The following is a 221,656-nucleotide window of genomic DNA, read 5'->3' on the forward strand; positions in this document are numbered from 1 at the left end:
GAGAACTCTTATGGGCAGGAAGAGAGGAAAATACAAAATTTAAAAGGAACCCTCGATGCCTGCAACGCAAGCCCCTTATTTCGGCATTCAAAGCTAAACCAGGTGTGGCTGTGCCTTTTTTTTTTTTTTTTTTTTTTAGGACAGAATCTCACCTTGTCGCCCTCAGTAGAGTGCTGTGGCGTCACAGCTCACAGCAACCTCCAACTCTTGGGCCAGGGCGATTCTCTTGCCTCAGCCTCCCGAGCAGCTGGGACTACAGGCGCCCGCCACAACGCCCAGCTATTTTTGTTGCAGTTGCCACTGCTGTTTTAGCTGGCCAGGGCCGGGTTTGAACCCGTCACCCTCAGTATATGGGGCCGGCGCTACCACTGAGCCACAGGCACTGCGCTGTAAGTCCCTTTTTGAACTCCGGTCACTTTTTCCCCTCCTTGACACGGTGTTACGAAGAGCTAGCGACCCCTGTGGAGGGTCAGAACTGCAGTCTCTAACAAAGGGTCCTAGGAGGTCTGTCTACCTTGATTTCTTTTACTTTATTTTCTTTTATTCCACATTTAGGATGACAAAGATTGCTTTTGTAAAAAGTACTTCCTTTGTAGAAGGAGGCCCTGGAGAGGTTTTGTTTTGCAGGTGCCTCCCTCCTTCCCCTCCCCACTTCTTCTCTTGAGGGCAAGTCTCAGCCTAGGCTCTGCCACCAGCCGCTGGTGCCCCCCCCCCCACTTCCTGCCTCTTTTGGTCCTTGATGCTCCTCCTCCTGGGCCTCCTCCTCCTGCCCATCAATTGGGAGTGGGGTGGATTTCAGTACATGTGTCAAAGGCTCAACAGTTTTGCAAATGCTTTTTGAGATCTTCCTTCTCCTGTCTCCCTTTCACAGAAGGGACAAACTGAGGCCTGGAAGTCATTCCCTCTAAGTCCCCCAGCCACCAAGGTCAAGAACCTGGACCTCTGGCCTCTCAGCCTAAGATTTGACACCTCCAGGGGTCCCAGTCAGAGTTCCAACAGTTCATCCAGGCTTCAGCTCCAGCTGGGCATACATAGGGGTCAAAACACAAATGGTTGGGGCCAAATAGGTGGCTGAGAAAAGCCTCTGCGGTAAGACAGCTGGAGTGGCGAAGACTGGGGCAGATTGAAGAACAGTGCCCCATTAGGAGGGGTCAAGTCCTGTTCCAGGCTTTCCAGACTGAAAACCTGGCCCACCATCACCAGATGACTCAACGTTTTGCATGAAGGCAGAAATCTGGATTATGCAAAATCTCCCTATTTTGAAAGGTCAGCTGTTAACTTGGATTCCCCTAGCCAAACCTCCAAATGCTATTATGAACTAAAGAAAACATCACCATATAGTCTGAGCAAGAGCAAGACTCCATCTCTAAAATATAGCCAGGCATTTTGCAAGCACCTGTAGTCCCAGCTACTTGGGAGGCTGAGGCAGGAGGATCACTTGAGCCCAAGAGTTTGAGGTTGCTGTGAGCTATGATGCCACAGCAATCTACCAAGGGTGACAAAGTGAGACTCTGTCTTTTTTTAAAAAAGGTAAGGAAGAAAGAAAAAAAGAAAATAATCACCAAGGACCTAGTTTGTCTGGATTGTGGGGGACAACCCAATTGAAACCTCTTACTATAAATACCATGGGGAACTGCCAAGATCTCCCAGAAATCACTTGAGGGGCCAGAATGATCTTCAGCATGGCCATATGGAGTACTCCCCAAGAAGGGTAGGAACCCATAGGAACTTATGGCTACTGTGGGGTCCCTAAAGGGGCCTATCAATGGGGATTCCTGGGAGGGCCTCGGATGTGATTGGAGGATATCCCAGAGGGGCCCCAGATATGACACAGTTCACTGAACACCCCCCATCTGATCAGAGTGATTTCAGACACGATAAAAGGATCCCAGAGAGACCCTAGATGTGATTGGAGAATTCCAGACACACAAAAGTGACAAGAGAATAGTTCCAGAAAATTAGGGGATCTCAAAGATAACAAAGGGATTTGAGGGAACAGATGTGACAAGAGTGGTAGATAGGTACAGAGATCTGAGACCCCCAGACATAACTAGGAGATCTCAGATATGACGAGGGATTCAGACATGAGAAGGGGACCCCAGAGGTACCCCTGAACAGGGCTTAGGGTTGCTGGCAGAGCCCCCCTCCTGGTGTGCTGATCCGTGTGCGCACCAAGATGAGACATGAGGGCTTGCCATGGATCTTAGGGTGGTCCCAGGCCTGGTTGGGGGACCCAGAGGAGCTCTCGGGATTCTGGAAGCACAACCCTCTCCAGTGCCCCCATGGTATAGTGGTTAGTGGGTCCTGTGACCCAAAACATGAGGATCTGGGGATCCAGTATGTGGTAAGGAAATCCCAGAGGGGCCCTGGGCCGGGCTCAGGAATTATGGCAACACTCCCCGCCTCAAGTGTGGGTTCCATAGGTCCTTTGACCTAGGATGTAGCGATGCCAACGTGATGGGGACTCCAGATGGATCCTGGCTGGGCCATGAAGTCCCCAAGAGGCTCCACAGGCGGCGTGGGGTTCCCAGAGCTGTCTAGGCAGGATGCGGAGCCCCGGAGAGCCTCAGGTGGGCTCAGGCCCGGCGAGCGCCGGGCAGCAGCGCGCTGTCAAACTGGTAGGTGAGCTTGCGCTTAACCTTGCGGATCTCGCCGGTCTTGGCGTAGTTGCGAAGGGCGCGCGCCAGCTTCTGGTAGGTCATGCGCTTGCGGTTGCCCTTCTGCTGGCCCCAGCGGCGCGCCAGGAGCTCCTTGTGCTTGGAGGAGAATTGGAAGACGCCGGCGCCCGGCTCCACCCACCACACGCACTCGCGCATGTCCCCGCGTGTCAGCAGCCCCAGCAGGAACTGGTACAGGCGCAGCTTCTTGCGGGCCCCTGCAGCGGGGTTGGGGACACGTCAGGAGAGGCCCCGCCCCCAAACCTACCCAACTTTCTCCCAGCCTCAGTCTCCCCATCCAGAGAAGTGGGACGAGGGAGGTGCCTATTAGGTACACCTGCCTCTGTGCCCACCAGGTCCCCTCCCGAAGCTGGCCCCAGAACTCCATCCCCATTGTGCTTCAATTTTGGAGATTTGCGTCTGTCTTGTCTTCTGCTCTGCTCCGCAGCCAGCACATAGCAATACATGTTTGTTGAGCCCGTGGGTGAAAGCATCTGAAATGGGCTGACAGTGCCTCTCAAGGGCTTACAGGAGGGCTGACAGATGGGAGTCGATTTGAATAGTTCTGGACATTTCTCCAGCTCCTTGTCTTCCACCCACTCAGCCCAAATGGGCTGGGGTCCTGGGAAAGGCCAGGGCACCTGACTCCTGGGCTCGTAAAGCAGTAAGGACCCCACGGAACTAGGGCATTGGATGCAAATACCTTCTGTCATTGCCCAGAAGTGTGACCTTGGGGTGGTGATGTGGTGAATTCTTATTTTATGTTGCCTCAGTATCCATTTTAAATATCAGTGGGACTTTCTCATACTAGAGGCAGGCCTGTGTTACCCTTGACAGTTACCAGTCCCACTTATGCTCCCTGCCCCCACCCCCCACTGAAGACCATTGAGTGGTCCTCAGTGCGGTCGATCCAGATACCTGCCTTATACAATTGCCTCCTAGTGACTACCTCCCTATGGGACAGCTAGGTGCAGTCTACTTGGCAGCACTGCTGGTCCCAGACACACGTGGACTATGCAGACAGGTCAGTCTCAGTGACCTCTCAGGCACGATGTGACCTGGATCACAAGCCTGGAAGCCAGCTCACTTAAAACCTGTCCACTAAAACTCCCCACAGAAAACCTGCTAGGATAGAACCCTGGACCCCAATAAAGGCCCAAACCCACGAGTTCCTCTCTCTGCCTCCCTGCCTAAGCTCCCTGGCCTGAATGTGTGTGTAGCCTCTGCATCTGCAGAGTAACAAAACCTTTATTTCCATGTCCTGTCTCTCCTAATCATTACAGGGGCACCCTCCATCTTAAAGATCCTAAGGTAAGGGCCAGGCAAGGTGGCTCATGCCTGTAATTCTAGCACTCTGGAAGGCCAAGGTGGGTGGATTGCCTGAGCTCACAGGTTGAAGACCAGCCTGAGCCAGAGGGAGACCCCATCTCTAAAAATAGCTGGGTGTTATGGCAGGGGCCTGTAGTCCCAGCTACTTGGGAGGCTGAGGCAAGAGACTCGCTTAAGCCCTAGAGTTTGAGGTTGCTATAAGCTGTGATGCCCCACACTCTACAGAGGGCGACAAACTGAAACTCTGTCTCGAAAAAAAAAAAAAGAAAAGAAAAAAGATCCTAAGGTAAGCTTGGGCGCCGAAGTGGGTGGATTGCTTGAGTTCATGAGTTCAAGACCAGCCTGAGCAAGAGCGAAACCCCATCTCTACTAAAAAAATTGAATACCTAGCCAGGTGTGGTGGTGGGTGCCTGTAGTCCCAGCTACTCAGGCAAGAGGATAACATGAGCCCAAGAGTTTGAGGTTGCTGGGAGCTATAATGCCATGGCCCTCTACCCAAGGCAACAGAGTAAGACTGTCTCAAAAACAAAACAAACAAACAAAAAACCCTAAATTAAAACAGGTGACTTAACTTCTCTGAGTCAGAGTCTCTTCAATCATAAAGGAGGCTAACATGTTTGTGTTTTGCTTTTACAAACCTCTAGGGAGCATTTTAGGCCAGGTGCTTTGCTAATTGTTCTACAGTCACCAGCTCCTTTAATCTTCATCCAGGAAGACCTACCCCTATGAGATGGGAGGAAGAGGATGCCCAGTTTATAGATGGGATATCAAGGCCCAGATACAGAAAATAACTCAAGACCTCAACTTCTCAGGGACTGAGCATAATGGGTGTTGGGCACATGGGCAGGGCAGAGGTAGACTAGCTGGGGGTTGATTTTGTGGTTCTTTTTGTTGTCATTGCGTGGGTAATGATGGTAAAGATGTTGACATAGGGTGCTTGCTCTGTGCCAAGTGCTACTATCCCATCTACACGTTATCCTGTTTTATCCTCCTAATAACCTCATGAGGGTAGACACTATCACTGCCATCTCTGTTATACAAACAGGAAGCACAGAGAGGGAGAGGCACTTGCCCAAGGTCACACACAGCAGCTGGTGTGGACCTTGGGAACTACCATCAGCACAGAGTATACAGTAGGTGCCTGGGAGCCACAATTCCTTTAGCCCCCTCCCCCATCTCCAGCTATCTTCCCCACCCCATCCACTCCCACATACCTGCCTCGGATCCCCTCCCTTCGGCACCAGTCATGAGGGCCTCATCTGATTCGCTGTCCGAAACCTCCAGGGCGGGGCTGTCCAGCAGTAAATCCTCCTCCTCTGATAGCACAGGACTGGGGTACGGGGTGTACACTGGGGGGCCCAAAGTCTGCAGAAGGTCAGGGTCACCTGTACATCTAGTGCCCCCTTCTCTCCCTCCACTTCCTCCATTCAAGCCCCTATTGTGGCCCTCCCTGCTCTGGTCTCCAACTTTGTTGACAGCGTGGGCTGTGGCCTTGGTTCGGATTGCCGTGTCATGGCCAGGGGACACCTGAACCACCTCTGTCAAAGCATGCCCAGTACAGCCAACTCCCCAATCTGTGCTGTCCCTTGGTTTGTCTCTGCCTCTCCTTGCCAACTTGCTCCATAGAGTAGTGGAGCAAGAATTCCACTTACTCTGAAAGTTGCTAAAGGGCTTACTCTGTGCCTGTTCTTTTTTTTTTGAGACAAGAGTCTCACTTTTTTGTCGCCCAAAGTAGAGTGCTGTAGCATCACAGCTCACAGCAACCTTCAACTCTTGGGCTTAAGGGATTCTCTTGCCTCAACCTCCCGAGTACCTGGAACTATAGGCGCCTGCAACAATGCCTGGCTTTTTTTTTTGTTGTAGTTGTCACTACCATTTTAGCTGGCCAGAGCGAGGTTCAAACCCAAACCCACAGGCATATGGGGCCTGTGCTCTACCAACTGAGCCATAAGAGTCACCCAGCACCTGGGGTTTTTAATGCTTGACACCTGGTAAACCTCAATCAAATGACGGCTTGATTGAACTAGCGCCCTGCCACTCACCTGGCTAGTGAAATCCTCTGTGGGGTAGGGTGGGAGGCCAGGCCCTGGGTCGAGGCTCCCTGCAGGGCTGTAGGTAGAGGGTCCATAGCAGAACTGGACAGCCTGGGGATGGCTGAAGGTGGCCATTGCTGGGTCAAAGGCTTCATAGGGTGCGGCTGGGACAGATGGGGACCCAGCCCAGTCCCACAGGGGATCTGGGGGAAGGGCACTGAGTCAGAAGCTGGGAGGTCTGGCAGAGGCCTCCAGCCACCCAAACCCCCCAGCACAGAGAGGCCATTGTGGGCTGTGCAAATATCTGACCCCAGGATTTGCATGGGGGAGCAGACGGGTGGGAAGGGGGAAAGGGAGGAGATCTGGAGGCCTGGGCTACCCTTTTCATGCTGTGCTAGGTCACACCTTCCTCTGGGCCTCAGCTCCCCCATCTGTAAAATGCGCCCAAGGCCTGAGGCAGGGTCACTCACCAGAAGCCCCCTCTGAGTCAGGGTAGCCTGAGTGCTTGCAGCTGTCCAGGTCATAGAAGACACCATCTGGGTACTGATGGGTTGGCGAGGGAAGAGGGGGGTCATCCCAGGCTTCGGGGAGCCCTAACTCCTCCCCAGGCCCTTGGGAAAATTCCAACACTGACAGGGAGAGAAGAAAGTATGCTAGAGAGAACACAGGGGCAGAAAGAGACAGTGAAACGGAGACTAGGCACCAGAGACAAGGGCAAAGAGAAGTACAGAGATACAGAGAGTAGAGACAAACAGCCCAAGAGGAGCCCTGGTCTACACATCCCAGGGCCCAGAGGTGTGGAAGATCTCCCGGCCTTGCCTGCCAGGGGTGGAGGAGGCAAAAGGGCAGAGGAGGTGCCAAGTGTTTTTACAAAAGCAGTGTCTCGACCCTTCTTATATCCAACTTCCATACTTCTTCGATTTGTCCTGAGAATCATGTGTTGCTTTAGCAACTGGAGACTGTACACCATCCCTGTGACCCAGCAATCTCACTCCCAAGAGAAATGAAAATGTCTGTTCACAAAATAGCCTTGTTTGAGAATAATCGGAGCAGCCAGGTACAGTGGCTCACACCTGTAATCTCAGTACTCTATTTGGAGAGTACTCTCTATCTGGAGGCCAAGGCAGGCAGGTCGCCTGAACTCAGGAGTTTGAGACCTGCCTGAGCAAGAGTGAGACGCCGTCTCTAAAAATAGCCAGGTGTTGTGGTAGGTGCTTGTAGTCCCAGCTACTGGGGAGGCTGAGGCAAGAGGATCACTTGAGCCCAAGAGTTTGAGGTTGCTATGGCATCATGGCACTCTACCAGGGGCGACAGTGAGATTTAAAAAAAAAAAAAGAATAATCTGAGCAACTTTGCTAATAGCCAGCTGGAAACAGCCCATGTGTCCATCAACAGGTAAAGGGATACAAACAGTGGTGCTAGTCACAGCCAGGACAAAGAACTAAACCCTGACATGATTCATGCAGCACGAAGGAAGCCAGAGCCCTAGAGGGACACACTGCAGGATTCCATGTCCACAAAGTTCAAAAACAGACAAAACTAATCAAAGGTGGAAACTATTGGGGGAGGGGGTTAGTATTAGCTGGGAAGCATGAGGGAATATTCTGGAATGATGGAAATGTTCTCTGTCTTGATGGGGTTTGTGGAGATGCAGGTGTATGCATAACGAGAATTGAGTCTTGTCATTGTACTGACTCATAAGTTACACCTCAATTAACAAACAAAACAAAACGAGAATGGGGGGTGGGGGAGGGGGTTCTTTCAACCACATCAGTGAGGTTTTATTTCTCAGACTGGGTTGTGAGTTCGAGGATGTTTGGTATAGTATTCTTGTGTCTGAGATTATTACAGAATACAGTTTTTAGAAACACAAAACAGAAAAGGAGGAAAGGAAAGAAGAAACATGTAAACACATTTGCTGAAGGTGGGGGACAGGGACCAGACACACCAAGTCCCAGGGAAGTGGATTCAGAGTCAGAGAGAGGGAGAGACAGAAATCCTGCTGGGATGGGAGATACCAAGGGGGATTTCAGAAAGGCAAAGTGACAGGAGGGAATGGAAGGGAAAACTGAGGCAGGGAGCCAGTGACTTCTCTGATAGAGGACACCAGTGGGGCACCACTCCCTGGTCCCCAAGGATCCCAACTCACCAGACAGTTGAAGTGTGGCCCATCGAGCCTGGAGGGGGAGAGACATAGGGGCATGTCAGGGCTGCCTTCAGCCACCTGAATCTCCAAGTGGTTAGGGGCTAACAGGGGAGGCGGTGGCAGCTGTGTCTGCTCTGCAGTCAGGCTTGGTGTCCCTGCCTGAGACCTGCCTCACCACATTCACCCCACTCCCCCATCAGGAGAGGAAGTTGGGTGTAGGGGCCAGGCAAATGTCCCCCCCTCCCCAGATTTGCATAGACACGGGGGGGGGCAGGGAAAGTGAGGGAGAAAGTCCCCAGAGAGGAGTGGGGGAGGGAGTCTGAGCCAAGCCAGCCTTGGTGGCAAATCAGTTAAATGGATGCCTCTTAGACCAGAGAAGGATGGAGAGATATATGGGCAGAGATGAAACAACGCAGAAGGGCTCCAGGCAACAAAGAGAAGTGGGGAGGAAGGAAGGTGTGCGAAGGGGCATCCATCCCGGGCAAAGAGCATTTCTTGAGCCCTAGGGAAAGACAGATTGGGTGGGGCGTGAGGGAGGAGAGAGAAACAGACAACAGAGAGCTGGAAAGAGACAGAGAAAGACCCAGATAGAGAGCAAGTGGCAGAATGGAGTGCGCGGAAGAAACAGATGCAGCCAGATGTGGAGTGAGGAGCAGACACAGTGAGAACGATGCAGGGAAACCCAGGGAGAGGCAGAGACAGACCAAGTGAGAGCCATCGAAGACATCAGCCAAGGAAATGAGATATTCGGGAACAAGGAAAGACAGGCAGGGTGGGAAGAAGCCTGAGGTGGAGAAAGAAGAGAACCAGGGGGACAAGGGACAGTATGGACTCTTCCCTCCCAGGGTAGGGCAGAGACTACCTGTTCTGGGAAGAACAGAAACCAATGCCCGTGGGTGAGGGGCCAGAAAGATGATAGCAGTCCAGAGTGCAAGCTTGGGGGGACACCACTTACTGTGCAGCCTCCAGGGTGAGCATGGTGGTGCTGGGCCAGAGCCTGCCACCCGCTGTGGCCACCACCCCTATTTATACCTTGGCCCAGCCCCCTTGGGGCTCAGCCCTCCTCAAAAATCCCCTTAGGGAGGGGGCTGGATTGCACAACCCTGTGGTCACATGGCAGGGAGGGCGGGCCAGGGGCTGCTTGGATTTGGGGATCCCCACAGAGGGTAGGGATAGGAGAGGACCTGGATTGGGGGACCCCAAAAAAGTAAAGGAAGGGAAGTCAGTGAAAGGGGAGTAGGAATTGGGGGAGTGGACCCAGGAGCAGGCTGGGCCATGGGTAAGGAGTGGCAGCAGGATGCTACAGGGACAGGTAGAGAAATCACAAGGGGCTCTCTCAAGTGGACAGGGGCTGGTGGAAAAGCAGACCAGACCTGAGGCTGATCACCAGGACCCTGACATGGAAACATCTGTGGGTGTGTGACATGGGATGGGGGGGTCCCCTTGGTCATGCAGGGGAGTGGAGCCTCTGTCCTGGGGCTGCCCCAGGACCCAGAGGAAACAAATCAGCACCCAGAGGGCGGAGCGGCCCACCAGGGAGGGTAGGCTGGGGTCAGACAGCTGGGTGCCCAGCACAGGGGCAGTGGAGAGCATGTGTGGAAAGACAGTCACTCACAGATGCGTGGGAGGGGTCAGAAGGGAAACTGAGGCAGGCCTGGCAACAGAAACCTCAGCACTGAGGGCAGAGGCCCAGCAGGAGCTTCAGGGCTCCAGGCCTGGCTTATGAAATACAACTTGCCCCCACAGAGACCACAGAACACCAGGTGGCAAAGACCTGAACTTTATTAAATAATCTTCATGGGTGCTTCTGAGGTCACCAAGCCTCAGGACCAGGGGGCCCAAAGCGTCGCAAAAGCTGCTCCTGGTCCTCCAAGTCCTTTCGTACCTTCTTGCGCATGTAGAAGATGGGACAATCCCGGCTATGGGTGGATGGGTGGTGGTGTTAGGCTGGTGCCCAGCCCAGGGATGGGGTGGGGACAGCGAGCACCCATCCCTGGGGTAGGGGCTGTTCCCAGGACTTTGGCCCCTGCCTCCTGCCCACCCCCTTAGCAGCAGGCTGTTTGCTCAGTGGGCATGGAAGGGGGGCTGATAGCAGCGGGTGCCCAGTGAGAAGCGGGCCATGCTGTATATCACCTGTCACCTGCCGTGGGAACCCGCCCTGCCCACCTGTTCCCTGGGGAAAGCCCAGCCCCTCCCTCCTGGAGGGGGCCAGGATGGCTGGGTGTGTCCGGAGGACAGCCATTCCCTGCAGACACTGGTGCCCAGCCCTGCAGACCTGAGCACGCACACCTTCCTGAGGGCTGGACTGGGTCTACTTTGCAGGGGAGGATACAGGCTCAGGAGGCCTCATAGCACCGGGGGGAGGGGGTGCGGGTAAGTGGGGAGAGGGAGGCACTCAGGAAGAGACCTTGGGGTGGGAGGTCTGATCCACACACCCCATAGGCCTCAGCACTGGGCGGGACAGGACAGGCAGTGGGACCACTGGGCACACACCTGGTACAGATGACATCCTCATGCAGGCTGCCCTGGCAGCGCTGACACTGAGTCCAGAGGCGGGAAAAGCGCTCCTCCAGGGCGTTCAAGTGGGACACCTGGGGATGGCAGGGGCTAAGCATCCACCACAGCCCCCGTCTCCCTGACCCTGGCCTGGCGCCCCAGCCCCTCACCTCCTTCTGATACAGCTCAGACTCCCGAGGCCGACAGAACTTGCACACAGCTCCTAGAGGAAGGGGGCTGGGTCAGCACCAGGTGCTGGGGCCCAGCTAGGGCCTGGACACCTATCCCTGCCCTTTCCCTGCCCGAGGCCCATCCCAGCTTCCGAAAGTCCCTGAAGGCCAGAGAACAAGGGAGCCCGTGTGTGGGGAAAACTCCCCTGGGGAACTCCCGGGGCACGGGCTGAGGACCCTTTGTGGGGGGTGGCAGCAGAGGGGAGGTCCCAGCCCAGGGGCCCAGGCCTCTTGGTGCAGGGCCAGCTTGCAGGGCTGTGGTGGGTTGGGGGCCCCAGGGTAGATGGCCCTCACCCTGATGGCTGAGCACGGTGCGGCAGCCGATGCAGCAGTCACGGCGCTTGGCGAAGGCCAGGAGGCCGCCCACCTTGCCCGTTAGCACTGTCTTGCAGCGCGTGTGGTCACCCCCTGCAGGAGGGGAGGGCAGGTGTGGGCTGGTGCCCTGCAGCCCCTGGGGGAGCCCCCCTGGCCCGGCCCTTACGCAGCAGCACAGCCTCGGCACGGCCCTCGCCCAGGATGGGCTCAAAGATGCGCAGTAGTGGCTTGGCGAGCTGCTGTTCCAGGTAGTACTGTGTGTCGATGGGCAGGCTGTGCTCTAGCACGAACAAGGGGTCCTGTGGCCACATGACTACATGTCACCCACCAGACAGCCAAGACCAGGGCCCCAGGAACTGCTGGAGGCATAGGGACAACAGTAGGGGCAGTGCCAGGGGTAGGAGTGCTGCCCCGAAGGTTGTGACATGTGCTTGTGGCTGGGTGGAGTCAGAGTGGGCCACAAGTTCTGTGACCCATACTGGGGAATCCTCAGGTCACCAGGGAAGAAGGGTCAGAGTTCACAGGGGGAAGCAAGGATGAAGAAGGACTCCAGTTAGAGGTCACAGGAGTTGGGACATGAGTCACAGAAAAAGTCTGGGTAGGATGGGATGATGATGAACCCTAGGAAGTTGAGACTAGATAGCTGTGGGCAGCATAGGGACTGGGGCCTCCTTTTTAAAGCAGAGAGAAGGGAGGTGTCAGAGTAACTCCAGAGGGGCTGAGAGACTTGACTCCCAGGGAAGGGCTGGGGGGCCCAGGGAGACACACGCCCCTCCCCACCAGCCTGCCCATCTTGGAAAGCAGAAGTGAGAGTCCAGGGGGCGGGGAGGGTGGGTAGCCCAGGTGGGTCTGACCTCAGACTTCATGTAGGCAGCCACGCCCTTAGCGGCACCGATTATCACGTAGGGGACGCGGTCACCCAGGTTGGGCGCACTCCCAGGGTCCCGCTTCCTCATCCTGTGTGGAGACCAGGCGGTAGATGGGTGAGGGCAGGTGGGGGGTAGGCGTGGAGAGCATAGGAAGTGGTGGGCCCAGCTGGCAGGAAGAAGGGGGCTATTTCTGGATAGTACCACCCTGCCCCCCAGCAGACCTCTCGGCCAGCTCCACGTGGGCCTGCTTGCCGGCATAGTCAGCCGCAGCGCGGGTCAGCTCCTTGGTGATGACCAGCTGGGAGATATCGATTCGGTTGCACAGCAGGTCTGAAATGACTTCCTGCGCATGGGCCACAGCACCCTCTGGGTCTCTGTGGGGAAGGCAGGCCAGACAGGCTGGTGGTGGCAGAGGCTACAGCGTGGTGGAGGCAAGGGCTGAACCCACATCTGTTCAAGGTAGCTCATCCTGCTGCCTCACCACGGAGGAAGTACTGGCTTGATACCTATGTCCCTAGAGGAGGAGGGGCTGGGGCCAGACCCCTAGAATTGACCAAGGAGGGGCTGGGCTGGGCTACAGGGCTGGGGTAAGGGTCTCACTCACCGGTCAATGAGCAAGCGGCGCAGTGAGGCAGTGACGAGATTGGCCACAAGGGGGCAGTTGTCCCTGCGCACGGCCTCCAGACCCTTGCAGTCCATACGGTCGTGGGCTTCCGCCCGGGAAGAAAAAAGGAGGCCTGCATAGCGCTTCTTGCTGATGAGCAGGTAGGGGAAGTAGACCTGGGAGTGACCCATGACTGAGACCCAGGACCGTACTGTCTAGTCCCCAATCCTGAAACTCCCCTCAGAAAGTGAAGGCAGACAAGGGAAAGGCCCAGAGATGTAGGATTCAGACACCGGAGGGGAAAAGCCCTGAACTTGGCGAGATGGACCTTAAGACCCTGGTGTGTTGCTGTTAGGTGGCTACTGGGTGCCCTTACATTCCAGGGAGTCCTGATCTGAAACAGAGACTGCGATAAACCCAGAGGTATCTCCTAAAACATGAGGGCAGTTGTTACGATGGAGCTTCCCCCTCTTCTTAGAGACAAGACTAAGCATGGGGGAAGCCCTGAGGCAGATACTTAGCCAAGCTGGAAGACTGAGATTTGGGGCACCCACAGATACATTTTTCAACAGTGGAGAAAAAATACAGCTTGAGGATCAGGCACAGTGACTCACTCCCAGCTACCCAGGAGCTTGAGTCAGGAGGATCTCTTGAGCTCAGGAGTTCAAGATCTTCCCAACAGCGAAGACCCTGTCTCTACTAAAAATAGAAAAACTAGCCAGGCATTGTGGTTGGCGCCTGTAGTCCTAGCTACTCCAGGGCTGAGGTAGGAGGATCGCTTGAGCCCAAGAGTTTGAGTTTACTATGAGCTATGACACCATGGCACTCTAGCCTGGGGCATCAGAGCAAGACTGTCTCAAAAAAAAAAAAAAAAAAAAAAAGTATGGCACAAGGCTCCCTGGGGCCAAGCTTGACACACCCTGGGAGCCAAGAAGACTGATGCATAGATCCAAGATACACCCTCTCAGCATCCCCAACTGCTGTCAGGTACTAGGAAACCACAAAGCCACGAACATCGTGACAAACTGTCAAAAAACAGATGCTGTTCTGTGTAACAAAGTCCAAGGCTATGAAGGCTTCCAAAACCAAGGGCCCAATCTTAGCAGAATCCAAACAGCAACATACCTTGACATAGGGGTTTGTGAACCAAAAGAATGGGATATTCAGGGTACCCCAAAATGAAGAGACCTTGACATACCACAGGATCCTCAAACTTGTACATAAATAGCTCTGCAGGCTCTCTGGGAATCAGAGCGCCCCAAACAGGCAGTACCCACACTGAGCCCTGGAGGGTGGAAGGTGGGGGTTGCAAGTACCTTCTCAAACTCCAGCCGGATGGGTGATGGGAAGTGACCCGACACCCAGTCTGCTGCCTCTCGCCCCAGGGCCATTGCCTCAGCCACAGAGGATACACCAAATCGGCACATGACAGAGTCAGTGTCGCCATATACCACCTGGGGAGGGGTTGTGTGTGAAGGAAGGTCCTTCCTGCCACTGCATGGGTGGGGGGCTGATGCTGAGGGGATCAAGGATGCAGCAGGAGAGCAGGACAAGGTGTGACCAGGAGGCCTGGGAACAGATGGGCCTGGGTACCCTGCAGTCCCCACAAATGCCCCAGGTCCATCTTAGGGCAGCAGTTGGAGCAGCCCCTGACCTTGGCACTGGTGCTGTAGCCATTCTCCACTGTATACTTAGACTCGACCAATTGCTTCGTTTTCTCAATCATCTGACGCCCGAACCCAGTGACACTCTGTGGGGTAGAGAATTATGCAAAGTGAAGGCCCAGGGTTATTTGCACTGGATGTGGGTTAGAGAGTTCCTGCCTCTGCCACTGCTTGGCACTATGGGCTGGGATGACCTAGGCCTCAGTTTTCAAATCTGTTCTTCAATAGTTCATTGGAAAAAAGAGGGTGTCCTGGCCCAGAGCTTTGGGCACAGATGAGGAATTGACGACATCAAACGAATATAGCCTGAAAAGCCACTGGCTCAGTGTTTCTCTGACACTGTGATACTCTGGCTAGCTCTGTGAGGTATAGGACCACTGACATTCCTGGGCCCCTCTTTGAAACACAGAGGTGCTACTCCCATCCTTGTGATATAAGAAATGATCCTACCTACACAATGACAAAACCTTCAGTGTAGGGGAGCACCACACCCACTGAGAAACCATTCTTTTCTAATAGTCTTATTTTGTAATTAAGGAAACTGAGGCTGGGCGCAGTGGCTTACGCCTATAATCCTAGCACTCTGGGAGGCCAAGGCGAGTGGACTGCCTGAGCTCACGGGTTCTCAAGACCAGCCTGAGCCAGAGCGAGACCTTATCTCTAAAAATAGCCGGGGCTTGGCGCGGGTCACTCAGTGGCTAGGGCACTGGCCGCATACACCAGGGCTGGCAGGTTCAAACCTGGCCCAGGCCTGCTATACCACAATGACAACTACAACAAAAAAATAGCTGGGCGTTGTGGTGGGTACCTGTAGTCCCAGCTACTTGGGAGGCTGAGGCAAGAGAATAGCTAAAGCCCAAGAGCTGGAGGTTGCCGTGAGCTGTGACGCCACGACACTCTACCAAGGGCGACATAGTGAGACTCTGTCTCCAAAAAAAAAGGAAGAAAAGAAAAGACACTGAGGCTGGGGGGTGGAACCACCAAAAAGAGAGATGGGTACATTTCTTCTGTTTTTGTTTGTGTGGATCCAGTCAGAAAATCTTAAGTCTTTTATCTTGAGCATTTAGTCTATTTACATTAACTGTAATTACTAATGTATTTAGGCTTAAGTCTACTATCTGCCTTTTGCTTGTTCTACCTGTTCTATGTTCCTTTTCTTTCCCTTTTTAACCTCTTTCTCCTGGCCTGGCTTTTGCTTAGGAGCTGGAACCTGATGTCCAAATATTCGTCCCTTTCCACCAAGGAGGCTGACGAGGCAGCCAAGGACTACGAAAGGACAGATAGAGGATAAAACAAAGGACAAAAAGGTGGGATGCAGAAAGGGATTCACCTTGGCCAAAGAAAGGACCAGAGCCCCTGGAATGTCCTGCCTGATAAAGAGGGTCTCTGTTTAGTTTATGCTAACAACATGGTTTATGGTGGGGATCTTGGGCCTTGTTATCAGATGGATCTACGGAAGGAGGGGGCTGGAAACTGAGTAACTAAGGTCAGTAACATGGGTGCTCCATGCCTATGTGACACCCAATAAAAACTATGACACCAAAGACCAAAGCTAGGGTGAGGAAAAAAAAAAATCTGGGGTGAGATTTCCTAGATGGCAATATTGTGATGTCACGCATCAATGCTGGGAGAAATAAGTGCTATCTGTGTGACTCTACTGGAAGACAACCAGAAGATACGTGCCTGGTCTTTCCTAAACTGTGCCCTGGACACCTTTCCCTTTGCTGATTTTAATCTGAATCCTTTTGCTATATTACATTATTACTGTGAATACTTCTAGTCCTCCTGAATCTGAGAGCAGTCTTGGAAGCTCCAGAACTACAGGTGGAGGTGTTGTGCATAGTCCTCTTCTACCAGAATACCCACCCACTGGCAATTCTTCCACACCTTCCATCCAGAGCCATATGAAAAGTAACATGGTGCCCAGGTAGGGAGGGGGCTCCCCATGGGTGGAGGTAACCAAGCAGAGAAGCACTTGTTCTACTAGGACTGGAATGTGCCAAGATTCAAACCCCAGGAGAGAAGACTGGGCAGGTAGACTCTTAAAGCCCTCTTAGGCTAGGAGCTAAGGCACTGATTCTAGCCTGGCAGAATCTCACAAACTCAGATCCTCTGTGGTCTCCCTGTAAATCTGTTTTTCTAAGCAGCAGAGCTACCATGGGTTAGTAGCAGGCCTGATGCTGCTATGGATGGTGAGGAAGACAAAGAGCTCCTCTGTCTACAATCCTCTCAGGCACTGACCAAATACCCACTGTGATGGTGATCAAGTGTCAGAGCCTGGATATGCTGTTGGGTGTCCTAAGCCCTATCCCAGTCTCCTTGAGTAGAGACATGGCCCCTTTCCTGTTTCCCCATCAGTCAGAGAAGAATGTACCTTCCTCCCGTCACTCTCACAGAAATAAGGAAGGAGGTGGGCTGGGGCACAGCCTGCTGGGTAGAAGGTCCATAGGGTACCAGGTGACCATGTGATGGGTGGACTCTGGGTGAACATCACCGCCTCAGAGTGGTAGGCCCTGCCCAGCCCCTGCTTTATCTGTCTACAGAGCACTTAGTGCCACTTGCCTCCTAGACATATTTATTGCTGTTCTTGTCAGTGTCTACATTAGGCTGTGAGCACATTTAGGAGAGAACTCTCATCTATCTTGTCACTGTCTGTATCCCCAGGGCAAGAGCAAGGCCTGACCCACAGCATGTGCTCAGTGTTCACTGATCAAACAAATGAACCAATAGCTCAAGCCATGCTGGCATCTGCTCTCCAAAAAGCCAGTGAGTTAGGGTGCCTAGGCCCTGACTTCTGGATACAGTTTGTACACACAGAGCCCTTGTCCCTTGCACAGGGCCCACTTGCCCCCTGCTTGCCTGCCAGAGGCCTGAGCACTCACCTGGGAGATCTCCAGGCATGGTAACTTGCCCACCTGGGCGCCGGTGAAGCCATATACAGAGTTGGCGCTCACCTTAAGCGCCAGCTGCCGCCCATCCAGAACCTGCCGCCGCAAGGGGTCTGTCTCCTTGGCCAGCTCTGCCTTGGCCCTGGGAGGGAACAGGGTAAAAGCCACTCAGGTGGCACCCCAGGTCTCAGGGCACTGATCAGAGTGTCTTCCCAGAAAGGGATACCATGTACACCCAGGCAAGCTGTGCACTGCACAGAGGCTTCCAGCCAAACGGCCAGATGGGAGCTGGCTGGAAGGGGCATCTATTCTAGTTCCCACATAGCTATAGGCAAATGCAGCCGGCAGCTGGGGGTGATGGAGATGGGAGGCTGGGGACTGCTGAGAAGCCTTATCAAGTCCAAGCTCTGAGCAGGGAGGGGTCTTGGAAGCTCACCTCTTCCGGGCGCTGAGCAGGTTCTCTAGGATCTGGGGCAGCAGCCCTTTCCTCACTGATGTCTTCACAAACTCATCCCCAGTGGGTGTCTTGATGAACTGATCCTCGGTCAGGCTGGGGTAGAAGATGGTAGTGGTGAGTTCCCAGCCACCTTTCCTCCTCCAGGCCCACCTCTGCCCTGTCATCTTGGCCTTAGACATTAGCACACTCAGGCTCCTCACGTTCCCCACCCCCTCGCCCCCAGCGTGGGAACCCCTGAAGGTAGGGCCCAGGGTAGCCTCAGGGGACATGTAATGTGGGCACCATACCCCAATTTCTGGGCAGCACCAGGTCGTAGAAGTGTAGTGTAGCACAGGTTGTGGGCCATCATGATGGATGGGTACAGTGAGGAGAAGTCCAGGGTGGCAATGGGGACATCATAGTACCTGGGAGGGGAGAAACCTGGAGGAGTCAGGGCTGGGAGCCCCCACACCACCCCGCCTTGCCCCTACCCTGCCTTGGTGCCTTACCCTTTCAGGGGCTCTATGACAGTGGCTCCTGTGTAGTCCTCGCCACCCTCTGACTTCACCACAGGCATCACCAGCCCCTCGCGCATGGCCTGGGAGTGGAGAAGGTGGGAAATGGAGGTGTGGGCACAAACCTGGCAGGGCTCCTTGGTAAGGAGGTGTGGACAGTGCTCAACCTACTGACCTGCCGCAACAGCTGGGACACAACTTTGACCTGCTGGCCTCGGCTGAGCAGGTAGCTCAGGGGCACACCCGTGACCCGGGCCATCTCCACGGCATTCACCAGCACCATGAGCCGCTCAAGCAGCCGCAGCGGCAAGTAGGCATCCTTGAGGCAATACACGGCCAGGCGGCGGCGAGTCTGGTCATTCCCGTTCTGTGGACAGGCACCCATGGGGTCAGGGGCTGGGGTTCTAGGGTCACTATGAAGTGGCCTGGGGGGTGACTCAGGAGGCTGATTGAGGCAAGGCTGGCTTTGGAATGGTCAGGGAGTGGTAAGGGTCTGGGCGGGGATGACAGTGGGGGGCTGGGGAGTCAACAGGATCAGAGAGAGGAGGAACAGTCTGAAGGGCCAGTATGACTAGGGGTCAGGGCAGGCAGGCAAAGGTCACAGTGACAGAAGTCATGGGAATGGCCAGGTGCAGTGGCTCACACCTGTAATCCCAGCACTTGGGAGGCCGAGGCAGGTGGAATGCCTAGGCTCATGGGTTTGAGACCAGCCTGAGCCACAGTGAGACCCCATTGTGGGGTGCTATGGCGGGTGGCCTGCAGTCCCAGGTACTTGGGAGGCTGAGGCAAGGGGAATCACTTGAACCCAAGAGTTTGAGGTTGCTGTGAGCTATGATGCACAGCGCTCTACCAAGGGTGACCAAGTGAGACTCTGTCTCCAAAAAAAAAAAACAAAGTCATAGGAATGGGCAGAAATCTAGTCAGAGGTCAGAAAAAGGTGGGTGGGAGGTAAGGTCCTAGGTCACAGAAGTAGATGAAAGAGGTCAGAAGTTGAGGCACAAAGTTGAGATGAGATGTCAGGGAAGGTAAAAGTTAGGTCAGGACAGGGTAGAGGAGGTCAAAGTGAGAGGTCATGATGACAATAGGTGGTGGTGGCAGGGTCAGGGTGGGCACCTGCAGGTCGGTGATGATGCTGTGTTGCACGTCCTCCTTCTGCTCTCCCAGGAAGTGGAAGCTGACGGCGTTGAGCGTGTATGAGCGGAGCTTGTACTCCCGCAGCAGCACCTGTAGGGACATGCGGGCTGTGCACAGGCCTGGACGGTGGCCTCCCTCCCAAAGTTGGGTACCCACTTGGGCTCACCCAGCTGCACCTGCAGCATGTCCATCTGCACGCGGCCCACCATGCTGACCACCTTGCTTTCCCGCCGGCCCATCTGCTTGGACTGGAAAGATGAGTCCCGGATGTTGGAGCGGAGGCCAGCCACACGGCCCAAGAATGGGAATGTCTGCACCTGTGGGGTGGGACAGCCAGGTGGGCGGGGAGAGGCTGTGGTGTGAGCCAGGCTGGCTCCTGATTCCAGGCCCCTGGGGTCACAGGTAGGAGAGGGGCCCAGTGGCCCAGATGTCAATGCCAGGCTGAAGATTAGGGGAGATTTTTCCCTGGAGCTGCTGGGAATTGTGAGTTTGTTTTGTTTTTTCACTGCCACATGGGCCAAATGTATACAATATACATACAGTAATACATATGCTCCCCATAACAGGCTGAATTGTGTCCCTCACAAGGATGTTAAGTCTGAAACCCCAGTTCCTCAGAATGTGACTCCATTTAGAAATAAGCCTTCACAGGGCACTGAGTTAAGATGAGATTACTGGGGTGGGCACCAACCTAACACAATGGTGTCCTTATAAAAAGGGGCAATCAGTATGCACAGATGTGCACAAGGGGAAGACAACATGAAGAGACCCAGAAGATAGCCACCTGCCAGCCACGGAGAGAGGCCTAGGACAGAGCCCTCCCCACAGGCTTAGCATCACACCTTCATCTTGGACTTTCTATACTCAAGAATCATGACACAATCAACTTCTATTGTTTATGGTCTGTGACTGTAACAGTAGATTGAGCAGACTTGGGCAGTGGTACTGTAGCCTTGAACTCTCATCTCCTGAGTAGCTGGGACTACAAGTGTGCACCACCACACTCAGCTAATATTTTTGACATTTTGTAGAGATCGGGTCTCACTATATTGGCTGGGCTGGTTTAGTACCCTGGCCTAAGGTGATCCTCCTGCCCCGGCCTCCCCAAATGTTGGGATTACAGGCTGAGCCATGGCACCTGGGCTTATTTAGCCACGTTCTAAAGCAAGACCTGGATGCAACCACCCATTCAATGGCTTGCTGAAACCTTGCTAACTTCAACCTGCAGCTCTGAATACAGAGGCCTTCTCTCACCTAACTGTGACTCCCCCTTTGCCACTGACAAGAGCCTTGGTAACTCCATGGACTCTGAGGGTGGACAGGGCTGTGTCCAGAATGTCTTTGGAACTGCTGGAGGTGAGGGGCTACAGGTACCCAGAGTGGATAACCAGAGGGGACAGAATCACAAGAAAAGGGAACAGGGAGGGCACCCAGGGCCACAAAGGCCCCAGCTGGTAGCCTCCCCACCGGCCTTGCCCTCACCTTGAGGGTCTGGGCCCGAGAGATGAGGTATGGAAGGTCAAAGTTCTGGATATTGTAGCCAGTGATCACGTCTGGGTCCATGATGCGGATGAAGTTGGACCAGGCCTGGGGGGAACACAGGGTAACCCTGCTCATCCCTCTGCCTCAAATTCCCCTGCTGGAATGATCTGGAACTCCTTCCCTTCCACGTCTGCCCACCTCCTATATATCTGAAAATACTGCAGGACCCAGAAGGGAGACATTCAGCCCTCAGTGCATGGGATCCAATCAAACCCAGGGACATAGGCACCTCAACTTCTAGGTTGCACACCTGGGATAGGTTGGGATATGGAGGTTGGGATGGGGCACTGAGGAAAATAGGGGGAGCTGTGGAGTGAGAGCCACCTGGAGCAGGTCTTCTTCCTTCTCATAGCTCTGCACCTTGGCACCTAGGATGGGGGCGCAGGGCCGCAGGGTGAGTGCCAAGCGCAGGAAGGGCTCCTGCTCGCCCCAGCGCAGTCCCAGAGAACAGATTTGGATCACAGGGTCCCGTTCAGGCTCAGGAAAGATGCCTACAGAGGGAAAGAAGGAGGTTAAGAGGGGATGCACGGGACCTGACTCCTGCCTCTCCCTCGCAACATAGGAAAGCAGCTGCACTCCCTACCTTTTCTGGCCTGTCCACACCAGTCTGTCCCCACCGCCTGCTGCATCTATACAACACACCTGTGTTCCACTCTGCCCTCACCCCCAGGGCCTCTCACCCCTGCCCTAGGGCCTTTACACACTTGCTAGTCCCTCTGCCAGGCCTGGTCTCCCCACACTCCTCCAGGCACATCAGTGACCCTGGGAGGGGAGGAGCTCCAGGCCTCACAGACAGACCTTTGCGGCCAGCACACTCGATATCGAAGCTGAGTACACGCAGGGGTGCAATGCGCTGCCATGGCCCTTCTGGGGGGTGACTGACCACGTCCGACCATAGCACATCTGCCTCTAGCTGGCACAGAGTTGTAGCCTGTGGGGACAGGTATGTCAGTGGCAGCAGGGCCCTGGCTCCCTGCCCTGACCTGGGAAGCTGCGCACCTTTAGCCTCAGGGTATATTTTGCAGCCGGGAGTTCCAGCCAGTTGCAGCCAACAATGTCTGTGTCCACCATGAACCTGGAAGGGCCTGAGGGTCAGTGGGCAGAAGCTGCCTGAGGGTGGAGGTAGAGGTCAGGGAAGCAAGGAAGGGGCTGTACCGGATCTCAAAGTCAACGTTGGTCTCATAGGGTGCGAAGCTTGGGGTGCCCAGGCCTGGCACACGGATGCCCTGTTCCAGGAGGCGGCGGGCAGGGGCCACGAGGCGAGGCAGTGCCAGGGTGATGCGCAGAAATGGGGAGGGGCCATGTCCGTGGTACCCAAACATGCCTGTGGACAGAAAAGGCTGAGACCAGCTCAGCAGGGCCCGCCCACTGGTCCCCAGCTGTCACTCACTTTCCCGAGAACACAGCTCCACAGCCAGCACTGCTGGCCCAGCAAGCTCCTTTCCCCCGCGCTGGTCCCGGCCAATGGCCACGTTCAGCTCTCGCTGCAGGTCACTCAGGTGCTCAGGCCCAAAACCTGGTGTGAGATGTGTCTGTCAGGGGTGCAGGGGCCTCTGGTGGGCAGAGGCAGGGTCTCTGGGCAGGGGCCACTCACCAGGGGGCGCCGGGGTATAGAAGTAAGGCGCAAAGCCATGGATGTGGCAGCATACAGAGATGCCCTCATCGGTGACCCCGAAGGCACGGAGCACAGGCACAGAGCCAGTGGATGGCGGTGGCCTTCCAGGCAGGGGACATGCTGGGCCTGCAGTGCGGGAGTCATAGGATAAGGCAGGGGTCACCCCCATCGGGTTCCTTGAAGGTTTGTCTCCCTAGATCTGTAGCTACAGACAGCTCCCACCTGCTGTTCTATCCATTATGTGTATTTCAGTGTCCTCCCTAGCTTTGGTCCTCACCTTTGTCCTAGGACCCATCTCCCACAACACAGCTACACACAGCTACAAACTGCTTCTGTTTATTACAATATAAAAAAAAATCCTGGCTTGATGCCTGTAGCTCAGCGGCTCGGGCGCCAGCCACATACACCAGAGCTGGCAGGTTCAAATCCAGCCTAGGCCTGCCAAACAATGACAACTACAATCAAAAAATAGCCAGGGGTTGTGGTGGGCGCCAGTAGTCCCAGCTACTTGGGAGTCTGAGGCAAGAGAATTGCTTAAGCCCAAGAGTTAGAGGTTGCTGTGAACTGTGATGCCACAGCACTCTACTGAGGGTGACATAGTGAGACTGTCTCAAAAAAAAAAAAATTCTTGTGGCTGGGTGTGGTGGCTCAGACCTGTAATCCCAGCACTCTAGGAGGCTGAGGCAGATAGATTGCTTTAGCTCTGGAGTTCGAGACCAGCCTGAGCAAAGAGAGACTCCATCTCTACAAACAGAAAACGCCCATCTCTTCAGCTAGGCCTTGTGGCAGGTGCCTGTAGTCCCAGCTACTCATGAGGTGGAGGGAGGATGATCACTTGGGCTCTACCTCAAACTCTTGGGCTCAAGCGATTCTCTGGCCTCAGCCTCCCAAGTATATGGGACTACAGGTGCCCACCACAACTCCTGTATATTTTTAGAGACCAGTTCTCACTCTTGCTCAGGCTGGTCTTTAACTCATGAGCTCAGGAAATCCACTTGCCTTGGCCTCTCAGAGTGCTAGGATTACAGGTGTGAGCCTGTAAATTGTAAAAAACAATTCAAATCGACTTAGTAATGTCCAATGTTACAAACTTTAAAGCATGTAGCTGTTCAGGCAACTACCACCCAAACTGGGAAACAACAGTTTCGCTGCTCTAGTGACTCCCTGGAGCTTGTCCCTTTGTAGTCATCACCCTGCGACCCCTGGCACCCATCCATCTTGTTCTCTGACCCTACAGTCTTTCCAAGACTGTCCGTAGAAACATCTAGCACACAGCCTTTCTAGTCTGGCTTCTTGCACTCTGCATGACGGCCTTGAGATTCACCTGTACTGTTGCACAAGTCAACACTTTGTTCCTCTTTATTGTGGAGCAGTGTCACATGCTGCAGGACACCAGGGTTGTTCCCAGATTTTGCTGGTTATGAACAGAGCTCCCACTAACATCCGTGTACAGGGTGTGTTTGAACCTAAGTTGTTTCACTGGAGCTGGAATTGCCAGTCCTAAGGTGAGTAGGTTTAAAACTATAAGAAACCAGCCAGGTATTGGTGACTCATGCCTGTAATCCCAGCACTTGGGAGGCTTAGGCAGATTGCCTGTGCTCACAGATTGGAGACCAGCCGGAGCAAAAGTGAGACCCCCATCTCTAAAAACATAGCCGGGTGTTGTGGCAGGCACCTGTAGTCCCAGCCTACTTGGGAGGCTGTGGAAAGAGAATCACTGGAGCCCAACAGTTTGAGGTTGCTGTGAACTAGGCTGACGCCATAGCACTCTACCCAGGGCACACAGTGAGATTGTCTCAAAAAAAAGAAAACAGAACAAAACTCTCTAAGAAACCACCAGGTGGGTTGCTTGTGGTGGTTCACACCTGTACTCCAAACTCTTTGGGAGGCTGATTTGGATTGCTTGAGGCAAGGAGTTCCAGACTAGTCTAGACAACACAGCAAGACCCCATCTCTTAAAAAAACTGAAAAATTGGCTTGGCGCCTGTGGCTCAAGCAGCTAAGGCACCAGCCACATACACCTGAGCTGGCGGGTTCGAATCCAGCCTAGGCCCACCAAACAACGATGGCCGGGTATTGCAGCAGGCACCTATAGTCCCAGCTACTTGGGAGGTGGAGGCGGGAGAATCGCTTGAGCTCAGGAGTTGGAGGTTGCTGTGAGCTGTGACGCCACAACACTCTACCCAGGGTGACAGCTTGAGGCTCTGTCTCAAAAAAAAAAAAAAAAACTGAAAAATCAGCCTGACATGGTGGTGTGTACCTCCATCCCTAGCCACTTGAGAAGCTGAGGCAGAAGGATCACTTTAGCCCAGGAGTTCAGAACTGCAGTGAGCTATGATCAAACCACTGAACTCTAGCCTGGGTGACATACTAAGACTTTATCTTAAAAACAAACAAGCTGGGCAAGATGGCTCAGCCTGAGCCAGAGCAAGACCTCATCTCTAATTAGCCAGGCATTGTGGCGGGTGCCTATAGTCCCAGCTACTTGGGAGGCTGAGACAAGAGACTCGTGTAAGCCCAAGAGTTTGAGGGTGCTGTGAGCTGTGACGTCATAGCACTCTACAAACAAACAAACAAAAAATCCAAAACAAAACAGAGAAATAAATAAAGCCAACAACAAAAATAAACCACCAAGCTGTCTTGAAGAGTGGCCACACCATTTCGCTTTTGTACCAGCAATGTTCAAGTGTTCCAGCTGCTTTGTCCCCACCAGCACTTGTCCATCTGTCTTACTTCAGCCACTCTAAAGAAGTGTGTTCTCTCCCTGTGGCTTTTATTTGCATTTCCCTAATGTCTAATGAGCATCATTTCAGGGGCTTATTTGCCATCAGATGTGTCCTCTTAGCTGAACCATCTGTTCAAGTCTTTTGTCCATTTTTTTTTGGAGACAGAGCCTCAAGCTGTCACCCTGGGTAGAGTGCTGTAGCATCACAGCTCACAGCAACCTCCAACTCCTGGGCTCGAGCGATTCTCCTGCCTCCGCCTCCCAAGTAGCTGGAATTACAGGCGCCCGCCACAACGCCCAGCTATTTTTTGGTTGCAGCCATCATTGTTGTTTGGTAGGCCAGGGCTGGATTTGAACCCACCAACTCATTCATGTGTATGTGGCTGGCGCTTTAGCCACTTGAGCCACAGGTGCCGAGCCCTTTTGTCCACTTTTGACCTGGGTTGTTTGTTTCTCACTGGCAAGACCTGAGTGGTCTTTACATATTCACTACACCAGTACTCGGTCAGCTGTGTGGCCTGTCTGCCTGTCCTACGCAGGGAGCTAGACTGCCCCTTTACCAAACATGCCAGCTCACTCAAGGTGGGATCTCGAGGTTCTCCTTGAGATCCTTGCCTGGGCTAACGAGACCTCAGTGACTCCATGCCTTCATTTTCACCCCTTGCCTCTTACTCCCACCACACTGGTCTCCCTTTTGTTCCTCAAATTTACATTTCACCCTACTTTATTTTCTCCACAACCCTTCTCACCACCTGACATAACATTGCTTTTTTTTTTTTTTTGGCTGGGGTGGGTTTGAACCCACCACCTCCAGTATATGGGGCTGGCGCCCTACTCCTTTGAGCCACTGGCGCCGCCCGACATTCCTTTTTTTATTGTCTTTCTAGCATATGAGCCTTTAAGGGCAGGGACCTTATCTGCCTACAATCAGGGCCTGGCTCAATGTGGATGCTCACAAGGTGCTAACTGAATGAATGAATGAGGGAGTGAATGAATGGATGGATGGATGGAAAAACATGACTCTTCCCCTCTGCAAGGAGCCAGCTCTTCTCACCTTCAGCTGGTAAGTGCTCACCATCTCTAGGAAACCTTCCTGGACCCCTGCCCTTCCTCTTACAGACCTGATCCCTGGGCTGGGACTGCCTGTGTTCATCTCCTCCCACAGACTGACCACCAGAGGGGCAGAGACTATGGGGTGGTCCAGGCCTTGCCTCCACCCAGAGCCCAGGGCCCCTTCTCCCACCCTGCCTCTACCCCCAAACTCACCCACATAATGGTCGATCTCCAACTGTTGGAAGATGAGGGGCTCTGCTTGGGGGTCAGGGGGTGGCAGGGTGGGCCGAAGCCAGCGGGAGTCTATGGCTGACAGGGAGAACTGCCCTGGTGAGAGGGAAGGAAGTAGGCTATGGAGTCATGGTCCTTCCTTAGAAATAGCCCTCTAGGACCAGGATGGCATCCAATTATGAAAGGAATCAGGTGGAGGTGGTGGTGTGTCAGGCAGGAAACTTGGGAGAGAATGAGAGTCAAGGGTCAGGGTCAGAAGAGAAGCTACAGGCAGCAAGGCTGCATACCGACAGGAGGGTCACAAGTCAAACTTGCAACTGAGTCTTGGCCAGAGGCAAGACCAGTGTGTGAATGGGGGAGAAGCATCAGGGAATTCTCATTCTAAGTCTCACCATCTGTGGCTCCCTCCAGGGCCGAATGTAGCTCCTCTTCCTCCTGTTCCTGTAGCCTGTGCTCTGCCTCCATCTCCTCTAGCAGAGCCAGGTCCTCCTCAAACTGGGATGGCTGAGGTGTCTCATCCTCATCCCAGAGGTCCTTACGGGACCGCTTTGAGGGTAGCCCTGGCCCTGGGTCTGGCCGCCGCTTGCCATCCATCCTGCAGGGCAAGTCAGGCTTGATGGGAATTCTAACCAGAGATACCACTTTCCCTGTCTCCTCAACAACCTTCCGTGCATTCACCATGACTGTGAGCCTTTTAATGACACTCAGGAATATCTAAAGACACAGCTCTGTACCATGCAGGCTAATGGGTTGGGTGACACATCCTGATGCTCAATTAATTGATAATATAATTACATCCCATTCTACTTCCCACCTCAGTTTAACCCTTTTCTCACATGCTCAAGCCCTACATCCTTTTCCCTATTCACTTGCCCTTTACAGGCCCCTCATCTCCTACCTTTCATGCCCTCTACCCTTTCTACCCGCACATCTCTTTCTTCACCATAAACCCGTGTCCTTGACATGCTGACCTACCCACCATCCCCTATGCCCCAGCCTTCATTCAGTAAACAGCTGGGAAGCACCAGCTTCAAGGCTAGTCACTGCATCAGGTGCCAGGGAAGACCCTGAAAGATGAATCTGATCAGCATCCTTCCTAGCTTAAAACACCTAAGAAGCTCTCTTTCTTTCCCAATCCAGGACCTGCTGTAGCAAACAAAACAAACACAAACCAAAGACACTGTTATTTGTTTTCGTAATTGCAACCTATAAGAAAATCATTTTGGACATATATACTGTGATAAGTATATATCCTCTAGTAGATTAGATAAGATTATATTAATGCTAAGTTGGTAACTTAATTGTGGTTTGTTAAGAGAATATATATATTTTTTATGACATAAAAGTTTATTTTATATTGTAGAAGGAGAGTGGGAGGGAAAGAATGAGAGAGGAAAGAAAGAAAAAGAGTGAGATCCCAGGAGTTAGAGGTTGCTGTGAGCCGTGTGACGCCACGGCACTCTACCCGAGGGTGGTACAGTGAGACTCTGTCTCTACAAAAAAAAAAAAAAAAAAAAAATCTGCCAGCAGAACATGAAGGATCAAAAATGTAATAAGAAAAAGAGTGAGAAATGGCATGGCATCTCAGCTAAGAGAATATTCTGAGATACCCACTCAGGTATTTAGGGGTAAATGATATATACCAACTATTCTGAATTTTTTTTTTTTTTGTAGAGACAGAGTTTCACTTTATTGCCCTCGGTAGAGTGCCATGGCCACAGCTCACAGCAACCTCCAACTCCTGGGCTTAGGCAATTCTCTTGCCTCAGCCTCCCGAGTAGCTGGGACTACAGGCGCCCGCCACAACGCCCAGCTATTTTTTTGTTGCAGTTTTGGCCCGGGCTGGGTTTGAACCCGCCACCCTCGGTATATGGGGCCGGCGCCCTGCTCACTGAGCCACAGGCGCCGCCCTATTCTGAATTTTTTAAAAAGTGTGTGTATCAGGCAGTGCCTGGGCTCAGTAAGTAGGGTGCCAGCCCCCAAATACCAAGGGCGGTGGGTTTGAACCCAGCCCTAGCCAAACTAAGACTAAAAAATAGCCGGGCGTTGTGGCAGGTGCCTATAGTCCCAGCTACTCAGGAGGCTGAGGCAAGAGAATCACCTAAGCCCAAGAGCTAGAGGTTGCTGTGAGCTATGATGCCACAGCACTCTACAGAGGGCAACAAAATGAGACTCTGTCTCTAAAAAAAAAAAAAAAAAAAGTGTGTGTATTTCAGAGTGGGTGTGGGCAAAGACAGAAAGCATGCACCTATACAGCTCATAAAGGAGACAGGGAGAGATGCTGAGACAGGGCTGAGCAAAGTGTGCACAGGTGTTCTGTATGCTATTCTTATTTCAACCTTCCTATACATTTGAAATTATTATAAAAGAAAAAAATTTTTAGAAAGTGCATGTCAGGTGGCACCCATAGCTTAGTGGGTAGGGTGCTGGCCACGTAGACCAAGGCTGACAGATTCGAACCCGGCCCAGGCCTGCTAGAACAACAATGACAACTACAACAATAAAAAGAACAACAACAAATAGCCAGGAGTTGTGGAGGGCACCTGTAGTCCCAGTTACTCGGGAGGTGGAGGCAAGAGAATCACTTAAGCCCAAGAGTCTGAGGTTGCTGTGAGCTATGACACAAGGGCACTGTATCCAGGGCGACAGCTTGAGACTTGTCTCAAAAAAAAAAAAATAATAATAATAATAAAATAATAATAAGTATGGTGCCCCATGATCATATTAATGTACACAGCTATGATTTAATAAAAATTAAAAAAGGAAAAAAAAATAATAATAAAATTAAACATGCATATCCCCCAGGGTCCAGGCTGAGACAGAAGGGATTACTAGAACCCAGGGTGATTCCAGATCCACCTGGGAGAGGGGAAAGGGACAGGTCAGCTAACCCAGGTTCCAGTAAGCACCTCTGGATCCCATAACTATCATTCCATATCTTTGCCCGTTTAGCCACAGAACTGCCCCTCAAATCTCAGAGCTGCCATAGACTGCCCAGCTGAAGACTACATTTCCCAGTGTGCACTGCCAGGGGTGAGACAGGAGAGCCCTTATGAGGCTCCTGGGATATGGCTGGCTGCTTGCTCTCTATCCTCTTCCCCTTCTCGATGGCTAGAACGTGGATGTAATGGTGAGCCAGCCTTGACACAGAGGACAACACCGGGCTTTTGACAAACTTCCAGCGCAAAGCTGCCTACTCATCTAGCACACAGTAATGTTTGAACAGTAACGTGGAAAAATCAGCTTGGATCTTTCTTGGGCCACAGTGTTTACTGGACCTTAATAAACACCACACTGAAAAATTCTGAACTCATGGTAATTTATTTTCCCAAATGTTCAGACATGCTATACAACGAATACTACTCAGTATTAAAAAGTCAGCTACTGATATACGCAGTGCCTGGATGCATATCAACAACATGTACAAAAGAAGGCAAACACAAAAAAAGTATATGTTGGGGGGATGAGGACTGACTACTTAATGGGTTTTCTTTTTGGGACTAGATAGAGGTGATGGGTGCACAATACTGTGAATGCACCAAATGCCACCGAATTGTTTGCTTTAAAATGGTCTGGGATTTTTTCTTTTTCTTTCATGACAGTGACAGTTTTAAAAATTTCTACTAAAAATAGAAAAACTTGGCTCGGCACCTGTAGCACAGTGGTTATGGCGCCAGCCACAAACACTGAAGGTAGCGGGTTCAAACCTGGCCCGGGCCAGCTAAAAAACAACTGTAACAACAACAACAACAAAAATAGCCGGGCATTGTGGCAGGTGCCTGTAGTCCCAGCTACTTGAGAGGCTGAGGCAAGATAATCACTTAAGCCCAAGAGTTTGAGGTTACTGTGAGCTGTGATGCCACGACACTCTACCAAGGGTGACATAGTGAAACTGTCTCAAAAAAAAAAAAATTAATTAAATTAAAAAAAAAAAAGAAAAGAAAAACTAGCAGGTGTTGTGGCAGGCACCTGTAGTCCCAGCTACTTAGGAGGCTGAGGCAAGAGAATGTCTTTTTTTTTTGCAGTTTTTTTGGCCAGGGCTAGGCTCGAACTCGCCACCCTTAGCATATGGGGCTAGCGCCCTACTCCTTGAGCCACAGGCACCACCCTAAGAGAATATCTTGAGCCTAAGAGTTTGAGGATTTAATTTCATCTCAGTAAAAAAATAAAAACAAGGGGTGGCTCCTGTGGCTCAAAGGAGTAGGGCACTGGCCCCAGATGCTGGAGGTGGTGGGTTCAAACCCAGCCCTGGCCAAAACTGCAAAAATAAGTAAATAAGTTAATTAATTTAATTAAATTAAATAAAAACAAGTGTGCATACTGTATGATGCCATTTGCACAAACTTGAACAACTGACAAAACTGATTTGTGGTGCTAGAAATTAGATTAGTGCCTGCTTCTAGAATGGGAGAGACTGACAGGGAAGGGGTAGAGACTGCACACCCGAGACAATGCACATCACATTAAATGTAAATTGTACTTCAGTTAAAAACATCAGTTTGGAGGCAGTTATTCTACATCTAAGGATTTATGCTTCAATTATGCTATCACATATGAAAACTGCATTTACAAGGTTTTTTCCAAGAGCCTTGTCTGAAATCGTAAAAGACTGGAAATCACCTAAATGTCCTTGCCTAGGGAACCGTTCAAATAAATTAAGTCCATTCAATGGAATACTATGCAGCTGTATAAAGGAATGAGGAAGCTCTTTGTGTACTGATATGGATGGCTCTCAAAAGAGGCATTGTTCAGTAGAAAAAGCAAGGTGCAGAAGGGTGTGCTAAGAATTTATCATTTGCATTGGAGAAAAAAAAATAAGGTCTACGAAAATGTTGATACTGATTCTAGTCATCCGGAAACAAACAAATCCAAAGTGAAGGGTGACAACTTCTGGTCTGGAAATTTTTTTCTTTTGGTAGAGACAGAGTCTCACTTTATTGCCATCGGTAGAGTGCCGTGGTGTCACACAGCACACAGCAACCTCCAACTCTTTCCTCAGCCTCCCGAGTTAGTTGGGACTACAGGCGCCCACCACAATGGGCTATTTCTGTTGTTGTTGTTGTTATTGTAGTTTGGCTGGGGCCAGTGCCCTACCCACTGAGCCACAGGCGCCGCCCTGGTCTGGAATTCTTAAAACTGTTAGATGTTGTGAAAGAAAAACTCTGAGGTCAGGCGAAGTGTCTCATGCCTATAATCCTAGCATTGTGGAAGGGCAAGGTGGTGGACTGCTTGAGCTCAGGAGTTTGAAACTAGCCTGAGCAAGAGTGAGACCCTGTCTCTACTAAAAATAGAAAAACTAGCCAGGTGTTGTAGCACGTGCCTCTAGTCCCAGCTATTCAGTAGATAGGCTGAGGCAAGAGGATCTTTCTTTGTTTTTGTTTTTTCTTTTTGAGACAGAGTCTCACTATGTCACTGTGGGTAGAGTGCCGTGGCGTCATAGATCATAGCAACCTCAAGCGATTCTCTTGCCTTAAGTCTCCCAAGTAGATGGGACTACAGGTGTCCGCCACAAGGCCAGGCTATTTTTTTGTTGTAGTTGTCATTGTTGTTTAGCAGGCCCGGACTGCCAGCCCCAGTGTATGTGGCCAGCGCCCTATCCACTGAGCTATGGGCACCGAGCTGCAAGAGGATCTCTTGAGCACAAGAGTTTTAGGTTGCTGCGAGCTATGACACCATAGCACTCTACTGAGGTCGACAAAGTGAGACTGTCTCAAAAAAAAAGTCACAGTGTGGCACCTGTGGCTCAAAGGAGTAGAGAGCCGGCTCCATATGCCAGAGCTGGCAGGTTCAAACCCAGTCCTGGCCTAAACCTGCAAAAAAAAAAAAAAAAAAAAAAAACAAGAGAAAAAAGAAAAAGTCACTATAAATATGTATAATCCTAGACTGAAACTTAAATTAAAAAACTGAAAACTATAAAAATCACTGTTTCACCCTGTCAATTTAACAAGGAATGTCTGTGCCAATAAAAGGTTTCTCCTAAAAAAAAAAAAAAATTGAAAACTAGGGAGAAAAGAGGGTGATTGACGGGATCTCACCTAATGTGCACAATGTGAGGGTATTCAGCTAGGTGAAAGGCTCAACTACAACTTGAACTTTACCTCAGAATTGAAAACAGTATAACCTGGCCAGCTGGTGGGGTGCTCAGGCCTGTAATCCTAGTACTCTGGGAGGCCAAGGCAGGAGGATCCTTTGAGCTCAGGAGTTTTAGACCAGTCCAAGCAAAACCAAGACCCCATCTCTACTAAAAAGAGAAACCCCAGCCAGGCATTGTGGTGGGTGCCTGTAGTCCCAGCTACTTGGGATGCTGAGCTGAGGCAAGAGAATCACTTAAGCCCAGCAGCTTGAGGTTATTGTGAGTTATGACACCACAGCACCCTAGCCTGGGTGACAGAAGAGAGATTCCGTCTCAAAAAAAAAAAACAAAAAAAAGGGCTCAACGCCTGTGGCTCAAGCGGCTAAGGCGCCAGCCATATACACCTGAGCTGGCAGGTTCAAATCCAGTCTGGGCCCACCAAACAACAATGATGGCAACGGCTGCAACCAAAAAATAGCTGGGCGTGTGGCAGGCGCCTGTAGTCCCAGCTACTTGGGAGGTGGAGGCAGGAGAATTGCCTAAGCCCAGGAGTTGGAGGTTGCTGAGAGATGTGATGCCACAGCACTCTACCCAGTGTGACAGCTTGAGGCTGTCTCAAAAAAAAAAAAAAAGAAGTAACCTAAACATTTGTACCCTCTTATTAATTTGAAAAACAAACAAAAAAACTGTAATTGGCTCTAAAGGATATTACAGGGACTACTGGGTAGATCTAAATAAGAACTGTCTATGTAATAATAGTAGTGTCTCATTCAATCGCCTGATTATGGTAAGTATGTATGTATATAGAACTCCTATTCCTAAGAGATACTTGCTGGAGCTTTTGGAGATGGAGTATTATGATGACCACAACTTTCAAAGAGTTCAGCCAAAAAAAAGAAAGAAGGCTGCACGTGTGTGTTTATTTTATTTATTTATTTTTTTCTGCAGTTTTTGGCAGAGGCTGGGTTTGAACCCGCCACCTCTGGCATATGGAGCCAGCGCCCTACTCGTTGAGCCATAGGCACTACAAATGAGGTGTCATGTTGATGACCCGTGCCTCTAGGCAAAGGTATATGGTTGTTCGCTGTACTTGCAACTTCTCTGCAGGTTTGAAATGTTCCAAATAATACGTTAGGGTAGAAATACATAAAATAAAAACAGTAACATTTTGGCGGTGCCTGAGGCTCAGTGAGCAGGGCGCCAGCCCCATGTACTGAGGGTGGCGGATTTGAACCCGGCCCTGGCCAAACTGCAACAAAAAATAGCCGGGTGTTGTGGTGAGCGCCTGTAGTCCCAGCTACTCGGGAGGCTGAGGCAAGAGAATCGCTTAAGCCCAGGAGTTGGAGGTTGCTGTGAGCTGTGTGATGCCACAGCACTCTATGGAGGGCAATAAAGTGAGACTCTGTCTCAAAAAAAAAAAAAAAAAGTAACATTTTTACCACGTGGGTGGGAGAATATGTACAAATATTTCTCTTTTTAACGCATCATTCTAGGAGAGGTAAGAAACTGGTGACAGAAGTTACCTGAGAGACAGGGTAGGGAGAAGACTTCATCTGGCAATAGTTTTGTGAAGATATAATTCACATACTACACAATTCACCCATTTAAGGTACATATGTATAGTTTAATGATTTTTAGTATATTCAGAGTTACCCAACTATCATCATGGGTGATTTCAGAACTCTTTTCCTGTCCTGAAAAGGAACCCTGCATCCTTTAGCAGTCACCCCCTATTCAGCCCATCTGGCCCTGATCTCTGATGACCACTAATCTTTCTGTCTCCATGGATGTGCCTATTCTGGGCATTTCCTATAAATGGGGTATCAGAATAGGTAAGATTTTGTGTCTGGCTTCTTTCTTTCTTTTCTTTTTTTTGTAGAGACAGAGTCTCACTTTATCACCCTCGGTAGAGTGCTGTGGCATCACAGCTCACAGCACCTCCAACTCCTGGGCTTTGGTGATTCTCTTGCCTCAGCCTCCTGAGTAGCTGGGACTACAGCCGCCCGCCACAACACTCGGCTATTTTTTTGTTGCAGTTTGGCGGGGGCCAGGTTTGAACCCACCACCCTTGGTATATGGGGCCAGCGCCCTACCCACTGAGCCACAGGCACCGCCCGAATGTCTGGTTTCTTTCACTTAATGTGTTCAAGGTTCACTGTGCTATAACATGTGTCAATGCTTCGTGCTTTTTTATGCCTCAGTATTTTTCCACTGTCTGGTTGTGGCCTTCCATATCTTTTTTTTTTTTGAGACAGAGTCTCACTACGTTGCCCTTGGTAGAATGCTGTCGTGTCACAGCTCACAGCAACCTCAAACTCTTGGGCTTAGGCGATTCTCTTGCTTCAGCCTCCTGAGTAGCTGGGACTACAGGCACCCTGCCACAGTTGCAGTTGTCATTGTTGATTTTAGCTGGCCAGGGCCGGGTTCAAACTCGCCAGCCTCAGTGTATGTGGCAGGCGCCCTACCCACTGAGCTACAAGCACTACCCTTCCATATCTTTCTGAAGAACTTTAACGCATTTCAGAAAGAGGGAAAGTGCAAGAAGAAGGGGGAGAGACAAGGACAACAGGACCCTTAAGTAGGGAGGACTGAGGTTGAGGCACTGAAATCACCCTGCTTCCTCCCATGCTCCTCTCTAAACCCTGCCCATTCATTCCCCCATCTAAGTTCTGCCTTCAGAATGCCACCCCCAAACCTACTTCTCCCTCACTTTTCCCCATCTGGCCTATTGCTCAAACCACAAACTCAGGAGTCATCCTGGGCTCCTCTTCCCCTCACACCCGGCCTCAGTCTGTCAGACAGTCCTGCTGGCTCCATAGCCAGAGCCTGATGGATTCTGTCCACCTGCATACCACAGCACAGCTACTCACTACCAGCTCTCGCCCCCTAAGTAGTCTCCCTCCTTCCACTCGTACTCCTGCTGCAATCCAATCTCCACTCAGCAGCCAGTGAATTTTTCAAAATACAGGGCAGATGACATTACTCCCAGGCTCAGACCCTCCCAGAGCTCTCCACTGAACCTAGAATAAAGGCCAAATCTCATACCAAGGTTTACAAAGCCCTATGCGATCTGATCCCCCCACAATGACTCTAACTGCATCCGCACTTCCCTCTTGTTCCCTCGGCTCCAGCTACAAATATACCAAGGTCCTTCCCAACTCATCGTCCCATCTTTCCTTACAGGGCTCTGTCACTTCCCCAGAGAGACCGATTCCTGATCACTCTAGCTAAAGAACAGGCTGCCTCTTGGTCATGACCACGTTACTCTCTTGTTTCATTTCAGACAACTTACCACAGACTGAAAGCTTTGCTTTAGTATTACTGTACTTATCACTTCTCTACCTTCTGTCTTCACAAGGCAGGGACCTTCTCTTTGCCTTGTTCTTGCTGTAGTTCTGCTTCTACTGCCGTGCCTGTCACAGACTATTCAATAAATATCCAGCGAACAAATGACCCTAAGCCTGCACGTGCACTCTTCGGCCCCGCAAAGCCTCCTAGGCCCCGGCCCGCCCACCTCCTGCCCCCACCTTCCTCCGCTCCCCGGTCTTCCCCCCCAACCAGGCCTGGCGCCCAGCGTAAGCGCCTCCAGCACACCAACTCCCCCACCCCCCGTCATTTTCCCGCGCCCCCAGAATACTAGCCCCAGAGATTTCTGGCCCCTGCACCTCTTCTGCACGTCCCTGGGCCAAGGGGACTCCGCCTGCCACCACGTCCCACGCGACCCCTTGTAACCTCTTTCAGGCCTTCGTGCTCGTCTCAAGTCTCCTTCCCTGCCAGGCTGAATGCCAATGCCCCTTCTTCCTCTACTCGCCCGCTTCAAACAGCGTTTCCCGCCACAGCCTACGTCGCCGTGACCCCTGACTCTGGAGCGCGCAGGCCCATTGCCGCCACACTCCGAGGAGGGCCACGCCCCCTCCGCTCATTTGGGAAATGACCTCTCCCCCAGGGACAAATTATCGTTAACTCCACCTCCTCATGACGTAGCACAATACCACGCCCCCCGCGACTGCATTCCCAGCCTGGTTTTCTTAGCGCAGCGGCACAGTCCTCTGCCCCGCACCCAGAGCTGAACACTGTCAGGCCACGCGCCTTCCCTTCTCCATGATCGGTACCGGGAGAACTGCCTGGGCGCTAGCCACCACTTGGCCGGCTTCCCTGCAGAGGCTGGCCGACACTTGATCGTACCGTGGCCCGTTCTCCTGTTTCTGGTCTCAGTTTCTCCATCTGCAAACTAGACTCCGAGCTCAGAGGGCACACCTAGGACACAGTCAGTACACTACTTTTAATAGTATAGAATGATCGTTCTCAACTGTTCCTCATTTCCACCGTCCCACACGCCACTCCAAATAAGTGTACCTTTCAGTGCCCAGCCATCCGTGCAACAAATACTCCACTAGCCCTTGACCAGAGCTGTGCATCCAATTCATTTATGTACCCCATCAAGGGGCTGGCCTGGGGTTAGGAGGAACTGGAAGGGCTTCATGGTTTGCCTTACCCTGAATTCAGCAGGACCTCTCGTATTTCAGCCTTTGCCCACCAGCTTCCACAACTTGGAAGGCCCAGCCCCTTGGTTTTTAATGTTCTAGATCCCAATGGAGACCTCCTTTGTGACATCTTCCCTCACTTCCTCTAGCTCCCACAGTGCAGATGCTGTCATTAAAACCCCTGTTCCTTTCTGTTCTGTCCTCGTCCACCCCCCCAGTGTCTGGAAGGAAGGTCTTTATCTTGTTCACTGATGCTTCCATTGCTTGTGTCTGACATAGTTAACACCCCACGTCCAGTTGCCAGATGATGTCCAAGTTTCCAGTACAGCCTGACCCCAAGCCTCAGAAGATACCTGTTGACTAGACAAAAGTCCACCTAAATCCCATTTATCCTCAGGTGACCCTGAGGCTGTCAGGTTCCTGTCCTGGACCCCCCACAGCAGCCATCACACATCACCCTGTCCCACCTACTTAATCAGTCTCAGGGGGCCAGGGTCAATGAAGACCACATCCTCTTCATTTCTGGCACTCTGGCTCAGGGCTAGCTTATATTCATATTTTATTTTCCTGTTTCTGTCTTCAGTTTTAGTTTTTATTAAATAAAAGGAGCAGAGGAAGAGGACGACAAATGGTCTCTTGGGCTGTGAGGGAGAGCCATAGGCCCTTTCCTCCCTCTGTTCAAGGTGCATTGCGTGGCAGGCTGGAGTTGTAAGCTGGGTAAGGAGGGCTACTGGGTAGGGGCAGAGGTCAGGACCTATGACCCTTCCACACCTTCTGGAAGACTCTGTGCAGGGAGGGGAGCCTCCTGGACCCTGACTGGTGCTTATCCCAGAGCTGAGAGCTGGCAGGGCCAGTAGCAAGGTGGGACTGCAGGCCTAGCCTGGGACTCCCTCCCACCCCAGGAGGAAGGGGGATGACAGCATCATTTGTTAGACTGTGGTCAGACAAGGCTGTGGGGCTAAGTGGCCGTCCCTCATTCATGAACGTCCCAGATCTCAGACAACAGAGGTGGCAGCTTCTTGTCCTGGAGCCGCAGGGCAAAGACCTGCTCCGAGTGGACAGAACTCAATGTGCGCAGGCTCACAAGCTTCATCAGCATGCGTGGGAAGCGTAGCTGGTCCTGCAGATGGACGGGAAGGAGATGGGTGCTGGCCGAGCCCCTATCCTACAACTCTGGGCAGCCTATATGAACTCAAAGGAGGGCCTCCCTCCCCAGGGGAACCACAAGAGCTAGCACAGGAGCTACTGGGGCAGAATGTGGGGCCTGCCCCAGTGCCTGGATTAGGCCTGGCTCCTCCATGAGGACAGAGGCCTGTGGATAGACTCTGCCAAGGACAGTAGCAAGGCAGGACCCCAGCCTAAGACTGCTCCATGTGGGCCCTGTCCCCTACCCCAGCCTTAGGACTGAGTTTGCTCTGCCCAGAGGAGCTGGGAGCCTGCAGCAGGAGCAGCCAGGCTTTGGGCAGCTCTAGCCTGGTACCTGTGGCCTCTTAATACGTGTGTAGGAGAGCAGCGCCTCCACATAGGGCTGCTGCAGGGCCTCCACGCGGCTCGGCTCCTGCACATTGGGCCGGTCTGCTGAGAAGATGTTGATGGCGATGAGGAGGGCGTACTCGGCATCATCCAGGCCCAGCCGCCGCATGGCTCTGGAGAACTCGAAGATGGGATTGATGAACTCCACCTGCAGGCCTGCAGGGCAGAGGTGGCCATGACTCCCTTGACTGAAACCTGCCTACACACTGGTGCCACCCACAGTCAATGGGGTGAGGAAAACAGCAGTAATTACAGCATTCTTATCATTTCTGCTCACCTCTGGGTCCTACTGCCTGTGAGAGTGCCCGGGCAAACCTTGCCTAAGTGATGGAATGAATAATAAGGGCGAACATCTATTCAGCATTTTCTACTATCCTATCACCACCCTCAATTCCTGACTGGATGGGTAGCTGCAGCTCCTCCCTAGTTTCCCAGGATCAATCCTTGTCCCCTTCATGAAGGCAGAGAAAAGTTGATAAACCCTAGATCATATCCTATCAGTCCTGTGGTGGCTTCCACTGTTTTCAAGGTAAAGCTAGATCTCATTCCCAAAACTGCCTCTTTCATTCATCAAACTTTATAGAGTACCTCCTATGTATCAGAGCCCTTCACAGGAAATAGTCTCTGCCCTTACAGAACTTATACTTGAGAGTCAAGGTGCCAGATAACAAACACATCAGTAAAACAACCAGCCTATCAGACTGTGGTGGGTTGTATGGAGAAAGGTAACACAGGGAAGGGTATTCTAGACTGCTGACAATCACATTACACATTTTACACAAGGTGGGCAGGGAAGGCCCCACTGTAGGGTGACATCTGAACAACGACCAACCCAAACGAAGTGAGAGACTGAGTTACGAGGCTCTGTGAGCGTTCCAAATAAGGTGACCAACCATCCGTTCTGCCTGGGACAGGATTTCTGGGCCAAGAAATTTTCAGTGTTAAAACTGGGAAGGTTCCAGGCAAACTGTGACCAGTCAATCACCCTAGTTTCAGGCAGAAGGACCAGCAAGTAAAAAAGCCCCTGGACTGAAGCATGCTTGGTGGGTTCAACTAAGAGCCAGGAGGCCAATCCTAGCACTTTGGGAGACTGAAGTGGGTAGATGGCCTGAGCAAGAGTGAGACCCTGTCTCTAAAAAATAGCAGGGCGTTGTGGTGGATGCCTGTAGTCCCAGCTACTTGGGAGGCTGAGGCAAGACAATTACTTGAGCCCAAGAGCTTGAGGGTGCTGGGAGCTATACACCATGGTACTCTACTCAGAGTAACAAAGTGAAACTCTGTCTCAAAAAATAAAGCCGGGCCCAGTGGCTCATGCCTGTAATCCTAGCACTTGGGATGCCAAGGCCAGTGGATTGCCTGAGCTCAGGAATCCAAGACCAGCCTGAGTAACAGCGAGACCCTGTCTCAAAAATAGCTGAGCACTGCAGCAGGTACCTGTAGTCCCAGCTTTTTGGAAAACTGAGACAAGAGAATCACTTAAGTCCAAGAGTATGAGGTTGCTGTGAGGCCACGGCACTCTACTGAAGGCCGTGAGTGAGACTCTGTCTCAAATAAATAAATAAATAATAAAATAAAATAAAGAACCAGGAGGCCAAGTGGCTGGGGGAAGGCTGAATCAGGGAGAGGGGACAGGAGCTAAGAGCAGACAGGGAACAAGAGCAGATCCTGAAGGGGTATGTGGGCTCCAGAGAGGACCCTGGCTCTTGTCCCAGTGAGACGTAGAGGGTTCTGAGCACAAGAGGAATGTTAGCTGACTTGGGTGCTGGCAGAATCTTTCTGACTACCGTGTGAGCAGATACACCAGGCAGAAGCAGAGGCGGGAAGGCCAGCAAGGAGCCTCTCTGCAACATCCCAGGGAGAGACGACTGAAGCCTGGGCCAGGGCAGTTGCAGAAGATGGGTGGGAAGTGGTAGAATTCCTGACCTCCTCTACAGACCCATCTCCCTGTGCTCTGGCTGACTAGGCCTCATTTTAGTTCCTTAAAACCATCTGGCTTTCCCCTACCTCAGGGCCTTTGCATATGCCAATCCTACTGCCGGAAGTACTCTTTCGTCCAGTCCTCCCCTTCTAACCTCTACTAAAAGGATTACTGAGGCCATCTTGAGTGATAGGAGGGCCAGGGTTGGAGGAAAAGAAGAAGATGGGGTTAGGAGTAATGTCAGGACATACAGATGGGTGCCCCAGGGAGATGGTGGGAGACGGCAGGACTTATTGAGAAAGCCCAGAGGATAAGAAAAATGCTACTCCCTACGCCCTTTTCACTGATAATGCGTCTTACCCCCTAGGTTTCACCTCAACTGCACTTCTTCCAGAAACCCAGGTAAGTGTCCATGGAGGGCAGGAGCCAATACTTCACTATACAGCGGGGCAGGCTGTACACCTGACAATGGACTGATAACCAGCCTCCTTCTTTCCCTCTGGTAAGGCCACGTTGGGTGGTGGTGGGGAAGGGGTTCCTTTTTCCTAATTCCCACCAAGATGCCCTTTTCCTAATACCCACCAAGATGGCTAATGTGATAGCAGAGATTCCTCTATCTTAACCTACACCGCATCACTCTGTACACAGTTGGTGCTAAGTGCACTCTTAATCTGGCTCTGAGGTTGGCTCACCCTCACCCCCACTAAGGAGATAAACAGAGGCTCAGACAGGGAAGAGATGCCCTGAGGTCTCCCAGCCAGCCAGGGCAGCAACCCTTCCCCTGACCCCCCAAGGCTGCCCTTGGCCCTACCTGCACGGTGGAAGTCATCCTTGCTGTAGGTAAAGTCCTTCAGGAAAGTGATACACTCTGTCTCATGGTTGTAGCGTCTAGCTGTCTCCAGCAGCATGATCTGAAGAGGACAGGCAGAAGGACTTGAGGGGGACTCCTATGACCATTTAGCTGCTAGTCCCTCCCCACCTGGCCCAAATGAGTCTGATCTCACCCAGATCATCTCTACCTATGCTTTATTCTCTCAGCCACATAAATGTGCAATGCAGTCAGCATGTCGGGACACTCCAAGCTTATCCCTCTTCCTGGCTTCAGTACATGTTGTGCACCGCCCCCACCCCCCAACTTAGGACAATCTTCCCAAGTGGTTAAGAGGTAAGGACAGGGAGTTTTGTTGTTTGCCATAGGCTAGCACTTGGAATGGAGCCTAGCATACAGTAGGTGTTCAATATGTTGTTAACCTTGATTCGAATGTTAACTCTTCTTAAAAGGGTTTTTAGAGCTTTTCCTCTGGAAGTCCCTCCAATCCAATCTTCAATTACTTTTAGCCTCAGCCCCTTTTCCCTTTCTCTCCTTGGCTCATAGGAGGCTCTGACTAAGTTGGACATTAGTGTTTGGATATTGTCCAGTGAGGACTGGTCCTGCTCACTGCTCTATTCCCAGAATCTGTCCTGGAGCTATCTTTGGGGTCCTTTGTGGGATGAAGGGAAGGGCCTTGCTGTGGAGAGGCAACCCAGCCATTACCTCAATGGTGGATGCCTTCAAGAGTGCAATCTGGTCCTCACGGCCCAGCTGCAGGAAGCCAGGCACCTGTTTAGCGAAGTCCACAATCTCCTGGACTGAGATGATGGCCAGTTCCGTGAAGTGGGCAAAGCGCTGCTGGCGGGCATCTCGGGACTGGGGGTCTGCACCCAGGGGCCAGGGCTGGGACACAGGAGACCAGAGTCACTTCCAGGGCTCTGCCTGTTACTCTTAAGTCCGTAGGAGCACCTTGAAGCAAAGCCTGTACCCTGGGGGACATTCTCCCAAAGACGACCCTGCCCTCTTGAGCCTATTCCCTCCCATACCCATGGCCTGGCCAGCTCTCTTCCACTGGGACCATCATCCCTCAAGGCCATGGAAAGGGCAGTACCGTGACTTTAGGCTGGTCAGAGAAGGAACGTTTGTTACACTGCAGCTGGGCTGCCACCAACTGCTGGATCATTAGCTCCTGAGCCGCTGTTAATTGGACACTTTCTCCTTCCCCAGATCCCTGGCCACCCGCGTCAGATCCTCCAAGGCATGTCCCAGGTCCAGAGGCTGAGCTGCTGCTGCCCCCGGGCCCCACAGGCGACTGTAAGGACTGCTGCTGCTGCTGCTGCTTCAAAATCTTCTTCTTTCGGATCTGTTCTTCAGACAGGACGCCTGTTGTGGGGATACAGGCCTCAGTAGAGACTCAAGGTTGGATGGGGCAAGGTTGGCACCACCTGTTCCCACGGCACTCACACTGCTCCCTCATCCCTGCCTCCTTGCACTTGCGCAGCCGGCACTGCTGGCACTTGCGCCGCATGAAAGCGTCCATCTGGCAGGTTCCACCACCTCGGCAGGCATAGCGCCCAGCCGCACCACGGACCACACTGCGCCGGAAGAAGCCTTTGCAACCTTCGCAGCTGAGCACATTGTAGTGGAACCCAGAGGCCTTGTCCCCACAAACGCGGCAAAGCTCATCACCCAGCATCTTCGGAGCTGGGCCCCTCTTTCGCTTGCGCTCTGGCTCCTCATCTGGCTCTAGGATGACTGGGGTAGGTACACAGAAGCTGTGAGAGAGAGCCACAACAAGAAACAGCAACCAGAGGGACAGGCCTGTGAGAGATCCCAAGGCAGAGGATGAAGGAAATGCTCATACCCAGAGAGACAGTAATTCAGAGAGAAATATGTGTATGTTAGTTGATTCCAAAAAAAGAACCAATGTTCAGAAGTCTCAAGAAGAAACGAAGGAAAAAAATCAACCAGAAACAGGGGCCTCCCATGTTCCCATCCCGGTTTCTTTCTCCCTTCCTAAATTCCTCCCCAAGTCCCATATTGTCAACTCCCAGACTCCTGTCCCTGGGCCCCGTCTCACCCACGATGCAGGCTGAGTCAGCCTCATCAGTGCCTGGGACATCAGGGTCCGAGCCCCCAGGCCACAACTCAGGACCCTCCTCCTTTATAGTGGGTGAAGAAGAGGGGACGCCAGGCTGAGAGGGGCCATTTTCTGGGAGAGGGAGGCAAACAAGGAGTACAGTGAGCTTCTCTTGCTGTGTGTGATAAGGGTTGGGTAGGGAAGAGGATCACTCACCAGGCAAGGGAGTGTCCAGGGAACTCATGGTGGGGGAGGCCATGGTGGGGGTCACAGAAAAGCCTGCAGAATACAGGGAATTGTGACCTCTATGGGGCTAGTAAGGGTTTGATCAGGCCAGTTACAGATCCTGATGGGGGTGCCCTGCTTTCTTCTATCTTTTCCAGGTTCTTCACTATTGCTTAGAGACCCCAACTCCAGCCCTGTCCTGCAAACCCTTCTTACCCTTCTAACAGGGGCCACCCACTTCTGATCTAGGCCAGCCTTCGCTACGTCTAAGTCCCATCACTCCTCTAGGACCCGCCCCCTCCAAGTCTCACCTACCAGCTCTCACCAGGCACAGCCACTCCTCTAATCATGCTATACCCTCACATCCTCCCTGCGATCAGCGTCACCCAACCTACTCTAAAATTCCACTTCACCTATTTCTCATTCTAACCCCATGTTCCCTCTCTCTCCCCCCTTGGTTCTGTCCTATCCCTTCCAGGTCCTGAACCCCACACCGTCCCAGTCATAGGCTCCACAACCAACACCTAGCCTCGCCCCCACTACACCCCTCTCTCCAAGCCTTGCCCAGATAATCTCTCAACAGATCCCGCCCATCTCCTCCCATCGTGCTCCGCCCCCACACCTCGCTCCAGGTCCCGCCCCTCTCCGAGCACCAGTAGAGGGCGGGGCTCATGACTGCGCGCAGGGGTCTCGTGGGCAGCCTCTCGCGGGGGTCTCCTAGTCCCGTTGCCCTGGAAACAGCCAGGGAAGGCGCGAGCTACGAAGGAGAAGGAATGGGAGAAGAAGAGGGGGCTGAGTGGAGGAGCGCGGAGAACGCCGAGAAGTCCCGGGTTCGGGGCTCCTTCCGCGTCTCCCCGCTCTCTGGTGCACCTGGCTCCAACCCCTCACTCTGTTCCTCTTCCTACTTCTTTGTAGCCCCAGACACGCCGCCGCTACTTCAGTCCCCTCAAAAGTAACTTCGCCACTTCTTCCGGCAACCCCGCCTATGCGTCACATCCGGAATGGGGCGGGCCGTGTAAGTTGACGGACTTCCGGCCGGTTTAGCGCCGGTGGAATGGGCTGCCCCTGCACTAAAGTGATAAACTCACCGGAAGTTTATTTTACTGGGCAGATTCCCTGGACAGAAAAGTTCCGGACCCATTTAATTCAATGTTGGACTGAAGGGGAAGCGTGGCCAGTCTCGAACCTTCTAGACCCGCATTTTGTGTCATTAGTCCATTAATGACTTCTCCGGGCTCGGGGCAAAGATTTATAAATAAATAAATCTCTCCTGCTATAACTGCTTTGTGTACATTACAGATTTTAAAGCATGTTTGCCCTTTTTTGGTTGTCAGACACTTTATGATTTTGGAGGAATATTGCCTATTGGGTTTAAATAAGTTAAATTACACACCTGCATCCGGAAAATATATTATTAAAAACATAACGTGGCTTGGCGCCCGTGGTTACAGAGCCAGCGACATAGACCGAGGTGGCGGATTCGAACCTGACCCAGGCCAGCTAAACAACAGTGACAACTGCAACAGGGCGTTGTGGTGGGCGCCTGTAGTCCCAGTTAATTGGGAGGCTGAAGCAAGAGAATCGCTTAAGCCCAGGAGTTTGAGGTTGCTGTGAGCTGTTATGCAACATAACTCTTACAGAGTGTGATATAGTGAGACTGTCTCCACAAAAAAAGACTGTTGATACAGAGCGGGTGGCGCCCTGCAGCATCAGGCTGCCCAGGTGGACCTGCCTCACTTTCTGCATCGCCGCCCCCATGGATGTTGGTGCAGTGGGATGTAGGGAGGGGAGGGCTGGAGAACCAAGTGTGGCAGAGAGGGGCGAGTGTGGCGGAAGCAAGCGAAATTGAAGGAAACTACAGCACAGCCTACAGCTGCCCCTGCCATCCCCAGAACCACTCTTGGACCTAGAGAGTCCTCCGCTATCTGCACTACTTCCCTGTGAGCATTTCACAGGCCTAAGGGTGATACAGCGTTCCCCCATTTCCAGGATGAACAGGGACCCACATTTCCTAGGCCTGGACAATTTCATGTAAGTTTCCTAAGCCTGGGCAATTTCTTGAAGGGAAAGGCTCTTTCACCTTGCCTGAGTGGAAGGTACTATATCTATTCATTAAATAGCTTATTTGCCTTTCCAGAGTGGAAGGGACTGTATCCATTCATTTGTTACCAAGTCTTGGCTAAATATAACTACCAAGGACCCATGCCCTATATATACCCCTAGACAAAGGACCCAGGCGGAGTAGAGATTTTCCAACTTGGGTCTTTACCTCTGCCAGGAGCTTGGGTGCTTTTTCTGTATTTTTTTCTGTATAGTAAATCCTGTCTTACCACTGATCTGTGGTTCGTGGGTTCATTCTTTAAATCCCGGAGACCAAAGACCTACTAAAGAAGTTAATTACAGTAACAGAAGAACTAAAACTAAAAAGCCTAGTCCTCCCCCATCAAAAAGGTAAAAATAATAACTTTTCAAGAAAAATCATAATACTTGAACACGGAAAAGGTGAAAATTCAAAGCCTTCTCCCTGGAGACAATCAGGTCTTTTTTTTTTTGAGAGAGAGAGACGAAATTTCACTTTGTGGCCCTTGGAAGAGTGCTGTGGCATTGCAGCTCACAGCAACCTCAAATTCTTGGGCTCGAGCGATTCTCTTGCCTCAGCCTCCCAAGTAGATGGGACTACAGGCACCTGACACAATGCCCGGCTATTTTAGAGATGAGGTCTCACTCAGGCTCATGCTGGTCTCAAACCTGTGAGCTTAGGCAATCCACCTGCCTTGGCCTCCCATAGTGCTAGGATTACAGGCATGAGCCACCGTGCCCGACAACAATCAGGTCTTTATTGAGCATGTAGACATGCTTTTTTTCTTTAATGGGAATATTTGTTTTTTTCTTTCTTTCCTTCTTTCTTTCTTTTTTTTTTTTTTTTTTATTGAGACAGAGTCTCACTATGTTGCCCTCAGTAGAGTGCTGTGACACTCACACTTCACAGCAACCTCAAACTCTTGGGCTTAAATGATTCTCTTGCCTCAGCCTACCAAGTAGCTGGGACTACAGGTACCCTCCACAATGCCCAGCTATTTCCTTTTTGTTGTTGTTGTTGTCATCATTGTTGTTAAGCAGGCCCAGGCCAAGTTCAAACCTGCCAGCCCTGGTGTATGTGGCTGGCACCCTAACCACTGAACAATGGGCACCGAGCCTAATGGGAATATTTGGTCTGTGTGCTCTTGTAGTCCGCTCTGCTCCTGCCTTTGGGGCTATGGAATTTTCCACCCAAGGATGTTAGAAGTAAAAGGAGTGGTTAAGAGCGTTAGGGGCTGGCAGAACTCGGTATCTCTGACACTTCCTCCTTGTGTGCTTCTGAGCCAAATTACTTAATTTCCTTGCTCCTCGGTTTCCCTGTCTGTAAAATTGTGAAGGAGAAGAGTACTGACTTCACTGCATTGTCCTTCTGATGAAATGAGGTTAAAAAAAAAAAAAAAATGGGGTGGCGCCTGCGGCTCAGTGAGTAGGGTGCTGGTCCCATATACCGAGGGTGGTGGGTTCAAACCCAGCCCCGGCTGAACTGCAACCAAAAAATAGCCGGGCGTTGTGGCGGGCGCCTGTAGTCCCAGCTGCTCAGGAGGCTGAGGCAGGAGAATTGTGGAAGCCCAAGAGCTAGAGGTTGCTGTGAGTTCTGTGACATGATGGCACTCTACCTAAGGCAGTGAAGTGAGACTCTGTCTCTACAAAAAAAAAAAAAAAAAAACATGAAAAGGGCTAAGCTCAAATTAGGAGACTAATATGTTGATGCTGTATTTATTTTTTCTTGTGGGTGTTAAAAGTTGTTTCTAACTTTCCACTCTTAGATAAGTGCAAAATCCTGAAATAGGCTACCAGTCAACCTACCTGTAAAATAGGGGAAATTATTCTTTTTTTTTTTTTTTTGTAGTTTTTTTTTGGCCGGGGCTGGGTTTGAACCCACCACCTCCGGCATATGGGGCCGGTGCCCTACTTCTTTGAGTCACAGATGCCGCCTGGGGAAATTATTGTTATTTTTTATGAAGGATGTGAGGATTCAGGTACTGCAGTGCCTAACAAATATAAGCATTCAGTCAGTGACAGTTCTGTTACCTGAAACTAGTTGTGGACAAATGTTCTCCTTTGTAACTGATACATCTTCCCTAGTAGTGTTGTTACAGCTTTACTGAAATATGATTCACACACCATACAATTTTCACCCCCTTAAAGTATAATTCATTTTAAGTTATTCACAGAATTATGCAATCATCATCATCTATTTTATTTTATTTTATGTGTTTTGAGACAGAATCTCACTCTTTTTTTTTTTTGAGACAGAGTCTCACTTTGTCACCCCTGGTAGAGTGTCATGGTGTCAAAGCTCACAGCAACCTCAGACTCTTGGGCTCAAGCAATTCTCTTGTCTCAGCTTCCCAAGTAGCTGGGACTATAGGCTTCCACGCAACACCAAGCTATTTTAGAGACAGTGTCTCACTCTAGCTCAGGCTGATCTTGAACTTGTGAGCTCAGGCGATCCGCCCACCTCGGCCTCCCAGAGTACTGGGATTAGAATCTCACACTTATAGACTGAACAGAAGCCATACTCAGTAAAATAATTTTAGGAGGTTTATTCTGAGCCAAATTTGAGGACCATGACCTGTAACCACACCCAAGAAGCCTTGAGCAAGTGGACTCTTGGAGGTGGGGTACAATGTGGTTTTATACATTATAAAACAAGAGAGGTGAGTTTTAGGGACCTAAATCCTTTCCCCCATTCCCTCCCAGAACAAAAGGCCTACCAGGCCCCGCCCCAAGAGTTCCCCCAGAAGGACCCTAGCTTGCACATTTAGTGAGAATCAGGCAATGGAGGACATGGCACAGCTGGGTCTAGTCGGTTTAGGTCCTAAGTGACCTGTTCCTCATTTTAATTGTTATGTAAATTTAGCTCCCACTCTAAAGATGCCCATCTTGAATACTTTAGGAAATTAACTTTTGAATTAGAAATGTTATAATAGATTGTCACTGAGGTATCATGTTTATTATTTAAAATAAGGGTTGTTGCTCTTCCGGGGACGCTGTCTAGAGGCACTCAAAATGGTGCAGCGGTTGACATACCGTTGTAGGCTTTCCTACAATACAGCCTCTAACAAAACCAGGCTGTCCCGCACCCCTGGTAACAGAATTGTTTACCTTTATACCAAGAAGGTTGGGAAAGCACCAAAATCTGCATGTGGCGTGTGCCCAGGCAGACTTCGAGGGGTTCGTGCTGTGAGACCTAAAGTTCTTATGAGGTTGTCTAAAACAAAAAAACATGTCAGCAGGGCCTATGGTGGTTCCATGTGTGCTAAATGTGTTCGTGACAGGATCAAGCGTGCTTTCCTTATTGAGGAGCAGAAAATCGTTGTGAAAGTGTTGAAGGCACAAGCACAGAGTCAGAAAGCTAAATAAGAAAATGAAGGGTTTTTTTTGAGTAATAAAAATTGAGACTGATAAAAAAAAAATAAAATAAAATAAGGGTTGTTGCAGTCTTTGCTGTGAACCATTATTATATATAAAACTGTGATTTGGGGTGGCTCCTGTGGCTCAAGGAGTAGGGCGCTGGTCCCATATGCCGGAGGTGGCAGGTTCAAACCTAGCCCTGGCCAAAAAAAAAAAAAAAACATTAAAAACTGTGATTTTGGAAATAGAACAGAACAGTCTTTTTTTGTAGAGACAGAGTCTCACTTTACCGCCCTCGGTAGAGTGCCATGGCGTCACACAGCTCACAGCAACCTCCAGCTCCTGGGCTTACATGATTCTCTTGCCTCAGCCTCCTGAGTAGCTGGGACTACAGGTGCCCGCCACAACACCCAGCTATTATTTTGTTGCAGTTTGGCCAGGGCTGGGTTTGAACCCACCACCCTCGGTATATGGGGCCAGCGCCCTACTTACTGAGCCACAGGCGCCGCCCAGAACAGAACAGTCTTAGAGAAGCTACACTCACTGTTCTCCAGAATTGTCCACCTTCTGACAAAGTTTGGTGGACCTATCACCATCTCTGCATACTGACTGTCACAGGCACCTGGACCCTTTTCATCCAGTAACACTATGCCCAGTATAAAAACAAGCCCCCAACCACTCTCGGTGCAGCCGCCAGCTATGCCCAAGGGGGTCTCTATCCCCTTTCATTAAACTTGTCCTGAATCTCTCTGTCTCATCTTTGGGTACATCACTGACCCCATTTCAATGAGGTCATATGTCAGTATGTGGAAAATATACATTGGTTTGGTTCAAAAGGTCGGACATCTGGAAGTGGGGGCGATTACAGCTGATAAGTGAATTTAAAGATTCTTTAGCTGACCATTGGCTGAAAGAGTTAGGCTTTGTCTAAAAGATCAGGAGTCAGTGAAAAGGAATGCTTAAGGTCTGGCACGGTGGTGGCCCACACCTATAATGCCAGCACTCTGGGAGGCCGAGGTGGGTGGACTGCCTGAGCTGACAGGTTCCAAACCACCTGGGCAAGAGTGAGATCTCACCTCTGAAAATAGCCAGGCATTGTGGCGGGTGCCTATAGTCCCAGTTACAGGCTATACTGAGGGCTATCAAGAGTGACAAAGTGAGACTCTGTCTCAAAAAAAAAAAAAAAAGAGATTTTGTTTAGTTTACACTCTGTTGCCCCAGGCTAGAGTGGTATGGCATCATAGCTCACAGCAACCTCAAAACTCCTGGGCTCATGTGATCCTCTTGCCTTAGTCTTCTGAGTAGTTGGGACTACAGTTCCCACCACCATGCCTGGCTAAGTTTTCTCTACTTTTAGTAGAGACGGGGTCTCATTCTTGCTCAGGCCGATCTGAAACTCCTAAGCCATCTACCTACTTTAACCTCCCAGAGTGCTAGGATTACAGGCTTGAGCCACTGCACCTGGCCATCATCATCAATTTTAGAATGTCTCTTTCATCCCCCAAGAAACCCCATACCCATTAGCAGTTCCCTCCAACTCTCCCATCACTCTCCTCCAGCCCTAGGCAACCATTAATCTACAGGTGCCTGCCACAACACCCCGCTATTTTTTAGAGACACGGTCACATTGTATTTTTTTGAAGGATTATAAAAGTTATATTTATGCACAATGCTACATTTATTGCATTCCCTTAGAAAAATGGAGAACTGTTTATGTACCCAATTTGCACATATAAAACTTTATACAAATTATGTGTAGCACATAAAGGCCTCTGGTACAGCTAAAATCCTGACACTACAACTTGGGTATTCCTGCTTCAAGGTTTCCAGTTTATCAAGTCTGTCCATACAAAACAAAAATTGGAATTATAATCAGTTTTGCTGCTGACACTTAGAAGGTATTTTAAAATATAATAAAATAAAATTTTCATTTATTCTAAAACTCAAAAATGCTATATGGTGGGAGGGAATACATTTGTTACCAATTTCATTTAACAATACAACAAATTCACACCTTATTTTGGCTGGGTCTTTCAAAATTAAAAAAAAAAAAAATTACGGGCAGCGCCTGTGGCTCAGTGAGCAGGGCACCGGCCCCATATACCGAGGGTGGCGGGTTCAAACCCGGCCCCAGCCAAACTGCAACGAAAAAAAAATAGCTGGGCGTTGTGGCGGGCGCCTGTAGTCCCAGCTACTCAGGAGGCTGAGACAAGAGAATCCCCTAAGCCCAGGAGTTGGAAGTTGTTGTGAGCTGTGTGACGCCACGGCACTCTACCGAGGGCGATAAAGTGAAACTCTGTCTCTACAAAAAAAAAAAAAAATTACCTTAGTTCGTACATTATCTAAGTTTTGTTTTTGTTTTTTTTAAATTTTTTTTTGCAGTTTTGGCTGGGGACAGGCTTGAACCTGCTACCCCCAGCATATGGGGCTGGCGCCCTACTCCTTGAGCCACCGGCGTCACCCGGTCACGTTTATTAATCCATTCACCAGTTGAGGACATTTGAGATGTTTCTATTAGCTGTAATGCTGCTATGAACATACATGTATAAGTTTTTTTTTTTTTTTTTTTGAGTCTCACTATGTCGCCCTGGGTAGAGTGCCGTGGCATCGCTCACAGCAACCTCAAACTCTTGGGCTTAAGCGAGCCTCTTGCCTCAGCCTCCCAAGTAGCTGGGACAACAGGCTCCTGCCACAACGCCCGGCTATTTTTGTCGTTGTTGTTGCAGTTGTCATTGTTGTTCAGCTGACCTGGGCCAGGTTCAAACCTGCCAAACTCCGTGTATGTGGCTGGTGCCGCAAACACTGTACTACACGCCAAGCCATGTATAAGTTTTCTAGAGACATTTGTTTTCATTTTTATCAGTATATACCTTGGAATGGTATTGCTGTGTGATATGGTAACTATGTTTAACCTTTTTTTTTTTTTTTTTGCAGTTTTTGGCCGGGGCTGGGTTTGAACCTACCACCTCCTGCATATGGGGCTGGCGCCCTAATCCGTTGAGCCACAGGCGCGCCTATGTTTAACCTTTTAAACTATGTTTAACTGCTGGCCTGCATACACCATGTTACATTCCCACCAGCAGTATATGAGGGCTTTAATTTCTCTATATCCTTACTAACACTTGTTATTCTTTCTTTTTTTATTTTTAACAAAAGGAAAATGTTACAAATTTAATGTGTATATACACGGAGAATCCTCAGAAGAAGATTCCCTAACATTTGTTATTATCTGTTTGTTTTTTTCTTTTTTTTGAGACAGAGTCTCACTGCGTCGCCCTGGGTAGAGTGTGGCATCACAGTTCACAGCAACCTCAAACTCTTGGGCTTAGGCGATTCTCTTGCCTCAGCCTCCCAAGTAGCTGGGACTACAAAAGTGCCCGCCACAATGCCCGGCTATTTTTTTGCTGCAGTTGTCATTGTTTAGCTGGCCAGGGCTGGGTTTGAACCCACCAGCCTGGGTGTACATAGCTGGTGCCGTAACCACTGTGCTACAGGCGCCGAGCCTATCTGTCTTTTTTTATTACAACCATTCTAGTAGATGTTAAATGATATCTCATGGGGGTGGTTGTTTGTTTTGTGTTTTGTTTTATTTTGCTTTGTTTTGTTTGAGACAAAGTCTCACTCTGTTGCCCTAGGTAGAGTGCCATGGCATCATGGCTCACAGCAACCTCAAACTGTTGGGCTCAAGTGATTCTCTTGCCTCAGCCTCCTGAGTAGCTCAGAGTACAGGCGCTTCCACAACACCCAGCTAGTTTTTTTTTATTTTAGTAGAGATGGGGTCTTGATTTTGCTCAGGCTGGTCTCAAACTCCTGAGTTCAGGCAATATACCTGCCTCAGCCTCCCAGAGTGTTAGGATTACAAGTGTGAGCCACAGCGCATTTTTCCAGATAGCTAAGCTTATTTCCTTTTATCACAAATAATTAACAATGTGTAATTCTGCCTTTATTATTCTGAATGAAATCTAGAGATAATATAACTCACCTATAGCCACAACAACAAAATATTATTTTGCTTCAACAACTGTAGACCATAGGGAATAAATGGAAAGTAATGTGTAATAAAGTGATAAATCTTGTAACATAAGTGTAGGAAAAACACAATATGGTAGTCTAACTTTACTGGAAATGTATTACTGTAAGTTTGACAGTTACCATGCAGTCTGATAGGAGTGCGATATCATGGGCCCAAACACCTTAGGCAGGCAGTGCGGTAGATAATGCAATTTTCCCAAAATTGTGGCCAAGTTTTAATAACGTTGTCCATAAGACAGAATATAATTACTTATTTTATATATTCTTTTATGTATGTATACATGTCCATATGTGCTGCACCTCAGGAAAATTCAGGGTACATCAAAATCCTGCCAGAAATCACAATTTTATTTTATTTTGTTTGAAGACCGAGTCTACCTGTGCCACCCAGGCTTGAGTCAACATAGGTCACAGCCACCTCAAATTCCCAGGCTCCAGGGACCTCCTGCCCTATTGCTGGGACTATAGGTGCGCTCATCACAGCAGTCTAATTTTTCTATATTTAAAATTTATTTGTTTATTTATTTATTTATTGAGACAGAGTCTCACTTTGTTGCCCTGGTAGAGTGCTGGGGTATCATAGCTCACAGCCACCTCAAACCCTTGGCCTCAAGGGATCCTCTTGCGTCAACCTCATCAGTAGCTGGGACTACAGGTACCCACAACAATGCCTGGTTATTTTATAGGCGAGGTCTCCCTCTTGCTCAGGCTGATTTTGAACTCCTGAGCTCAAGGAATCCACTTGCCTCGGCCTCCCAGAGTGCTAGGATTATAGGCATGAGCTACTGTGCCTAGTCTTAATTTTCCTTCCTTCCTTCCTTCTCTTTCTTCTTCCCTCCCTCCCTCTCTCTCTCCCTTCATTCCTTTGAGACAGAGTCTCACTTTGTTGCCCTTGGTAGAGTGCAGTGGCGTCATAGCTCACAGCAACCTCAAACTCTTGGGCTCAAGTGATTCTCTTGCCTCAGCCTTCCAAGTAGCTGGGACTATAAGTGCCCACCACAAGGCCTGGCTATTTTTTAGAGATATGGTCTCGATCTTGCTCAGGCTGGTCTCCAATCTGTGAGCTCAGGCAATCTATCTGCCTCAGCCTCAGAATGCTAGGATTACAGGTGTGAGCCACCGCGCCAGCCTAATTTTTCTATTTTTTTGAGACAGAGCCTCAAGCTGTCGCCCCAGGTAGAGTGCTGTGACATCACAGCTCATAGCAACCTCCAACTTCTGGGCTCAAGTGATTCTCCTGCCTCTGCCTCCCAAGTAGCTGGGAGTACAGGCGCCCAGCACAACAACCGGCTATTTTTTAGTTGCAGCCATCATTGTTGTTTGGTGGGCCCGGGCTGGATTCGAACCCATCAGCTCAGGTGTATGTGGCTGGTGCCTTGGCAGCTTGAGCCACAGTTGCTGAGCCAATTTTTCTATTTTTATTTAATTATTTATTTATTTTTGAGACAGAGCCTCAAGCTGTCGCCCTGGGTAGAGTGCGGTGGCATCACATCTCACAGCAACCTCCAACTCCTGGGCTCAAGCAATTCTCTTTCCTCCGCCTCCCAAGTAGCTGGGACGACAGGCGCCCACCACAATGAACCCACCAGCTCAGGTGTATGTGGCTGGTGCCTTAGCAGCTTGAGCCACAGGCGCCTAGCCTTTTTTTTTTTTTGCAGTTTTTGGCCGGGGTTGGCTTTGAACCAGCCCCCTTTGAGCCATAGGCGCCGCCCCAATTTTTCTATTTTTCTTTTTTTTTTTTGTAGAGACAGAGTCTCACTTTACTGCCCTCGGCAGAGTGCCGTGGCGTCACACAGCTCACAGCAACCTCCAGCTCTTGGGCTTACGTGATTCTCTTGCCTCAGCCTCCCCAGTAGCTGGGACTACAGGCGCCCGCCACACAATTTTTCTATTTTTAATAGACATAAGGGCTTGCTCTTCCTCAGACTGTCTAGAATTCCTGATCTCAAGCAACTGTCTTGCCTTACCTCCCAGAGTGGTAGGATCATAGGCCAGCCACTGTACCCAGCCTAACTGCAGTTTTAAATAAAAAGAGAGTAGGCTGCCAACGCAGTAAATGTCCCCATCTACTCCCAGTTATTGTGGAAATATAATGCCCCTCCGCTGAATAAAACTTCTGGAAGGGGAAGGCTGTTAGGAAAGGATAAATATGGAAGTTTGGAGCAAAGAAATACATTCCAGGCAGAAGGAACACCCAGTGTACAAAAGCCCTGAAGTAGGAACAATTGTGACACATTAAAAAAGCAGCAAGGAAGTTAGGGTGGCTGGAACCTAGTGAAGAGGCAGAAAAGGTTTGAGATAAACCATAGAAAGAGGCTGGGCACAGTGGTTCACACCCGTAATCCTAGCACTCTGGGAGGCTGAGGCCAGTGGATTACTTGAGCTCACCAGATCTACACGAGCCTGAGCAAAAAGCAAAACCCCTTCTCTACCAAAAATAGATCAACTGAGGCAAGAGGATCTTTGAACTCAAAGGTTGGAGGTTGCTGTGAGCTATGATGCCATTGCACTGTACTCAGGGCAATGCTTGAGACTCTGTCTCAAAAAAAAAAAAAATCCTTAGAAAGAGAGCTGGGCGCGGTGGGTCACACCTGTATTCCTAGCACTTTGTGAGGCCAAGGTGGGTAGATTGCCTGAGCTCACAGGTTCTAGATTAGCCTGAGCCAGAACAAGACTGCGTCTCTAAAAATAGCTGAGCGTTGTGGTGGGCACCTCTAGTCCCAGCTACTTGAGAGGCTGAGGCAAGAGAATCAGTTGAGCCCAAGAGTTGGAGGTTGCTTTGAGCTATGACGCCCTGGTACTCTACCAAGGGTGACAAAGTGAGACTCTGTCTGGAGGTTTGGGGGTAGACCATAGCAAGAACGTGGGTTTGATTATGAGGCTTTGTGGGGCAGAGGTGTCCCTTGCCCTTGGACACACAACTGGACTACATTTCCTTGGCGCCCTTGTAGTTAGGTGCAACACGTGACAGTTCCAACCAATGGATCAGGAGTAAAACGAATAAGGGCCTTGAGAGAAAGCACGGCGTCTGGGCTGGTTCTTTAGTGTTTGGACCTTTGAGACTGGGCTTCATATCTCCCCCAAGTCCACCTGGGCTACCTCCCCTTTCCCGGCCGGCACCTCAGTCCCCAACCTCCTCCCAACCCCCCTCCCCATAAAATGTGGTGGGCGATAATCCCTCTTTTAGGAGGCGAGAAGATGAAATGAAATGGTGGTGGTAATCCTTTACCTAATCGCATCCCAACGTCTGGAAAAGATTGTGTGAGGGGCGGCGCCTGTGGCTCAAAGGAGTGGGGAGGTGGCGGGTTCAAACCCAGCCCCTGCCAAAAACCGCAAAAAAAAAAAAAAAGATTGTGTGAGGCGATTCTGGAGGCTTGAGCCTTCCCTCTGGACCATCCGGGGCACAAACAGCTAAGTGACACGATTGGAGGTGACAGCCGTTTGTATTTGCCGGGCTGTTAGGGTTAGGGCTTTGTTCCAGAGGACATCTTCCATGAGCTCGGGCAGGGACAGTCACGGAGGAAGCATTTGTTCTGCTCCTTTTGCCATCGGGTGCTGAGAGAGAGCAGCTCGGCATTCCAGGCAGCGGGAACCGTTTGAGCAAAGGCAGAGAAGCTGGAAACTCCTGGTGCGTCCCGGAGTTTAGCTCTAGGAAATAGGGATGGCGTCTGCTGAGGCGAGAGGGGCGGATCTTGGCTAGGAAAATAGGTTCACAGCACCACCATGCGGCCAGTTGGGAATTTGCAGTCGAGGCCTCAGAAACCACTTAACACTTGAGTAAAGAATTTGAGACTAGCTGATGTAAAGGGCAGACGTGAAGGGTGAGCTGAGAGGGACCAAACTGAGCGCTCTGACTGCTAAAACAAAGACAGTGGGGTTGGGTGGCGCCTATGGCTCAAGGAGTAGGGCGCCGGCCTCATATACCGGGGGTGGCGGGTTTAAACTTGGCCCTGGCCAAAAAAAAAAAAAAAAAAAAGTGTGGGGTGGTGAGAGCTATTATAGAAATACAGTCTTCCTGCTGTTTCAGAAAAATTCCCCAGAACAAGGAATAATCAAAGATCTTTGCCATTAATTTATCGAGTGATTCCTGTGTGCAGGGCACTGTCCTAAATGCTGGGGACACAGTGGAGAATGAAACGGATGAAGATTTTTTGCTGCCATGGGATTTAGATTGCAACGAGGAAACAGAGAATGACAGTAGTAAGTAAATTAACAACATTGTAGGCTGAATAATGGCCCCCAAAAGATATTCATGTCTTTTTTTTTGTAGAGACAGAGTCTCACTTTATGGCCCTCGGTAGAGTGCCGTGGCCTCACACAGCTCACAGCAACCTACAACTCCTGGGCTTAAGCAATTCTCTTGCCTCAGCCTCCCGAGTAGCTGGGACTACAGGCGCCCGCCACAACGCCTGGCTATTTTTTGGTTGCAGTTTGGTCGGGGCCGGGTTTGAACCCGCCACCCTCTGTATATGCGGCCGGCACCTTACCGACTGAGCCACAGGCACTGCCCCGATATTCATGTCTTAATCTCTGGGACTGTGTTACCTTGTATGAAGAAAGGGACTTAGCAAATGTGATTAAGTGAAGTAGTTTGAGATACAGAGATAGATTATCCTGGATTATGTGGATGGACGCTAAATGTAATCACAAGTGTCCTCATAAGAGAGAAGGAAAGGGAGATTTGATACAGAAGAAATCCATGGGCTCAGTGCCTGTGGCTCAATGGATAGGGCGCCGGGACTGCTAAACAACAATGACAACTACAACAACAACAAAATAGCCGGGCATTGTGGCGGGCACCTGTAGTCCCAATTACTTGGGAGGCTGAAGCAAGAGAATCACTTAAGCCCAAGCGTTTGAGGTTGCTGTGAGCTGTGATGCTACAGCACTCTACTGAGGGTAACAGTGAGACTCTGTAAGAAGAAGAAGAAAGAAGGAAGAAGAAGAAGAACCCACACCACTGGCTTTGAAGAGGGAAGAAGGAGCTATGAGCCATGGAAAGCAGTTCTAGAGGACAGGTGCGGTGGCTTACGCCTGTAATCCTAGCACTCTGAGAGGGTGGGTGGATTGCCCTCAGAAGTTGGAGACCAGCCTGAAGAAGAGAGAGACCCCGTCTCTAAAACTACCCAGTCATTGTGGTAGATGCCTGTAGTCCCAGCTACTGGGGAGACTGAGGCAAAAGGATCACTTGAGCCTGAGTTTGAGGTTGCTGTGAGCTGTAAGGCACTCATTCTACAGGGCAACAAAGTGAGACTCTGTCTCAAGAAAGGAAAGAAAAAAAGAAAGAAGAGGAAGGGAGGAAGAAAGGAAGGAAGGAAGGAAATAAAGAAGTTCTAGAAGCTGGGGAAGGCAAGGAAGTGGACTCTTCTCTAGACTGTCCAGAGGGAACAGACCCTGCTGACACCGTGGTTTTGTAGCTTGGACCCCTTGTGGTTTTAGTACCCCAGCATTTTTAGTGACCAACATAATGAAAGTTCTGACTAGGCCCTTATTTACCTCTCACTTCCTGCCCAATACCCTTTGTTCTGACAGTGATCATTAACTGCCTGGTACTGTTTTTGTTCTTTTTTTTTTTTTTTTAGAAACGGAGTCTCACTTGTTGCCCTTGGTAGAGTGCTGTAGTGTCACAGCTCACAGCAACCTCCAGCCCTTGGGCTTAGGCGATTTTCTTGCCTCAGCCTCCCGAGTAGCTGGGACTACAGGAGCCTGCCACAATGCCCAGCTATTTTTTTTGTTGCAGTTTAGCGGGGTTTGAACCCGCCACCCATCAGCCTCCTAAGTAGCTGAGCCACAGGTGCCACCCTCAGTACTGTTTTGTTCTCAAGCAGTAAGAGACAACTCTAAGGTCACAAGAAAATTGTATGGGTTCGTTTTGCAGGAATGAATGTCTTTGAGGAAGTTTAGCTGCTGATACTGAGAAGTCTGCTTGCTCAAGATGTTTTGCGAGGGGGCCCAGCGCGTTGGCTCACGCCTGTAATCCTAACATTCTGAGAGGCCAAAGTCGGGTGGATTGCCTGAGCTCACAGGTTCAAGACCAGCCTGAGATAGAGTGAGACCCTGTCTCTAAAAATAGCAGGGCATTGTGGTGGGCACCTGTAGTCCCAGCTACTTAGGAAGCTGAGGCAAGAGGATCACTTGAGCCCAAGAGTTTGAGGTTGCTGTGAGCTATGATATCACAGCACTCTACTGAGGACGACAAAGTGAGACGCTGTCTCAAAACAAAACAAAAGAAAGATGTTATTTAAGACAGAAGAAACACAGACTGTACCCTTAGTCCCCTGGGACCCCCTCTCTTACCCATTAGCCACATAAAACCTCCCTGCTTCGGCAAAGCAGATCTGAGAGATTTTCCCTCTTGTCTTCTTGCTTTGGCCAAACTGAATAAACCTTTCTGTATCTCCAGGCACTGGTGTCACAGCATTTTAGCTTTAGCTGCACACTCGGTACATGAGCCTGAATTTAGGGTTCTACAGCAATGTGGGTGATCATGAAGGGATGTTTTGCCCATAGCTGGCCCATCATGGCTAGGATCCGAGCACCTGGGGAGTCCTGCAGCTGCTTGGGCGTGTTGCGGGGTGACACCTCTCATTGCTTCCCTTCTGGCTGGCAATGACTGCCTTTGGTGCAGCCTTCACTTACAGTGGAGAAACGTACCAGCCTTCAGTCTACTTTTGGCATTGCATTTTCTTGGTAAGTCACCATGACTTGTGCAATCCTGATTCTCTACCTCTCTGCGTTTTGTTTGTTGTTGGTTGAATTGGGGGACCCTCATTTAGGAGAGCTTTGGAACTGTTGGACTTTTTTTTGTAGAGACAGAGTTTCACTTTATGGCCCTAGGTAGAGTGCCATGGCATCACATAGCTCACAGCAACCTCCAATTCTTGGGCTTGAGCGATTCTCTTGCCTCAGCCTCCCAAGTAGCTGGGACTACAGGTGCTCGCCACAACACCCGGCTATTTTTTTTTTTTTTTTTTTGTAGAGACAGTCTCACTTTATGGCCCTCGGTAGAGCACCGTGGCCTCACACAACTCACAGCAACCTCCAACTCCTGGGCTTAAGTGATTCTCTTGCCTCAGCCTCCCGAGTAGCTGGGACTACAGGCACCTGCCACAACGCCCGGCTATTTTTTGGTTGCAGTTTGGCCGGGGCCGGGTTTGAACCCGCCACCCTCGGAATATGGGGCCGGCGCCTTACCGACTGAGCCACAGGCGCCGCCCCCGGCTATTTTTTTTTGTTTTTGTTTTTGCAGTTCGGCTGGGGCCGGGTTTGAACCCGCCACCCTCGGTATATGGGGCCGGCACCCTACCGACTGAGCCACAGGTGCCGCCCTGGAACTGTTGGACTTTTACCTTTTTCCTTTGTCCCAAAGGAATTTGATTTTGTTCTTCTTTTTTTTTTTTTGGTTTTTCATTTGTTTGTTTTTGAAATAGTCTCACTCTGTCACCCTGGGTAGAGTGTCTTGGCATCCATCATAGCTCATAGCAACCTCAAACTACTGGGTTCAAGCCTTCCTGCCTGAGCCTTCCGAGTAGCTGGGCCTACAGGTGCCCACCACCATGCCCAGCTAGTTTTTCTATTTTTAGTAGAGATGGGGTCTTGATCTTGCTCAAGCTGGTTTTGAACTTTGGAAAACTCAGGCAGTCTACCCACCTCAGTCTCCCAGAGTGCTAGGATTACAGGCAGGAGCCACCCTGCCTGGCCAGGTTTTGTTATTTGTGTGAATGTTTATGTTAATTTTGTGTGTGACTGAGCCAGCTATGGGAAACCCAAATTCCATCCCTGAATGCAGACCTGTGGGGCACGTTTTCCAGAACTGGATTGCTTTCAGTTAGGAACCAATGAAACACAAAGAGATGATTTCTTTTGTAATAAGATCTCTCCACAATACTCCCCAGATTCAGTGGGGGAAAAAATGGCCGGCACATGGATCTTTAAACTATGCTACTATTATGCAATTAGAAATGTTTTGTAGCATAGAAAGAAAATATGATGAAATTCTTTTCTTATTTTTTTTATTTTTTGAGACAGTCTCATTATGTCACCCTTGGTAGAGTGCTGTAGTGTTACAGCTCACAGCAACCTTCAACTCTTGGGTGTAAGAGATTTCTCTTGCGTCAGCCTCCCAAGCAGCTGGGACTACAGGCACCTGCCACAATGCCCGGCTATTTTTTTTTTTTGCTGTAGTTGTCATTGTTGCTTACCTGGCCTGGGCTGGGTTTGAATTCGCCAGCCTTAGTGTATGTGGCTGGCACTGTAACCACTTGTAACCACTGTGCTACGGGCGCTGAGCCTTTTTTTTTTTGAGACAGAGTCTCACTATGTTGCCCTGGTTAGAGTGCTGTGGCGTCACAGCTCACAGCAATCTCAAATTCTTTGGGCTTAAGCGATTCTCTTGCCTCAGCCTCCTGAGTAGCTGGGACTACAGGCCCCTGCCACAATGCCCAGCTATTTTTTGGTTGTAATTGTCATTCTTGTTTGGCAGGCCCAGGCTGGATTCCTTATATGTGGCTGGTGCCCTAGCTGCTGAGCTACAGGCGCCGAACCAATATGATGAAATTCTGTACATATGGGTTTTTATATGATTGCACCACAATGAGTATGGAGAAGATGCAATTTGATGGTGCAAAAAGGGCTGAGAAATTTGACCCAAAGGTATTGGATAAGGAGGATGAGGTTCTGATTAGAGCTCTGAATCCTTCCACCTTGCCACCATCAGCACCAGCACCACCCCCACTCACTCAGCCCCGTCTGCTTCCTCCCCCTGTAAATCCCCTGCTGGACCCACCTCCATACAGGGGGTCAGGGTGCAAAAGAGGGACACACATCCACCCCAATGGAGAAAAGTTAAGACAAGACATTGGGAGGCTGAGGCAGGTGGATTTCTTGAGATCAGGAGTTTGAGACCAGCCTCAGCCCATCTCTAAAAACGGCCAGTTGTCATAGAAGGTGCCTATAGTCCCAGCTACTGGGCAGGCTGAGACAAGAGCACTGCTTGAGCCCAGGAGTTTGAGATTGCTGTGAGCTATGACGCAATGGCACTCTACCGAGGGCAACACATTGAGACTGTCTCAAAAAAATACAAAAGAAGGAAGAGAAGACATGGTTTTCTTACTGGGACTTTCCAAGTAATTTTCATTTCACCAGTTTCCTGGTGGAGAACTAAACACCAATGGACAAGCTGTGGGCATGAGGTGGGCACCTTCCGCATTTCTCACCTAAGAACTTTTTAGTTTTGTTTGTCTGTTTGTTTGTTTATTTTTGAGACAAGAGTCTCAAGCTGTCGCTCTGGGTAGAGTGCTGTAGCATCATAGCTCACAGCAACTTCAAACTCTTGAGTTTAAGCAATTCTCTTGCCTCAGCCTTCCAAGTAGCTGAGACTACAGGCATCCGCCACAACGCCTGGCAGTTTTTCTGGGGATCCCATGCCTGGCCTAAAAAAACCTCATTAAAACTGTTTCCCAGATAGGAAGTGGTGGCTCAGGCCTGTAATCCTAGCCCTCTGGGAGGCCAAGGTGGCTAGATTGCTTGAGCTCAGGAGTTCGAGATCAGTCTGAGCAAGAGTGAGAGTCCGACTCTGAAAAATAGCCGGGCATTATGGTGGGTGTCTGTAGTCACAGCAACTTGGGAGGCTGAGGCAAGAGAATTGCTTGAGCCCAAGAGTTTGAGGTTACTGTGAACTAAGACGCCATGGCATTCTACTGAGGGCGACAAAGTAAGACTCTGTCTCAAAAAAAAAAAAGTTTCCCAGGGTCTCCAGTGGAATTTTTTTTTTTTGACAGTCTTGCTCTGTGGCTCACGCCCGAGTGCAGTGGCATCATCATAGTTCACTACAACCTCAAACTCCTGGGCTCAAGCGATCCCCATGCCTCAGCCTCCTGAGTAGCCGGGACTACAGTTGCCCCACCACACCAGGCTAGTTTTTCTGTTTTTAGTAAAGAGGAGGTCTCGCTCTTGCTCAAGCTGGTCTGAAACTCCTGAGCTCAAGGGATCTTCTCACCCTTTCTCCCTTCCCCCAGACCCTGCTCAGACATCCCCTGGTACCTCCCACTTGCCCAAAGAAACACTTGTGGTTAATGAATCTCAGAAAAGGGATGTGAAAGTTAGAAGTAAAAGTGGCAGAAGATAAAAAATGGGGGCAGGGAGGTCCCAGCTAAGGAGACCCCACTGCTACTGCCACTACAATTGGGAGCGAGGAGGAGCAGGCTCACAAGATCCTATCCCTGACGACCCTACAAAAATACTCTGCACAAATTTTCAAAAACATCCTTGTCTCCTGTCACCTGCTGAGACACTTCATGTTCTGGTCACCTCTGAAACCTGGGGGCAGGTCGTAAAGAGGGTGGAGTCTCAGGGAAAGAAAATGAAGCTCCAGGACGCCTGGGTCCACATCCGGGTGCCCAGAGATGTCGCCGCCACTGCTGCTGCTGTCCCTGCTGCTGCTGACGCTGCTGGATGTGGAGCCCAATGGAGCCACACTGATTCGGTATGGTGATGCCATCTGCCACCCCCAACATGGGACGCATCATCCACCTCTTGCCCTTTAAATCTGAGGCTCCCAAACCAGGAACCCATGATCTTTGACTCCTTTTACTTGGGTTCCCAAATCTCTAAATTGGGCTGTCACTCGTGTGGGCTCCACTCTAGCATGTCTGAAGCCCAGAGCCCTTTCAAGTCCAAGATCCTCCAGTGCCCACACCCTTACTTGTGGACCTTTTCTCCTCTTCTCAGGACATGTTTTTGGGAGGCCCCTAAAGATCCCTCGCTGAGTTCTGTGACCTGGTATTGGGATCTCTAGACAAGTGACACCCCTCCCATTTTGGAGACCCAGATCTGTGACATTTAAACTAAGACTCTCTAGATTCACATCATCTAAACTATTTAGGCCTCAAGAAGTGAAGTTTCAAGCCAGGCATGGTGGCTCACTTCTGTAATCCTAGCACCCTGGGAGGCTAAGGTAGGTGGATTGCTTGAGCTCAAGAGTTTGAGACCAGCCTGAGCAAGAGTGAGACCCCATCTCTACTAAAAACAGAAAAACTAGCCAGGTGCTTTGGTGGGCACCTGTAGTACCAGATACTTAGGAGGCTGAGGCAGGAGGAACGCTTGAGCCTAAGAGTTTGAGGTTGCTGTGAGCTAAGATGCCATAGCACTCTCTCCACCCAGGGTCACAAAATAAGACACCCCACTTTTCCTCCCCCAGCCTCTCCCTTCCTTTCCTCCCCCACTCTCTCCCTCTCCTCTCTTTCCCTCATCTACTGGAACTCTTGATGTGGGGAGGGATGTAGTCTTCCAGGAAGTGTTTTCCCCACTTCACATTCTTATGCCTCTCAAAGACTGAGTCATGGAGGAGGAGGCAAAGGTGTGAGTGAGGGGGAGCATTCTCAAGAGTGACTAAAGGCGGGTACAAAAATATTATTGGACATGATGTTTTTAGCCTGTTTTTAAAATTTACTATATCATGGATATTTTCCAAGTCAATGCAAATAGCAGTGAGTCTCAGACCGTTGTCTCAAGGCCAACAGTATCATCATGACCCGAGACCTTGCTAGAAATGCAAATTCCCAGGCCCCATCCCAGACCTATGTAATAAAAAACTGGGAGACCTGGATTTTAACTGGCCCTCAAGGAGTGTTTTGTAATATAGAAAGAAAACGTGATGAAATTCTGTACGTATGTTTTTTTTTTTTTGAGACAAAGTCTCACTTTGTCACCCTCTGTAGAGTGCTGTGACGACACAGCTCTCAGCAACCTCCAGCAATTCTCTTGCCTCAGCCTCCCAAGTAGCTGGGACTACAGGCGCCCACCACCAATGCCCAGCTATTTGTTTGTAGCAGTTTGGCTGGGGCGGGTTCAAACCCGCCACCCTTGGTATATGGGGCTGGTGCCCTACTCACTGAGCCACAGGCGCTGCCCTATATGGTTTCTTGTATGATTGCACGGGAATGAGTCTTCATGGAGAAGATGCCATTTGATAGTGCAAAAAGGGCTGAGAAACTTGAGCCAAAGGATGAGGAGGACTAGACCTTCCACCATACCACCACCAGCACCAGCGCCACCCCCAGTCACTCAGCCAACAACTGCCCTGTAGGGCCTTGGCGATGTTTTCTTTGTCAGTAGGTCCCTATTTGGGTTTCTAGGCAGGGCAGCTTCCTAAGTTTCAGGATCCTTTCTCTGCAGGGTCTCTCTTCGCCGAATCCACCCAGGACGCAGGACCCTAAACCTACTGAGGAGATGGAGAGAATCAGCAGAGCTCTCCAGTTTAGAGGACTCATCTCCTGGGAGCAAGCCTGGCCTTGTGCCTCTCTCTGATTTCTTGGATGTGAGTCACAGCCCAGCACAGCCCCCCGACACTTGTGCCCTCAAGCCAAACTCTCAGTTTACCCTGTATTTTTTTTTGCCATCAGGTCCAGTATTTTGGGGAAATTGGGCTGGGAACACCTCCACAGAACTTCTCAGTTGTCTTTGACACTGGCTCCTCCAATCTCTGGGTCCCATCAAGGAGATGCCACTTCTTCAGTGTACCCTGCTGTGAGCTTTGGGGGGGGGCAGGGGAAGAATAAAGCTCAGTAGGGGTGAAGGGAGAACCCTCAGCTTCCTCTGGGTTTTGGAGAAATCATTCTTTTCTGATGACCTTATGTTAGGTCAATGGGGCAGAAGGCCTTGGGGAGACTCCCCTCCTGCAGTGACATCTCTCTTTCCCTTTGACCCAGGGTTCCACCATCGCTTCAATCCAAATGCCTCTAGCTCCTTTCGGCCCAATGGGACCAAGTTTGCCATTCAGTATGGAAGTGGACGGCTGAACGGAATCCTGAGCGAGGACAAGCTGACTGTGGGTGACCTTTTACTCCAGGAAGGCTTGAGTTTGGGAGAACCCCGATGCCTAAGAGTATCTGGCTTAGGGAGGGGCTTGAGGAGGTGTGGCTTCCTGAGCACATAGATGAAGCTTTTCAAGTGGGGAGGTGGCTCTCCTGAGTGAAGGGGTGGAACTTCTCAAGAGGGAAGCCGGGCTTCTTTGGCGGAAGGGCAGAGCTTCTCAAATAGGGAAGCTAAGTTTCCTAGGCAGTTGGGGCTTGCTTCCAGATAAGCTGGGATTCATGCATTGGTTTGCAGGATCTCCAGGACATGTCTTTCCAGAAGTAACTGGCCCCATCTCAATCTACTCCTAGATTGGGGGACTCAAGAGTGCATCATTGGTTTTTGGGGAAGCTCTGTGGGAGCCCAGCCTGACCTTTACTTTTGCCCACTTTGACGGGATATTGGGCCTTGGTTTTCCCATTCTGGCCGTGGAAGGAGTTCGCCCTCCGCTGGATGTATTGGTGGAGCAGGGGCTACTGGATAAGCCTGTCTTCTCCTTTTACCTCAACAGGTATTAGCGGAGGGACTACCTATCCTTGAGTCTCACTCTTGATTCAGGAAGTCACTGACCCAATGCAGGAAGTCTCACCCTTTTCAGATAGTTATCAACCTATATACTCTCCAGCAGCCATCTACCCAACACAGGACATTCCATCCTCCCTTCAGGAAGTCATTTACCCCACACAAGAGACACCTGAACCCTATTCAGAAGTTCCACTGTTTACACAGGAATTTGACACATAGTAAAGAAACTCTTCAGCAGTTCAAAATGCTCCAGTTTCAAAATCAAGACAGGATATTCCATGCCCCACCCAACCACTCAATTTAGGAACCCTCTCCTCACCATAAAGAAAGCTCAAATTCCATTTGAGACCACTTACCACAAGTCAGGAATTTCCTGTTTTTTTTTTTTTAGAGACAGAGTCTCACTTTATGGCCCTGGGTAGAGTGCCGTGGCCTCACACAGCTCACAGCAACCTCCAACTCCTGGGCTTAAGCGATTCTCTTGCCTCAGCCTCCCAAGTAGCTGGGACTACAGGTGCCTGCCACAACGCCCGGCTACTTTTTGGTTGCAGTTTGGCGGGGGCCGGGTTTGAACCCGTCACCCTCAGTATATGGGGCCGGTGCCTTACCAACTGAGCCACAGGCGCCACCCGGAATTTCCTGTTTTAATGCAGGAAGTCCCACCCACCTTTTAGGAAATTCAGTCTTAAGCCTAGAAAATCCCACTCACCATCCAGAAAGTCTTTCCTCCCAGAGGCCTATTACCACAGTCAAAAAATCCTATGCCCAGTCAGTTAATCTCACATTGAACCCACTCAAGGAGTCTCACCTATTTCTTAGTAGATTCCACCCTCCTACACAGTCTAGGAAGTTCCCAACCCCTCTTCCCATCACTCTCAGTCAACTCAGGAAGTCTAACATCTCTGTAGATACCAGGACACACAATTCAGGTCTGACCACTTCTGAGGAACCCACTCCATCCCTGTACAAGTCACACCTTCAAGAGCCAATTCAGAAACTCCACTGCTGCACTTGATAACTATGATATTCAGCTCAGGAAATTTCCCACCTAAAGTTCTTACTTCCATAGCCAAATCCAGAAGTCCCAACCCTACATTTTAGGAAGTCTGCACCCCCACCCACAAAGCCCTAACTTTCCCTTCACTTCTGGCCTTGCTTCCCAGCTCACCACCCCACCTAGAGCCCCAGAAATGACTCAGTGGACAGGAAGTCTCATCCCTGGCCACTCCTATGGCTAGCAGCAGAGAGGCCACTGACACTGATGGCACTTTGCCTCTGCAGGGACCCTGATGTGGCTGATGGAGGAGAGCTGGTTCTGGGGGGCTCAGACCCAGCACACTACATCCCACCCCTCACCTTTGTGCCAGTCACAATCCCTGCATACTGGCAGATCCACATGGAGCGGTGAGGGACTTGGCTTTCTGGGCCTGGGGCCTGCATGCCTGGAACCCTGCCTCTAATGACAGCCCCTTTCTCCCTCACAGTGTGAAAGTGGGCACAGGGCTGACTCTCTGTGCCCAGGGCTGTGCTGCCATTTTGGATACAGGCACATCTTTAATCACAGGACCCACTGAGGAGATCCGGGCCCTGAATGCAGCCATTGGGGGAATTCCTCTGCTGCCTGGGGAGGTAAGGTTCCAGTTCCAGTGCATGTGGACTGGGGAGGCTGATAGCAATTTGATGGTGAACACTGAGAGGGTATCCCAGGGCAGACGGGACTGGAACTCCTGATAGGCTGGAGGGTAATGAAAAAGTGGAAGCAAGGACACTTCCTAAGCCTCTATTCTGAGTGACTCAGTGGATGGTGGTGGGAGATGATACTATAGGTTTATGTGGGATTGGATGAGAGAAGCCTACGCAACAGAGCTTGTCTGCACAAGGTGCGGAATATGTAGGTGCTCAGTATAGACATCACACTATGGAACTGGGAGCCAGGAAAGGGATTTGACCAGAACAGAACTCTCCCATCTTCATTTGTTCCTTTTTTTTCCTTAGCATCTTATTGAGTGCTCGGAAATCCCAAGGCTCCCCCCAGTCTCCTTCCTCCTTGGAGGAAGCTGGTTCAACCTCACGGGCAAGGACTACGTCATCCAGGTAGGTGGCCGTCAAAATGACGTCAAAGTGACATAATATACCTGGATTTGACCGGATTTGCGAGGGTAGGGCTGGGAGTGAGTTATCACCAGGGCCGGATAGGGCTACACAAACATTTCTTGTCCGGGGGTAATGGGCGGGGCGGGGCGAAGCACTGGCTCCCAGGTAAATGGTTATTCCGTTAGGCGTGATACCAGTAGCCCTGTCTTCTCGCCCGCAGATTACGTGGGGTGGCTTCCATCTCTGCTTATCCGGCTTCCAGCCCTTGGACATGCCTTCACCTGCAGGCCCCCTCTGGATTCTCGGTGACGTCTTTTTGGGAGCGTATGTGGCAGTCTTCGACTGCGGGGACACAAACTCCGGTGCCAGGGTGGGCTTTGCGCGTGCTCGTCCTCGCGGGTCGGCCGGGCGAGGGGGCGGGCGGGTGCAAGCGCGGGTGTCAGGTTGACGCCCGGGTTGAGCGCAGGCGCACAGGACGGTATTGGACCCAGTAAAAATCCGCTATTTCCATAGAACGAACCTGCCTGGGTTATTTCTTTTCAGTGTGTGATTTTTAGAGGAAAAATTAAAGGCTGGGCCTCCGAAGTTAGGAAGAGAGGGAAGGGAAATGCATCATCCCTTTTTTCTAAGACTCAGTGGTGAGAGGTTCTTGTACTACGAATCCCATGAAGCCCCTTGCCTACACTGCCCCTTGTAAAAGGCTCCCGGTACCGCGGAGCATTACGGACCATGTAGTCCATGCAGTGTTAATGTTCTGGCGGGGGCAGGCGCAGCCACAACATGCGTGGGAGGCGACAGGTCGCGGCAGCGGCGACAGGTGGCGGGGTGGGGGGTGGTGGTGGATGAAATCGGTAAAGCCTTACCCAACCTTTGTTCTAAGCGGAGGGGATACCATTCCCGCGGACCTCATCGGCTGTTCCTTCTCTTTCCTCTTGGGGTTCCGGGACCCCTGGGTCCGCCATAAAGGAGGAGCTTGAAGCCCCGGGCTTGGGGGAGCAGTCCTGCCCCTCCTCCGGCGGTGATGTCACTACCCCCTCCGCAGCCTCTTGCTGCCCAGAGCTGCCAGGGATGGGTCACCCCTCCCCCATCTCCAGCTCGGGATACCCCTATCCCCGCCTCGCCTCGACTTGGGGTGAGTACGGGGGAGGGGGCAAAAGCTCAGGGTACGGAGACGGTACGATAGCCAAAATCTCAGTTTTGGAGGCGAGGGACTCGGGAGACGGAGACTCAAAGATTAGAACAGAGAAATTCCCCTCGATTCTGAGCTTTGGGGGCCAAGGTACTTGGAGGGTCTCGGGGGACCAAAGAGGGAGTAAACAGGGAGTCCCCACGTTTTTAGCTTTAGTGCCCGGAGTTCCCTTTTTCTGAATTTGGAGCTGATAGGAATGGGGGAGGAGGAACAAGGAAGGGGTCCTAGAAGTCAGGGACCTTCCCCAATACTAGGCCTTGGGGAATGGGGAGGTGCTGGAAGGGGGCGCTGAGGATGACGGAGGTGGGAGTTGAAGCTTTCAGCAATTCTGTGCCTGAGGGCCTGGGAAAGGAGGAGTTGGGGAGGGGGGGAGAGAAAAGGATCTGAAAACATAGACAGATAATTGGCCTCTGTCCTGCTGTCCATCACCAACGATTGAGTTTGGTTCCCCTGTCTACGGTGTTCTGTAATTCGAGCCCCCATTGTGCCTCCAGAAGTCCCTCTAATGGGTGGGTGGGGAATCTAGGCTCTGGTGAGGCGGGGTGAGGGCCAGGAGGGAGGCATGGCATCAAAATTTCCCAGGCCTGATGGAGCCTGGACTATCCTGTTACTCCTTGCTCACTGCCTCTTCCTGCCTCCCATCTTCTCTAATCCTGAGTCTCATCCTATATTCTCCCCTGTTCCAGCTCCTTCCCCCCCCCACCAACCCTCACCTTTTCCCACATCTGATCTCTGCAAAAAAAAAACGCTGATTTGGTAACTTGATCTCGTGCCTGGCTGCTGTTAAAAGCAGAAGAGAGAGAGAGAGAGAAAAGAAAAAAGAAGAAAAAAAAAAAACAAAAAGAAAAAAGAGAGAAACAAAACAAAAAAAGCAGAAGAGAAAAGTTGGGTAGGGGGACAGTTAAAGGGAGGATGGCTAACTCATGTCCTTACCCTAAGGCCTATCCTCTACTCCTAGCACCTAGGGCTACCTGCCTCTGCTCCAGCCTCCACTTTTTCAGGAGACTTACTCAACCCCAGCCCGGTGCCTCACCTCAAGCAAGATTCATGGCTTCTGGCTGGGGGCACATCAGGGATGTGCAGGAGGGCAGGGATGGGCAGGACTTGCCTAAGTCTTTTCTCTGCCTTTGTGGGTCCTACAGAGGCTTAATGGCTGGCCAAGGATCCTGGATACTGGACTGGAGGTAGTGGGTGAGCCCAATGAGAGAAATGAGCTTTCTGGTCTGTGGGACAGGCCCCACTTCTGTAACTCTTTGCAGTGACGCAGTACTGGCCAAGATAGGGATTTGAAGTGGTGATGGGAGAGCTTCTGAGAAAGGAAAACAGATCCAGAGAAAGGTGACAGAGAAAAAGAGCAGTGGACAGAGACCTAGAGAGAGAGACAGACACAAAAGGGGGTGAGGCCTGAGAGAAATAGATACCCAGAGAGGAGAGAGAGGACAGATAGCTAGAAAGAGGAAGTACAGAGACTGAGGGGGTAAAGAGATGGAGGAGGGGGGAAATATAGGTGGGAAAGGGAGAAGAGGAAGGGAGGTCATCAGAGAACAAAGGGAGTAGACAGAGATCCTGATGAAAGGGCAGAGATCCAGAGAGGGGGAAGGACAGCCTGGGAAGGGGAGGGAGACAGAGACACAAAGAGGGGGCAAAGACTCAGGGAGAGGGGAACAGAATCCCAGAGAGAGAGGCACACCCTGATAAAAAGGAACTGAAAAACCAAGAGAGAGGCTCGGAGCAGCGGGTAGGACAGAGATCTAGAGAGAGGAAGGGCAAAGACTCAGAAAGAGGGGGACAGATATTCAGAGACCCAGAGGGAGGGCAGAGACTCAGAGGTGGGACGGAGACGGTGGGACAAATACTCAGAGAAGGGTGGCGCCTATGGCTCTAGGAGTAGGGCGCCGGTCCCATATGCCGGAGGTGGTAGGTTCAAACCTAGCCCCGGCCAAAAACCAAAAAAAACCAAATACTCAGAGAAAGGGGAGAAGAAGGGACACCAAGAGACACAGAAACGGGAGCAGGTGTGGGGTGGGAGGCGATACAAACCAGCTGCTGCCTCTGCTGAAGGAGGCGGCGGGCCAGGGACGCTGCAGCCAGATGATGCCCGCAGCCCCCTGACCCGCCCCCTTCACTCCCACAGGCACCGCCTGCTCCCACCGCAGCCCCAGCCGCAGCTCCTGGCCCCGCCCCAACCCCTGCACCTGCGCTCTGCCTCCGGCGTCTAGGACAGCCCAGGAGGTGTGGCCAGCCCGCTCCCCGGCTGTCAGCCTAGTTCTGGCCCCGCCCCTAACTCGTTGTCCCTCTAGCAGCCCCAGCCTCTCAGCTACCTAACCCGCCCCATTTTCCAGTAGTCCCGCCTGTTGCCATTGTATAGTCTGTACTATAGACGGTGGTTCCAGGCACTTTAGCCTTTCCCCTCTTCCCACCTTTCTGCCTCCCTTTGTGCTCCCTCCTCACCAGTCCTTACTGGTCCCTTGGTCCTCCAATCTGCAGCCCGCCGTTGTCTAGGCTTCGTCCTCTTTCCTCCACCAGATGGAAGTTCTCGCCCAGTAAGGCCTCTCTGACCTTCAGTCAGGCCTCTCTCTCAGGTTCTCTTATCCCTAAGACTCTCCATTCCAGGTCCCTTCTCTTTGTCCAGCCCGGTAGCTTTGTACTCTTTGCAAGTCTCACTTTTCCCCTAGCGTCCCCCTCTCCCGTTCCTCCACCTTTTCTTAGCGCTGCCCCGCCTCCACTTACTCTAGTTGCTTTCGAGCCCTTAAAGCCTCCCTTCTCCCTTAGTCTCGCCTTCCTACAGCCTATTCAAGACGTTTTCTACGATCTGTAGACCCCACCTACCTTCCCCAATCCCGCCTCATCCATCCAGACAGTCATTCTCCCAGCCTGGCCCGGTCTAACTAGGCCAAACTTGCAGCCTCCGCCCTGCCCCTTCTTTACCTCACCCCTCGTTAGTCCTAACCAGACTCTCTGAGGTTTCCAGGTCTCGCTCATCTCCACCCCGTTCTCACCGGGTCTCAGTCTCATTTCCTCTCGCCAGGTCTCTTTTCAGTGCAGCCCAGTCCCATTCTCATGGAAAGTGCTTCATCTCCACTTCCCGCCCTAGTTCAGTCCCGCCCCCTCACTCGCCTCAGTCCAATCTGAACTGTTTCTACCTTTTTCGATCCGCCCCTTCTTGAGGTCCGTTCCGCCCCTTCCAAGCAATTTTCCTTCTCACCAGGTCCTGCCAACCGGAGGTTTAGGTGCAGGGGGTTGTTCTCTTTCCTCGCTCCCTTTCCAGTCTAATCTGGACATCCTTTCACATTGTAGTCCCGCCCCTCTAGGCTGGTCGGGCTCCTTTAAATAGCTTGGACTTCCCCTCGCTCTGTCACGCTAGTCCCTTTTTTCAGTTCGGTCAAGTCTCTTTCTCATATCTAGTCCCGCCTTCCCCATTTTCCCGGTGCTGCGGAACCCAATATTAGTTGCCCTTGCCGCACTTTGCCGCCCGCCCCGCCTCTGGGTCTCCTCTAGCGGCTGGGCCGCGTTAGAGTCCCAGCCCCTCTCACGTTCCCCAGGCCAATCAGTTGGGTTTGTCCCGCCAGGACTACGCCCCTCACTCAAGCTCCTCCCTCACCCAATCACGTCAGTCTCCCCCCCGAGTCCCGCCCCTCTAGGACCCGCCCCTTTATCCCCGCCCCCCGGCCAATGCTGAGCTCAGTCTGTGTTTCGTCCTTCCGCGGGCGCCCGGGGGCCAGCAAGCAGCAGCCGGCGCCACCGCTGCAGCCGCCCGAGTCCCCGCCGCCGCTGCCCCCGCCACTGCCATCAGCGCCGCTGCAGCAGCAGCAGCCTGCGCAGCCCGGCTCCGCCGCGTCCCCGGCGGGCCCTCCGTTACCCCACGGGCCCGGGGGCCAGCGCGCCGAGCCATGCCCCGGGCTGCCGGCGGCGGCCATGGGGCGGCACGGCGGCGGCGGTGGCGACAGCGGCAAGATCGTGATCAACGTGGGCGGCGTGCGCCATGAGACGTACCGCTCGACGCTGCGTACCCTGCCGGGGACGCGGCTGGCAGGCCTGACGGAGCCGGAGGCGGCCGCGCGCTTCGACTACGACCCCGGCGCCGACGAGTTCTTCTTCGACCGGCATCCGGGAGTCTTCGCCTACGTGCTCAACTACTACCGCACCGGGAAACTGCACTGCCCAGCCGACGTGTGCGGGCCTCTCTTCGAGGAGGAACTCGGCTTCTGGGGCATCGACGAGACCGACGTGGAGGCCTGCTGCTGGATGACCTACCGGCAGCACCGCGACGCTGAGGAGGCGCTGGACTCCTTCGAGGCACCGGATCCCGCGGGCGCCGCTAACGCCGCCAATGCCGCGGGAGCCCACGAGGGAGGCCTGGACGACGAGGCGGGTGCGGGCGGCGGCGGCCTGGACGGTGCGGGCGGCGAGCTCAAGCGCCTCTGCTTCCAGGACGCGGGCGGCGGCGCCGGGGGGCCGCCCGGGGGAGCGGGCGGCGCGGGCGGCACCTGGTGGCGCCGCTGGCAGCCCCGCGTGTGGGCGCTCTTCGAGGACCCCTACTCGTCGCGGGCCGCCAGGGTGAGCGCATTCTCGGAGTCCCCATTCATCCCCTATCCCTCCTCCAGGCGCCCCCAGGTTCTCAGAAACCCCCAGGCAACTCTCAGAATCTCTTGGCCCATCCCAACCTCTCCTGGTCTCTCTAGCCTCCCAGTCTCTTAGAAGCCTCTTCCTCTTATCCTGAGTCTTTGGTATTCCTCTGAACACACCCCCCCTGTCCAGGCCATCCCTAGGATCCTACAAAGACGTATCTCCAATCTTCAGACTCTCCCAGATCCCTCCAAATGCCAACCCGCTTCTCTAGGCCACCTTAGACTCTTAGAAATTACACCCCACCCCAACCCACTGTGAATCTCCTAGACTTCTCTGCACACCCCCACCCTTGCTCTCCCCAGACCCCTCAGAGACCTTCAGAAGACCTCCCCAATCCTGACTCCTCAGCCTCTCCAAACCTCTTCTCGCTACACTTGGCCCCCCCTCCAGTCCTCATTTTCTTGGATTCTCTTCAGTCCCTCAGAGGACATCCCTTCCCAACCCTCAGTGACTTGTACTTAGGTCCTGTGAACACTGTCCTCCCACCCATCCCCTCTGAAACCTTCTTTTCAACTCTCATCTTTCCCAACACCTCTTTGCCCCCTCTCCCAAAAGACCTCTTGCTCCAACTTTGAATCTCCTGGTTGTTTTTTTTACCACACCCTCCCCCTGCCTCTTCCGTTCTCAAAGTCTCAGAACACTCTCCTATTCCACCCTCAGAACCTGCTGGACCCCTCTGAACCTCCAAACCATTTGCTGTAGCCAGGACACTTCCCTTTCCCCTTCACTGCAACACTGAGTCTTGGGGGCACCTCCCCCCACAACCTCCCAGCCCCTTCTGTGTTCATGTCCCTTCTTGCATCTTCCACATCACCTTCCATCCTAAGGACTTTCCCCATAAAGCTCCACACTTCCCCCCAGTCTTTCACACCCCTCAGTGTCTCCAGGACATTTGGAGCCCCCATGGTATGCCTTTCCTCTGCAGAATCGCCTTGTGCCCCCCCAGAATTGCTCTTCCTCATCCACAGACACTTGCAGCTTTTTCCTCCATCATTTAAACTGCACAGCCCCCTCACAGTCTCCCAGCTCCCCCTCTCCAAAGCTCCCCATCCCCTTTGCTTTTCTGTTAAGTGATTTTCCTTCCTGCTCCAGAACTTTTTCTAGCCTCAAACCGTCGGTCCCTCCCCTTTTCAAGTCATCAGCCCCAAGACTTTCATTTCAAAATAACTTTCACTTCTTTCTACCCTACCTTGGGATCTTTTCATCTGCCCTACCGCTCTCACTACCCTGCCATCTCCCTTTCTTAAGCCCTCCTGGTCCAAAGCCCAGGACTGGGCCCCTCAGCCTCTCCTCCTCCTCCATCAAAGTGACCTAAAGAACCCACATTCCATCCTTGTCTTTCCTCCAGCTTTGTATCCCTCAAAATTCCAGATATCCCCCCAAACTCTCTTCTTTTTTCCCAGAAAACTTTTCTCTAGCATCTGCAACTTACCAGGCTAAATGGCTACCCTCCTCCCTTTTTCTTCCCTGAACCTTTTCCTCCTACTTCCTCCCTGTCCCACAGATACAAAAAGGAGGAAGTGGGAGAAAAGACGGGGGCAGTTTAAAATGGGGAAAATTGGAAGAAGGGCGGAAGAGGAGCGAGCCCAGGGCCCCTTCCTAGGCTCGTGGGGACCCAAACACCCAGAGGAGTAGGTCTCGGCCCCTTCCCCCCACCGTGCCGCGTCCTGAGCTGGGAAGGACACTGAGCCGCAGTGCCGCATTTGCGCCAGGGAGAGGGCGCAAGGGGGAGGAGGAGCCCCCCCCCAGCCACCGCATAAAGTTTGGTCCCCGAAAGCGCTGAGTTGGCGAGATTTGGGGTTGAATCGGAGGAGGTGGGGAATAGGAGGTGCAGAAGGGACTTGGCCCAGATGCCCCCTCTGAACCGCCTCAGGCCTCTGAGCAGTTCCTTCCCTCGTTTGCCTGGGATGCCCTTCCGTCCTGTGACCCCACAGAAGTGTGCTGAGGTGAGGGGGAGGATGAAGGTAGAGTCTTGCTGTGATGGTCAGGCTAGGGGTCCTGGACAGCTATGGGAATCATTCATTTACTCCACAAATGTTTTTGAGTGTCCACAGTGTGCCAAATACTTTCCAGCCTCCAAGTGAGATTGCTTGAGAGAGTTTCGAGTTGAGGCCAACCCAAAGCGAAAGGTCCGATCCTACCTCCCCCATCCTGTGATGGTTCCTTTTCTTCTTACAGAGACTCTTTGCCCTCCTATTCCCTTCTGCTTTTGAGCCACCCTGGGGCAAGGAGTTAAACCAGCCTGATGCAGACCACCTCCGCAGCTGTTCACTGCGGCGGGTGCCCACTTTCTCTTTGTCCTGGAAGGGAAGGAGTTAATCAAATTCCTGGCCCGCGGCCTCCCTCCAGGAAGCAGCAGCACTGCGGCTGCGCGCTGCCTATTTGGCTCCCGCCGGGAAGGAGTTAAGACTGGTCCCAGCTGGTGCGGCTGCGCACTGCGGCGGGGAGCTGTCCGTGGTGCTGTCCGTGGTGCTGCCCGCCGTGCGCCCCGCCCCCTGGCCCAGCCGGCCCGCCCCCACTGCAGTGCTGCAGCCTGCGCTGGGCGCCGGTCTCCGAGGGGGCGGGGAAGCGCTAGGCATGCGCTCTGCAGAGGCCTCTGGCCTCAAACCACTGCAGAGAAATGAAGAATGGGGGTGCAGGTAGGGCCAGTGCTGACCCCTTAGGCCCACCCTAAGATCCAAGGCACTCTCTGTGATCCGACGCGGCACCCCTCCACCCCACTCCACACTTCAGTTTAAAGTTAAGGCTTCCCAAGTTCAGACCCTACCCTTCCACCCCTGTGGAGGAAGACAGGTGCAAAGGGGCAGTGCTGGCCTTTAGCCCACTCCAAGGCCTAGGCTCCTCTCTGAAGCCCAACACTGCTTTCCTCCTGTGCTGCCCATCTTACTAAAGCCCCCACTTTACTCTTAACAGCTGTCTTTTTTTCCCTCTCCAGGGTTCTCCTTTCCCCACCCTCTCTCTACATATCTGATCAAGCCCACTATCACCTCCAGGGGCCAGACCCGTTGTTCTCCTCAAGATCTTGATTCACTCCTCTTCAAGGCTCTAACCCACACTACTGTGTGGCAGGACACTGGTCCTCCCTGTCCCTTAAAATGGCCCAGGAACACGCCCCCCCCAATTCTCTGAACCTCTGAAAAGTGATGCACCTCACCTCTCTTTGGACCTGGCACACGTCTCTCCCTCTCCAGAGCCTTAAACCCTGACCCTCTCTCCTTCTCTAGTCTCTTCCCTTTTTGCAGCCTTAACCCTTCAACTCCTTCTCTCTTATTCTCCCCCCAACCTCCTCTGTGGTTCCATCCCTGCCCTGTCCTCTCTGGGGTAGGCTCAACCTTGCCCTCCACTGACTGATGCTCTCATACCCTAATAACAGCTCAGACCTGCTTACTGTGTTCTAGGCACTGGGCCAAGCACTGTTTTTGGAGCCAAGCCCTTTGTATGCTCATCTAGTTAATCTTCACAACAATCCCATAAAAATTTGAGGTTCAAAAAGCTCAATCTCCTTGTCCAAGTTTGGCAGGTTAAAAATCAGATGCAAACCAAGACTCTGACTCTTAACCAGCTCTTGATTCTGCCTCCCTGCCCTCTTCCCTTTTCCCTTCCCTCAACTCCAACCTAAGCTGAGCCTAAAGCCTCTGTGACACTGAGAGTGTATGACCCAAAGCCCCTTGCCCTCCGCCCCACAGCAGAACCCTTGGACACTGTCAGGAACCCTAATGTAGGACATGTGGAACAGGCAGGTGGGGGGAGATTGTTTAGGAGACAACAAGGGGCCAGAAATGCTGTTGCCAAGGAAGAAGCTACCCATCTGCTGTGTATGCTGGGGCCAGCTCCTCTCCTGCTGTTTCTGTTCATTTCTCTCCCCTTTTGTTAGCTTTAGAGAGGAAAATGGAATCCTAGAAGGGATGGAGCTACAGGGTTGGGAAGTCTGGATTCTACCTGGAGTTTGAGTCAAAGAGGCCAGGGAGGGGGGGGACACCAGAATGTTTTTCTGGAGATTCTGGTTGAACCGATGCCTAGGTCACCTCGCTCCCTCTCTCTCTTGCCCCACCCCACAGTATGTGGCCTTCGCCTCCCTCTTCTTCATCCTCATCTCCATCACCACCTTCTGCCTGGAGACCCATGAGGGCTTCATCCACATCAGCAACAAGACAGTGACGCAGGCCTCTCCAATCCCTGGGGCTCCGCCAGAGAATATCACCAATGTGGAGGTGGAGACAGAGCCTTTCCTGACCTACGTGGAGGGTGTGTGCGTGGTCTGGTTCACCTTTGAGTTCCTCATGCGCATCACCTTCTGCCCAGACAAGGTGGAGTTTCTCAAGAGCAGCCTCAACATCATCGACTGTGTTGCCATTCTGCCCTTCTATCTGGAGGTGGGCCTGTCGGGCCTCAGCTCCAAGGCCGCCAAAGATGTGCTGGGTTTCCTGCGCGTTGTGCGTTTTGTCCGCATCCTGCGTATCTTCAAGCTGACCCGCCACTTCGTGGGGCTGCGTGTGCTGGGCCACACGCTCCGTGCCAGCACCAACGAGTTCCTGCTGCTCATCATCTTCCTGGCCCTGGGGGTGCTTATCTTTGCCACCATGATCTACTATGCTGAGCGCATTGGCGCTGACCCTGATGACATCCTGGGCTCCAACCACACCTACTTCAAGAACATCCCCATTGGCTTCTGGTGGGCCGTGGTCACCATGACAACCCTGGGCTATGGAGACATGTACCCCAAGACATGGTCAGGCATGCTGGTCGGGGCATTGTGTGCTCTGGCAGGGGTGCTCACCATCGCCATGCCTGTGCCTGTTATTGTCAACAACTTTGGCATGTACTATTCACTGGCCATGGCCAAGCAGAAGCTGCCCAAGAAGAAGAACAAACATATCCCCCGGCCCCCGCAGCCTGGCTCACCCAACTACTGCAAGCCCGATCCACCACCCCCACCGCCACCCCACCCTCACCATGGCAGTGGAGGCATCAGTCCGCCACCGCCTATCACTCCACCCTCCATGGGGGTGACTGTGGCCGGGGCCTACCCCCCGGGGCCCCACACACACCCTGGGCTGCTCAGGGGGGGAGCAGGGGGGCTGGGAATCATGGGGCTGCCTCCCCTGCCAGCCCCTGGTGAGCCTTGCCCCTTGGCTCAGGAGGAGGTGATTGAGATCAACCGGGCAGGTGAGGCTGGGTGTGAGGGGTAGGGTGGGAGGCGCAGACCTGTGTGGGAGGACAGGGTGGAAGCTCTGAGGTTCTGAGACTTGGTGGTCAGCAGCAGAGAATGGAGAGAGAAAATAGGAGCAACTTGAGCTCAGGCCAGGGAGGAAGCACAAATAGTCACAGTGAGATATAGATTCTGTGTGAAAGAGAGTTTCTAGGAGATGCTGCAATCTAGGTGTTCAAAGAAGCCAGTGAGGCAGAGGGCAGATGAGAGTTCAGATTTTAATGACAGCGAGACCAAGAAGGGAAGATGGACTTCAAAACTAAGATTCAGAGGCCAGGATGACTGGGGGCAACTTGGAAATGAGAGCCCCGTGGGCTTTGCTCAAGGCAGCCTGAGGGGCTGGGAGAGAAGCACTGGAATGTTGCTAAGAGGAAGAGATGTGAGGAGTAGAAAGTTGATTGCGTGTGTGCGCGCGCGCGCGTCCCTCTCCCTCGGGAGTTTGTGCCTCAGAGGCAGAGATTTGGGTGTCCAGGAGGAGGGAGAGGCTGGTGGGCCCCCCTCCCTGCCTTAAGTAGGTCAAGAAAGGGAGCTGGGCCACCCGGCTCCCTTCTTGCTCCCTCAGCTGCTGACCCAGTTTCACACCAATTAAAAATAGCTCAAGTCAGAGCCTAGGGGACCCCTACCTCCCCCCCCATCTATCACCTTCCCAGCCCTTCCCCACAGTGCCCTTCCTAGCACCCAGCACTTGTCCCTAAACAGCCACTTCCTAGCTTTCTACATCCTCCCCAACCTGCCTCCTATTGGCCCCAACCAATCCACAACAGTTCACTTTGGCCAACCACTCCCACCCAGCTAGCCAGGGTGTCTTTTCTCCAGACACCCAACACCCACCAGGCCCTGCCACTGACTGTCCCCTAGCACTTCACACCTTCCCTCAACCAGCCACTGCAGCAACCCACCCTACCCACCTTTCCCCACACAACACCCTCTCCCTATGATCACCCCCTCTGCACACCCCAGTCATGCCCTTCTATACCCTATGATCACCCCTCTGCACACCCCAGCCATGCCCTCTCTATACCCATTTTCTTTTTTTTTTTTGTAGAGACAGAGTCTCACTTTATCGCCCTCGGTAGAGTGCTGTGGCCTCACACAGCTCACAGCAACCTCCAACTCCTGGGCTGAAGTGATTCTCTTGCCTCAGCCTCCCGAGTAGCTGGGACTACAGGCGCCCACCACAACGCCCAGCTATTTTTTGGTTGCAATTCAGCCGGGTTTGAACCCGCCACCCTCGGTATATGGGGCCGGCGCCTTACCGACGGAGCCACAGGCGCCGCCCTCTATACCCCATTTTCAACTGCGATTCCCAACACCTTAGGCTTGAATCTCCACTTCAGTGTCCAACATCTCTTCCAGCACCTGCTCAGATCTTCACAACCCACTATGAGTTCCCCACACCTCACTCTCTCCTTTGTGTCTGTCTTGACGCCTTTGGGATGCAGATCCCCGCCCCAATGGGGATCCAGCAGCAGCTGCACTTGCCCATGAGGACTGCCCAGCCATTGACCAGCCCGCCATGTCCCCAGAGGACAAAAGCCCCATCACACCTGGAAGCCGGGGCCGCTACAGCCGGGACCGGGCCTGCTTCCTCCTCACCGACTATGCCCCTTCCCCTGATGGCTCCATCCGAAAAGGTGAGGCCCGTCCACTGGCCCCTGGGGCTCTCCCTCTCTCCCCAGCCCAGGGGAGGGAGGAAAGGGTGATGGGGCGGAGGTGTTGGACTTCCCTTCTCTCCTCCCTTGCCCCAAATTGCCTTCCTCCCAGATATATCCCACCTGTCCCAGGTTTCCTTACCACTGACCCTTCACCTGTCTTTATTCCATCTCCATTTCCCCCTCCCCCCACCCTTTGGCCTCTTCCCCAACCCTCAGCCACTGGTGCTCCCCCACTGCCCCCCATAAACTGGCGTAAGCCAGGCCCCCCAAGCTTCTTGCCCGACCTCAACGCCAACGCTGCAGCCTGGATATCCCCCTAGTGGATGAACCCCTTCCCCCCAGGGTAAGTAGCCCCCACCCTCTGATCCCCGACTCCCCCATGCCTCCTGACCAACTCCTCTGAGAACATGCAGCCCCCACTGACCAAGACTCCTGCTCCCTCACTGAACAGCTCATCCACTTAACCCCAGCACCTGACACTGACACCCCCTCCCCCCCGCCCCGGGCATGCTCTGCCCCCACTAACCCCCAGCACCATTCCCAGCCCTGCCTCCTACACCTGACCCTGACCTCCCACCCTGCTGTCACAACTGAGCTCCATTCTCCCCCATCAACATCTCCCTCTCTGCACCCTCCTTTGGATTTTTTATTCAATCAGGGTCCACAACTAGGATGCTCTTCTGGGTGCAGAATGGGGTGAGAAAGGCTTATCTGCCTGTCCACTCTCCTGCACACAGCCAGCACTCAGCACCCACATGTCCTGGTGCTGGGCACTGGGAGCTCAGCCATGAGTAAAATCCAGGAGCTTCCAGTCTGGATGGGGAGGTAGATAGAGACCTAGAAAGTCACTGTGTGAGATGATATATGATAAAAAGCATAGTCAGAGGAAGCACAGAACTCCTTGTGGTGGAGAGGAAGCCTCTTGGAGAGAGCAAGCAGACATGTGATTCCATTAGATAGTAACTAGAAGGAACCACACAGGAAATCCTTGGAGCCCATGTCCTAGAGGGAGAGGGATTAAGAGGTGGAGATGTAGCAGGGAAACTGTGTCCAGGCTGGGGGTGAGATCTTGTCTAGGGGCAGCTCTGGGGCTGTATTGGGATAGACTGGAAGGAGGCTGGCCAGAGTGAATGCCCAAAGGGAAGCCAGGGCTGTAGGGATGAGGAGAAAGGGATGGGGGGTTGTCAGGGATTTGGTGGGGACAGACTGGGGACTGATGTCAGGAAGAACTGTTTAGTAGATGAATCCTCCAGCAAACACGTGAAGCACTTAACCACATGCTAAGTATTTTATTTAGCACATGTTTTAGTCCTTTTAACAACTCTAGCCAGCCCCTAAGCTTTCATTCATGTCATTCAGCAACTAAGTTCTGAATGGCACTGGAGATTTGGGAGTGAACAAAGCAAGAATCTGCCATCACAGTTTACAATCTCCCATCCAAGTACTAGCCGGGACCAACCTTAGCTTCTGAGATCAGCAGTTCAGGGCTGTGTGGCCACAGACAGTAGCGTATAGTCTAAAGTAGAAGTTGTCAAACTAACTATACAGAGCACCAGGCACAAATCTTGCTGCCATCTGCTTTTGCAAATAAAGCTTTATTTATTTATTTCGAGACAGAATCTCAATTTGTCGCCCTCAGTAGAGTGCTGTGACATCACGGCTCACAGCAACTTCCAAATTTCCAACTCTTGGGCTTAAGCAATTCTCTTGTCTCAGCCTCTCAAGTAGCTGGGACTACAGGCACCCACTACACACCTGGCTATTTTTTGTTGTAGTTGTCATTGTTGTTTAGCTGGCTCTGGCCAGCTTTGAACCTGCCAGCTTCAGTGTATGTGGCTGGCGCCATAACCACTGTGCTACAGGTGCTGAGCCTAAATAAAGCTTTATTGAAACACAGCCAATGTTAGGCTATATCAGCAGAGTGAATGTATAGCCTCCTTTGCCAAAAAGACTTACTACCTGGCTCTTACAGAAAGTTTGCTAATCTCTGTTTGGAGGAAGCACAAAATAAATAATTGAGAAAAAGAGGAAAGAACAAGATAATTACTCTGGTCACTTCAGTTAAGGAGGTCTGAAGGATCTTTGAGGGGTGACATGAAACCTGAAGGATGAAAAGGGCTAGCCTGGCAGAAGGAACAGTAAGTGCCATAGACCCTGAGGTGTTGGAGTGGAATGAGCTTGGTTTGTTAAAGGAACAGCAAGGAGGGCAGTATGGCTGGAGTCAAGTGGCCGGAGGAGAGGGGTGCAGAAGGAGTCTGAGGAGAAAGATCATGATGGTTTTTTGTGGCCATGATGAGGAGGCTAGATTTTATTTATTTTTAATTTTTAATTTTTTGAGATACAGTCTCAGTCACCCTGAGTGCTGTGCTGTGGTATCACAGCTCACAGCAATCTCAAACCCCTGGGTTGAAGTGATGTTTCTTCAATCTCCTGAGTAGCTGAGACTACAGGCACCTGCCACAATGCCTAGCTAATTTTCTATTTTTAGTAGAGACTGGGGTCTCACTCTTGCTCAGGCTGGTCTCAAGCGATCTTCCTGCCTTGGCCTCCCAGAGTGCTGGGATTACAGGGGTGAGCCACTGGCCCTCCTGGGTCTAGGGCCTAGGGCCTAGATTTTATTTTATTTTTTTTGAGACAGAGTCTCATTATGTCGCCCTCGGTAGAGTGCCATGGCATCACATCTCACAGCAACCTCAAACTCTTGGGCTTAAGCAATTCTCTTGCCTCAGCCTCCTGAGTAGCTGAGACTACAGGTGCCTGCCACAAAGCCCGGCTACTTTTTGGTTGCAGTTGTCATTGTTGTTTAGCAGGCCTGGGTCGGGCTGGAACCCACCACCTTCCATGTATGTGACCGGTGCCCCACTTGCTGAGCTATGGGCACTGAGCCCCTAGATTTTATCTTAGATGTGATAGGGGGCCACTTGAAGGTATTTGATCCATCACTTATTCATTCAGCAAACCTGTTAACCCTTCCTTAGAAATAAAGAGACACATGCTAAAGAATCTCTGCCCACAGGCTAAGTAGATGTCATAGGGAAACTTGGGGAGCTCCAGGATGACCTTAGCTAAACCCTCATATTTCACAGAAGTTCAGGGAGGGCCGTGACTAATCACCCCAGGCCACATAGCAGATGGGGACAAGAACCAGGCTTTGAGGCTCCTAGTTCAGAGGGGACCATTTGGGTCCTCTTGTTCAATCCCTTCACTTCTCCTTTTTGCAGCCCCTCCTTTATCATCCATTTTCATCTCATACCCACCCCCTCCCTGCTCCCATCTAACCCTTCCTCTGGCTTGCACCCAGTTCTTCACCACCCGTTGTTCCTCACCCCCAGGTCTGGAGGGCCCCCATGGAATTATGTGGAGGGGGTGGGGGAAGATCTGGGAATTTGGGTGAGGGAGGATTGGGGATGGGGGTGGCAGGGTGGGAGAGGTCCCTGCTTCTCATGCCTAAGATGCCAAAATCCATTCATTGAACTCAAATCATGGCTGGAGCTGATGGGGCTGACAGAATCTGCCCCAGATGCCGGGCTTCTCCCCTACCCAAAGACATTCTTCCTGGATATCCTTCTGCCCCCTACCACCAGGTTTTCCCTCCCCCAAGATCCTCTTTCCTTTATTACCCCACCTCTCCTCCCAACGACTTTTCTACCATGACCTTCCCTCCCCAACTGTATCCCCAAGGTCCTTCTCCCAAGACCCCCCCTCTCTCTCAGCCTGCCTCCCACCCCTGCCCCTGTCTCCTAACACTGTCCCTTTCCAGCCACTTAAATCCAACATGTCTGTTCCCATTTCCTCCCCAGCCTGCACGCTCCTCCCAACCTTCTTCTCTCTCCCCTTCCCCAACCCCTCCCCCAGCCACCCCGGAAGCTCCTTCCATATTTGATGTCTCGGCTGCCCCCATTTCACTGCTCCCCTTTCCCGGAAAACACCAAAGAGGAGGAAGAGATCCCGGCGTTTCTCCGTCCCCCCAACAGTGAGGCTGTGTTGGGGGGTTCCCCCCATCCACCTCCCCCCGCGCCGTGACTCTGTGTATTTCTGTCTCCAGCTCTTGTCACCGCCTGAGACCTCGCGAGACCCTCGGTCCCCCCCTGCCCCTTCCCCCCAGGTTAGCAATTGGGAATGGCTGGGAGGGGGTGTCCCCAAGATACTGGGTTTCAAACCACCACCATCCCCAGCCCTCACTCCTGCAGTCAAGACACTGGTGTCCAGACAACCCAATTAGCATTGCCTAGAAAAACCCCAGAGCTCCTCGGAGAGGCTGGCACGCGCAGACAGCTCCCGGATCCCAGATCCCATCAGCTACTGACTGTTGGAAACTTCCCCTCAGGCATCAGAAACTCAGCGCCTTCCCAGACCCTTTTAAGATCCGCCCCCCGCGCCCCCCACTCAGAACCCTCCGGATGACCGCCCCCCCCCCAACCCCCTGCTCTTGGAGTTTACTGACTCCCCTAGAGCACTGCCTGCTTTTGCTCCATTCAGCTCCCTCACAGATTCTCCCCAGCCATCTCTCTTCCCCCTACAACTAGGTTAGCCCCCCAGACCTCCTGGCCCCATGCGGTTCCCTCCGAGGCCCCTCTAGCGGCTGCTCCCCTACATGCATTCCACCTAGCCCTCCCCCGTGCCCTACCGCCCACCATCCCGCCTTGCTGCCCCCACCTTTTCGCCTCAGACGAGGGGACCAACCGGGAGGTGAAGGAACGGGGCGGGCCGCGGTGGGGGAGGGGCGGGGAGGCTCGGTGGGCGCCACCCCGCCTCCTAATCCTGAGTCTCTCCCCCCTCCCCAATGTCTCTACCTTTCTCGTTGATGCTGACTGACTCCGATTTGTTCGCTTTCTCTCTCCATCTCCTTGGTCCGCCTCTGTCCATCCATCTCTGTCTCTTGCATCCATCTTTTTGTGTCTCCGTGTCTGTCTTGTCTTTATCTCCCTGTCTCTTACCCTGTCTCTCTGGGTATCTCTTACCCTCTCCTTCCATCTCCTTCTCTCTTTGTTTTTCTCCCTGTCTTGGGGGTGGGTCTCTGTCGACCCGTCCCCCATCTCCCGGTGTTTCTTCCTCACCCCCCACCCCCAGGTTACGAGAAATCCCGCAGTCTGAGCAGCATCGCGGGCCTGAGCGGGGTGTCCCTGCGCCTCGCGCCCCTTGCCACCCCCCCTGGCTCTCCCCGGGCCGCCCGCCGCGCTCCCCCAACCCTGCCCTCCATCCTCTAGCGCTCCCTTCCCCCCTGTGGGGGCTAGCGGGGGGGGGGTGACCGGGAAGAAGGTCAAAGGAGTTGGGGATGGGGGGGTGGGGAAACGTTTTTTTTAAAAAATCAAAAAGTCATTAATAATATGCAACCGAGATGACGACGCCAGCAGACACCCCCGGGCCCCTTGCCCCCCACTTGGGCTCCCAGGATGGAGGAGGAGGGGCCAAAGCTGTCCCCTGAACTCTCCCCTCCTCCCCCTAAAAAAAAAGCCTTCTCAGGTCTCCATGAGCCATAGGACACCCCCCTCCCATCAACTCGTGTAAATAAGTCCAAATTATGCCAATTACATCTTGGGGCACCTTCTCTACCCTCTGCATGCCTCCTACCCTTGACCCCCTATTCCAACTCCACCTCAGCAATAAGCCGCCAGGGGCTGCATGCTTGAGTTTGAGGGAAGGAGCACTCTGGGAGGGGGCTGGTCTTTAAGCCAGCCACTGGAGGGTCTTCTGGTCTCCTCCCCTTCGCCCCAAAAGGGCAACCAACCCACTGTGGGGAGGAAAAACAAAATACTTGAAATAATGTAGGGGAAGGAGGAACAGTTATCCAAGCCAGAGCTGAGCTCAGAAGGTGGGATGAGGCATCAGGGTGGGCTGCAGACCTGCTCCCTCATCCTGTAGGGGGATCCCTCTGGTGAATTTCACCCCGTTATCCTCCCCCTCCCCCAGGGATCTGCTGCCTCTATTCTTGCTGCATGGACTCAGACCTTCCACCTCAGATTTCCTGGGATGATTTGGCCCTAGCACACAAAATCTGCCTACCCACCCTCCATTCCCAGGACATGAGACCTGCACCCGGAATTCCTGAGACTGACCCTGGCACCCCACACACCCCCAAATCCCCACGCACTTCTGGGATTTAACCTCTGTTCACAGATGCTCCCCGCCCCCTCCCAAACACCTCCACCAAATTCCCTGTACTGCATCCCAGCACTTCTCAGACCTCCAAGACCTCACCCAGCTCTTCAACTCAATTTCAGCCTTTGGGATGCTCCAAATCCTTCCCACATCTCTTGACATTTCCTGGACACACCAAATCCTCAGGCCTGCTCCCCCAGGCGCCCCCAAATTTCTAACATCAGACTCACCTACCCGAGTTTACCCTGAAGCTAGAGCTTTCAGGATAAATTCAACTTGTCTGCAATTCCAGGGATCCAGGCACCCCCTTTCTCACGCCTAGCCCTTCCTCCCACAAAGCCCTTTCCCTAAGATGGTGCCCCAAAGGTACCCTCGACACGGACACCAGTTTCCAGGGGTCGTACTCGTAACCCTGGTGGTGTGGTTTTGGACAAACACTTGTTTTCAAAGTTTTGTCTTTAATGTGCAAATTTTTCACAAAAGCCTGTAAGTCCTGGTATTGCTGCTTGGCCAGGACACCGTTTATTTAGGTTAAGTGTTTCCATTTAAAGTAGTTCACAAATGTGCCCGAATGGAGAAACGCTGAAATTATCAGAAGCTTTGGAAACAGCGACACACACAATCCCGCTGTCATCCCAGCCTTCCTTTCCCTGGCATTCTTTGCTCCACCACGCTCGCGGGTGGAAAGTCATTTCTCACATCCCATCCTGGCTCAAGGATGCGCTACCTCCCCCAAGCCCAGGGACTACACTGGTCCCATAATCCTTAGTGGACCCCCGGTTTTGGAGCCGGGGCCCACAGAATTAGCAACCTTCCTCCCTCTGCTCCTACGGCCTCAGGAATCTCCTACCCCACCGAGGGTGGTCGGGGACGTCACTGAGCGCGATTCTTGATGCAATGATTCCTATGCAAGGGGCATTTTGAGTCCCCCCATCCTTCCCTCGGACCCTAAGCCCTCGTGAACCAGGGGTGAGGGGTGGGGCGGGTTCTGGTGGGGGCGGGGCAAAGGGCTAGGGGCTCCTGACACCAGGGTATGGGGGTGGGGACTGATTATATTGCCAAAGGGTTCAATTTCTTAAAAAAAGCCCCTCCCCCCCGTTTCCCTTGACCCTAGCGAAAGTCGAACGGGGCGGGGAAAGGGAGTGAGGGTCTTTTCCAAAGGGTACTGACCTCTTCCCAATGTCTCCCCCCTGCTCGCCAATCCGCCACACGTACCCAGCTTTTTAGTTCAGCTTTTAAAAATAACCACAATCATTATAAACGTCTACAAACATAATTTTGTCCCTTTCCCTCCTCCCCCAAGCCAACAGTGTGGGATTCAGGGAGGGAGAGAGAGCAAGCTAAAGGGACTATTTCCAAGTCCGGCTCTCCCTTTTCCCCCCCGGCCGCCAGGGTGCCTGCACCTATACGCATGCGCTGCATGACGCGCCCCCCACACGCATGTCGCACCCCTCCTGCGCTCCGGGAACGCACGGACACCGGGCAGGGGGCGGGGCGATTGGGGAGGAATGAATGGTAGGGGGTCTTCCTGAGCTCAGCGGCTCACCCTCCCCAACACACACGCACAGCAATAAGTTTCTCTCACTCAAATGTGGGCGGGGCGGGCCAGGCCTGTCGATGGGGGGGAGTGACGAGGGGGCGCTCTCAGGGATGGGGGCGGGGTCCGGAGTCTGTGGGGAGGGGAGGTCTGCAAATCGTCCAACTCTGGTGCTAAAGGCGGGTCTTCTCAGCCCACCCGCAGGGAAGGGAGGGAGGGGTCAGCAGGCCTCTCCCCCAAGCCTCCCCTACGCCCACCCTGGGTGCATGAACCGCCCAATGCAGAAGCTGCCGCATGTCACACCCTCCCAAAAGAAAAAGTGTCATGCCCACCCACCCTCTCACTCAAAATAAAAGTTTCCTTTTCATTTAAAAGTTGCCTCCTGTTTGTTGGGAAGGTCTTTTGATTGGGTAGAGGGTACACAGAGGAACTGGGACTTCAAGGATAGGGCTATAGAAAAGTAACAAGGGAGTGGATTTTGGTCGTCCAGACGTCGGGTCCCTTAATCACTAGCACTCACAGTATTTGGGGCAAGTGTCTGCCTCAGTTTCCATGATAGTTAAAGCGGGGATCAACACCCCTAACTGAAAAGTCTGGGAGAATGAGTCTGAGAAGCCCAGAGCCCCTAGCTGGGAGTGGGTAGTTCCCAGAAGAGTGCTGGCCCCTGGTCCCGCTGTGGGCTCAGGGGCTGAGGATCCAACATGTTCCATGTTGCTGACTGTGAAGCCTGACTCTTGGGTTCAAACAAACCCTGCTTCTACTTCTTGGTAGTTATATGTCTTGGAGAAGTTGATTAGCCTCTCTGGACCTGTTCCCACCACTTCAAAAGGGCAGGAGGGGTGTCATTTATTCATTCATCAAATATTTCCTGAGTGCCAGGCACTATTCTAGGTGCTGGAGAGCAACGAAATCCCACTCATAGCACCCAGCACATGTGGTCGCTGGTCACTGCTGTTTTTCCAAAGACTTGAGAATTGGCTGGAGTGCAGCACCCCTCTGGCACTCACTGACTGGGAGTCTTGGGAGTCAGAGACAACACTGCTCTGAGACTCAGTTTCCTCATCTGTATAATGGTGGGAATATCCCCATTATAGTGTATTGGGGTGAGGAGGAAATGAGTTATTTCCCCTTAAGTGCCAGTTCCTAAGAGGTCTCCCATATACAGGCACAGCTATGATTAGAGCCAGCAGCTCCTCACCTGGCCACGCCAGCAAGCTGAAGAAGCCCATGGCCATCCCTACACAGTAGCCCTCCCTTGCAGGAACACAGACAGCCACTGTGAAAGGTCCAGTTGGGGGCTGGAATTTATTTCTGTCAGAGCCTGGAGGCTGGGAGGATAAGAGAGATCCCTCCAGTCCTTCAGTGAAACTCCAAACTGTGATCACCAGAGAGCAACCAGAAGGGAGGGCAGGAGGGAAGTGAGAAGGGGTCCCCTTGTCCTGCCCCTTGCAAGGGTTCAAGACTGGTGGAGGCTTTACTCAGAGGTTTAGAGGTAGGAGCAGAAATGGGGGAAGGAGTGTCTACATGGAGATATAAGAGAGTAAGAGAAACCTAGAGAGAAAGATGCAGAAAAAGAGAGATCTAAGGAGAAAGACCAAGTGGCAGGGGTGGGAGGGAGAAGCAGAGAAAATGGGAGCCTGTCTTGCTCCTGATATATAGATAGATAGATAGATAGATAGATAGATAGATAGATAGATAGATAGATAGATAGATGATATAGATCACTAATAACTGAAGATGGGGAGCTGACTTGCCAGCTGTACCCAATTTCCCCATTGGGTAGAGAGCTTACTCCTGTGTTTAGGGGTCACTGGTTGATGGGAGGTCTCAGGGGGCTCAGGGTGGGGTTGATAAATGCCAAAGTGCCAGAGGGTGGCACCATTTCCAAAGTGCAAGAAGTCAGAGGGGGGTTCCTGGGACAGGTGCCCAAGGGGGCTGGGAGGAAGGGGCGTGGGCCTAGTCTGTTAGTGTATCTAGGGTTAGGGTGGGGTCACTGGGGCTGGGCTGGTGGGGACCCCTCTGGCTCCGGAGGTGGTGGCCCAGACCCAGGCTCTGCTTCCTCAGCCTCCTCGTCGGATGCCACACCCTCCTCTAGTCGGAAGACCTGCCGCACCGTGCGGGTGGTGAAGGTAAGAGGGCCGCGTCTGTGAGAATCAGAGACCAAGGACATAGAAATGAAATGAGAAGGCGGGGTGGGGTGGGGGGACATGGTAGGAGAAAGATATGGAGAAAGAGAGAGAACAAAATGAAAGGAACACAGAGAGATGCAGAGGGGCCAGAGAGATTGAGGGACAGAAAGATAGGGGAATGGTAGGGACAGAGATTTAGGGGGACAGAGATGGGGGAGAGAGATTGGGGGAGCAGAGGGACAAAGAGACAGAGAGAGATGGGGGATGGATAGAAAGATGGAAGTACAAAATGAGAGAAAGGAAGGGCACAAAGATGAGAATGAGAGAAAGGAAGGGCACAAAGATGAGACCAAGAGAGAGAAATGGGGGCGAGAAGAAAGGGAAGTTACCTGCATCTGGCTGTCCCCAAACACATCTCCTGTTCCCATGCCCCCACATACCCATGGAACCATTTACCCCTCTTGCTGCCCCTGGCAAGGCTTTGGCCGTGCATCCCTGGGGTTTATGGAGTGAGGGTGTTCCCCCGCCCCCATCAGGCATATGTGTGAGGCAGCCGTACCGAAGCCGGTTCCTCAGCGTGGTCACCTCACGGTTCATTGACTCAGCAGACTCTGTGACATCCTCTAGCTCACGCTGCAGCCTCCGGCGGCCGGCTTGAGCCCGGGATGCCTCCTCCTCAGCCTCCTCCAGCTGCCGCTTCAGCTGTTTCACCCGAAGGTTTCCCTTCTCCATCTTGATGGGAGCAGGGGTACTGGGTTATATCTCCAGGTACTGCTCTCACTATATCATTCCCCAGTAGCCCACTAATCCTCAGCACCATCCCACCTTCCTCCTGACTCTCTCTGAACTGTCACCTGCTCTCTGTTTAGGCCTTGTACTTTTCTCCTAAGACCCTCACACCAGCCTCCACCCTGGCCTCCAGAATCTCCCTTGCAGGCCATTCCCCAGGTGCTCTCAGAGGGGTCTTTCTACACCTAGAGTTGACCTTGTCCCTTCCTGCTCACAACCCTCTCATGGGTCCAAGTACCCCTGAGACAAGTTTCTGCCCATCAGCCTGGCATTCCAGGCCCTTGTCCACTTATCTTTTTTTTTTTTTCCATAAGCCCACTATCCAGACCAACTTCACTAAGATCGTCCCCAGATCCTGCCATCTAGTTCTCTAGGGAGGGAGACCAGACCTCATTTATTATCACATCATTCTTCTATCCAACCATGCTAGTCTGATTTTTCCTTTGAACTCACCAAGATTATATTTACACTTAAGGCCTTTGCACTCACTATTCCCTCTGCCCGGCTTCTCCTCAATCCAAACTCAGGTCTCAATTCAACTACCATCTCCTCAGAGAGGTCTTTCTGACCTCCCAATCTAAAGAAGATAGATTCCATAATCCTGTGTCTTCCTCTCTCTTCATTGTTTCCTTCTTAGAGCCCTGTCACAATCTGTAATTATCATTGTTTACTATGAGTTTTCCTATGCTGAAAATGTGAGCTTCATGTTGGCAGGAACCTCCTCAATCTCATTCACATCCATATACCTAATACCTACCACAGTTCCTGGCATGCTCAATAATTGTGGAATGAATGGCAAATAGAGCATGGCTGAGCTTTTAAGGGCACAGGAACTCTGTCAAGCCAGGGAGAGACCTGGAATCTGATTTAGGTTCTTTCTACCTACTAACTCCGTAATTTTGATGCAAATTATATGTCCTTGTAAATCTTCAGCTTCCTCACCTGTGAAAACATGCAAGTGTGTATCTTTTAAAAAGCAGTTGCTTGTGACACAATAACTGCTCAATAAATAAGAGCACAGACTGACTGAAGTTTGAACCCTGACCCCACCTCTTACTAGCTAAATAATTTTGAGGAAGTTACTTCACCTGAATAAGAGGGGAAATAAGAGTACCTCATAGGGTTCTTTTTTTTTTTTTTTTTGAGACAGAGCCTCACTTTGTCACCCTCGGTAGAGTGCCATGGTGTTACAGCTCACAGCAACTTCAAACTATTGAGCTTAAACAGTTCTCTTGCCTCAGCCTCCCAAATAGCTGGGACTACAGATGCCTACCATAGTGCCTGGCTATTTTTAGAGATGAGGTCTCCCTCTGGCTCAGGCTGGTCTCAAACCTGTGAGCTCAGGCAATCCACTTGCCTCGGCCTCCCAGAGTGGTAGGATTATAGGCATGAGTCACTGCCCGGCCCTCATAGCGTTCTGATATGTACTGCATGTAAACTTTACCCCGATTATTATTATTATTACTTTTGAGACAGAGTCTTACTTTGTTGCCCTCAGTAGACTGCCATGGTGTCACAGCTCACAGCAACCTCAAACTCTTGGGCTTAAGCGATTCTCTTGCCTCAGCCTCCCAAGTAGCTGGGACTACAGGCACCTGCCACAATGCCCGGCACTTTTTTTTTTCTTTTAGCAGTTTCTGGCTAGAGCTGGGTTTGAACCCACCACCTCTGGCATATGGGGCCAGTGCTCTAGTCCTTTGAGCGACAGGCGCCTCCCATGGCTATTTTTTTTTTTTTTTGTAGAGACAGAGTCTCACTTTATGGCCCTCAGTAGAGTGCCGTGGCCTCACACAGCTCACAGCAACCTCCAACTCCTGGGCTTAAGCCATTCTCTTGCCTCAGCCTCCCCAGTAGCTGGAACTACAGGCGCCTGCCACAACGCCCGGCTATTTTTTGGTTGCAGTTTGGCCAGGGCCGGGTTTGAACCCGCCACCCTCGGTATATGGGGCTGGCGCCTTACCGACTGAGCCACAGGCGCCGCCCTTCCGGCTATTTTTTTGTTGCAGTTTTTTAGCTGGCCCAGGCCAGGTTCGAACCCACCATCCTCGGTGTATGTGGCTGGTGCGTAGCCACTGTACTATGGGTTCTGAGCCCCCGAATGTTGTTATTAATGTTAATATTATCTATTGTTATTTATTCCTGGTCTAGCTTCAGGGTAGTGTTTAATGTTTTCTCTCATCTTGGAAGGGGTCCCTACCAGGGCCCTTCCTAGAAGCCAGAATTTATGGACTGCAAAGTCATTGATTCTACCCTCTGCTGATGTGCTAACCCCCAGGATGATATCTACACTCAGCTGCAGTCCAGGACTGGCAGGTTGCTTCTTGTGATGGGCACTCATTGCCTCCAGAGATAGACTGTGCTATTTCTCAGCCCATGGTCTCATTCCTCACTGCTCCTTAATGATGTCAGCTGCTTACCTGGTCCCGGAGCTGGTCGGCCACCCTCCGCTCCTCTTCCACCTGGAGTACCACCTCTTTAAGCCGCTTCTCAGCTCTGCGCACCAGCTTGCCAGAGAGGATACGCTCTCTGAAGACAAGGTTGAGGAAGAGTCTCAGTGGAGGCATTCAACCTGGGGTTCTGTCCCTATAACCTCCTTCTGTGGCTGTCATCCTGTTCTTGAACTGGCCTCTTCCCTCTTTCCTACCTGCCAACTGGGTTTATTCAGCTAGATACTGCCACTCAGGCTCCCTTTTCCAGGGCATCTATGTCCCTGCCTTCTACTGTGATACCTGAGTTCCTAAAAATGTCTCCTGTGATACTGTGATTTATAATAAATACATACGGTATTGCCTGTAGCTCAAAGGAGTAAGGCACTGTCCCCATATGCCAAAGGTGGTGGGTTCAAACCCAGCCCTGACCAAAGACTACAAAAAAAAAAAAATGCACATTTTGGCCAAATTTTTCAAGAAAAATAAGGATGTATATTATACATGGGTAGTACAGCTCGGGAGTTGGGGAGCCTAGTGGGCCTCCTGAGGCTGTACCCTCCCACCTGGGCCTACTGGGCACATGGAATCCTAGTATGGAAAGATCTGGGATCTGGTGAGAGTGGGTTGAAGCAGCCTCTGCCAAGCGCCATGATCAAGGGAGGGGGCAGTAGTGGGGATAGAGAGGTTGGCGAGGTGCACAATAGCCATGTGGGGTGAGGGCCAAGGCCTAGCAGCACAGAGGGAACTGGGAGCCCTGTGCAGGCCTCAGGGACCCACCTGGCTGCTCGTGGGCTAAGCAGGCTCAGAAGCTCCTGTCCTGCTAGACACATGAGGCCATCTCTGCTGTGGCCCGTGATGTGGGAGGAAGGGAAGGGCTTCCAGGAGAGAGGGCAGAGTAGCCTTCACAGAGTGGGCAGCTGCAGGAGAGCAGTGTGATCTGCACATTTACCTAGGGAGCTTTAGCCCTCCCCAGATGTGTCTCTTCCAGCTGAGAGCCAGCCATTTTCTCAAGGGACATTTTCCTGAAAGTTCGGGCTAAAAATGTGGGTGTGCATTATACATGGGCATGCGTTGTACATGACAAAATACAGCATTTGGTCCCATTCAGTTTCCAAAGAGAATCATTTACAAACTACTGTCTGCTCTTTGGGCCCATTCATTTTCCCTGAAATTTATTACTATTCCTCACAATTGTCTACATTCTCCATTTTTCCATCCCCTGTGAAGAGGGCATTTAAGCCTCAACCATGTGGCCTTTCTTTGAGCTTCATATTTTATTTTATTTATTTATTTATTTTTATTATTAAATCATAGCTGTGTACATTAATGTGATCATGGGGCACCATACACTGGTTTTATAGACCATTTGACATATTTTCATCACACTGGTTAACATAGCCTCCTGGCATTTTCTTGAGCTTCATATTTTATAAGGCACCTGTGTTTATGCACATAAATAAATCTGTATGTCTTTTGTAAATCTATTTCTTGTCGGTTTATTTCAGCAGACTTGAACCTTCAGAGGGGGAAGGAAAATTCTTTTTGGATCATCACACCCAAGGTGAAGTTCATGTGATGGGACCCCTAGCAATGGGTGGTGCTTGCTAGCCACAGCTGGAAAAGGCAGCCCCAGATGTGCTGAGAGGTAGGCACAGGGCTGGAGGGAAGTGGGAAGGCACCAAGCAGTGGAAAGGCATACAGGTGAGAGAGAGACTCCTTCAGAAATGGACCATCAGGCCATTCTTTGCTCTCATGGTGACTTTCCTCCTCTGAACCTCAGTTTCCTAATCTGTATAATGGAGCAGGGGGTGGAGTGACTCAGACCTGAGTATCCATTAGCTTCTGGAAGGCCTGAGACCACATTTCCTCTGAGTCCTAGGGCCCATTCCAAACCTGTGGACTGAGAACCTTTTCTCCTGTAAGCCCCAGGGTTGTTTCTTTCTGTCTGCCTGAGGCCTCTCACCTTCACCATATTCCACAATGAAGTCAGCACCTTCCCCACAAATGCCCAATATTCCTCCAGTCACCAGGCCTTAACCACAAACACTGCCTTCTTCCCCCTTCACCTCCCATTGCCCTCTGTTCTTAGGTCCATCCCTTCTGCCACCTGATTTCTCTTCCCCATCCCCTCCTGCCCATCCTCACAGTCCCAGCCCTAGCTCATCTTTTTCTGCTGGGACCATCATTCTAGAATCCTTCCAGACTTCTCATCTTTCTTGTCTCTCTCTCCTAGTAAATTCTCAACTTGGCCCCAGAAGGGTCTTTCTATAGCAAGCTCTGGCCCTGCTCCTCTCCAGCTCACAGCCCTCCCATAGCTTTCCATTGCCCCCAGGGCAGAGTTCTTCCGCCCAGCATTTGAGGCTGTGTGGTTCAAGCCTCGTCTACCTTTCTTGCCTCCCTAATCCCTCTCCTGGGTCTCAGGATCCCAGAACCAACCACATTCTTCCAAATGCCTTGATGTCTCCCAAAATTTCCCCTGAGGCTTGGGACTCCATGCCCTGGAAATCTCTTTTTTTTTTTTTTTATGGCAGTTTTTGGCCAGGGCCAGCATATGGGGCTGGTGCCCTACTCATTGAGCCACAGGCGCCGTCCTAGAAATCTCATTTTTGTCAGGCTCTATTCAAGTGCTTACTCCTTTAGAAATGCTTCTCAAATCACCCCATCTCAAGCTAATCCAGCTTCTCCTTCATCTATGGCCCCCCACGCACCAGTTCACTCACATACAGCTCATGAGTTTTTCTCCTTGTGTGGTAAAGGGACAGACCTGGGTCTAAAAGGAGGGATGGGTGGAGACTCAGTGACAAAAGTAACTCCTGAATCTACCTCAGATGGGGAAACTCACCAGACCATGCCATGCATGGGGGCAAGACTAAGAATGCCTCATTCTTCACCATTTGTTCAATACCCAGAGCATGGGAGAGTAAACAGTATACTCTTTTTTTTTTTTTTTTTGCAGTTTTTGGCCGGGGCTGGGTTTGAACCCGCCACCTCTGGTATATGGGGCGGGCGCCCAACAGTATACTCTTAACACATGTTTATTAAATGAATGAACAAATGCAAAAGGGAGCCTGATACATGTTTGGTATATAACAACACTTCTCCCTAACTGGATGATGGTAGAAATGCTGAATTGTTGAGTCAGCTATCCTAGATTTATAGCACATTTCTGCCTCGGTTTTCTTATATACAAAATAGGGATAACAATGGTCCTTCTCTCACAAGGATTATATTAAACCAGCGAATACAGGTAGTCCAGCATCTGATACATTGTAAGACCTCAATAAGGAAGAAATATTAGTATTGTTGTAATTATTATTCTGGAATAGTATTGAACAACAAGAAAATCTGTTGTATTAGAAAAGCCACATTATTAGGCTTAGCAATAAATATTCCATTAGTTTAATTAGCATAGTGGCTCTCAACTGGCAATGTTATGGGAGTGTTTCTATTTGTTCCAGCAAATGGAGATGGCAACTCTTTCAGTGTCATACTATTGCTACTTCTTTGCTCTGAACATGGATATGTATGTGGCGCTTGGTGCAAGTGCAGATATTTTGTAACCATAAGGGAAAGACCAAGAGAACCACACAGGAGCTGACCCAGAGCCCTATCATCTTTTGGCTGCCTGGCTCTAGACTTCTTGTGTGAGAAAAAGACATTATTATTTGTGATAGATTCATGGAAAAAACTGTCCCAATTCACATTTATTTCTGTAGTATATACTTTGTGGCTGCTCCCATAAAGCAGTGACATCCATTTCTCCAATCCTTTAAACTTGAGCTATGTATATGACTTGCTTTGATTAACAGGATTCAACAGAAGTTAAAAAGTTCCAGTTCCAAATGTAGACCTCCAGAAGTCTTTATTTTATTTACTTTTTTGGAGACAGAGTCTCACTATGTCACTCTTGGTAGAGTGCAGTGGTATCACAGCTCACAGCAACCTCCAACTCTTGGGCTCAAGCGATTCTCTTGCCTCAGCCTCCCAAGTAGCTGGGACCACAGGCACCTGCTACAATGCCCAGCTATTTAGTTGTTGTTGTTGCAGTTGTCATTATTTTTTAACAGGCCCAGGCTAGGTTTGAACCTGCCAGCCTCGGTGAATGTGGCCAGCACCATAACCACTGTGCTATGGGCACCGAGCCTCAAGAAGTCTTTAGTACCTTCTCTTGCTCTTGGAACCTTGACTGTGCCATATGAACAGTTCTGTGCTAGCCTACCAGAGGATGAAAGGCCCCATGGAGCAGAGACAAGTTAGTTGTCTCAGGCAAGGCCTTAGATTTATGAGAGTCCAGACGAGATTAGCAAATCCATCTAGCTGACCCTCAGCTAAGCAAAGATGCATAAATGAAGCCCATCTGTTCTTAGCTCCAAGCCCAGATTAGCAGAATACACAAATAGCCCAAAGACTCATGAGCAATACTAAATGCTGTTGTTTTAAGCTACTAAGTTTTAGGGTGGTTTATTACACAGCTACAGCTAACTGCTACATTATTATGTAACTTATACTCCTAGTGGGTCTGCAGTTACTTATAGCCCAAAGCATCCTAAGGAATATAAGGAATCAGAATCATTAACATTATGATAACTTTTGGATGTTTCTAAGCCAGGTGCTTGTAACACAGCTTTCCTTCCACCCATGGACCAGAACGTGGGGTCTCCTTTCACCCATGGCCTCTGCTTCCACTTACCTGCTCTCTTGCTCCAGCTGTTCCTCAGCCTGGGCCAACTTAGACTCAAGGGCAGCAATGAGCATCTTCTGGCGGGCCCGGGCCCCTGCATCCTCCTCACCCAGGCGTCCCCGTAGCTCCTGGACCTGCCGTTCCAGCTGTTGCCGCCCACTTTCTGCTTTGGCTGAGAAACTGCGCTCAGCAGACAACTCAGTGGTCAATGATTCCACCTGTAGCAGGTAGTGAAGGAAGGATGTCATGGTAGAGTCTCAGAGAGAAAAAGATGGGGAAATCCAAACACCTCCCAGAATTAAGTGAGCTTATCGCTGTGATGCGCATAGCATAGAGCCTGATACTACTAAATACTCAACAAATATTATCTTGAATTTTTAGCCATTGACTTGCCACCCAACAGCACTGCCAGCCCTGGGTTTTGACCTTGTCATCCTTGGTAGAGTGCCATAGTGTCACAGCTCACAGCAACCTCAAACTGTTGGGTTTAAGCAATTCTCTCTCTCTCTCTCTTTTTTTTTTTTTTTTGAGATAGTCTCAAGCTGTTGTCCGGGTAGAGTCCTGTGGCATTATAGCTCACAGCAACCTCCAACTTTGGGCTCAAACTATCCTCTTGCCTCAGTTTTCCTATTTTTAGTAGAGATGGGGGTCTTGCTTTTTGCTCAGGCTGGCCTTGCACTTGTGAGCTCAAGCGATCCACCCACCTTGGCTTCCCAGATTACAGGGGTGAGCCGCTGCGCCAGCCCTACAATTTATTCAATGAAGAACTTGAGCCATTTGACCAGGGCTGCCTGGAGTGGCCAAGCCATGCTCACCTGCAGGAGCAGCTTTCGGTAGCGGTCATTGAGCAGCTCTGCATTGCTCTGCTCCTCCTCCAGCTCTTCTTCCAGCTGCCCCAGGCGCCCCTCCAGCTGACGCTTCTCCTCCAGAATGGCTGCCCTAGGGAGAACAGGAAGGTGTGGAGGTGAGAGGAGGGCAGGACGGCCAGAGGAGGGTGCTTTGCCCCACATCACCACAGGCCACTTACTTGCTCAGGTTACCATTGGCCACTTCGTCTGCCATCTCATCCCGATCCTGCTGAGCCTGCCGCCGGGCACGGTCTGAGGCAGCCAGCTCCTTCAATGACAGAGAAGGGGATGGTCAGCATCTCAAGTGTCTTCACTTGCAGGAACTTGCTGTCCCTGGGTGACCTTGGAAGGAGCTTCAATCTACAGATGTGTCCTAAATCATTTCCTAAGCTCCTGACCTGTGTCCACTTCTAGCTGCCCAACCCCAGGCACCTCACCCTCTTCACTGCCTACTAAGCTCAAGGTCCTCCTCCATGTTCCTCCAGTCACCAGCCAGACCCTTCCTGTGCACTCCTCCCTCCTCCTGCCCCACATCACCCAGTCTCCTCCCTTTTGCCTCTCCCTTTGCATTCTCTTGGCCCCAGCTTGGGGTTGGTGCCCTCTTCCCAGACTCCTTGCCACAGCTAACCCTGCCCCTCCCCTGCTCTAGTATTCCCAGGACAAAATTCCCTGCCATGCAGGCTCGCCTTAGAGGCCATTCAGTTAGCCCAGCCCACCTCCCCAGCCTCACACCCCAGCATTTCGGCCTCACCTCCTGCAGCCGCAACACCTCTTCTTCCAGCCCCTTGAGGCGCTTCTCATTCTCCCGGTTCTGGGTGAAGATCTCTTCCCGGGAGCTTCGTGTCTCCTCTACCTCCCGCCACAGCTCCTTCATCTGGGCCTGGGTAGAATGGAGCAGGTATGTGAGTGGGCTTAGCCTGGCCATGCCTTTCACCAGACCAGCAGGAGCGCGTGGCCTCCCACGAACAAGCATGGCATTCTCAGAACCCTGTAAACCTGGGCTTCCACTTATGAACTCTTTCTTTCTTTTCTCTCTCTCTCTCTTTCTTTTTGAGATAGAGTCTCACTCTGTTGCCCTGGGTGGAGTGTTGCGTGGCCTCAGTGTAGCTCACAGCAACTTCAAACTCCTGGGCTCAAATGATCTTCCTGCCTCAGCCTCCCAAGGAGCTGGAACAACAGATGCCAGCTGCAATGCCCAGCTAATTTCTCTATTTTCAGTGGAGATGGGGTCTCGCTCTTGCTCAGACTAGTCTCAGAACTCCTGAGCTCAAATGATCCTCCTGTCTCAGCTGCCCAGAGTGCTAGGGTTACAGGCAGGAGACACCTCAAAGGGCCCTGATGAAGCTTTTAAGTGAAAGGTTTTTTTCTCAGTCAGTGGTGACATGATTGGCAGTTTTTACTTTAAGAGCGGGATCTTCCTATACCAGCACTACTCGATAGAAATATAATGCAAGGCATATATGCGGTTTTTAATTTACTAGTAGCCATGTTAAGAAAGTAATAAGAAACAAGTGACTACTTGGGAGGCTGAGGCAAGAGAATCACTTGAGCCCAAGAGTTTGAGGTTGCTGTGAGCTGTGGTGCCATGGCACTCTACCAAGGGCAACCAAGTGAGACTCTGTCTCAAAAAAAATAAATAAATAAAAGAAAAAAAACAGGTGAAGTTAACTTGAACACCATGTTTTATTTAGCCTAATATATCCAAATTTTATTAATTTCATTTATAATTAATATAAAAATCATTAATGGGCATTTTATCTTTTACACTTAATTGATTAAATTAAATAATTTTTTTTTCTTTGAGACATAGTATCACTTTGTCACCCTTGGTAAAGTGCCATAGAGTCACAGCTCACAGCAACCTCAAACTCTTGGGCTCAAGTGATTCTCTTGCCTTAGCCTCCCAAGTAGCTGGGACTACAGGCACCCACCATAACTCCTGGCTAATTTTAGAGATGGGGGTCTGCTCTTGCTCAGGCTGGTCTCAAACTCCTGAGCTCAAGGAATGCACCTGCCTTGGCCTCCCAGAGTGTTAGGATTACAGGCGTGAGCCACTGTGCCCAGCCTATATCTTTTATTTTTATATTATTTCTGAAATCCAGTATGTACTATCCAGACCCACCACATTTCAGATGTCTGATAGCCATGTGAGGCTGGTGCCTGCTGTATTAGACAGAGCTGTTCTATATTTTTTATTTAAAATAATAAGTAGGTATGACTTTCATAATCAGACAAAAAGCATAAGGTATTTCTGTTTCAAAAACATAATAAAAATGAGGACACTAGACTTAAAAAAAATCAGCATTTTAAATAAAGAAAATAAAAAGGTATAAAAGAACTAAGTGAGCATTTGGGGCACAGCTGTGATTATAAAGGTGCTGACTAATTTGGATGCTGCTCGTAGGTCAAGGGGGTGGCGTCCAAGCCATCTCGACCTTGGAAGACACCTGGGGCCTCCTGCCCCACACCCGCCAGCTCACCCCCACCCTTACCTGCATCTTGCGAAGCTGCTTCACTGCCTCCTCCTTGCCCTGCCCAGCAGCCGCCACCTGGGCCTTCAGTTCCTCCAGCTCAGCCTCCAGCTTTTTGCGTGCAGCCACGGCTAGAGCCCGCTGCTTCCGCTCCTCATCCCTCTCTACCTCGGCATCCCTCAGCTGTGGGGAGGGCCAGGTCAGGGATTAGCACCCAGGCTTCCTCTACATGCTAGTAACACAGATGTCTACCCTGCAGCCCCTGCCCAGGCTGCAAGCTTTGTTCTTCTAGCCCCCTACCTGGTCCCTTCCTCTCTATCCCCACTGCCCCAGCCCAGGCCTCATCTTCCCTTTTTGCCCAAGCCTCCTTTCCAGCCTCCCATCTTTCCCTGGAGGCCCATTCCCAAACGGTTCCATAAGTGTCTTTGCGCACCTAGAGCTGCCCCTTCTCATAGCCTTCCCGTGGCTCACCAGTACACCCAGGGTCAAGACTTGGATACTCATCCATAGTTAGGTCAAAGGGGCCAATAGAGACAAAGAAAACACCCACAGATCTGTGGCCTTTGGTCACTTGTCTCTCCTAGCTGCCTTCCCAACTTCCAATGCCCTCCACCCCGAGTCTGTTGCACACATGGCCCTGGGGGGTCTTTCTGATACCCAAATTTTGCCCCATCCTGCCATGCTCAGCCCTCATCCCCCAGGACAGGGCAGATGTAGGAAATTCTTCCACTGAGTGAGTAATGGGTGAACCGGGCAGACAGGGAGAGAGAAATGGAATAGGTAAGGGGGTGGGTGCGTGAGAAGGCTGGGGTTTGGAGGACTGGGGATGGGCACACAGGGGAGTGGTAGAGCTGGGGAGGGAGGACTGGTTGGAAGGGGGTCTTCGGAGGATGGAGGAGGAGTTGGGCGCAGGGTTGGTGGATCTAAGTGTTGCCTGGTGGAGAGTAAACATGGGTAGTCAGGTGGTAGAACAGATGGGGGTGGTAGATGGTGGGGATGAAGGGCCTGGTTGATGGAGGACATGTGACTGGGTTTTCAGTAGGTAACAGGATACACGTGTAGGTTCATGGATTGTGGAGTAGGAAGATGGTTTTGTAGGAGGAAGGACTTTGGCAGAAATACTTAGTAACAGGTGGGGGACAAGATTGCTTGCTTATCCTCTTGTGGCCCTCATGACCCATGACTCAGCCCAGCAGGACCTGTACCCTGGCAGCCTCCCATCTGGCCATACCTGTTTGGCCAGCTGTCTCCGCCTCTCTTCACCAGCCTCATCACGGCCCTGCAGGTCACGCTCATGCTGTGTCTTGAGAGCCTGCACGGTCACCTCCAGACGCAGCTTGGCATCCTCAGCTGCTGTCAGCTCATCTTCCAGTTCGGTCACCTGTGTTCGCAGGTCGTTGGCTGCCTGTTCTGCCACTCGGCGGGCTCGTTCCAGTTCATGCACCTGGTGAGGAGAGAGAGTGAGCACTGGACACCCATGCCACTGAGGGAGGCGAGTGGAGGATCTAAAATTGACCGGGGTGGGAGTAGGGCTTTGATGGAAGACAGGAGGCAGCAAGTTGATGTGCCCCTCCTAGTTCATGTATTCATTCACCATTTACTGAGCACCTGTTTTCTATGTGTCTCATTCAAAATCATCCTAAAATATGTTTTGTGAATTACTTATGTATGATAATTACATTACCTAAGGCTTTTGAGAGTCCCATTCAAGTATTTGGTAAGTCAGCTGACTCTCACTTACGGTGGATTCTTTCCTCAAGAGTTTTGTAATTTTGGATTGTGAGATCACTTACTAGGGCTTCACCTTCAAGAATTCTGTGTGAATGTGAACTGATCGCATGTGGCTCCAGAGCTATCAGTGCTGGCTTCTGCCAGACTCCCTAGAGTGTTGTCAATCCACTAAGTACTTCAATTTTTGTTGTTGTTGTTGCTGTTGCCCTCAGTAGAGTGCTGTGGTGTCACAGCTCACAGCAACCTCCAGCTCTTGGGCTAGGGTGATTCTCTTGCCTCAGCCTCCCAAGTACCTGGGACTACAGGCACCTGCCATAACACCCAGCTATTTTTGTTGCAGTTGCCACTGCTGTTTTAGCTGGCTGTGGCTGGGATCGAACCCATCACCCTCGGTATATGGGGCTGGCGCCCTACCTACTGAGCCACAGGCGTCACCCAGTACTTCAATTTTTTTTCTGTTTGAGGTTCCCAGATCTTTCAGAGATATATACATTAAAACCCCCAAAGTCCTGTAAAATGGTGTGGGCTTATGAATCCTCAGGCTCCCCCTCACCCTTATACCTCTCCTCAACTGCTATTCAGAGAAGCCTCCGTTGACCCACGGGGGCCTCCCTGTTGCCCCTGCTCCTGGCACTGAGCCCCTCACCCACCTGGTCCAGGTCACAGTGGTCATCTGACATTAGCTTATGTGATTTTTGTGTAATGCCTGCTACCCATGTTGGACTGTGAGCTCCACAGAACATGGACTATGTCTGTGGGTCACCACTACCCACCCAATCTTCACTAAAATTCTTGTCAGCAACAGTATTGGCTGTGAGGAACAGGCCCACCAACCTCCTCTCACCCTTGATTTGGCACCTGCCAGTTTATTTTGTTTACTTGGAGACATCAGACTTTCTCCCATCAACATCTTATCTCCCCCAAAGGCCTTTGGGTGCTTTTCCCAAGAGACAGACTTTTTTTTTTTTGCAGTTTTTGGCTGGGGCTGGGAGTTTACCCAGGGACTCAACAGATTCTGCCATTGCTTCCCATCATTAGTGAGGTTGGCCTGGATGCCTGGGCCTGATTGGCTGGTGCTCCATAAATATACTTAGTGGGTGAATGAAGGAAGGATGGACTGGAGGGTGAGGGGCCAGCTTGATCTTGCAGAAGTCTGGCTGGGTGAGGTGGGGCTGGGAATAGGTTTGCGGCACCCACCAAGCCCATAGGCTCTAGAGGGGTGGATGAGTTGGAGGAAATAGAGGCCTGGTGTGGACTCAGTGGGAGTCTTCCTGTGGGGGTGGGGGTGTCTGTATCTGTGTCTTTCTGCATCTCTGTGTGTCTGTGTGTGTGTGGTGTGAACACACACATGCACATACTTGCATCTAGACATTGGTTCTCAGACTGTGGTTTTTTTTTTTTTGTTTTGAGAGAAAGTCTCAAGCTTTTGCCCTGGGTAGAGTGCTGTGGCATCGCAGCTCACAGCAATCTCAAACTCTTAGGCTTAAGTGATTCTCTTGCCTCAACCTACCACTTAGCTGGGACTACAGGCACCCACCACAACACCCAGCTATTTTTTGGTTGTAGTTGTCATTGTTGTTTGGCAGACCTGGGCTGGATTCAAACCCGCCAGCTCTAGTGTATGTGGCTGGCACCCTCGCCACTGAGCTACAGGCACCAAGCCAAGACTGTGTGTTATGGTAAATTCTTCTGAAGTATTTACACACGCATGGTGAGCAGTTTTCTCATGCCCCGTGTGTACCCTTGAATGTGTGTTTAATGGAAGATTCTCCTCACGTTCCATGTACGTGAACGTGAGCACGGGTGCTTGTGAGCAGAGCTCATTTTATGTGTGAACATATAAGCACGACAGAAGAGCCTACTCTCATTCTCTGTACATGAACATGAACTGTGTGTGAACACACACATCTGGTACAAGACCCTCCTCGAAGTGTGTGTGTGTGTGTGTGTGTGTGTGTGTGAACACATGTTTGGTGAACAGCTCTCCTCTCGTTTGGTTTATGCATAAACATGTGACTTTAATGGCTGGTCCTTTTGCTTTTCATGTTCTGTGTGTAGAAATAAATGTGTGTGTACATGTCCCTCGTCATCAGATGTCTCAGGGAGTGGGGGCCCTGCTCACACTCTTGCCGACGTCATCCTTGCTGCTCAGCAGGGCCTCCAGCTCTGTCCGCAGGGCCCGGTTTTGCCGCTCCAGCTCCTCCCGGGCCTCCTGCTCCTCCTCCAGTGCCCGTGTCAGCGACAGGGCCCGGGTCTCGCGCTCCCGGCCCTCTGCCTCAACCCGCTCACGCTCCTCCACTGCACGCAGGACAGCTGCCTTCTCCTCTGCCAGAAGCTTCCAGGTTGAAGGAGATGGGTGGGGGGAAAGAGATTAGCTGAAGGGAGTGTACGAAGGGGATGGGGAAGAGGGAGCAGCCAGGGACAGAGAGAGACAGACAGAGGCAGAGACACAAGAGGGAAGTAGAGGGGTTAAAGTTGTAACCACATCCTAAACCCCCTCGGCTCTTGAATGGATCAAACTGATCAGTTTCTCACTTTATTTTATTATTATTATTATTTTTTTTTCCTTGAGACAGAGTTTCACTCAGTCGCCCTGGGTAGACTGAGTGAAACTCTGAGTGGTGGCATCATAGCTCACAGCAACCTTAAACTCTTAGGCGTGAGCAATCCTCTTGCCTCAGCCTCCCGAGTAGCCAGGAATACAGGTGCCCAACACAACGCCTGGCAAATTTTTCTATTTTTAGTAGACGGGGTCTCACTCTTGCTCAGGCTGGTCTTGAACTCCTGAGTTCAAGCAATGCACCTGCCTCTGCCTCCCAGAGTGCTGGGATAACTGGCATGAGTCACTGTGCCAGGCCTTAGTTTCTCACTTTAAGTACTCAATAGAGGAAAGTGTGTTTCTTTCTTTTAGGATAGTGGTAGAAAAAAATATGTATATATATTTTTAAATAGACTTCAACTTTTACTGTTTTTTTATAAAGACACAGTGATTGGCAAACAATTAAACTTGAAAGATATACAAAGAAAAAACAAAGAACAGGGGCCAGACATGGTGGCTCACACCTGTAATCCCAGCACTCTGGGAGGCAGAGGAAGGAGGATCACTTGAGCTCAGGAGTTTGAGACCATCCTGAGCAAGACCGAGACCCCACCTCTACTAAAAAAAAAAAAAAAAAGGAGGCTAAGGCACCAGCCACATATACCTGAGCTGGGGGTTCAAATCCAGCCTGGGCCCGCCAAACAACAATGACAGCTGCAACCAAAAAAAATAGCAGGGCATTGTGGTGGGCGCCTATAGTCCCAGCTACTTGGGAGGCAGAGGCAGGAGAATCGCTTGAGCCCAGGAGTTGGAGGTTGCTGTGAGCTGTGATGCCACGGCACTCTACCCAGGGCGACAGCTTGAGACTCTGTCTCAAAAATAAAAAAAGAAAAAGAAAAAAATCAGCCAAGCACTGTGGCAGGTGCCTGTACTTACAGCTAATAGGGAGGCTGAGGCAAGAGGAACTCTTCAGCAGAAGAGTTTGAGGTTGCTGTGATCTACGATGCCATGCATTCTACCCAGGGTGACAAAGTGGGACTCTGCCTTAAAAAAAAAAGGAAGAAGAAGAAGAAAAAGAGAAGCTTGGCGCTTGTAGCTCAAACGATTAAGGTGCCAGCCACATACATCACAGCCGGCGGGTTTGAATCCAGCCCAGGCCTGCCAGACAATAATGTCAACTGCAATCAAAAAATAGCTGGGCATTGTGGCGGGCGCCTGTAGTCCCAGCTACTTGGCTGGCTGAGGCAAAAGAATCACTTCAACCCAGGAGTTAGAGGTTGTTGTGAGCTGTGATGCCATAGCACTCTAGCCAGGGCAACAGCTTGAGGCTCTGTCTCAAAAAAAAAAAAAAAAAAAAAAGAAGAAGAAGAGAGAATAGGACTCCTAGTGAAGAGGAAAAATCAGTCCGTTAGAAACAGACCCACAGGGCCAGGCGCAGTGGCTCACGCCTGTAATCCTAGCACTCTGGGAGGCCAAGGAGGGTGGATTGCTTGAACTCATGGATTGGAGACCAGCCTGAGCCAGAGTGAGATCCCATCTCTACTAAAAATACTAAACCCCCTCCACCAAAGAAACCAAAAAACTCTCAAAAAGCTGAGGCAAAAGGATTTCTTGAGCCCAAGAGTTGGAGGTTGCTGTGAGCTATGATGTTGCCATGGCACTCTACCCAGGGCGACAGCTCGAGACTCTGTCTCAAAAAACAAAACAACAACAAAAAAACCCCAGACCCACAGATGACCTACATATCAGAATTATCACACAAGGACTTTAACTATGGTAAGTACATTTCAGAACAAGATGGATATAATGGTGAAGAGATAGGGTTATTTCAAGGAGGGACGTGCAACTGTAAAATGGAACCACACAGAAATGCCAGAAATAAGAAATACCGTAGCTAAAATAAAAAAGTGACTGGATGAAATTAAGAGCAGATTTGATACATGAGAAGAATCAGTAAACTTGGAAACAGGTCAATACAAATTAATTATCCAAACAGAGCAAAGAAAGATAAAAGATTGTAAAAATACTAGCAAAGCTTTAATAACCCACAAAAGAGCCTCAAACTGTCAAACCTACACACATCTGGAGTATGAGAAGAAAGGTCAAGAAGGAGTAAAAAGCCAGGCACAGTGGCTCATGTCTGTAATCCTAACACTTTGGGAGGCTGATGTGGGATTGCTTGAGGGCAGGGATTCAAGATCAGCCTGAGCAACATAGTGAGACCCCATTTCTAAAAAAAAAAAAAAAAAAAATTTCTGGGGGCAAGACATGATTGCAAGAGGGACTTCACCTAACAAATGCAATCAGTGTAACCTGGCTTATTGTACCCTCAATGAATCCCCAACAATAAAAAAAAATAAAAGAAAGAAAGAAAAAAAGTTGGCTGAGTGTGGTGCACACCTATAGTCCCAGCTACTCAGGAAGCTAAGGTGGGAGGATTGTTGAGCCTAGGAGTTCAAGGCTGAAGTGAGCTGTGAATGTACCACTGCACCCCAGCCTGGGTGACAGAGTGACACCCTGTCTCTTAAAAAAATAGAAGTAAAACTGTCTTTATTCACAGCAAACATGATCATCTATATGGAAAATCCAATGAAATCAACAAAAAATCTACTAGCATTAATAAATGAGTCTAGCTAAGATTATAGGATATAAGAGCAATATATAAATGACTATTTCTATATGCTAGCAATCAAAAATTGAAATAAAAGCAATATCATTTAAAACAGCATTAAAACCACAAAATACTTAGAAATAAATCTGACATAAAATGTAAAAGATGTACATTGAAATACACACACACACTTCTTGGCCAGATAACTCAGTATTATTATTATTATTGTTTTTTTTTTTTTTTTTTTGGCCGGGGCTGGGTTTGAACCCGCCACCTCCAGCATATGGGACCGGCACCCTACTCCTTGAGCCACAGGTGCCGCCCTATTGTTTTTTTTGTTTGTTTTTTTTCGCAGAGTCTCAAGCTGTCACCCTGGCTGGCATCACAGTTCACAGCAACCTCAAACTCTTAGGCTCAAGTGATTCTCTTGCCTCAGCTTCCCAAGTAGCTGGGACTACAGGCACCTGCCCAGCTATTTTTTTGTTGCAGTTGTCATTGTTGTTTTAGCTGGCCTGGGCAGGGTTTGAACCATGAGCCTCGGTTTATGTGGCCAGTGCCCTACCCACTGAACTATCGGTGCTGCCCAACAACTCAGTATTATTAAGATGCCAATTCTTGGCAGCGCCTGTAGCTCAGTGAGTAGGGCACCAGCCCCATATACTGAGGGTGGCAGGTTTGAATCAAACTGTAACAAAAAATAGCCAGGCATTGTGGCAGGTGCCTGTAGTCCCAGCTACTCGGGAGGCTGAGGCAAGAGAATCGCCTAGGCCCAGGAGTTGGAGGTTGCTGTGAGCTGTGACGCCACAGCACTCTACTGAGGGCAATAAAGTGAGACTCTGTCTCTAAAAAAAAAAAAAAAAAAGTAAAAAATATAAAAATTAAAAGAAAGAAAACTTCCACATAGAAAAGTAGGAGAAAACTTCTGTGACTTTGAGTTAGGCAAAGATTTCTTAGGTACAACACCAAAAGCACAATCCATAAAATAATAAATTGGTCTTTATCAGAATTTAAAACATCTTCTCTTTGAAAAACTCTATTAAGAGAATGCAAAGACAAGCCATAGACTGGAGAAAAATATTTGCAGAGCATAGATCTTATAAAGACCTTGTATTCAGAATATATAAAGAATTCTTAAAATTCAACAATAATAAAATGAACTGGGTACAGGGGCTTCAGCTTGTAATCCTAGCTACTCTAGCGTTAGAGCTCTCCCTTGAGCTCAGGAGTTTGAGGCTGCAGTGAGCTATGATCATGCCATTACACCTGCAGGTGATGTAATGGGTGACAGAGCAGGATCCTGTCTCTAAAAATAATAATAATAATAATATAGCTGGACATAGTGGCAGGAACCTGTAATTCCAGCTACTTAGGAGGCTGAGGCAAGAGGCTTGCTTGAGCCCAAGAGTCTGAGGTTTCTGTAAGCCATGATGCCATGGCACTCTATTCAGGGGAACAGAGAAAGATTCTGTCTCAAAAATAATAATGATAATAATAATAATAATCCAATCCAATCCAATCCAATTAACAAATGGGCAAAAGATCTGAATAGATACTTCACCAAAGAAAACACATGGCTGGCATAACTAAATGAAAAGATGCTTGGCTTGGCTACTGTAGCTCAGTGAGTAGGGTGCCAGCCACATATACCCAGGCTGGTGAGTTCAAGCCCAGGCTGGGCCAGCTAATAAACAGTGACAACTGCAACAACAACAACAAAAGAAAAATAGTTGGGCACTGTGGAGGGAGCCTGTAGTCCCAGCTACTCAGGAGGCTGAGGCAAGAGAATCACTTGAGCCCAAGAGTTCCAGGTTGCTGTGAGCTGTGAAGCTACAGCACTCTACCAAGGGAGACATAGCAAGACTCTGTCTCAAAAAAAAAAAAAAAAAGCTGCTGCTCAGCATCACTCCTCATTAGGGAAACATGAATTAAAGCCACTACATACCTACTAGAAAAACTAAGCCTTCATTCATAATTGCCCTAAACTAAGCCTTCATTCATAATTGAAACAACCCAAATATTCATCAACAAGTTAATGAATATCAAAATGTGGTTTATCTACACAGGAATAACATTCAGCAGTAAAAAAAATAAGGAAAGAATGAATTATTGATATATGCAAAAACATGAACGAATCTCAAAGTAATTGTTCTGAGTAAAAGAAGCCCATCTAGAAAGAGATTTATATGAAAAGAATGTATATAAAATTTTAGAAGATGCAAACAAAAGCAGCTACAATGATCTTTGGGACAGTATTAAGCAGTCACATATACGTATATGTATTTGACATCCAGGATGAAGAGGAAGGAGAGAGAGTAGGAGAGAAAAATATTGGAAGGAATAATGGCTGAAATTTTTCACGTTTGATCAAAAACATCAACCCTTATCTGCAGGAAGCTCAGCAAACCTGAAGTAGAATAAACACAAACTTCCCTGGGCACATCATTGTCAAACTGCTAAAAACCAAACATAAAGAGAAACTTTTAAAATCAGCTAGAAAAACACACTGTATTACCTACAGGGAAGTAATAATTTAAATGACTGCTAGCTTTTCATCTGAAACAATGGAGATCAGAGATGACGGAAGGATATCTTCAAAATGCTGGAAGAATAGGCTGTGGGAGGTTGCTCATGCTTACTATTCTGGGAGGCCGTGGTGAGGTAGGTAGATGGGTTAAGCTCAGGAGTTGAAGACCAGCCTGAGCAGGATTGAGACCCTGTCTCTAAAAATAGCTGGGTGTTGTGGTGGGGGCCTATTGTCCCAGCTATTCAGGAAGCTGAGGCAAGAGGATCTCTTGAGCCCAAGAGTTTTTTTCTTTTTATTGTTGGGGATTCATTGAGGGTACAGCCCAAGAGTTTGAGGTTGCTATAAGCTATGATGCTACAGCATGCTACTGAGGACAACTGAGTGAGACTGTATCTAAAACAAACAAACAAACAAAAAAAAACGAAAAAAACCCCAAAACAGAAACAAAGTGCTGGAAGAATAAAACTGTTTACCTATAGAATTCTATATCCTATGAAAACAGCTTCAAATACAAAGGTAAAATAATGATACCTCTCATCCTCCCACCGCATTTTTAATTTTTTTGCTTTGTCCATGTGAGAACCCGCTATAGTTTTTTTTTTTTTTTTTGAGACAGAATCTTAAGCTGTTGCCCTGGGTAGAGTGCTGTAGCATCATAGCTCACAGTAACCTCCAACTTGGGCGCAAGAGATCCTCTTGCCTCAGTTTTTCTACGTTTAGTAGAGATGGGGTCTTGCTTTTGCTCAGGCTGGTCTTGAACTCGAGAGCTCAAGCAATCCACTCACCTCAGTCTCCTGGGAGAGTTGCTAGGATTACAGGCATAAGCTACTGTACCCGGCCAAACCTGCTATATTTTTTAAATTAATAAAATAAGAAACAGAAAGGCTGAACAATTTTCTTTGAGCCACACAGCCAGAAAGGGGCTGAGCTGGGATTTGAACCTCAGGGTTACCTGATCTTAACTCCTCTGGGGTTCTGTGATTTCATTTCATTCTCAGGCTGCCAGATGCTTGATATTATTCCCATTAACTAGATGGGTAAACTGAGGCTCAGAGGAAAAAGCAACTTGCCTGAGGTACCCCAGTGAGTCAGCAGGAGAAGAGAGATATGTTATTTCATTTCATTCAGAAGCACCCTCTGGGGTACAGAGAGGACATTTCATCATCCAAACCAGGACAGCTTTGAAAGTAAAAGGCCAGGGCTACTGATAATTGTTCTGTGACAAGAGGTAAGAATCAGGACAGATGGATGTCCTATTTTACAGAGGCTCAGGGAAGAAGGGTTCTGCTTCTTGGTCCACCACAACTTCACAGTTGACCTGTGATACCACATATTACTGCCTTCCCACAGAGGCTATAGGAAGCAGAGATTAGCTGGCTGAGTCCTCAGCTGGGTAAACTGAGGTGCCCCACCTGGTCAAACTTGCGTTGCTTCTTCTCCAGAGTGCTCACGAGCTGCCGTTGTTGTTCCAGGTCCATGGTGGTGTCATCTAGTTCCTGTTGCAGCCGGCGACGGCCCCGCTCCAGCCGATCCACCGTCTCTGTCTTTTCTGCCAGGCGCTGGGTCAGGACCTCAGCCTCACGGGCTGCCCGGCGCCGTGCCTCTTCCCCTGCCTCCAAGGCCCCTGCCTCCTCTTCCTGGCGCCGCCGCCACTCTGAGAGCTGGGGGGAGGAGAGAGAGGGTGGGTGGCAGTCATGGCCGTGAGTGACCAAGGTCTGAGCTGCTCATATTCCACTTCCCAGATGAGGAGACTGAGGCCAGCAGAGGGAAAGGAGTCATTCCACTGGGCTCTCCTGCCTTAGCATGGGGTTGAGGTTGTGAGTAGTATGAGCCTAGCTCTACCAGGGGATTAGAATTAATCCCTCCAGGACCCCAAGATGAATATGACCTGGAGGCTTCCCTGGGGAACAGGGGAGTCTGACAGGGGAGACTGTCACAGCCAGGATGATGAGGATGAGACAGAAGTAGTATAGGAGCCATGGAAGCCACATAAGGGGCTCTCAATTTCTTTACCACATAAATGAGAGACTTCCTAAAGGAGGAAGAGTCTTGAGATGAGTCTTGAAGTATGTGTAGGAATTTGCCATGTGAAGGCTATTTGCAGACATGGATCATCATTCATTCAATGGGCATTTCTTAGGCCTGTCATATACCAGGCTCCATGTTGGATTGTGCTTGGGACCCAAAATCTAACTGGATCTGGGGGGTTCTACTTTGAAGAGCTCTCAGCTTGATGGAGAGAATTAGGGGCAGAGACAGTCCCAGCCCGAGGTGATTGGAGCTGGGGCAAAAGAGAAAGAGAGGGGTGGTGAGGAAGACCTTCCAACAGCAGGGAAGAATGAAAGGGATTTTCTAGGTGAAATGGAGAAATTGAGATAGTCGTGAATATAGCTAGAGATGGAGGAAAGCCTAGAAAAGGCAGGGCCTGGTGTGCCCAGCTGAGAGGCATGGGTTTTGTCTAGGGGGCTGGGGAGCCATGGGAGGGGTAGGAGCAGGGGTGGGGCAGGGTTAGCTCTGGGTATAGAAAGAGCTTTGGGGGTTGTGTGGAAGATAAGCAGGAAGGGAGAGGAAGGAGGCCACAAGACGGAGAGGAAAATTCTGGTGGGAGAGGATGGCCATGCATGGGGCTGGGGTGTATGGATGGAGAGCAGGGATGAGGAGGGAGTCGGAGGTAGGAGGCTTGGGGCTGGGCACAGGCTGTGAACAGTGAGGGGGAGTCAGGAGGTGACACATACCCAGGGGCCTGGCCTATGATGAGGTAGACAGTGGGGCTGGCCCTGAGCTGGGGAATATGGGAGAAGTACTATGTCTTCCAAAGGTCTTGCTCAGGGCTGCTCACCTGGGCCTGGGCAGTCTGCAGCTCACGGCCCACCCTCTCCCTGGCAGACGCCTCCTCCTCTAGCTGCTCCCGTAGCCCCGCTGCTTCAGCCTCCAGGGCTCGCACTCGGGACCCCAAAGCCAGCTTCGCCCTGGTCTCCTCCTGCATCAGCTCCTATAAATGGAGGGGACAGTGATGTCAGGTTTGGTTAGGAGGACAAGTGGGGAGGGTGACAGTGGGATGGAAGGGCAGGCTGGGATCACCTGGGCGTCATGCAGCTGGGCTTCTGTGCTGCTAAGCTCCTTGCTCAGCCGGATGGCTTTGGATTCGGCCTCACTTAGTGCCCCAGACACGTTCTCCAGTTCAGCCTGTGGTGAAGGGGCAGTGGGATGAAACTCTCCAACTGTGGCTTTCAGACAATGACACCTACTCCTCAAGTCTCTACCACATATGGCTGGTGGGAATGTAAGACAGCACAGCTACCATGGAAGACAGCCCAGCAGCTCCTCAAATGCATAAGCACAGAGCTTCCATAGGGCTTAGCAATTCTGCTCTTAGATGTGTACCCCAGAAAAATGAAAACATATGTCTGTGCAGAAACCTGTACAGGAATATTCACAGAAGTACATTCACAATCACCAAGAAGTGGGAACAACCTAAATACCCATCAACAATGAATGGATAAATAAAATGTTTTATGTCCATACGATGGGTACTACTTGGCAGTAAATAAGAATAAGCCCTGAATACGTGCTGTATATGAATGAACCCCGAAAACATGCCAAGTGAAAGACGGTAGTCACCAAGGTCATAAAAACAAACGAACAAAAAACAAATAAAATTAGAAGATGGTGATGGCTGTACAACTATGAATATGCTAAAATCTATTGAACTATACACTTTATTATTTATTTTGAGACAGAGTCTCACTCTGCCACTCTGGGTAGAGTGCTGTGACCTCATAGCTCACAGCAACCTCAAACTCTGGGGCTCAAGCGATCCTCTTGCTTCAGCCTCCTGAGTAGCTGGACTACAGGAGCCCACCACAATGCCTGCCGGGTTTTTCTGTTTTTAGAAAAAACAGGCTGATCTTGCTCAGGCTGGTCTTGAACTCCTGAGCTCAAGGGATCTACTTGCCTCTGTTTCCTTGAGTGCTAGGATTACAGGTGTGAGTCACCTCACCCAGCCCAAATTGTGTAAGTTTTAAATGGATGAATTATATGTATATGAGTTATACCTCAATAAAGCTGTGCCTCGTCGCTTCTCTGCCCTCCCTGTCCCCTATCACCATGATGTTCCTGGGTGAGGCTCCAGCCTCATGGTCCTCGGCTGTAGGAAACAGGCAGTAGACTACTTTCTTCCTTCTGTCCTATTACCTCCCTGGAGTCAGGGAGCTCATCTGCTTTTTTGGCTACTGCATTCCCAGGGCCCACAGTAGGGCCTGGCACACAGTAGGTGCTCTATAAATGCTTATAGAATGAAAGTTTCCAGTACTTGTGCCTTATCCTGAGCCTCTTTCTCTCCCTTTCTAAGGTTCACTTAGGGGAATAGGATTGAACTCAGATCTTGGCTGGTAAGAAAATTCATCTGAGGGCGGCGCCTGTGGCTCAGTGAGTAGGGCGCCCGCCCCATATGCCAAGGGTGGCGGGTTCAAACCCAGCCCCGGCCAAACTGCAACAAAAAAATAGCTGGGCGTTGTGGCAGGCGCCTGTAGTCCCAGCTGCTCGGGAGGCTGAGGCAAGAGAATCGCGTAAGCCCAAGAGTTAGAGGTTGCTGTGAGCCGTGTGATGCCACGGCACTCTACCCGAGGGCGGTACAGTAAGACTCTGTCTCTACAGAAAAAAAAAAGAAAAGAAAAAGAAAATTCATCTGAAAACTTGGAAATGAGATAGTAATCACAAGTCCTTTTGATATCATATACCTTAACTGTCCAACAAACCCACTTCGGTTCACCTCACTCTCCTGGGGAACTCCCTTCCACTTATACTGTGACGTTACATGAAGAAGACTGATATTTTGCAAATGATCTATGTCCAGCAGAGAAGGTAACCCAAAGCTTCTATTTTATTGCTCTGTAGGACATTAACAAGTTTCGCTTCTAACCATGCCATTTCATTTCAGCATTTTCTCTTTTGCCAATGACGCACACACCAGTCTCTCATCTCGTCTTGACTACCTCTGCCATTCTGCTGGGTCCCTCATTAACACTTTACATAAATCTCTGACATTTATTCACCACATCTTTGTATGAGAGTCATGATTTGAACTTATAAAAATTATATTTGGACCTGGCCGTGGCACTTTCTGGCTGTGTGACCCAAGACAAGTGACTCCTACCTTTATGGGCTTCAGTTTCCTCTACTCTAAAATGGGGATGACAACAGGATCGAACCCCCCTCCTCACCCCAAGGGTACTGTGAAGATTAAGTGAAATAATGAACATATGTTCCAGGCAGCGCCTGTGTCTCAGTGGGTAGGGCGCCAGCCCCATATACCGAGGGTGGCAGGTTCAAACCTAGCCCCTGCCAAACTGCAACAACAACAACAACAACAACAACAAAAAATAGCCAGGCATTGTGGTGGGCACCTGTACTCCCAGCTACTCAGGAGGCTGAGACAAGAGAATAGCCTAAGCCCAGGAATTAGAGGTTGCTGTGAGCTGTATGATGTCACAGCACCCTACCGAGGGCGAAAAAGTGAGACTTTACAAAAAAAAAAAAGATGAACATATGTTCCTTCTCGGGGGCTGACATATACGTCATGCTCAATAAATGGGAACACTTCACAATTTTTGAGAACTCACTATACATCCAGAACTACTGTTTTTATTTTTTTAGACAGAATCCCACTGTCACCCTGGGTAGAGTGCCGTGGCATCATCGTAGCTCACAGCAATCTCAGTCTCCTGGACTCAAGCTATCCTTTTGCCCCAGCCTCCCAAGTAGCTGGGACTACAGGCACCTGTCACGATGCCCAGCTAGTTTTTCTATTTTTTGGTAGAGATGGGGTCTCCTCTTACTCAGGCTGGTCTCAAAGTCCTGAGCTCAAGGAATCTCTGCCTTAACCTCCCAGAGTGCTAGGATTATAGGTGTAAGTCACCATGCCCCAGCTCAGAACTATTTTAAGTACTTACTAAGTATTGGCTCAACCCTATGGGGGTAGATAGCACTAATTATTCCCAGATTGTATAAAGGGATGCTGAGGCAAGTTCAACTTTCGGCTCTGAGTGATCTCAGGCAATAAGCTTTACCACTCTGGGCCTCAGTTTCCTGTTGTGTAAAGTGGGAACAACATTACCTCTTCCCTACTAAAAATGTTCGGTCTATATTCACTGCCCACCAAATATCAGCTACTTATGTGTGACTATGTTGGAAGAGCAGGATGGGACAGTAGGGTTAATGTGAACCAAACAGAACTCCAGAGAGGGTAGGCATTTCCCGTAAGGTCACACAGCAGAGACCTTGCTCTAGCTGTTTTACTCACCTGGGCTCGCTGCAGCTTCTCAGCAGCCTCTACTCGGGCCCTCTCCCCATCGCCAGCCCGCCCCTGCACCTCCTGCAGCTGGGACTCCAGGCGGCGTCTCCGCTGCTCACCCTCCTGACGTGCAGTCTGGAGGCTGCTCAGCTCCGCCCGCAGCTCGGACACTTCAGCCTCCAGTGCCAACCGGGTCTTCTCCCAGGCGCCTTTGCCCTGGTGGGAGGAAGGAGATGAGCAAAGGTTTATGAGGACCTCAGGGCCTTTGCACTGGCTATACCTGATGCCTCTTTTCCTGTTCATCAGGGTCCCATAGCACTTAACTTCCCCAGTACGTATTATGAATGTATTTGTATTGTTTACTCTCTGCCTCTCCCACTGAATCAAGGGAAGTCAGTATTGGCTGTGTTGTTCACACAGGGATCCCCAGTACCATTCCTGGAACACAGAATATACTCACTTAGTGGTTGCCAAATGAAAGAAGAATGGAGGACATGAATGCATGAGGAAAGAACCCCAGGGAGAGAGAGACAGGCAGGCCTAGAGCCAGACCGGGGCATCTCTTCCAACCCAGTGTCCTGCCCCACCCAGTGTCCAGGCCTCTCCACCCTGCCCCAACCCACCCTCCGGGCCTGCTCTAGCTGTTCCGCCAGTTCCCCCAGGGCCTGGCCGTGGCGCTGCCGCAGCTCCTGCACTGCCGCCTCATGGATGCGTGTCTCGTCCTCCAGAGCCTTCTTCAGCTCCGTCACTTCCTGTTCCCTCTTGGACCTTTTATTGTGGGAAAGGAAAAGGAAACAGAATTTCCTGATAGAGGCAAGCAGGGGATTTGGAGGAGCTGGTTGTACCGCCTTTTCTTGTTTCCTTCAAAAATGAGGACCTCACTCCCCAGTCCCCAAAGGATGTAGGGAATGATAGTGAGGAAGGACTGTGGCTTTAAGGTGAACTTCTACTCACCTTTCAAAACCCTATTCAAAAGCCCCCTCCTCAAGTAAGTCTTCCTGGACTTCCTCCCGTAGATTTGGTTTAGGGTTCTCCTCTTATCCACAATGCCCTGAGTTATTCCATTAAGGCACCCTTGTTCTAGACTGGACCTACCTTTGCTTGAGTTGCCTCTCCCAAGATTGGGAGCGCCCAAAGGTAACATGCGGGTCTGACCCATCTCTGTCTGCAGCTTGTTTATTGGCTCAATAAACAACTGGGAAATAACTAAACTTCTGTGTAGATGGCAAGGACCTTCTTCCTGCATGCCACCCTCCACATGTGTGCCAGGCTATACCAAGTTCCAGAAGCTGGACGCCTCACCGGAGCTCCTGCTGCGCGTTGGTAGAATCCAGTGTGTCTTCCAGCTCACCCCGCAGCGCCTCCAGCTCCTCGCCCAGGTCCCGGCGTTGCTTCTCGGCCTTGGCCCTGGCCACACGCTCTGCCTCCAGGTCCTCTTGGGCCTCGGCTAGGGCTGCCTGTGCCTCCCGCAGGGATTTGAGCATCTGGGCCCTGGCCCCACCCTCGTCTTCTGCCCTGAGGAGGATAAGAATCATGGAGTTGGTACAGGGGCAGGCAAAGGAGAGGCAATGATTTCTGGGGGCTGAGAGGCCAGATGTGGGCTTTGGGGGTGGCCAGTCTTAGATGCAAATCCTGGGTCTGCCAGTGGGCATGTAACTCTAGTATTTACAGGCTCAGTTTTCTTAGCTATAAAACAGGAATAACATCAACAGTAATTATAGGTGACACTTAACTCAGCTCCGACCACACGCAAGCCCTAAACTTGTATTGTCTCATTTACTGCTCCCATTGAACAACGAAACTGAGGCCCAGAGTGGGGAAAGTACTCATCCAAGTTACTTGGTTAGTGAGTTGCAGGGCTGACCAGGGTCCTTCCTCGTAACCGGATGGGACATGATTTTTGCCCCTCTGTGCAGTGTCATTGCAGAAAGGAGTCAGGGGTAGCACTGACTTGGGGTTAAATGATGACGGAGCCATGTGGGCCTTGCCTGGACACCATTAACCAAAACTCCACCCTACAGGGGATGCTGACAGGGTGGCAATAAAAATGACAGCAAAAGCATAAGAGGCCTCATCTTGTATGATTCTACTTTTATGAAATATCCCAAATAGGCAAATCCTATTTGGACAGAACGCAGGTCAGTGGCTGCCCGGGCTGGGGAGGAGGGGGATAAGGGAGTGACTGCTTAACAGGTGCAGGTCCTCCTTCTCAGGTGCTGAGAATGTTCTGGAACTAAATAGAGGTGATGTTTACACAACATTGTGAATGGGCTTAGCTGGTTACGGTGGATCACACCTGTAATCCTCACACTCTGGGAGGCTGAGATGGGTGGATAGCTTGAGCTCAGGAGTCGAGACCAGCTTGAGCAAGAACGAGACCCCATATCCACTAAAATATAGAAAAATTAACTGGGAGTTGTGGTGGACACCTATAGTCCCAGCTAGGGGGAAGGCTGAGGCAAGAGGTCTCTTGAGCCCAAGAGTTGGAGGTTGCTGTGAGCTATGATACCACAATACTTTACCCAGGGCAACAGAGTGATATTTTGTTTTGGGTTTGTTTTTTTTTTTTGAGACAGAGCCTCAAGCTGTCACCCTGGGTAGAGTGCTGTGGCATCACAGCTCACAGCAACCTCCCAACTCCTGGGCTCAAGCGATTCTCCTGCCTCTGTCTCCCGAGTAGCTGGGACTACAGGCGCCCGCCACAACGCCCGGCTATCTTTTGGTTGCAGCCATCATTGTTGTTTGGCGGACCTGGGCTGGATTCGAACCTGCCAGCTTAGGTGTATGTGGCTGGTACCTTAGCCGCTTGAGCCACAGGTGCCGTTTTTTTTTTTGAGACAGAGTCTCACTTTGCCATCTTCAGTAGAGTGCCATAGCGTCATAGCTCACAACAACCTCAAACTCTTGGGCTCAAGCAATTCTCTTGCCTCAGCCTCCCAAGTAGTTGGAACTACAGGTGCCCACCACAACATCTCGCTATTTTTAGAGATGAGGTCTCACTCTGGCTCAGGCTGGTCTCAAACAGGGAGCTCAGGCAATCCACCTGCCTTGGCCTCTCAGAGTGCTAGGATTACAGGCATAAGCCAGAGTGAGACTTTGTCTAATAAAATAAAATAACATCATTTAAAAAAATCCAGCATTTATTGAGGGCTTAGGGTGGATCAAGTCCTTGATGAACACTTTCTTATTTAATTCCCACACTAACCCTAGGAGCAGCATTTATAATTACCCCCATTTTATAGATGAAGAAACTGAGGCTAGAGAGGTGATGTCATTTGAGTGATGTCACGTAGCCAGAAAGGGGAGGAGAAGCCAGGATTTGAACCCAGAAGTCAGACTCAGGGATATATGTTCTTAACTACACACACCAGGTACCATTGGTTCTGAGACATATACTTTCCCCACCTCATTTTACTATCTCTGAAATGCAGCTGCCCCTACAATCAAGGGTGTCTTAGACCGTGTGCAGCACAGGTAATAGAAGGCATTTAAAATACCAGGTGCCACATCTGGCTCAGTTAATAAGGGCTCAGTTAATGTGAACAGGTGTAAATGTAATTATTATGATTCCTAACATAGCCGGGCCATTTGCCCAAGCACAGCTGATTCTGGGCTATTCAGTGTGGGGAGGCTGAGCAGTGGGAGAGACAAAGAAAAAGCATTTTCTTGAAAAAAATCCTTCTACCATAAAGATACTTGCACTAGACTGTTTATCACAGCTCAATTTACAATTGCCAAAATATAGAAACAGCCTAAATGCCCACCAACCCAGGAACGGGTTGGTCCTTGTGGTACCACGTGTGGTATATGTACACCATGGAATATTATTCCGCCATTAAGAAATATGGAGACTTGGGTGGTGCATGTGGCTCAAAGGAGTAAGGTGCTGGCCCCACATGCCAGAGGTGGCAGGTTCTAGCCCTGCCCAGGCCAAAAACTGCAAAAAATAAAAATAAAAAAATAAAAAAAAATATGGAGACTTTACATCCTTTGTATTAACATGGATGGAAGTGAACACAGTATTCTTAGTAAAGCAACACAAGAACAGAGAAGCATGAATCCTACGTACTCAATTTTGATATGAGGATAATTAATGACCTAGCACACAGTGGGGGGTGGAGGGCAGAGCAGAGAGAGAGAAGGAGGGAGGGGGTGGGGGTCTTGGTGTGTGACACATCTTTTGGGGGCAAGACACAATTATAAGAAGGACTTTACCTAACAAATGCAATCAGTATAACCTGGTTTCTTATACCCTCAATGAATCCCCAACAATAAAAAACAAAAACAAAAACAAAAAACCAGTAAATTGAATTAAAAACAGAAAAAGAAAAAGCATTTTCTTGAACACAGAGTATTACATGAATTAGTAGAACACAGGGGCTTTCCCTTAATGAGATGGGCCTGGACATTTGCTATTCCCATTTGACAGAAGGAGACACCGAGGCTTAGTGGGAATGTGGCCTGTCCACAGTCATCTGGTGAGTGACTCAGGAAGGGTCTGCACCTAAGAGTGTCTGATTGGGGCACCCACTGCTGATAGCCGAGCCCATCTGCCCCACACCTGGCCAGGGCCGTCTGCAGCTCGTCCTCCTTGCGGCCCAGCTGTGCTCGCAGTTCCTCTACCCTCTGCTGCTGCTCCACCATCTGCTCCTGCAGCTCCGAGCTCTCCCCGTCCAGGCGCCGCTTCAGCTTCTCCAGCTCCTGGCGACCCTTCTCCTCCTTCCGCAGGCGGTCTGGAGGTGGGAATGCACCTCGCGTGGGGGCTCCAGACCCATGCCCAGCAGCTCTCGAGAGACCAAGGCCCCAGCCGGATACAAGGCTGAGCTCAGCATCTCCTTTAACGCCACCTCCTCCTCCTCGTACCACATTCCCTATCTCGGGGACCACCCGCACCCATAGTCTTCCCAACCTCAGGCCTGTCCTCTCTTCTTAACCTCCAATGACAGCCCCTTCTCTGTCCCCAACTCTCTCTGCTTTGTGCCCACAGCTCTAGCTCCTTCCCAGCCTCCTTCTTGTACACTTTCCTTTCTGTTTCTGAATCTATTACCCATACTCAATCTAAGTCAATAGCAAGGGATGGGAGATGAAAATGTGCCCCCAAATAGTGCGACAGTAAAAGAGAAAGGCGTGAGAGCATCCCATTTCACCATGGAGAGAATTAGAGATGCATAAAGAACTTAGGAGCTGGGGTGGGTGGGTGGGAGGGGGGACACTCAATCTGCCCTGAGCCTTCTTTCCTATCCCATTTAGCAGATGCAACCTTGGAGACCTCATGACGCTTGCTTGAGGTCCCCACCAGGGCATGCACAGACCCCATAGCTCCCTAGAGCAGAGGTTCTCAACCTGTGGGTTACGACCCCTTTGTAACAATGAAAATATATCGGGGCATTAGGAAGGTTGAGAACCACTGCCCTAGTGGGTGTGTGGGCACTCACCCTCCATGTCTGCAATTGTGGCCTCGTATTTGAGCCGTAGCTTATTGAGGCTCTTGACCTTCTCCTCCTCCTCAGCCGCCTGGGATGAGAACTCGGTCAGACGCTCTTCTAGCAGTCTCCGCTCCTGAGGGACAGTGTGGGGGGCATGGTCAGGAGCTGGGCCAGGAGCAGCCCTGGCATGACTTGTAGCTACCAGTGTCACCCTCATCTGCCTTTCTCCTCATCCTACCCTTCTCCCCTCTTCCCGTCTATCTTATTCTTCCCTTTCCTTGGGGTCTGTAGACTCATTCCACCGGATCGTGCCTGTAAACTGCAGTGTAACTCTCCTTATATGAATTACACCCCCTTGGGTTACCCCATCACCCCACTGGTGGCCACGGATGCCGTTCATTTGCTATTATAACAATACTGTAGCACTCTGGGAGGCCGAGGTGGGGGGACTGCTTGAGCTCAGGAGTTTGAGACCAGCCTGAGCAAGAGCAAGACTCTGTCTCTATTAAAAATAGAAAAACTAGCCGAGCGATGTGCTGGGACTCCAGCTACTTTGGAAGCTGAAGCATGAGGATTGCTAAAGCCCAATAGTTTGAGGTTGCTGTGAGCTAGGCTGATGCCAGGACATTCTGCTCAGGGTGACAGAGTAAAACTCTGTCTCAAAAAAAAAAAAAAACAACAAACTCCAGTAAAGATCCCTGCACACCTGCCGCATTAATGTGTGATGTCTGGCCCCTGCTACTATGGCAAGTATGGCACATGGATGAGCAGTGTTAGCACTGGGAGCACCGGGAGCATGCCAGGAAGGCAGACTTCTTGGTTTCCACCTTGGCCTGGCTGAACCAAAATCTGAGTTTTAACAAAATCTCCACATGAGTCACGTGCACATCGTTAGAGTGTGAGAAACACTGGCCTCCGAGAGAACTTCTCAGACTGTGAGTGGTTTTGCAAATCAATGAAATGGGTCTGCATTATTCTTAAAAAGAATGAGAAAGCATAGGTCAGAACAGAAAATGTTAGAGCCACTATGCTGGTCTGGTTTACTGTTTTTAACCCTTCACTCCCCTGTAGTGCTATCATGCATTATGCCCTTTGTTGCGTTGCTTTGTAGAGTCTCCCACTAAAGGCAGTGAAATGTAAGTTCCTATTCCATTGAAGTTGGCTTTGGCCATGTGACTTGTTCTGGCCAATGGAATGCTGGTGGATGTGATGCAAGCAGAGGGTTCCTGACTATGCTTGTGAGGTCTGGCCTGCCCTCTGCGCTTGTAATTGACACCAAGAAGAGAGCAGGTCCTAGGTTGCTGCTGATCCCACATTCACCCAGCCTGGGGCTAAGCCTGGCTAGCCTGTCGACTGGTAGGGAAAAGTGTGGCTACTGAGATTTGGGGAGATAATTGTTATACAGCATTATCACAGCAAAAACCTAATATGTGGAGCAAGGGTAAGAAGCATTTTGTGAAGCTTCCGTCTCAGTTGTGTATGTTTGCACCTACCCTGAGTCTTTTTTTGTTTTTGAGTCAGAATCTCAATCTGTTGCCCAGGCTAGAATGCCAGGGCCTCAGCCTAGTTCACAGCAACCTCAAACTCCTGGGTTCAAGTGATCCTCCTGCCTCACCCTCCTGAGTAGCTGGGAATACCAGTGTGAGCCACCATGCCTGGCTAATTTTTCTATTTCTCTCTTGCTCAGGCTGATCTCCAACTCCTGAGCTCAAGTGATCCTCCTGCTTTGGCCTTCCAGAATGCTAGGGTGACAAGTGTGAGCCACCATATCCAGCCTACCCTGAGTCTTGATGTACAACATTATTTATTCCAGGGTAAGAAAGGCTGTGATGGACGGCACCTGTGGCTCAATGAGTAGGGTGCTGGCCTCATATACCGAGGGTGGTGGGTTCAAACCTGGCCCCAGCTGAACTGCAACAAAAAAATAGCTGGGCGCTGTGGCGGGTGCCTGTAGTCTCAGCTACTTGGGAAGCTGAGGCAAGAGAATCACCTAAGCCCAGGAGTTGGAGGTTGCTATGAGCTGTGTGACACCACGGCACTCTACCAAGGGCGATAAAGTGAGACTCTGTCTCTACAAAAAAAAAAAAAGAAAGAAAGATTGTGGTGGGCACTTGTAGTCCCAGCTACTTGGGAGGCTGAGGCAAGAGAATCTCTTAAGTCCAAGAGCTGGAGGTTGCTGTGAGCTGTGATGCCACGGCACTCTACCGAGGGCGACAAAATGAGACTCTGTCTCCAAAAAAAAAAAAAAAGAAAGAAAGAAAGACTGTGATCTATAGTGGCACTATCCAATAGAACTTTCTGGAACGATGAAAATGTTCTATATCTGCACTGCCAGTACAGTAACCACTAGCCACATGTGGCTAATGAACACTTGGTATGTGGCTAGTGAGACCGGGAACTTAAATTTTCAATTTTATTTTATGTTAATTGTCTTGTATTAAAATAGGCACGAATAGCTACTGGTTATTATACTGGACAGTGTCACTCTAGGACACATATCTACTAGTAGAATTCTTGGGTCTCTTGGAATACCCAGACTCAATTTTATCAGAAATTGCCAAATTGTCCATCTTTTCATATGTCTTTTGTTCACCCCTCTGTAGATGGCCTACTCATACTCTTTGTCTGTTTCTCTGTGGGGGCTGTTTAGTTCTTGCTATTGATTTCCAGGACATGAACATCAATTCTTTAGCCACTAGGCTGCTGCTGCCATGCAGACACACCCACCAACGCCCCCCACCCCCACCCATCCCCAACTCCTCTGGCTGCCCCCAGGCCCCCAACCTTGCCCAGCTTGGCATTCTGGTCCTCCAAGAGCAGCAGGTCCTCCCCAAATTTCTTCAGCTTTGCCTCTGTTGTCACCTTCTCCAGCTGCAGCTTCTGCCGTGCCCCCTCCTCAGCCTCGAGATGGCTCTCTAGCTCCTAGAGTGGGGAGGAATGAGGAGAGAGGAGTAGAGATCAGGGGATGGAGGGTGATCATGAAGTGACGGGGAAGGTAGGCACGGTCCACAGAGCCTCAAGACTGGTGACTCAGACAGGTCCACACCATGGATGAGGCCAGGAAGGATCAAACCCTTACCGGTCTTCCCATTTCACTCATCCAGCACTTATTGAGTACTTAATGTATATACCAGGCACTGTTTTAGGTACCAAGCATAGATAAAAATCCTTATCCCTATGGAAATTATACTCTTGCATATGGGTTGAGAGGGCAGATATTACAAATAAATATCATAAATTAATCATATAAATGTGTACAGTCCACTATGGAGTCACCAGGCTCATTGCAAAGGGAGATTCAATAATATGTGCTGCCTGGCCTTGACACTTGGTAAAAGTGGGAGGGCCTCAAATATCCTATGTACTTTGCTCCCACAGGTAAAGCCCCCTAGCCAATTAGCCCTCCTTACCATGGGGACCAGGCACAGTGTCTACTTATCCCCAAAAAGCACATTTCAGTCTCCCAACAGCCCCCAGAATTACTGAAACTAGCCGATCACATCCTCCCATGCCAGTCCCTCTATTCTCAAGTGCAATCTGCACGTGGCCGTGTCATGGCATGTGCCTGCCTCATGCTATCGGTATTTGTGCTGTTCAACAAACTACTATCAATCTCATCTTTCCAGTGTTGAGTGTTGTGTGCTCAGTTATCCCTGCCACCACAGGGCAACTCCTTCCCTCATCAATGGGGTGATTAATGCACTACTAAGCTCTTGAAATATGGCTGCTGTGACTGAGGAACTGAATTTTCTATTTTATTTAGTTTTATTTATCTTGAATGTAAAACTAGACATTCAGTCACTGGAAGGCTTTTAAGTATGTTTGAGAACATCTTGTGTGTGTGTGTGTCTATAAACTGCAGAAGTTATGAAATACAAATACAGATCAAGTATTTCCAATGAAATACTGAGTTGAGATGTACCATAGTGTAAAATACACACTGAATTTTGAAGGGGAAACCATGAGAGGGCAGCCTGCCTATGAATGAAGACAAGTGATGGATGGAGAGAAGCAAAGTACCGCTGAGGACATCACTTGAATGCCTGGAATAGCCATACCTGAAGCTCACACATTTTAGAGTCTCTCGTTATTTGTAGCAAAAAAGTATTCTTTTTGCTTAAGTCACTTAGAACAGTTTTCTGAAAATTCATGGCCCAAAGGGACATGGCTTGTAGAAAAAGGGTAGGTAGGGTAGACAGAGAGGCCTGATGAGCATGTTGGGGGACAGACCTGTATGTGCTGCTGCAGCCTCTTCTTCTCAGTCTGCAGCTGCCGGCTGCACTCTTCCTCCTCGCCCACCCGAGCCTCCAGCTCTGACACCACCAGCTCCAGCTCCTGCTTGCGGGCTGCCAGCCGCTCTCGCGTCTCCTCCGCCTCTGCACACAGTTCTGCCTCTGCCCGTAACTGCTCTGTCAGACGTGTGCGCTCCTCTTCCAGCTGGGGACAGCAGGTCAGTGGGCAGTAGGCTGTATTCCCAGGGCAGCCCCTTCTGCCCCTGAACTTTCTTTGCCCCTCAAGGCCTCTGGGGTGGAAGGGAGGGGTGGCAGACATAGTCCCCAACCTACTCCTCCCAGGTGCCCATCTCAGGATGACCCCACATCTCTCTAATCACTGAGTCAGACTCCAAGGTGCCTCTCTTTTCCCCTCACCACTTAGAGCCCCAGCAGGCTCAGGCCTCATCCTCTCCCACCTGGACTCTCTCCAGCCTCCTCCCTGTCCCCCAGTCTCTAGCCCCTCCTCTTCTAGTTCAGCTTCCAAAGAACTCCAGGGGAGTATTTTTACCCTCTCACATTTCATTTAATACACCTATGTCTCTAAATTCAACTGAAAGAAGTAATTCAGAAATACCAAGAACAGTTAAAAATTCACCACCTGCATACCACAGCCCTGCCACAGCTAGGCCCTTGCCCTGGCCCAGAATCCCACAACCCAGCCCCTGAGCATCCTGGCTCTGCAGGACTCCCTCACCCCTACCCCATGCCCTGGATACACCCACAAGTCCCTGCTCCCCACATGTCAGGACTCACCCATATCAAACATCCCCAACCCAATGCCTAGCCTCAATGCTCCTTGGCTCTGCCCCCACCCTATAGTGGGATAGCTCAGTCATAAGCCCCGCCCTGCCCACGTGGCTCTACCCAAGGTCACGCCCCTGCACATCCTGGCCCCACCCACACCCATGTGGTCACATCCCTCACACTCTGGTCCCGCCCATACCCACATGGCTCCACCCCTCACACCCTGGCCCCGCCCCTCCCCTCACCTGCGTCACTCGGCCCTGGAGCTCGCCCAATTCCCGCGCGCTCTGCTGCTGTAGCTCCTGCACTTTCTGCAGCTCCTGGACCCTCGCCTGTAGCACCTCGTCCTGCCGCGTCACCTGCAGCAGTGGCTTCACCTAGGGGACGGGGAGGGGTGGTGGAATGGCTGGGTCCCAAGTCCAGGGGCACTTGGTCCCCAGAAGCTAAGACCTCACACTCCTCGAGGTGCCGCGCTCCCAGGTTCAAATTCCAACCCCACCTACCGGTTGTGTAGCTTCGCCTGTCAGTCCCTACTTCCCAGGGTTTTCGGATTAAATGAGTTACCACTTCTAAAGAGCCTAGAGCAGTGACAGGTACATAGAGCTTTTCTGTGTTCTGTGAGAACTTCCAGAGACTCACTCAACCTGAGGGTGGTCTTAGGGACCCCTGACTCTGCCCTGGATCCAGCTGAGCTTTAAGCTGTCTTGTATCTTTTTATCTATGTTGGTTTGAGTCAGATTTTTTCTGTCACTTCCTAAGAATTCCAGCTAATGAAGGTTGGGCTGTTGACCCATTTTTTTTTTTGGAGACAGAGTCTCACTTTGTCGCCCTTGGTAGTGTGCCAGCAACCTCAAACTCTTGGGCTCAAGTTATTCTCTTGCCTCAGCCTGGTGAGTAGGTGGGACTCCAGGTGCCTACTACAACGCCCAGCTATTTTTAGAGATTCGGTGTGGCTCTGGCTCAGCTGGTCTCTAATTCGTGAGCTCAGGCCATCCACCCCACCACGCCTCCCAGAGTGCTAGGATTACAGGCGTGAGCCACCGCACCTGGCCTTGCTTGACCCATTTTAAAGAAACTGAGGCCCAAACAGAGGAAGTCTGCGCAGACCAAACTCTTGTCTTCTCACTGCTTGTGCTGCCTCCCCTGACTGGCCTCACCTTGGTGAAGAGCCTCCACCACTGCCAGTGTCTGAGCTTCAGGTAGGCTGCACAGTTCCGCTGCATCACCCTCAGGGCACTCTGCTGTTGCTGCCGCTTCTGGAAGGCCCTAGGCAGGGAGACGGGCAAGCGAGAGAGTGTGGGAGCTGAACTCCTTTCATTCAGTCAGTCATTATGAAATGCCTACTGTGTGCCTACCATATTGGTAGACATTGTTGTGCCTCCTGCCCCTGACTCTGCCCTGTCCCACTGCCCCAGTCCTCGTTGAGGACCCATCCACCCCCTGACCATCCCCCTAGCGTCCGCCCCAGCCTCCCAGCCTCCAGCCTCTCCTCTGAGTCCATACTGACATACCTTGAGGGGGTCTCCCTACACCCAGAACTGACCCAGTTCTCCCCTGCTCACAGACCTTCCCAGGCTCCCTAGCACCCTGGACAGGCGTTCTTACCCCTTAGCCTCATGTTTGGGGCATCCTTTCCTGCCACTCTCTATTTGCTGAGCCACTTCTAAAAGGTGAGAAACTCTCCCACAAACTTCCTACATTCCTCAAATGTGCCAGACTCTCCCATCACTGGACCTTTGACCAAGCTTCTCTCCCTCCTGGGACACCTTTCCTAGTCCCTTTCATCCACCCAGTTGCCAATGTGACCTGAGAAGTCCTGGTCTGCAGTAGGGCCTCCTCACTATATCACGATGACCCCCATCAGGGCATACCTCACCCTGGATTGTGGCTCATTATGCCCAGACTACTGTCCCTTGAAGGACTGGCCAGGTAGGGCAAATAACTTGACCGGGTTTGCCCTGGCCTTTCTCTGACCACTAAAAGTCCCATGTCCTGGGAGACCAAGTCCCAGGCAAACTGAGATGACCAGTCCACCTATGGTTGAGTCTAGCTCCTCTACATTGCCAAAGTCACACAGCACAGGGCCTGCAGAGCTAAGAAACCAATGCACCCTGAAGCTCTGTCCACTTGTTTCTCAGCCAGCCCTTTGACCATCTCGGAGGCCCCGACATACAGGACCATTGGGTCAGCCCCTCCCTGACCCAGCCTCAACCCCAGGAGACAGTGTGGCTCCCCACCTGCGGGCCAGGTATCCCCGGGCAGCCGCCTGGAAGGACACGATGATGTCGGTGACCTTAAGGTCCCGCTCCTCTTCCAGCTGAGCCAGGACCCCTGCCCGGAAGAAGATCTTGCTCTGTCCCACACGGTAGAGGTTGGGGTCTAGTTCCAGGGCCTGAATCTGTGAGGGGAGGGGTGTTGAAAGGGGAGGAGTGATGAGGGGGAAGGGGTATATGGGAGAGGGGTGATAGGGGGAGGAGTGGTAGGGGGGAGGGGTGACAAGGGGAGAAGGTCCTTGCCTCTCGAACATACATACAGTTGTGTGTGCATTCACATACCCCAGGCCCTACCCACACTCACCATCTTCTCACAGGCCTGCTTCCCATCCATAAAGCCCTTGGGGATGGCGTTGGGTGTCAGGATCTCATACCTGCAGTGGGCAGGGAGGAGTGGAAACAGAGATACAGCCGACTGTCACTGAGCACCTGCTATGGGCCAGGTGCTGGGCTCAGAGTGACAAATAGCAGAAAAAACTATGAAAGTAACAAGAACAGTAACAAATATTAACATTTGAGCACTAAAAACAGCAAGGACAGCACCAGCGACAGTGTACGTTCCGGCTCCTTGGACCCTCAGTACTGGTCATGAGTCTTTATTGCACCCTCCCCAATGTCACTGAAGTATAAGCAGAGGTGCATCTCAGAACGGAAACGGAAGAACATCAACAAACAGCTGCTGAGGCTTCTGACATGTGCTGTGTGTCAGGCCCTGAGCTAAGTGCCTCACAGCAGTTCTTACAAATTTCTGAATGTAACTCAGAATAAAACAATGCATTTTATAGACACATATGTGTCTGTCTTCAGAGCCTCTGCCCCCACTGTGCCCTCTCCTTGGATCCTGACATTTCATGTAAAATAACAATGTATGTGACACATGTAATATACACACACATAGGTGCCCATACGCAGTTCATGTATATAACACATGTGTTGTATATACGCTATACGTTATTTTATGATTGGTGTTGATACATGCATGAGTGTATGTATCAGAGTTTCTCAGTCACCTGATCCTAGTTCAGTAAATTGGGGGTGGGGCTCTAAAATCCGCTTGTCTGACAAGCTCCCAGGTGACATTGACATAGCTGGCCCAGGGACATCGTCTGAGAAGCAAACTGCAGACTGCACCATCCAGTATGGTAGCCCCTGGCCAGTGTGACTACTGAGCCCGTGAGACTGGGTTGAGGAACCAGATGTTTAATGGTATTTAATTTTAACTAAGTGAAATTTAAATTTTAAAAAGTGGTGTAAGATATTTTTCTGTTAGACACAATTTCAGTGTTTTGATAGTACGGCATCTTACTTGGGTCACTGGAAATTGAGTGCCTGAACTGAGACGTTCTGTGTGAGATACACGATGGATTTTGAAAAAAAAAAAAAGAGTTGAAAATACCTCCTCACTAATTTTTTACATTGATCATGTGTTAAACTTATTGAATGTTTTAGATCCACTGGGTTAAAGGTCTTATTAAAATTAAATTCGTCTTTTTTCAATGTGAGAGTGTTTGGCACCTCCCCTGGGTGAAGGGCTCAACAACTTGAACTTTACTTTAGAATTGAGAACAATGCAACGTAAATATTTGTACCTTCAAATGAATCTGAAATTAAAAACTTTTTTTTCACCTTTTTCACTTTTTAAAACGTAGCTACTAGAAAATTTTCACTTGTTTACGTGGCAACCATATACAGCTTGGGTGAAGCCTCATTTTTTGCTATAATGCTTATGGCACTACTTGCTCATTAGACTTCGACCTTTTGTGTTCTCTACTATTCTACCCCATTTTTTAAGAAGTGCAGATTGCCGCGCTATAGTGATTTCGTGTTCATGGTTTGGGGGTGACCAGCAGGAAAGGGTGCAACCCCCTGCCCCCGCGCCTCTGTGTGCTTTCTCTCAGCAGCACGCTGACTGGGCTGTTGGTCTCCCACATCGCAGAGGAGGAAACTGAGGCCGGACAAAGTGAGTAACTTGCCCCAAGTTCCCCAGCTCAGACTAGCAATTTGAATGCCAGCCTGGTGGCTTTATTAGCCTGAGCTCTGCCCAGCCCCCACTGTCTCACCGTTGCCGAAACTCCTGGAAGAGGATGCGGTTGGGGAAGCCCTGGCGACAGATGCGGATGCCCTCCAGGACACCATTGCAGCGCAGCTGGTCCAACACCAGCCTTGGCTCCAACTTCCCAGCCTGGGGAGAGTGGATGGACACACGGGGTCAGTAGAGGCCACACGTTGAATCTTGGCCATTTCACATAGGTCAACCTGCCATTTACTGAGCATATGCCAGGCACTGTTTTAGGCACTGGGAAGACAGCAATGCTCAAGCCAGGGAAAAATGCCTGCCCTGGGGAGCCGAGAGCCCAGTGGGAAAAGCTGACAATAATAGAAGTCAAGCAATCACTATTAACTCTGAGGAGTAAAGAAGAAATAACAAGTGCTGGGGAGATAAGATCAGCAGAGAGGCAGAGTGGGCAGAGCTGGATTGGTGCTGGCAAAAAGCTTCACTGAGACATGGTACGTGAACAGAGCCTGTAAATCAGGTGCCCTCAAACTGCAGCCCGCGGGCCACATGAGGCAGTGTGATTGTATTTGTTCCCGTTTTGTTTTTTTACTCCAAAATAAGATATGTGCAGTGTGCATAGGAATTTGTTCATAGTTTGTTTGTTTTTTTAAACTATAGTCTGGCCCTCCGACGGTCTGAGGGACAGTGAATTGGCCCCCTGTTTAAAAAGTTTGAGGACACCTGATGTAAATCATTTTTGGTGATTAGCTTCTGTTGCCTTTTCTTTTCTTTTTTCACCAGTTATAGACAAATGGCAAAATCTAAAAAGTATAAAAATGCAGCCAGGTGTGGGGGCTCACACCTGTAATCCTTGAATCAGAGAGGCTGAGACAGGCAGATGGCTTGAGCTCAGGAGTTCGAGACCAGCCTGAGCAAGAGCACGACCCTGTCTCTACTAAAAAAATAGATAAAAAAAGAAACTAGCTGGGCTCCTGTAGTCCCAGCTACTCAGGAAGCTGAGGCATGAGGACTGCCTGAGCCCAAGAGTTTGAGGTTGCTGTGAGCTATGATGACATCATGGCACTTTATTCAGGGTGATAGAGTAAGACGCTGTCTCAAAAAGAAAAAAAACAAGAAGAAGAAGAGAAAGAAAGCAAGCATAAAAATGCAAATGACACAGGCTGTTATTTTATATACAACCAAGAAAGAAAAGAAAACCTTGCAATTAAACTCTGGCAGGTCATTGATTGTAAAGCAACATTCCAAATTCAGAGATGCTAGTGTGGAGAAATATGTGGCTCAGGTTTGACAAAATATGGTATTTTCAGACACGAGAAACCGGATACACACACACAGGCCCACCCAACCACTACAGCTCCCACTTTCCGAGGACAGTGTAAGCCTTGAGCACCTAGTTTTGTGGTCTAATTTTCTACTCACTTAGACCCTTCTCTGTAGGGCCCATTCTCTAATTTTTCCAAATGAGAAAAATTTTCAGTGGCCTATGGGGTGGGGCATGGCCTTCCAACATCCATGCAATGTTCCTGGCACTAGTGACCTTCCAGGCTCTAGGTGAAGTCTTTTCTGCCTGGAATACCATTCATCCTTCAGAACTCAGTTATCACCTCCTCCAGGGAGCCTTCCCTGACTTCACGGGACAGATTAACCCCTATGTGACACCACTCCTACAGATTCAACCAGGCATTCATTTTGGGTGGTTAGTTGAATGCCTGAGTGCACCTGATCAGACTGTGAACTTTTTGAAGATAGGAGTTGGCTGTGCTTTTCTCTCCAATGTATCACCAGCACCTGCACCTGGCACAATAGATGCTCAGTACATTTAAGTCATGTGAATGAATGACTTTTCCCAACAGGGCACTGAGTCTGGGAACTGAACCAATTTGCTCAAAGTCACACAGCCAATGGAAGGGAGTCCTGGAATCAAATGCAGCTCCAGCCAAGTCCAGACCTTTATCCACTGCCAGAGCCACCCTGCCCTCCCCTGGCTGTGTCACTCACCCTCTTCTCATGATTGGGGACAATGCAGCGGACAAAACTGGGGTTGGTGTTGCTGAGTGTGGCCATGAGGCGGCTCAGGGACTCCTTGTAGAGCTGTCCCACTGTCCGGAACATGCCCCGACGGGGGCGGCCACCAGGTGGGCCTTCCCCAAGGCTGCTTACCTGTTCCAGCCCCACGATGCCCTCCACTGTAGGGGAGGAAACAAATGCAGAGAGAAGAGAGTTAGGGGTCAGTTTTAGGGAAAGGTCTTATCATTTATAGGACCTCACGTTTTACATATGAAATGCCTCACACAGCCTATAAGGTAGGTATCATTGGCTCTATTGGAAAGATGGGCAAATTCAGGCTAAGGAAGTTGGGAGACTGTTTCAGGCCACAAAGCTTAGAAACTGAAGATCCAGGATTAGAAGCCAGGAGGTAAGGGTCCTCTCAAAGCCTGGTTGTTGACCCCTTTTTTCCTTAAGGACACGATCCCCATTTTCCTTACCAGCAAATGATGATAATGATGGCAACAAATGCTTCTCTAGCACTTCTACTCTGCTAGGCATGGCTTAAAGCCACGTGCACACAATGACTTTATAAGCCTATAAGAATCATTCCCATTTTACAGATAAGGAAAGTGAGGCACAGGGAGGGAAAACAGTGATAACAAACCTAGCCCAACTGCATTTTAGGAAACATAGAAAACAGAAAAAGCTGTAAAAAAGTCTTGCTTGTATGTGCAATAAAAGTCTGAAATATGGTAAACTGCCTCCACGTTACCCATTTTTCCAGAAAGACTGGATTTCACGTCTATTCTCTCTATTGCCCCTTGGTGGTGCTCCTTTAGCTAGTGAAAAATATCCATTCTTTCCTTCCTGATTGATCTTGAATCATACCTGGTGTCTTAGGAACCCACAGGTAGGGTGGAATCTGATGAACTGCAAAACTCAGCCCATCTAAGTGTCATTGGCTGTCAACTAGATAATCCATGCTCAGGGCAGAGCAAGGCCTGGCACCTGGTAGGGCACGAATGTGCTAGTTTCCTCCACAGATTCAACCCTCCCACTCTCCCATACACCCAGTTATTTCAAAATCATTATTTATTAAGTTCTTTTATTATTATTTTAAAATATGGAACACTTCACAAATTTGTGTGTCATCCTTGTGCAGGGGCCATGCTAATTTTCTCTGTATCAATCCAATTTTAGTATATGTGATGTGAACAGGAGCACCATTTATTAAGTTCTTATAGCAGAGATATGAGCTAAGGTCCTGGGAACCTGATGTTCCAGGTTCAAATCCTGGCTCCGCCATTTACTGGCTGTGTGACCTCAGGCAAGTTACTTAATCTCTCTGTTTCAGTTTCCTATTTGGATAATGGGGATTATAATACTAATACCTACATTATGAAGTTGTTTGGAGGATTCTGGGTATCAATAATATAAAACAGCTTCACACAGCAAATGGCCCATAGTAAGTGTTCAGAAAACACCAGCCAATATCATCACAGCTGTTTGTATTTTTACATGAAGGTTAGATAGAAGGATAGAAGAAAGGGCCCTCCTGCTACTGAGCCTGGAAACTGCTGAGGGAGCCAACAAGGAAGGAGAGGAAGATGGAGAGATTCCCATATAAAGAGGAGAAGGGACATATGTTCAAAACCAGGTTCCCAGCCCAACAGGTCCACCCTCCTCATGCAGTCAGCCTCACCCATTGATGCAGAGGCACCCACCCCCTGGTGGAGAAACAGCAGAACTGAACCTCCCTGCAGATCCTGGAGGCGATGGTGGGAACGAGCCAAGGAAAGAGAACTGCTGGAAACCCCCATGTTCTGGGAAGTAAGGACAGGTGTATGTATGCGGGGGTGGGCATAGGGAAGATGGCAGATTGATGGCAAGAAGAGATGCAGGGAAAGAGAGGGAGGACAGAATGTGGCAGGAAGAAAAAAGAGACAGTTATTAGTCAGCAGCATAGGGCAAAGGAGGAGGGAAACACCGAATGGTGGCAGTGAACTTTTAACGCCCTGGTCACCTTTCTATCTACCCACTGAGCACATCAATGTTGGCTGAAGGATGAACATCTTCGGTGAAAACTGAGCACCAGACAAAAAAAAAACTCTTTCCCTAGAGGGGGTATCTGGTTTATTGGGTACCCTTTATTTGCTCTAGCTGTCAGAAAGCTTGAGAACTAACATATTTTGCCATGTATGATGCACACTTTTTGCTCAAAATTTTCAAGAAAAGGGTGGCGCCTATGGCTCAGTGGATAGGGCACCGGCCCCATATACCGAGGGTGGCAGGTGCAAACCTGGCCCCAGAAAACTGCAACAAAAAAATAGCCGGGTGTTGTGGTGGGCGCCTGTGGTCCCAGCTACTCGGGAGGCCGAGGCAGGAGAATCGCCTAAGCCCAGGAGCTGGAGGTTACTGTGAGCTGTGTGACGCCACGGTACTCTACTGAGGGCGATAAACTGAGACTCTGTCTCTACAAAAAAAAAAAAAAAATTTTTTTTCGAGAGAAAAATAAGGATGCACATTATACATGGGTAGTATCATTTGTTACCAGTATATAAAATTTCTTGTATCTTGTGTTTTATAATTATTTATTACATAAATTTCTTGTACCATAATACGTTAAAAAATAAATGCTAAAATGCCTTTATGGTACATGAAACAAGCACTTGAATATAAGCCAATAAAAATTTGAATCAAAAAATTAAAATGAAAGATATTTTCTCCCCAAAAAGTTTGGGCCCAAATCATGGATGCACATTATACCTGGGAGTATAGTATACATGGCAAATTATGGTAGCTGGGTGCTCTCAGCCCACTTGTTTTTGCCTCCCAGAGGAGAGCTTTTTCATTTGCTTTTTCTCTGGGCTGCCAGGATACTGGGTGCCCAACTCTGGCCTAAAGGCAGGTGCAGTGGAGACTAGTGTAAAAATGGCCCCAAGTCCCCATTTTTGTCTGTTTTCTCATCCTTTGACTGTGACTTAAAGCTCCTTGAATCTGGGTTGACCTGTGATGAGCTTTGTTTAGGAGAACTGTGGAGGAAGTAACACTGTGCTAGCTCCAAGCTTAAGATTCAGGGAGTTTCACAGCTTAGACTTTCTGTCTTGGAGCCCTTTGGGAGTCCGGCACACATGGAGCAGCACGAATGAGAGGTCACTGGTGGGAATTAAAGATAGGGATAGATTTTCAGTCTAGAGATGATTCTCATAGCAGAGTCTTATTCTGTCCCTAGATATCAAACACTACTTTTCAATCCTTCTTGTGGAAACTACAGGTATATGAGACCAAAGAATTAAAATTTCTCTTTCTAACATGAGCTCACAAGATCAAGAACTCCATGCTCTTTTGCTGTATGAGTTTGTTTTGGGAACAATTCATCTTGCTCATTTTATTTTCTTGCCTAATTGCATAGGTTGGTATTTTTACAGCTATCCTTTTCACTTCAAAAAATGATTAAGGCAAACAGACAAATGCCAGAAATCTGAAGTCTGGAAAAACCAAGATGCTGGCTCTGACAGTTCTATAAAACCATTTCTTAAACTTCCTCTAAACATAAGGGTGGCAGACAAGGCTTGGAAAGGCTAGAGTCTTTTTTTTTTTTTTTTTTTCCAAAATGCTTTGCAGTTTGGCCGGGGCCGGGTTTGAACCCACCACCCTCAGCATATGGGGCCGGCACCCTACTCACTGAGCCACAGGCGCCGCCCGAAAGGCTAGAGTCTTACTCAAGGCATTTGGTTTTTCTGCCTATGCCTTCTGGAAATATCAGTTCTAAAAGGTCCCAAACTCACAACGGCCTTACTGGAGCAGGAAAGCTTCCAAAACCATATCCTATTCTGTTATTCTTTTCCTCTGCTCTGGGAGAATGCAAAGGGCTTTGAAAGAGAGGGAGGGAGGGAGGGAGGGAGGGAAGGAAGGAAGGAAGGAAGGAAGGAAGGAAGGAAGGGAGGGAGGGAGGGAGGGAGGGAGGGAGGGAGGGAGGGAGGGAAGGGAAGGGAGGGGAAGGGAAGGAAGAAAGAAAGGAAAGAAGGAAGGAAGGAAAGAAGGAAAGAAAGAAAGGGAAGGGAAGGAAAGGAAGGAAAGGAAGGAAAGAAAGAAAGAAAGAAAGAAAGAGCCTACAAGTTGACCAACCTTGCATAACATCACATCTGAGTTCTCCTGTTGTTATTTTTCAGCAAAATCTTTTAATTTTTATGGGAACATATGCTATCTACAAATAACAAGCTTATCCCTGTCTCTCTCTCTCTCTTTTTTTTCACAATATTCATATGCTTGTTTTTTCCCCAGTCTGATTGTATAGGCTAGTATTGCTGAAAACAATGTTCACAGTGGGCATCCTTGTCTTGTTCCTGTTTTGTCCTTGAGTGTGATGCTGGCTTGAGATGTCAATCAATCAATCTGGCCATCACTGACTGGAAATATTATTTGTGAGGCTGTACATTCTGAGTCTGAGCACACAACCCAAGGTTCAGACCACAGTCCCCAAAACAAAGCTCTTCACACTGCAGGTTGGCAGAAGGGATACCCAGACCATCAAGGACAAGGCTGGGGAAGCTGGTCCTCACCATCTTTCCAGATTTCTGCTGTTAGCCGGTCTGTGCTTTGGTGAAGCAGGGCTGCAACGTTGTCATTCAGAGGGTCCATGTTTTTCATCAGCCACTCATTGGCCTTGTAGTCGACCTGAATGAAGTTGGGCAGAGGCAGGAGGTGGTTTACACGGCTCCAGATTTCCCAAGGAGACTCAGAGCTCTGAGACGCCCAGCGCTGGGGCTCACCATGGACAGGAGCGTTGGTGCCACCTTGTGTCCATATCCTGTACTGCACCCGGCCAGCGTGGAGTCGGGGGCTCTCCTCCTTCTCCATATGCTCCCTGCATCCTCTCCATGAGCTCTTTCTCCATCACTTTCGCTCTTTCTACCCTGGCCGCCCTGCCTTCCTCATCATTCCTTGAACACGCAAGCTTACACCCATCTCTGGGTTCTTACCCCTGTAGTTCCCACCACCTGGTATTCCCTTACTGTGGACATTCACATGACTGGCTCCTTCCGAGTACTCAGGGCTTTGCTTTGAGGCTCCCCCAAAGTCACAGTCCTGACCAGCACATGTGCACCACACACACACAAATGGGGCTTCCCGGGCAGCGACCAGGTCTGATGTGGTCTAACATGAGGCTGGGCAAGGGGGAGGTCTTAGACAATGTCTGGGGGATAAACTGAGTGCCAGGTGTAGACCCCAGGGGTCTCCCAGCTCCAGCCTTTGTGCTATTTTTTTTTTTTTTGAGACAGTCTCACTTTGTCACCCTCAATAGAGGCCGTAGTGTCACAGCTCACAGCAACCTCAAACTCTTGCCTCAGCCTCCCAAGTAGGGGGGGACTACAGGTGCCTGCCACAACGCCTGGCTTTTTTTTGGTTGTAGTTGCCATTGTTGTTCTGCAGGTCTGGGTTGGATTCAAAGCCACCAGCTCCAGTGTATTGTGCTGGCACCCTCCCCTCTGAGCTACAGGCGCCGAGCCATTTTGTGCTGTTTTTTGTTCCCAGTGCCTGGAGAGCTCTTCCCGCCCCCACTCTCCTCCACCTGCCCTCTGCTGGCTGTCTGTTACTCATCACTGAGGCCAGGGAGGAGCAGAGGAAGGCTCATGGCCAAGTCTAGCCTGCCACTTCTGTTTGTAAATGGTTTTGTTGGAACATTGTCTTCACTGATGTCTTCATTTACATATTATTAGTGGCTTCTTTTGTTCTTCATTAGGATCATGTAGTTGTAACAGAGATTGTATGGATCACAGAGCTAAAACTACTTACTATCTGGCTTCTTACAGAAAATGTTTGCTGACCCTTGATTTAGATTTCAGATTGAGCGTTATTCTTTTCTATGAAACCTTCCCTGACATTTCATCCCTGGCTCTGACACTACCTTTAGATGCCCCCCCCCCATTAAAACACCTATCAGCCTTATAGCCTAAAGGTCTGTATTTGTTTCCCCCTCAAACAAGGAACTTTGTGAGGACAGAAATCATGTCTGACTCACACCCCTAGCTTTGCTCAACACAGAGCTGGCATGATACACAAAAGTTCTTTGGACATGTTTGCTGACCGACTGAATAAAATGCACCTAGTTTTCCTCCTGGTGAACTCCTACCTATCCCTCAAAACCTACTGCAAATATATCCTCCTTAAGGACGGTTTTGTTCTTTGGGCTCTCCTAGCCTGTACCCTGTCTGGAAATCAGGAAACCCCTGATTTCCCTCTGTACCCTCCCCGTATCTTGATTCCCCACACCCGCCCACATGCCCCCAAGGCTAGGCTCAGCCCCTACCTTGCCAGCATAGTGCAAGACACTGAAGTCAGCTTGATCCCGCAGGTGCCTTGGCCGCTGGAACTTGGGGTGGCCACCCTGCTCCTGGGCTACCTTCTCCACAAACGACTTATCGGTGGCCTTTGGGAACCAGCACTCTTCGTCTAGCAGGGCCAAGAGTCCAGGGGGGTTTGCCTGGCCATTCATATGAGGGGAGAGTAAGTCAGACCCCTAGATAATGGACACTTATGCTGCTGCTAATTTTTAGTAATACTTGAACATACAACCGTACGCGAGAACAACAGTTATGGTAAGAGCCTCTGAGTGACCTACTTATGTGAGCCAGTGCAATGGCGGGCATGCTCTGGGTCCTGACTATCTAATGGTCACAACAGATCCAGGAAGCAGGTGCTCTCATCTTCCTACAGAACCAGTGGAGTGCCCTGAGGCCCAGCAGGTAAGGAGCTGGACAAGGTTGCACAGACAGCAGGGGAGACGGATTTCAACCCAGGGTGCAGGTGGAGAGGGGTCTGGGGCTCACCGGCCGCTCAATGAGGTCAATGCAGGGCTGCAGGTCGAGGCCAAAGTCGAGGAAGGTCCAGGGGATGCCCTCGCGCTGGTACTCCTCCTGCTCCAGCACGAACATGGTGTGGTTGAAGAGCTGCTGCAGCTTCTCATTGGTATAGTTGATGCAGAGCTGCTCGAAGGAGTTCAGCTGTGGGGACAAAGGACATGTGAGTAGGAGGGACAGAGAGGGGGACAGAGACCCACAGAGAGAGAGACAGATCCAAAGAAAGAAGGACAGAGACCTGGAGAGAGGGGTACAGAGACCCAGAGAGAGGGGGACAGAGACCCAGAGAGAGGAAGACAGAGATCAGAGAGAGGACAGAGAAACAAGGCCAGAGTGAAGGAGCTCCCACACCCCCATTCCTGCATGAGGGCCGACCTGGAAAATCTCAAAGCCTGCGATGTCCAGGATGCCCAGGAAGGAGGCACCCTGGCGGGGGCTGCGATCCAAAGCACGGTTGAGACGCAAGACCAGCCAGCGGAAGAGACGCTCGTAGGTGGCTTTGGCCAGGGCTTCCAGCGCGAAGTCAGCCTGCAGGGCAGGGTCACAGAGAGGGTGCAGCCTGCACATCAGCCACCCAGGAGACATGGGGTGTGGACAGGGCAGGGGGCGGGTCCTTGTGCATGGTGCCCTTGGGGTTCACCTCCCAGCTTCTTGATCATAAATACCACAGGAACAACAGTTGAATAGTATTGAAGTCCTTCTGCATGTGAGGTACTATGCAAGGTGCTCAGGGCATATTAACTGATGAAATGAGTCCTCCCCCTGCCACTCAAACCAATTTCTATGGCACAGCAGTTAAGAGTGTGGGCTCTGGAGCCAAAGAACCTGGGTTCAATGACCAGTTCTACCACTCAGAGGCTGTGTGACCTTGGACACATGAATAAACCTCTCTGTGCCTCAATTTCTTCATCTATAAAATGAAGACTGACAATAGTTCCCCACCTGAGAACTCCCCATCTCCCCCACTTTCTACTTCATCCTCATACTTCAATGCCTGGCCTGAGGCCAGCAGAGGCTGCTGCCTGACAGCTGGATTTTGGAAATCTCCTTGACTTGTGTTCTTTCCTTTCCACCTTCACTTTCCACCCTGGTTGTGCCACTATCATTGCTTGCCTGGACTGCGGCTGTGGCCTTCTCACGTTTCCCTACCTCTACTTGTGTCCCTGGGCCCAATTCTCCAGGCAGCACACAAAGGGACTTTTCTATGAGACATAAATGGAATCAGATTGCTCCTTTAAAGCCTTATTGGCCTCCTACATGCTCTGAATAAAACTCACCTCCCTACTGTGGTTCCTAAGACCTTGTGTGATCTGTCCCCTGCTAACAATCATAGCTTCAACCTCCCTCTCTGTGGTTGAAGACTACACTGACTTCCCTTATATTCCCAACTTGCCAAGCTTGTTCTGGCCCCAGGGCCTGAAAGTTCACTGCCTTGAACCATCCAGGTCTCATCTCAAACATCACCTCCCTAGAGAAGACTTTCCTGACCACCCACACCTCCTCCTTCATAGAAGGCATCTCTGTCTGAAAGCAGCCTCTTCATCTTTCTTTAATATCTGTTTCCCTCTCACAACCCGAGTTCTGTGACATCCTGGTCTTGGCTTTGATTACTGCTTTTGTTCTCAGCACCCAGACCAAAGTCCACAACTGAGCAGGCACTAGGTAAAAGTCTGCTGAGTGAGAAAAATAGCACAAACTGTTTAAAGATCCTGGAGCCATGCTCCTGCCTGTTGTTAGCCCCACCTACCTGTTCCTTGGTCTGGGCTTTCTGCACATAGTCTCGGCCAACTTTGATTCGAGGGGTGAGTAGGGCTCGGGAGAAATCTGTCACCCCAAGTCCCAGGAGGCGGCAGAGCTTCTGTGCAGCTGAGGGGGAGAGGCACCAAGATTGGGTCAGCCCCGGGAAGTGGCATTGGCTCAGGAGTGGGGGATAGGGTGCAACCCCGCACTGCAGGGGGGACAGAAGATGGGCTCAGTCTTTTGCACTAGAGAGGCATTATAGTCCTGGGTGTGTACATTCGCTGGCCCAGCAATTCTCCCTCTAGGAACTGGAGGTGGCCAAAATAACCCTGGACATGAGCAAAGCCTATGCTATGAGGATGCTCATCCCAGTGTTGTTTATAATGGAGAAAACCAGGAAAGAACCTGAATGCCCCACAGAAGAGATTGGTTAGCCAGGTCAGGGCTTCTCCAATCAAATGAAGACCCTACAATCATTTAAACTACACAACTACACCAGGAACTGACTATGCAGTACATGTAAGATGTGTGCATTTCACAACATGTTCGTTTCATTTCAGATAAAAAAGGAACGCCTGTAATCCCAGCACTCTGGGAGGCTAAGGCAGGTGGATTGCTCAGGAGTTGGAGACCAGCCTGAGCAAGAGCGAGACTGCCTCTGCACTTAAAAAATAGAAAAATTAGCCAGGAGAGGTGGTGCACATCTGTAGTTGCAGCTACTCGGGAGGCTGAGGCAAGAGGATCACTTGAGCCCAAGAGTTTGAGGATACTGTGAGCTATGAAACTACAGCACTCTACCCAGGGTGACAGACAGAGCGAGACTCTACCTCAAAAAAAAAAAAAGGAAGAAGAAGAAAGAAAGAAATGAAAAGGAATTCCAAACAAATATTAGAAGCCAGTTAATGATATGCATGTGTGGGGGTGTGACCTATATGGACGTCTGCAGCTTTGAAATCCACCACAAAACCATGATGGGTGAAAAGATACACAATAAAGGAAGGACAGTGAAATATGAACAGTAGACTCTAGGTGGGATTTACTGTAAAATTCTTTCAACTTTTCTGTATCGTTGAAAACTTCGTAATAAAATGTTGCGGGAAGGAGAAGCCATTGGAATAAGCGTTCATTGAGGTGACCAAACACGAAGTAAATATTTAAAAATTAATTGTTTTTCTACATTGTAGAAAAGAGGAAAAGCAATTAAAATACAAACAAATAAAAAAATATCATTTATAACTACAAAAAAAAAAAAAAAGTCTAGGGCCTCGGTGCCCACAGCACAGTTATTACGGTGCCAGCCACATACACCCAGCTTGGCAGGTTCGAACCCAACCCTGGCCAGCTAAACAACAATGACAACTGCAACAAAAAAATAGCTGGGTGTTGTGGTGGGCACCTATAGTCCCAGCTACTTGGGAGGCTGAGGCAAGAGAATCACTTAAGCCCAAGAGTTTGAGGTTGCGGTGAGCTGTGACGCTACAGCACTCTACCGAGGGTGACACAATAAGATTCTGTCTCAAAAGAAAAAAAAAAGGTCTAGGGTGAAATCTTTTATGTGTATGTGTTGGTTTTTTTTTTTCTTTTTGAGACAGAGTCTCACTCTGTCACCCTGAGTAGAGTGTTATGGTGTCATCATAGCTCACAGCAACCTCAATCTGAGGGGCTCAAGCAATCCTCTTGGCTCAGGCTCCTGAGTAGATGGGACTATAGATGCCTGCCATGACACCAGCTAGTTTTTCTAGCAGAGATAGGGTCTCACTCTTGCTCAGGCTGGGATCAATAGGGCAGAATCTTTTGGCAAATGCAGAAACATAACAAGTTTCTAAATAAGTCCTTTTGGCTTATGTATATGTTTGAAAATTCTCTCTCTTTTTTTTTTTTTTTTGAGACAGAGTCCCATTCTGTTCCCTGGGCTAGAGTGCCATGGTGTCAGCCTAGCTCACAGCACTCTCAAACTCCTGGCCTCAAGCGATCCTCTTGCCTCAGCCTCCTAAGTACCTGGAACTACAGGTTTGCACCACCACACTCTTCTAATTTTTATATTTTTAGTAGAGACGGGGTCTTGCTTTTGCTCACGCTAGTCTCCAACTCCTGACCTCAAGTGATCCTCCTGCCTCAGCCTCCCAGGGTAGTAGAATTTCAGGCATGAGCCATTGTGCTTGGCCAATGTTTGAAACTTTTTTTTTTTAGATAGTCTCACTTTGTTGCCATTGGCAGAGTGCTGTGGCATCATAGCTCACAGCAACCTCAAACTCTTGGGCTCAAGTGATTCTCTTGCCTCAGCCTCCCAAGTAGCTGGAATTACAGGTGTCTGCCACAACGCCGGGCTATTTTTAGAGACAGTCTTGTTCTGACTCAGGCCAGTCTTGAACTCCTCAGCTCAAGCAATGTATCCACCTTGGACTCTCAGAGTGCTAGGATTACAAGCGTGAGCCACCTTGCCCGGCCTCTGAAACTTTTTACGAGAAAATATTAAGAAAAAAGTTGGACGGCGCCTGTGGCTCAAATGGGTAGGGCACCAGCCCCATATGCCAGAGGTGGTGGGTTCAAACCCAGCCCTGGCCAAAAAAAGAAAAAAGTTATGCTAGAAAACCCTTAATAAAATAGGTAACACTTTTTGAAAGGAAAACACTCAGGCTACAGAATATTATGTAATAGTGTCTCTCTTTTTCTTTTTCTTTTTCTTTTTTTTTTTTTTGTGGGGGAATTGTATAGAACAACGCCTGGATACCAGAGTGTTAAATATATGTTTTTGCAAAAGACGAGGCTGAGAGTGTGTGAGCAGGTGTGTTTCTTCTTTCTACTCGGAATTAAAACAATAATAAATACAAGCATCTATCATCCCCATAACAAGAAAACAGCTACTATAAACAGCTATAAAAGAAAAGAAAAAGGAAAAGAGAAACAAATGCTAGAAGGAAATACACCAAAATGTTGACAGCGATTACTTCTGAGAGGTGACAGTGATTACTTCTGAGAGGTGACAGTGATTATTTCCGAAAGGGGAGGCTGTGAGGATTTAAATTTCTCCTTTTTTGTGACTTTCTAATTCTTTACTTTGCATTCTATGACAAATAGTGAAGAACTAACAAACACGACTTGAAAATCACCAGGCACTGTGCCCTAGAGTACTGGGCAGCCCTTAACAGACATCATTCATAGGGTTCTAAGCCTTTGGAGTGTCCTTGGCCATCTGGTGGGGCCCATGGACTACTCTGATTGATGTTTGCAAATGCAGAAAACAAAACACATGGGAGTTCAAAGATCACTTTTACTGAACTTACATCTTTACCTACAGAGCCCAGATAGACTTCTACTTTATAACGTAGAAAGTCACCTCCAGTGCATCCAAAGGGGCAACAGCAGGTTTAAATGTTTGTAAGGTCTGATCCCACTTGTGTATTTTTTATTTTATGTATTTATTTATGTACTTACGTATGTATCTATGTACTGAGATACAGTCTCATTCTGTTGCCCTGAATACTGTGCTGTGGCGTCATAGCTCACAGCAACCTCAAACTCCTGGGCTCAAGAGATCTTCTTGCTTGAGCCTCCCTAATAGCTGGGATTATAGGCGTCTGCTACAACACCTCACTGTTTTTAGAGATGGAGTCTTGCTCTTGCTCAGTCTGGTCTCGAACTCTTGAGCTCAAGAAATCCACCTGTCTCAGCCTCCCAGAGTGCTAGCATTACAGGTGTGAGCCACTGTGCCTGACCTCACCCCACTTCTGTAAATCAAATGAATAAATGGGAGTGCACAGCACACTTGCTAAGTATGTGACCAGAGCCTCCAAAGGCCACAGGTAATATCACACATCAACGGTATCATGGGTAACGCCTCCTGTCCTTGTATCCTCTGTGCTGTGCAGCTTTTAAAATAGAGCCCTTTTCTCCCATCTTAGTGTTCAGTGAAAAATTAAAAAAGCCGATAGGATTTTATAACCAGGACAGAAAGCTCTTGCTATCTCCAGGGATAGGGGGTGTGAAGCACGATTCCATTTCTGTGACAATCTATATCCACAGTGATCAGAGGTAGAACAAAGCCTAGAGAGAAATACTCCAAAATGTGAGTATTAATTATCTCCTGTGAGTATGATTACGGATAATTTTATCCCTTACTTTGTACTTTTCTGTCTTCTCAGATTTTCCCCTTCCAGCCTGTATTATTTCAGGATAATAAAAAGCATTGCCACTTCCAATTTGGCTAAAAATAATAATAATAGTATTGACTATAATTCTGTTTTTTTTAAAGCTCTCCTTTCCAGCATACTTGTGCTGTTTCAAGCTCCCAGCAGAGCTCATTAGAATGAGGAAAAGAGGCCGGGCACAGTGGCTGATGCCTGTAATCCCGGTACTCTGGGAGGCCAATGCAGGAGGACAGCTTGAGCTCAGGAGTTGGAAACCAGCCGGAGCAAGAGCGAGACCCAGTCTCTACTAAAATTAGGAAAACTACCAGACGTGGTGGTGAGTACCTGTAGTCCCACCCACACAGGAGGCTGAGGCAGGAGGATCACTTAAATCCAAAAGTTTGAGGTTGCTGTGAGCTATGATGATGCCACAGCACTCTGGCCCAGGGTAATACAGTGAGATTCTGTCTCAAAACCAACCAACCAGCCAACCAACCCAAAAAGCCAATGTGGGTGAGTGGGAGATGTTATTTTAGCAAAGACTCAGCAGAGGGCAGAAGTCAAGAGTAGCACCAGGATGGAAGCAGGACACGCAGGCTGCAGGGACTGTACCTGTGTTGTCGGGCATGGTGGCTTGATCTGTGTTCCTCTCTCTCTTCAGGACAATGTTGCCAAACTGGAGAACCGCGGAGACCATGCGCAGCATAGCTGGGGACAAGGAGAGAGGTCACGCTGGGCTCTGGATGCAATTTGGCCCCTTGCAAGTTTAACTTAAAAAGCTTGAGGCAAATCACACCGCTGCCCTTTGGCTTCAAATCCATCTGTGACACTGGTTAGGTCCTAAAATAGGCGACCGGATCAGAGAATTCACGTTCATTTTATATCTGAGGTTTGTCTCCTCACTACCCAGTGTCTGCTCACACAGTCTATTATATAAAGTGATGGACATAGTTATTAAAAAGGACTTAGGAAAATGAACAAGGAAGGTTTATGATGACACAGATTTCTAAAATACTGAGTGAAAAATGCAAGGTTCACAAGGCTGCATATGGCATTCGGTACGCAGAAAAGGGAGGAAACATTTGTCCAGGGTGACTGATTCTCATGACTCGCACTGGTTGTGCCCCAGGGATGTCTGACCTTTTCTCTCCTCTGCCATACATTGGAAGAAGAACTGTCTTGGGCCACACATTAATACATAAACACAAATGAAAGCAGATGAGCAAAATAAGAAAAGGTCTGTGCATAATTTTTGAGATATCCAACACCACATATAAGCAAAACAGTCCGCAAATGATCAATGCCCTGGGGGAGACAGCCCCATACCTGAACTGCGTGCATGAGAATTATTTAACTTCTTTTTACTAGAATTTCCAAAGAAGAGAGCTTAGTGGCCCCCCCACCCCAGCACTCAAATCTTGGGTTTCACATCTTGTGATATACATACTTGTTCTTCCAGCTCCTTTTTCTGAATTATTATTATTTGGCTGGAATATAATAGCAAATCCCACACTTGGCATCATTTCAGCCCTAATACCAACTTCCCTCGGTATATGTCTCTAAAGACAAATAAATACTAACATGTTCTCATAGACCTCTGATGCTGCCATCTAACATCTGGCCCAACAAACTTAATGATCATTCCTAACATCAGCCCAGACCTGGTCCTTCAATGTTTTTTTTTTGTTGTTGTTGTTTGTTTAGAGACTTTATTGCCCTTGGTAGAGTGCCATGGCATCACAGCTCACAGCAACCTCCAGCTATGAGCTTAGGCGATTCTCTTGCCTCAGCCTCCTGAGAAGCCGGGACTATAGGTGCCCACCACAATGCCTGGCTATTTTTTGTTGTTGTTGTCGTTGCAGTTTGGCTGGGGCCAGGTTCGAACCTGCCACCCTCCGTATATGGGGCTGGCACCCTACTCACTGAGCCACAGTTGCCACCTAGTTGGTTGGTTTGTTTGTTTTGAGACAGAGTCTCGCTCTGTCACCCTGTGTAGAGTGCTGAGGCATCATCATAGCTCACAGCAACCTCAAATTCTTGGGCTCAAGCGATTCTCTTGCCTCAGTCTCCTGAGTAGCTGGGACTACAGGTGCCCACTACAATGCCTGGCTAGTTTGTTTTTTCCCCATTATATATATATGTTTTTCTTTTTTAGTAGAGATGGGATCTCACTCTTGCTCAGGCTGGTCTCAAACTCCTGAGCTCAGGCAATCCAACCTCCTCGGCTTCCCAGAGTGCTAGGATTACAAGTGTGAGCTACCTTCAATGGTCTTTAAAATGGCCCTTTACAGTTGCCTTAGGAACCTGTGTTTAGGCTGGGTGCAGTGGCTCACGCTTGTAATCCTAGGATTCTGGAAGGGAGGCTGAGGTGGGAAGACTGCTGAAGCTCATGAGTTCAAGCCCAGCCTAAGCAGGAGCAAGACCCTGTCCCTACTAAAAACAAAAAACTGAGGCAAGAGGATCTCTTGAGCCCAAGAGTTTGAGGTTGCTGTGAGCTCTATCCAGGGTGACAGAGTGAAACTCTGTCTCAAAAAAAAAAAAAAAAAAAAAAAGGAACCTGTGTTTGTGTCAAGTGCCCGGGGGAAATTGACACCTGAGGATGTGGCAGTTAGCTCTCCTGCTGACCTCAGACCAGGGGGATTACAAGCAAGCCCCAGCCTGCAGACACCTCACACGGGAGGCTGGCATACCTGCCCACACCTGGCACTTAATGGCGCCAAGGGCTGGCAGGTAGAGATGAAAAGTAGAGAAGGAGGGGAGGGTCGATGGAGGCCCTGCCGTGATTGGCTCTAAATACTTCCTGCCTTGGATTCCCTGAAGTGTCCACCTGCTTCTCTGGGAACAGAACTGGGCTGGCTTTAGGGTGAGGCCTGCATTTGCATTCCACCACGGCTCTGCCTCCTCCTTTTGAATCAGCATGAGCCCTAAGGCAAGACATCCACCTCTCTGACCCTCTGTCTCTTCTTTCGTCAAATGCTGAGTCTGTAAAAACGTGACTGGCTCCACTCATTGTAAGTGAAACACAAAATAAAACCATAATGAGAGTGTATCCAACTTCCACATCAGCAAAAGCAGAAAAGCTAACAACTACGGTGGCTGGCAAGGATGTGGAGACACAGCTATTCCAAGTATATGCTTGGCAGAACTAGAAACTAGCACCACCCTATGGATGGTGGCAAGGTCAATTCTGTATGATTTATTTTAATGTTTATAATTTTTGAAAAGGGTATGTATGTTTTTTGAGATACCCAGGCTAGAATGCAGTTCTATGATCACAGATTACTGCAACCTCAAACTCCTGGGCTCAAGGGAATCCTCCTGTCTCAGCCTCCTAAGTAGCTGGGACTATAGGTGCACACTGTTTAATTTTTTAAGTTGCTTAGAGATGAAGTCTCTACATCACCCAGGCTTGGTCCAAGTGATCCTCCTGCCTCAGCCTCCCAGAGCTCTGGGATTATAGACATGAGCCACCACACCCAGCCTTCTCTGTAATTTAAAAACTGCTCCCTCCCCTGAGTTGGGGAGGGGCTGGAGGTGGGAGTAGAAATGAAATGCAAGAGCCATAAATTCATCATTGCTGGTGCTGGTGACAGGTGTCTAGGGGTTCATTGCTCCCTGCTCTGCATATATGTCTGAAATTTTCCATAATAAAAAGATAAAAATCAAAATTACTCAACAATTATTATTATTATTATTATTTTTTGCAGTTTTTGGCTGGGGCTGGGTTTGAACCCACCACGTCCGGTATATGGGGCCGGTGCCCTACTCCTTGAGCCACAGGCACCATCCCAAAATTACTCAACAATTAAAAGGAAGGAAGCATTGATACACGCTATAGCAGGGATGCACCTTGCACATACAATGCTGAATGAAAACAGCCAGCCACAAATGACCGTGTACTGCATGATTTCATTTACAGGAACTATCTCGAATAGGCAAACCCACAGAGACAGAAAGCAGATTTGCGGTTGCCAGGGGCTGGGGGCAGAGACTCAGGGTAAGGGTATAGTTTATCTTCTTGGGCCACTGAAAAGGTCCTAAAATTGATTCTGATGGTCAATGCACAACTCTGTGAATACGTCAAAAGTTACTGAATTGTACACTTTAAGTAGATGAATGGAATGATAAGCGATAACCAGAGCTGCATGTGTCCGTGGCCACCTCGATCAAGCTTTTACTTTTTTTTTTTTTGAGACAGAGTCTCACTCTTTTGCCCTGGGTAGAGTGCTGTGGTAGCATAGCTCACAGCAACCTCAAACTCTTGGGCTCAAGCAATCCTCTGGCCTCAGCCTTCTGAGTAGCTGGGACTATAGGTATGTGCTACTATACCCAGCTAGTCTTTCTATTTTTAGTGCAGATGAGATCTCAGTCTTGTTTGGGCTGATCTTGAACTCCTAAACTCAAGCAATCCACCACCTCGGCCTCCCAGACTGCTAGGATTATAGGTGTTAGCCACCATGCCCAGTCAAGCTGTTACTTTTTTTTTTTTAGAGCTGAATAAAACAAAAAATTATATATCTCCTTAGACCCAGAATTATATTTCTAAGAATTGATCCTACTGATCTGTTCACACATGAACACAAAAACCTACTTTTTTTTTTTTTTTTTATCATCTAAGAGCAATGGTATGGAAACTACTAAGGATGTGTCCACAGGAACTTGATGAAAGAATCACAGTTTATCTAAATGATGAAATGTTATACAGCTGCAAGAAGGATGGAGGTCTATCTATGCATGCTGAAGCAAAGCTACGGCCAAAATATACCATTGTTTGGGGGACACTGGTAGGGACAGAGCACCCTATTGTGGGAATGATGAGCTGAGTGTTTAACACCAATACTGTCCAGCCCAGAACAACCAGGGCCAGAGTCTGGAGGGTCCCTGTACAAGGTCAGAGAGTTGAGGGGCCCACCTAGAGCCACCAACATGCAGGGACTCTTAAACCAGTACGGAAATTGCTTCCCATTTTTATCACTAAGGTGATGTTCATGGCTGAACATTAACCCTGAAACTAAAGAATGCCTCTTTTTATGGAAAAACAATATGTATCTTTTTTAAAGACACCTGTTCTTTCTAAAATATTTCTGGAAGAAGACACACAGGAAACTTATCAGTAGGAAACCCAGGCCAGGGAAATGGGAGAGACTTGGTTCTCTCAGTACGACCTTTGGCCAAGTTCACAATATGTCATTATATGCATTGACTGCATATAATTTTTATTTCTGAATTGCAAAAACCAGAGCTGCATGTGTCTGTGGCCACCCCACAGGAGGACAGGCACCGGGAGGAGGGTCATGTGAGCTGACCATGTCAAGAGGCCAGGAGGGACCTAAGGGGACAGGCTGGGAGGCCCGGCCCCCACTGGGGCCCCGATCTGAATTTGTTTGCCAGTTGCCCAGCTGCAGAGGAGTCAGGCAGGCTAGGGCATTGCAGCATTGCGAAACCTTGGCTGGGAAATCCAGCAGGGTGGGGGTGGGGAGCCCTGCGACCCTGTGTCAATATTCCCCGCAGAGGCCTGGCTGCTCCAAGCCAAGCCTGGGTAGAAAGCCAAGCTGTGCTCCATTTCCGGCCCTCCCAGTCTGGCCCTGGTGCCAACAATAGCTCCCAGGGTCTCCCACAGTACCAGGGGAGAATCAGACCCAGCCCAGCCCTGGAAACACCTAAGGGCCCTTCTTTTGAGGGCTTGGATAAAAGAATTATAGTTCATCCCAACCACAAAACATTACGCAGCCTCGGAAAAAAACTACAGTCCACCTGTATGTATTTGTTATAGGCTGAATCATGCCCATACCGCCCCCTCCCAAAAAGATATGTTGAAGCCCTAACTCCCAGGACCTTGGAATGTGACCTTATCGGAAACGGGGTCACTGCGCATGTAACAAGATGAGGTCATGCAGAGAACAGTAGGCCCTACGCTATGCCTGGTGTCCTCACAAAAAGGGGATTCTGGACACAGATACGCACAAGAATGCCATGGGAAGATGCAGACAGAGATTGGGTGATGCATCTACAAGTCAAGGGAAGCCAAAGGTGCCCAAGAAACCACCAGGAGCCAGGGGCGAGGCAGAGAGCAGAGTCTCCCAAGATGAGCCAGCCCTGTCGACACTTGATCCCAGACTCCTGGCCTCTAGAACCAAAGGCCATCAGTTTTTGCTGTCCCAGGCACGCCACAACGTACTGTTCAGTAAAAAAGGTGAAAGGCAAAGCTCTCAACACGGGAATACTAAGCTGAGACCCAGGCTCCTGGGGCTTCCCTAGCCCCCCACCAGACTCCCTCTGAGCTCACCCTCTCCCACTACAGTAGGCACTCTCCCAACAAAGCCCTGGTCCCCCAGGTTGGCATTTAAGACCTGTCTCTGTGGCTCCATCTCCAGAAGTTTCAACCCCTCAATATGCCACATATATCCTGCCTCAGGACCTTTGCATAGGCTGTTCACTTGGCCGGGCACAATCTTCCCCAAATTCCCCAGGGCTCACTCACTTACCTCCTTCAGGCTTTGCTTACATATTCCTATCTCAGAATACCTTTCCCTGACCCCCTGCTTAAACCTGTGACCCTCCCTCCCCAGTCCCTGCTTTTTATTGCTCTCCACAGCACTCATCACCTTCTGATAGGCTGTATAATTCCTTGTGGTTGTGTAATTCCTTATAATGTGTGTGGGTCTCATTCCCTCCCTCACAGAAACTTCAAAAACCCCATCGAGACTCCAGTGACTGCACATAGCCTGGTGCTCAATAAACACTCCAGCCAACAAACTGAGGCATGAATGGCCAGGACCCCGAGCGAGTAGTGCCCCAGCCTGACCTCCTAGGCTCACTCACAGGTGATCTCCTCATGGGTGAACCCCAGGACGCGCAGGGACTCCAATGTTTCCTGGAAGAGCTCCCGCTCCTGGCTGGGGGAAGATGGTGGCCCGTTGGTCAGGAAGCGGTAGTGGGAACTGGGCTCGAGGAGGAGGTCGGCTGCAGGAGACAAGAGGGAGACAAGGTAGGGGGTGAGCCGTGGAGTCAGACTCACATCCCGGATTCCTCAATGGTGACCCCAGGATGAGTCATCTCAAATAATGAGTCCCTCTCAAATGGGCAGTGGTGCTCTCCTCACAGGTGTGGTGGGAAGGGCTGGGCGTGCAGTGGCACTTAGCACCTGACAGAGCACCCCACTCTGCTCCTTCCAGAGTAGGTCTCAAGTCAGGGGGGCTGCCCAGAGAGGCAGGGCCACGGGAACCTGAGTTAGCACAGGCCACAAGATGGCAGGGCCAGCAACAGAGCGTGTATGGCTTCAGAGGCCACGGTGAATGGGAACCTGGAGAGGAGACACCAGGAGACTTGTGGAAGGAGCCAGAAAAAGAGGGAGCAGCAGGGCAGCAGGGCCACTGCAAATAAGAGCCATGGAAGGTTCGGCAGCCAGAGGGCAGGAGGAGCAGGGACAGATGGGGACTTTCAGGCACAAGCCAGGGCCAAGGGGAGCATGAGGCAGCAGGCGCCAGAAGCTACACACACCAGGCACATCAGGAACCAGGAGGCAGAGGAGCCACAGGAACGGGAGCCACAGCAAGGCCGGAGTCACCGTGCAACCCCAGCTGGAGGAAGGAGAGGCCACGAGAGAGAGGAGCCACAGCACATGGAGCCCGGAGCTTCAGAAGCAAGTGTGAGCGGGAGACACGGGCAGCGGGAGCAGCACGGCCACACAGCAGGCATGGGCCAGGCCCTGGAGAGAGCTGGAACCAGAGGGCAGCAGAACCCCCCTGCGACAAAAGCTGGGAGGTGACAAAAGCCACTACACAGTGAGAGCCAGGACCTGTGGGAGTCATGTGTACAGGTGTGCTTGACAAATACAGTGCCTCCCGCTTTCACCCTCTCCTAGAGCCCCCACAGGGCTCCCACCCTGGCTCCCACCTGTCCACCAAGCAAGGCAGGGAGCACTGACCTTTGAGCTGCTCTCCAGCACCTCCCAGCAGCTGGTAGAAGATGTGGAAACTGCACTCGTCCTTGGCCTGGCGGATGGCTCTCGACTTCTCCAGCAGGTCTGAATGGAGGCGAGTTAAGGTCCCAGCAGGGAGGGCAAGAGGTCCACCTGGCCTTCTCCACGCTACCAGGGCAGGACAGGAGCCTGCCCCACCCATGCTGCACCTCCCACCCCCATCCCATGGAGTTGTGCACAGCCCAGGCTGCTGACTTGCCAGTTAAGCAGTCATGCCTCAGTTTCCTCATCTGTTGCACCCTCAGTGAGTTGCTGTCAGAGTAGATGATTTATGTGTGAAGTGCCAGGAACAGTGCCTGGTTGCTAGTAAACCATGGGTGAGAATATCTCCAACTACTATCACTCTTCTAGTGTCAGTTTCCCCATTCAAATATATCTGCTCCCATCTCCAAGTAGAATGTCACTCTGCATGTTCTCCACTTCTAACAAGGTAACAGCACATTCGCACACTGAAACACGTCCAGACATCTAACAGTAAAATGAAGTCCTGGGCACCTTGTTTGGCACTTTGTGTCCCACACTCGTGCCCCGCCAGGCACACACCTCCCAAGGTCAGCTGCAACCTGAGCTCCTTTACCCAGAAGCGCTGCTCAGATGAGGTGGGGAGACAGAAGAGGGAGGTTCCCACAGAAGGGTACGGTGAGTACACACAGGCTGCACAACCCTGGGTACCAGTGGCCCTGAGCCTCAGTTTCCTCTTCTGTTAAAGGGGGTTGACAGCAGCATCTACACCTCTTGGGGTCACAGAAAGGAGGAGATGAGGTGGCATCTTCAGAGCCCTCAGGTGGGTGGTGGGCACATAGTGAGCACTCTAGTCATGCTGGTCACAGTGCCCATGCTGGCTCTGACAGGATAAGCTGCATTAGCTCCCCGCCCAGGGGTCCATCCCGAGACCCTCTGACTGGCCTGGGGGGGGGACCTAAGCTGTGATCATCCAACCACACGTCAGCCGCTGGTGCCCAAGGTAGCTGGGTACAAGAGCTGTGCCCACTGGGGTCAGCCACACTGAACAGGGAGAAGGGATGGGGAAAGTCAGGAGTTGCAAGTGGATGATATAAGAGGAAGCAGGAGATAGCAAGACCAGTGGGCAGGACAAGCCAGGAGCTCTAAGAACGTGGGTAAGCAGGAGCCTCAGGGAGGCAGGACCAAGGGGCAAGGGGACCTGGAGTACGGAGGATCCCTGAACAGAGGACAGAGGCCTCATGCCCTGAGGGCCTTTCCTGGAAACCCCCTCCCCAGATCACGGAAGGGAGTGAGCTTATCAGACACCCCCTGAAATGGCAATGGGGCTTATTATTAATAATTGTTAACATTCTAACAATAGTTATTAATCAATAATACTAACATCGGTAAGTCCATTGCTGATTTAAACATTAATTGCTGATAGCAAGAGGTTATTCATAAGTGCTACACAGTGAGCACTGTGGCTAAGCATTTGACCCACACGATCCTCCACAGCCCTCTAGGGTAGGGTCCATGTTCCTTCTCCTACAGGAGGAGAAGCTAAGGCAGCAGTGATCAAGTCATGTGCCCTGGGTCCCACAGCCTTAAGGCAGCAGAACTGGGATTCAAGTCCATGTGGGTTTGATTTCTTGGCCCCTCCTCTTCATGTCTGCATCCTGGAGCGCCTGTGTTTTATCATTTAAATTCTTCTAATTGGGCTCAGCATCTGTAGCTCAGTGGTTAGGGCGCCAGCCCCATACACTGAGGCTGGAGGCTTGGAACCCAGCCTGGGCCTGCCAAACAACAATGACAATTGCAACAAAAAAATAGCCAAATGGGTGGAGGGAGGGTAATTGGTGGGACCACACCTACGGTGCATCTTATAAAGGTACATGTGAAACTTACTAAATGTAGAATATAAATGTCTTAACACAATGACTAAGAAAATGCCACGAAGGCTATGTTAACCAGTTTGATGAAAATATTTCAAATTGCATATAAAACCAGCACATTGTACCCCATGAGTGCAATAATGTATATAGCTATGACTTAATAAAAAAAAAAAAATAGCCGGGCGTTGTGGCGGGCGCTTGTAGTCCCAGCTACTTAGGAGGCTGAGGCAAGATAATCCCTTAAGCCCAAGAGTTTGAGGTTGCTGTGAGCTATGACACCATGGCACTCTACCAAGGGCGACATAAAAAAAAAAAAGTCTTCTAATCGGTCACACGGGTGAACGCAGTAGGCCTGAGACACTACCCTGAGAAAGCCATGATGGCAAGGTGGGCTCTGGCTAGTGGTGGAGGTTTGGAGGGCTCCCAGCCTCCCTGACAGTTGTGAAGGGCTCACAGGACCTAACTGGTTTGCTGCAAACAACGTGGCTTATGCCAAACACCTGCTTTCCTCCAGGAAGTCGGGAATTTTGGCACTTAGTAAGCAGAGAAGGCCATGTGACACACACTCCCCCTGCAATAAAAGCCCTGGCACTGAGTGTCTGATGAGCTTCCCTGGCGACAACATTTCACAAGTGTTGTCACATCTCATTGCTGTGTGACTCCACGGGGGCAGGATTCTGGAAGCTTGTGCCTGGTTCACCAGACATTGACCCATGCACTGCTTCCCTCAGCCGACTCTGCTCCATGCACTTTCACTGTCACTGTTAGGACCAAGTTAACTCCATTTTGTTAAAACTAACTTCATCTTGTCCCTCAGTCTTCATTTTGCAGCTGCATACCAAAGGCGTTAGGCAACCTGCTCCCTCCCCCAACCTCCCCCTTCCTTGCCCCATGATCCGTGCTCTTAAGCAAAGTCTGCTCCCAGCGCAATAACAGCACTTTCCAGAAGGCCAAGGACAACTGCTCGGTCCCTACCTCCCCACCTATCAGCTCACCTCACACCCCCTCCCTTTTTTCTTGTCTGTACCCTTAAAACCTTCTTCCTTTTCGAGATCTGGGCTTCTCTGCTCTCCTGCTGCGTCAGAAGCAGGAAGTCCAGGCTTGAGTTTGTAAATAAACAACCTCTTGCTTTTGCATCGGACTTGGTCTCAGGGTGATTTATGTGAGGGATCCCACCAATTGGGGCACAACATCACCAGTCACCTCCATGAGCCAAATGCAGGCTGGGTCCTGAGAGGGCCCCCCCAGCGAATTACTGAACCTGGTGGTCTTGGGAACCCTAATCCACTACCTCCCAGCAAAGCTGTCCTGGCCTTAAGAATCAAAGGAGACCCCACCCTCCTCTCCACCTAAAGACACTATAGCTGAGCTTCTGTACCCCACGGAGAAGAAGGGGTGGGTCCATGGCAAATAGAGCCCATTTCCTGTGAGGGGTGCTGTCCAAAGGGCCACTCTCACTGGCCACCACCCTTGTTCTCCTGGGTGCCGCTCAGGGCTGTGAAAGGATACAGGTCTCGATGTTGGCGCCCACAATGTACCCGGCAACGTCGAAGTTGATGCGAATGAATTTGCCCTGGGATGGACGGCACAGAGAGGTCCTCTTCCCCTCACACCTGAGGAGCAGCCCAGATCCCACACACCCCCCTCCCAGGACCAGGGATGCCTCTGCACCTTCTCTCCCACTACCCGAACCCTACCCCAGTCCTAAGTCCCCAGAAAGGGGCTACCTGGGGAATCTGAGACCCAGGGGCCTTTGACTTCTTTCTTCAGGTCTCTGGTCCCCAGCCCCCTCCTCCCTCAGACCCAGGGGTCCAGCTCTCCAGCACCTCCTCCCTCAACAGACCCCCAATTCTTACCACCTTACACCAGTTCACACATGCCCAGCTCCTATATCCCTGACATACCCGGGCACTGCCCTCTCCCAGAACTCACAAATCGGGAGGAGTTATCATTCTTCACTGTCTTGGCATTGCCAAAGGCCTCCAGGACAGGGTTGGCCTGAAGCAGTTGCCGCTCCAGCTCACCCTACAGGTGTAGAGATGGTGCGTCAATGGAACCTGGGGAGGCGCCCAGCTGGGGCTGTGTCTCCAGTCACCTGCTATCTGTGGCGGGGGTGGGGTGGGCCTTTGTGTGCTGGGTGTGTGCCCAATCCCTACATCTATTGTGAGGGAAACAAGGAAACATCTCCACGATATATTGTTGAGTGGAAATCAAACCAAACAAAAAACAAATTGCCAAATAATACCTATAAAGTGATCCCATCAATTAAAAAAAATTAAGGAAAAAACACCCCAAAACAAGATTCATATTTCTATATGTTTGTGAACATACAGAGAAAGGTCTGTGAGGACGTGAACCAAACTGTCAACAGTGTAAGTCACTCTAAGGAAGGGGACTGAGAAGAGCAAAGAGGAATCAATTTGTCTGATTTGTTGTTGGTTCAGTAAATATGTACTCAAGTGTTACTGATGGAATTCTTTTTTTTTGAGACAGAGTCTCACTTTATAGCCCTCAGTAGAGCACTGTAGTGTCACAACTCACAGCAACCTTAAACTCTGGGGTTCAAGAAATCCCCTTGTGGGCAGCGCCCGTGGCTCAAGGAGTAGGGCGCCGGTCCCATATGCCGGAGGTGGCGGGTTCAAACCCAGCCCGGGACAAAAAAAAAAAAAAAGAAATCCCCTTGCCTCAACTTCCCAAGTAGCTGGGACTATAGGCGCCCGCCAGAACACCCAGCTATTTTTTTTTTTTTTAGATACGAGGTTTCATTCTGGCACAGGCTGGTCTCAAACTCATGAGCTCAGGCCCCACCCGCCTAGGCCTCCCAGAGTGCTAGGATTACAGGTGTGAGCCACTGCGCACGGCCCTGGAATTTTTTTTTTTTTAGACAGAGTCTCACTATGTTGCCCTTGGTAGAGTTCCGTAGTGTCACAGCTCACAGCAACCTCAAACTCTTGGGCTTAAGTGATTCTCTTGCCTCGGCCTCCCAAGTAGCTGGGACTAGAGGTGCCTGCCACAGCACATGGCTATTTTCTTTTTTTGTTATTGTTGTCATTGTTGTTTACCAGGCCCTGGCCGGGTTCGAACCCACCAGTCCCAGGGCATGTGGCTGGTGCCCTAACCACTGAGCTATGGGTGCTGAGCTGGCCCTGGAATTTTTAATTAAGGAAAAAATCTTTCCCATCTATGTAAAGTGCTTCAAACTGTCACATAGTGGGCCTTGAAGAATGGTGGCTTCCCTCCCCCACTAGGATGCTCCATGGGAGGACCTTTACTCTGAACTTCCCTCTAGCGGCCTTGGTGTAGAGGCAGGCACACAGTAGGTGCTCAACAAATAGCAGTCTGTGTGTGTCTTCTCTTAGTCTATGTCTAGTTTGCATTAGGATGAAACAGTCTCAGCTAGGCAGATGGTTTTGTGAAATGAAAAAATATATGTAAGGTGATGGGCACGTGGCTTGGCACAGAAGAGCTCATGTGCCTGTCCCTGGCTATGCTGCCCACCCCCTGGGCTGTGTGAGTACACGGTGTCTGTGGGCCCCAGCTACCCGAATTTAGTAGATCAGCAGCAAATGGCAGTTTTTGTCTCTGAGTCATCTCATGTTGCTATTTGTGGCCTGTCTGCACACACAGCAAGGCTACCACTGTGGCAGTGGAGGTCCCCAGCAGGTATAACCCTCGCTGCCTTGGACCCTGTCTACCAGGAAGAAGGTAGGCTGGGCAGTTGGGGCAGCATTAAGGGTGGCAAGACTAGAGGTGATTCCCTGCTACTCACATAAGATATGGTGCTGGTGGAGGCCTGAGGAAGTCACGGACACGAGACACGGACCAGGACACAGCACATGGAATGTGGACAGACACACAGGTGAACCGGAGGCCTCAGGTGGTGGTAGGGTGCAAGGGGAGGGAGGATAGGGAAACACGTGTGTGGAGTGGAGTGGCCTGGGGGAACCACATGCCTGGGTTTGAATCCCACACTAGCCCTCCCTGGGCTCGGGACCAGCAACTGACTCTCACCACCCATGCCTGAGGCTTCTCATCTCTAACACAGGACAGTGCACCCACCTCACCTGGTGTTAACTAAGGTAATGTGGGCAAAGGGCTTAGAACATGGGGAGCACTGTATAATGTTCACTAAGGTGACAAACAGGGATCATGGTCACTCCAAATCAGGCCTGACACATAATAGGTGCTCAGAAAATGAAGCACCTAATAAGTGCGAAATGCCATTCTGAGGGTCAGCAAGGCTAAGACTGGCTCCTGCAATTGTACATCTGCCCTGCCTGTGCTCCGCACCCACCCCAGGCACACAGTAGGTGCTCAGATGGCACGAATGGGGAAGCCAAACAACAACAGTGGCCCTCTGTGAGGAAGACAGGAAATTATAGGGAAGCAGAGCCCAAGACGGAGGGACACTGCTGCGGCAGGGCCTTGGGGTGTCCCAAAGCTGGGGCACTTACCGGGACACCTGGCTCCTTCCTGCCCTTTGGTGACGATGCCACATGGGCAAGGTACTGGATGACCTTCTTGGTGTTTTCTGTCTTCCCAGCTCCTGACTCTCCACTGTGAGGGGAACAAAGAGAAGTGAAGGGGGTTGGTAGTGACACCAGAAAAACCTCCCCTGCCTATCCAAACAGAGCCACACTCAGCTGGGACCCTTCTTCCTCCAGAAGGTCTTCTGGGTTACTCACGTGCAGAGAATGGACTGATCCTCACGATCTGTAGGGGACAAAGGGTGAGAACATGTTACCTGGGAGAGTCTTTCAAAATTATTCCCAACTAGTAAAAGCTGACTTTTGATGTGTGACGCTCTTAGATTTTTTTTTTTTTTTTTTTGAGACATAGTCTCATTGTGTCACCCTCGGTAGAGTGCCGTGGCATCACAGCTCACAGCAACCTCAAACTCTCAGGTTTAAGTGATTCTCTTGCCTCAGCCTCCCAAGTAGCTGGGACTACAGGTGTCTGCCACACGCCCGGCTATTCTTTTTTTTTTTTTTGTGGCAGTTGTCATTGTTGTTTAGCTGGCCCAGGCCAGGTTCAAACCCACCAGCCTCGGTGCATGTGGCCAGTGCCATAACTACTGTGCTACAGGCACCAAACCAGACACTCCTAGATTTTTTTTTTTTTTTTGTAGAGACAGAGTCTCACTTTACCGCCCTCGGTAGAGTGCCATGGTGTCACACGGCTCACAGCAACCTCCAGCTCTTGGGCTTACATGATTCTCTTGCCTCAGCCTCCCGAGTAGCTGGGACTACAGGCGCCCGCCACAACGCCCGGCTATTTTTTTGTTGCAGTTTGGCCGGGGCTGGGTTTGAACCCACCACCCTCGGTATATGGGGCCGGCGCCCTACTCACTGAGCCACAGGCGCTGCCCAACACTCCTAGATTCTAATACCCTACCTGACTTGGCCCCTTGCTTGCTGTGTGACCCTAGGAAGCAGCTGTCCTTCTCTGAGCCTTGTAAAATGAAGATTATCAACACCAACTTAACAGGATACAGGGGCGGCGCCTGTGGCTCAGTGAGTAGGGCGCCGGCCCCATATGCCAAGGGTGGCGGGTTCAAACCCAGGCCCGGCCAAACTGCAACAAAAAAATAGCCGGACGTTGTGGCGGGCGCCTGTAGTCCCAGCTACTCGGGAGGCTGAGGCAAGAGAATCGCGTAAGCCCAAGAGTTAGAGGTTGCTGTGAGCTGTGTGACATCATGGCACTCTACCTGAGGGCAGTACAGTGAGACTCTGTCTCTACAAAAAAAAACAACAGGATACAATCATTCAACACCTCAATATGAGACGATGCTGTGTGCACAAGATTTAGACACGAGAGTGAGGTCCAGACCCTAGGATTCACCCCTGACATAAGATGTCTCCTCCAGCATCCACCCTGGGCCTGACACAACTATTCCAGAAATGCACCCTGCTCACCTACTAAGCATGGAAGGGAGTGGGGGATTGTCAAGGAGCTTCCACTTGAGTTGTGGGGGACAAAACCCCACATGAACGACTGAAGACAGTTTCTAGTAGCGACTAGCACTGGGAAGAAAGCTAAATGGACAACAGAATAAAGCAGTTTTCTCAACCAGGGCTGACTTTGTCCTCCACTGTCCCCAGCGGCATCTGGCAATTCCTGGAGGCATTTCTAATTTTCACAACTAGGGAGAGGGATTCTCCTGGCATTGAGTGGTTTGTGCCCAGGGATACTACTAAACATCCTACAATGCAGGGGCAACAAAGAGTCATCTTGTCCCATGGAGGGACAAGAGGAGGTACCATTTCAGGCGGAGGGCACCGCCAGGGCACAGGCTCTGAGGTCGGACAGAGTTGGGGATGTTTGAGAGACAGAAAGACCAGTGAGGGGAGGGGAGGGGACAGAGACGGTGAGTGGCATAGGTGGGTTTTGAAGCCAGGATCAAAGATCTGAGTGTTTTCTAAGCAGGACAGGAGGCCTCTGGATGGTTTTAAGCCAAGGAGTGAGCTGCATTCAGTAGCACCTGTGTGGGAGGGAGGGCATATGTACTTGGGTTCAAGGTCTAGCTGCCTCTGCCTTGCTGTGTGACCTTGGGCTGGTCTCTGAGTTGCTCTGTGCCTCTGTTTCCCCATAAGAAGTAAGGCTCAAAACAGCTACTATCCCACAGTGCTGTTGTCATAACTCAAGAAGAACATTCAGAACAGTGCCCAGCAGATGAAAACATAATACATGGTGTGAGGTACAGGGAGGCCCTAGTCGGAGCCCTGAGTTCAAACCCCACCTCAGCCACCTACCCACCAGGATGACCATGGGCAGTGACTGCTTGGCTCTGTACCTTGGTTTCCCCAGATGGAAATTGGGGATAATGAGAAACCTACTTCATGGAGTTGCTATGGGGTTAAATGAGTTAATCCAGCAAAAGCTGATAGAACTGCCAGGAGAAACAGATGAATTCACTGTTCTAGGTTAGAGACCTCAACACTAGCCTATCAGAAATAGATCCTGCAGGCAGAAAATCGGTAAGGACATAGTTGAACTCGACAGCCCCATCAATCAGCCAGATGTAATTGACTCCTGTTGACAACTTCCTCCATCAAGAGCAGAACACACATTTTCAAGGGCCTCACTATGTTGCCCTTGGTAGAGTTCTGTGGCATCACAGCTCACAGCAACCTCAAACTCTTGGGCTGAAGTGATTCTCTTGCCTCAGCCTCCCAAGTAGCTAGGACTACTGGCACCTGCCACAACGCCTGGCTATTTTTTTGTTGTTGCAGTCGTCATTGTTGTTTAGCTGGCCCAGGCCAGGTTCAAACCCACCAGCCTCACTGTATGTGGCTGGCGCCGTAACCACTGTGCTACAGGTGTGGAGCTCAATTTTTTTTTTTTTTTGAGGCAGAGTTTCATAGCTCACAGCAACCTTAAACCCTCAGACTCAAGTGATCCTCTTGCCTCAGCCTCCCAGGTAGCTGGGACTATAGGTGCCTGTCCCAAAGTTCAGCTATTTTTCAGAGACAGGGTCTTGCTCTTACAGGCAACCCATCTGTCTTGGCCTCCCAGATAGCTAGAATGAGCCACTGAGCCCAGCCTCAAAACACCTTAGAAATCATACAGTACCGGGCGGTGCCTGTGGCTCAGTCGGTAAGGCACCGGCCCCATATACCGAGGGTGGCGGGTTCAAACCCGGCCCTGGCCAAACTGCAACCAAAAAATAGCTGGACGTTGTGGCGGGCGCCTGTAGTCCCAGCTACTCGGGAGGCTGAGGCAAGAGAATCGCTTGAGCCCAGGAGTTGGATGTTGCTGTGAGCTGCGTGAGGCCACAGCACTCTACTGAGGGCCATAAAGTGAGACTCTGTCTCTACAAAAAAAAAAAAAAAAAAAAAAAGAAATCATACAGTACCAGCTCTTAGACCTCAGTGGTATTAAACCAGAAATCAATAACAGAAATATAACTGGAAAATCTCAAAATATGTGCAGATAACACGTGAAATCTCATGAAGAAATCTCAAGAGAAACTAACCCATGAAAAGCTCTTGGCACAGAGTAGGACTCACCTTTCTTGTATATTTACTGGTAAGATAATAATAATAGCTAGCAGCTGGCAATGGCTAAAAATGATAAAAAAAAATAACAAATTGTATAACTTGACCTATTGCTATACTCAAATTTACAATGAGAATATAAATCCATTACCAATAAGTGTGTTCTATTACAGAATGTAAGTATATTATATACTGTATGTTAGACCAGAGGTTCTCAAATTGGAGCCTACATCAGGATCACCTGGGCATCTTGTGACAATCGATTGCTCAGAGTTTCTGACCCAGCAGGTCTGAGGTAGAGCCCAAATCTACATTTCTTTTTTTGGCCGGGGTCAGGTTTGAACCTGCCACCTCCGGTATATGGGGCTGGCGCCCTACTCCTTGTACCACAGGCGCCTCCCCCAAACCTACATTTCTAACAAGTTCCCAGGTGATGACACTACAGATGATATCACCCTCTGAGAGCCAACACATTATGTGATATAAATATAATACACAACAGAAACATAGCATACATTTAATAAGTTTATGTTCAATATAAATAGACTGCCATGTGCTATTATGTTACATGATACAAATAGATGTAAGGTTTTAAAGTATATACTAAAGATTTCTTAAAATAGATATAAAAAATATATAACAAGTACATTATGTTCATTATAGATGCTAATTATGAAATGTTTCCAGGACTGATCTACATTGTCATGGTGTGAATGTCAGCTCCTTGGACAGATGCCCTTGTGTAGTGTACAACCTGCCCAGCTGTACACAACGGCCTGGTGCTGCCATCTATCTAAAGGGTGGCATCTTACCCCAATTCAACAATAAATGTTGAATGAATGAACACTCTTGGGAATTATTGTCTCAAGAGAAATTTTTGCATAAGCCTGGCCCAAGTGGCTCCCAAACTATTGTTGAGAAAAGGAGTGAACACAGAGACAGATAAAGATTCTAGGACCTACAACCTCACCTACTCAGCCCTCTGAGTTCCTTCCAGCCTCCAAAGAAGTCTCACAGAGTCTGATATACCCAAGCTGTGTTTGACCCCATCCCTGGCTCCTGGCAGTATCTGGTTAGGCCCCCATTAAAGCCCCAGTGCAGCACTCACCCTGCAGCATGCTCCGGTAGGCCCCCTCAGTCACGGCATACACATGAGGTGGTACCTCATGGCGCTTCTTGCCCCGGTACATCTCCACGATGGCCTCTGTATAGATGGGAAGCTGTTTGTACGGGTTGATGACCACACAGAAAAGGCCAGAGTATGTCTACAGTGAGTGAGAGGGAAGAGGGTCTCAGTTATTTGTCTGCAGATTGAAAGGCATCATGCAACTGCTGTGTACAGCTGGGCAGGTTGTGCACTGCACAAGGGTGTTTGCACATGGTCTGTCTATACCTTAACAATATAGATTTGAATATTTGTTATCAGCATTTTCAGGCTGGTGGTGTAAAAGAATGTTTCCAAATTGCACAAAGGTGTTACATGAGGAAGAGTCACCCTGGCTTGGCGCCTGTGGCTCAAGCAGCTAAGGCGCCAGCCACATACACCTGAGCTGGTGAGTTCAAATCCAGCCCGAGCCCGCCAAAAAACAATGACGGCTGCAACCAAAAAATAGCCAGGTGTTGTAGCGGGCGCCTGTGGTCCCAGCTACTTGGGAAGGAGGAGACTCGCTTGAGCTCAGGAGTTGGAGGTTGCTGTGAGCTGTGATGCCACAGCACTCTACCCAGGACAACAAAGTGAGACTCTGTCTCAAAAAAAAAAAAAAAGTTGGCTCAGTGCCTGTGGCTCAAGTGGCAAAGGCACCAGCCACATACACCTGAGCTGGCAGGTCTGAATCCACCCCGGGCCCGCCAAACAACAATGACGGCTGCAACCAAAAAATAGCCGGGCACTGTGGCAGGTGCCTGTAGTCCCAGCTACTTGGGAGGCTGAGGCAAGAGAATCACTTGAGCCCAGGAGTTGGAGGTTGCTGTGAGCTGTGATGCCACAGCACTCTACCCAGGGTGACAGCTTGAGGCTCTGTCTCAAAAAAAAAAAAAAAGAGTCACCCTGAGAAAAAAATGTGGCCTTTTTAGCCAGCCAGAACTGAGTCATAGCTTGTGGCTGCCTGGATTCACAGACACATGAAACGATCAGGTGCAAAGCATCTATTGAAGCATTCTTTATAGTGGCAAAAGACTAGAAACAACCTAAATGCACGTTCATACAATGGATTCCTATGATACTCTCAGTGTATACATATGGGACTATCTCCAAAACATTACCAGCTAATGGAAACAAGTTGAGAACTGTTTATGAGAAGATATCACTTGTGTTGAAAGGGGTGGGAGAGAAATGTGTATTCAAGTGAGTATCTCTGGAGAGGATCTCTGGAAGGGTGCCTGTGGTATCTGCAGCACAAAATGCAATAGGAATGTATCTGAAGTTTCTATTGATAACAGTCATATAACAGTCCTTCGTATATGATTGATTATTTGTGCATTCTCATCAGGGAAATGTTAAATTTCAGGTTCAAGGTTCATGAAACTAAAGATGTAATTTTTTTTTACATCTAAGTTCTTGAATCCCCTGAATTATAATCACACTTCTAAGGCCTAGATTCAGGACTCTGTAATGTCATAAGGACTGGTCCAGCTCACAGGGGTCATCAAGTAGGCAATAGGCACCAGCACATACCCCAGCAGTTTGACAGCTAGAGAGCTAGCCAGACATTAAGTTAAAGCAGCCAGAGAGCTAACTAGCTACGAAGAATTAGCTGCTTAGTGGCTTAACTAGTTAAATATTTATTCAGTTAGCTATTTGGACAGCTAGTCACCTACTTAGCTAGTTAGCCAGCTAATAATCAGTTACTCAGCTGGTTAGCAGCAGGACTGCCCAGACAGCTTGGGCTTCTCAAGCAGAGTTAGGGTGTGGCCACTACAGGCTGCCCAGTCCAGGTGCCAACCTTCTAACGGTGGGAGGGTGGGTGGCCAGCCAGGAGCAGAATAACCGGTTTGGTGGGTGTCTGCCCTCCCAGCATGGAAGGGCTGCTCCTGAGAGCTCTCTGGCTGTCAGAGGGTGGGGCGGCTGGACCACATTCCCTGGGAGGGTATCTCATGGCTGCTGGCGCCATGGACCCTACTCCTGGCTGGTGGAGGAACCCACTCTCCACACCACACCCCCTACCTCAGGCCCCTCCGCCAGCCACACCTGTTGCCAAGGTGACACTCTGGGAACTGGAACCTGAACAGGCCAAGAAGATCAGGAGGCAAAGGGCTGAGTCTGGTGCACCCAGAGAGGATATCTAAGTCACCGGGGTACAGCTAGGGATGCCTGAGTTAGAAGGGTCTGGAATGTCTGCCCCTGTCCTCAGGGCTCTGAAGACAGAGCTGCTCCAGCTGTCCTCAGACCAGTGACTTTCTCCATCATCTCGCTTTCCTACTCTGGAAAACTGATGAGGACACTCCCTACCTCATTATAAAGGCTGTGGGGATTAAGGGAGATAATGAGTGAAAACCAGCCAAGCCAAAGCAGGGCCCACACAATGCACTCCAAATATGGTCCTGAAACTCACACATTTTCCATCCCGCCTGGGAGCCAAGAGCTCACTCAGACTTTGAAGCCATGCCATCCCAGGTTCAAATTCAGACACAGTATTTCCGTGTATGACTTTTCACAAAGGTTTTGCCTTCTCTGAGCCTCAGTTTCCAGCCCTAGAAAATGGAGTTTTTAATCCCTGTCACCTGGAAGGGGTCTGGGCATGAAATGCTGTAATGCACCTTCTAGTGCCTCGAAGGGCAGAGTGCTAAGTGAGTTCATTCCCTCCCCCAAGAATCCCAGTAAAGGGACTGACACCCTGAGCAACTTAAGGCCAAATAGCCCATCAGTGGCAAAGACTGGGCTTTCAGTGCTCGGAAACCAGACTTTTCACCGAACAGCACCCCCTTTTCCCAAGACCAGTTGGTCAGTTATGAAACACTGTATTAGGCACAGGTCTTAAGACAAGCAGGGTGAATCTCGGATCACACCTCTAACATTTTCAGGCCATGGCTTGAGCAAGCCACCTTTCTGGGTCTTGCTGTCCTTATCTAATGGGGACAGCAATAGTGAGTGTTTCCCATATAGGGTGGCTGGGAGCCACCCACAAGTTCAAGTGGCATACACAGGGTTTAACAAAGTTCCCACAGCACTCTGCATACTTGATAAATTAGCCATTATCTGCTACTGTTCGACCAGTGGGTTGCTCTCTCCCAGTCAGGGGAAGAAGGAGGTGATAATCCCTACCTCACAGCCTTATGAAGAGGGGGGCCACAAGATCATATTGGAAAGAAGTTTAGAATGGCACCTATCAGAGATAGCAGAAACTAATCGCTAATGACTATTATCAAGGCCCAATTTGCTTTGTGTCTGGGCTTCTAGAAACTTCTATCTCACTTTCATTTTATAGGTCCCAATTCTCTGGTTTCCTGGTCACCACTTTAGCTCAGGCCCCACCATTTCCCCCCCTGAACTTTCTGAATAATCTTCCTAGTGCAGTGGCCAGACCCTCAGGTCTGCAGTCATACGGACCTGGGATCAAATTCCAGCTCAGCCTGTTCCTAGCTGTGAGGCTTATGTCCAAGACCTGTCCCCTCTCTGAGGCTGTTTCCCCACCTGCAGAATGGGGATGACAGCAGATACTTCAAAAGGTTACTGTGAGGATTCAGAGTATTTATTAAAAGGCCAAGAGAGGCTTGATGTTTTGGGTATCACTCTGATTCCCTGGCCTTTGGTGAGATCAGGGGTGTGACCTCTTTCCCAGGGTTTGAAAAAGCATATGAGGATTCAGAAGGGGCCAGGGTGGGCTAGAAAAGGCACCAACACCAGACAGGGTCAGATAGCCCTCAATTATACTCCCATGTATGCCACCACAAGCCAAGGGGCCCTGAGTCAGCCACTGCTCTTCTTAGAACCTTGATCTCCAAATGGGAGTCAGACCTCATGAAAATAGTCTAATCTTGGGCGGTGCCTGTGGCTCAAGGGGTAGGGTGCCAGTCCCATATGCTGGAGGTGGTGGGTTCAAACCCAGCCCTGGCCAAAAACCAAAAAAAAAAAAGAAAATAGTCTAATCTTGTGCTGTGTGACCCTTGACAGGGTGGATGTTGTAACAAGGCTGTGAGACAGCACCAGTCTAAGATGGAATTTGGGGCATGAGCCTGGGGCCAGCCGCCTAGGTTCAAATTCCAGCATGACTTCTTCATGGCTGTGTGACCTGGGCTCAGGTCACTCAACATTCCTGAATGTCAGGCAATATCAACAGTCCCTGGCCCAGAGTGAGCTGATAGCTCACACATGCAGTACTTAGAACAGTGCTCGGCACAGCATAAGTGCTCAACAAGTATTTGCTAGCCATTATTATTATTTTTCATTATTGTCTACATTCCTTGCCAATCTCTCTAATCCTGTTTGCTCTTATGTTAAATGGAATTAATAATCCCTTGGCTGCCCATTAGAACCACCCTCAATGCTTATTAAAAATACTAATGCCTCTGTCACACCCCCAGATAGCTTGATTTAAAGGTCTGGGGTGTGGCTTAGGCGTTGGTATTTTCTAAAAATTCCCAGATGATTTTAAAATGAAGCTGGGGTTAAGAACCACTGCTCTACCCCATCTGTTTGTTGTAAAAATGAAATAATGTGACAGACATCAAATGCTTAGTACAGAGGCAGAAGACTAACATAGTCAACCTCACTATCATCAATCTCATCCAATCTCGTCTTAATTTTAAGAGGCACCACAGCAAAGTGGGAAAGCCTGGGCCAGACTACTTGGGTCTGCCAGGTCTGTCTGACCTTGGTCTAGGAACTTGACCTCTCTGAACTTCAGTTTCTTTACCTGTAAAATGGGAACCAAATGCTTTATAATTGTGGAAATTGATCAAGGCATTGTATTTTAGAAAGTTTAGAAGAATGCTGAGTATTTAATAAATGCCCATGTTATTGTAATTAACTCTCTCTGGGCCTCAGTTGCCTTTTATGTAAAATGGGGGTAATAACAGACTCTATCTTGCCTAAGGTAAGATTAAATGAATTGATACATGGAAGGCATTTAGCACAAAGCCTAGCGTGTAGTTTTCTATACTCAGTGGTTCTCATCAATTGTTGTCACAGGTCCATATCCCTTTCTCAAAACCCTTGGAATGAATTATATTGGAGAAACTGGAATTTTTTATGCTTTAGGAAAATAATATGGTTTATCTACCATATATGACACCCCTAATAAGGGTCTGAGTCTGTCCTGGTATTCCAACAATTTACAATTTGGTAACTAAGTGTGGCAATAGTCACAAGACAGGGAAGAAAAACTATAAATAGCCTCAAGTTGATTCAGCTGGACTACTGACACCCAGTTCCCCACTCCAATAAGGCCCTCCCATGGGCAGGAGGCCACTCACATAGATGAGGCCAGAGTAGTATCGCTCGCGGAGGTTGTGCAGGACTGAGGCCTCATTGAGGCAGGTCAGCTCAGCCATATCTTCCGCCTTGCTGAATTTGGGTGGATTCATGCGCTGGATCTGGTCCCTTGGTAGCCGCAGCCGCCTCCCGCTCTCCGCCAGCTCCACCTCGGCCTCCTCTTCACCCTCGTCCCTCAGTGCCGCCGCCTCAAACCCATGGAGCTCCGAAGGCACCCACACGAGGCGCCGGGCTGTCCACTCCACCTGTGGTGAGGTTCCAGAGCCCCCAGGCCCGGCACCCGTGCTGGGACCACGAGGTGTGAACAGGAATGGCTGGGCAGCCTCAGGCACTGGGCCTGGCCTGGGGGGCACCTTCCGCCCGGGCACCGACATGGTGACTGCTGCCATGGTCTGCAAGGGGGAGAGCAAGAAGGTGGAGGTCAGGTAGGGCCCCATCGCCACTATCCCCCATCCCCACCCCACATCCCTCAGGCAGCTCCTCTATCTTCCTTCACCAGATCTCTTTTTACACTTCTACAAAACGGGTCAACAGACCTAGCTTACTCATTCCCTTCATTCATCTCTCTGCTCATTCGTTTGATAATTATTCAACAAGCCAAGCTGTGAGCAAGGTGTGGTTCTAGGCATTGGGAATATAGCAGCGAAGAAGCCAGAAGATTCCTGTTTTCATAAATTTACTTTTTATACTGGGCTGTCCAGTAAGGGAGCCAGTGCCATGTGTAAGCTACTGGGTACTTGAAATAGAGCCCCCAAAGACACCAGATTTCAAAGACAGTATGATCAAAAAAATAGCTTATTGGTATTTTTGATACTTGGTGACACACTGAAATGACATTTTGGATATACTGGGTTAAATAAAATGTCATTAATATCTTTTGTTCCTTTTTACTTTTTATATTAAATGTGGCTATTAGGATTTTTTTTTTTTATTTTAGAGACAGAGTCTCACTTTATCACCCTTGGTAGAGTGCCATGGCATCACAGCTTAGAACAACCTCCAGCTCTTAGGCTTAGGCAATTCTCTTGCCTCAGCCTCCTTGAGTAGCTGGGACCACAGGCACCTGCCACAACGTCCAGCTAATTTTTTGTTGCAGTTTGGCCAGGGCCAGGTTTGAACCCACCACCCTAGTTATATGGGGCTAGTGCCCTACTCGCTGAGCCACAAGCACCACCCTAGAAAAATTTTTAATTACATGTTTGGCTTGCATTGTATGTCTACTGGACAGAGCTGCTCTAATCCCAAGAGACAGATAAGTAAAGTATATAGCATGTTAAATGGACATAAAAGCCAAAGAGAGAGATGAAGCCGGGGGCAGGGGATGTTCGGGTGGCAAGAAAAGGCCTCTGATGTGGGTTTTAAAAGGAGCCCTGTGGGAGATGCAGGGAGTAAGGCATGGAGATGTCGGGAAGGCAAGCATGCCAGGCAGTCAGTGCAAAGGCCCTGAGGCAGGACTGTTCCTATATGTCAGGAGCACTGTCAGGTGGCCCTTGTGGCTGGAGCCAAGTGATTGAGGGGAGAGCACAGGAGGTGAGGTAAGAGAGGGGACCAAAGAGTGTGACTTTGCTTTTACTCTAAGATATGAGCCCAAGGAGGGTATTAATCTGATCTTTGTCATTAGATTCCCTGCCACTTCTGTTCATACCTGCCTCATGCCAGAACAGACTCAGATCTCACTGCCTTGGTTAATAGCACCTTCCTTCTCCATAAAATGGGGAGACTAGCTCCCTTCATTCACTCTTCCATGCATTCAATACCCTCTTGAGGCCTTTCAAGTACCAGACTCCACCCAGAGTGGGTCTGGGGGCCCAGAGCTGAGTCAGACTTGAGCCAGGAGGAGCTCCTGGCCTGGGGGTGGGGGGTGTATCCAGCCCTAGTTTCAAGTCTCAGACCCTGAAACCAGGCACTAGGTGAGCGAGAAGACACTAGGCCCCTCCCTGCCCTCCCAGGAGGCCACAGACAGTAGTGAACACACAGCAATTCCAAGGCAGGAAAAACATTCTCCCTGTGCAGAAGCCTGCCCCTGCTCTCCTTCACTGCCTTGAACCTCTGCCCCTCCAGCCCCACACTAGTCACAGACACTGGGACAGTTCTGTCTCCCCCACCTGTGCTTTTACCCAGTAGGCCTAGAGGATCCTGGCATCCCTACCCTCCTCCACCACATCCCTGGAGCAGTCCTTCCAAGCACTGGCTCCTGGCTCCCCTACAGGCATCCCCAGATGTGGTTCTCCGCAGACTCCTGTCTTTTCCTCCCAGGCCGTCCTCTCCCCTGCCCCAGCAACTCTGGATTCCTGGGACCTGAGCCCTGGACTCCTGCACTCTGAAAACAGCAGACATTTCTTCACCTTGTGGGCCCCAGATCACCAAGGCTCACCCCAGGCCTTCAGTATGGCCTTGAAACACCAGAGCCAAGTTCCATTCCTGGGACTTTATCCCCCATCCTCACTCCACCCACTTCCTCTCCTGCCCTGTGGCCTTTGACCAGGAAGGGTTTGGGAATTTATGCAATCACCCAGCCTTGAGCTTTCCCTCACTGGAGCCAAGAGCCCAGGGCCCCCTCTGTTCCCTCCTCCCCCAACCTCAGGAGTTTGGACCCCCAGCCCACTCCTCCATTGGACCCATAGCGCAGGCCCCTCACCTCACTGCAGCGGGGCCAGAGGTGAGGATGCTGATTCTGAGGACAGACTGAAGCCCTCATCAGGCAGGCCTGCAGGCCTGAGCTCCCAACACTGTGCCCCTCTGGCCACTCCGCCCTCCCTCAATGCTCTGCCAGGGCTCATTACTGTCACCTGGGCAGGTAAAAGCACCTGCCCTGGGAGGGGCAGAGACTGCTGCGCTTGAAAAAGAAAAGGAGCCAGGGATCCAACCCTGGGCAGAGGTTGGTCCCTTGGCATTCAGCTTGGTGCTAGGATTCAGGAGTGTGGGTCCCCAACCTTCCCCCTTTTTCCACCCAGGACCCCAGGCCCCAACCTCTGCTCCTACGGGCAGGGATCCAGGCTCCCAGTTCCCTCCTCCCTCTAGGCCCCAGTCCCTCTTTGCTCAAGAGCCAGGAGTCCCGGCTTACCCTAGCCCCCAACCTCCTCCCCGGATCCAGGAATCTGGGTGTTCAACACCCATTTTCCCTGGACCCAAGGGCCTATGTCCCCGCCCCCTCAACCCTCCAAACCTCTGGACTACCTGGGGGCGCGGGCTGGAGCGGGGAAGGGGGGAGAGAGCACGGGAATCCCCAGACCTTTTCAGAGCTCTCAGGTGCGGCTACCTCCGCGGTCCAAAGAGGGGCGGGACCATGTGCGTCGAGGGGCGGGACCGGGCTCTGATGTCACCTAGCACCTGCCGGGCTGGGGAAGGGGGCGGCTCCTGGAGCTTCAGGGCCTTTTACTAGGGTTTGCGGAAAGGCGGCGGCATTGGCGCCTGGGGCTCCTCCTCCTCTGGCGAGCAAAGGTCAGGAACCCACCAGGGAGAAGACTGTGCACTGCCCAGCTTCGAATCCCCGTCAAGCTTTCTGGGCCTCAGCTTTCCTTGGCGTGAATTGCGGCCAATGAAATTAGTCAAACGACGTGGAGAAAGTTCCCAGCCTAGTGCTTCATCTTTTAATCTCTCCGAGCGTCAGTTTCCCCTACCCTGGAAACGGAACAACACAATCTACCGAGTAGGACGAGCACCAAAGAAGACAAAATGCCGTTCTAGTTTCCGGTGCTTCTTTGTCCCCAGGGTTGAGGTGACAAGTAAATGGCTTGGGAGGCTGAGGCATGAGAATCGCTTGAACCCGAGTTTGAGGTTGCTGTAAGCTATGACGGTACATTGAGAACGACAAAGTGAGACTCTGACTCAAAAAAAAAGAAAAAGAAGAAGAAGTAAATTGAGATAAGAGCACCTAACATGCGCCGGTGTTTTTCTGCTGTTAGAATAGCTCTTGCAGATCACAGAACCGACTCAACAATCAATGAATTAGAGTGCTTTGATGGGGAAACTGAGGTACGGAGAGGCGAAGTTACTGAAGTTGTAGAGGAAGAGGGAGAGCTAGGATTCAAGCCCAACCGTTATCTGCCATTATAAAGGAGGGAACTGTAGTAGGTCCTCAAAGACGTCAATTTCGCGGTCCCAGTTAGTAACACTGTGAACCTTCTTTTCTGTCTGCCTCAGGGACTAGTGCCTTCCTTAAGGGGTTACTGCGGGATTTAAAAGGTTAAAGGATTTAGTACAAAGTTGGTTTTCGAAGTGTTATCTCCACCCAGCCCCTTTGCAGTCACCGACTGTGTCCAATCTCAGTTTTTTCCTGCCTAAAAGATGGGTATGTTATAACCCTCCCCCCGAGATAACAGGATAATGAAAGGAAATTATTTAGTGATAAAAATAAAGCCGCCAAAGTACACATCATAGGTACTCAAATATTTCTTTCCCCGTCCCTCTGCCTCGACCGGTCACGACCGACCCCTTTTCTCTGGCTCGCGTTTTTTACACGTGGAAACAGAAACATTGTCATCCTAGTAGCTGAGAATTGAAGACGATGACTCAGGTATTAAAGCGTCCAAGGTCCCAAAGACAGCCTCAGTTTCCCCTTCTGCGAAATAGGCCCGGAGCCGCAAGCTAGGACCCCGACCGGGCCTCACATCAAGTAGGAACTTGAGCTGGGGGAGTGTAGACGTCCCGCCACCCCGAAATCCCCCAATTCCCCTCCGCCTTCACGCCACTCTCTCAAGGTGAGTGTCCGAGTCACTACCCCCGGCCCTGCCGCCTCCCCTCGCCGTCCTCCTGGGTCTAGATTGCAGACCCAGACTCCAGCCTCCCCGCTCCCGGTCCCGCTCTGCCGCCCCAGTCTAGCTGCGGGTCCCGGACACTCACCCGCTTCCAGGGCCGTCCGGAGGCTTCGGCCTGGGGAGAAAGAGGGGTTGGCCCGCCAGGGCAGCCCCGCCTTCACAAGCACAACAGGAGCCAATCGGCGCCTGCTGCGGCAAGCTACGGCCCCGCCCATGGGGGGAGCGAGACCGCCAATCAAGAAGAGCGGCTGACAGGTGGGGCCAATCAGAAGTTACCGTAGTGTGCCAGCCGTGGGAAAAGAACCCAGCCGGAGCGCCGAGCTAGGCGGTGCGGTCCTGGGTGGGACCCGAGGCCTGACGGGCAGGGGTGTGACCAATGGCAAGGCGCAGGGGGCGGCCGAAGGAGAGAGGCCCAAGGGACCGGGTGAATGGACCGCTTTGTGAGCAGGGCATGAATGGGGGCCTTTGTGCCGACTGGCGTGGGGCGGGGGGCGGGGGGCGGCTGGAGGCCGGAATGCCTGGGTCCTTCAAGAGCCAGCGGCAGGGGAGACAGGAGAGAGAATTCACTTTTGTCGAAAGCCGACCGCGTACCAGCCACTCTTCCAGGCTCTCGCCCACTACCGAGGTGTGGGCGGTGATACCATCAGAATAATCATCATTTATTGAGCGCCCGATGTTTGCCAGGAGCTGTACTAAGCACGTTACCTGCATGATCTCATTTAATCCTTACGACGAACCCCTTGAAATTGGTGCTATTAAGATCTTCATCTTTAGACGAGGTAAATGGAAGCTCAGACAGAGTATATTAATTTCTGAAAGTCAGAGTTGGCAGGAGGCAGAGCAAGAACTCGGATTCTGGCGGCGCCCAGAGCTCAGTAGGTAGGGCGCCAGCCACATACACCAAGGCTGGTGGGTTCAAACCAGGCCCGGGCCAGCTAAACAACAATGACAACTGCAACAAAAAAATAACCGGGCATTGTGGCGGGCACCTGAAGTCACAGCTACTTGGGAGGCTGAGGCAAGAGAATCACTTAAGCCCAAGAGTTTGAGGTTGCTGTGCGCTGTGATGCCATAGCATTCTACTGAGGGTCACATATGAGATTCTGTCTCAATAAATAAATAAATAATAAATAAATAAAAAGAATTTGGATTCTGCCGAATCTGACTCCAGAACTTGTGCTTTTAACTACCTTGCTATGCCCAAATGCAGGGTAATGATCCCCAATTTACAGAGGAAAAATGAGGCCAGGAGAAACGAGAGACTTCCCAAGGTCATGAAGAAAAAGGCTCCGCTGAGCTGCAGGAGGCTTGCCAGCCTGGCTGTGCTGCCCAGCAGCTGTGTGGACGTGGGCCATTTGTTGGACTTTTTAAAGGTTCCATTTATTTCTGCACCTGTGAAATGAGACTAATGGTCCATCTGCCTTGACCCTTGTTTGTACTGTTGATGGGATTCTCTCAAACTATTCAGACTGGGCCCGCCTCTGCTCAGAACCTTCCATGACTCCCATTTCACTTAGAAAATGGCCTACAAGGCCCAGCATGATGTGGCCCCTTTTGCTCTCGCTGTTCTGACCCCACCTCAATTCCCCTCCATTCTGTTCCAGCCACTCTGGCCTCCCAGTTGTTCCTTGATTTCTCAAACATTCCTCAGGCATGATCCTGCTCCAAGAAAGAGCAGGATCTGTGTAATCTGTTCCTTCCACCAGGAAAGCTCTTTCCCTAGGTTTTGCATGGCTGCCTCCTCTCATGTCATCAATTCTGCTCCCATGTCACCTCTTCCAAGAGGCCTTTCCCAGCCATCCTATATTAAACAGTCCCCCTCATCTCTCATTTTCACCTTGCCCTTATTTCTGTTTTTCTCACAGCACTGATGGTGCTGGTGAATTTGTTCATCTGTTTATCATCCGTCTCTCCACTACAGTTTAAGTACTAGAAGCACAGGATCTTTGTTTTGTTCAGTACTGATGAATCCCCAGGTCCTGGCACCCAGTAGGTACTTAATAAACGTTTGTCAAATAAATAGTGGCAAGTCCTCGTATGTGTAGATTAAATGAATTAATGGATACAAAGCTCTTAGTATAACCCTGGCACTGTGAAAAAGGCTAAATAAGCAAATACTGATTGTTATTGTTGTAATTTATTGCCCCACTAACACCATACAGGAGAAAACTACATGTACAGTAGACTCTCTATAGTTGACCACCTCCCTACATTGACCATCTCCTTAAATTGATCTAATTTTTTTTTTTTTTGAGACAGAGCCTCAAGCTGTCTTGGGTAGAGTGCCATGGCATCACAGCTCACAGCAACCTCCAACTCCTAGACTCAAGTGTTTCTCTTGTCTCAGCCTCCCAAGTAACTGGGACTACAGGTGCCCTCCAAAATGCCCAGCCATTTTTTGGTTGTAGCTGGTTTGGCAGGCCCGGGCTGGATTTGAACCAGCCAGCTTTGGTGTATGTGCCTGTCACCTTAGCCGCTTGAGCTACAGGTGCTGAGCCAAATTGACCTAATTTTCATAGACCACATTACATATTAGTAATGAGAATAGTTCCTTATGCCGACCAGTTTGTTACAGTCCTTTGGGTTGGTCAACTTACAGAGGTTCTACTGTATATAAAGTCTAGGGCAGGGGAGAGAAGACAGAGAAAGGGAAGGAGGGAAGTTGGGAAGCAAGAGGTGGGGAGACAGAGGAGAGACGCTGGTGTTAGTGCTGAGAGCAGACATAGTTCAAACATCCAACTCCCAGTGTATTTGCTCAGCAATGGCAAATGCAAGTTACAGAGCTGACCCTGTGATCGTGAAGTGTTGAGACTGCTATGGCTTTTGGATTGTCACAACCACCTGTCACTTCTTTATGGATGGGCAAAACAAGTCTCCAGGAGGGAAATACCTTCTCATGAGGACCTCCAGTGCTAATACACCTCACATTTTTGAGGCCTGATTGTGTGCTGGGAACATGACCATCATTATTTCAATGTACTCTCATGTCAGCCCTATGACATTGGCACTGTCATTATACCACTTTATAGGCCAGTAACATGCCCAATCTCTCTTGGCTGCTGGTGGTGAAAGATCTGGGCTCCCATGGGTCAGATCCCTGAATCTGTGCTCTTAACCAAGACAGAGATGAGGTTACCTGTCACTCTGGCTCAAGTATTTTCCATGAAAGCATACTTCAGTGAGGATAACAAGAGGTGCTGTTTAGTGAGTGCTGACTGTGTGCTGGACATTGTGCCCTTTGTATATATGAACTCATTAGATTTTCTCAATAACCTTATGAAGTTGGTACTTTTATTATGCTCAGAAAACTGAGGGTTAGACGCAAGGAAATCCTGTATCCAAGGGCACTGAAGAAGAGTGTGGACTGGTACACAACAAAATTTCAAACAGGAAAGAAGGCTTTGGTAGTCACATTTTAACCAGAATCTGCCTGGTAACTGATGATGCTATTAAAGCCACTCAAGGATAAAGCTACCCAGCAACTAGTGATACCATCACTCCAGCTAAGGGTCTAAATGTGCCTAGTAACTAGAGACATCATTAATTCTGCTCAATCTGTGGAGTAATTGGTGACATCACTGAGTGATAATAGTGACCTTCCTTTTGCTGAGGGCATTCTATGAGCTGGACGCCTCTGCTAAACACTTTAATAGTTGCTGATATTGGCTTGGCGCCCGTAGTACAGTGGTTACGGTGCCAGCCACATACACAGAGGCTGGCAGCTTCGAATCCGGCCCAGGCCAGCTAAAACAGCAATGACAACTGCAACAAAAAATAGCCGGGTGTTGTGGCGGGAGCCTGTGGTCCCAGCTACTTGGGAGGCTGAGGCAAGAGAATCGTTTGGGCCCAGGAGTTTGAGGTTGCTGTGAGCTATGACTTCACAGCACTCTACTGAGAGCAACACAGTAGGATTCTGTCTAAAAAAAAAAAAAAAGTTGCTGATATTTATTGAGCACTTACTATGTTCCAGGCAGTTCTAAGACCTTTATATGTATTAAATCCCACAATCCTTCCAATAACTCTAGTAACTAAAATGTCATATCCATTTTACAGATGAGGACACTGAGGTATATCTGCCCACGCTTGCACAGTTAGAAAGCAACAGACTTTGCATTTGAACCCATGGAGTCTAGTTCCAGAGCTTGGGTTTGGATCATACATGAAGCCACTAGAGAAAGGCTGAGATCCAGAGAATCAAGTTTGAAGGAAACACTCCCACTGCCTCTGAGCTTTTCCTCTGTTTTTTATTCAAGCCTGCCAGAGAAGTTCCTCAGTATAAAGCCCCAAATTCACTTTCTTGTAGAATGAGACCTCCTCACCAGCCAGCCATCACTTCATTCAGGTACTGTGATCATCCACATTAAACCGTGAGCCCCTGACTGTCTGGGGCTGGGTCTGACGCTTCTGTGGGCCGAAGGGTGTAATGTAGGCTACAGAGGAGAAGGGACCAGACAGTGAGGGTGGATGGAATTCCAGGATGGGTGTGTGCCTAGGGAAAAGGAAATGTAATTAGGAACATTCTGAGTCTCTAGGACATGGATTCCCGCCAGCAGGCAAAGTCCTCAGACATGACCTTATTATGCAGAATCTGAGTAATGGGTACCACAGGTGTGGGGAAAAAAACCGCCGAGGAGCTAAGTGGAAAGTTGGAGCTGAAAGGGGAAGAGACAAGAGAGACAGGGATGGAGCTGCTTTGCAGAAGAGAGTTTGGGAGGATTTTTTGAGTAATAAAAAAATTGAGGGAGCAGCTTCAATGCCTGGTGAGAGGGGCTGAATCTTAATAGAGGAAAAAAAAAAAAGATGGAAGAAGAGGATGCTAGGCTGTGCTGTGAGTCCTCAGTGCAGTCCTGCCTGGGCATTTCTGTGTGACAAAGACTTGAATGAGCCCAGTATTTTATTTTTGGTGGCTGGGCTGTTGTTTTCTCACATGTGACTTGGAGCTGGAACTGGCTCTGAGACAAGAGCAAGCTGATGGCCTTGTGTGGATCACAGATAAGCAACAGACCCAGGTGCCCAGTTCTGTAACAGTAAATATTTATTGAGAGCCTACTGTGTGTCAGGCATTGTTTTGGCCCGGGGATCAGCAAACTTTTTCTGTAAAAGGCCAGAAAGTAAATATTTTTTAGCTTTTTGGGCCAGGTAGTCTTGGTTCTAACTGTTCTACCCTGCTCTTATAGCATGAAAGCAACCAGAGACAACATGTAAATGAATGGGCGAGGTCGTGTTCCAATAAAACTTTATTTACACAAACAGGGAGCATTTGGCCCAGGGACTATAATCTGCAGACCCCTGTTTTAGACACTGAGGAAAGGGCAAGTAAAAGACATGCTTCTGGGGGGCCAGGCACAGTGGCTCACGCCTGTAATCCCAGTATTCTGGGAGGCCAAGTGGGTGGATTGCCTGAGCTCACAGGTTCGAGACCAGCCTGAGCTAGAGTGAGACCTTGTCCCTAAAAATGGCCAGGCATTGTGGCTGATGTCTATAGTCCACGCTACTCAGGAGGCTGAAGCAAGAGGATTGCTTAAAACCAAGAGTTTGAGGTTGCTGTGAGCTATGATGCCACAGCACTCTACCCAGGGTGACAAAGTGAGACTCTGTCTCCAAAAAAAAAGGGCTCAGCTTTTGTAGCTCAAGCGGCTAAGGCACCAGCCATATACACCAGAGCTGGCAGGTTTGAATCTAGCCCAGGCCTGCCAAACAACAATGACAGCTACAACCAGAAAAAGGCTGGGCCTTGTTGTGGGTGCCTGTAGTCCAGCTACTTGGGAGGCTGAGGCAAGAGAATCGCTTGAGCCCAGGAGTTGGAGGTTGCTGTGAGCTATGATGCCACAGCACTCTACCCAGGGCGAAAGGTTGAGGCTCTTGTCTCAAAAAAAAAAACAGACATGCTTCTGGTGCTCATGAAACTCAGATATTAATTTACTCCCTATATAGCAAGCAGAGGGAACCCATTCCCATCTAAGTCAGATCCTGTTTCTGTCCTGTTCAAAGTCCTTCCTTGGCTCCTGTCACACTCAGAGTTAAAGCAAAGTCTTTACCCACAAGAGCCTGCACCATCTGGTTCTCCTTTGTCCTCTTTCTGCTCTTCCCTCCATCCTTCTCTCACTTCCTCACTTCTTTCCAGCCACACTTGCCTACTTGATGCCCCTCAAACATGCCAGGCTCAGTTGTGCCCCAGGGCCTTTGCACATGCTTTCTCTCTACGCGGAATGCTCTCCCCCTAAATAACCACTTGGTTCCCTCACCTTCTTCAAGTCTCTGTTCAACTCTCACCTCTTCCATGAGTATCCAATACTCTAGACCCCTGACACATGTTTCTCAGCTCTATGCTTTCACAGCCCTCATCATCCTCCAGCCTGTCAGTAATTTACTTATTACCCATGTTGTTTATCATCTGATGCCCCCACATATCCACTCCATGGAGCTGGAGATTTGTGTCTGTGCTCTGCTGGGTTTTCACCCACAACAGAGTCTGGAACACAGTCACTACTCACGAAATAATTGTAAAACAAATGTTTGCATTCTGGTGTGGCCACAGACATTGAACAATTGAACGTGTAATCATAACGCACAGGTGCAAGTCTGAGGGAGTGTTGTGAAGAAAATATAAAGGAGGCTAGAGAGGGAAGTGGATGATGTTATTTTTAAAAAGGACTAAGGAAGCCTCTCTAAGGAGGTGATGCTGGGGAAGGAGCATATGACAGTTGATAATGATGAGTAAATAAATGAATGGATGGATGTGTGACTGATGCGTGGGTAAATGAATGAATGAGGGAACAGTTGACCATTTGAATAGGTCGATGAATGAATGAGTGAATAGTATATACAACAAATAACTAAATAAGTGGGCAATGGATGGAAAAATCAATTAATATGTAAGTGGATGGCAGATGAACACACAGATGAAAAGACTGACAGACAGATGGACAAATGGTCTTTCATGTCTTGCCTCTGTTTATTTGCACATACAGTGCCTTCTGCCTGCTACTTCCCTCTCCCCAGCTTTCTACCCTAGGGACCTCCAGGTCAATTTCTCAAGGTCCCTCTATGCTCAGAGTGTGCCATGGGCACTCTGGTCTCATCCCACTCCTATTCTTTGTCCTGCCCCAGTTTGTCACTCTCATTACAGTGGGTTGGAATGATCCATATACTGGAACCTTACAAACCAGCCACCACTCCAGGGCTGGGGCTGAGTCTGAGTCATGTCTGTGTCCCCAGCCTGACCCAGTAAAGGGTCAGTACATGAGATGGAGAGGGCTTCCACAGATGTGTGCTGTGCACACGTGTGAGGGATCAAGTGGGTTTCTGAGCCCAAGGGGTGGGGAGGTGGATGTCTCTGACGGCGCTGTTTCCTGTGGGGGTATGCTGTTGTGAGTGGGGGATTTGGGGTGTGTTGGGCCACTGGGACCTGGGGTCTGTGTGAAGGGTCTGCATCTATGGATCTCATGGGGCTTCAGATTCCTCAGACTCCAAAATTATGAATGGAAACTAGTCATCCCTTCTGTGTGACTTTGGGAAAGTCCTGTCCCCCTCTCTAGGCTTCAGTAAATGAGGGTCAGACTGGCCATTTCAAGGCTCTTGATTAGTGCTGACCTGCTAGAAGTTCATGGCCCATTCCTCCTTCTGCTTTCCCCAGTGGGTCCACAAAGGTCAGACTCATGCTAGGTCCTTGGGGTATCCTAGCACAGGATCTGGTGGAACATAGCATGCCTCAGGAACTAAGAAAATGAATGAAAGTATGACCCTTGTCACCTGTTCAGCTCCTACTCATACTTCAAAACCTAACTCAAAGGTTCTGAAAAGACATCTCTGATTCCTCCTGGCTATCCAAACAATATTAGTTACATTTTTATGATATTTGTGCTTACTTACACATACTAGTATATTGAATCATTTAACTCACAACAAGCTTCTGGGGTCAGATACTGTTGTTTCTCTCCCTTTTAAGAATAAGAAAAACTTCTAATGAATAAAATACATCAAAAGTAATGGGATGTTGGCTTGGCCCCTGTGGCTCAAGTGGCTAAGGTGCCAGCCACATACACCTGAGCTGGTGGGTTCAAATCCAGCCCTGGCCGGACAAACAACAATGATGGCTGCAACCAAAAAAATAGCCGGGCGTTGTGGCAGACGCCTGTAATCCCAGCTACTTGGGAGGCAGAGGCAGGAGAATCACCTGAGCCCAGGAATTGGAGGTTGCTGTGACCTGTGATGCCAGGGCACTCTACCCAGGGCGACAGCTTGAGGCTCTGTCTCAAAAAAAAAAAAGCAATGGGATGTCAATTCTGTGATTAAATTATAAAAGATCACAACTTCTACTGTGCTCAATGACTCTCTCTCCATAAATAAGCTGCAATACTGGAGAGGTTCATGTGGCAAGAAAATGAGAGTAGGGTGGCACCTGTGGCTCAGTGAGTAGGGCGCCGGCCCCACATGCCGTGGGTGGTGGGTTCAAACCCAGCCCCGGCCGAACTGCAACAAAAAAATAGCAGGGCGTTGTGGCGGGCGCCTGTAGTCCCAGCTACTCGGGAGGCTGAGGCAGGAGAATCGCCTAAGCCCAGGAGTTGGAGGTTGCTGTGAGCTGTGTGACGCCACGGCACTCTACCGAAGGCCATAAAGTGACTCTGTCTCTACAAAAAAAAAAAAAAAAGAAAGAAAGAAAATGTGGATTATACAAGTACCGGAATGTTATTCAGCTTTCAAAAGGAAGGACATTACAACACAAGCTACAATGTGGACGAACCGTGAAGACATTCTGCTTGGGGCAGTGCCCGTAGCTCAGTGGGTAGGGCGCTGGCCACATACACTGAGGCTGGTGGGTTCAAACCCAGCTCAGGCCAGCTAAACAACAATGACAACTACAACAAAAAAATAGCTGAGTGTTGTGGCGGGCGCCTGTAGTCCCAGCTGCTCAGGAGGCTGAGGCAAGAGAATTGTGTAAGCCCAAGAGCTGGAGGTTGCTGTGAGCCATGTGACGCCACGGCACTCTACCAAGGGCAGTAAAGTGAGACTCTGTCTCTACAAAAAAAAAAAAAAAAGAAAGAAAATGAGAGTAGCCTACAATCAACAGCGTGTGAGAAACTCAATTCTGCCAACAACCAAAAGTGAGCATGGAAACTGGTCCCTCCCCAGTCAAGCCTTGATAGGAGACCATAGCCCCAGCCAACACTTTGATTACAGCCTTGACAGATCCTGAAACACAGTGTCACTACAGCTAGTTTTAAAATATTATTATTTTTTTTCTTTTTTGAGACAGAGTCTCACTATGTCACCCTCAGTAGGGTGCTGTGGTACCACAGATCACAGCAACCTCCAACTCTTGGGCTCAAGCGCTTCTCCTGCCTCAGTCTCCCAAGTAGCTGGGACTACAGGCACCCACCACAAGGCCCAGCTATTTTTTGTTGCATTTGTCATTGTTGGTTAGCTGGCCCAGGCTGGGTTCGAACCCGCCAACTTCAGTGCATGTGGCCAACATCGTAACCACTGTGCTATGAGCCTAAAACATTATTTTCTTTTAAAATTAAAACTTTTACTGTGGTATATGCATGTCATGGAATACTATTCAGCTGTAAAAAAGACTTTACATCTTTTGTATTAACCTGGATGGAGTTGAAGCACATCCTTCTTAGTAAAGTAGAACAAGAATGGAAAAGCAAGTATTAATGTATTAAAAACTAATATGAAGCTAGTAGACAAACTAATACATGCCCATACTAGAGAAAATTCAATTCAGGTTGGAGGGAGAAAGGGGAGGAAGGAGAGGGATTGATGTGTTTCCATCTAATGGGTGCAATGTAAGCGTATATGGCACACCTCCTGGGAGAGGGGCACAACTACAACAGGGACTTCATCAAACCAATGCAAAAATTTAAACTAACGTGTACCCTTATATTAATCTGAAATAAAAATAAATGTCTACTAAGTGCAAAAAATAAAATTAAAACAATTGTAATTAGGAAGATAAAAAGTATGAAATGATAAGACAACATTTCCCTTGGCCAACATCCTCCATCTCGTTTCCCCAAACAAATGTACTCCTGATAATATTTTGGTGTGGACTGATTTATTATCAAGTATGTATCTTCTTTGGAGGAGGATACTAATTATGGCTTCCCTTTATTGGAAAAGTGTATTTGCTGGCACCATTTTAAATGTTTTGTAGATGTTCGGACTATACATCAGCCTTGTGAAGCAGGCACTGTAGATGGTCGCATATTACAGATGATAAAATCATGACTAAGAGAATTTACAATGTCATCCCAGCTCACACAGTTAGGGTGCCAGAGCTGGGATTTGAACCCAACTGGACCAAGAGTATCCAACCACTACTGTTCTACCCGAGAGGATCCCCAGAGAAGCTGATTGTGGTTACCTGCAGGTCTGCAGTCCCCAGTCTTTGCCTGGGCAGCTTGCTTAGAAGACAGTTCCTAGGGTACCACCCCAGAGGTGCCAGCAGAGTGGATCTGGGTGGGGCTCAGGAATCTGCATTTTTACAAATTCCCAGGTGATCTTGTGACAGGTGGTTCTCTCTCTTTTTTTTTTTTGTAGAGACAGAGTCTCACTTTATGGCCCTGGGTAGAATGCCATGGCATCACACAGCTCACAGCAACCTCCAACTCCTGGGCTTAAGTGATTCTCTTGCCTCAGTCTCCCGAGTAGCTGGGACTACAGGCGCCCGCCACAACGCCCGGCTATTTTTTTTGTTTTGGTTGCAATTCAGCTGGGGCCGAGTTTGAACCCTCCACCCTCAGTATATGGGGCCAGCGCCCTACCGACTGAGCCACAGGCGCTGCCCGACAGGTGGTTCTTGATCATACCTAGACCAAAACAGTTGGTTCCTCTTGTCTCATCACCTCCTATATCCAGTCCATCAGCAAATATTGTCAACTAACTGGACCTTTAAAATATATCCAGAATCTGACTCCTTCCTTCCACCCCATTACTGTATTCTGGTCTAATCCACAATCATCTTCTGCCTGAGACCATTGCAGCTGCCTCTGATTCTCATTGAGCCTGTTCCCTACAGGGCAGTCAGAGGGGATCCTCTTAGGACTCAAGTCAGCTGCAGTTCCTCCTATGCTCATCTCTCATGTGACTCCTGTCTCACATGAATAAAAGCAAAGTCCTCACCATGGACCACAGGGCCCTGGGGGATCTGGTCCCCTCTGTCCCTTCTTTACCTCCCACCCTGCCCCACTATCTCCTTCTACTATATCCACATTGGCTTCTTTCCTGTTCCTCGAATGCAACGGAGGCATTCCCACCTCAGGGCCTTTGCACAGGTGGTTCCCTCTGCTGGTAATACTCTTCCTCCCAGACATCCCCCTAGGGCTCCTCTATTCACTCAGGCCTTAAATGATACCTTCACAATGAAGCCTTCTCTGGCTCCTCTGAGACGCCTCAACCAGACTGCAAGAGCTCCAATCCCTTTTACCTGCTCTCCTGTTTGTTTTTCCACATTTGACCTTCTCTCATATTATACCATGTACTTATTTACTGTGTTTACTATTTACTGTCTGTCTCCCTTCAACTACAGAATCTCAGCCCTCTAGAGCGTGAGAACTCTATTTTATTTACCGTCTGTCCTCAGAACCTAGGACAGTTCCTTGCCCACAGCAAGTGCTAAATAAATATCTGTCGAATGAATGAAATAAACCCTTCGCTCTAGCTGGTAGGATGCCAGGGAACTTTAACTTCCTCATTAATTTTACATGCCACTGTTATTTCCTAACATGATCATAGTCACCTTATAATTAGGAAGGAGAAAAAAGCCACCAAAGCTATTTTTAGGACATTATTTGCTTTTTGAATCAAAACAATTCCAATTTTCAATTACACAAAATGGAAAAAAATTCAGACAGGAGGGTAACATTTCCCTTAACCAACCCCTTTCTTCTCACTCCTCCTCCCAGATGTACCCTTCATAATATTTTGATGTGAGTTCTTCCAAAGACACTTACTCAAACAAGTAGATCAGGGGTCAGCAAACAACAGCCCGTGGGCCACATCTGGCCTGCTGCCTATGTTTGTAAATCAGGTTTTACTGGAACACAGCCATGCTCATTGGTTTAGTATGATCTCTAGCTGCTTGAGTTAAGTAGTTATGACCCAGACCATATGCTCAAAGCTGAAAATATTACCCACTGGGAAAAAGCTTGCCAACTCCTGACTTACATGTATAGATAATAACTGAGGAATATTCCTTATGATTTCTTGTGTTTAGGGAAATAGGATGATACTTGATGTAGGAAACTCAGACTTGTTTTTCTTACGTAGCAATATGTCTTGGTGAACTACATTTAAATTCACCTTAACTGCAGCTCCTGTAGCTCAGTGGGTAGGGTGCCAGCCACATACATCCAGGCTGGCGGATTCGAACCTGGCCTGGGCCAGCTAAACAACAGTGACAACTGCAGCAAAAATAAAATAGCCGGGAGTTGTGCTGGGTGCCTGTAGTCCCAGCTACTTGGCAGGCTGAGGCAAGAGAATCACTTCAGCTGTGAGCTGTGATGCCATGGCCCTCAAAAAATAAAATAAAATATTTTTTGAGTCTGTCTCAAAAAATAAAATAAAATAAATTTGCCTTAACATCCCATAGTCAGAGTCTATAGTTCCTTTGACTCCTCTCTCATTGGTGGAACTGTTTTTAGTGGTTTTCCATTTTTCACCTTTGCAAATGGCAGTACAGGGAACATTCTCCTTTCTACTTCCTCATACACAAGTAGGAATATTGCTGTGTCAAAGAGTACATGCAGTTAAGATTTTTATAGATGTTGCCAAATGGCCACCCACAACACTATTTTCCTTTTGGGAAAAAAATGAAAAAGAAAGCAATGCAGTCAAGGATTTATTGCACTCTGTGCAAGGCTTCACCCCCCTGTAATCCCCTGACCTATAATTCCCTGACCCTGGACCTCACCTTGGACCCTCTTGGCCCTTTGTGCTGGCTGTTCCCTTCTCCACCCTTCTCTGCCCAGTGACTACTGCTAAGGCTTCCAAATCTACCTTAGATGATGGGATAGAATTTTATGACATTAACTGTGCCTTTATTCTGGGACTCAATACCCCCACTTCCAAGTAAGTGCCCTAGGGAAACTGCCCAGGTGACACATGAAGATATGTTCAAGGATGCCCAGGGCAGCATTGTGGGTGAGAATGGGCACATGGAGATACATGGGGCCTGTCACACAAGTAGTTGATAAGTAAAAGCAAGAGGACCTCTTCATGGCATTCTAGAAGCAATAAAACGGGAGTTCCACATGGCAACATAGAAAGATCCTGAACACATGATGTTGAGTGGAAAAAGTAAAACATAAATCAGGGTCTGTAGCACAGTTTCAAAGAAATAATCTAGCTTTCATATCCATTTAGAGGATGTAAGTACACAAAACAACCCTGGGCATGGACGTTAAACCTGTTGGGGTTTGTTTACAGGGTGCTGGGGAGGAAACAAGTGTGAGATGGGAGAATTAAAGGGAAAAATGAAAAAGAAAGCAAAAAAGGGATAAGGACAAATGATAGAAAGACAAGTACTGAAAAGGCAACACAGCTCTGTGCCCATAACTTCATGCCCCCCACAGGATCCATCCTGGGGGCACTCTCTTCTCAGAAGCCTTCTGCAAACCATGTCCCCAACCCTCCATTTCCTTCTCAGCCAGAGTCAGTCTCTCTCTTCTCAGTTCCTGCCTTCTGCAACTAGCATGAAGGCACAATGTTACCAAACTGAGGCTGTGTCTACGGCTGTCCCCCCAACCAGAGTAGCAACCTGCTGAAGGAAAGGAACCAAACCTGTGCCTCAATTTCCCTGCTCTGTAGAAGGGAGTAGTGAGAATAGTATCTTCCATATAGAGTTGTTAGAGGGATAAATTAATTAATTCACGTCCTCTGCTTAGTGATGTCAGCACATTGCAAGCTCTCAGTAATTGCTGGCGGCTATTGTTGTCATTATTACTATTGGGATTTAGCTTCATGACACTGGGAAAGGCCTTGCCCCAAGCCTCCTCCTTCAGGAAGCCTTCCCTGACTGTCCCACAGGAATCCCTGTTGACACCTGTGGCACCTCCATTATCACCTCTTCCCCAGGTGTGGACACTGCCTGCTCACCTGTCCGTCTCCCCCACTGGGCCGGGAACTCCTCAAGGACCGGGACCAGGGTTGGTTCACCTTAGATTCCTCAGAGCCTGGCATAGTAGCTTGTGTCACTTGGGCCTTTGGGACTGTCTTCCCACCTGAACAGAATGCAGGCTGAGAAGGCAGATAAGGCAGGTGTATAATTAACGAATATATGGCGGGTTGTATATGATAATAGCCCGTTGACAAGGTTAGAAACTGTATATGCTGAGCTCCAACCTGGCTGTAACCCACCTCCTGCCTCCTCCTACCACTGCCCTGCGTGATCCCTGCATTCCAGGCTCCAGGTCGGCACACCTGTCCCAGGAGCCTCCCTTGAGCCAGGGCAGGGCCCTCTCAGAACGTCCTTCCTGCCCCCTCCTACATCCTCACTGTGCCAGGGGACACAGATGTGTGTGGGTAACACCATTGTCTTACCCCTACTGGAGAAATAGGAGTTTCAGTCTTTAGGCCTGAGGCCAAGAGGATCTCTTGGCAAAAACTTAAGGACTCTTCCCTAGAATAGGTTTCTTAAAGTCAGGTTTATTGGGAGCATAATTTATGTACAAATTCATCATTTGTGTGTACATATGAAATGTTATACTATAACTTATATATGTATATCTACAAAGTAAAATTCACCCTTTTTAATGTACAGTTCTGTGAGTGTTAACAAATGCTTACAACTGTATACCCGCAGCCACAATCGAGACACAACAGATCCATCACTGCTGCAAAGGCCCTCATGTCCCTTTGCAGCCAACCCTTCCCTCACCCCGAGCCATCGCTGCTGTTTCCTATCCCATAGTTTTGCCTTTTCTAGAACATCATATAAATGGAACCATTCAGTAGCCTTCTCAGTCTGACTTCTTTCATTCAGCGCAATGCAGTTGAGATTCATCTGTCGCTGCCTGTTTTCCACCGCTGACCAGTGATTGCACGGATGTTCCACAGGCTGTTTGTACGTTCCCTAGTCGAAGGAGATTTGGCTTGTATCAGTCTTTAGTGAGGTGGTGATAATGAACGTGGGACGGTGTTTTTAAAGGCTAAAATTAATGCATGTTATTTGTCATAATGAGTTACTACATCACATCCACTAGTATGGCTAAAATAAACAAGACTATAAGTGACAATGTGGGGCAGCTGGAGGTCTCACTCACTGCTGGTGGGTATGTAAATGGCACAAAATCACCGTGGTCTATGGAATTATGCCCCCCACCCCCACCAAAGATGCCCACATCCTAATCTTTGAAGCCTTTGAACATGTTATCTTACATAGTAAAAGAAACTTTCCAGATGTAGTTAAATTAAAGATCTTGGAGAGGAGTGAGTATCTGGTTATCTAGGTGCCCGTTGTAATCACAGGAAGCTTGAAAGAGTCAGAGAAGGCGATGTGATGATGCAAGCAGATTGTTAGAGAGGTATGATGTAGATCTCAAGGTGTCACACTGCTGGCTTTGAACATGGAGGGAAAGGGTGAGAGGCCAAAAGCCAAGCCTCTAGAAGCTGGAAAAGATGAAGAAACAGATTCTCCCCAGAGCGTTCAGCAGGAACTCAGCATGGCTGACACCTTGATCTTAGCTTAGTGAAAGCCATTCTGGACTCTGACCTCTATAACTGTCAGATAATAAATTTGTATTGTTTTAAGCCACAAAATTTGAGGCAATTTATTACAGCAGCAAAAGGAAACTAATACAACCACTTTGGAAAATGGTTTGGCAGTTACTTTTCTTTTCCTTTTTTTAAAGACAGGGTCTCACCCAGGCTGCAGTGCAGTGGCACAATCACAACTCACTGTAGCCTTGAACTTCTGGGCTCAAGTGATCCTTCTAACTCAGCCTCCCAAGTAGCTAGGACTACAGGCACGTGCCACCATGCCTGGCTTTTTTTTTTTTAATTTTTGTAGAGGTAGGCATTACTATGTTGCCCAAGTTGTTCTTGAACTCTTGGCTTTAAGTGATCTTCCTGTGTCAGCCTCTTAAAGAGCTGGGATTGCAGGTGTGAGCCACTGCTTCTTGTGACAGTTTCTTGTACTCTTGAAACTGTTTCTCGTATCTACCTTATAAACCGGTAATCCCTCTCCTCGGCAATTACCTGAGAGAAATTAAAACACATCCACACAAAGATTCATAGGTAAATATTTATAAGAGCCTAAGCAGAAGAAATTTGCTCAACTATAGGACACTCCATAGTCCTGTCAAGAGATTGCATGAGTTGAAATATGTTAAGTGCTTCAGACTGTGCCATATACATAGTAATTGCTTTATGATTATTCTGTTATTGTTAATTATATATAATATGAATATAAATAAAGCATTATAATAATAACTGATCTATCTATGTATCAGTGAGGATGTATTATATTGTAAACAATAGAAACGCTGAATAATAGCAATTGATTTACTGAATGTATTTTCTAGGGCTGCAAAGTACCACTGATTGTATGGCTTAAACAACAGAAATTTATTTTCTCAGCAGGGTGCGGTGGCTCACACATGTAATCTCAACCCTCTTGGAGGCCGAGGCAGGTGGATCACTCGAGCTCACAAGTTTGGATACCAGCCTGAGCAAGAATGAGACCTCGTTTCTAAAAAATAGCTGGGCACTGTGGCAGGTGCCTGTAGTCCTGGCAACTTAGGAGGCTGAGGCAAGAGGATTACTTGAGCCCAACAGTTTGAGGTTGCTGTGAGTTGTGACACCATGGCACTCTACCAGGGGCATGAAAGTGAGACTCTGTCTCAAAAAAGAAAAAAAAAAAGAAATTTTCTCATAATTCTAGAATCTATAAATTTAAGGTCAAGTTGTCAACAAGGTTGGTTTCTTCTAAGGCCTCTCTCTTTGGATTATAGATGGATGTCTTCTCCTTGTGCATGTCTGTGTCCTAATCTCTTCTTATAAGGACATCAGTTCACACTGGATTAGGGCCCACCATATGACCTCGTTTCAACTTTATGACCTCCTTAAAGATACTCTCTCTAAATACAGCCCCTGGCTCAGCACCTATAGCACAGTGGTTATGGCGCCAGCCACATACACCCAGGCTTATGGGTTCAAACCTAGCCTGGGCCAGCTAAACAACAATGACAACTGCAACAAAAATATAGCCAGGTGATGAGGGGGGCGCCTGTAGTCCCAGCTGCTTGAGAAGCTGAGGCAAGAGAATCACTTAAGCCCAAGAGTGTGAGGTTGCTGTGAGCTGTGACACCTCGGCCCTCTACCGAGGGCAACATAGTGAGACTGTCTCAAAAAAAAAAAAAAAAGATAAAGTTTATGATGTGTATATTTAACCACATATTCAACCACATATTTTTTGAGACAGTCTCACTCTGTCGCCCAGGCTTGAGTGCTGTGGCGTCATAGTTCACAGCAAGCTCAAATTCCTGGGCCCCAGGATCCTCTTGCCTCAGCCTCCTGAGTAGTTGGGACTACCGGTGCCCACCACAGCATCCAGCTAATTTTTCTATTTTTAGTAGAGACGAGGTCTCACTCTTGCTCAGGCTGCTCTCAAACTCCCTGAGCTCAACCAATCCTTCTACCTCAGCCTTCCAAAGTGCTGAGATTATAGGCGTGAGCCATGGTGCCCAGCCTTAACCATAGTTTTAAAAAACATCCAGCAAACCATTTTGTTAAGTTATGTTTCATCTTGTTATCTTGACATTGTTCGTTGCAACAAAATTTTAAACTATAGTTTTGTTTGGTTATTATGAAATAGCAAAATAACAATGATGGCTGACTTTAACTATGATTAGTGCATAACTTTGGCATTCTGACAATGGGTAGGCAAGGCTGGGATGAGTAATAAAATGAAGTCTCCAGCACACAAGTGAAAAATAACGTGATGAATAGTTGGAGTCCTGCAAAACGTCCCTCCAGTATCATATCCATTGTTGTGAGTGTCCAGTGAACACTAAAGTAGCCACTGGATTCTACATTCTGCTGTATTTGCTTATTACAAACACATCTGCTTATCCTTCTTTCCATCTCAGTGATTCTGAATGAGGGACAAATTTGCTCCCTGGAGGACATTTGGCAATGTCTTGTCACAACTTTTCATTCCTTTGTGTGGAGAGGCGTGCCATTGACATTGAGTGGGTAGAAGCCAGATGCCATCAACATCCTACAATGCACAGGACACCTGCAGAAAACAGAGAATTCTCTGGCCCCAACTGTCAATTGTGCTGAAGTTGACTGTAGTCAATCTCTTCATTTGAATAATTTGCAGACATTGGTACACTTTAGTCTGAAACACTTTATTGCACACATTATTAACTCAAGCTCAATATTTGCTTCTAGCTCCTTTTTCCAATGGTAAAGTTTACATACAATGAAATGTACATAGGCAGTGCCCATAGCTCAGTGGGTATGGCACCAGCCACATACACCAAGGCTAGCGGGTTCGAACCCAGCCTGGGCCAGCTAAAACAACAATGACAACTGCAACAACAGCAACAAAAATAGCCAGGCATGGGGCAGGCACCTGTAGTCCCAGCTACTTGGGAGGCTGAGGCAAGAGAATTGCTTAAGACCAAGAGTTGGATGTTGCTGTGAGCAGTGATGCCATAGCCCTCTACTGAGACTTGTGATGCTATAGCCCCCCTACAACTTGAGACTCTGTCTCAAAAAAAAGAAATTCACACTTTCTAAGTACACCATTCAATGAGTTTTGACAAATATATGTGCCCAACTATAAAAAAAAAGAACATTTCCCTACCCGAGAAACTCACTTCATGCTATTCCCTGTCAACTCCTACCTTGCCCCTCCCCGAGTCCTACCCTAGGCAATTACTTAATGTTCTGATTTTTTGTTACCGTAGATTAGCTTTGTCTGTTCTAGGTCTTTTTTATAAATAGAATCATATAATGTGATCTTTTGTGTTTCTTTCACTCAGAATGGTTTTGTGATACTCACCCATGTTGTTATATGTACTGGTCGCCTGTCCCTGTTCAATTGCTGTGTAATATTCTGTTGCATGGAAATACCCACTTTATCCCTTTTCATGTTCACAGACACCTTGGATATTTACAGTTTGGTGTTTTATTATGAATAAAGCTGCTATCAGCATTCTCACACAAATATATTTATAGACATATATTTTCATTCCTTTGGGGGCGAATACCTAAGAATAAATTTCTTGGTTGTAGAGGGGGTGTCAATTTACTTCATAAGAAAACGCCAGACTTCTATCCAAGTTGGCTCTTTGAGCTTCTAATGGCTGCTATAACAAATCAGCACAAACTTAGTCACATAAAATGGCATGAATTGGGGCGGCACCTATGGCTCAGTGGGTAAGGCACCAGCCCCATATACCAAGGGTGGTGGGTTCAAACCCAGCCCTGGCCAAATTGCAACAACAAAAAAAATAGCCAGGCGTCGTGGAGGCTGAGGAAAGAAAATCGCCTAAACGCAGGAGTTGGAAGTTGCTGTGAGCTGTGACACCACAGCACTCTACTGAGGGCAATAAAGTGAGACTCTGTTTCTAAAAAAACAAAAACAAAAAAATGCCATGAATTTGTTATCTTACAGTTCTGGAAGTTAGATGTCTGCAATAGGTTTTGCAGGGCCAATCGTCCCCAAGGCTCAGAGGGGGATTATTTTCCATCCCTTTTCCAGATTCCAGAAGCCACCTTTATTCCCTGATCCCATCACTCCAACCTTTGCTCCTTCATCTCCTTCTCTGACTATGATCCTCCTGTCTCCCTGTACAGACCCTTGGGATGACAGTTAGGGTCTACCCAAGTAATCCAGATCGTCTCCCCATCTCAAGGTCTTTAACTTAATCCCATCTGCAAAGTCCCTTCTGCCACGTAAGATCACATATGCACAGGTTCTAGGGATGAGGACGTGGACATCTATGGGAGCTATTATTCTGCCTACCTTCTATTTTTTTGTGTGGGGGGGATATTATTATGCCTTCTTTATCAACATTTGACATTGTCAGTCTTTTCTTTTCTTTTCGTTCCTTGTCTTTCCTTTTCTTTTTTTCTTTTGCTTTTTTGAGATGTGGTCACACTCTTGCCTAGGCCAGAGTGCAGTAGTGTCTTCATAGTTTACTGTAACCTTGAACTCTTGGGCTAAAACAATCCTCCCACCTCAGCCTTATGAGTAGCTAGGATTACAGGTGCACACAACCTGTCCTGACTACTTTTTTTTTCTTTTCTGAGACATAGTCTTACTCTGTTGCCCAGCCCAGAGTACAGTGGTGTCATTGTAGCTCACAGCAACCTCAAACTCCTGGGCTCAAGTGATCCTCCTGCCTCAGCCTCCCAAGTAGCTGGGACTACAGGTGCCAGCCACAATGCCCAGCTAATTTTTCTCTTTTTAGTAGAGATGGGGTCTAGTTCTTGCTTAGGCAGGTCTTGAACATCTGAGCTCAAGTGATCTACCTGCCTCAGCCTCCCAGAGTGCTAGGATAATAGTAGTGAGCTACTGAGCCTAGCCTTTAAAAAAAAAAATTTTTTTTTTTTTGTAGGGTGGCTCCTGTGGCTCAGTGGGTAGGGCGCCGGCCCCATATACCGAAGGTGGTGGGTTCAAACCCGGCCCCGGCCAAACTGCAACAAAAAAATAGCCACGCGTTGTGGTGGGTGCTTATAGTCCCAGCTACTCAGAAGGCTGAGGCAAGAGAATCAGGAGTTGGAGGTTGCTGTGAGCTGTGTGATGCCATGGCACTCTACCAAGGGCAATAAGGTGAGACTCTGTCTCTACAAAAATAAAAAAAGAAGAAGAAAAAATTTTTTGTAGCTGCTGGCGAGGTGGTTCACACCTGTAATCCTAGCATTCTCGGAAGCTGAGGCAAGCGGATTGCTTGAGCTCAAGAGTTCAAGATCAGGGCGGCGCCTGTGGCTCAGTCGGTAGGGCGCCGGCCCCATATACCGAGGGTGGTGGGTTCAAACCCAGCCCCGGCCAAACTGCAACCAAAAAATAGCCGGGCGTTGTGGCGGGCGCCTGAAGTCCCAGCTACTCGGGAGGCTGAGGCAAGAGGATCGCTTAAGCCCAGGAGTTGGAGGTTGCTGTGAGCTGTGTGAGGCCACGGCACTCTACCGAGGGCCATAAAGTGAAACTCTGTCTCTACAAAAAAAAAAAAAGAGTTCAAGATCAGCTGAGCAAGAGCGAGACCCTCATCTCTACTAAAAAATAGAAAAACTGAAGCAAGAGGATCACTTGAACCCAAGAGTTTGAGCTTCCTGTGAGCTATGATGACTCCATGGCCCTCTACTATTTATTTGTTTATTTACTTTCTAAATAGAGTCTCATTCAGGGCAACAGAATGAGACTCTATTTAGAAAGTAAAAAAACAAACAAACACTTTTTCTTTTTTTTTTTTAGAAACAGGGTCGCACTGTGATGCCCAGGCTGGTCTCAAACTCGTGGCCTCAAGCAATCCTCTGGCCTAGCCTTCTGAAGCTCTGGGATTAGAGGTGTGAGTCACCGCGCCCAGCCAGTGTTTTTAATGTTGGCTGTTGCAGTGGGTGTGTTGTATTTCACTGCAGTTTCAATTTGTTTTTCTCTGATGACTAATCATGTTCAGCATTTCTTTTCACATGTTTATTGGCATTGAATTTCCTCCTTCATTAAGGCCCTATTCACATCTTTTGCCCATATTTTAATTAGGTTATTTGTCTTTTGTACTGAGTTCCAGGAGGAATGTGTGCCTTTTTTATTTGACTAGCTTCTGCCAAATTGTCCTCTACATTCACTTTTCCAGTTTATACTCCTGTCACTCACATAGAAAGTTTCTAATCTGCCTCCTCGTTTTTATTGTTCTTTACCTCTCCCCTGTTACCTCACTAGTTCTTGAGGCTTCGTGTCTTTGGGATAACAAGGGACATTTTTATACTTCTGGCCCCTAAGTAGGCTTAGTTTTAGAACCACACTGTCCAACATGGAAACCGCTAGCTATACAGGGATGTATAACTTTGAATGAATTAAAATTAAATAGGATTAAACATTTCAGCTCTTCAATCCTAGTAGCCAAAATTTATCTTTTATTTTTTAAGGGAGATAATCAAAAAAATGTTTATCTCCAAATACTATGTACTTGGAGGGAACCAAAAGAATGATTCCAGTAGCCAGATTTGAAATGATCAACAACCATGCGAGGCTGGTGACGACTGTGTTGGCAGCACAGATATTCCACATTTCCATTATCATGGAAAGTTCTATAAGTCTCTACAGAGAAATCAACCTGTCCCTGCAGTGATGGCCTTTCCTAAGTTCACACAGATGTTATTATGTCAGACAATTGCCTTTCCAGTGGGAGTGAGGAAAGGAAGAAATAAAGGAGAGGAGAGAATGAGAAAAAAAAAAAATTCAAACATAAAAGTAATAGTTGTCTGGCACTTTGTAAGTACTCATTACATTTAAAAAATATACACATAATTGGTAAATGAGCATTTAGGAAGGGCCAGGCACTTGCCCTTTAAGTTTATTTGATATTGTTTACTCCCAGGGAAATAGGAGGCCCCAAAGAGAAATACACTCATGCCAAGACTCTTCTTTCCCAAACAACAAAAAAATTAACCCCTCATGTGCCACATACTTCTTGGGGCCAGCCATCCTGGAAGGAAATCTCTCTGAAATATGTCATCTCCTTATGCTGAAACAGAGCTCATTATCTTCCTTGCCAAACCTGCTCTAATTCCTACGTTTTCCCTCTTGGTCAATGCATCCCTCTCCATGTATGCAGTCATCCAGGCTAGACACAGGGGCATCATCCTGCTCTCACTGCCTCCCTCCTCCTTGCCCAACATGTAAGTTTCTTGCCCCTGTCTCTGGCCCCCACCCCTCAAGCCTTCTTCACTATCCCTAGGGCCACATCCTTAATTCCAGCTTTGTCCCTGCTATCTGGACTCTTGCTCCAGCCTCCTCCCCAGGCCTGTAGGTTCTCCTCTCTAGCTTATACACCACACAGCTCTGGAGGGTCTTTCTACACCCAATTGATCATGCCCATCCCCTGCTCAAGCCCTTCCATGGCTCCCCAGTGTTTTGAGGACAATACCCTAGTCCTTCAGGTTGATGTTGAAACGTTCTTTCATCCCTGCACAAGCATGCCTTCCTTTACCCAAAATTCCATCTTCTCTGCCCTAGTAAACTCCTACTCATCCTTCAATACCCAACTTAAATATTGCTTCTTCCAGGGAGCCTTCCCTGACTCTGGGCCCCTGCTATACTGTATGAGACTTGGGTTACCCATTGATATCTCTCTGTTGTGACTTTCTGACCACCTATTAGTTTCCTTGGGAAAATGCAATCCCTGGAGGGGAAATCACTTACTTGTCTTGGTTGCCACATCTTGGACAGGGCCTAGCACATGGTAGGTACTCAGTAAATGTGTGATGAGAAAAAAAGTTAGTAGTTAACATCAAAAGAACTCTGTGTAAGAAATAATAAGTTTACAGAGGAGAAATAAGGCAGATAAAACCTTAAGAAAGTGATCAAAGCTAATATGCACATATACATATTACCAGTAAACATTAGGGGCCTCCTGCTATCATGCACTGAGAAGGACATGGCATCACCTCCATTGTGTTCCCGTCCAAAGTGCATCACCTGAATCTAATCATAAAGAAAACAAACAAAGCTAAACTGAGGACATTCTATAAACTAAATTGCCAGTACTTCCCCAAAGAGTTCAGGTCATGAAAGTTAAAGAAATACTGAGGAGCTGTCACAGATCGGAAGCGACTAAGGAGACATGACAACTAAATGCACAGTGGAATCCCAGATTGAGTCCTGGATTAGGAAAAGAACTTGAGTAGAAATATTGGTGAAATTTGAATAGGCCTGTATATTAGTTCTTAGAGATGTCATCAATGTTAATTTCATGGTTTTGAGTTATGATTACTTACTATGATTACAGAAGGTGTTCACATTTGGAGAAATGTGGGTGAAGGGTATAGGGCAGTGGTTCTCAACCTTCCTAATGCTGCGACCCTTTAATACAGTTAATATAGGTTGAGAACCGCTGGTGTAGGGACTACTTTGAACTATTTTTGTCATGTTTTTGTAAACTCTGAAATTATTTTTGAACAAAGAATCAAAAGAATGTAAGCCACGTGTGGCAAAAACTTCGCATGCACCATCTTCCTTTAACTCTTTCAGTATTATTATCTAAATTTTGCCAAAACAGAAACAAACTTGGAGAAAAACAATTAAGGGGAAGAGCTGGGATTTAAACTCATGTGTTTCTGATTCCAGCGTTTGCATTGTTAAAAAAAAATTTTTTTTTTTTTTGAGACAGAGCCTCAAGCTGTCCCCCTGGGTAGAGTGCTGTGCTATCACAGCTCACAGCAACCTCCAACTCCTGGGCTCAGGCGATTCTTTTACCTCAGCCTCCTAAGTGGCTGGGACTACAGGCACCCACCACAATGCCCTGCTATTTTTTGGTTGCAGCCTTCATTGTTGTTTGGTGGGCCGGGGCTGGATTCGAACCTGCCAGCTCAGGTGTATGTGGCTGACGCCTTAGCCTCTTGAGCCACAGGTGCCGAGCCTGAATTATTAAAAAATTAATACAATTTATTTGAGCACTTACTATGTGCCAAACACTGTTCTATGAACTGGCAATACCACCATGGACAAGACAGTGTCCTTCTGGATCTCAAATATGCATGAAAGAGATAACCAAGTAATGATAAAATATTTTTTATAATGTCACATGATGAAATTAAAAAATATTGCTGAACAAGGGAATAGAGAGGATGTGAAAGCTGATGAATTCTGAGAATAGGAAATGGAATTACAGTGAAGGTAGAAGTTTTAAACCTCTGAGCCTTAGCTACCTGCTTCCCTAATTTGGTGCCTTCAAGTCTAGAGTCTCATCCATTAAGCTAAATTACCTCCCACAGGTGCCATAATTAATCAAGCCTTTTCTTCACTCAGGGCTGTTATTACCAACATTGGTCATTAAACCTGTGGCTATTGAGAAATGTCCTCTCCATCAAGGATTCTCACAGTTTAATGCGCTCAGTAAATGGGTAGTGGAAAAAAAATTAAAAGTTAATAATAATTAACATTGAATGAGTCCTGTGTGAAAAACCCTAACTTTACAGAGGAGAAACTGGGTAGATGGAACTCTAATCAAATGATCAAAGTTAGTATCACCAGTAATGGGTCTCTGAACTCATGCCCTGGGAGGGACATAGCTTAATTTCTGTGGTTAACAGAATGTTGTGAGGGTTCTTGCTCAAATGCTGATCCTGATTAGGCAGGTCCATAGTGGGGCTGAGGTTCTGTATTTCTTTTTCTTCTTCTTCTTCCTTTTTTTTTATTTATTTTTTTGAGACGGTGTCTCAAGCTCTTGCTCTGGGTAGCATGCCATGGTGCCATAGCTCTTAGCAACCTCCAACTCAGGCTCAAGTGATCCTCTTGCCTCAGTTTTTCTATTTTTAGTAGAGACAATGTCTCGCTTTTGCTCAGGCTGGTCTCGATCTCATGAGCTCAAGCAATCCACCTTCTTGGCTTCCCAGAGTGCTAGAATTACAGGCATGAGCCACCACGCCCAGACTGAGGTTCTGTATTTCTAATGAGCTCCAAGGTAATGATGCTGCTGCTAATACATGGACCATATTTTAAGCAGCAAGGTTACAACTTCTTAAACATGAGCAAGGCTGAACATTGCCCAGAGGATTCAGTAAAATATAGATTGCTGTGCTCTACCCACAGACTCTCTCTTGCAAGCCTCCTTGTACAATTTGGCCAATTCTTCCACCTCTGTCTGATCAATCCCCTATATTAAATAAATTTCAACTAAATTTCAACTCCTATTGAAAGACCTAGGGTGATTTTTGTTCACCTGGCCAAACTCAGTCAGAGACATACATCTGTAAGTGAGAAAAGGAGAGCCGGCCTGGGTTAAGCATCCTTGAGACGCAGAACACTGTAATACTGCATGTCACTGCCCCAGGAAACTAAACTGTGCATTCTTCTATATGGAAACCCAATGCTGTCCTGCTTTCTTGCCTTTCCCTAGGCTGTTATCTTTCACCTTGAATACCCATTCCCTATTTTCCACATATCTGAATTTTACCCAACTGTAATAGTTTACTAGGACTGCAAACCAAGTACCTGAAACTGGGTGGCTTAAACAGCTGACACCATCTCACAGTTCAAAGCGTCAACCGAGGCCTCGGAAGGAAATCTGTTCCAGGCCTCTGTCTCAGTTTCTTGTAGCCTCAGGCATTCGTAGGCTGGTAGGTAATGTTTTCTCTGTGTCTTCACATAGTCTTCCCCCTTTACATGTCTGTCGGTGTCCAAGTTTACCCTTTTTATAAGAATGTAGGCTTATTTGATTGGGGCTCACCCTAATGACCTTATCTTAATTATCTGCAAAGACCTTATTTCCTATTAATTCAACCCATAATGCCATTTGCCAAGGTTCAACTCAAATCCTGATTCCTCCTTAAAGTGTTCCCTGATTGCCCAATCCCCACTAAGGTGTTTGCCGAATCTCCATAGATTCCTCCTCAAAACAGATGACATGCAGACTGACCTAGTTATTTTTGTCTGTGTTTTGTCTGCGTTAGGATGTGAGCTTGCTGAGGACAGCCCCAGTGCCTTAGACATTCTCTGTCCCACAGTGTACTGGTACAAAGAAAGTGCTCAGTCTGTATTTTTAGAATGAATAAACGAATTAACTCAACCTACATTTATTGAGCAGGTATTGAAGGTCTTTGTGAGGGCCCAGGTACAGGGCAGCAAACAGAACAGACAAAAATTTTTGCCCTCATGGATTTTATAACCCAGTGAGGAGAGAAAGACAATAAACAAGATAAATAAGCCAGATGGTGATATACACTATATTATTGTTTGCTAGAGCAGCCATAAAAAAGTACCACAAACTGGCTGACTTAGAATAATAAAAATATATCCTCTGGCAGCTCTGGAGGCCAAGGAGTCTGAAATCAAGAGCAGGGTCGTACTCCCTCTGAAATCTGTAGGAGAGAATCTTGCCTTGCTTTTTCCTAGCTTTGGTGGTTTGGTGGCAATCTTGCTATTCCTTGGTTTATAAATGGGTCACTATGAAAGTTTTTGAGACAGACTGTGTTATGGTCCATTATTTCATTTACAAGAAACACAGGTGGAAAGCATCCCTTCTGATTCACCAGTGCAAGTTTCAACTTGCTCAGCTTATCAATGTTGTTGGGAGGGCTTCATTTTTTTCCCATCTGCACAAATTTTACATTTCATGATTTTTGTATATCTCAAAACTTTTGTAATGACCCATGTAGCCACATCACTCCAATCTTTGTCTACATTGTCATAGGGCACTTTCCTTCTGTGTCTCTATATCTTCATATGGCATTCTTTTCATAAGGACACCCATCATATTGACCTAGAGGTCCACCCTGCCCCAGGATGACATCATTTTAACTAATCACACCTGCTATGACCCTATTTCCAAATATGGTCACATTCTGAGGAACTGGGGGTTTGGATGTGAACACAGCTTTTTGAGGGGAGACACAATCCAACCTCTAACACAGGTGAAGGTAAAAACAGAAAGCAGAGAAGAAAGCCAGGAAAGGATGGGGTGAGGGGCTGCCCCCTTAGGTGAAGTGGCCTGGAAAGGCCTCTCTGTGCAGGAGACACAAAAGTCACAGCATGAGGGAGATGAGTTAACAACACTCCCTTCGAAATAAAGAACATGGATTTCATTACCTGGCATTTAGGGCATTTCCCTTGGCGTCTCAGAGGTATTTAAATTGTTTTTTTGCTGCTCATTTCCTGGTTTGAAAGTGGTGCGATTAAGAGGGAATAAAGTCACCGAGGCGTGGTTCTTGTATGAACCTGAGAACTTTTCCACCATGTCAAATTCACTAAATCAGCGACTCTGAGAAGCCCCAAAAGCTGTGAGGCCGAGAAGCTGTCAGACTCCAGTCCTCTGCTGAGCCCCAGCTGCTGTGCCAGGTCTCAGATTGTCACAGCCAATTCCCCTGCCTGCCTTTATTTAGAATAATATACACACAAAAAGGTGCACACACCGAGAGTGTACAGCTCAGAAAGTTACCCCAATGTGAGCACACCCAGAGGCCTGTACCCTCATAAAAAAGCAGAACATCCCCAAGCCCTACAAAGCCCTCCTCGTGTCCCCTTCCTCACCCCTCTCTTCCCCAAGAGTCACCACTATCCTGATACCTAACCCTTATATTAGTTCTTCCTGTTCCTGAATTTCATATAAATGGCATCATACCATCTATACCAGTGGTTCTCAACCTTCCTAACGCCGTGACCCTTTAATACAGTTCCTGTGGGTCACGACCCACAGGTTGAGAACTGCTGATCTATACTCTTTTGAGTCTGGCTTCTTCCACTTAACATAGGTTCTATATTGATTGTTTATTCTCACCACTGTGTGGCAGGGGCTGGGAAACCAGAACCTGGGGCCAGACCTGGCCAGTGACCTGTTTGTGTAAATAAAGTTTTATTGGAATGCAGCCATGCCCATTCATTCGCTATTGTCTATAGCTGTTTAAGCACCTCAGTGACTGCAGCAGAGACCATAAGGCCCAGAAAGCTGAAACAATTTACTGGTGTTCCATTGTACAAATACAATACAATCTATTTATCCCTTCAACAGTGAGTGACTATTTGTGTAGTTTCCAGTTTGGGGTCATTATGATAAGGCTGCTAAGTATATTCTAGTACGGGGTTGTCTACTTTTCTACCAAAGGCCAGAAAGTAAATATTTTGAGACTTTGGGGGCCACATATGTTCTCTGTCATGTATTCTTTTTTTCTCTCCTTTTTAACAACGCTTCAAAAACATCAAAACCACTCTTAGCTCCGAGCCATGAAAGCAGAGGCTGTAGACTGAATTTGCCCCAGTCCGTAGTTTGCTAGTCCCCGTTTCAGCATGTGGATTTTGGTGAACATATAAATGCACTCCTTTAGGGTACGCCAATGTCCCCTTTTCATAGCAAATGTTTTGTTGTACCCTTTTACCCTGATGAAATGAAATTCCTGGACAGCCTAACCCTACCTACAGATCTACTATTTATTTACTGTAAATTAGAATTTTCTTTTTTAAATTTCAGAATATTAAAGGGAACATGTTTTGTTTACATACCTTCCTTTTGTGCAAATTGAGTCAAAACTCTAAGTGTGCCCTCTGCCCAGTGTGAATTTAACAAATCCTGTTGTCCAGAGCTGACCTTCAATAGATCACAGTGAAAGAGCTGCTTTGCTATGTCCAAAACCAGATGTAGAAGCGGGTCGCCTACAAATGGTTTAGGACCAGGTTCCCCATGAACATGCTTGTTTGGGGGGGGGGGGTGAAGGGGCAGACATTATTTTTTAAAATAAGAGTTAAAAAAAAGAAAAATTAAAGTAAATTTTAATAAAATAATATAAATTTCAATATGCAAATATTAGTGCATTGTGGTAGACTGTTCACAGCATGTTCACAAATACATTAGTTCTTCCTGTCTTTTCTCCTGAGCACACAAGACTGTTCTTTCTGTCATGTGACTTACATTGGCCAATGAAAGGAGAGCAGGAAAACCTGCCATTTCTGGGGGAAAGTGAGCACTTTACTCTCTTCCTCTGCCTCAGTGACTGGCAGTAATGTCTCAAGAGTGGCTATTTCATCAGCCTGGGTTCCATAGGCAGGACTATGCAAGGATGTGGAGGCAGAGTCATTAGCCAACTATGATGGACATTAGCCTGAGTAAAAATCATCTTTGCTGATTTATGCCTTTGGGATTTGAGATTTGTTTATTACTGAAGCATAAATTGCTTTATTCTGACTGTTATATGTATGATCACATTAGATCATTGACTCTCAAAAGGGAAAAATTGTGTTCCTCAAGGGACACTTGGCAGTTTTGGTCTTCATGACTTGTGGGAGGATCTCCTGACATCTAGTGGGCAGAGGCTAGGGATGCCCATCACCCTGCAGTGTGCAGAACAGCCACCCCCACAACAAAGAATCATCTGGCCTCAAATGTTAAGAGTGCCAAGATTGGCTCGGCGCCTATAGCTCAGTGGCTAGGGCACCAGCCACATACACTGGAGCTGGCGGGTTCAAATCCAGCCCCAGACTGCCAAACAGCAATGACAACTGCAACCAGAAAATAGCCGGGCTTTGTGGCGGGTGCCTGTAGTTCCAGCTACTTGGGAGGCTGAGGCAAGAGAGTCACTTGAGCCCAAGAGCTGGAGGTTGCTGTGAGCTGTGACACTACAGCACTCTGCCCAGGGCCACATAGTGAGTCTCTATCTCAAAAAAAAAAAAAGCCAAGTTTGAGAAACCCTACTATAGAGCCTTCCTCCTGAAGTGTGATCCATGGATCGGAAGCATCATCAACTCCTTGAAACTTAGTAAACATTTAGAATCTCAGCCCTACCCCAAACTTCATAAATCAGAATCTGCATTCGATCCTCATCCCCAGGGGATGTGTGTGTGCGTTAAAGTTTAAGAAGTGTTGACCTAGATGACATAATGAAGTAGCCAGGTCTTGTATGGATAATACAATCGCCATGAGCAGCTACAGACCCAGCCTGATGTGGAGACGGAATCAACTCAAATGCCATGGAGGTTCTGCAGTCAGTTCCTGATGGTGGGCCCAGCACAATCTTGTTTCAGTTTACACAGCAGCTGCACCCCTGGAATGGTGAAATGTAAACTCAAAACTGAGCAAGAAATATTTTGTGCTTATATATAAAATGGAGTTCGGTTCCAGGCTTGGATTCTAATACCCAGGCTTTTCATCTGCTCAAATGTCTGGCGAGCCGCTGGAGCGTGTGTGGGGGAGATACAGAGTATATGGTTCCTCATTTTTGCAGCAACATCTTGTGCATCACATGATGTCTTAGCATCCTCAGCCCCTGTCACTAAATTCCAGTAATACTCCAATCAGTGTGATAACCAACCCCCTAGGTAAGGACCACAACAAACTGGGAAGGAGAAGTACATGCCTTGGTTACTTCTTTCCTGTATCCACTCCTTCTTTCATACATTCATTCATTTGTCATTTATCCAATAAATATATATATTGAGCATCTATCGCGTTTGAAGCGAAGGGAGATACAGAAGTGAACAAAACAGAAGCCCCTGCTCTTTGCTCAATCCCTTCTCTGACCCTTGCTACCCTTGCCTTTCCCTAGAACAGAACCAACTGGAAGAAATACAATGTGAACCACATGTGTGGTTATAAATTTCCTACTTAAAAAAATGTTGAAAAGAAATAGGTGACATTCTATTTAATAAAATATTTTAATTTAAGCCAATATAGTCAAATCATTATCATCTCAATATCATCACAACAAATTATAACAAGATATTTGACGTTCTTTTTTTCCATACTAAGTCTTTGAAATCTGGCGTTACCAGGGCCTCTCTCAACAGGGACCGTCTGCATTTCAAGTGCTCAAGAGCAACTGGCTGCCACATTGGTGAGCACAGCTCAACCTTCAAATTCAATATTCTTATGACCAGAATCCTTTTACATCTGGGATAAGGCTTTATCCTCTCAGCTTGATTTTTGTCTCTCTGACAAGGTTATCATTCTCCCTCTCCAAATACATCTCCTTCTTTCTCCTACCCATTCTTCCTTTGTTATGTGGCTTACATGTGTCCCTCCCTTTCCAAGTTCATTGGTTGTTTTTTTTTTTTTTTTTTTTGAGACAGAGTCTCAAGCTGTTGCCCTAGGTAGAGTGCCGTGCCGTCACAGCTCACAGCAACCTCAAACGCTTGGGCTTAAGCGATTCTCTTGCCTCAGCCTCCCAAGTAGCTGGGATGGCAGGCGCCCACCACAACGCCCGGCTATTTTTTTGTTGTTGTTGCAGTTGTCATTGTTGTTTTAGCTGGCCCGGGCTAGGTTCAAACCTGCCAGTCTCGGTGTATGTGGCCAGCGCCCTACCCACTAAGCTACGGGCGCTGCCGAGATCATTGGTTGTTAACCTGAATTCTTGTTATTTTTCTCATTTGTGCATTCATTCATTCATCTAGCAAATATTTATTGAGCACCCACTGTGTACCAGGTATTATTCTAGGGGCCGGGAATACAATAAGGAGGAAGTTCATGTTCTCATGGAACTCATTTTCCAGGAAGGGAGACCATCATTAATCTGACAGTCGCAAATGTAAAATCCCCTCCCTGCTGAGGGCCACCACAAAAAAAACATGTTTAACAGAGGATTCTGACCTTGGCAGGACCATCCTGAGGTCTTCCCTTAGAAGGAGTCCTCATTGAATTTTGACTTGAACAGTGTATTAGGTAGATGGGAGAGCAAGGTGGTCCAGGCAGCGAGGACAGTATGTGCAAAGGTCCTGTGGCAGGGAGGAGCCAAGGTATATGTGAAGAACAGGAGTAACTTCAATGTTGCTGGAAAGAAGCAGGACAGTGAGAGGCACGAGGAAGGGCTGAGTGGAGAGAAGCTTGGATTTCATCCTGAGCACAGTGGGAGTCTGGGGTGAATTTAAATAGGGTGGAAGGGATGGGGTTTTGTTGTAGCAGGATCTCTGTGGGTGGCAGTGGAGAATTGACCAGAGGGAGCAGAGGGGAAGTGGGCAGAGCACTGAGGGTACGCTGTGGTCAGCCATCCTGGGGTGACCATGATGACTTTGTTCATTTCCTTTCCTTTTATTTATAATGGGACCTCTCCCCTATCATCCAGACCCTTTCACCTACCTGTACACTCAACATTTCCAGGTCAGCATCTAACAGACATCTCATCTCCTGCTGGTCCAAAACTGAGCCCTTAACCTCACCCCCTCTGTATTAGTTTCCTGTTGCTACTAAAAAAAAAAAAAAAAATCAAACTTCATGACTTGGAAGAATACACACTTATTCCCTTGTACTTCTGGAGGGGAGAAGTCTTGCTGGGCTAAAGTCAAGGTGTGGGTAGGGCTGGTCCTTTCTGGAGGCTCCAGGGGAGGATCCATGTTCTGGCCTTTTCCAGTCGTGAGAGAGGGGCCACCACATTACCTGGCTCAAGGTCCCTTCTTGGCTTCACTCCAGTCTCTGTTTCCATTGTCACATCTGCTACGATTATATCTTGGATCCTCCTATTCCCCTCTCATAAGAACTCTTGTGATAACATTGGTCCCAACTGAATAATCCAGGATTATCTCCTCATGATCCTTAAATTCATCACACCTGCAAAGTCCCTTGGGCCACACAAGGTTACATGCACAGGTTCCAGGGACTAGGATGTGGGCCATGACCCACCCTCCCATACCCCTCAACGATGTCCTCCCCATGTCCCCGTCTCAGTGGAGGGGCAGCTCCATCTCCCAGTTGTCTCTCTCATCTCACCTCCAATTTGTCAATAGATGCCAGGCTCTACCTTCAAAATACATCCCGCATTTAACTGCCTCTCATTACTCATCTGCCACAGTGCTGATCCAAGCCATCAGCACCTTAGGACCTGTCTACTACCTCCTCGTTGGGCTCTCTGCTGCCATCCTGGTCCCTCCACAAACCATTCCCCACATGGAAGCCAGAGGATCCAGTTAAAACCTAATTTAGGTCTTATCCCTCCTCTGCCCCAAACTCTGCCCTGGTTCTTACCTCACTCAGAGCAAAAGCAAAGTGCCCCACCATCCTCACTGCCTGCACAGCCTGCCTCCTCCTAACTCCTCTGATCCTATCTTGAAACTTCTGCTTTTCCCCTCAAGCACTCAGTTGCGGTCACACTGGGTTCTTTGCTGCTCCTCCAAAATGTGGACATTGGCTGGACGAGGTGGCTCACATCTGTAATCCTAACACTCTGGGAGGCTGAGGCAGGTGGATTGCTGGAGCTCAAGAGTTCGAGACCAGCCTGACCAAGAGTGAGACTCCATCTCTACTAAAAATAGAAAAACTAGCCAGGCCTTGTGCAGGGTACCTATAGTCCCAGCTACTCAGGAGGCTGAGGCAAGAGGATCACTTAAGCCCAAGAGTTTGAGGTTGTTGTGAGCTATGATGCCCCAGCACTCTACCAAAGATGACAAAGTGAGACTCTGCCTAAAAGAAAAAAAGTAGGCATTTGTACCCCAGGGTACACTTACTTTTCCCACCACCTAGAAGGGTCTTCCCTGAGATAACACCGTGACTCACTCCCTCATCTCCTTCCAAACTTTGCCTAAACATCACCTTCTTAGGGAGGCTTCCCCTGCAGAACTCTGAAAATTGGCCACACCTCCAACTACCCACCCCCCTCTCCTGCTTTATTTATTTCTCCTCAGTTCTGCAGGCCATCAAACATAAGTATATATTTTATGCGCTTATTTTATTTATGGTCTGTCTCTCCATTTAGAATATAGGTTCCAGAACTCTATGTCTGTGTTGGTCACCGTCACAGCTCCAGTGTCTAGGATAGCACCTAGTTATTGGTAGTTATTAAAGTACATGTGCTATTTCTATGAACGAATGGATGAAATGAGAGTCTCTACTGTGTGCCTAGAATGCAGCTGGATTCGGGAGAATCAAGTAGCTCAGATAGGGCTCCTGCCCAGCAGAGTCACTGTCGCAGGTGGAGAGGGGAGGGGCCCTAGAGGGAAAGAGAAACTGATATCGCAGCATAGTCTGATAAGAACAGCAAGGGAGGGGCGGAGCCTGTGGCTCAAGGAGTAGGGCACCGGTCCCATATGCCGGAGGTGGCGGGTTCAAACCCAGCCCCAGCCAAAAACCACACACACACACAAAAAAACAAGAACAACAAGGGAGGGGTGCCTGGGGCTTGGGCAGGCCTGGGAGGGACATCTGCCTCAGCTGAGAGCGGAGCAGGGAAACAGCTGTGCCAGGACATGTTTTTAAAACAGTAATTAAGCTGGATTTTTAAAAATGTTTTTTCATTTACTTTCCTGTCCCCTCCTTGTTGATGGTTTGTTCATTGAAAGATCCTTTGTGTTGGCTGGGCATGGTGACTCCCACCTGTAATCCTAGCACTCTGGGAGGCCAAGGCAGGTGAATTGCTTGAAGTCAGGAGTTCAAGACCAGCCTGAGCAAGAGCAAGACCTCATGTCTAAAAATGACCAAGTGTTGTGGCTGGCACCTACAGTCCCAGCTACTTGGGAGGCTGAGGCAAGAGGATCACTTGAGCCCAGAAGTTTGACATTGCTCTGAGCTATGACACCTTGGCACTCTACTAAGGGTGACAAAGTGACACTCTGTTTAAAAAATAAAAGGCTCAGCACTCATAGCACAGTGGTTATGGTGCCAGCCACATACACCGAGGCTGGCGGGTTCGAACCCAGCCTGGGCCAGCTAAACAACAATGACAACTGCAATAAAAAAAATAGCCGGCGTTGTGGCGGGCACCTGTAGTCCCAGCTACTTGGGAGGCTGAGGCAACAGAATCACTTAAGCCCAAGAGTTTGAGGTTGCTGTGAGCTGTGACACTACAGCACTCTACTGAGGGCAACACAGTCAAACTGTCTCCAAAAAAAAAAAAATGAAAGAAAGAGCCACTATTATAATGATGCTTTCTTTTTATACAGAATTCTTATTTGTTTGTCCACTTTCAAAATTGAGGTATAGTTTACATACAATAAAGTCTGCAATTCTTAAATGTGCAGATGGATCAGTTTTCACAAATGGAACCTACCCTGTGGCCACCACCCAGATCAAGATATCACATATTTCCAGTGCCTCAGAAGGTTCCTCTGTGCCCCTTGCTGGGCAATAATCTGCTTCCATCACTCCAGATCAGCTTTGCTATTCTAGAATTTCATAGGAATGGATTTATATGGTAAGTACTCCTCTTTCACTTAGCATAATTCATCTGAGAGTCACCAAAGTCCTTATGTGTATCCGTGGTTTGTTCCATTTCACAGCTGCAGAGTATTCCGCTGTGTGAATTGACTACAGTCTGTTCAACCACACACCTATTGATGGACATTTGTGCTGTGTCCAGTTATAGCTGCTGTGAGTAAAGCTGCTATCAACATTCTTGCACAAATCTTTTCGCAAATGTAAGCTTTCATTTTTCTTGGGTAACTTCTTAGGACTGAGATTGCTGAGTCATAGAGCAGGTATCTATTTACTTTTATAAGAAACTCCCGTCATAGGTTACAAAGTGGCTGGCCCATTTGGTACCCTCTCCAGGCCTGTGTGGGAGTTCTGTTTGCTCTGCATCCTTGTCAACACTTGGAATCATCAGTGTTTGTCGTTTTAGCCATTCTGGACGTAGGGACATAACTAATGACAGTTTACCCATTCCACGGAAGCATTGTGGGTGTTTAAAGCCACCCCCCATTGCTAACACCAGCATTTTATTAAACAAAATTTTGTTGGAACACGGTTGCATCAGATTATGTACGTACAATCTGTGACTGCTTTTACGATACAACAAAAGACTTGAGTCATTCCAACAGAGACCCTGTGGCCTACAAAGCCAAAAATATTTACTATCTGGCTCCTTACAGGAAAAGTTTGCCAACCTCTGTATTAATATGAAAAGTTAACGCTTTCTGAATGCTTCCTATATGCTTTACACCTATTTTTAACATGTTTTGTTATTTTATCTTCATTGCAACCTTTGAGATTATAAATATCATGTTTATAGAGGAGGAAATGGAGGTGTAGGGTGGTGAGGCTGTTTTCCTGAGATCACGCAACCAGCAAGGGAGGGAGGGGCAGAGCATAGAACATGCTTGGTTTTGCCCCTCATTTTTTTTCACTTAGTGCTATGTCTTGAATAGGGACCCACCTGTCATGGGTGGGTGCAGTCATCACACTCATTTTTAAAAAGCCTCCTCTTGGGACTTACCTAACAGTTCCCCTCCTGATGAGCATATAGGCTATTGCCCTCTTTGCCTCAATGACTATCTCTGAGCTTAATTCTCAGAGCTCACTTGTGAGTGTTCTCTGAAGGGCAAATTCCTAGAGTTGGAGATGGTGGATCAAAGGGCAGGTGGCAGACTGTGCCTTCAGTGTGGAATTGAGTTGGCTAGACAGGTGGAGAAGAGAATGCCAAGGACATCTAGGCAGGGGACCTGCATAAAGCAGGGTGTGTGAAAGGTGGGAAGGAGGTGTGAAATAGGTTGTCCTGGGGTGTTTGAAAGGCTGTACAGTAAAGGTGATGAAAGGTATTTAAGGGAATGTGGCCAGATGTCTCTAATGGCAGGCTGGGCTCTGTTCTGGGGTGCTGGGGACCCACAGGAAAGCTATGAGCGGGGGGGGGGGCAGAGGAGCTCTGGAGCCACAGCAAGACAAAAGACTTTAAATGCATCCTGGCATCTGTCCCCCCCCACACACACACACAGTAAAACTATTATAGTGATGTTAATGTCATCCTCATTTTATAGACAAGGACACAGGCTTGGGCTGGGGGTGGGGGACGCGCCTCAGGTCACACAGCTCACAGGCACAGGGCGAGGACTCCGACCCCACAACTCATACTTTTTTTTAAACTATTTTTTAAACTCCCTCTTTTTAAAGGCCATAATCCACTTACCATAGAATTCACAATTCTAACACATACAATTCAGTGGGCTTTAGTACATTCACAAAATGTAGCGACTGTCACCACTATCTAATTCCAGAACATTTTGATCACCCCACAAAAAAGCCCTATGTGCCCATTAGCTGTCACTCCCCATGTCCACCAGCCCCTGGCCACCACTAAATCTGCTTTTTGTCTCTACACATTTGCTCTTCTGGATATTGCACATAAGGCAGTGCCTGTGGCTCAAGGAGTAGGGCGCCGGTCCCATATGCTGGAGGTGGCAGGTTCAAACCCAGTCCCGGCCAAAAACCACAAAAAAAAAAAAAAAAAAAAGGATGGATATTGCACATAAATGGAGTCAGACACTTGGATTTTGTTTCTTGGCCACTTTAACTCAGCATCACGTTTTCTTTATTTTTTTTTTTTTGCATTGTTTTTTCTGTTTGTTTGTTTCTTTTGTTTAAGTTATGTTGTTTTTTTTCTTTCTTTTTTTTGCAGTTTTTGGCTGGGGCTGGGCTTGAACTTGCCACCTCTGGCATATGGGGATGGCGCCCTACTCCTTTGAGCCACAGGCGCCACCCTTTTTTTTTTTTTTTTAGAGACAGAGTCTCATTTTGTCACCCTCGGTGGAGTGCCATGGCTTCACAGCTCACAGCAACTTCCAACTCTTGGGCTTAAGCGATTCTCTTGCCTCAGTCTCCCAAGTAGCTGAGACTATAGGCACCCACCACAATGCCCGGCTATTTTTTTGTTGCAGTTCGGCCGGGGCTGGGTTCAAACCTGCCACCTTCGGTATATGGGGCCAGCACCCTACTTACTGAGCCACAGGCACTGCCCCATCAGCATCACATTTTCAAAATTCATCCATGTTGCTGTATGCATCAGAACTCTATTCCTCTTTATGACTGAATAATATTCCACTCTCTGGATAGACCACATTTCATTTATTTGTGCAGCAGTTGATAGACATTTTGGTTGCTTTCATTTTTTTGGCTATCATGAATGATGCTCCTAGGATCATTCGTGTAAAAGTTTTTACATGGACATATGTTTTCAATACCTAGAAGAGGAGTTGGGTTGGATCATATGATAATTCTGTTTCAGTTTTGAAAGAATAATTTCCACAGAAGCTGCAGCGTTTTACATTCCTACTAGCAAGGCCCAAATGTTCTAATTTCTTCACCTCCTTATCAACACTTCTGGGTGACTTCGATTATAGCCATCCTACTGGGTGTGAAGTGGTACCATACGGTGGTTTTGGTTTGTGTTTCTGCGATTCCCAGTGATGTTAAACATCTTTGCATGTGCTTGTTGGCCATTTGCATATCTTCTTTGAAGAAAGGTCTAATCAAGTTCCTTGCCTATTTCTTAATTGGGTTATTTCTTCTTTTATTGTTGAATTGTAAGAGCTCTTTACATATCTGGATACACGTCACTTATTAACTAATGATTTATGAATACACTGTATATTTTTATATTTTCATCTTTTCATTGTCTTGATAGTGTCCTTTGAAGCTCAAAAGACTTCATATTTTTAAATCTTTGCTGCATATTATTGCTAAATGTTCACACAGTGATTGACAAACACAGGACATCAGCAACATCTATAGACATCTACAGTTGTCACTACTGGGCTGGCATCTAGTGAAGAGAGGCCAGAGATGCTGCTAAACATCCTACAGTGCACAGGACAGCTCCCAAAAGGAAGAATCCTCCAGCCCCAAATATCAGCACTGCTGAGGTTGGGAAATCCTGGTGTTTACCAATAAATGTAGCAGTTAATACATTTATTAACTGTGAGGTCTCACAGCATAGGGATAAGCTCACAGGCTCTGGGGCCTGGCAGCCTGAGTTCAAATACTAGCCCCATCGCTTACTTGAGGTTTGATTTAGAGCAAAGTTGTCTAACCTGCTTATGCCTCAGTGTCCCCATGTGTAAGCTAGAACAATGCCCTTCCTTGGCAGGGATGCCATGAGGACTAAATGAACTGCTATGTCTTAAGTCTTAGCATGTGGTTTGGCCAATGTCAGTTGTAGTTGTGACTGAGTATCAACTATACCCTAGGTGCTTCCTGGGACAGAGTAACTTCCTTTAGTTTCATATTAGCCCAGTGGATGCCATGGTGCCAGGTACAGACTAGGAAACTGAAGCACAGGAAGATGGAGCCTCTAGCCCAAGGCCAAATAGAGAATATGTGGCTCCCAGAATTCTAAAGGCAGGCAGGAAGGGCAAGCCAGGGAAAAGGAGAAATACAGAGACACTGAGACTTAGAGTAGTGAGAGAAGGAAGGGTGGATGGACAGAGATCCAGGGCAGGGAGGGACAGAGACCCAGAGAGAAAGGGAGACAGACACCCAGAGAGACAGGGGACAGAGACCCTGAGAGAGGGGGACAGAGACCCTGAGAGATAAGAGGACAGAGAAAGAGTGAGATAAAGAGAAAAACAGTGAGCAATCAAGTTAGAGGAATAGGAGGGATATTTAGATTGGCGAAAGGCAGACAGCCTTTGCTCAACTCACACCACAGCTCTGACCAGAGAGCAGGAGGTAGGGGAAGGCAGTTTGCAGAGAAGTCCTGGGCTTGGGGAGGGTGTGGATGGGAGGGGTGCCCTGGCCTAAGGGGCAGCCTCCAAGCCCAGAGTAATGGAGTGAGAGGAAATGTGGGTGAGAAGAGGCCCTACCCATGGGTGTGAGACTCATTGAAGGAGGCCAGAAGTGCCCCACAAGACAGATCACAGCCCCACCTCTGCCTCAAGGCAACACTCAGGCCCAGGCCTGGGTGTGTGTGCTATTTACTCAGCAATAACAGAGCATATTGTTTTATTTTTAAAGTTTTTTCTATAGTGAAATATTACATACATCCACAAGAGAGACTATAACATAATGTGAAAGCAATTCAAGTTTCTACTGAGGGATGAATGGATAAACAAAACGTGGTTTAGCTGTAACGGGAAAGGAAATTCTGACACTGTTGGAACATGGGCGAAATTGAGGACCTTAGACTCAGTGAAATAAGCTAGTCACAAAAGGACAAACACTGTGATTCCACTTACAAGAAATACGTAGAGTAGGCAGATTCATAGTGACAATGAAATGGTGGTTGCCAATGGCTGGTGGGAGGGGAGTAGGGAATTACTGTCTAGTGGGGTCAGGGTGGAAACGTTCTGGAAATGGTTGGTGCAGATGGCTGCACACAGAATGCATGTACTTAGCATCAGTGAGCTGTATACTTAAAGAGGTTAAGAGGGTAAATTTTAGGTTATGTATATCTTTTTTTTTTTTTTTTTTTTGAGACAGAGTTTTAGTCTGTAGCCCTTAGTAGAATGCCATGGCATCACAGCTCACAGCAACCTCCAGCTCCTGGGCTTAGGCGATTCTCTTGCTCAGCCTCCTGAGTAGCTGGGACTATAGGCGCCCACCACAACACCCAGCTATTTCTTGTTGCTGTTTGGCTGGGGCTGGGTTTGAACCTGCCACCCTCGGTATATGGGGCCGGCACCCTACTCACTGAGCCACACGTGCCGCCCACGTTATGTATATCTTACCATAATTTTTTAAAAATGTAAATTGAATTGCTTGAACCAGAGTTTGAGGTTGCTGTGAGCTATGACACCACGGTAACTCTAGCCGGGGTGACAGCTTGAGACCCAGTCTCAAAAAAAAAAAAAAAAAAATGGGGTGGTGCCTGTGGCTCAAAGGAGTAGGGCTCCAGCCCTGTATGCCAGAGGTGGCGGGTTCAAACCCAGCCTTGGCCAAAACCTGCAAAAAATAAAAAATAAAAAAATGTAAATTGGATCATGTCGTTTATCCTTACTTTTATAATAAAATATATGATTTTTTATTTTATTTTTTTTTGTAGAGACAGAGTCTCACTTTATGGCCCTCGGTAGAGTGCCGTGGCCTCACACGGCTCACAGCAACCTCCAACTCCTGGGCTTAAGCAATTCTCTTGCCTCAGCCTCCCGAGTAGCTGGGACTACAGGCGCCCGCCATAACGCCCAGCTATTTTTTGGTTGCAGTTTGGCCGGGGCCAGGTTTGAACCCACCACCCTCGTATATGGGGCCGGCGCCCTACCGACTGAGCCACAGGCGCCACTCAATATATGATTTTTTAAATCCAAAAGGTGCAGCTTCACGCACGAATATAAAGTGCAACCTCTTGTCTTCACCACTCAGGAAACAGAAGCTGCAGCTCCTCCTCCCTCTGCCATGGTGGCTGTTCCAGGTCCAGGTCCAGAGCAGGTGCGGGTGCCGCTTGCTTTTTTTTTTTTTTTTTTTATCAGCAGAATCGCAATGCGCGTCTTTTCTTGTTCAGTCTCTTGCTGTACGTCATGCTTGAGCCATGCCTCCAGGACGTGTGTGGGCTGCTAGATCTTCCATCCTGCTCCTTGCGCAGTTCCGTCTGGTGAACATGCCACAGTGGGTTTACATCCTAAGCCTTATGTTGATGGATGTTTGGGCTGTTTCCAGCTCGTGCTTATTGCCAAGAGCGATGATGTAGACACTCGTGTCCGGGCGCCCTGGCAGACACGTGCACCCATTTCTCGTGGATACACACCCAGGAGGGATGTGCGTGCACCCAGCTTCTCTACACCCCGCCGGTTTTCCAACGCGGTAGTCTCCGTCTATCCTCTCTCAACGGTGCGTGAGAACAGGCCACTGTTTTGGCAACCACATAATGTGAACTGGGGACCCGGCAGGGCGTGGGCAGTGGACCGTGGGAAAACATCCCCCCATCACCACCACCTGCTGCCCCGCACACTGGAGCTGCCGCCTCTAATTCCCGTCCCTCTGCTGGGCTCCAAGCCAATCCCTCTGTCTAATCATTTCCCAGGCATTCTCTTCCGCCTGCTGCACATCAACGCCAAATCAGACCATTAATGTCCCTCGGCAGGACTTTGCAGCGGAACTCCATGGTGGCAGCCTGGCCTCACACCTACCTCTGTCTCTGGTTGCTCTGCCCAGTGCCAGTGGATTGACCTGCTAAACCTCAGTGTCCACATCTGTCAAAGGAGGATTAAAAGTAAAAGCGTGTGCACATTGAGTGTGATAAGAAAGGCTTTCCTGCTGGCAGCAATCACGGCTTCTGTACTTTACAAGGTTCATGGAGCACAGTTAACCCCTTGGAAACATTAGAGCAGCAGGCACAACTTTTTACAGTCACAAACGCAGATGAGCCTAAAAAGTACCATCTTTTCTTTATAGTGTAGTGGCCACATGCATGGATCTGGGAACCTGACTGCATGGGTTCAAATCCCAGCTCTCCGTGTAACCTCTCTGGGCTTCAGTTTCCTCATTCATCAGTGGTGTAAAACAATACCTGCCTCATCCATTCAATGTGAGGTCCCCATATTAAGTGGCAGAGGTTTGATCCAAACCCACGCAGGCTGGTCCCTGTTACCACCACTGGTTCACACCCAATCATGTACCAATTGTATTTATTTATTACTCATATTTATTCTCCTTCTTATTCACCTTTTCCTTCCCTGCCAAAAGCCACCATTCTATCATGTTCATTGTGTAGCCTTTTGTCTGTATGTGTTCTGACACGTGTGTATTTTTGTTTTGTATAGACGAATTTTAATTTATGTCAACAGGGTTGAATTGTAGCCTCACTGTGCTTTCTTGCTGTTTTCACTTAGAATCATTCATGTCACCGAGTGGACAGGCTACCCTGTTCTCGCAGCTGCTAAAGAGTCTTCTGCCAAGGCCATCCTACAGCCACTTCCACCCACCACCCACCCCAAGACACCCAGGTTGCCTTTGCAACGCTGTGATGGACATCTTTGTGCCTGGTGGGTAAATGCGGAGACTTCTTCTGCCTCTCTTGCTAGGTTACAAGATCTGATGATACTTCATTTCACTGTTTCACTAAATGGCTCTTTCGCATGGCTGCATCTGAGAAACAAAACCGGTTCTGCATCCTAATTCTTCCTCCCTCACACCTGGACCTAAGGGTTGGGGCTTAGAAGCTGAGGAATGTTGTTTCCTTTGCCATCTGACAGCTCCATCTTTGGACAAATAACAGCTGCCTGATAGGGGTAGTGGGGGAAGAGGAAAAGGACGCGCTAGTTAATATCTCAGGTTCATTTCTCAACTTATGGTTCCCATTGAATTAGCTAGTATTTTAACTGGCTAATTCTGGGAATGTAGGCATGGCAGCTAAGGCCCTGATTTTCTCACATGGGGGAGGGAGGTTCTCACTCCAGGTATCAGCATCTCCTTGTGGTCTAATATCTCCATTACATCCTGAGGGATTTTATCTACCATTCACCCCTACCTAATTTAGTCATGTCCAACTTAATTCAAATGATATGTATTAGGCACCTTCTAGATGCTAGAGCAAAAGTGTGTAATCAAAATATGATGGGAATCCCAAATGTAATTACAAACCTTTTAGAAGTCCCATTAACTGTGGCTCAGTGAGTAGGGCGCCGGCCCCATATACCGAGGGTGGCGGGTTCAAACCCAGCCCCGGCCAAACTGCAACCAAAATAGCTGGGCGTTGTGGCGGGCGCCTGTAGTCCCAGCTGCTCGGGAGGCTGAGGCAAGAGAATCGCGTAAGCCCAAGAGTTAGAGGTTGCTGTGAGCCGTGTGACGCCACGGCACTCTACCCGAGGGCGGTACAGTGAGACTCTGTCTCTACAAAAAAAAAAAAAAAAAAGATAAAACAAGACAGGTGACATTCATTGGAAGAATATATTTTATCTAACCCAATATACCCCAAATGTTATTATTTCAATTTGCAACTAAGTGAAAGTAATTAGTGAACTATTTTTTTTTTTTTGAGACAGTCTCACTTTGTCATCCTAGGTAGAGTGTAGAGTGTCATAACTCACAGCAACCTCAAACTCTTGAGCTCAAAGTGACTCTGTGGTCTCAGCCTCCTGAGTAGCTGGAAGGCTACTGTACAGGCTCCTGACACAATGCCTGGCTATTTTTAGAGGCGGGGTCTTGCTCTGGCTCCGGCTGGTCCTGAACTTGTGAGCTCAGGTAATCCACCCACTCAGACTCCCAGAGTACTGTACTATTTTGATGAGCTTAATGAGCTATTTTACTTTCTTCATACTAACCTTTTGTTGTTTTCCTTTTGTTTTGGTTTTTTTTTTTTTTTTTTTGTAGAGACAGAGTCTCACTGTACCACCCTCGGGTAGAGTGCCGTGGCGTCACACGGCTCACAGCAACCTCCAACTCCTGGGCTGAAGCGATTCTCTTGCCTCAGCCTCCCGAGTAGCTGGGACTACAGGCGCCAGCCACAACGCCCGGCTATTTTTTGGTTGCAGTTTGGCCGGGGCTGGGCTTGAACCCGCCACCCTCAGCATATGGGGCCGGCGCCCCACTCACTGAGCCACAGGCGCCACCTGGGTTTTGTTTTTTATTTTTATTTTTTTTGTGAGGCAGAGTCTCACTATGTTGCCCTTAGTAGAGTGCTATGGCATCACAGCTCACAGCAACTTCAAACTCTTGGGCTTACACGATTCTTAGCCTCCAAAGTAGCTGGGACTATAGGCGCCTGCAACAATGTCTAGCTATTTTGTTGTTGTTGTTGTCATTGTAGTTGTCATTGTTGTTTAGCTGGCCCAGGCCAGGCTCAAATCTGCCAGCCTTGGTGTATGTGGCTGGCACTGTAACCACAGTGCTACAGGTGCTGAGCCTGTTTTTATTTTTTGAAACTGAGTTTCAAGCTGTCACCCGGGGTAGAGTTCCATGGCGTCATAGCTCAAAGCAACCTCCAACTCTTGGGCTCAAGTGAGCCTCTTGCCTCAGTTTTTCTATTTTTAGTAGAGACGGTGGGAGTGGGGTGGTTCTCACTTTTGCTTAGGCTGT

The 221,656-nt window shown here is 49.2% G+C and overlaps 7 protein-coding genes and 1 non-coding gene across 28 annotated transcripts; 3 read left to right on the forward strand and 5 right to left on the reverse strand.

Moving 5' to 3' along the window:
- Positions 1–418: 418 nt before the first annotated feature.
- SPIB (Spi-B transcription factor) lies at positions 419–9,160 on the reverse strand. 3 transcript variants are annotated; one of them, XM_053605810.1, is made up of 6 exons: positions 9,121–9,160; positions 8,169–8,196; positions 6,490–6,562; positions 6,029–6,222; positions 5,201–5,351; positions 425–2,875 (listed from the first exon to the last, which is right to left on the reverse strand). In XM_053605810.1, the coding sequence occupies exons 1-6, from the start codon at positions 9,141–9,143 to the stop codon at positions 2,577–2,579; spliced, it is 768 nt and encodes a 255-aa protein (XP_053461785.1). In that variant the 5' UTR covers positions 9,144–9,160; the 3' UTR covers positions 425–2,576. The 3 variants fall into 3 exon arrangements, with proteins under 3 accessions (XP_053461786.1, XP_053461787.1, XP_053461785.1); XM_053605811.1 differs by lacking the exons at positions 8,169–8,196; positions 9,121–9,160 and having other exon boundaries at positions 419–2,875; positions 5,201–5,316; positions 6,490–6,555; XM_053605812.1 differs by lacking the exons at positions 6,029–6,222; positions 8,169–8,196; positions 9,121–9,160 and having other exon boundaries at positions 422–2,875; positions 6,490–6,555.
- A 782-nt stretch (positions 9,161–9,942) lies between these two features.
- On the reverse strand, positions 9,943–36,702 carry POLD1 (DNA polymerase delta 1, catalytic subunit). 2 transcript variants are annotated; one of them, XM_053605804.1, is made up of 27 exons: positions 36,197–36,702; positions 26,875–27,077; positions 26,465–26,578; positions 22,453–22,599; positions 22,249–22,374; positions 22,014–22,182; positions 21,858–21,933; positions 21,657–21,789; positions 21,183–21,349; positions 20,799–20,903; positions 19,493–19,633; positions 19,296–19,406; positions 18,358–18,549; positions 18,177–18,265; positions 17,976–18,092; positions 17,668–17,781; positions 17,298–17,373; positions 14,334–14,429; positions 13,996–14,133; positions 12,680–12,855; positions 12,297–12,449; positions 12,061–12,163; positions 11,373–11,505; positions 11,186–11,299; positions 10,832–10,884; positions 10,659–10,756; positions 9,943–10,084 (listed from the first exon to the last, which is right to left on the reverse strand). In XM_053605804.1, exons 2-27 carry the CDS (start codon positions 27,074–27,076, stop codon positions 9,979–9,981), a joined length of 3,249 nt encoding a protein of 1,082 aa, XP_053461779.1. In that variant the 5' UTR covers position 27,077; positions 36,197–36,702; the 3' UTR covers positions 9,943–9,978. The 2 variants fall into 2 exon arrangements, with proteins under 2 accessions (XP_053461779.1, XP_053461778.1); XM_053605803.1 differs by having other exon boundaries at positions 17,226–17,373; positions 36,197–36,699.
- Positions 36,703–37,581: 879 nt separating this feature from the next.
- On the reverse strand, positions 37,582–44,616 carry NR1H2 (nuclear receptor subfamily 1 group H member 2). 5 transcript variants are annotated; one of them, XM_053605807.1, is made up of 10 exons: positions 44,512–44,616; positions 44,229–44,363; positions 43,598–43,660; positions 43,382–43,513; positions 42,766–43,056; positions 42,413–42,684; positions 42,025–42,204; positions 41,302–41,401; positions 38,520–38,728; positions 37,582–38,159 (listed from the first exon to the last, which is right to left on the reverse strand). In XM_053605807.1, the coding sequence occupies exons 3-10, from the start codon at positions 43,638–43,640 to the stop codon at positions 38,013–38,015; spliced, it is 1,374 nt and encodes a 457-aa protein (XP_053461782.1). In that variant the 5' UTR covers positions 43,641–43,660; positions 44,229–44,363; positions 44,512–44,616; the 3' UTR covers positions 37,582–38,012. The 5 variants fall into 5 exon arrangements, with proteins under 5 accessions (XP_053461782.1, XP_053461780.1, XP_053461781.1 ...); XM_053605805.1 differs by having other exon boundaries at positions 44,477–44,609; XM_053605806.1 differs by having other exon boundaries at positions 44,229–44,607.
- A 4,048-nt stretch (positions 44,617–48,664) lies between these two features.
- LOC128596282 (60S ribosomal protein L34-like) lies at positions 48,665–49,084 on the forward strand. The gene has a single exon (XM_053605919.1). The coding sequence runs from the start codon at positions 48,698–48,700 to the stop codon at positions 49,049–49,051; it is 354 nt and encodes a 117-aa protein (XP_053461894.1). The 5' UTR covers positions 48,665–48,697; the 3' UTR covers positions 49,052–49,084.
- Positions 49,085–63,207: 14,123 nt separating this feature from the next.
- On the forward strand, positions 63,208–73,245 carry NAPSA (napsin A aspartic peptidase). The gene is made up of 9 exons (XM_053607210.1): positions 63,208–63,557; positions 65,249–65,390; positions 65,476–65,599; positions 65,782–65,900; positions 66,238–66,437; positions 67,733–67,855; positions 67,936–68,080; positions 68,447–68,545; positions 68,766–73,245. Exons 1-9 carry the CDS (start codon positions 63,478–63,480, stop codon positions 68,991–68,993), a joined length of 1,260 nt encoding a protein of 419 aa, XP_053463185.1. The 5' UTR covers positions 63,208–63,477; the 3' UTR covers positions 68,994–73,245.
- Positions 73,246–73,372: 127 nt separating this feature from the next.
- Positions 73,373–89,237, forward strand: KCNC3 (potassium voltage-gated channel subfamily C member 3). 7 transcript variants are annotated; one of them, XR_008383204.1, is made up of 6 exons: positions 73,373–74,291; positions 78,422–79,529; positions 81,015–81,206; positions 81,444–81,570; positions 85,273–85,332; positions 86,298–86,316. XR_008383204.1 is itself a non-coding variant. In XM_053607192.1 (5 exons), the coding sequence occupies exons 1-4, from the start codon at positions 73,407–73,409 to the stop codon at positions 81,545–81,547; spliced, it is 2,289 nt and encodes a 762-aa protein (XP_053463167.1). In that variant the 5' UTR covers positions 73,373–73,406; the 3' UTR covers positions 81,548–81,570; positions 85,083–86,439. The 7 variants fall into 7 exon arrangements, 6 of the variants coding, with proteins under 6 accessions (XP_053463167.1, XP_053463168.1, XP_053463170.1 ...); XM_053607192.1 differs by having other exon boundaries at positions 85,083–86,439; XM_053607193.1 differs by having other exon boundaries at positions 85,273–86,439.
- A 912-nt stretch (positions 89,238–90,149) lies between these two features.
- On the reverse strand, positions 90,150–190,551 carry MYH14 (myosin heavy chain 14). 8 transcript variants are annotated; one of them, XM_053607183.1, is made up of 43 exons: positions 190,461–190,551; positions 171,582–171,992; positions 166,279–166,435; positions 161,859–161,886; positions 161,628–161,730; positions 160,943–160,966; positions 159,106–159,198; positions 158,683–158,746; positions 155,285–155,383; positions 154,180–154,320; positions 147,970–148,065; positions 143,238–143,356; positions 141,866–142,018; positions 141,461–141,634; positions 140,941–141,114; positions 139,193–139,307; positions 136,355–136,453; positions 134,640–134,827; positions 132,685–132,806; positions 130,929–130,998; positions 130,589–130,749; positions 129,509–129,617; positions 128,597–128,728; positions 127,564–127,770; positions 126,118–126,255; positions 123,343–123,466; positions 122,469–122,640; positions 119,210–119,422; positions 118,531–118,675; positions 117,917–118,123; positions 114,697–114,801; positions 114,455–114,607; positions 113,028–113,276; positions 106,064–106,276; positions 103,442–103,654; positions 102,232–102,393; positions 100,491–100,619; positions 99,919–100,007; positions 99,707–99,830; positions 98,901–99,109; positions 94,199–94,307; positions 91,552–91,724; positions 90,150–91,007 (listed from the first exon to the last, which is right to left on the reverse strand). In XM_053607183.1, exons 1-43 carry the CDS (start codon positions 190,542–190,544, stop codon positions 90,854–90,856), a joined length of 6,204 nt encoding a protein of 2,067 aa, XP_053463158.1. In that variant the 5' UTR covers positions 190,545–190,551; the 3' UTR covers positions 90,150–90,853. The 8 variants fall into 8 exon arrangements, with proteins under 8 accessions (XP_053463158.1, XP_053463151.1, XP_053463154.1 ...); XM_053607176.1 differs by lacking the exon at positions 136,355–136,453; XM_053607179.1 differs by lacking the exons at positions 136,355–136,453; positions 190,461–190,551 and adding an exon at positions 176,443–176,490.
- On the reverse strand, positions 135,748–135,854 carry LOC128597836 (U6 spliceosomal RNA). The gene has a single exon (XR_008383393.1). It is a non-coding gene; the product is annotated as a U6 spliceosomal RNA (small nuclear RNA).
- Positions 190,552–221,656: the final 31,105 nt, after the last annotated feature.

This window comes from Nycticebus coucang, chromosome 10 (genome assembly GCF_027406575.1).
Source record: "Nycticebus coucang isolate mNycCou1 chromosome 10, mNycCou1.pri, whole genome shotgun sequence".
NCBI classification, from domain to species: Eukaryota; Metazoa; Chordata; class Mammalia; order Primates; family Lorisidae; genus Nycticebus; species Nycticebus coucang.

What these genes read in the sequence shown, in the direction of transcription:
- NAPSA (XM_053607210.1), top strand. Translation starts at nt 63,478, where the DNA reads ATGTCGCCGCCACTGCTGCTGCTGTCCCTGCTGCTGCTGACGCTGCTG. An exon ending in TTCTCCTTTTACCTCAACAG is followed by an intron (nt 66,438 to 67,732) that starts GTATTAGCGGAG and finishes TTGCCTCTGCAG; the next exon opens with GGACCCTGATGTGGCTGATG. An exon ending in GCAAGGACTACGTCATCCAG is followed by an intron (nt 68,546 to 68,765) that starts GTAGGTGGCCGT and finishes TCTCGCCCGCAG; the next exon opens with ATTACGTGGGGTGGCTTCCA.
- NR1H2 (XM_053605807.1), bottom strand. Translation starts at nt 43,640, where the DNA reads ATGGCCTCCCCCACCATGAGTTCCCTGGACACTCCCTTGCCTG. An exon ending in GGCAGGGATGAGGGAGCAGT is followed by an intron (nt 42,685 to 42,765) that starts GTGAGTGCCGTG and finishes TCCCCACAACAG; the next exon opens with GCGTCCTGTCTGAAGAACAG. An exon ending in TGAAGGCATCCACCATTGAG is followed by an intron (nt 41,402 to 42,024) that starts GTAATGGCTGGG and finishes TGTCCTCTTCAG; the next exon opens with ATCATGCTGCTGGAGACAGC.
- LOC128596282 (XM_053605919.1), top strand. Translation starts at nt 48,698, where the DNA reads ATGGTGCAGCGGTTGACATACCGTTGTAGGCTTTCCTACAATACAGCC.
- POLD1 (XM_053605803.1), bottom strand. Translation starts at nt 27,076, where the DNA reads ATGGATGGCAAGCGGCGGCCAGACCCAGGGCCAGGGCTACCCTCAAAG. An exon ending in TGTCCCAGCTGTTGCGGCAG is followed by an intron (nt 18,266 to 18,357) that starts GTCAGTAGGTTG and finishes CTCCACTCCCAG; the next exon opens with GCCATGCGCGAGGGGCTGGT. An exon ending in CTGCTCAGCGCCCGGAAGAG is followed by an intron (nt 17,374 to 17,667) that starts GTGAGCTTCCAA and finishes GTTCCCTCCCAG; the next exon opens with GGCCAAGGCAGAGCTGGCCA.
- SPIB (XM_053605810.1), bottom strand. Translation starts at nt 9,143, where the DNA reads ATGCTCACCCTGGAGGCTGCACA. An exon ending in GGCCACACTTCAACTGTCTG is followed by an intron (nt 6,563 to 8,168) that starts GTGAGTTGGGAT and finishes CCAACCCATCAG; the next exon opens with TACCCAGATGGTGTCTTCTA. An exon ending in CAGAGGATTTCACTAGCCAG is followed by an intron (nt 5,352 to 6,028) that starts GTGAGTGGCAGG and finishes GACCTTCTGCAG; the next exon opens with ACTTTGGGCCCCCCAGTGTA.
- KCNC3 (XM_053607190.1), top strand. Translation starts at nt 73,407, where the DNA reads ATGCTGAGCTCAGTCTGTGTTTCGTCCTTCCGCGGGCGCCCGGGGGCC. An exon ending in ACTCGTCGCGGGCCGCCAGG is followed by an intron (nt 74,292 to 78,421) that starts GTGAGCGCATTC and finishes CCCACCCCACAG; the next exon opens with TATGTGGCCTTCGCCTCCCT. An exon ending in TGATGGCTCCATCCGAAAAG is followed by an intron (nt 81,207 to 86,297) that starts GTGAGGCCCGTC and finishes CCCCACCCCCAG; the next exon opens with GTTACGAGAAATCCCGCAGT.
- MYH14 (XM_053607183.1), bottom strand. Translation starts at nt 190,544, where the DNA reads ATGCCAGGCTCTGAGGAATCTAAGGTGAACCAACCCTGGTCCCGGTCC. An exon ending in CTACCGGAGCATGCTGCAGG is followed by an intron (nt 161,887 to 166,278) that starts GTGAGTGCTGCA and finishes TGTCCCCTACAG; the next exon opens with ATCGTGAGGATCAGTCCATT. An exon ending in CACAATTGCAGACATGGAGG is followed by an intron (nt 122,641 to 123,342) that starts GTGAGTGCCCAC and finishes TCCCACCTCCAG; the next exon opens with ACCGCCTGCGGAAGGAGGAG.